The 288358-nt window shown below is 38.3% G+C and overlaps 1 protein-coding gene, 1 non-coding gene and 1 pseudogene across 3 annotated transcripts; 2 read left to right on the forward strand and 1 right to left on the reverse strand.

Moving 5' to 3' along the window:
• The first annotated feature begins 18979 nt into the window (after window positions 1–18979).
• On the forward strand, window positions 18980–232663 carry Fut8 (fucosyltransferase 8). Of its 2 annotated transcripts, none has more exons than XM_051196043.1 (12): window positions 18980–19063; window positions 68455–68506; window positions 94878–94971; window positions 110445–110860; window positions 137410–137525; window positions 137635–137797; window positions 158445–158559; window positions 177097–177334; window positions 208760–209006; window positions 211020–211196; window positions 223685–223835; window positions 231656–232663. In XM_051196043.1, exons 4-12 carry the CDS (start codon window positions 110658–110660, stop codon window positions 231971–231973), a joined length of 1728 nt encoding a protein of 575 aa, XP_051052000.1. In that variant the 5' UTR covers window positions 18980–19063; window positions 68455–68506; window positions 94878–94971; window positions 110445–110657; the 3' UTR covers window positions 231974–232663. The 2 variants fall into 2 exon arrangements, with proteins under 2 accessions (XP_051052000.1, XP_051051999.1); XM_051196042.1 differs by lacking the exon at window positions 18980–19063 and adding an exon at window positions 19777–20074.
• Window positions 109815–109921, reverse strand: LOC127230807 (U6 spliceosomal RNA). The gene has a single exon (XR_007835209.1). It is a non-coding gene; the product is annotated as a U6 spliceosomal RNA (small nuclear RNA).
• Window positions 182688–182833, forward strand: LOC127230803 (uncharacterized; annotated as a pseudogene).
• Window positions 232664–288358: the final 55695 nt, after the last annotated feature.

Here is a 288358-nt window from a genome sequence, read left to right on the forward strand (position 1 = left end):
CTAAATTCTTTCTGTTATTTTGAGTCAGGATTGTGCTAGGTTACACAGACTGTAACCCAAGCAGTCCTCAAACTTTCGATTCTCTTACCTCAGCTTTGGAAATAGCTGGGAATGCAGAAGCCTGCTTCACCAGGCTAAGCTAACTCTACTTTTATTTTCATTTTTAAAGCTTCATCCCTGATACACAGAACATGCCTGACTTCGTGTGAACAGCTGAGTTGACATCACTTTGCTTTCTGTTTGGTCTAAACCAAACTCCTCATGTTTTAAAGTCTACCCCTCTCCTCAGTGTGTTTATAGAGCCACTATTTTTCTATGCAGTCGTGCGGGATACCTGGAAATCATCCTTTAAAATCCCTTGTACTGGCTACAGTGGTGCATACCTGTAATCTCGGCACTCAGGAAGCTTCGGCTAGGTGACTGTGTGCTCAAAGCCAGCCTGGGATACCCGACAAGACACTGCCTGGGGAAGGGGAACTTTATTGTTGACCCCTTTCAGATCCATTATTCCCATCATAATTAACACCTCATCTTAGGGCCTATTAAAATAACTTCTTTTCAGGTCATCCTGCCTCACTCTGTTTCCCATTTTCCCTTTGCTCCCCCCCTCCACCCAGAGATCTTTCTGGGACACAGATTTATTGTACCCACTCAGAATCTACCAATGGATACTCTTATCAAAGAATAGTGTCCAAATTCCCTTATAGGAGTCCACAATTTGCCTCTAGGTTTCTATAACCATTCTTCTGCACCCCAGACTCCTGCCTTTGTTACATCCCCCCTCCCCACACAAATGCATTTCTCTGCTCATGTGGTTCCTCAATGTTATGTTCCTTTCTATTTCTGCATGTACTATTCTTTGCCTAAAACTCACAAAGACTGAAACCACAAGTGTGGTAGATATACCCAGAGATCCCAGAGATCCTCCACCCATAGTACCAAGGGGGATGGAGTACTGTCTCCATAGCTCACAAGAGCTGCAGCCACAGGAAAGGGACCATGAGTAGGAGTCATGCAGGGAAGGTTGCAGAAGCATTTCATCAGAAAGGTATCAGTGAAGAGCCTCCAACTTCACTCTCTTGATGCCCTCTGCTCTCCAGCCAGTATCTTTATTTGGTCCAACTCAAGAAGAAGCTAGCCAACCAGCAAAGATGGTCCATGAGGCAATCTATTGGCTACCAAGCAAGGCAGGGAAAGAATGACAATGAGAAGGAGGAGGAACTTAAATTGCTATTAACCACATTACCGTCTTTTATGTATAGTAACATCCCTTTTATCTTTTAGGGCACAGTTCAGATGCCTCCTTTTCTGTGAAGCTTCCTGTTTTCCTACCTTGGGATCTAGTTATTATTGTACTGCTCTCTCAGCAGAGGTGACGTCTTCATGGTGGCAGCTGTTGGGCTGACTTATGATAGTTATTTATGTATTGGCATCCATCTCCTACATTGTACTTCCTGCTTCAAAGGAAAGCAACAGCTCTTGATCTGTGCAGCATCTTGCAGGTAGCAGGCACTCAGTACCCACTGGCTGGATTTAATTGCATTCTCATGTTATCATTTCTCTGCCCCAGGCAAGGAGATTCATGTGTTCGTATAAACCATAGTCCTTGCATTAAAAAGGAAACTAGTTTTTGGTTGTTTGTTTGTTTCCATTTCTCTTTTGTTCTGTTTCTGATTCTTGCTCTATCATCCCCTACTTCTTAGGCTAGACTCCTAAGTGTGTCTCACCAACAAATTGTTGGGAGTATTGCTATAGACAATCCTGATAAAGACCTAAAACTTGCTATCTTTATTCCATAATCTGAGTGGTGCATATGAAAAGTGTTTCTCTAGTTTATATAAGCACAAAGCTTAAAAATGAAGTCAAAGAACTCGATGTTGCATTTTCCATTGGACTTAAACTCGTCTTCAAATGGAAGTTATGCTCGGCTTAATATGCTTTGCATATAGAAAAGCCAGTATGCTGCTCCTATCTTTTATAAATGACAATAGCAATTGTAGCTCGCATTTTTTTTTCAGCACAAACACTGTTCTATATTGCTGGTTTGGATACATGAATTTTATATGGCTTTGAGATTTTTATATTGAAAGGACTATTTTTAAACCCAATGAAAAATGTCATTTTGTATACTCACGGTGTTCATAATGATAGAAAAAAATGAGAAAATTATAATTCCCATAGCAGTTTTGAGTTTTCTTATTAAACATTGTATTTTATCATCTGAAGTTCAACCTGGGTCTTTTAAAAACATATATATATATATATATATTTATTTATATATATATATATTCTTTACATACTACACTCATGTTTTTCTTACTTTCTTACACGTATTGAACATATATATTATAACTGTGTTAATTAATTAATATCTAGTAATTTCATTATATGAGGCTTTATCTACATCTGTTTGTTTTGATGTGTTTCCTCCCTGATTATGTACTATATTTTCCTGCTTTTTCATATACTAGGTAATTTTTTAATTAAATTTTAATTCAGTACATTTCATATTTTTTTAAATCTGAGTTTTTGTTTGCTTTTTAAAAATTCCTGTAATTATTATTGTTTTATTTATTTATTGTGTGACTAGGTGTGTGCTTGTCACAGCATGGATGTATGGAAACCAGAGGACAGCCCACAGGAGTCTATGCTCTTTTTTCACTATGTGGATCCCAGGGATGGTGGTGGGGGTGGGCATCGAACTCAGGCTGTCAGATTTGAAGGCAGGCACCTTTATCCATTGTGTCATCTCCCCAACCCTCCTTTAAATGTTTCTAGGATACAAGTAAGTTATTGGGAAAGATCTGGATTGTTTCAAGGCTCACACTTGAACTTTGATAGATAGAAGCAGAACAATTTGGTCTCACATGGCAACAGCTTTCTGAGTATGCAACCCAGAGTTTTACTGTATCATGAGGTTTTTCCATGCAGGCTATTGGGAATAAAAACTGTTTGCATCGTTGTATTGCCACCTGGGCTCACTCCTCTCAGATGACTCTCTTCTGGGTCTTAGGGAGTTTCCTGACTAGTATGCAGCTGAAGGCCCTGCTAATATGTAGAACTCTCTTTTTCTCTGTATCTTTCTCCAAATTCAAAGTGCCTCTTGCATCCTCAACTCGACTTCTTCAGTTGAGGAAAGCTGGGGCTTTGTTGGGTCGCCCTCCTATGAAGTTGGGACACTCTCCAGGGTTAGTGGGGGTTGGTTCTGCAGCTTCACCCCCTTTGTTTCTCTTTCAGAATCCGCTGTCCGTTGAAGCACGTCTCCAACACCCCAAACTGTTGTTGTTCATGCTATGTCTCCAAGGTAAATCCGGTTGCCATTATCCTAGCATGGACACAGGTGAAAGATTTACTTTCTACTTTTCTCATTAATAAAATGGATGGTGTCGGCACACTCTAATCCCAGCAGGAAGATCTCTGTGAGTTCAAGGCCAGCCTGGTCTACAGAATGAGTTCCAGATCAGCCAGGGCTACACAGAGAAACCCTGTCTCAAAAACCCAAAACAAACAAACAAACACATAAATAACATAAAAATAAATAAAATGAAGAGTTGGTCTATTTTTTTAAGAAGTTCTCCTCTGTGTCACCTCTCTCCTGGCCCAAGACAGGATTGAATGAGTCCCAGGCTGGTTTTGAACTTCTGACCCTCCTATTTCTACCTCTTAAGTTCTAGAATTATAGAAGTGTAGTGGGCTTTCTTTGACTGACAACCAGCTGTCAAATGAAGACACAGACTTATTATCAGTTATGAATGCTTGACCTTATTTTATGCTTGTCCCACTCGCTGTTATAACTTAATTTAACCTGTCCCTCTTCATCTATGTCATGTCTCAGAGCTTTTTACCTTTCTTTCATTCTGTATGTCCCATTCCATGTCTGTTTATCTTGCAGCCACCTGCCTGGCAGACTGGCCCCAGGCCTCTCCCTCTCTTTCTCCCTTGTTCTCTCCTTCCTTCTCTCTTCTCTTGAGCCTAGATTCCTCCTTCTACCTATTCTTTCTGCCTGCCAGCCCCCCCCCCCATCCTTCTACTGCCTAGCTATTGGCTGTTCAGCTTTTTATCAGACCAATCAGATGCCTTAGGCAGGCAAAGCAAATCTTTACATTGTTAAACATGTAAAACTGTTAAAGTAATATTTGAAAACATAGGCGTGCTTATCATGCTACCTGATAGCTTTTCTTCTTCCCGGACTGGAGATGAAGCTCAGTGACAGAGATCTTGTTTAACACAGACAAGGCCCTTAGATCTATTTATAAAGTGCTCTTACACACACATACAATTTCAGGCACAGACACACAGACAGGCAGGCAGACAGGCAGGCAGGCAGGCAAGCAGGCAGACACACCACTATCTTTGTGATTTTCAGAGGAGCAGCTAAGAAAGCATAGAGTATGGGAGCTAGACAGAAGGCTAGTTAGTTACAGTGATAGCTAGTTTTCTTTTCTTCCTTCCTTCCTTCCTTTCTTTTTCTTTTCTTTCTTTTTTTTTTTTTTTTTTTTTTTTTTTTTTTTTTGTTCTTCTTTTGAAATGTCAGTTACAGTAGGCTAGTAAGTTGAAAGATGTGAATCTGTGGTCAGTTTACTACTTTCAAATGTTACAAGTGGCAGGTAAATGTGTATGGAAGAGAGTAGAGAAACACCAAGTAGGAATGCTACCTCTTTTGTTTTCGTAGAGAGTTATTCCTTCAGCAGCCATCTTAAGAGAATGACTTTTAGACATAGCTTGTGTTCCTACGAATGTCTGACGTACCTCGGTGATGCAGAGCCAAGTATTCCCTGGAAGACAAGAGAGAGAAATTTGGAAACATATGTGTGAGGCCAAAATTATAAAGCCATGGTTCATTATGCAAGTCAGAAAAAGTGCTAGGATTTGCTATTATGCATGCCCAAGGCATTCTTTTCTGAAGCTTTTATCTGCTTTAAAATTTCTGGTGCTGTTGCTGATTTTGAATCCCTGAAATGTCAGTGTAGCAAATGGGTAGTCAGTACTTGAAAGATGCCTCTGAGATGCAGTCAGCCAATGAAAGAATATGAAGAATACGATTTCTGACTTCAAGAGGCTAATTTTGTCATATGAGAGGTTTATTGTGTAGAACACTATGGCACATGAAAACAGGAAGGGAAACATCACTGTGGAGCAGGGAGTGTGTGGGGCAGACTATGTGTGAGTTGTCCCCTCCCCCCAGTGTGAGTGCAGATGAATGGCAGGAAGGAGGCCATTACTAGAGTGTTCCAACTTAGCAAACAAAAATGCAGGACCCCTAGTTATAGTTGATTTTCAAAAAAAGCAAGATATAACATTTTAGCTTAGGTATAGCCCGTGAAATATTTGGGACACACTAAACCGACAAACAAAACCCAACCAACCAAATAAAACAAAAACAGTTCTGTTTCTTTGACAGTCAGACGTAATTGGCATATTTTACCTGGCGATCCTAACTACCACATGGAGTTGGACTACACACATAATATGTGGTTGTCTTGATTTCTACAAGCAGGATCCAGTGAGGTATGAGAATACCACTGCTTTCTGTGCCATAGAGCCAGAACGGAGTTGTCTGTTAAAGTGAACAAAACATATGGTTCCCCCTTATAAACAGGTAGGAACAAGATCATATAGGTTGGAAGTTTAGCTTTTTAGTTGGGATATAAAGGGAAGACTTGATCACAGAAAAGCTGGAGGGTTTGAGGAGAGTCTGGGATGTGGAAATTACAGGATAAGCAAAAGTTCAGTTCCCACAGACTAGGTCTATGTGTGATGGGAGACCACAGGTGTGAGGAGGGGACAAAGACAATGATTGCACTGCAGAAGTAGATTTGCTAAGTGAGTTTTAGAGGGTCAGGAGGCTTTTGTGCATACTTAAAGCTATGAAGGTATTTCTTGACCAGAACTGTGTGTAGTGGCATCTTGTTTTGCCAGTGGACTGGCTATATCCTGGGGGTGAGACTTCAGGTGTGCCTGAAGCCTTATAAGGCTCTCTTGGGCTGTAGTTCCAGATCCAGAAGGGCAGAGACTGCATCTTCAGAAGCAGGAAGACTGAGGCATTTACTTACCATAACTGTGTGCTTCCCTAATAAATACCTGTTAATCATTTGTCTTGGCCTTCAGCTATACACCATCAGTGCTAACCTGGAGACCCTTTAGAGATTATAAAGGAGAACAGTAATGGAGACAGGATGAGCAAACGAGAGGGCTGCAGCTGGGTCTGCTGCTAGTTCATGAGGATGTGTCTAAATGAGAAAGTGAACTCAGAGAGTGCAGCTCCGGGCGCATGGTTTATTTGATTACTCCAAGGGTTGGAATCTTGCTCCCTATTAGTTCTTTGTCCCATCTAGTAGGTATTTAATTAACACTAGTGACTTCCTGCAATAAACATTTCTTTCTTGCCACTGTCACAGTCAGTGCATGTAGAGTGACTCTCCTTTTAGTGGATACTTAGGGATCCAGGTCACCTCTTTGCTGTAGCTGGACCATCTAGAATATGTCACCTTCAAGGTTATCAAGTCAGGGAAAGACAGAGTGGGATGTTTTCACAATTGACCTCTGACCAGGCTAAGAAGTAACCCACATCACTTCTGCTTGTATCTTTGTGGGCAGATCTTAGTTTCAACTTGACTACCAAGAAGGCGAGAAATTAAGAAACATAGTAACTTGTACTGCTCTGTGGCAAAAGAGTAGTTGTACTAAATGATTCTAGCAGTTGGAGAAGAATGCATAAAATTTAGAAGAAACAGTATACTAAGTTCACTTTGAAAGCATAATATGGTATGGTATAGTATAATATAGTATAGGATAGGATAGGATAGGATAGACCATTCTCTTGTATGGGGCTCTGGAGAGATTTAATCAATACCTATTTCTAACAGTTTGGAAAATTATGCAAAATACTTGGAGCCTCCTATACTTATTAAATTGTCTGTGTTGCTCTGTCAAAGCTCAAGGGACCCAGGCTAGAACTATTTAAAAGTACGCAGATGTCCAAGGTAACATCTACCTATACAAATTGTCCATCTGTATCATCATGTGACCTGTGATGAGTGTCAAGTGTAGGATTTATTTGTTAAGTGTCTTGTAGTGACATCTTGTTTCACCAGTGTCCTTTGGTGAGGAAAGTAGCAGTAAATGGTGATGGGGAGACAGTGAAGTAAGAACAAAATCAACTCTATAACATAAACTAATGCTCACTTGGGCACAGCCCTTTTGTGCCAGTTTGTAATTAGCCAGCTCTGTATTAGTTACTTTCCTGACTGCTATGACAAAATAGCTACCAACAGCAACTACAAGACAGTTTTATTTTGGGCTCACAGTCGGAGGGTATAGCCCTTTGTGTTGGGGAAGTCAGAGCATTGGAGAATATTGAATGTACAGTCAGGAAGAAGAGAGAGATGACTGCTAGTGTTCAGCTTGCTTTCCTCTTTTGTTCAGTCCAGCATCCCGGCTCATGGATGGTGCTACCCACATAAAGGATAGGCTTTTCTACCTTAGCTAACACAATCTAACTTTCTTACAGACATGCCCAGAAGTTTGCCTCTTCTATGATTCTAGATCCTGTCAATTTGACAATATTAATTGTTAAAAGCTCACCTGGAACAAAGGCATTCCTTGAATATTCAAAATAGACCACTGGCTTATGAGAATTTTGCCATATTAGTGAATGTAGCCTGAAATATAGACAAGGGTACTTTAGTATAATAGTATAAGGTCATAAGGAATCATAACTGTACAGACTTTAAACATTTTAAATCATCTTTAAGTGTTCATATATTCTAGGCTTTTCAGGAAATTGAGATTGTATTTATTATATTTAGGTTTTAGATCATCCCCTTTGATGAAGATAAGTTAATACAACATTATCTACTTGACAAAGCTGGCAAATACATTCATTACAAGTGATGGAGGAAATCTAATCAAGCACTTTCTTCCCCCTTAGCAGCACATAAAATATTAAAAATGAAAGGATTTCACAGATTATTTTATTAGGTACTTATTCTTAAAATGAAGAATATTCTATAAAAGGAAGGACACAGTTAATTGGATTTTTTCTTTTATTTAGGAATGTGAACATAAGCATATATAAAGTTTTCTATGATGTTTTAAAAATAACCATTAGCAGCTATTAAAACTTTCTTGGAAACCACTTCCAGGATCTGACATGTAAAAAATTCTTTTCCTTATTTAAATCTTTTCTGTTACAATAAAATCCACTTTGTTCATTCATTCATGTATTTGTTCTATTGAATAAGTATCTCCCCTAGGCTAACACTATTCTAAACCCTGGGGAGTCAATGGTGAATCCACCTAACCATGAGTGTTTGTTATGATACTTTCAGTTTTGGTAAATGAAATGTTTTGGAGGGTTCACTATGCTTGTGATCATAGCTGCTTCTGAAAAGGTAGCTACCAATACCTTGAAGTAGTTTGGACAGAGGCTGGGAGACTTATAAATATGGCTTAGTAGAACGAAATGTGCAAACCTAAGATCTCCTGCTGTGGAGAATTTGAACCAAGGAACTACCTCAATTTTCAAGTTAATATGTGTCTGTTGTTAGGAGGGAAATTACAAAGAATCTGAAACTATGAGCAAAAAGGGTCTAAAAGGCAAAATAAAGAATGCAAATGAGGGGCCTGAGTAAATGGTTCTATGAGTAGAGAGCAGGCTGTGTGAACCTGAATATATGAGTTCCGATCCCAGGACCTGTGTAAGAGATTGAGCATGGTACTTCATGCCTGTAGTTCCAGTTCTGAGAGGAAGAGAGACAAGGGGATCCTGTGGTTATTCTGGGCTACATAGTGAAATCCAATTCTGTCTCAATAAAATAAAATACAACAAAATTAAATAAAGCAGCATAGTAAACAGAAAGAATGGAAATGCATTGGCACGGAGAGGCAAGAAAAACAGAAATAACCCAGGAGCGCCAGAGAAAGCGACACATTCAAGGCACACCTCAGACTGTGTCAGTATTGCTTGTGTTTCGGCCCCAAGGAGACGGTGTTTTCATTATTGTATTTTTAAGACTCTCACACCCCACCCTTTTGAGGTAAAATGGGTATTACTTGGCTCCTTGTACTTTAAAGAGATTAAATAAACTGTGTCCTCTTCTTAGCCACTTAACACGAGTGTAAGAGACAAAATACAAAATGCATTTGTTTTTTTTTTTTTTTTTTAATGGATTATTTTTGGTTCTAGGAGTTGAACCTAGAGCTAGGGCCTTGTGTATGCTAAGCACATATTCTGTCACTGAGCCTCGCCCCCACCCTCAGAGTGGACTTTAAACTAAATGATCAGCTTTGAAATAAATAAAAGTCAGTCCCACTTGACCTCTATCTGTATGGTTTTACAAGTTTGCCTGTAAATCACGCCAGCAGTTTGCAGGGTGCTGTTTTGGGAACCTTTACTCCTTGTTTTAAATATCAACAATTGTGTTTTAACATTACTCCAGAACTGAAAAGACATTCAGCCTTTGGTCCAGGAAAGCTTGTCAATCACTTATTTCTTTTGCTCCTTTAGATTCTGTTTTCATGTTATCTTGACTTTGGAATTTAGATCAGATAGCAACAATGTCCACAAAGGCTTGCTATAAATGGCCAGAATTTATTTTGTGTGCTTCTTCCATTCCTAAGAGCCTTCAATTAGTAACCTTAATAGTCACAAAAACTCTATGAGGTAGAGAGTATAATTATTCCCATTTTACAGGTATGGACACATGAAACACAGAGGTTAAAAAACAGTTCCAAAGTATTACAGTTATTAAATGATGAAGCCAAGATCCAAATATAATTAGAATCTACATTCTGAATTATGACTTTATATGGGCTTGTTTCCGTGGAAACCATACAAGATCCTGACTAACCAGAGGTTATATTCTTGCTTCTGCTGGAAGCTATTCTGCAATGCAAATGAACTCATCCAATAAATATGCTATGTAGTATTGATCAAGATAAGCAGACAGCATCTTTGTCTTTAAGGGTCCTTCTAGTTTTCCAGTCTTCTACCGTTTGGTTAAAGTTAGTCTTTTTCCTTACACTCTAATATTCCCTTAGATGAACTTAAAAGATTTCTGTTTTCAAATAGAAATTTACTTAGTTTCTTTGTTTTATTTTTCAAAAATTAAAAAAAAATACACATAAAGTGATAGGTTTCAGTATGGCCTTTTCATATGTATATGTCATTTGCTTGTTGTGATTTCACTTTTTCTTCTACTATTCTTCTCCAACTGACTTGAATGCCTCTTGATGGAGAATTCATAGAATGTAAAGCTGAACAAACACTGAAACTGGATGACAACAGAGAGGTTCATTCTTATTGGAGCAAGTGTTATGGCCCATTATTAATTTTGGCTGGAGTTTTCACTTTGCCCTTGAATTTATTCTGTACTTCTCAGTCTGTGTCTTTGTTTTTGTTTTTTAATTTTTAAATGTAATAGGATGTGCTGGTCTCAGCTGCATTTCTTTCAAGATCTTTTCTGAATTGTTTTCATTTTTGTAGCATATTAATGGTCTACCTTAATGTAATTTATCAAATCACAAGGACACTGCATCTGTTCTATCAGGATTAGGTTCAGTGTATAACAGAAAAACCTGGATGATAGGGGCTTAGGGAAAGTCACATTTATCTCTTTTCCACATTAAATAATATCGTGGTAGCACAGAAACTCCTTTTAACTCACTGTTATTCTATCTGTAGGCAACAACTTTCCCCTTATAGGATATCAAGTGCCTGAAAAGTTTCCATATGCCATGTCTTGATCTAGCTAATAGGATGGAGAAAAGAGATGGAGTGGTGTTTCTCTCTCTCTCTCTCTTTTTTTTTTAGGGAATTTTAAAAGTATAAGTCCCATGCATCATACCTGGCTAGATTTCAATAGCCAGGGTTTTATTAGATGGCCACTTTTACTGCAAAGGAGATTTGGAAAAGTTAAATTCTGGTGGAGTTTTTCACAGGGCCAGGTAGAAATGCAGGTTTGTAAAATGAGATAATAAATTCAGAGAGATAATTTGAAGTCTTTGCTACAGGTACCTTACATGTGTCTCACTTTTGATAAAAATTCACTGGTGGTATTCTTGGATAGTATCAGCTAGGTCATAAATGAACATAATTAACCTAAGGATTTTTTTATGGTTTATTTTGTTTCACCATATGGTAACAGAATTACATTAGTTGCATGTAAAATAAGCCCATATTAGCCAAAATGGAGAACTTACTGGAAAGGTAAAAAGAAACTCTAGTAAGAGACAAACATACACAGAGGGCAGCAATTTAGTCTCTGGTAAAGAAAACCTGCAATTGGGGATTTGAGTATACAAGATAGCCATCTTCTCTATTCTACTTCCCTCTTCCTACTGACTTTATTTTCTTGATGTGGAACCGTTTTCTTCACTTGGTAGAAAATTACATCCACTGAGGCCAGGAACCTGTCTTCCAAATCCAGAACTCCTGTATCTCTTTGGATAGGTGTTCACCTGTTGCCCAGGGACCTATGGCCAAGAACAATCAACAGTAACTTGGGTGTTATTCCTGTTGCCATCATGATGGAAATTTGGAAACAAAAGAGACAGCTTCCCCATAGGGAAGGTGGGTGTTGACCACATACCACACACAACTGAAACATTTCCATATAAAAATATAGGTCAGTGGTCGAAGTTAAATGATTAGTAAGGATATATACATAATTAGTTACAGATAAACATTGTTTAACAAGGCTGTAATTGTATATAATGTTTATTGTGTGTTAGGCATTATGTTCCATGCTTTTTAATATATTGAGTCATTGACTCCTTTATAGCTCTATAAACTATTATTATCCCTTTTACAGATAGAAAGATCTGAATTTAGGATTAGCTAGTCTATCCAAGGTCATATATATAATTAAATAAACTATACTTGGGTTTTATGTGTTATGGTGGCATGATACATGCTTATTAATGTGCCCATGCACATTCATGCAGAATCCAGAGAAAGATGTTGGGTGTCTTCTTCCATTTCTTTCTGTCTTATCCCATGAGACAGGGCCTCTCACTGAATCTGCAGTTTGATGTTTCAGCTATGCTGGCTGTCCACCCAACCTGTCTTAGTTTCCTCTATAGGGTTTATAGACATGTGCCGCCATGCCTAACTTTTTTTAAAAATATAGACACTTGGGATAGAACTAAGCTCCTCCTTCTTGCACTACAAGGTCTCTTGTCCACTAAGCCATCTCTCCACTCCAGCTCAAACTAGACTTGTTTTAAGGACAGGTTTTTTTGGTCTTTTTTGTTTGTTTATTTTAGTGTGTGTGTGTGTGTGTGTGTGTGTGTGTGTGTGTGTACGCCAGGTATCAGCATTGGTGTCTTCCTTGGTTGCCTTCCACTTTATTTTCTGGAGTAAGGCCTCTCAATGAATCTTGACCTCATTATTTTCACCTACCAAGCACTAGGAGTCTTCTAGTTTCAGTTCCCTTAGTGGTGGGATTTCAAGTGCATGTCACCATGAGTGCTGGGGATCTGAACTCAGGTCCTCATGCTTGCATGGCCAACAGCTCACCAAATAAGTCATCTCCTCAGCTCAAGTTTTGAAGTATTGGGATAATAAACTGCCTCAATCCAGAATCCAGTTCTCTGTCTTGAGTTATAACCTATGGTAATTAATTTTTCTTAAGTGTGTGAGTGTGTGTGTGTGTGTGTGTGTGTGTGTGTGTGTGTGTGTACATACACATGTCACACACAGGTTCTTTTATACAGGCCAAACACACAATGGAGTTGAGGGTGGCCTTGAACATGTGATCTTCTTGACTATATGCCTCCTTAGTGCTGCTGGAGATTGAACCCAGTACTATGAACATGCTAGGAAGGACTCAGCAATTTTCATTTAAAATTTCTTTTTGAGATTATAACATAATTACATTTCTCCCTTCCCTTTTCTTCCTTCAAACCCTCCCAAGTATCCCTCCCCACTGTCCTTCAAATTCATGGCCTCTTTTTTTTCACTAATTGTTATTGCTTATGTATGTATGTACATACATACATACCTAAATATAACCCATTGAGTTTGTATAATGCTATTTGCATGCATGTTTTTGGGGCTGACTATTTGGCACAAGACAACCTACTGTTCATCTCTGGGCAAGACCGCCTGTCTTGTTCCCAGCTTTCCTCTGCTTCCTATAATTCTTTGTGTAAGGTTGAGGCCTCATGGGCTTTTCCCTTGTCCACTTTGGCATGCCCATTTGGTGTCATCCTTGTTCAGATCACATTTGTTGTAGTTTCTGATGTTATAAGAAGACACAATCTCATAGCAAACTCCCTGATCTTCTGGCTCTTAAAGTCTTTCCACCCCCTCTTCTGTAATGTTCCCTGAGCCTTGGGTGCAGGAGTGATTTATAGATGTTTGCATTGGGACTGGGTTCCATAATGCTGCATATTGATTGGTTGTGGTGTTCTATAGTGGTTTCCATCTGTTGCAGAGAGAAGTTTCCTTTGTGAGAAATGATGACTACAATTAACGGTGGATACAAGGACAGATGTTTATTAAGTTGTTGCTAGGGATTGTGCTAGCTTAGTAAATTAGTGATTATAGATTCTCCTCCAATAACCATGACTTCATTAGCTCTGAGTAGTTGACTAGGTTTCCATTACCAGGCATATTTTCCCTCTTGTTGACTGGGTAAATCCACTTAGATATTGGTTACCACCAAGCACTGCACCCTTATTGTGCCATACTGATCATTAATGTGGTTCACAGGCATCATAGTTGAGTAGGACTGTGCTGTCTTCCTCATTTGGAAACTTGCATGCCTTCTGGTACCATGGAAGCTAGTCCTCAGGGAGGGAACATTCAGACCATCGCCGGCTCAGGGGCCTCTAGGCTCTGTGTCTGAAGTACATGGTGTTTCAGCAACAGGAATTTACCTTTCACCTCTTCCCCAAAGCAACCAAGGACAATAGCAATACGCTGTATGTTTTGGGAGTGTCTTGGACAGCCCTGACCAACTCAAAAGAGGCCTTCTTATGTCTGGTATTGGGATTTTTGTTAGGTGGAAGCACTATTAGCCTAAACAGTCCAATTTCTGTTCCTTTCTTTTCTTAACCTTTCTTTCCTTTCCTTCCTTTCCCTCCCTCCCCTTTTCTTTCTTTTGATCTTGTTTTTCTAGACAGGGTTTCTCTGTGTAGCTCTGGCTGTCTTGGAACTCACTCTGTTAACCGGGCTGGACTAGAACTCACAGAGATTTGCCTGCCTATGCCTCTCAAGTGCTGGGATTAAAGGCATGTGCCACACCAAGTTGACAGTCCACAGTTGGGTTTTTTTTTTTTTTTTTCCAACCCTCATGTCTGCCATCATAGAGCTAGATAAATTAGATAAAACTTGTAATCTTAAATCTTAATCTTTTCATCTAAAAAAGAATGGATTAAATTAAATTGTTTTCCTCCATGTATCAGCAGAGATATTTCAGAAGGCAGTAATGAAAGATAATGTTTTAAAATTTTTAATGAATCCGATATTTTCGAATGCTTTTTGAACCTGTAATCCTTTGTTGAAAACTGTGATGAAATTAAACTTATACAAAACAGGGTTTCTTCTTACAGCGTTTTAGAGGGACAGTTATTTTACAGAATTAAAAGTTCAGAAACGGGAGCCTTCCCCATTGGTATGATCATCAGCTCAACTGTATCTTCTAGAGTTTTCCTGTCTCATTGTCATCTTTACCAGTTCATCCCATGACACTGCTGTGTGCCACACTCCAGATTTTAGGCTGATTTATTCATGTTGTGGGGGGAGGGAGAGTGAGTCCTCTCCCAATCGTGGACTCAACATTTTCCTTTTGGTCTGGTGGGGGCTGGCTTATTCCAGGAATGTAATGATATTAAGGGGATTAGTTAGAATACTTTGGGACCACTTTGATTCTAACACAAATCAACCCAACATAACTTAAATTCTAGGTCACACACACTACAGTAAGAAAAATACAGGCAAATCTTGGTGACTTTAACATCAAAGAGAGCTCTCTTGCTCAAATTATGTGAAAAGGGTGGGTGGCTTGCTGCATGGGGTCCTTGTTTGGGAACCTGGACACAAATGCTTCACCATCTTTTGCAATCGTAGTCTCATGGCATGTGTTGGTGTAAGCCTCCTCACGACTTGGCAAAGCTAACAAGGGCAACTTAGTAAGGTTTGCTGGAGGCACCTGCAAGAAAAACAAACACTGGCTCATCAGGTAAAGGCACTTGTCACTCAGCCTGATGATCTGAGTTTGATCCCAGGGACCCACCCGGTAAAAGGAAAGAGGAAAGAACTGATCTTCCATCCACAGGAGTACTGCTGTGACATGTACACACACATACACACATGTACACGCACACACACACACACACACACACACACACACACACACTTAAATGTAACAACAATAATTTAAAAAAAGCAATGCAGATCTGAGTCTAAGTAGTAGTAAATACTATAAGGACTTATTCTGACAAATGCTGAGGGCAGGTTTAACTTTTTTTTTTTTTTTTTTCAAGACAGGGGTTCTCTGTATTGCTTTGGAGCCTGTTGTCCTGGAACTTGATCTGCAGGCCAGTCTGGCCTCGAACTCACAGAGATCCACCTGCTTCTGCCTCCAGAGTGCTGGGATTAAAGGCATATGCCACAAATTCATAATCTTTTTAATGCCTGAAATAAAAGGTAAACCCCGAAATTCTCTACAATTCTGGGAATAGTAGACCCAAGTAGAGTTCCTTCTGAAGTGATTACCTAAAAAGCTAGCAAATTAAAACAAAACAAGGAACTCTTATTAATAAGGGAGATGCTGGGTGGCTAGCAAATAAACCAATAGTATGAAGTATATGGGGTTTACACTCAATGAAGACAGGGATTTCAGCTATTGAGGAGAGTTAGAGAGAAAGTTGACTTTATTTTCATCAGCCTTTAAATCAGTCATTTACCCTCCTGGTGAGAATGATTAGCTCTAGCTTTTGAACCAGGACTTTGCTCATAAGTGGCTTTCATTATTCAAGGTTTCATCTTCTTATCTGTGGAAGCAACAATATCCTCCTTCCTATGATTGCCTGCAAAATAGAATACTATAGAGGTGAAATGGTGAATGGCAAAGCAACCACTGTACAACAAAGAAAATGAAAAGTTGTTTAAAAAGGTTTTCAGGGGCCAGAGAGATGGCTCAGCAGTCAAGAATACTAGCTGCTCTTCCAGAGGACCCGGATTCAATTCCCAGCACCCAACATGACAGTTCACAACTGTCTGTAACTCCAGTTCCAGGGGATCTGACACCCCTGCACAGACCTACATGCATGCAAAGCACCAACACGCATAGAAATAAATACACCTCTAAAAGAAAAAAAGGGAATGTTTTCAGAAGTGACATCAGTTGGTCTATGTTGTTAGAGATGGAAGTTTCTAAATTACTTGCTAAACAGCTGTTGCTGATTCTCCTGAGAGCCTCATGTACCCCTGAGACCCTACTGATTTCCCCACGATAGTCATAGGATCCACCTCAAAGGTTTGATTTGAGAATTAAATGATGGAGGAAAGAGTTTAGCATGGGGCCTTGTTCTCAGCAATGTTACACCTTCACTGTTATTTTTTATTATGGGCATAATAAAATGGTAGTAAATTTCAAACTAGTTTCTACATGAATGTTCACAACTTAGGTAATGTGATAGCATTCACGTTCATTAACTTTGATCTAGCTAATCCCTCAATAAAATGGCCACTCATGTACTTCACTTTCATTTTGATATTTTCCATTATCTGGCGGTTGACTCCTTGCTTCACATTCAAGTCTCCACAGTTCTAGCTGATGACTAAGAGCTGACCCAGGCTGAACCACAGGAAAATGATGAGCTGACAGGGCCCTGCTAGTTTCTAGCGTAAGACGCTATGGAGAAAGTTCTGAACAACTCTTTTCTTGGGCAGAAGCTGTCTGTGATTTTGAGGATAAGCAAAGATAGGCCATCACTTCATTTGAGGAGGGAGTAGCAGAGGATGAGGTGGCGTGCTATCTCGTGCTAATGCAAATCAGAAACTGGGGATGACAGTCACAAGTGAGCAGCTGGAGTGAGAAAAGAGAGTGAGGAGTTTCAACCACAGAGTGGGAGGCCTTAGACTGTAGAGGGATGCTTTCTATGAGCGATGCGTACCACTGTTTAGGGACACTCTCTCAGAAACTTAACATGGGGAGGCAGATTTGAATTTCAGGAGTTCCTTTGCAGAGAATAGAAGAAAGATACTAATACTTTTTTTTTTTTTTTTTTTAAATAGAGTTGGAGGTTGACTCTAGGCCTTACAGTATGTTAGATAAGCACTCCTTATAACCGAGCCTCCCCCCCATTTTTAATTTTTGCATCATTAATCACTATTATTTGAGACAGGTTTTTACTATATATCCAAGGATAGCACTGGACTCACTAGATAGTCCAGGCCAGACTATAACTCACAATAATCTTCTTGCCTCAGACTTCCCTCATGGGATTAGAGGCACGCACTACCATCATTGGTTTAGGATTTTAAAAAGCTGGGACTGTTGCCTGCATTGAAAGGGGCCAGTAAGTATTTCTGTTTGAAGCGATTTTTTTCAGGAATTCTTTACTGGCCCGGTACTGAACATGTAAAAGATTTGTTCCTATACATTGGTTGCAGTTCTGGGATGGTAGCTACATCCTGGGCACGTTCTAGGGAGAGCTTCGATAACAGGATCCTGTCACACTGAGCCCAGATCAGAATTGCTGAAGGAACTACTTTCTGACTGGAGCCCAGCATCAGTCCCCCCAGCTTGGTGCGTTCATATATTCTGTGCTAGCCTATAAAAATGTGCTATTCCTGACAAGTATCTCCATTGTTATTGTTATTATTATTTGGATAGAAAGTGGGTGAGGAAGATGAATGTTTTGATTCCTAGATATTTAATACTTACAATTAAAGGCCAGATGAAAGGACCAGAGAGTTTGAGGCAAACATAAAGCTTTGAATGCGAAGATCTTCAAATACTGCAAACCATACTTAACTAGAAATTGTTCCTTCTTTCCCTTGAAAACATTCAAGTCACACACACTTAAAATATTTTTTAATTGCTGTGTTTACATCCCAAAGTTAATATTCTACCACTGGCTCCTAAAAAATGTCCTAGACTGTGGGTATGCCCCACAGGAAAACAATCCGTGGCATATACATACTCACACAAAAGGGAAAATAATTCAGATTTTTGACTGATGAAAACTTTAGTGTTTAATTCACCTAAGTATGGTACAAGCCTAAAATTTGTCAATTTGCAACAACTAAAGAATTCGATTCATACAGCATTAACTGGAAGTTTCAAGGAATCCATACATTCACTAACTGATTTGTTGAATGATGACACCCAAGCCCTTTGGCTAGAACATAATTCTGACCCCTGCCTGAGTGGTTTTGCTTGACCTTCGATAAATCAGTGTGTTTTTTCCAAGATACTTCAGAGTCTTTTTTATTTCAAGGGCTGACATACACCTGCTCTTGGGTGCGGAGCTGCTTAAGGCCCGGGAATTTTTTCCTCCCTTTTTTTGAAAGCAGTGTCTTGTTTGTATTTTCAGAAACACAGTTCCTGGTCTAGAATAAAGTTTGGAAATTTATGAGCGCTATTAGGCAGATTGCATTCTTGGCAGGCTTCAGCCCCCTTTAACGTCTTTCTGTGAGCTTTTTGATAGATAGCATCTAAAAGACTAGTCCTGTTTACTAAGAGATAAGTATCCACAGTATTTACTTAAACATATCTGTGCCGAGAGGAATAACTGTCTTGAGGGTAGCTTTTCCACCCAGCCACCGGTCTGCACGCTCATGCTTGGGATCTGGGTCCCCAGGCTACAGGGAAGAGTTCGGCAAGGGAAACTCATCTTCCGGCTCTGTGATTGGCCAGTTCGCACTCCACTCATTGGGCTCCCGGCTCTGATTGGCCACGGCAGCACCCCTCGGCCCGCGATTACTTTGTGAGCCGGGGCGGCGCGGCTGGGTCCTCCCGCTCAACTCGCCCTGTGGGCCGGCCTGAGGTAGCCCTTCGGCCCACGGCTCAGCATCGCGGGCGCCAGGATCCCACAGTGCGAGCGGGTAGGAAGCACCTTAGGGCAGAGCCTCTCCCTACTCCCGCACTCAATAAACTTCCGCCTCCGAAGGGCTGTGGCAGCTGCAGCCCGGGGAGGCCGGGCTTCGAACTCGGGCCCTGCAGGGGGTCTTCGCGCGGAGGTGGAGACAGAGCCCGCAGGGTAGCCGGGCCGCCTAGAGCCGCGATGGCAGCGGTGCCATTGTGTGCTCGTGCTGCGAGAGCACCCCGAAAGTAGCGGGGAGCCCGCCTGAGCCCCAAGGCGAAGGGCCGGGCCGCCAGGGCGTCCCTCTCAGTCTTTGGCCCTCAGGCGGCCTTACGCCGGTGTGGACCGGAGCCCGAGCCCGCGCGCGGCCGCTGCTCGGCTGGAACCCGGGTCCCGCCTTGGCCCGCGGATGCTGCAGCTGTGCTGTCCACCGGCACAGAGGAAGGGGACGGGGAGGAGCCTGTGCACATGCCAGGGTCGCTGGAGGAGGCCGCGGCCGGCGCATGCGCGCCCTCCCTCCCCCAGAAGGCTGGGACGCCGAGGGGCGCGCGCCCCTCTCCGCGCGCGCACGCTCGCTCGCCTGCTCGTGCGCGCGGGCCGGAGGCTTCCCCGCCTGCGCTCCGGGTCGGAGCCACTCCGGCGCGTGCGCGCGCGGTCTCGGGCCGACCCGAGTGGCCGGGTTCCCTGGGCTCCAGGGCCCCCGCCGCCCCCTCCCGGCTCCCAGCCAACCCGTTCCTCCCTTTCCTCGCGGAATGGGGCCGGCGCCGCTCGGGGTCGCGCGCCCTGGACCCGGCTCGCGCTCGGTCTCGCGCTGTCAGCCGCTGCCTGGCTCGCGCCGCCTTGCGCTTTCCCTCAGTCAGTGGCGCCGAAGGCTCCGTTAAGCGGCGGCCGCGGTTCCTGTTTCCGTTTCTTCCTCTCCCTTCAGTCGGGAGTAGCATCCTCCACCCCGCCACCCCTCCCACTCGCCCGGCGCGGCCAGCTGCAGTGGCTGTGGCGACGGGGGACGGCGCCGACCGCCTCGCTCCCGCCTCGGGTAAGGGGGCGTTAGGGAGTCGGGCCCCGCGCGCCGCGGGCTCCAGGACGGGGCGGGCGCGGGCTCCGTGGAGCCTGGGCTCCCGGAGCTCCTTCCTTCTCCCGCCGATCCCAGGCCTGTTGCTGCAACTGCTGCTGCTGCTGCTCATCCAGCGGGCCCCGGGAAAAGTGGGGAGGGAGCCCCTGGGATGCCCCGGCGGTGCTTGGGCACCGGGAAGGGTGAGGGGCGCCGTCACGTCGCGCATCCCGGTTCAGGGCAGGGGCCAGAGCCCGGGACCCGAGGGATGGGGGCGGGGTGGGAGGTGTCCCCTCAGCGCATCTCTGCACCTATATTCCCTCCAACCCCCCCACGCAGCCGGGTCCCCGTGGTCAGACCGTGGGAAGGTGGGTTCCTTTGCTTTGCGGGGTTTCTGTGTGGACTTCGGGTGCTGGGAATCGGGGTGAACCTGCACAAAGATCCGCTTTGGCGAGTGGCTGAGGCAGGGCAGTTAATGGCTTGGGTGCCTTGGTATCCCCGTTTCCTTTGATCTGCAAATGACAAGCTGGCCTCTGTGGAGTGTCTCAACTTCTTCGAGAAGGTTAAACGAGTCATATCAGTTTAGCGAGGGCTGTCCTGCTGGAGTTGAGGGCGTTTTTTCCGTGGCAGCACCTGCTCTCTGGATGTGGGCATTGCAATCTTCAGAGACGTGTTTCTTAAGTTAAATGGCATTGTCATGGTTAGGGTTCAGCACCCTGGTGAGCTTTGAGCATTTTGCCTTAAACACTGAGGCCTTGGAGAAAAGCAAGGAGATTGGTGTTTTTTCTTCTTATGTCTAATTTTACACGTTACTTTTAAGCAATCGCAGGGTGAACCCAGGGAAACTATACCCTTCCGTAGATCACTCCGAACTTAAAGCTTTCAGGGACAAATGCAACGCAAGTTTTTTTTTTTTTTTTTTTTTTATTACTTTAAGAGTTAAATTTATCACAAGTCACTGACTTAACTTTGCCTTTGTTCCATACAAACTCTGAAGTAGGTCTTATTTTAGTTTTCTTGTTCTTGCTGGGTTTAGTGCTTATTTATTTTCTCGGTTAAAGTTCTACATTAAATGCTTACTTCTTTTAAAGGGCGAATTATATGTGAAGTATTTTAGGAGAGAAATTGTATACTGGAGCAAAGGAGTAAGATGTTGCTTTTCTTTTAGGCAGCTTAGAAGTCTGTGCCAATAAAACGGTCCTGTACATTGCTGTCCCTGTGAAATAAGAAGTCTTAATGATACATACTACAGTGTTTTAGCACATATAAACATTTGAGATTGCAGGCCTATTAAAAATATAGGGAACGAGAGATGAATAGGCTATAAGGAGCATACAAGGGTGGGTTGGAGGCATGGGTTTTCTGTTTGCTGTTCTATAAATCGAGAATTCTGTTTGAGCTGAAGAGCTGAACAGCTGGAATGAGACTTGCATAGATTGCAGGAACGTGCAGAAATGTCTTTGATCAGATAGTGAGTTAATATGAAGGGCGTCTTGTAATATAGGAGAGCGATTCAAAATAATTTAAATAAAATACACTACAGATTGTATTTTAAAGATTATTTTAAAAATTTAAAGTCCTTTGAGGTTGTTTTTCCCTAAAAATCCATTTTATTTGAGGTGTGTAAAACTAGACCAAGACTAGCATTCTGATTATATAACATGGTCCTTTAAAAAACAAATTCTAAGCAGTCTTTTTTATTTGTAGTAGTAACAATGTTCTTAAAAGTGATGAATTTTGAAATTTGCTAGTGGGTTACAAAAATTTGTGTTTCTTGTTTTTTTTTTCTTTTCTTTTCTTTTTTTAAATGCAGTTATTTTAAGTTGGTCTGGAGGGGGAGCTAGTGCCAAAGCAAAGCTGTGTAGCTTAATAGCTGTTTGAACTTTTAAAACACCTAAAATCAGATTTTATGACCAGGACAAGTATATATTTTTAATTAAAATACCCAGGGGCATTGAGGTGGACATGTTAACTCTTCATAGTTATTTGTGGGGTGCATATATTGGGTACTAGAAATTAGTTTTAAAAGTCAGTAGTCATGAGTACTACATGAAAGGGAGGTATTTAAGTTTCTTGACTTTCTTATGTAAAATTTCTGCAAGTGTGTGCTATAACTTGAGTATGTTGTGGCATTTTCTTACTCCTCTTGTGCAGTGCATTAAAAATGAAGGTGTGTCCTTGACCCTTTGTGCATGTTGAGTGTTTTTGCCTTATAAAATCCGAACTCCTTATAAAGTGAAATAAAAAGGCTCAAGTTGAGTCTTGAAGGGGCAAATACATCCATTGTATAGTGAGTTTTCTCTGTCAAAAAATAGATAATTTCAGCAAGGAAATGGGCCCTTTGGGTAGTTGGACAGCAAAGTCTCAAGGTCATTTTGTAATCCTATATTATGTTGTTGAATTTGTTTGACTATAGAATAGTTTACCTTGTGTTCTGTGGTATTTTGTTTAATTTCTAAACTATAATGTGTTTAATTTGTTCTTTAGATTCACACAAAGAAATTGATAATATGTATTTAAAATCATTAAAATATTTTTTGAGGGTAGTGATTGAGCGTTTTATTACTCGTTACTTACGCTCTTCACTTAACTAAATGGAACCTTACTAGTGCTAATTAAAAAACAGATTTAGTTCCACGAAGTGGTTGTTATTGATTTACTTTATAAATTGCATAGTAAAAACATTTGGTTTAACTAAATGATATATGCACACATTTTATAGCATACTTATAAATCTGGAAGTATTTCTTTTTACAAATGCAAAATTTTTTAAGAAGTCATTACAATTCTTCCTTAAAAAGAAACAAACGTCAGATTGTAAGCACCTCTGAAAACAGAGAAGTACTCTACATCCATCCATGCTTTTCAGAGGAGTATGACAGGAGTAAGGATGGGTACAGGATTCATTTTGGTTTCTTATGCTCTGGCTTACATTTTCTCTATCACAAAGTAGAATGGATTACTGTTTGAATTGTATTTAACTTGCAGTTCATTATAATGAGGCTGTCAAACGTGGTTAAAAGTTAACACAGATTTACAACTGATTTTTAAAGAGCATTTTAAAAAATACCTAAAACACTATTTGGAATTTATATGATACTGTACATTTTCCTTTTGATAGAATATGGGTCAAACAGGGGCTGTAGAATTAGGCCAGGCAAGTCAGTTTAAGAGTTATTTTTGTACACTACAGAATGCATAGTGATAAAGGGTTAATTTCATTTAAGCTGGTTGTCTGTCTTCTTTTGTGAGGCCCAATCTTACACTGTAGCCCTGGTTGGCCTGGAAGCCACTAGATATAGCTCAGGATGGCCTTGAACCCACCCTGCCAAGTTCTGGGATTATAGACATGGGGCAGCACACTCCCCCCCTCCCAAGACTTTATTTGCCAAACCCTATATAGTACCTCATCCATGCTTTACTACTTAAAATGGCATTTCATATATATATATATATATATATATATATATATATATATATTTTTTTTTTTTTTTTTTTTTTTTTTTTGGGCCAGAAAATGACATTGTAAGGGGGAAATAGGATTTAAACAAGATACAAAATCTTATTCATACTTAGAACTAGAATAAATCTGTCTAGGGTATAGACAGCACAAACTAATGGGCTGGGGGAATGTAGCTTAGTTGATGTTATGCTTGCCTAACATGCATGAAGTATCAGATTTGATCTTGATCCCTGGCACTGTATAAATGGGTTGGAGTTAAAGGCAGGATAGTTAGAAGTTTAAGACTGGCTAGGAATAGAGACATTATCTTAAACCAACAAACAGAAAAACAAGACCAGAAAGACACAAGCAAGAGCAAAAAACAAACCTTCCTCAGAAACCATCAAACTAAATGTATTCCAATGTTTATAAATGACTTAATTTAATAATTACCTTATATATTTCTAATACAATTGATAGTAAACTTAGCTTATTGACAAATATGGAAAATAATTAATAGCTTTTCTACTAAATCTAGTGTCTGGGAATTGGGGGGCAGTCCTGGAAGACAGGGAAGTCAGAGAAACAGGATTTTACTAGTTCAGGCTGGCCTCAGATTTGCTGTGATCCTCACATCAGACTTGTGAGTGCTGGGGTTGCAGTCATAAGCCACCAGGTCTACTTCTATCTTTTTCTTTGTGGTTTATTTTTTTCTCTTAGGTTTATAGACTTTTCAGGTAAAACTTTAGTTGGTGTGTTGCATAGATTTGTTCTAGTGATTTCAATTTTTTTTTTTTTTTTTTTTCTTGAGGAAAAGACAGAAGACCAGGAAGCCAGTTTTTTTTTTTTTTTTTTTTTTTTTTTTTTAAATCTTTTAACATTCTTAAGTAAATTTGACTGTAATTTCATTTGAAAAGGCTTATGGGATGGTGGGTATGTATCTCAGTGATAGAACATGTGCTTAACACCAAAAACAACAGAGAAAGGTAGTATGGGATTAGAAAGGTTGCCAGTAACATTATTGTTCTATTTAAGACATTCTCTCATCTCTTAATGTTATTTCTGTCTTTGTCTATAGAGTTTCTGACTACAAGGATCTGTTTTTTCTTTTTGAAAATGAATTTTTTATCTTTGCATACTTCTTTGCAATAATACATTGTAAAAAGCAAAACAGAACACCAAGAATCACTAAAGAGAACGCAGTCTAAAATGCAGTGTTCCCTGCTCTTGGACGTTCACAAGGAGTATATGTTGGATAACTAGAGTCTTACTCATTTAGGATCAGACTGGTTCAGTTTCTCTATGTTTTTTAGTAGAAAGTGGTTACAGTTTTGATGTTTTGCCTTCTTTAAATAGTTCATTCATAAATCAAATGTCAAAAGATTAAAAATTTGAGAAAACTACTCAGAATCAGCTAAACCATGATAAACATTTTGCTTTCTTTTTAACATAAATTTTAGATTTTTCTTATTCTTTTAGAAAGTTTAACAAAATTCTAGGTCTTAGGAAGGGTGGTTACTGAAATTCTTGAGGCCAAAGAAGTCCCTCCTTGTCTTTGATAGATTGATCCTCATGGCTTAAGGAATAGAGGGTTACTGAGTAACTCTGACTGCTTCCTCTTACAAAATTAAGGCTATCTTGGCCTTCATTATCCAAATATTAGCACAGGTTGACTATGTGTGTGTGTGTGTGTGTGTGTGTGTGTGTGTGTGTGTGTGAGACACTATATATATATATACACACACACACACACACATATATATATATATATATATATATATATATTTGTCAGTGTGGGTATAATCATAGATATATGTTACTTTTGATTTGTAAGTATCTCAAGAATACTACATTCTCAGTGTTGAGTAAGTATGTCTAATAAAATTGGACAAATGATGAGCTAAAGAAACCTGCTGATAAACAGTTAAGAGCAGTTCCTCTTAATAAAAAAGATGCTATTAGTGCTTAACTGTATGTCACAAAGATAAAATAATGAGATCAGCAAAAATGTCCATTTTATAACAGTTTTAGCAGACCAGGTAGCAGGTAAGAATAACTCCTGAAATCTATAACTGTTTGCAGAGGACTAGAGCAGTGTAGTTAATACCCCAAATGAACTAATGATAAGCAATGGTTTCTATCAAGAATTGTATGCAGATTTCCTCAGTGTATGCAGCTTCTGTTGTCTGCTTCCAATGCAAATGAAGGAATAGAAAGTAAGTTACCTATTTTGGGATCTGGAAAAGGAGAAGGACATACATATATATGTATGTATGTAATATATATATCCTTGCTTGTTTATTTAGTGTCTTGCTTTGTAGCCTGACCACCTTTGAACTCGTGATCTTGTCTTTGCCTCTTGCCTCCCCAGTGCTTGTATTATTGGCATGCACCATCCCACCCAGCTATTTATTTAAAAAAATAAAAGAAAAAACTTCCTACTTTTTATTGAGAGGTACTGGCAAATAAAAAACTCACTGCTTCTTAAAATCCCACATACAGGTGAGATCATCCTGCAGTGTTTGTTTTTCTGTACTTTGCTTGTTTCATTTTGTACGATGTTCTTCACATTCATGTTAACATCATTGTAGAGGAGGCAGAAATTCAGTTATCCTTTTAGTGTTTCGCCCCCCTCAATCTGGGTCTGAGAATTAAATTAACATAAAATGGATGAGAGGAAGAAACACATAGAAATTTATTTAATGCAAGCCTTCTACACTGAACCCTCATCAAGAAATGACACAGAGTGGAACACTTGGCAGCTGTGAAAAAGTAGCTAAGTTTATAGGGTGGCTTAATTTATAAGAGCTCTTTTTACATACTTTGTACACTGTTCTCTTGGTTTCAGTTAACCAACTTTGATAAGTATGTTGGCTTGCTTTTTTAAGTACAGGGAAGGCATTCCCCCCACTCCCCAAGGGAATTTCATCTCCTGCTTTTAAGAAAAAGATGGAAGGTCAGAGTGGATTTTTGTACTAGCTGTTTTTTAAGTGCCTTTAGCTAGAAATTGCCAATACACTAAAAAGGCTTATTTATAGATAGGATTTCCTTTTTAGCTTTTTAAATTTATTTATGTTTGTGTTTAAGAGTATCTATAGAAATCAGAAGGCGGCATTGGATTCCTTGGAGCTAGAGTTAGAGGTGGTTGCGAATTGCTCGGTGTGGGTGTTGGGGATCAAACTTTGGTTCTCTGGAAGAGCAAGCAGCAAGTACTTTTAGTTGTTGAGCACTTCTTCAGCCCCATCTTGTATACCCTCTAAAGACGGAGTAAAGCTCCATTTTACACATTTAGCATGCACATGTTTATGGTGTCCGCATGCCTGAGTTCAGCATAGAGAACTGGGTTGTAGCTTAGGTTGATTACTTTTGTCTAGTATCTATGAGGTTTTTGGTTCTATCTTCAATATTACACAAGCAAAACTATAATAACACCCCTTTAATAACAAACAGAATTAAAAATGCTTGAAAAGAATTGAAACATAGACTTTCCCACTAAACAATGTGTAACTGTTTACAAAGCATTCACATTGTATTTTGTATTGTAAATAATCTAATCTATATAATTTAAAATATATAGTATCAGAGTATAAAGTAGGGTTCTGTGCATTCTACTATAAGTTATATGTGAATACTGTGTGCCCTTTTACATAAGGCACTTGGGTATATCAGTGGGAGGAACTGTTTTAGAGCTAATCCTCCACAGATGCTGAGAGACTTCCTTCCTTCCTTCCTTCTTTCCTTTCTTCTTTCCTTCCTTCCTTCCTTCCTTCCTTCCTTCCTTCCTTCCTTCCTTCTTCCTTCCTTCCTTCCTTCCTTCTCTGCCTCCCTGCCTCCCTGCCTCCCTGCCTCCCTGTCTCCCTGCCTCCCTGCCTCCCTTTGAGACAGGGTCTCATCATATAACCTGGCCTGGAGCTCTCTATGTAGGCCAGACTGACCTTGAACTTTCAGAGTTTGGCTTGCATCTGTCTCTTGAGTGCTGGGAATAAAAGTGTGGGCCCCAAGCCACACCCTGTGCAGGTGACTCACTTATCTGTTGATTTCACCTAGGTTGGTTCTGTGTTTTAGCTGCTAGAGATAATGCTTCAGTGAGTATGGACTACAGAGATCTCTTTGACATACCGATTTCACTGCCTTTGTGTGTATGCCCAGAAGTGGGTCACTGGAGCACATGTTGATTCTGTTTAAATTTTAGAGGAACTTCCATACAGGTTTCCATGATGGCTGTACCAGTTCTCATGGCTACCAGCAGTGTAAGAAGGGTTTCCTTTTCTTCATATTCTTATCTAGTCTTGCTATCTTGTCTGTTTGTGCTTATCTTATTTAGAGATAAGAGTTGTTTTTTTTTTTTTAATATGGAACTTTCTTATTTTAAGTTAAAATAATAATTTAGGGAGTCACTCTGTCTGACTATGTAGTTCAGACTGGTCATGAACTCTTGATACTTTTACCTTAGCCTCCTACTTCAGAGGACATGTGCCACCACACCTTGTTTAGTAGTCACTCTTAACAGGTGTGAAATTGTGGTTTTGATTTGCATTTCTTCATTGTGTTGTTTTTGAAAAATGCTTTTTTAGGCCCTTTTGCCTAATTTTAAAATTGGGTTATTTGTATTTTTACTGTTGAGTTGAGTTTCTGTTTTATTGTATGCCTTCTCAGTAATTTTATTATTTATGCATTTTTTTAAAGAAAAAAATCACATGTATTTGGAGCTAATTAAGATTACATGCTCAGGAAGCTGGGCATGATAGTATATACCTGTCAGTCCTAGAGAGACTGAGGCAGGAGGTGTAAGGATTCAGGCGCTGTGCTGGCCTGCTCCTGTCACCTGGCAGAATGCACACAGGCAGTACCCTGGTCAGCCCAGGTGCAAAGGACCCCTAAAAAAGAAAGACCTCCGCCCATTTCCACTGTCTTTCCCCACTCCTTTCTGTCTGTGCTCTCTTTCCCTGCTCTTTCCCGCTGTTCCCCTGGGGCAGACAGGACGTCGCCTGTCCCCGTCTTCTCTTCTGTCCTCTGTGTCTCTGTGTCTCTTTACCTCTTTTAACTTTCTTCTGCTCCCCCTTCTCTTTCTAATAAAACTTCTCACTAACCTCTGTCTGCCTAGCGTGCTTGTCCCTCTGCCTCAGTCACCCTCACCCAACATGGAATCTGCCAAGGTTAACCTTGAACTTTATCATAACAGGAGGGCCAGCTGAGACCCTGCTCCAAAATAAACAAATAGAACAAAAATTACAAACTGGGAAAATGCAGATTTAAAGCAGTTTTGAAAATTTGCTTCTCCTTGCACTGTCTACCCTGCCGTTACTTCTCTTGATTCTTTGTGGATTTTACATAAAGCCTTCCAGCCCCACTTAATTCCCTGTCCCCTTGAATCTACCCTCTTCTCTTGCAACCTCCCTCCCCAGACAAAACCGAATTTAAAACAAAGTCCCAAACCAAACAAAAGACTCTAAACAAAAGAAAGAGCCATAACAAAACAAAAACAAAGAAAAAAAAGTCTGCTATGGTCTTAAAGTTTGTAACCCCCTAAAGTCACATGTTAATATGTTGAAATTCATCCCCTACCTTCATGGTAATAAGAGGTATGGCGATCTCTAGAACGTGGTTAGTGTCAAGGAAACCTATTCATTCTTCCCACTAGAGAGAATTTAATGGGCTGGTGAGATGGCTTAGAGGGTAAAAGTACTTGCTTCACAAGCATTGAGTTTAAATCCCCAGATTCCTTGGTGGAGGGAGTTAAACCAATTCCTGAAAGTTATCTGCTGACTTCTACTTGCACTAACACCTCTCTCTCTCTCTCTCTCTCTCTCTCTCTCTCTCTCTCTTTCTTTTACACACACACACACACACACACACACACACACACAAATAATAGTAAAAGAAGGTGCCACCTGTGTAATAGAACCAGCCCTCACCAGACATGAGATTTTGTATTGCCCAGAATTGGGATCAACACATTTCTGTTCTTCATAAATTACTCAGTATCGAAGAGGATTCGTTAGTGAATAAATTTTGGGTTGCTTGGAATTACCATGATGGGAAATTAAACATTTTTATGGGTATTATTTTAGTTCATGTGTGTAATTCTGAGAACAGTTTATGCTTCTCTTTCCCCCATCTGTTTCCCCCCTTTTTGAGATAGGGTTTCTGGCCCAGTCAGGCCTTATAACTTATTCCTCCTGCCCCGGCCTCCTGTGTGCTAGGCTTGCTTGAGAATGAGGTTGCTTTGGTTGTGAAGATGGGAAAAAGACTATACTGCTTTACTCTTTTTTTTTTTTTTTTTTTCCTTTTCTTTGTGGGTAAAAGGTGGGCTATAACAGTTTTAGCTTAAATTATGCCAACCTGGGGCTCAAAGTAGTTGGGTGGGATTGGGCTGTTTTTCAAAGAAAAAAAAAAAGCATGGCTATTTCAGGGGCGACAGATCTAGAACAGAGCTGATAGGCGACAAGCTAGGACAAAGATGCTTTTATGGGTGATAAAAAATAGGAGTGTGTATATATGCCTATGTATATATGCAAGGGTGTCTGTAATAGGTGTGAACAACAGACTTGAGTAGCCTGGTGTCAGGTATGTGCCAAAGAGCTGTTGTGCATTTTCCATGCAGCATGAAAAAGAGAGGACATTGAATAACTAGTGAAATGTAAAGGTCAGAGTGCTATAATTATTTTCAGATATTAAGTAATTTGACTCAGAAACCTTCAGTACTTCTTGTATTATTGATAATAGTAGGAAGTATGGCTGTAAAATTATTGACATTTATTTTTACCCAACATTGTAGAATACATGAGTGGTAACCCACAGAGCAGACCTCTGTGGAGGAGGGATATAGTTATAAATATATTTTAATGATAGTGTTATTATAGCAGCATAAGAAAAATTGTTTCATATTTTATAGTCACACTTTTTGTCCAAAAGTGTTATTTCCAAATTAGGTAAACCACTTTATGATAACCAGATATATTCCCAAACCAAAACAATATTTAATGTATGAAGATTTGTCACTTCTGACAATATTATAATAACTGTGTTAAGATTCTTAAGCATTTGCAAAAGTTGGATCCCGATGCTTTTAGCAGTGACAGCATCCTAGGAATAAGTGCAGTGCTTCCTAAGGGAATTGTGGGATGCTTTTTTAGTATATGGTATGCCGTACTTGTTTTAAAGTGACCCACTGAATTGAATACACATGTCTAAGTACTCATTATATAATCAGAAAAACTCAATATAAAAGTAGAGACCCCACTTTCTATACATTTCAGGCCTTCAAAAATATCAACCCCCCCAATTTAGTCATAATCTCAGGATTGTAATTGAAGCAGATAGGAGGCTGAATCAGAATGATTGAGTTTAAGGCTAACCTACCCTACATAGTGAGTTTCTGGCCAGCTTTAGCTATATAGTGTGAGTCAAGGACTAGGAATGCCACATAAGTGATAGAGCATTTGTCTGGCATACTCAAGGCCATGACTGAGTTTAATCCCCAGCCCAAAAAAGAAAGGTCTGTCATATTCTCCCAGGGAATATTTGTTTTCAGTAGTAATAAATGCACAACTATTATATAATACAGCCATTTCTAAATTTAGAATTCCTGTTCTTGATATATTTTTCTCAAATACTTGCTAAAATAGATGTTATAAATTAAAAAAATTGTTTTGTTTTTGAGACAGTGTCTCACTATATAACCAACTTTGGTTCTCTTGCCTCAACTTCCCAACTGCTGGGATTATAGGCATGCATTGCCATGCTCAGATCTGTTAAGTTCCTACTTTCTTCATTCCATCTCTCCCTAGCTTTTTGTTTTTGACAAGGTCTCATTACTGTGTAGCCCAGGCTGGCCTGGGATTCTCTATGTAGGTTGTTATGAGATATTTGTATACTGTATGAAGATATATTGCTGTAATTGGTTTATTAAAGAGTCTGACGGCCAATTGCTAGGCAGTAGGTATAGGCAAGACTGTGTGTGTGGGTGGGGAGTGTAGAATGAATCTAGGCACTCAAGCACCAGAAGACATGGAAGAAGCAGAATGGGTAGTATGTGACAGAACATAGATTAATAGAAATGGTTTAATTTAAGTGCTATTTAGGATCAAGCCTAAGGTATAGGCTGAGCTTTCGTAATTAATGAAAAGTCTCTGTGTCATTATTTGGGAGGGAGCGGGCAGGATAGAGAAAGTCTTGTTATAGTAGACTAAGCTGGTTTTGAACTTCCAAAGATCTCTTTGTTTCTGCCTCTCCTGGGCTGGGATTAAAGACGTGTAACATCATGTCAGCATCTTTCTTCTTAGCCCAGGCTGACTTTAAACTCATTATGTAGTAAAGGATAAATTTGAACTTCCAGTCCTCCTTCCTTCACTTCTGAGTGTTGAGATTACTGGTGTATGCTACTAAACCTATTTTTATGACACCAAGCCCAGTTGTGGTGCTGGGAATGGAACCAAGAGCTTTGTATATGTAGGCAAGCACTCTACTAATTGAGCCATAGTCCCCATTATGTGTTTCTTAAGAAATCAAATAGAAATTTTATATATATATGCAAAGCAAAACAAGAATCATATTAAAGCAGTAGTTTTATAACAGTGAAAATTATCTGGGACAACATACAACAGAAAAGAAGCAATAACTATTAGATCAGCTATAGAAAACTGATTTTAAAAGAATAACAGATTAAATACACTGAAGAAGAGATGAACAATTAATTAGAGAATATTCTGTTAACTAAGAGAAGTGGTACACACCTTTAATTTCAGCTGCTGGGGAGGCTGATGCAGGAGGATCGTGAATTTGAGGCCAGCCTGGGCAATATATGATGATCCAGACTCAGTTATTAATAGAGAAAGAAAAAGATTGAGAGCAAAAGAGAGAGATTGTTAAATACTAACACAGGTTAGAAGTTCCTTTCCAAATTTTTTTTTAAAACCCTTTCTAGTATTTTGTCATGGTGGTTCAGGCCTTTAATCCCATGACTTGAGAGGGAGAGCAGGGACAGGTAGATCTCTGAATTTGAGCCAGCCTGGTTTGTGCAGTGAGTTCCAGGCCAACCTGTTAACAAACCCAGCTAACAAACAAGCAAAAAACAAAAATAACCCCTAGAACTTTACAGCATCTAATTCTGGCATAGTGCTCTTAGACATTGGAGATTGATCCAGTTACCTATTTTGTTTTAAGGCCACCCTAGTTGCCTGTCAAGGGGTGTTCTCTTTTTACCTTATGATTACTATTTTTCCTTTTAGAAATATTTAATTATTTATTTATTGATAAGGTTTCACTTTGTAGCCCTGGCTGTTCTGGAATTTGCTTTGTAGACAAGACTGGCCTGGAATTCACAGAGATCCACCTGCCTTTGCCTCCTTAGAGCTAGCATTAAAGATGTGACTGACCCATTGCTGACCCATCCATGACTGACCCATCGCTACTATTTTTATTTCTTCTACTTGTTAAAAATCTGTAAGTTCATTGATTAATTTATCATTTTAAATTCATTTTCCTCAAGCATCTTTAATAGCCTAAGACACAAATCCTTTCCATCGTCTCTAAAGGGAGGGGGATGGCCTGTCTTTAGTCCATTTCATTTCCTTCTTTCTCACTAAAACTATCCCCTCTGTATTACCAGTGACTTTCATTGCCAAATAGAGACTGTAAAAACTTTCTTGCTTCAGATTTTGAGTTCTGTCTTTTTTCCTCCTCTGTTCTTTTAACTTGATGGCCTTCCTGTTTCTTCTATGTAATATAGCAACTCCTCTGCTCATTTACAAGGTTAACTTGTTGAACTTGACCTACAGTTTTGTTTTCTCTAGTTTCCTCAAAAAATGTGTGTTGTGTGTGATGCTGCATGGGTTTATGTGCACCACATGCATGTGTGCGGGAGCTCTCTGTGGCCAGAAGGGGGCATAGGATCCCTGGAACTGGAGTTCACAGGTAGTTGTGAGCCGTCAATTGGCTGCTGGGAACTGAACCTTGGTTCTCTGAAAGAGCAGTTAAGTGCCCTTAACTACTGAGCCATCTCTCCAGCCCTCAGTTTCTCTAGTTATTTTGTCTTGGGATGGTAACTGTTTCTTTAGATTTAGTGACAACATTAATTTTCAGATGCTTCTGATACTGTTAAGCTCCTAACTTCAGTTTCCAGCCTGGAAGTTGCCATGTGATTGCCATTCCACCAAACTCAACGTGACTGTATTTGAATTTTCTTTGTTCTAAAATGTATTATTCCTCTTAGCTTTCCCTTTTCTATTATTGATTTATTCTTTCCATTTCCCAAACTTGAAATCTGAGTCATCTTTGAGTGACTCAGATCTTTTCTGAATGAATAAAAATAATAGAGGAATCAGATTCATTCTGATATGAAACAACTATGTATTCTATTACTTCAATGTTTCTCTACATCATCTGCTCTTTTCTGTTTCATATTTTACAATAATGACTCAGATTCTCATTACTGCTAAAATAAATAATTATAGTTTGATAATTGCTGTGCTAGAGGGAGAGAAGGCGGATAATATTCTTTTTTATGTGTGTATGGTTGTGTGTACTTGGGTTTATGCATGCTTGAAACTGGATGTACAGAAGTTTTGTGTGTGTGTGTGTGTGTGTGTGTGTGTGTGTGTGTGTGTTCTCAAGAATGACATGGGGCGAGGGTTCTTCCTCAGTAGCTCTCCACCTTATATATGGAGTGAGGGTCAATTATTGAACTTGGAGCTCTCTATTTTGTTCAATCTGGCCAGCTTGCTCCAGGGATTTACACTTTCTGGGTGCTAGGATTATAGGGGGCTGCCATGCCTAGCTGGCTTTTTATGAGGTTTCTGGGGATCCAACTCTGGCCCTCATACTTCTGAGGTAGGAACTTGACCAACTGAGACTTCTCACCAGCCCCTTCTCTTTCCTTTTGAGGCAGATTTTCACTGTATCCTGGGATGTTCTGGAACTGATATTTCTCTTACTTCAGACTGTGGTGCCAGCTCAGAGGTACTTTCACTAAATTGTGGCAAGCAGAAATTGTTATGTTACAGGAAGTGACTACTTAGAAGTAGGAATTGTTGTACTAAAGGAAGTGACTACTTAGAGTATATGACATGAGTTAACTCATAACTTTATCCTACTACAGTTATGTTCCCTTTCCTGATGCTGTATGTCAGACTGTCTTCAGATATTGGTTAAAATAAGTGAATGGGCATGCAAATGCAGAGCAACACAAAGTTACATACATCTTATTACCTAGTGAAAGTAGAGTGGCCCAGTGTCAGATGATGAAGAGTTAAGTGTCACCAAAACCCCACTAGAATTTACACTGCAAGCTATTTTGAAGGTTCCTGACTACTTGGAGAGTAAATCTTCAATGTGCAACTAGTCTTAGTCTATTTATATGTGGTTTTCCCTTTTATTTCATCTTATTTCACATGTTCATGATTGCAGGATTGTATACTGTCTTTAGGCTAATAAACATTAATACTCATATAAGCTGAAGGTCACACAAGCAAATAAATAGTTTATTATTTTTGCTTCCCTAGAGAAACAAAACATTTGGCATTTTTAAAATAGGAAACATTAAAAACACTTTAAAACAGCTTATACAAAAAGGTAATTTATTTTTGTACTTATGTTAGAAAGCTTCAGCCATGGAAGAGATGTATAGCTTCAGACAGCTGAGCACTTAAAAGGTTTGTTCCTGGGCTCACTATTGTAGGAAATTGTCACTGGCATTATAATTAGAGCCACATAAATGAGAGGGTACTTTTTTTTTTCCCCTCAAAGGATGGATATATGTGAATTAGCAAAAACAATCTATAGCATTATAGATCCACATGGAGAAAGAAAGGAATAAAAGGGAATGGTAGACACACTGACAGGGAAATGCCTGCATGTAGGAGAGAAAAGGAAGGGTAAGTACCAGTTAAGAATTTACTTTGGGGCTGGAGAGAAGGCTCAGTGCTAAGATTGCTTGCTGCTCTTCCACAGGACCTGACTTCAAACTCCAGGGCATTTGATTCTCTCTTCTGACCTCTTTGGGCAACTGTGTCCATGTGCACATATTCCCACATGGACATGCAGGCTCATTCATGATTAGATGTTAAAATAAATTTTAGAAAAAAATAATTTACTCTGATAAATTATTAACTTGTATTAAGCATTTTTTTTTTTTTAAAAGAGTACAGGATCTAGCTTTTACATATTATTGTGGATGTGTGTGTATATGTGTGGAGTGTCAGAGCAAGGATGATCATGAGTAGGCCAGCATGGATTACTTTGCAAACTCAGGCCAATCTGGGCTTCTTGAAAAATACTGCTTCAAAAACCAAACCAAACCAACCAAACAAACAAAAAGCAAACAAACAAACAAAAAAAAAACAAGAAAACATACCAAAAAATACCAAAACACGAATAAAACAAAACATTACCTGTGTGATTCAATGACTTGACTTTTGCTTGAATATTTATTCTGTTCTGTTTTTTTCCCTAGTTCTCTGTTTTCTTTATTTCTTTCCTTTTTATTTTTCAGTACTCTTGTTTTCTTCTGTTATTCCTGTCTGTTTGTGAATTTTGTAATTGTTTTTCTACTATAAGAAATTCTTTTCGGTTAAAAATGATTAGCTTATTAATTATAATAATTGAACCAATTTTATTGTTTCATGCATGTACATAATATATTTTGATGGTGTTCACTCCCCTTTACCCTATCTTCTATTGCCTTACCATTTCAGCTAATCCCTATTCTCAACTAGTCCCTTTCTGCTTTAATGGCTTTTATACTTTTTTTGACCCAGTGTGTTTCATTAGGGTTGTTTACAGGAACAGAGGTACTTTACTACTGAACAAATAACTCTCCTGCCTACATCTGCCTATCAGTAGTTTACCTCATATAAAGCCTCCTTTATATGAGGGCCCCTCCTTCTTCCACAACACTGTGTTGATAGGTCCAAATCCTGTGAAAGTAATCAACTGCTGTGCATTTGAGTGTAGCCATCATGTCATGCATAGAAGTCACTTACACCATTCCCTCTCCCCTTCCCTGATCATACCTTCTTTCCTCCTTCCTCCATGTTGTTACTTGAGTCTTGGAGGGTTGATTTAGTGACAGCTATGTCACCCTTTGAATAGTAGCCCAGTATTCAGCAGTCATTTATTCTTAATACTTGGACTAATGATGAGTCTCTGTAATTTCTGATGCCAACTGCAAAAGGACACTTCTTTAACTGAAGAGAACTGCAGCCCTGTTTGGCTTGTTGGCTTTCCTATGGACCTTTTTGTGTTCCTTCGCTGCCAGACATCTTCTGACTGGTTTTCGTGTATTGTGTGACTTTTAGTGTATTGTGTGACTTTTTTTTTTTTTTTTCCTTTTTTGGGTTGTGGTTATTATAAGATTTAGTTGGTTTTTGCTTTAATTTTATGTCTGGTTGCTGTATTTACTTTTTGTGGTGTTGGAGTTTTTACACCTTGGTCTAGTCAAACCTTCCATTGAACTATATTCCTATACCTTATTGTTCATTTCCCTTTTTCTGTGTAGTACTGGGGATTGAACCTGACATGTCATGGGTTGCTGTTCTTACTCTGGAGTGCACTTCTAGTCCAGCTAAGAGAAATAACAGCTCACATTATCCATTACCCAGCCCAGTGTGAACTTCATTTTTGATTGAAGAATTGGGGAAATAAAAGCTCCTAGCTGATAACCTAGCCTTAAGTTAGCAAAGCTAGGGATTTGGAATATCTACTACTGTACTTTTAGACTCATAGCAACAGTATAGAGAAATGACACAGATTGTAGACAGTATAGGTTGCTTTCATCTTAATCAGACTGTACATTGCTGACACAACCAGAGGGATAACCACAGAGAGTACTCTATTTCACATTTTACAGAGTATCCGCTTGAACTACCAGAGAGATTTCCACACTTGTGAGATCTACAGTGAGTTCTTCTGACTCCAGGACAAGATTTACTATGTGAAAACCTACTAATTATAGCCAGAGAAGCCACAAGGAAACTGTACTAAATCTGTGTGGAATTAGACTCTTTTTTTTTAAATAAAAATCTTTTTAATTCAAATTAGAAACAATCTTATTTTACATATCAATTGTATTTCCCTCTCCCTCCCATCATCTCATGCTCCCCCCCCCTCATCAATTCCCCATCCCGTCCTCTTTCTGCTCCCCAGGGAGGGTGAGGCCTGTGGAATTAAACTCAACGCACCATTTTAGGACATGTAGTCAAGAGAAGACTGTTCCCTAAATAAGCTCTTACATGAAAGTAGAAAAGATAACAGTTTAGAATAAGAGATTTGAAGAAACAAGGCAACATGACTCCTTAAAAATACTTCTCTCTAGTAACTAATTCCATGTGGGTGAAATGCCACACAAAGAATTCAAAGCAGTGGTGCCCGTTGGTGGCACACGCCCTTGGGAGGCAGAGGCAGGTTGATCTCTGTGAGTTCCAGGCCAGCCTGGTCTACAGAGTTAGTTTCAGGACAGACTCCAAAGCAATACAGAGAAATCCTGCTTCAAAAAACAAAACAAAACAAAACAAAAACAAAAAAGAATTCAAAGCAGTGCTTAAAAAATTCAAAGAAAATGCAAATAAATAGAATAAATTATAAAAGACATGATATGAAAGATATGAAAGAGGAATACCGGGATAGAAATTCTAAAGATAGCCATGCAAGTTTTGGAAATGAAGAGCTCAATAAGCTAGCTAAAAATTTCATTTGAAAGCTTTAGCAGTAGACAAGATCAAGAGGAAGAAATCATTTTAAGATTGGTGAATTACTGTATTCAGATAGTAATAAAAAAAATAAGAAAGAGGCCAGTTGGTGGTGGCACATGCCTTTTATCCCAGCACTAGGGAGGCAGAGGCAGGTGGATCTCTGTGAGTTCCAGGCCAGTCTGGTCTGCAGAGCTAGTTCCAGGACACAAAGGCACATTGTCTCAAAAAAACCAAAAACAAACCAAAAGAATGATATGTATGATTTATGGAATACTATTAAGAGGGATCTATAGGCTAAACTTTTATAATTCAGAGGAAATTTTCAAGTATTTAGGCAAGATATGGGCATCTAAGCACAGGAGACAGGTAGAGCCTTAAACAGATATGACCAGTAAAGAACATGGCATTTATTAAATTGCTGGAAGTAAACAAGAAAATATTAAAGCTGCAAGGGAGAAATGCTGGAACATACCCATCAGAAGATAACAGATTTCTTAGCAAAATCTGAAAGCCAGGAAGGCCATTTTGTTTCTGGTCCTAAAAGAAAATAACAGTCTGTGTAGATTACTGTATATAACATAGATTTTAGAATCAAAGGAGAAATACTTTTCAAGATGGGCATAAAAGGATTTATGACCACTAAAAGGAGCATTACAGAAGATACTTAAAGGGATCCTAAGCCAAGAAAAAGGATAAACACATTCATGAGATTGTGGGAAATAATAAATTTTACCAGAAGAGTACATAAGCAAGTGATAATTAGGAAACAGCAAAACCTCTATGACGAGTAAGGGAGAAAGTAACAGACACAGATTATTTAAAATAACTAGAAAACAATGTTATAGGAATGAACTAGTATTCAATATTCAACAATAACCCTGGTTTTGAAATTCTTCAATTGAAAGATGCTAGGCTGGTTGATTTAAAACAAAACAAAACAAACAAACATAAAAAAACAAAAACAAAAACAAAAAAAGGCCTAATAGCCAAGGTAGGGAGGCAGGCAGATAGATCTCTATGAGTTCTAGGCCAACTTGGTCTACATAGTGAGTTCCAGGACAGCCAGGCCTGTGTATAGACACTCGGTTTCTAAACAATAAAGTGAAAAATAGGGCTTAACAATTCTTTGCCCGCAAGAAATTCATCTTCCTGGCAAATACAATACACAGACAGAAAATAGAAAGATTGAAAATGGTATCCTAAGCCATTGTTGCAAATGACTAAATTACCTCAAGCCAAAACTGTACAGAACATAGTTCACTGCATATTGATAAGGGAAGCAATTTATCAAGACGATATAATTGTGAATATGCACCACTGTTGGAGCACCTCATGTCATATAACAAGCACTACTAGATAACAATAGGAAGATAAACCTCGGTAAAACAATAGTGGATGACTTTGGCATTCTACTGTCATAAACAGATCATCCAGACCAAAAATGTCAAGACAGAAACATTAGGGTTAAATTAGATTATAGATTAAATTCACCAGCATATTAAAAAGATCATTCACACTGATCAAATTAGTTCATTCCAGAAATGCAAAGATTATTGGGCATACAAATCAGTAAATAAATGGAATCAAGAAAAAACACTGGTCATCTCAATAAACCAAGAAAAAGCCTTTAATAAAATTAAATACTCCGTATGATAAAAGCTCTGAAGAAATAGCATCAGAAGGGTCATACCTTAAAATAATAAAAGCAGTGTATATCTTACTCAAACAATATCACCTTGGTGGGAAGCAAAGTATTTCTTCTAAAATCAGGTATGAGTCAAGGGAGTTCACTCCCTACTACTTGAAATTTTAGCCCCAGAGTAGTCAAACAAATAAATAAAGTATGGCTAATAGCATTGTTTGATTTGGTTCCCAGTACCACATGGTGACTCACAACCATCTCTAACTCCAGTTTCAGGGTATCCATTGTCATCTTCTGACCTCTGTGGACACCATGCAAAACTCACATGCATTAAATAAACAGATCTTTAAAAAGAGAACAAAGGAATATAAATAGAACAGGGAAGAAATCAAATGGTCTCTACTTGCAGACAATGTGTTGTATACCTTGAAGACCTTGAACATTTCCAGAAGACTCAGATCTCACAAGCATTTCCAGCAAAGTGGCAGCATATACAGTCAGCATATAAAAATCAGTAACTTTTATACTGATAACAAACTTACTAAAGAAGAAGTCAGAAAAACAATCCCATTCTCAATAGCTGAAAACAAAAACAAAAACTGCTATAACTAAAAAAAAATAATAATCTGAAAGAATAAACCTATCCAAAGAGGTGAAATGACAATATGAAATGTCAAAGAAATTGAAGAAGACAAAAGGAGGTGAAAAAACTTCCATGTTTATGCATTGGGAGAATTATTGTTAAAATGGTCATACTATTGAAAAGTGATATGCACATTCAGTAAATCTCCCACAACTGTAATGACAATTGGAAATTGTAAAATTCTCATGAAAGCACAAAGCAATCCGAAGCCAAAGGAGAAATAATGACATTATAATACCTGATTGCAAAGTATACTATATATTTACAATCACAAAAACAAGTATGGTGTTGGCAGAAAAATCAATGCACACAGGCCACTGGAATATACGATCTAGAAATAAACTCATACAGACAGTTGTAGTCATCTTGTCTTCTACAAAGACCCAAATACATACTTTGGAGAAAAAGATGGCTTCTTTAGCTAATAGGGCTGGGAAAACTGAGTATCCACACGAGAACATTGAAACTGTTCTGTTTTACACTTTGTACAAAGTTCTTAATATAGAACTCCAAAACTCTGAAGCTATTAGGAAAACAAACAGGAAACACTTCAAGGTATGTCACAGGCGATGACTTCCTGACTAGAAAGCAGATAGCACCAGGTGTGGTTGTGCACGCCTTTAATCCTAGTACTTGGCAAGCAATACTGTCCCACCAACCAATTAAAAAAGACAAAAAACATTGAATGCTAGTTAGGATGTAGAGAAAAACAAAACAAAAGAAACAACAACAACAAAAACCCAGCTATTGTATATATACTCTTAGTAGGAATGTAAATTGCTTTTACTTCTGTTTCTTTCAGGATTGATTACTACTTGTGAAACAAAATGTAAACATTTATCAGTTAATAATTTAAACCCTACTTCAGTATAATCAGGAAAGAGATATGATTTTGTTGTTGAGTAACAATTTTAGTTGTTTAATACTATTTTTATTTTGAATTTAATAAGGAGGGATAAGAAGATTATTTTCTGTACTTGGATCTGTAAATTTCTTAAATTGGACATTGCATCCCAACCAAAGTTACTTCTATGTCAGGTCTATATCAAAGAAAGACTGAAACACTTAATCATTGTAGAATTTTGAAAATGAAACTTACTCAAATAAAATAGTATTTGAATGAATCCTAGTTGAAATCCTTAGGTCTACCTAATCTTGATGAGCCTAGAGGACATTGCACTAATTGAAATAAGCAAGGCATGCACAAATACTGCATGATTTCATGCATGTATGGAATTGGACAAAGTGAAACTCATACATGCAGAGCATTAGAAAAGTGGTGTTTAGAGTCTTGAGGTGGTAGAAATGGGGAGATGTTATAGAGTACAAAATTTTTAGGATATGTTCTGGACATGGAAGTGTAGCATTATAATTCTATTTAGTCTATTGGTTATAGTTGATATATATTTGAAAATGGTTTAGAGAGCAGCTCTTAAATAGTCTACTGCCTTATTTTGGTGTCTTTCTCTCTCTCTCTCTGTGTTTGTGTGTGGTATGGTGTGTGTGTGTGGTATGTATGTATGGTGTGTGTGGGTGCGTGTGTGAATGGTGTATATGGTGTGTATGTGTGGTGTGTATAGTTGTGTGTGTATGGTGTGTATGGTTGTGTGTGTATGTGTATGGTTGTGTGTGTATGGTTGTGTGTGTGTATGGTTGTGTGTGTATGGTGTGTGTGTGTGTGTGTGTGTGTGTGTGTGTGTCTGTCTGTCTGTCTGTCTGTCTGTGGTGTATGCATGGTTGCTCTGTAGATGCATGTGGAGGCCAGAGGTTGACATCAGGATGGTTTTCTTTAACTACTTCTCCATCTTATTTTTTGAGACAGCATATTTACTGAACAATGAGCTTAACATTTTAGCCAGTCTGGGTGGCTATTGAGCTGTCAGGATCCCTTTGTCCCCCCACTCCTCACCTCAGTGCTAGGATTTACACAGGGACATTGCTATGCTCTGTTTTTTATGTGGGTGCTGGGACTTGAACCTAAGTCCTTGAAAGAGCAGAAAGTATTAATTGCTGAGTCATCTCTCCAGCACTTAGATGGCTCACAACTACCTGTAACATCAGTTCCAGAGTATCCAACATCCTCTTTTGGCCTCTATGGGCACTAGCACACAAACAGTACACTGGCATGTATGCAATCAAAACACCCATATACATAAGATAAATCAAAAAAGAAATTAAGGTACAGGGATGGGGAGATGGCATAGTGGTAAGTTCTTTGCTGTTAGCACAAAGACTTGAGCTTCGATCCCAGCACCCACATAAATTCTAACAACAGTCTGGAGAGGCAAAGACAAGCAGATCCCACAGGCTAGCTGGCCAGCTAGTTTAGCTGGAATAGTGAGCTCCAGCTCCAGTGAGAAACCAAGTATGGTAGACAGCCATTGAGGAGAACATCCCTGCATCAGTGTGATCTAGCTCACACACAGGCAAGTGAGTAAGATAGAGATAGATTGAGGAAGTACACCTTGTGTTGACTTTTGACCTTCAAATGCATGCACACATGTGCATGGTGTACCCTCGTATGCAAGTGCATATACCCACACAAACACATACACCACACACACATAAACATGTACATGCACACACATACGAATAATAATATAAAGTCCTTCATGTCAAGATCTTGTTAATATTTGTATGCTTAAGGCTTAGTATAGTTCCTAATACAAAATGTACACTCAATAAATACTTTTTACAATTAGGTTATTTTGTGCAAAAAGATTTTGAGAAGATGAGAAGGAAATTGAAAAGTCTTTTAAATTTAAGAAAAATTTGTAAAATCTCAATATAAATTGAATTTGAGTACATTTTCCACCCAGTGAATTGAAAAACTTTGCATAAATGTTCATTGCTTATGATGCCAGTTGAAATTTTCTGTGGTAAATGATTCTGAAAAGATATCAAATATAATTTAATTTATGAAAGAATTTCACCCCATTAACAGGCTAAGTGCTATAATACTAAATATGGTCATCTGGCAGATAAAATTAACTGTAGTATGTATTTTAAAAAACTGAGTCTATAAACATCATTAAGTAATAGAGAATGCAAATTAAAGTAATGAGATACCATTACCTAGCTATTAGAATACCAAAGGTTAAGAAACAGGTAAATTCTGACAGTAGCCAGCTGGCAAAGATATAGAGCAACTAGAATGCTCATATACTGCTGATGGAAATGAAAAATTGCACAGCAATGTTGGGAATTCCTTACTGAGCCATCACGTGAATGAGCAATCCCACCCCAAATGTCTACCAAGGGAAATGGAACACATGTTCATAATGGTCAAAACCCAGAAAAGTGCAAATGTCGGTGTATGAGTAGGTAAGTTGTGGTAGGTCATGCAGTAGAATATTTCACAATGAAAAGCAATGGACAGTTTGTATATTTAACAACTTGGATGATTCCCAGAGACATTATGCTTTGTCAAACAAGCTAGTCTCATTATTCCATAATATGACATTTGCAAAAAGACAGAACTATAGCCATGACCAGAACATTGCTACTATAGTTTGTTTTTGTCCCCTGCAAACATTATTGTTGAAATCATTCCCAGTGTAACAGTGTTGAAAGGTGAGATCTCTTGGGTACTGCCCTTATGACTAAATTAATGTCCTTATGAGTTTCTGGAAGTAGGTTTGCTCCTTTGGCTCTCTATGATGACACAGTATTTGTCTTCTTTTGCCCCTTTGCCATTCACCATGTTAGTGTATAGCAAAAAGGGCCCTCACCAAGCATTGAAACATGTTTTAAAAAGTTTTTATTTTTAAAATTGTGTGCATGTGTGTGTGTATATCTATGCAAGTCAGGTGTCTTCAGAGATCAGAGGATTTGGATCCTCAGGAACTTGACATGGGAGCTGGAAATTGAAACTGGGTCTTCTGCAAGGGTAGCTTGCATTTTTAGTCACTGAGTGGTCTCTCTAGCCCCAAGCACTGAATTTTAGTCTTGGACTTCTAAGGCTCCAGAACTGTGAAGAATATACTTCTGTTCTTTGTAATCTACCCTCTAAGATATCCTGTTATAGTAGCACAAGGAATTTATAGGACAAGGGCTTTTTTTCGGTGTGTTGGTGGTAATATGACTATTTTGTAACTTGAATGTGAGAATACTTACTCAAATTTATAAATGTTTTAGAACTGTATACTTCTACTTCTCTCCCAGAGCCCATTTTACCATATATTAACTTAAAAATTTGAATGTATGCTCATAGCTGAATATATGTCTGCTTTTAAAGGCATTTTGTGTAATTTCTGGCTAAATAAACTTATGTTAATACTATCTGATGTTTTTAGCTTGCAAGGATTTATATGAGCAGTGACTTATACACAGAAAACATTTTATTCAAGATCAGATCTTTTTATGTTGCCCAAGCTGGTCTTGAATCTCTGGACTGAAGTAATTGTAGGTAGTTCCAGCCTCTTGAGTACTAGAACTGTAGGCATGTGTCATCATCCCTGACTTAGGGTACCTTTAAAGGATTACTATATAAATATTCAAAGAATTGGCATAGCCATTTCGTGTAAAATTTTGTTGGCAACTTAGTTTATAGTTTCATGTTTTGCACAGATAATAATCAGCATTTATTGAAATACTGCTGTTCAGTAGACACTTGTTAAACATCCAAACTGTATGATGATCATTCTTAGCATGCATTATTTTTCCTATGTTATAGATGTGAAGACTGAAGTATAGAGGTATTAGGTAACATGTTTCTTTACACAGCAAGAATCTGATAGGGCTGGGATTTTAAGAATGTCAGACTGAGATGTTCTTTTATTTATTTGTGCTTTAATAAAAGCTCTTAAATTATAACATAAAGCACAAATACAGAAGACACACAAAATGAATTGAAAGTGTACACATTTATAACAATTACCCAGAACTTGTTAGTTCCCCCACAAGCTTTCTATGTATCCTATGTCAGTCATAACTGCTTCCTTTCCCAGTAGCAGCCACTGTTTCCATTTTATCATCATCTGTATTTTTATTGCCTGAGCATGTGTCCCTAGACACTGTGACTCAGTCTTACTTAAAAAAAAAAAAAAAAAAATACAAACAAAAAATGGTGCCCTTTGAAGTCTTTTTTTAAAATCTTTTTTTTTTTAAATTTTAAAATAATCTTTTCTCATTTTACATACCAGTCCCAGTTCCCCTTCCTCCCCTTCTCCTGTTCACTCTCCCTACCTTCCCCTACCCCACCCCTATCAACCCCTGAGAGGATAAGGCTTCCCATGGGGAGTCAATAAAGTCCAAAGTGAATGGGCTTAAAAAAGCCAGTTCAAGCACTGGGGATAAATCCTGGTCCCACTGCCAGTGGCCCCACAGACTGCCAGAGCCACACAACTGCTGCCTACATTCAGAAGGCCTAGTTTGGTTCTATGCAGGTTCCCCTACTGTCAGTCCAGAGTCAGTGATCTGCCACTAACTCAGTCAGCTGTTTCTGTGGCTCTCCAAACTGATTTGACACCTTTGCTCCTCTCTCACTTCAGCTGGACTCTGGGAGCTTGGCCTTGAACTCTTAGTATACATGTTCCTCTCCTGTCTCTCCTTTTCTTTCTTTCTTTTTCTTTTTTCTTTTTAATTTAGTTGCTGAGCTCTGGGTTTACAGATTCCCACAGAATGAATTTTGCAGTTACATCTGATAGTATAATTTTACATGCATCTCTGTTTTCTGTATGCTGTGAAGATATCCAGCTGAATCCAGATTTGATTAGAATTGATGTGATCTGTTTGTAAAACCTGTGGAGACAGGTGACTTTCTGAAGTAAGATCTGTTAATTCTGTGGGGTTGAAAAATGGTGATATTCTAAATTATCCCTTCTAAGAAGGATTCTTCTATAGAATGGTCTATTTATGTATTTGACTATTGGCTAGTAAAATTCACAAAGTGAATAAGTATTTACTTCTTGATTTTTATTTACTAAGATTGAATGAAGGTATGAATTTATTCCTTGAGTCTAAACCTTTGAATGTGTTAGGTGTTTTTTTTTTTTTTTTTGTCATTGTTGTTCCATAGTCAGACATATTTAGATTTTAGTCCACTGCAAATACTGTGGCTAATGAGGTTCATATAGTTCATTTTTGAACAGTGAGTGTCTTTAAGATATTCTGAATTCTTTCAACACGACACTTGTATGACAAGTTGTTCCAGAGTTTTAGATTTTTTTTTTTTTGTTGATTCTGTGAAAGCAGTCATTTCTCCAAAAATATTTAGCCTCAGAGGTTATTCTGTAGTGGGGTCCTAGTTCAAGAATAGGCTAGAACTACCAGTAAAAAGAATTTTAGTTTAGCTTAAATAGCACTCAGGTGTAACTGCTTCCTTCCCCAGTAACAGCCTCTGTTTTCATTTTTGTGGTCATCTGTATTTTTGTTGTTCAAGCATGTGTCTCTAGACACTGCAACTTGGTCATGGAAAAAAATTCAATTTAATAAATATTTGATGAGTACATATTAGGCTGTGAATATCTTTTTAAGGCCATGATTTATATTCTCTCCCTACCCCAAACATATGGTTTCTAAATGCTCACTATGTAGTGAAATGAATAAGATCCTGGTTTTATAGCATACCTTATTCTCCCTTACATGGGTTGTGTAACTTTGCATTAAAAGCAGACAAACAAACAAATAAACAACAACAACAAAAAAAAAAAACCCCAATTTACTAAGGGCTGAAGAGATGGCTCAGTGGTTCAGAGCACTTGATCCTCTTACAGAGGACTCTGGGTTGGCTCCCAGCAACTGCCTGTAACTCCAGTTTCAGGACGTTCTTTCTTGGCCTCCTTGGGTACCTGGATGCAAGTAGCGGACATATATACACTTAGGCACACATATAGTCACATACATGAAATAATAAAATTTATATATAAAATAGAATAAATATGTTATTAAACTCTGCATCTTTATGTATAGAATGGACTGATAACTAACTTATAGAATTCCTGAGATTTGAGTGGAATAATTTAAATATGTCAACATTATCTCTGTTCAATTATATACACTTAGTACACCATTACTATAATTATTATTACCTGTTCCCATTAGGCTTGTATATTTTTCGTTTTCTTTTTTCTTTTTTTGGATATAATGCTGTTAGCATGTTACTAGTGTTTCTTATTGGCTAGCTCTGTCTTAAATATTAACCCATTTCTATTAATTTAAGTATTTCCACATGGTCTCCTCTTACCGGAGAGAGGGCCTGATGTTTTACTCTCTCGGTCCTCCATGTTGAATCTCCTCCTACCTCTCCCTGACTCCTCCTTGTCTCCTAGTCCTGCCTATCTTGCTTTCCTATTGGCCCGCAGTGTTTTATTCATTAGCCAATAAGATAAACATATTTACAGAATGACATCTCCCATCATCTCTTCTTTTTTGTCTAAAATAAAAGGATGGGTTTTAACCTTAATATAACAAAATATATAATACAACAGTTATCAAATAAGAACCACAGTTAACAATAATTAGTCCATTAACATTTAACAAGATTTAAAGAAAATATTCCATCATCTGTTCTATTTTTGTGAGTCTAAAGTCCATGTAACTTATCTTTATTATAACTATCTGTCTTCAAGCCCTTCAAAGACCACAGAAGGATAATATATGAACTCTAGAAATGACAGGGATATCTTGCTACCTGGTCAGTCACCTGAAGTTCTTCTGTAATGTTCCATCTTTAGCCTATAGGCCATAGTGTGTCTGGCAGACTCCTCAGCAAAGCAAGAAACTTTAAACTGTCCACCTGTATTGGCAGTTTGTCAGCCACTTTTCTCGGTGTCCTCTAGACTGTCTGGCAGACTCTTCCATGAAGCAGGAACCCTGTAGCGATGTCCATCTTGTATCAACAGTCATTTTCCTGTGGGTCCTGTGTGTTCACTTATATAGCATAAAGTCAAACAGTCCAAACAAGAACAGTATCTTGCCCAAGTGGCTAGTCTTGCCATATTGAAAGCAAACTCCATAATGCATTTCTTCAATGTCCATCTTCCTTTTTGACACAGGTGCTGTTGCCAGGAGCAGTTATGCCTCACTGTTAAGAAAAACCCTAAACAATTTTAAATGCCATATTCTGTAGGTTTTTGAAATGTTTGAAGAATGCCTATTCATCTCAAACACATCTCAATATACCTAGAAAACCTAACTCACCTAACTAAATTATACATTACATTTTTAAATGAGCTCTATAAACACAATACCTAAACAAGAGGAGAAATATACATATCACAAAGTTGACCTTAAATTTGTATCAATAAATGCAAATCCATTCCAAAGCAAAGTATTCATATCTATACCATAATCCCCTTTTTACCTTTAAAGAGATTGGTTGTAGTCATTAACATTTATAACCAATCCCATACAAATGAAAGCAAAATTTATAAACAATATTTGGGAATTTGGGTGTCGTTCTTTCCAAACTGCTTCCTGCTGGTAGGGGGTGCTGTCATGATGTTTCTAAGAAGATGCAGAAATCCTGGCTATAATGGTCTGCAAGGGTGCCTTGTCCCAGTTGTTTTGAATGTTGGACCACCTGGGATGCTTCTTCAGGGGGTCTGGCTTGATCAAACTATGTTAGTATGGAAGGAATCCACAGCTTTTCATTTTCTGTGGAAACAAAAATAGAAATTCTTTTCCCCAGTAACCTGTTCTTAGACTCAAATTTTGAAGTCAAAGCATTTTTAAAATGTATAAATTGGAATAATTTAGCATCATTTCTTTTAACAATTGTTGCTATTTCCTCAGCAGTCAAACACTACAAAGACAGCACAATACCATGTAGTATCCAGAATCTTTTTTTTGTGCTTTTCATTTTTACATGGCTTTTTTTTTTATTATTTTATTTCTTCTACTTCTATTTTTCATTTGTTGAGACAGGGTTTCTCTGTGTAACTTTGGCTATCCTGGAATTCATTCCATACACCAGCTTTGCTTTGAAATTACAGAGATCCACTTGCGTCTGCCTCCCAAGTGCTGGAATTAAAGGCATGTGCCATCACACCCAGCTGCTCTCTCCAGCTGCTCATATACACCATTGAATTGTTAGCAGAGCTTCTTAAAGGCTGTGCTGTTTTTTGCTGCTATGACAAGTCAGGAAATCTCCCTTAAAGGAGCCACACAAATCTCTGTTTGTCTGTAGCAAAACAGAGTCCAACCAAGAAAAATGCTGTTACTAAGAAGCCTTGCTTGTCTCTGTTCGTTTGTTTCTAAAACCCTTTTTAAGCTTTTGTCAAGTTTTAAGTGAAAGTTCTTGGGTCCATGTTGCTGCGCCATTTTGTTACGAGTATGTTTTTCCACCAGCCTGGTCCCAGTGCTATGCCAACTCCAAATAACACACAGACATGCTGTTGACCTGTTACTAGCATTACTTACTGGCTAGTTCTGTCTTAAATATTAACCCATTTCTATTAATATAAGTGTTTCCACATGGTCTTATTTTACCAGAGAGAGGGCCTGGCATTCTTTTCTCTCTGTCCTACATTTTGAATCTCTGTATATTTTTCTTAAGTGATTTTCTAATCATTTTATTTAATATTGTAAAACCAAATGCATGGGGTACATATGTTAATTGTTGGGTGAGAACACCTTACCAACATGGTATTTAACAGTACTTAATTAATTTGACAGTATAGATATTTATGCCCCAAATAAATGTAGCATTTGTAGCTTCATGTGTTAGTTAATAATTTAAGCTATAATTTTGTCAATTGGCTTTTAAGCATTGTATTTTTAGTTTTGGGTTTCCCAACTGTAGGTAGACAAAGTTAAAGATATGTTTTCTTTAACATATTAAATTAACTTGTGGTATAGTCTTTGACTTGTAAGAGTTAAGTACTCTGTAGGATAGAAATTGCCAGTGTGGAAACCTTGTGCTTTATTCACATTACTTAGGAAGTGATACTATGTGGAGGATGCCACCTTCCCTGGTAGGAACCATTGATTTTTTTCTTGTCGTCGTCCCTAAATTCTGATTCTGCTGCTGAATAACTGCCCCTCTGTAAGACTGTCATGCTGTTAGGTGTGTATCCCTATTCTCATGACAAATGAGACAGAAAATTTCTTATGACCGAAGCCTGGAACTCAGAATATATATATATATATATATATATATATATATATATTCATAACTCATATAGTTTCCTATATTTCTAAACTGTAGATAGGAATAGTTAATAAATTATTATTTAGTACTTAATATGGGCTGGCTGAGGGATAGAATTACCATTTATACATATTTTTTTTTTCATTGTAAAGGGATAGTTCATTATTAGTTCCAAATGGGTCTTAAGAATGGCTTGTTCTTTCACAGTGACTTGTCTACATTTACATGTAAGGATGCTCAGCTTGCCAGTTGCCAAGCCTTAATGTTTGGCATACATGCTAGTTTTTAATCCTCAGGGATTAAACATGTAACTGATGTTAAACCTCTAGATTGTTTTTGCATTTAAAAATATTATTGTTTGAGAATTTAATACACATATTTAATGCATTTTGATCGAATCTACCTTCCTCTCTCTCCTTCAATTCCTTACCTATCTTCCACTTTCCCTACTACTTTCATGTGCTCTTAAAAAAAAAAAAAAAAAAAAAAAAAAACCTCACTGAGTCCATTTAGTGCTGCTTGAATGTACATGAGTGTAGGACCATCACCTGGGGCATTGGCAGTCTCCCAAAGTTTGCATCCCAGAAAAAAATCTTACTTTCCTCCCCCTAGCAGCCTTCAGTTGCCAATACCTCTTTAACTAGGGGTGGCATTTCATGAGCTCCTCCCCATCTGTGCTGGGATTCTGGCTGACTTGGTCTTTTGCAGGTCTTGTGTAAGCAATGACAGCTGCTTTGAGTTCATATGTATAACAGAGCTGTCATGTCTGGCAAATACTGTTTCCCTGCAGACATCCACTAGCTCTTGCTCTTACAATCTTTCTGTTCCCCCTCTCAAGATGGTCCCTGAACTTTGTGGGGAGAGGGTGTGATATAGCTGTCCATTGAGAGAGAGTGGGCACTTCACAGTCTCTTATTCTTTTGCTGGTTAAACAGTTGAGGGTCTTTGCATTAATTGCCCTTTGCTGTAGAAAGAAGCTTTTCTGATGAGGGTCAGGAGATGTAATAATCTATGAGTATGAAGATAATAACTTAGGAGGTAGTTTATTACCATATCAATCTAGCAGAATAACAGTATTGGGTTCTCCCATAGGACCTACGGCCTAAGCAGCCCCAGGGGCTATTGCAGGTCTTAGATTTTGAGGGAAGTGGGATAGAATGCAGGTGGTATGAAGGAGAAAGGGGAATAATGGAACAAGAAGAGTTCAGTGGGGTGGGGGATGGCAGGACAGGGTAGAGGAGAGTATATGAGGAGGGATCCCTAACACTTATGACCTTGGACAAAGCCATAAGGAAACCTGCTACTGTAGAAGCTTCTTAAAATGTATGTTTACATACATAAAAGGAGTTTAAATGGTGTTACTTGTAATGGAAGGACAAGGCTTCCCCTAGGTATTATAGGTTATCAACCAAAAAGCCTAGAGACAGGTATGTGTTGCCTCTTTTTGAGTTGTTGGTCAATCGGGTCCTATAGTCCCTATATTCCTGGCTATTGCCATTGCTCTTACCCTCCAGAACTGGTGGTAAGACACTGCTGTGAAAGAAAGCACATACTTGAGTCGTAGGAGATGGAAAAATCAAGCTGGTCCTGATGGAAGCTCCATCATTTACTGGCTATCTTCCATATTGCTGGAAGGTGCTATGCATGCTAATGGAGAGAAAAATAGGCTTACCCAGCTGTGAACCCCATGAGTTGCAACAACTCACAGGCCTGGCAAGGTACATCTCCTTGTGCAGCAGGGCATGGGTATTTTTGGGTTTTTGTTCATTTATACTATATATCCTATGAGGAAACTATAGCCTGATTATAAAGAACAAACATTTCTTACAGTTCTGGGGATGAAATCCATAACCAAGGTGTTGGCATTTAGATCTGGTGAGGGCCTTCCTTCTGCTTCCTCACATAGTAGAAGGGACAAAGGGATGAAGGAAGAATAATGCTGTGAAAAGAGAAAAGTCCTACTTTTTCATTCCCCTTCATAAGAAAGGGTCTGCCCTTTATGATTTACTTTTGAGCCCCACCTCTTAATGTTACATTGATCATTAAAATTGGGCACATGAATTTTGGGGATACATCCATACTATAGAAGACATTATTTCTTGAATGATTAGAGACTGTAAACTTTAATATGTGTAAAGCTGCTAGATTAGAAAAAACTCGTTTTGGAATCAGAGCCAATTACAGATTCTAGCCCCACCATTTCATTTACAAACTGAATTGTCTTCCATAACTGTAAAACAGTGATAAGAACTGTATAGTTAATGAGATTTTAAGTGATTTAGCAGTAGTTCTTGTAAAGTACATATTTAGCTAACACACTTGGTGAACATTAGGTACTCAGTAGCACACACCATCAGAGCTTGAATTCTTGGTGGTGTTCTTTCATAACTTGTTGCCTAAATATTGCATGTATAGAATTATGTTCTAAAAGACATAATAGTGAACAGATGTAATAATGTATGTGGGTATCTCATTGAGCATTTCAAAGAATAGATGACTTGTTTTAAGCTTTCCTTTTAAAAAATTAAGTTCTTCCCATTAATGAAGCTCAGGTAACAAGTGAAAACTATGGGTAAGACAATCTTCTATTTGTGCTTCAAATTGTTACGATAGTAAGATTGGTTTGGCAAGATTGTCTGTATATTCCCTCCCTTCTTCCCTCCCTCCCTCCCTTATTTACTCCCCCCCCTTTCCCCTTCCTTCCCTTCTTTCTCCCCCCACCCCAAGACAAGGCTTCTCTGTGTAGCCCTGGCTGTCCTGGAACTCACTCTGTAGACCAGGTTGACCTCGAACTCACTGAGATCCACCTGCCTCTGCCTCCTGAGTGCTGGGATTAAAGGCACTTGACACCACTGCCTGGGTATTTTTTTTCTTTTTATAAAATAGTAAACATTTGAAATATATGTATGTATGTATGTATGTATATCTATAATGTACTTTTTATGTCTTTTAAAATTTATTTTAAATTAATTACAAAGCATTGTGTTTCATTATGGCATTTTCATACATATATGTCATTAATTTTTTATTTGAGACAGGATTTCTCTATGTAGCCGTGGATGTCCTGGAACTCACTTTGTAGACCAGGTTGGCCTCAAACTCAGAGATCCGCCTGCCTCTGCCTCCCTAGTGCTGGGATTAAAGTTGTTTGCCTGGCTAAATTTTGTTTTATTCACCATTGCTTTCTTTCAATTTCTTCTCCTCCTCTTGCTTCTCTTCCCAATAGTGCCATGCCCTTTCTGCTTTCATGTATTGCAGGTACCATGTATTCTATTACTTGCGCTCCCCCAAGATCTTTCCCCTTCTCACAGTCCCTCTCTGCTTTCATGACCAACATACACTACACTATACTACACTACACACACACACACACACACACACACACACACACACACACACACACACAGAGAGAGAGAGAGAGAGAGAGAGAGAGAGAGAGAGAGAGAGAGAGAGAGAGAGATCAATCCCACCTAGGGGAGAAACATGCAGCATTTGTCTTCTGAGTCTGGTCTAATAATACTTTTGAAATCAGGTATAGTTTATCAGTGATGTATGCTCATCTAGAAACTGTTGCATTGAAATTGAAATAAAAACCTTAGAATATAACTGAACTTGATAGCTGTTTTTATATGACCATGGAGATATAAAAATAGTTTAATGTGTTTACAGACCAGTTTCAAGTTAACCTACAACAACAAAATAATGTTCCTAGCTTTGAACTGTGAAAATCGTTTATGTCCACTAACAAATGCTTCATTTAATAAGCGCTATTTGGCTAGGCAGTAATATATAGGAAGCACCTGGAGAGTATTTGTTGATGGTAGTAACATACTTAAAGCAAGTAGCTACTTGTGTGGAACATGAAGTTAGGATGTTGCTCAGTCTTTACTATTGGCCCTTCGGTCTCTTGTTTCCTGTCTTCTCCTTATCCTGTCTTTTGTTTCTCTCCCTCTTCTGTTCCTATCATTATCTCTCTCTCTTCTCTTCCTTTCTCTCTCCTATTTTCTTCCCTGCCATGTATTCCTCTGTAAGTATACTGAGAACTTTAAATCCATGAAACATTTCAAACATACCAAAAAAATACAGCAAGTCATGAAGCAGGCTTTATTTTTTGTAATATCTCATGTAGTTTCCTTTCTTTTTTAAAGAATAAGCAGAAAAGCAGGGGTATTGGTCTGGCTGCTCATCAAATTATCCCTCAGGTCTTTGAATAATACTTGGCTTATAATAATTTATAAATAATCTATCCAACACATTTTTGTTAAAAAGATCAAAAGAAAAACCAACAGAGCTAATCAAGCCTGAAGGCAGGAATGCTTGAAGGAGAGTGATCCAGTGTTAGAGATGAGTCTTAATAAAAATGGGACACAGTCTGTGAGCTTTGAGGTCCCTGAACACAGTTTTCACCTTTAGCACATGTCGAGGGAGAGTTTCTATAACATTGAAGGGTCCAGGTTCTACAGACAGATAACCTGGATTTAAATCCCATTTTACACTTAAGTGTGTCATTGTACAAATTGTTTTGTTTCTTCTACAAAGAAAGAGTGAACTTAATGATTTTGAGAGTTAAGTATACAGACTCATGTAAGAAAAAAATGTGTCTTGTATATAGTAAATGTCACATAATTTTTGCCTTCTCTTTTAGTATTATTACTACTTAATGTTTCAGGAGTGACTTTATCTTTTGTTTTAATTTTCTCAAAAGACAGTGATGTCTTATACCTGCTAGCAATGTTTTCACATATATCTTCCAAAGTATTTTACTGTGGATGTAGATTATCTCATTGTCTTTCCTATAGACAAAGATCTTTAATTTTTCTTAGTATTTTCAAATTTATCTATTTAAAAATGGTGGTAGCATATTACTTAACTGGTAGGCAATGGCTGTAATACTATCAATGGAAGTTCAGCAGTGTGAAGTTTTCTTTAATTAAAAAAATTTTTAAATGACATTTTTGGTGTGTGTGTGTGTGTGTGTGTGTGTGTGTGTGTGTGTGTAGATGCACGGGTCCCAGGGTGCATATGTAAATATCAGAGGACAGCTTGTGGGAGTTGGTTCTCTTCTTCCAGCATATGTTTGTTTGGGGTATTGAATTCAGATTGTCAGGCTTGGTGGCATGCACCTTTATTTGCTGAGCAGTCTTGATGTCTTTCCCAATAATCCTGATGGTATATTTTATTTACAGTTTATCCTGAAAATATGATAAAATTTATTTGTCATAGCTTTGTGCAAATTGCAAAAGATGTTCTCCTCTCTCTGCTTCCCAAGTGTTGGATTAGAGTGATTAAAAATCAGGTGTGGCATCATTTTATTCTGCTGTTTAATGTCATGCTTAACAAAAAGTATTTAGATTTTTATATATACTTCTGGGTTCAGTATATTCTAGTGTTGTATTGGCTCACCTATGCAAAAAACATATCTTTTCATATATAGGTAAAACTGGGACATGGGGGATTATTTTAATGACTTTTAAAATGATTGACTGTAGATACCTTTTGATCATTAAAATTTATATCTCAAATTATCAATGAATCTTTTTTATTGTGCTAAATTCTGTAGCGATGTTGTATACTTTGAATAGTTTTAATCGTGTGTGTGTGTGTCTGTGTGTGTATAATTGCAGGTGCCTGTGGAGTCCAGAAGAGAATTTTGGGTTCCCTACAGCTGTAGTTACAGGCAGTTGTATGCCATCTTACATGGGTGCTGAAAACTGAACTTCAGTCCTCTGTAAGAGAAGTATGTGTTGTTAACTGCTGAGTCATCTGGACAGACTGTGCTTTAAATAGTTTTGTAAAAGTAAGGTTGGGGGGGCTGGAGAGATGGCTCAGTGGTTAAGAACACTAGCTGGTCTTGCAGAGGTCCTGAGTTCAATTCCCAGCAATGACATGGTGTTTGTAACCATCTGAAATGAGATCTGGTTCTCTCTTCTGGCCTGAAGGGATACATGTAGACAGAACACTGTATACATAATAAATAAACAAATAAATAAATAAATAAATCTTAAAACAAAACAAAGCAAAAACCAAAAAGTAAGGTTGGTTCATTTGGAAAATATTGTTTCACTAAATTGTGTAGATATTCTAAATAAATGTACAGTATTAAAAATTACAATTGTCAACAGCACCAATCTCATTAACATTTCATTAGAAAGGAAGGTTATCTGGTTGGCTCAATGGCTAATGGCTCAATGGCTAAGAGTGCTTGTAGCTAAGCCTGAGGACCTGAGTTTGATCCCATCTACTGGATCTACAAAGTAGAAGGAGAAAACTAACTCCTTCACATGCACACATGGCATGCACACACACACACACACACACACACACACACACACACAATTTGCAGTTCTGCCAACTTTTGCATTTGCATTGATAGAAATGTAAGCTGTAAAGCCAATAAATATCCCAGTATTATTGTAGAATATTTTTGCCTTGTGCCCCCCTGAAATGATTTTGGGAGTCCATAAACCGTAGTGAGTTTGTGAATATATTTTTTTAGTTTTTGAATATCATAGTTTGAGCGGTTCTTTGGATCTAAGTTTAGAAAAAGGAAGGAAAATTACATCTAGGGACTAAGAATTTGGTATTGGAGTTTTGAAGCTGGAGGAAGAGTGGGAGCAATTCTGTATTCTTATGTTTTTCTTCATTGGGGACTGGTTAAGATTTTATTGAAATGAGGATTTAGTTTTTTTTTTTTTCTTTTTCCAGCTCTTGATTTGCTTTCATTCTGGAGATTATCAGTGTTTTTATGTATGTGTGTATTCAATCATTTGCCCACTCTTTTGAGTCTCTTGTGTGTGGCAGGAACTCACTGGATCTGCAAATGAATCAGAGACAGACACGATCAAGCTCCTGCTATTGTGTGCCATGGGGTTTTGGAATTTACAGTGTAGCAGAAATGTTTTACTACTTGTTCCTCAGATTTTCTGTAGTGACCTTTAAATATTTTCTGGTGTGTGTGTGTGTGGGGGGGGTGGTGGTGGTCAGTTTTTGAGATATGGTCTTATTACATAACACAGGCTAGCTTGGAACTCAACTGTGCTATCTTGGGTGACCTTGACCTCAACCTGTGGAATGCTGAGAATACAGGTATAGAGTGTATTTGTAAAAAATTACACCCCCAAAGGCTTTTGTAATTTTAAAATGATTCAAGATTGGAAAAAAAAAAAAAAAAAAAAAACTAGTGCTAACATAATCAAGTAATTCCCTTTCATCCAGTTTCTAAGTATAATGCCACATTTCCTATATAATTTATTTTTATTGTATACATTATTGTCTATTGGAAAATGAGCAGATTCACTAAAGCTTTAGTAACAAGTAAGGTTTTTCCCTTGCTGGCCTGGATCCACCGCAGTGGCAGCCCCAATTAATACGCAGAGACCCCGTATTAGATATAATGCTGTTGGCCAGTTACTTGTTTCTTATTGGCAAGCTCTGTCATAAGTATTAACCCATTTCTATTAATCTAAGTATTTCCACGTGGTCTCATCTTACCGGAGAGGGGCTGGCATTGTGCCCTGGTCCCTACATTCCTTGAATCCTCCTTGTCTCCTAGTCCCGCCTATCTTGCTTTCCTATTGGCCAACAGTGCTTTATTCATTAACCAGTATGAGAAACATATTTACAGAATGATATCTCCCATCATCTCCTCTTTTCTGTCTAAATAAAAGAAGGGTTTTTAACCGTAACATAGCAAAATATATCACAACAATTATCAAATAAGAATCACAGTTACTAATATTTAGTTCATTAACATTTAGTAAGACTTAAAGAAAATATTCTGTCATCTATCCTATCTTTGTGAGTCTAAAATCCTATATGTAATTTATCTTTAATCATAACTAAGGAAAACTATAACCATAACTATTTGTCTTCAACTCCCAGAAAGACCACAGAAGAATAATATATAAACTCTAGAAATGACAGAGGCAACTCACTGCTTGATCAGTCACCCGAAGTTCTTTTGGAATCTTTCATCTTTAGCCCATAGGCCATAGTGTGTCTGGCAGACTCTTCAGCAAAGCAGGAAACTTTAAACTGTCTTTTTGTATTGGCAGTTTGTCAGTCACTTTTCTCTGTGTCCTGCAGACTGTCTGGCAGACTCTTCCAGCAGACTCTTCCATGAAGCAGGAACTCTGTAGCAATGTCCATCTTGAATTAGCAGTTACTTTTCTTTGGGTCCTGCATGTCCAGTTTATACAGCATAAAGTCAAGCAGTCCAGACAAGAACAGTATCTTGTCCAAATGGCTAGTCTTGCCATATTGAAAGCAAATACCACAACGTGCTTCTTCGATGTCCATCTTCCTTACTGACACAGGTGGTATTGCCAGGAGCAGTTGTGCCTCACTGTCAAGAAAAACCCTAAACCATTTTAAATGCCATATTCTGTAGGTCTTTGAAAGGTTTGAAGAATGCCTATCCATCTCAAATACATCTCTATATATCTAAAAAACCGAACTAACACTATAAATTTTGACTATTACAGGTAACTATAATCTGTACTAAATTATACATTACATTTATAAATGAGTTATATAAACACAATACCTAAACAAGAGGAGACATATACATATCACAAAATTGACCTTAAATTTGTATCAATAAATGAAAATCCATTCCAACACAAAGTATTCATTTCTATACCATAATTCCCTTTTTACCTTTAAGAATTGGCTGTGATCATTAACCATTTATAACCAACCCCATTTAAATGAAAATAAACATTCAAACATTTATAGACAATATTTGGGAATTTGGGTGTTGTTCTTTCCAAACTGCTTCCTGCTGATAGGGGGTGTTGTCATGGGGATCCTAAGAAGACAAAGAAATCCTGGCTGTAGTCTGCAAGGCTGCCTTGTTTAAGCTGTTTTGAATGTTGGATCGCCAGGAACACTGTTTTAGGGGGTTTGGCTTGATCAAACCACATTAGTCTGGAAGGAATCCACAGTTTTTTTATTTTCTGTGGAAACAAAAATAGAAATCCTTTTCCCAAGTAACTTGTCCTTAGACTTAAATTTTGAGGTCAAAGTATTTTTAAAATATATAAATTGAATTAATCCAGCAGCATTTCCTTTAACAGTTGTTTCCTCAGCAGTCAAACGATACAAAGACAATATAATGCCATACAGTATCCAGATTTTCTTGGTACTTTTTGTCTTTAAGTGGCTTTTTTATTACTCTGTTTCTTTTACTTTTTATTTTTTTATTTTTTGAGACTGGGTTTCTCAGTGTAACTCTTATCTGTCCTGGAATTCACTCTGCATACCAGGTTTACTTGGAAATCACAGAGATCTGGTTGCCTCAGTCTCCCCGAGTGCTGGGATAGGCGTGTGCCATCACACCCAGCTCCTCACTGTATTTTTAATACCATTTTATTCCTTTTCTCTCCCAAGTTTACATATATTTTAGAACACACTGTAAACCTTTAGTGCTTTTTGTTAATGTGAATCTGTCTTTACTGTAAATCTTAATCATTTTTTGGCCACGAGTCTGGTAAACAATATTGCTAAAATGAAAGTGAAAGCTGTGCTAGCTGTGGTCTTATCCAAGATGGTGGTGGCTATTTTACCAACAGCACTGAGAGCTGTGGTCACTGTCTTGGTTTATGCTGCCATCCAGTAGCATGTTGCCAGCTTGAAGATGTGGTCACTGCCATTGTCAGCTCTGATACACACCAATAAATTGTTAGCAGAGTTTCTTAAAAGCCTTGCAGTTTTTTGCCGCTTATGCTGAGTCAGGAAACCTCCCTTAAAGGAGCCGCGCAAATCTCTATTTGTCTTTAGCAAAACAGAACCCAACCGAGAAAAATGCTGCTACCAAGAAGTCTTGCTTTTATCTATATTTTGGTTTCTAAAACCCTTTTTAAAGCTTCTGTTAAGTTTTAAATGGACATTTTTTATTAGCAACATTGTGGCGCCATATGTAAGGAGTAAGGTTTTTTCCCCACTGCCAGTCCCACAGCTGCACCAGCCCCAAATAACACACTGAGACTCTTTATTTGATATAATGCTGTTGGCCAGGTACTAGTTTCTTATTGGCTAATTCTGTCTTTACCCATTTCTATTAATCTAAGTATTTCCATGTGGTCTCATCTTACCGGAGAGGGGCTGGCATTGTGCTCTCCCTGGTCTCTCCATGTTGACTCCTCTTTACTACTTCCTTGAAGCCTCCTTGTCTCCTAGTCCCGCCTATCTTGCTTTCCTATTGGCCAACAGTGCTTTATTCATTAACCAGTATGAGAAACATATTTACAGAATGACATCTCCCATCAAGCTTTAGTTTTATTTTATGAAGTATGGGGCATTCTTCTGAATAAACCAGTGGACATTGTCTATAGATGTTAGCATGTAATCTCGATTTTGACTAAATTTTGGTCTGCCTATAACTTTAAATTTCACCAATTTACCATATTACATCGCAAAAACAAACAATATTCTTTAGTTGGAGAAGTAACTTTGCCTTTAATGACACCTGATTTTTAAAGTGTAGGCCTAGTTCTTTGTGAATGTTCTTCAGTTTACATTTAGATGTTTTTTCTCACTGAAATTTGATTATGTATTTCGGCTGAGATACCAATAGTAGTTATATATGCCCATTTCAACGTATTAGATCTGGAAGCACATGAATATGTTACAGTGATGGTAATTTTAATTATCTGCCATTTTTTCTTTGTAATTAGCAAATACCTTGTGAGGAAATACTTGACACTATGTAAATGTCTGGTTTCCCTGTGGATTTTGTTATACTGAGATGGGGATTTCTATTGATCTATTCTCTGGTTCACTGTTTTTCTATAGCATCTTCAATTTGCTCTGAAGCCCATGCAATTTATTTTCAAAAATATTTATTTATTTTTACATGTATGACTTTTGCCTGCATATTTATTTTCATTTCATGGTGATAGGAGAATATAGCCTTTTTTTATTTTATTAAACTTATTGAGACTTATGACCTTAAATATGTCAGCTCTTGTGAAATTTCTTATCTTATAATGAGATTACTTTCTCTATTAGAGTATAAAGTTCAGGTTCATAAATTGAATATAATAGTACCTTATACCTTTTGTTATTTTATCAAATATTCAGTTTCTCTTAATTTCTCATTGCATCTGGTATAGATTTTTACTTTTTAAAGCTTGTAACTATGCTATTAGATGAGTAGAAAATAAGGTAATATTACACATTTGTCTTGACTAATTTTTAAAAACATATGGAAACCTAAGTGGTTGTGTGTGTGTGTGTGTGTGTGTGTGTGTGTGTGTGTGTGTGTGTGTGTGTTTGTAAGAAATAGTGATAGGTCAAAAATCTGATGTATTGATTATTCCTTTCTGTCTTCCCTGATAAGGGATAACATAGCTTGAATATTTTAGCAAACAAACCAACCAGGTCAAACTTAAAACCGCAAAAGGTCAATTGTTGTGAATTATACAGACCTGGAAATGGAAGTGGAGCTAGTACAGGAAACTGTAAAAACTCCACGTGGTGTTTGGCGATTGGTGAAGGATGCTGTGGTAGGTAGAGCAGGAGGGAGGGTCATGAACGATTCTAACATGACTCAGCTGTGCTCTAGAACCTGAGAATGGGGGACTTGGGGATGTAGGCTGTGGAGCCACCATTGAACTCTGGTGCATCTTAAGGGCCAATTGTTCTGCTTTATTCCTAGAGTGTGTCGTTATTTGCCAGGTAAGATTTAGTGTAATAATAGATAATATGAGATAAATTCCATTTGATAGCTACAAAGCATTTTTATTTTGCAGAGAATATTCTCACAGATAATTCCACTGTTTTGTCTTTGCTATTGCCTTGTGAGATAGGTAAGAAGGATATTGGTGTGGAGAAATATCAAACAATATGTTTTTAGATACTGTGCTAGAGTTCATTAAGGGGTAAAAAGATGAATAACAGGCTTCTTCGTTATAGTGTGCAGAGTCTTGTGGAGGTGTGGTGGGAAAGTAGCTAATTACGTGATATGGCAAAAAGTCTTAGAAAGTCACACTGTGCTGTATGGGAAAGTTGAAGGAGTGGTGGCATTAGAAATGATGGAAATTTTGGTATTTTGCCTTCTGATTTCAGATTAACTGAGAAGGTAATAACTGTAAAAGGATGTTAACTATGAGATAATTTTCTTTTCTAGTTTTTCAGAATTCTTGTATTTTGGATGATCCTAAGTTTGAACAAGTGTGTGAATGACTTAAGGATGACAGAAGTCACTTAAATTACTTTAGTGATTCTCAGCGTAGTTTGAGGAAGGAGAAAAGGGAGCTGATTTTGAAATGCCATATAGGACTTAAAAATTGAAGGTAGTTTCCTTAGGTAATATGAGTAGATATTAATTATGGACAAAATAGACAAAATTTCACTGGTTAAGTTGACTCAGTAATTTTTTTCTTATTTTTCTGTGCCTCTGGGGGTTGAATATTGGGCCTTATGAATGGAAGGCAAGTGCCCCATGACTGATGCATACCCCCAGCCTTTTAAATATTTACTTTTCATTGTTGAGCCAATCTTCATACGTTTTCAAGGTAGGAACTTGAATCCTGCTCATTCTCAGACTCCTGAGTACCTGGGGTATAGGCTTGTACCCTGAGACCTGGTATAGTACTGTGTTATTGTAACAATGTAGATGACTTCAGGAAAGGAGGGAGAATACCGAATTCATTTCTAACTTCTTTAACTTTAAAATAATGTTGTCAGGATACTTATAGACTAGCATTTACTTACTAAGAAATATGGATTTTGCAATCTTATGATAATTTAGTTTTTTAAAAATAGTGCTGGGATAGACTTCAGATTTTTTTTTTATTCCTAACATGTTAGCCCATTATTTATTTATCTATGTATTTTCTTAAGATGAGATTATCCCAGGCTGTCCTCAAATTTGATGTATAGCTAAGAATGACCTTAAGCAACTCATCCTCTTTTTTTTTTTTTTTTTTAAACCTCCTGAGTGCTGGAATAACAGGTAGATACCACCATGCTCGGTTTATGTGTTGCTGGAAATTGAACTTGGCCTCATTCATGTTAGGCAAGCACTCTGTGTACTCTTTCACCCCCTTTGGTTGTTATTAACACAGAATACTGTCTTTTCCCATAAATATCACCTCCCGTACCTATTTCCCTTTTCATGAATGCCGCTCCATTGATGCACCAGACTCACTGAAAAGTAGGAAAAGGAGCAGTACACCGTCAGACTGTCTCGTTTGGTCTTCTTTAACGAGGTGCAACATAGCTAGGGAGCATTGATGTTCTGCTTTACTGCTTGTTATGCCTGAGCCAGTGCAGTGTACCTTCATGCTCTGTTGTAGGTTGATATTTTTCCAGTAGGGAAATTACATAGAGCAAGCAGCTTCTTATGGGTTGCTACCATCAATGTAGGTATTCTCATCCATATAATCTGTAGATACAGTCTCATCTCATATTATCTGAAGTCAGATTTGTGAGATGCTTTAAATAGCCCAGGGGCCATTAGTTTTATAAGATTCAGTTGTGACTGAGTCATGGTTAGCTTTTCATTTTAGACATGTTTACAGCCTTTTCTTCCTTTGAAAGAACTTTTTTCTCTCAAAAATAGCCAATTTTACTTCAGACAATTTCTTTCTATCATCTGTTAGATATGCAATTTCCCTATAAGTTTAGTTTTTTTTTTCTCCATTTCATATTTGGTTTTTATGTTTCCTTTTTTAGACAAGGACTTACCATTTCTTTAAATGAGCATCAGCAGATCAGTTGCTGTTTTTCTCTTCCCATCTAGAGTTTGTTCATTGTAACTCATAGTCATTTTTCTTTCTAGCAATATGGGAAAATGACTGACAATTCAATACCACAGACTGAATATGAAACCTATGATTCATAACTTTCCTTTCTCTCTCTGTTTCTCTCTCTCATTTCATCAAAAGGAAGTAGTTTATATTTTACCTATCAAGAGATAATTTGTTTATTTAGTTTTAAAGATTTGTTTGTCTCTCTCTTCCTTTAGTATTTTTACCTTTGGCCAGATTATTGGCAAATTTCATAATATTGGGCATGGATTCTGTGCTGGTTAATTTTTTTGTAAACTTGATACAAACTTGAATGATCTTGGAAGAAAGAACCTTAATTGAAGAATTGGTACTATGAGCCTGGCCTTGTCTTTGAGGCATTTTCTTGATTGCTGATTGAAGTAGGAGGGTTCAGCCCATAGTAGCAGTACTATCCTAGGCAGGTTGGCCTGGGCTGAGCAAGTCAAGGAAGCAAGCCAGCAAGTGGAATTCCTTCATGATTCCTTCTTCAGTTCTAGGCTCAGCTTCCCTTTAAACTAGAACAAGTTCCAACACCACTAGTGCTAAGCAAGTATGGTGTTTCCTCTTAAATGAATAATATCTTTCATGTATTTGTTCTGAACAAGTATCAAGTATCAAGTATGAGATCACATGTTGTGACCTTGGTCATAGGTTTTTTTCCCCTTCAGAGAAATATTCAGTTTATAATTTGTCTTATTTGGGTTTATATATATTTATATTTATTGTTTACTGCTGAGTATTCCTTGAACAATGATGATATTTGCCTATTTTATAGTTTTGGTTGTGAGCCTAGCCTTTAGCAGCTGAGCCATCTCTCCCGCCCGTTGCCTATTTTAGAAATCATATTTTTCTATCACTTACATATCTTTTATATGTTTTTTTGTTTCTAATGTGGTCATAATTCCTGGTTTCACATGATTCTTATTTCAGCGATTTCTACATTGTGTTCAGTTGTGTTTTTTTTTTTTTTGTGATGTCTCCATTTGTTATAAAGAAAAACTTCTTTGCTGAGGGGCAGTAACTACACTTATCTGTGAGTATAAGGATAGGATTTAGTGTTGCTAGGACTTATGCTGCTCTATCAAAGTAGTGATAGTAGATTCATTTTATTAGATCAGATCCATGACTTTACTAGCCTTGGGAAGTTGGCTAGGTTTCTAGTACTTGGCTTATTTTCCCTCCTGTTGAGTGGAAGTGACAATTCTTAAGACACTGCCAACAAGGAATAAAAACTGATTCCTGAAAGACAGGTAATATGAACTTATGATTGCTCTAGTTGCTGTACTGTATTATACTTCATATATCCATGAAAAAGCTTTTTGAGGTTGAGGAATAACCACCCCAAAGGAAAATAGGGGATAGTATAAAACCTGGAGCTCTTATACACTAAGAATAGGATCTTATCCCATCCGACAGAATAAAAACTGTAATTACCAAGTATCTGGTAGAACATCTCTGACATTTTGTGTGTATGCCTAGGTGTTCATTTGGATCTTTTCTTCTCCGTATATTTACTGATACCTCTAGGCTTTCTCCTGCCTTCTAGAAGATTTGATTATATATATAATAACTTTGTGTTTTAACTTTGGTTTCCTATTTCTATCAACTATCACTTCTAGGTTTGTTTCGACTGATATTTCTCTCATTAAGGCTCTTGAAATTGTCTTTATAATTAAAAAATTGCTTAGTAATCAGTTGATGATTAGTAAGCATTAAAAAAGGGGATAACAAATTTTATAAATTTTACCTTGTGGAGTGTTAAGTAATTTTATACTGCTATAAATACTCCTGAGGTTTTCTGGGATGTATTTATATTATTTGGAATTTTCTTTCTCAGGTAGTAATTTTCGTCTTTGTTTAGTGGTGTCATAAGAGTTAATGCTTGTTCTACATTGAGCCAAACCCCTTCTGAAAAACCACATGCCCACGAAGTATGAGGATTTTCCTTTTTGGTTGAGGGTTACAGGTGTTAGATGGAAGATTAGGTTATCCTTTAAGGCTTGTTTTTAAAGAACCCTTGAGGTCATTATAGATCAGTCCATTTGTGGACCATTTTATTCAATATATAATGAGAACCTCTGTCATTGCTGATAGAACTCTCATTGACAAATGCCACCCCTGATTTTGTTTTTTCTAACTCCCTTGGTTTATGGACACATGCCTAAGTGTGTGTGTGTATTACTGTTGTTAAGTCTGAGGTGCAAGTGAACCCCAGTATAGATATGTAGCTTTTGTCTGGCTGCAAAGCTCCTTGTTTTCCAGTATCTATTAATAAATGCTTGCCAGTTCATTGTAGTGAACTTGGATCTTTGCTTCTTGAGTTAACACGGCTCCTCTGTTCTGTTTGAATCTGTCTGAAGTGGTATATAGAACATGTTTCTCAGTGTAAAGACAAAAAATTGTAGAGACTATCTTGTTGTTTCAAGTTTTCAGGCACTCACTACAGATCCCACGAATTTTTGTTCAAGATATGGAAAGTTGTGTGTGTGTGTGTGTATGTGTGTTTGCAGTTGCTTGCCATCAGAAGGTAAATCTGGTACCAGTTATTTTACAATGACCATAGACATAACTCCTACATTTTCCAATTATTGTGGAAACTTGTCAAAAGCTTTTAGGTGAAGTTTCAAGAAAGAACTATAGTGAATCTATGTAGAATTTAGATTTAATGTTTATGTATAAATTGTGTACTTATGGTATTTTCAGTGTTACTGTTTGTCCTCTTCAAATTGATCCACCAGATGAGATAATGTAAACAGTATTACACTATACAAAAGAATTTGTGTTTAGGACAATTTGTTGAAGGTTTTCATAGATTATTATCCTCAGAACTTTAAATTTTTTGGAAATTAAAAGTAATTGGGCTCTTGATTGTACAGGAGGTTAAGGGATAGTGCTTCTTCCAATTAGTTCTGAATGCTAAAAATCAGTTCCCATGGGCTTTGGTGTTGCTAGAGGAAAAACCACTTCTTATAGTAAATGTCAATACTGCTTGTCACAATTAATGTCATTTCAAGAATAATCACATATCATAAGAGTAGGTCGACTGAGAGAAAGATACTGCCATAGAGTGTAGTGTTAATTGGGTTTTTGTACTCAGTGATTTATACATATATATGCAGTGAATGTTTATTAAAACCACTTCACTTGTCTATGAATCATACTGATTCCTTACCATGTGTCAAATATAGTAATAGATGATGGAGAGCCAGCAACAAAGAAGTGTGATATAGGTTTTCTAATTAGGTGAATATATATATGTATGTATGTATGTATATGTATACATACATATATATGTATATGTACATATATATATATATATATATATATGACTATGGCAGCACATAGTTTAGAAAAGGTTAATGGAGTTTAGAATTCTTAAAACAGTGTTGAGAAAGCTGACTTATATAGTTTAATTGGCAAAAAGTGGGGAAAAAAAAGAAAACAATAAGTTCAGAAGAGTTGTGGCTCTCAGTGGAGCAAACATTAGCTCATATGACGCCTCAAATGAAAGACTAAAAGCAGTACCTGAGAAAGGAAATTCCAAAAAATGTGAATAAATCCCAGAAACACTCAGTGTTTATAGGAATGTGAAATTACTTAGCACTCAACAGAGTAAAATTTATGCTGTCTTTTTATATGCCAAGAAGGCTCATTGAATGATGACGACTAAGAATAATAAAATTGTTCTGTGGAAAGCAAGTAGATTAATTAGTTTGAAGGAAGTTTGTGTGGAAGGAGGAAGAAACAAAGGTGTAGAACTAACTGAGGTGTTGGGGATGTAGATTTTGAACTGTAGACTGTAAAGAGGGATGTTTGTGACGGGAAGGAACCATTGTGAGGCTGACTCGTTTTAGGTATGGACTATGAAGAGAATTAAGACATGAGTGCAACTGAGTTTGGGTTTAATTTGCAAAACGAAATTCCATTCCTTCTTGGCATTTAGAAAATGATGGCTACAGAATTAGTTAATGCAGAATACAAACATTTACTTATGACTACCACATGAAAGTAAATAAAAAACAAGTATAATGATGCTAAGTGAAATTTGAGGAGGGTGAATTAATTTACTTTCTTTTATTTCAGATTGCTGTTTTGGCTTAGGCCATCTATGACCCTAGTGGTGTTTTCATTCAAGGTAAGTCCTTTTCATCTTTATTAGCTGAGCAAGTTCAGATTAGTATATTTTTATGAATAGCACTTCTCTGTTTCCATTTTAATATTTTGAGACATAGATGGTTTTGTTTTTAGATCTACATGTGTATGTATCAATGGAGTAAGAAGACCAAGTTAGTCCAAACTCTAGTGAATTGTGCATTAGTTGGGAAATATTTTCTGTTTGCCTACAGAGTATAATCTGCCCTTCATAATCTCAAAATCAAGTTACTTTTTAATGGCTTTGACTTTCAAGTTTTGAACTTGATAAAACAAGTTTTGGCCATGCTTTCTATTTTGAACCTTGGGAATTGTTGTGTGACATACTTAGTAATGAAAATAAACTCACCTTAGAAATTTCTGATGTTTTAGTAGCTTTTTAAAAACTTGTTTACTCTAACATCTCTAGTTTTAACATTAATTCTAATAGTGTTGGCATATATATTCATAACTACAATGAAAACAATTCCACAACCTTCCAGCTTCATTCATGTTGTTCCTTTGTAGTTAACCCCATCCTTTCCCCACAATCCGTAGCAATGTGGATCTGTTTCCTGTCTGTGTAGTTTACTTTTTCCAATAACTACTTAACTGCAGTTATTCAGTGTTCAGCTTTTGAAGTCTGTTTCTTTGACCTAATATAAATGCATTTGTATGCTATTCATGTTCATGTGTATATCAGAAGTTGCTTTTTAGTTGTTTAGTAGTATTCTACTGTGTGGATTCACCAAGAATTAGTTTATCTATTACTAGTTAATGAACATTTGGATTATTTCAAGTTTGGGGTGATAGTAAAGCTTCCAGAGTCATGCATTTGAAAAGATAACATGACTTCATATTCTTTACTCAATTAAATAACTTTTTATTGTTAAAATAGACCATATAATTTAAGTGTCACCTTTCTTTTGGGGGGGGGCTGAGTTTGTATTTTTAAAAGAACTCTCCCCCCCCCCTTTCCAGTGCTGGATATTGAAATGAGTAGTTTGTTCATTCTAGGCAAATGCTTGGGCTAGTCTCCTTTTTTATTGTTGTTTTTGAGACAGGGACTTGCTATGTAGACCAGACTGGTCTTTGAACTTGGTTTTACTGCCTCCACCATCTAATTGCTAGGATTAGAAGTACATATCACCTGGCACTAAAAAAGTTACTAAAAAGAAGTTAGAAAAAAGTTTAACAGATGTTTGATAGGGTGATAGACTTGCAACTTAGGTGATGGGGAACAAAGTGTCTGTAAGAACCCTTCTCTATTGACTTCTTTCTCCCAGTAGATCCCTGGAGGCCAGTAGTTAGACCCTAGGAGGCAGTCAGGATGGGGCCTTGATCCTGAAGCTTTCCACTGATGACAGCTGTGTGCTGAGTACAACCAAAGACATCTAGTTTCTAAAAACACCAAAGACAACCAACCAACAGTGTGCTGATGGTCAGCTGATGGCTTGCTTCCCTGAAAGTTCTCCTTCCCTTTGTAAAATTCTTTTTAAAACTCTGCAAGTAAGCAACTTGCAGCTAGCAGCATCTCATTCTTGGGGCTCCTCCTCTCTTGGGCGGGAGCTCTGGTGAGCTTGATGTGAGTCAGGGCACCTTTACACCTGGTACTCAGTAACCTACTTTTGCTTTTGCACTCACCTTATTTGTGAGTTTCATTATTTGGACTCAAGAGACACAACTCCACTGTTGGAAGTTTTGGTGACTATTGATAACCAGGCATCTTTATACCAATACCAAGCCCTCCTGTGATGAAATTCTGTCCCTCTCATGGAGATCATCAGTGGTTTACTACCTCTTCAATTTTGCAGAACCTCCAGAATTAGCACAATCATTCAGGGACTAAGTATTCAATACACAAACTTGTGGGAGATATTTGGTCTCTAAACCCTAATAGTGGCACTGAGGTGGGCCGTTAAGTGCCATTAAGTGATAAAGCCTAGTGGAGGTCCTGAGGTCATTGTGGATTTTAATCAAATCTCTGAGTAAAGTCATCTGAGAGGGTTGTTAGAAACACAGCAAAGCTGCCCACCCTTCTTTCTGGCTACCTGTCTGGTCATGTGATTGCCCCCTTTCACAACCACTCCACCCTAACAATATCTGCTGTCATGGGGTCCTTGCTGGTTCTATGCTGTTTGTACCTTTAGGATCCGAAATTGTAAACTAAACACACCTCCTTTCTTTATAAGTACCCAACCATAGGTATTTCATTATGATTTTAAAGAAACATTAATATGATAATGTTTTCAGGGTAAGTGAAGTTAATGTATACAAAAGCTGTGTGTGTGTGTGTGCGTGTGCGCGCACGTGCGCGTGCATGCGCACACGCACACACTTTAGTTTTTTAGGGTTATTGTAACAAACTGCTGTAAACTGGATGGCTTAAAACAAGAGAAATTAATTTTCTCATATTTCTTTAAGTTGGACATCTGAAATCAGAATGTTGGAGAACCATGATTTCTCTGAAGGCTCTAGAAAGAATCCTTCTTTCCTCTCTCCTTTAGTTACTGCCAGTAGTAATTAGAAATCCTTGAAGTTTCTTAGCTTATTAAGGCATAATTCCAATTCCTGCTTCAGTATTTACATAGCAGTCAATGCATGTGAGTCCACATTTCCTTTTTATAGTGTCAGCAGTCTTTTACTTAGGACATGCCCCAATGTAGTATGATGTTTTAGTGATTTGGTTATGTCTGGAAAGTCTATTTACAAATAAGAGTTTGTGGACAAGTTCTAGTAATTCTGAACTTTTGTGGGACATAGACACGCACAGGCACATTTTAATATAGACATGTAATTTTAGATCTTTTTATTTAAGTTTTGTATGGGGTAGATGGTTTTGGTTCTAAGTATTCATGAAACTGTAAAAAGCTGGTTTTGTTAGCTTCCATGTAGTATAAAATCTCATGCTATTTAAAATTCCTGATAACAGCATGTTGTAATGGGGAGAAAATGCCAATTTGATGTCAAGGGGCCTTGGTTCTAGTTTCCACTCTGAACTAGCTATCTTATTGTGTAATTGCTCCTGGCAAGATATGAACAAATGTCTGCTCACCGCAGATAGGACACTAAACACAGACTAAAGTAACAATTCTACCCAACTCTAATTTAGTGAACTAGTGAGTTTATTGGCATTACTTGTAGGGGGCTGAATTTCTGAAAGGCAGGTTCTCTATCCACTCCAGCATGGAGAAGACTCACCAAAGTTGTATCCATCCCTAGAGCTCCCTGCACAACTCACATACGGCTCAGCTGGTGAGGGGGCTCCTCTTTCTAGCACTTGTTACTGCTTATATAGACATGCCATTAGGGCCCTGTAGATTTTGTGAGTTTAACGAATTCCCTGGAACTTGTGAATTGTTTACTTGAGTATTTTAAGTTTGGTTCATTTCTGAAGTCGTAATGAGCTTCTTTCCAGGGTGAAATGTCTAAATTATGAAATTGCTATATAAAGCCATGTCCAGATAATTAGTTTCCTCATGAATAAAATGGGGGGGGGCTAGGGGAAGAGAAGAATGGAAACAATGCTCTGTAAGAACTTTTCTACTTTTCAGACTCTAAAGTTCTGTAATTGCGGAACAACTATTATCTTTATTTAGAGCTTTGTTGACATCACAACAAACAAACAAACAAAAAACCAAGGAGAGAATTCTCAGATACCCATCAGCTGGGGTGCTGACTTGCAAATGTAAAATCTACAGATTAATTTGTGTGTGCCTTACTGTGGTGAAGATACCAGTGAAGATCACTCTTATTGTTAACCCTGATCTTGCCAACTGAATCATATTTAGTATTTTTCAGTTTGAAGAGCATATTGGAAAGAGAAACACTTTTACAGCCAGTTAATTCATTTAAAGCAGAAAAGTGTGTTACCACTCTGCTTTCTCGCTGAGTTCATAAAACAAAATGAACACAAGGAGCACAGTTTCTCCTCTCTGCTCTCAGTTCTCTGTCACAGCATTCTTGTTATCATAGGATCTTAGAGAAGTTCTTACTAGAAAGTGCTAACTATCCTGGGAAGTGAGGCATGATGTGAAAATGACAGCTGTGACTCGTTGACATTGGACTTTCCTTGTGTTTTGAATAAGTCACTGAAGTGTTTTGTTTGAAATCTTTCAGTCATATGGAGAGTCATGGTAATTACTTCTTAGAGATACTGTGAGCATTGTAAAGGCAATTGTTTGGTAATACTGAAATTCTTATAATTTTTATGTAGCTATGCATAATGTGTTCACTTTAATAATGTGTATCTATTGGCAGTAAGTATCAGTACAGGTAGAATCAATGTGTGGATAAAAGTTATGAGGAAAATCAGGTCGTTTTTTGTTTTACTTCATGCAGTAAAAATTAAAAACTGTAATCTGAGGGTAGAGATATATTTGAACATAGAATTTACTGTAATCTTGAAGTAATACTTGAAAATAAAACATTAATCGGACAGAATATAGAAATTAAATACTGTAATTATGGTAAAGCCATATTTTCTATTTCTATTTTCCAGTGAAAAGAGTAGGAAAATTAGAGTTCAAAACTGCCTTGCTACTCTATTTGAGATAGGTGTAAAATGTTAGGGGGCTAGAGAAATGGCCCAGTAGTTAAAGAACATTGGCTGCTGTTTGAGAGGACCCAGATTCAATTCCCAGGACTAACATGGTGACTTACAAGTATCTGTAACTCCAGTTCCAGGGGGTCTGACAACTTCTCCTGGCTACCCTGGGCACCAGGTGCACATGTGCCACGTTTGCTTATCACTAAAGAATAAAATCCTTTCTTATAAGACAAGTCTGTTTAAATGAAAACAAACATTTATAGACTATATTTAGGAATTTGGGCGTTGTTCTTTTCATTTAAATGGACTTGGTTATATAAAATAAATATAAAAAAAGAAATTTAATGAAATTTGCAAAAATAAACAACTTTAATTATAATAAAAAAAAGACAAGTCTGTAAGCTGTCACTCTCTCAACCATTATTTGAAAAAAAAATCTTAATTACTGCTTTATTTTTGAAGTATAATACTGCAGTTCTGACTGGGTCAAATTCTCTTTTTAATAGTTGAGATATTTCAGTTTGTTCTTTCTTTGATATATGATTTCTGAAGGGGAAAGTTTGATATAACCCTGGCCTGCTTCCCTGTAGTAAGGTGGCCTTCCAGTTTTTATTATTCTCTTGGTTCTCTTTGTCTGATCTTTGGCAGTCTTCATCTCACATGCCTATATGTAAGTGCTTTGGTATTTATCCTGCTTGATGTCCTCTGGACATTGCATTGTTCCATTCCCTGCTTTTCTTGCTATCTGATTCTCACATCAGCATGTGCACGTCACATTTCTGGTGGTATTTCTAAAACTTCCGTCATACTCTGGTCTGTTTGGCAGGTAGGTTAGTACCTCCCCACCCATACTTGCTCCCCTTCTTTCTATTATTTTGTGGGTTTTACCTTAACAGTATACCTTTTACTTATATTGTTCATAGACATGATATATCAGGTAAAAGAAGCTGAGCTAATAGTACATTGCATGAAGTTTTGTTTGTCTGCCAAAAAGGTGTGCTGTGTTTGCTGTAGCTGTTGTATCAGAGGCTAACTTTATATGTAGATTTTTTCCCTTGAGAGAGTATTTAAATAATGTCCAAGGTTTATAGTTCTTTTAGTTGTAATCTTTGGTTGTTGCTTAGGAGTCATGTTGATGTGATAAGAGCAGAGAAGGGAACGAGGAGAGGAAGTTCTTTGGTCCTGTTATTAGATCTGTCATTTGTGGGATTGCCTGGGGCATCTTTCCCCCATGTCAGAAGATAGTAGGGGCTGGAGTGGGTATTCCCCTTCCCCTGCATTGGTTAGATACTGTAAAATCCTAGAAACAGGACAGGTAAAATCCCACTTGCTTCAGTTTTGATAAAATACTTTCATTTTTGGAGGGAAGGCCTTTTAAGAGAACAGAGAATGGGACACATTTCAGAAAAGTTAGTTTTCTTCTAGTTTCTGCTAGAAATATAAGGGTCTTTTCTCAGATATCTACTGTAACAACCTGATAGAGCTCTTGAATAAAATTCAAGAAATTATTTACTTTGATGGGATTGGATCTTCTAACAGTTTTTAAAATGTTATTTATTAAATTATTTCTTTTATTTGTGAGATTATAATACATTTAATCACTTTCCTCTTACTTCCCCCCTCTAAATCCTTCCATATACGTTTCTCATTCTCTTTCAAATTCATAGCTTTTTTTTCATTAATTGTTGTTAAACATATATTCCTGAATACATAACTGCAACCTGCTTGCTCTATATAATGTTGCTTGTATGTATGTTTTCAGGATTGGTCATTTGGTATTGGAAAATCAATTAGTGTGTCCTTCCTGGGGAAGACTATTTCTCCTGTACTTAGTATTTCTTAGTTTCCTTCAGTTCTTTTTGTAGTGTTGAGGACACATACATAAAAATAAAATCTTTAAAAAAAATGTCCGTTTAAATTAAGTGTGTGTGTGTGTGTGTGTTTGTGTGTGTGTGTTTGTGTGTGTGTGTGTGTGTGTGTGTGTGTGTGTGTGTATGTGTTGCTGTAAATACCAGGCTAAATCTCTTTAAAAGGAGTAAATATAAGTTAAGCTAAATGTTGTTTTGTTGTAGGATTATTGGATAACTAGAGACTCCAAAGAGGATTGTGTGTGTGTGTGTGTGTGTGTGTGTGTGTGTGTGTGTGTGTGTGTGTGTGTGTGTGTGTTCTGCATGGGGTATGGCCTGTAGGAGGTACTCAGTAAGTAATAGTTAGGTAATTGAGTATATTAGCTTAGGGGTTACACAGAAGGTGGGAACTTAGAAGAACAGTCAGTAGAGGTTTGCTTTAGCTGTTAATTGTCGTTTAAGGACCAGAAGTCACTATAGACCAATGCTGTTGAAAATGGTAACTGATAGCTGTGTGGGGCTATTTAAATTAAACAAAACTAAAATTTCAATAATTTGTTCTCAGTAATCATAATTCAAGTGCTCTGTAGTTATATCTAGATAGTAGCTACCCTCTTTTTATTTGTTTGAAGAACAGTAGGGAGTTTAACACGACAAAAGTGTGGTGCAGCAGAGGAAGAGACCTATGGGCCCAGACACAGCAAGCCTCAGCTTGTTTGTGTAGATCCAGACACCAGAATTATGTAGAATGGAAAGCCCATTTCAACTCAGGTTCAAGGAAACAGAGACCAGAATGTAACCATCTGGGCTGTGGTGAACCTATTTGTGGAAGATGGTAGTCTCTGGCCACGAGATAAGCAGTGACAGGGAATTCTCTCTGCCTAGTCAGTCTGATAAAGTCTGATGTCCTTTCCTGCTTTTTGAATGAGCTTCAGAAAGTAACACCATTTTTTTTTTTTTTTTTTTTCTGGGACACAGTTGAGATGAAGTCTTAGAAGGAAAGCAGGTTAAAACATCAGGGAGGTGTGTCTTGTCTTTAGAGTGCTTCCAGGCATCTCAAGCTCTTAGGGACCTTTAAAGACATCTTTAATGCATTAGTTTTCTGACTTGTGCAGGTTGCTTGATCTGCAAAAGACATTTCTAGATCAGCCTCAGCCTCCTCCTGACCGGCTCCTACCCCGGTTCCCCTGGGGTAGGAGGGACATCAGACTGTGGTTGGCCCTTGTGTGAAGGATCTAAGTGTGGTGTGGCAGAGAAAGAGAGCTATGGGCCCAGACACAGCAGGCCTTCTAGCTATCCCTGCTACAAGATCAGTTGCTCCCAAAGCTGCCGGATGTGATGGTATGAGTATAAAACCTTTCTGTATTATTGATAGCTGTAATAGATTGAGAAATAGGTATTTTCTATAGATTTCAGTGATCCAGATAAATTGCAATTTTAAACATACAGATTCTCTGTAATTTTCAGTAAGCTAGTTGTACTTTGAAATTTATTTTGATTCTATTATAAAAGCCTTACTCTACCACTATTTCTTACTTGATATCTTATATTTTAAAATAATGAATATTATCTAATTTTTGGGGCCAACTAACATTTTGTAACATTAATGGAGAATTTTGAGTTGGTAACTAAAAATTTATCTTTACAGATTTAATTTTTTTTTTTTTAAACTTAGGAGGTAATTAGAGCAGAACAACTTGCGTTCTTTCAGTTCCTTTATAAGCAAATAACCTATCCTAAACAAGGAGACTAACAACTTTCCCAGTCAGAGACCACCAGCTAACTAACTCAGGGCTTACTGCTTTAAAGCTTGGGCCCAGTGTGTTGGCAGTGGAGCTCTCTGGACTGATGGTGCTTCTGTATATGACCTGATTCTTAAATTGTTCTTTGCTCATAAACCACTAATTTTGTCTTAAAGTACTCCCCCCTCCCTTTTTTTTTCTTTTTCAATAAAGAAAACAGGAATTCTGTCAACTGAGTGTAAGAATTTAGTGGGGAAATTCTCTTTAAGGCCTTTACTATCATTTTGGATATACAAGGTCTTTTAAAACACTAGCTTTTAATATGTTCTAGTTAAATGTGATAATGTATTTGTCCATAGAGTGTCAGGTTCACAAAAGTTACTCAGTAGATTATAGTTTTCTTAATACATGTTTTCATTCTTTGGGATCGTGGTCCACAAATTGGTGATCATACAAAATCCCATGAGGAGGTTTTAAAACCTACAGGTACTAATACCATATGTTTATACATATGTAAATGCACAGAAAGAATTTTTCCTATTTTCCCAATGCATTACCATTCTGAGATATAATTACTATTTTTGAAACTTAGGTTTGTAGAAATAGGTCGCCTTCAGAAAGGAACATGAATCTACACATCGTGTCTCCTCACATTGGGCTTCTAATGGTCTCATTTGATGGAAAATAGTTGTTTGTAGTTCTTTGATAAGGTGTGTGTATCTGTGTTTGTGTGTGTGTGTGTGTGTGTGTGTGTCTGTGTGTGTGTGTGTCTGTGTCTGTGTGTGTCTGTGTGTGTGTGTGTCTGTGTGTGTAATGAAAGTTGGACAGACCACTCAAAGGTGTGTTCAGTTATTTTTGTATCATTTGTTGAAATAGATTTGTTAAAAGTCTTGATGCTGGGTATGGTTGCTGCCTCTGGTAAATCACAGCACTTGGGAGACAGAATTACCAATAAATCATTGCACTTCAGAAATGGCGGCAGGAGTATTACAAGTTCGAGGCTATTCTGGGTGCACATTGAGACCCTACCCACAAGTCTCTGGGTCTGCTGCTGAGTTTTTGTTCCATTGACGTTTTGTGTATCTTGGTGCTTTTACCATACTGGTCACTTTTTTGTGAGTTATGGAATCAGGTCATGTTACCCATCCAACTTGTTCTTTTTCATTATTTTGTTTGTTGTGTTGCATATTGGTATTTTGTTCCAAATGAATCTTTTTTTCTTTTGCCGTTTGAAAACAGATCAGACTCTTTAAATACCATTCTTTTGCCATGGCAAAAGCTTACTTTAGGCTAAAGAGAATGCTGGATAACACTACCGATAATTTTCTCCTCTTGTATCATGTGTACTTACTTGGCTGACTCCATCAACATACTTAATTCCCCCAGTACTAGTCCTCATGGCTTCCCCAATTCCCCCAGTACTAGTCCTCATGGCTTCCCCAGTAGTGTACACCTTTCTGCAGAATGCTTAGAAGTACCAGGCTCCTGCAGTGCTCAGAGGCAGGTGAACCACAGTAATCAGAGACCTGATACCAGCTGTTTGTCCTTGTTTGTAGCATAGAATCTTGTTGGGACGTCAACTCCATAAAGAATGGATTTCTGTTTGAGTCTAGGAAGTCTCAGGAACAGAGCTCTAGAGCAGCTTTTGAGCCATTCAGTGGCTGGCACCATGTTTTCTTCAGCAGGATCTAGATCTCAGTCCTGGGGCGGTTAAGGGTTAGAGGAAGCTCTTAACTGGCTCAGGCCTAAATGGATATTGGCTTCTCCTGCATTACAGCGCTTTTTATTTCTCATTAGTTAATTGACTGTTTCCCCAACCCTGTTATAGTTAATGATCTCTTACATTAAACTTTCCCTTTTCAAATTCTGGGTGGCTTCTCTCTTTTAGTTGACTTTCCATTTCCATATGAATTTTAGAAACATTCTGTAAAATGCCTACTGAGGTGTTAAGTGGAATTACATTGTATTTAGACAGATTTGGAGAAAATTGACACCATAGCAATATTGAGTCTGCTGACCCTTGGATAAGGTCAGAGTAATTTAGATAATTAGTTTCTATCAATAGTGTTTTCTATATGCTGATTTTTCCTTTGTATTATATTTGATAGTATATTTGGTATCTCTTCTCTGTTTTATTTTTATATGTAGTTTGTGTGGCTTTCTCTTGCCCCCACTAATTTTGTCTTTAATGTCTTATTTGTTAATTCTGGATAGTATATTTTTCATCTCAGATTATAGTTTCCACCACTATAGTTTAGATATATTTTTTATGTCTTCCATGTTTTATTTGAGATTTTTGAATATGTAAAATATATTTACTGCACTTAATATTCTTTCTTTATTCTGTATGTTAGATGTTTTGGTTATTATGTGGCAAGGGGACTTTTTTTTTGGGGGGGTCCAGTCTATTTGGTGTATGGTATGCTTCTTGTACTTTCATAGGCATGTTCTTCTTCAGATTGGAAAAGTTTTCTTCAATGATTTTGTTGAATATGTTTTCTGCACCTTTGAGCTGGGTTTCTTTGCCTTTTAAGGTCCTTGTCACTAATTCTAGCATCTATTTTGGTAAATTGTTTTCTTATTATGATTCATGATCTTCAGCTTCTTTGTGTATATGGTAATTCTCCAGACTGATTTTTTTTTTTTTTTTCCACCACAAGCCTTAATCTTGTAGGCCAAGCTGATTTTTCTGCCTCAGTCTCCTGAGTGTTAGGACTACAGGCATGTGGCGCTGTGCCCAGCTCTGGTAATATTTGGTTGGATGATATATACTGTAATTTTACCTTTATATTTTGTATTAGGAATTTTTTTAGTTGCCTTAGTTGTAATTGTTTGGAGACAGTTAGAGTCTTGTTTTACATTTCATTTGGTGGCTTAGAGCAGCGTTTTTCTAGGACTAGTTACTAGACAAGATACTACTGAAACAAGAACCTCCCAAATACTCCACCCAGTGTCCCTTACTAGCTTGGTTAGTGGGAACAGGCTGTGTTCCTTACTCTGTATGATTGTCAGGCACTAATCTGTAACTCTTTCAGTTTGTTCCTTTCTTAGCTTATAGTATTGTCTTAAACAGTCATTACTGTGCTTAATATTTGAGACATGATTATGCAACCTCTGTTTTTTACTTTGTTTTGTTGTAAGTTTCTTTCCGGATAGATGCCTGATCTTCTGTTTCACCACCTGGGCTGAATTCAGCAACTCACCTTGGTTAATTTTGAGACTGTGTAGTCTCTAGAGGGTGGAGAGCTGGGGCAATGTTACAATTTTTTTTGTGCTGTTTTCTGTTTCTCTGTAGGAGAGGTTCTTAACCTGTGGGTAGTGACCCTTTTGAGATTGAATGACCCTTTTACGGGTTTGCCTAAGACCATTGGAAAAAATACTAGTATTTACATTGTAGTTCATAATAGTAGCCAGATTTTGGTTATAAAGTAGCAGTGAAAATAATGTTATGGTTGGGGGTCTTCACAACATGAGGAACTCAAAAGGTTGCAGCATTAGGAAGGTTAAGAACCACAGCTCTAAACCATTGTTTTTTATTACTTGATGTCTAGTTTCTTGAAAACTGTTGTTTCCTATAATTTGTATGGCTTCTTTTGTTTGTTTCAAGTGAGAAGACACATCTGTTTCCTGTTTGTACATCTTGACTTCTGTCCTTTTATTTTAAAATCCCAGTAGTTTTGGTGTTTAAAGTAATTCTGGTTTGATAGTTACCATTTCTTTATGCTTTATCCCTAGGATAATTCAAGTATCTATTGTACACAATTTGTAATGGCAACTTAAAAAAAAAAAAATAAAACAAGTCTCTTCCATGAAGCCATTATCCTCTCATATAGAATCAAGGTTTATGTTTTTTTTTGCCAAAGTAATTTCCAATACCATTTCTAAATAGTTAAAACAAAAAGATATGCTGTATATTAATGGAATGTAATTATTGAACTATGACATAAAGAATAATGAGTTGGGAACTGTCTAGAGAACATATCCTGTTACACCTATTAGTTGACTGTGAAGTTAGATTCATCATGACTACATGAGAGGTATCTATAGTTATTCTCATTTGTGAATATTTGGGTAGAGGTAGAATCAGAAAAAAATATGTGAAGAATATATTTATAGCATAGTCACTGAATTTTATATTTAAATAATTTTTTTGAAGCAGGGTCATGCTCAGTCTTCCAAATGCTGGAATTAAAGCATGAACCATCAGGCTTTCTGAAAAATTAAAAAAAGCAAATAAAGCTTGGTGTTGGTGGTGCATGCCTTTAATCCCAACACTTAGGAGGCAGAGGCAGGCGGATCTCTGTGAGTTCCAGACCAGCCTGGTCTACAGAGCTGGTTCCAGGACAGGCTCCAGAGAAACCCTGTCTCAGAAAACCAAAAACAACAACAAACAAAGAAACAAACAAACAAACAAACAAACAAAAAACAAAGCAGGCTTAGGAAATCTGATACTCTAAAAATTGCAGTTGTTTTTTTTTATAGGCCAGTTATCTGACTTACTGTAATGTAGTTGCAACTTTTATTGCATATCAAGAATTAACCTGGGATAATTGAGTTTTTATGTATTGTATTTGCCAGTTGCTGACTGGATAAATTTCTTAAACTGAGTTTCTGATTTTTCATGTAGAACGAGCATGAGACTATCTCAGAGGAAACAGCAAGGGTGAGAGAAAACTGGTGCAATATAGTTTGAGAAATGTATGTCTTTTCATTTTTTTCTCAGTGACCAATGGAAGCTTTACTTTTCTATTGCATATTTCCCTAGTGCTTATATGTATTCAGAAGCAGTGCTATAGTTACTTTGGACTTTCTGGAAGGAAATCATATAGCATCATATAGCATAGGACTGCATTGGAAAATCACAGCAGAAGTGTCTGAGGGAGAGCGCTTACCTTGGAGAATGATGCTCAGATTTGTTATGGGGTTCCTCAGAAGGTGTCCTGAACTAGCTCCACAGAAGACTTTTTCTTTTCTTTAGTTAGCCCCCACCTCAGTTACAGAGTCCTAACTCTTCAGTAGAAGGCCTTATTATCTTGGTCATGATTTAAAACTCCTTCTAGCTCTTGATTTCAGAAGGTAGTGCCTTTGTAAAACTTTAAGAATAAGGAATTAATTAGTCAAAAATTTTGACATTTAGGTTCTTTGTCTTTGTGTTCTGCCTTCTTTGGTGTGATTCTTTAGTAGAAGGAATAACACTGTGTAGTAATGTAAAGGTGTTGAGTAGACACGTGGCTGGAGGAGTTGTCTATCAGAATGGGGTTTTGTAGCAGCAATTTAAGTTGACTCATCTTAAACATAAAGAGCGACTGACTTAAAAAATTTCCCTATCCTTCTGTGGTAAGTCTAGTAGAAGTGGAATGAGATTAGTGTTGATGAATGGTGTGAAAACTTGGTGTATGCATCCAACCTTTCAAAGCCTGTTTCCAGGTGCTTAGTTGTGGCTGAAAAGACCAGGCATTTCCTTCTGTCTTTTTCTTCTGTCTGTTTCTGTTTCTGTCTCTGTCTCGTTATCATTATGTAGCTTAAACTGGCGTTGAACTCGTTGTCATCTTCCTGTCCCAAGTTTACACTCATGTGCATGGCCTTACATATATATATATATATATATATATATATATATATATATGTATGTATGTATGTATGTGTGTATATATATATATAATGCCTTACTAATTTTCTGTAGCTGCTGCTTAACAGTGTTCATTCCCTTTTTCTTGATCTACAGTTGTGTGAGTCACCATACCTAGCTACAATGTGCATCAGTCAGTCCATCTGCCTATCCCTTCTCAGTAAGACTTTACTATGTAGCCTTGCCTTGCCTTGCTTAGCCTGGAATTAGCTATATAGATCATGCTCAAAGTCATAGTCAGCCATCTGACTCTGCCTTCTGTGTGCTGAAATCAAAGGCCTGTACCACTTCAGTTGTTTATTCACAAATAATTTTATTACATTTACCTGTTTATCTATTTATCTATTTGTGTGTGTGCTCATGAGCACTATGGCACACACATAGAGGTTAGAGGACAGCTTGCACGATGTTGTTCTCTACTTCCATTATGTGGAAGTATCAAACTTAGGTTGTTGGCTTGTCAGCTAGTGTCTTTACCCACTGAGCCATCTCCCTGGCTTGTTTCCTCATTTGGAATGCCAGAGGACTAAATACATCACCAGAGAGAATCTTTTTATAAAATACTACTTTGTCCCTTAAACTTTATTCTCTGTATTTGTAATTTTTGTAATCGTATAAGCAATTGTTCACTATATAAGTTTATTGTTTTTTGGGGGGAGGGGTACTCTATTTTACTTTTTTATCTTGTCTTGAAGAAATCAAAAGGCTTTCATCCATCTGTATTTCTTTTGTGGTGTTTTGAAACAAGGTCTCACCATGTAGCCTTGGATGGCCTGGAACCTGCTACCCAGAACAGGCTAGATTCAAATTTATAGAGATCCACCTGCTGCTACCTCCTGGGATTAATGGTGTGTGCCACTACACCTTGCCTCTTTCTATTTCTTTCTAAGAAAATGTCTGTTTTTGTTACTTCTGATTGAACAGAAATGGAATTATACAATTGAAAAGTCTTATGCCATTACAGATGCTTTTAAGAGTAAAGCAGAGAGTGGTGGTGGCTGCATACATGTGATCTGAGACTTTGTTTAAAATTCCATAGATGTATGATGTTTTTCTAAAAATAATCTATCTTTTGAACAAAGAGCTAGGAGTTAATTGAAGTATTAATTACATTTGAAATATAGTACAAATGTGTTTTTAAATGTATGTAATTTCTCTTGTTTTATGAAGTTGCTTTTGTAAGCAATTAGAGTATATTAGAGAGTATGTTTGGTATGTTTTAAAAGGATTTTGTGTGTTTATTGGTATCATACATACATGTTATTTGGATTATAGATTTGGAGTTATATAAAATGCATAGCATAATGAAGAAAAGTTAAAAACATTGATACTCAAGGAAGCTAATCAAGATTCTTGCAGCTACATAACAATTTATACTTAGTTAGGTGACATAAACCCCCTATTTTATTCTTTAGTTCTTTAAGGCTGTCGTTAGTCTTATCAGTGTAAAAAGTACTTAAGCGGTTCCAAAAAAAAAAAAAAAAAAAAAAAAAGCTTCAGAACAGCTGTAATAACAGCTGCAGATTTAGTCAAAATAGGTGTCTTAAGGTTCTTTACTGTCCTTTCGCATCTCTTTTCCTTGCCCCAAATAGCCCAAATATATTTGTAAAAGTTTTGATAATCTCAGGATTCCTGAAACCCAGTTTACCATATGTTTAACTGCATGCAGATGTGGCAATTGACTGTGACTAATTGTCAAGGTTCTTTACTGCTCTGTGTTCTGATAGGTTTTTGTTTGCTGTAACTCGATTGGCTTCATAAATACACATGTATTTCACATAGGCCAGTGGTTTTGATCAGGACTCAATCATCTGCTAAAACTATTCACAGAAGTAATAATTTCAGTTTAAATTTAAGATAATGTTGATATTACTATGTTTTGACTAGAAAGAAGTAAAGGCAGAAATTCATGTTTTAAAAAGTATTTCTTCAAATTTGTACTTTAATAAGAGATTGCTTTTAATCACATTTAAAAACAAATTTGGCAAATCTAAGTTTTTGAGCAAAATCTACTATAATAAATTGAAAGCCAAGTATATACCTTTGCTAGTGACCTTCTTCTCCTTGCAGTTTTAGATCTAGTGACCAAATGACATTCTAGGCAATTTTAAGACCATTAGTCAGGAATTGTCTATTAAGGGTTACAAAGGAGCATGGCTAAAACAGTGTTTGGCACTAATTCCTATTTCCCGGTTACCATCTCTGTTTACAGATGCAGCTCATACTGATCATTGATCATGAAATCTAATATAACCTGGGTCCTTACTACAGCTGTTCAGAATTGTCTGGTCAGCGTCTAGTTCAAAATTGTAGTAACTTAATAGTGAATCATACAAGGAGGAACTTGAAGTTTTTGTTAAAGTTAACAGTTGTACACTTTCTGTTAGATCACGTGTAACATGCCTGTATGTATGAAATACTGTGGTCAAAGTGATAAGGGCACAAAGCTGTATAGGACATGGTCCTTACATTTAAGTACAAGTGAATAAACAAAGTCCACACACATGAATTAAAACAATGAACCACCTATGAAAAGGCAAACATGTTTTACATTGTTAGACTCAGGAACTTTAGATCTTAACATATTTATTATTTTATTTTGTTATTTTATATTTATATGATATTTTAATATTTATTATACATGAAATGAATTGCCCTAAGTCTTGTATTTAAACGGGATTTATAGAACTTTCTCAGTACAAACTCTGAAATGACAGTGGGCAGCAAATTAACTTTCATTTTATCATCTTAGATATCAGTTGCTGTTGATTACTTAGTACAAATACTTTTATAATATAAAACTTCTGGATCTTTTCTCACATAAGCCTAGTGAGAATAATGTACTTTGTTATTTTTAGAATAGGTAAAATTTAACAGAAGCCATTTCACAGCAATAAAATACATTTATGAAGAGAGAATAAGGGAGTTGTATTTATAATATTGTAACTTTTAGAACATATAATTAACTTATAGGTCTGAGGAAGGTAGCAGGTAAAATCTGTGGTAGAACATATATTGATGAAGGGATGAGTAATTAGGTAGATAAGAAATAACTGAAAAACAGTTTGAGGAAGAAAAGTTAAACTTTATGACTTTAAAAAACATAAGGAAAATGATATGATCTTAGATTTAGCTCATTATCAAACATTATTTTTGACCATCTTTTCTCTTCCCTTCCTGTTCATCCAGAGACTATTTTTTGATGTGCAATGGTGAGGTACTGGGAATTTCTTTTTTGTCTATGGATCAGGAAAGTCTTGGACTAGTATATTTTTTATTAATATATACAAAAGTGAAAAAATGGGAATTACATAGTTGGACTGCTGAGCCTCATCTATTTAGTAAAATATAAAATTATGTCTGTCTAATTATGATTATTGGGACTGAGTCATTTTAAGAACTGATGTAACAGAGGTAAATAATGTTTTTCTTGTTATAACACTAGATTTAGAGTTCAGCATAACAAACTTTTGAGAATATGTTGGATTAGTATAGATCTTAGAATTTAGGATGATACTGTCCTTGTTTTTAAGAGAAAGAAATAAGACATAATGCATATGTCTGCATCATATGGCACAATATGAAAAGTGATGATAAGTTTAGATTTCCTATATTTTAGTCTTAGTAACAAACTACCATTTGAAACTTTTGATTTGTCACAAGTGACAAAACATTTGTACTTTTTTGATAAAGATGCTTTTTATTCTTGGGGTTACTGAGTAATGTGTTCAGATTTTTACTTGTGATTTCATGTGGTCCAAGTGTGAACTTATGTTTGTCAATATTTAATACATGGAAGCTTGTTAAAATTTTAGGTGTACAGGCAGCAATTAATAGCTAGGCTAGATGTCATAAAGAGTGTATAATTCCTAGACTTGATAAATATTGCTATTGGCACAGTTTTCAGAATTTAACATCTGAGATGGATACTCTTGGACAGGGCACAGAAGGTTAGAAATGATTTCAGAAACACCTACTTCCTCTGAAGACAGTTTTGTACAGGTTTCCAGATTTGGATTGACTACTTCTCTAGTGAATTACGTGTTGTGAACCATTTTTTGTATGCTCTCTTCTGGTTGGAGTTGTTTGTTGTAGCAATCCCAAATGACCTCATTTTTTCTACCTGTTATTCTGTATTCTTCATACGGTGTTGGATATACTACTGAACTGACTGCTGATTGACAGCCAGGAATAAAAGGGGAATGGTAGATTCAGGAAGTGAGACAGAAATGGGGGTAATGATGATATGGCAGTCTCAGATACTGTTCTAATGCTTATATAACTGAACAACAACACAGAACTTATATTTTAATAGTGATCATTATTTAAATGAAACACTAGTTTACTATTCAATGATCTTTACAAATCAGGAAACTACTTCAACAATTTTCACAATGAGAGTCAAGATTCATGTTTGGCTATTTGATTGCATAGACAGAACACCATTGCCACAGTATTGCCTTTCAAGATATTTTTCTCTCTCCCTTTTTCTAAATATGACAGTTGTTAGAGAAAAAAGATTAATATGTCAAGATCAATAATTTGGGAGGGGTGGAGGACAAAATATTAAAGAGCTTATTTAGGATTTGAAGGCTAGGTGAAGATAATAGAAAGGAAGGAGCCTGGAAACAGGTAAGCAATTGTTCTTTACTTTGCATTTCAGGAGAAATGGAGTTTGAGTCTGACTGTTGTAATCACTAGATTTCATGATGCTATATGACCATGAAATCTTGATATGGGAATAGTGGCCATTAATATGTAGGTTGGCTGGTTCAGTAGATATAGTATAAACCATATGTTTTAATTTTATTATGACCATATTAAAAAGAATGAAAAGAAAACTAGTAACTAATCAATATACTAACAGTGATATATTTTATACCTTTAAATCCATACTAAATCTTTGAAATCTATATGCATTTTATATTTACAACATAATTCAGTTAAGACTAGCCACAAATCCTGTGCTTAATGGACACATTTGGCCACTTCACCAGACAGTGCATTCACATACTATGAAAAGGGAAAAGTTTGATTGTGTTATATTCATAACAATTTAATTCCAGATAGATGGCTTATTTTCTCTCTGTACATTGGAGGGGCGTTTATGCTAATTATACAATTCAGTTGTATCTGTGTCAGGAAAGGGACATACATACTTTATACTCAGTAAGAAGGAAATAGGGCAAGATTTACCAAGTATTGAGGCTTGCTGCCATTTGGGGGTCTATGGGTGTTAATTTACATAAAAGGCTCTCTAAGGACTCCAGAAATTAGTTGCTATTTGAGAAATTTTTGGCATCTCGTCACTCCTCCTAATGCTAGGGATTGAACCCATCATTATTCTTATAAGTATATCTGTGACTTTGGAAAAGTTATTGCTTTTCAGTTGGGAAAACTGAAATAGAAAATATTAAGTCCTTAGGGCTGTATATATTGGAGATAATGTCATTTGCTTTTATTCTTATATGCATGACATAATTGGGCAACCCTCTCCTTCTCGTGCTTCCCTTTCTCCCTTCCCCTTTCTTTCTCTGTCTTTAGGACAGGGTCTCCTGTAGCCCAGGCTGGCTGAATTCCTGATATAGTTGTGGAGGCTCTTGAACTCTTGATTCCCTTGTTTCTGTCTCTCAAGTTCAGGGATTGCAGCTATGTACCACCATGCCCAGTGATATGCAATAATGTATATAAAAGTTCATGACATTATATGAAATGTATGTATAATAACTTATTGCTCTTAGTTTTTCTACTTTAGCTTCAAGCATGTAGCTAATCAGAGTTTGAGACTAATGAGAGATCAAAGAGCGCACTCAGGTCAGGCCTATAGGACTAATTTGGAAGTAGACAGTTTTTTTAAAGGTACAGTTTTGTTCTTTTTCTTTTTTGGTTTGTTTTACTTTTTGTTGTAAGTATATTCAAGAGTAATTTGCATGATACTCACCCTGGAATCTTGTTAAGCTGTAGTTTGGGGTTTGACCTTAGGGACTCAGATCAGTTTCTCTGGCAGTAGAGCCTAGTCCCAGCATGTCTTACTCAGTGGTCAGTTGCTGTGAAAAGACACTATGACCATGGCAACTCTTTCTTATAGAAGAAAACGTTTAGTTAGGGCTGGCTTACAGTTTCAGATGTTTAGTCCATTATCATCATGGCGGGAAGCATGGCAAGGTAGGCAGGTTTGGTGCTGGAGAAGGAGCTGAGAGTTTACATCTGGATCTGCAGGCAACAGAGTCTGTCTGGCTTGGGCATTTGGAAACCTCAAAGCCCATCTCCAGTGACACACTTCCTCCAACAAGGCCATACTTCTTAATGCTTTCAAATAGTGCCACCTGCTGATGACCAAGCTTTCAAATCTATGAGCCTTTGTATGTAATCCATGGCCTACAAGCCATGTGCAGGAAAAAAAAAAGGCCCTGATTGTAACCAATGCTATTCTGAAATATGAACTTTATAGATGAAAACACTATGTTATAATGACAAAAGGGTGGATGTGCCTGCTAGGCTCTATAGTATTGAAAGTTGAGTCATTACATTCCCTGTTGAATGTGAGAGTTTTCTTTATAGTCTTGTGGTTAACAATGATTCTAGGCTGTGAATGTAGCTCAATTTGCTACATGCAACTCGCTTACCACATGCAACACCCTGGGTTTTGTCCCCAGCATTGTAACAAGTAAGCAAATGAAAAATATTCTAGTGATGTTTAAGTAGTTATTTTTCTTTAGTGTGTTAAGTTTTACGTTTTGTTTATGATGGAGGTGGGACTTTTTTTTCCATTTAAATGTTTATGCTTCATGGGGTTAAAAGTGATGGCTCTGTGTTTAAGAGAATGCATTGTTCTTGGAGAGAATCCAAGTTCATTCAGTTCCTAGCACCTGTAGCAGATGGTTCACAATGATCTGACAAGCCTGCTGACCCTGTCTACTATGTGCACCTACATTCATGTACACATACACAAAGTAAAACTAATAAAAGCAAATGTTAGACTTTTCATATCACATTATAAATATGATTTTCCTGTGTTAAGGATAGGATTATGATGTTTATTCATCAGTTAGTAGTTAACACATATCACTTAGTAAATATCATTATTTACTAAATGACTAGCAACTGTTACTTAGAGTATATTGTTGAGTTTTTATAAATATGTTTAATTCAAGTAATATAGTTTCCAGTTGGGCAGATTGAAAAGGTACTAATAATGAAACTGAGGTCAGAAAGTATTCTCTGATGCTAACTAGTGGGACAAAGTGAATGCTAATTTATATAACTAATTTGAATAAGAACAGATGGAAATTTTTGAGTGTTGTAGCCTGGGTCATTTTGTTAGTCATGTTTATAAATAAGAGTCAGGTCAGGAATGCTCTACTTGTGTGATTTTTTTTACTGTTTTGCCTGCTAGAAGCACACTTCATTTGGGTTTTATCTTTGTTGGTTTCCAGAGCAGTTTTACTGTGTTTTTAGGAAGACAAGTTGCATTCATCTGGTGCTTTACTTAGACCTTACGTATTTTAGGTTTTTCAAGTATGTTCTTACTCAAATTGCCTCAAATAAGGCATAGTTTTATATTTCCATGTTTGGAAGAATGCATTTCATTCTGAGCATTGATATCTTTAGCCCCCAAAATCTTCTTGGCTCCAGCATATTTAATTATCCCAATGGGTTAAGCAATTCTTATTTTTAATACCTATAGTACTGTTCATTCTCAAACTAGGTCACCAGAGCTTTGTCATTGTTAATGAAAAAGTCATTGTTCACCTCTTTTCTTTTTAGGAGCATGCTCAGACTGAATAAAATCAAAATATGTAACACTCTGCCTTACATACAAGATACAATTTTGCTGCTTTTAAATTCAACTTATTTGCTAGTACAATGATGTTATTTATATTTCATAACTTCAACTATTTTGCTATGCTATTTAGAACTCACATACATTATTAAGACTTCAGTAGACTTTTTACTTTTACTTTTTCCATTTTACTTTTTCTTTTATCATCATCCTTAGTATTTTTTGAAAGACCATTGGGTCTTATCAGAATTGGAGTTTCGCAAATTACAAAAGAAAAGAAAAGGGACATATTTAGAAGTTTGGAGCAGTGCAAGTACAGAGAAAAAAATTCACACTCATTCATGTTACCCCTCTTTCATTGAGAAAAATCTTAGCTTAATGTACTTTACTTTTCTCAGGGGTTGGTGGCAATGGTGATAATGGTTTGTGGTTACAGAAGTAATGGTAGAAATTGATTTAAGAGATAACTCAGTTTTTTAAAAAATTAATTACGGAGGTAATCTTAAAGATAGACATTTCAAAGTGGAATGTACAGCTTATAATATGTCAAGAATTCATCAATAAAGCTGCTAGGGATAAAAAGGAGTGACACTGGAGAGAATGTGTCAGTTGCTTCCCAATAATAGTTAGTAATATGGTTATTACCAGAAGTTTTCTTTGTAAGATAGTCTAATGTTTGATGTTGGTTTGTGTATATATTAGATATTTTTAAAAATGCTGGACTCATAATTATGTTCTGGCTTACTGTCCTCACTGTCTCATTCCTGTGCTGAGATTGTGCCACAGACTTCTAACTGTGCTGTTGTAATTCTTAATTATTTTAAACTGGAGGAAAGCACATTATTTTTCCCTTTATACTTAACAGCAGTTTTAATACCAACAGTTTTACAGCTTTCTTGGATGACTACTTCATCCAGGAAGTCATGTTTTGGAATGTTTTGAAATGATGTTGGAAAACAGTGATACTTTGGGGTGGGCTCTTAAGAGATTACCTCAAATTTCAGTTGTCAACTTAGGTGTGTGACTTGGGGCAAGGTAATTTATTTAAGAGTACTCTTCATCTTATTTTATGACTAAAACAAGAATCATAAAATAGTTACTTCATTAACTTGAGAGTTGAATTAATTTTTAAAGATGGAACAGTCCCTATACATGATATGTATTGAGCAATTATTAATTTTTTGTTATAATATTCTTAGTAAATTCTAACATGCCTATTTTTACATTTTTAGAAAAATTTTGAAAGTAACATTCAGGTTAGAGCTTTACTCACTCCCTTCTCAAGCTGCTTTCAGACTGAAGTGTTGTCTCAATTTTCATGTGCTCAAGGCTTACTTGGGGATCAGGTTTTCATGTATTTAGTAGTTTCCTAATAGTTCTGAGATGTTGCCCCCGACGAGCCTTCTTGCTGGTCCTTAGACCATGCCTTGAGTAGCAAAGTTACTTGTTCATGACCTACTTCTCAGTCTCTCTGAGAGCTGGGAAGCTCACTTTCATGTCTTTATCTGCTTTTGCATTTTTTATTTTAAGTCCATTTCCTTTGTCAACTTGAAGGACAACTGGTCAGAACTCTTGGGCTAAAAGCCAGATAGTATGTTAGTTAGCCTGAAGTTTTCTTTTCACTACATCAAAAAAAAAAAAAAAGAAAGAAAGAAAAAAAAGAAGACTCTGTGAACGCTTCTTCAGGGATCCCATTTTTGTCTCCTGTTATTTATGTAATCTTCTTTGGACTTTTCTAATCTCTTAGCAGCTTCCTTAAAGTATAGTAGCCCAAACTTGATTTAGTGTAAATTGTCTTAATACAAATGTATAATTTTTGAGGCCAAAGAATGTAGTACTTTCCATTCCTAAAATTCCATGATTTTTATTATTTTAAGAAGAAAACATTTGTTTAGGATTTTTTTATTTGCTCTTATGTTCCCGAGTTTTGATGTGTTTATCACCATAATTGTTTTCTTTGTGTTTTTTTTCAAACATACTACTTAAATACATTTTCATCTTTCATGTATTTTAGAGGAGATCTAGTCAATATTTTCTTATCCATTCTCTCTCTTTTGAAATCTGTTTTCTAAAGTAATCAGGAACCTGTTGACTTTTATTCCATCTAGGCATGGTCAGCCAAACAATCCACACGGATTCTACTTCAGCCAAGAAAACTTAACATAGGGAGTAGGGAACACAAATGTTAGGAGGCATAGAAAGCAAAATGTGGATACTGCAGTAATTGCAGGAAGCCCCCTTCCCATAGGTGTCAGGGGATAAAAAAGCTTAGAATAGGGTACATTAGAGCCTGCAGAGAGCTTGGAGAGCAATTGTCTGGTGAATACTGCTGTTCCCAAGACCTGAATCTTCCACTAAGTGCTGCTGTTGGCTAGAAGGCCTGTGAATAAAACAAATATTCTCTCTTTAATGCTTTTATTGGCAGATTAGAAAGTTACCTAGTAAGAGAGAAACGTATTCTAAGAATTTTCTTTTCAGCAGAAAGGATGGGATTAGAGCTGAACAATAGCTGAGTAACAGGTACATTCCATCTCTCTTTTCTTTGGGTTACATGCTGGCATAGGCCCTCTGTCTCTTTCCTAGACAACAGGATCCTAAATGTTCACAGTGCTTGTGGGTCTAGAAGAAAAATAATTGCCAGGTTTTAGCCATAGCCATTTATTGCTTAGGGATAAGAGTTGTTTGATGACTGCATGAATGGATTATATAGTCACTGTTTGAAAACATGGATAGTGTCAAGGTGACCATGACTTTGTTAGGCAGTATAATCTTATGGGACCACCACTGAACAAATGTAACATTAGTCTTGTAAATGTAACTTTGACTGATTTGTCTACATTATGTGATTTGGGGCATGCGATAGGACCCATTATTTTAGAACAACTCTGGTATGCCTTTCTTTTTTAAGCCATTAGATTCACATTCGTTGGGTTTTCTGTTGTTCAAGAGCCTGTGTAAATTGTAGTAGGATAAAAAATTGGCTGCCTATTGGCAAACAGTTCCTGATGTAGTGACCAGTCTTGAAGATTATGCTCTCTAATATCCTCCTCCCAAGAGCTCCTCATCTTCTAACCACTCGATGGATCTTGCTGAGATGCTTGATTCAAAATCAGTATGTCATTAAGGATCTTGGATTCTGCGTTATCAGGTTCTCAGAGGAGGCTGAAGCTACTGGTCCCCAAGCCAATTTTTTTCTCTACCCTTCCTGGTTTGAAAATCACTGGTCTGCCTGGACTTCAGTTGCATGTGGGGTTTATGTAGTTGGATAGGGAAGGAATGAATGGTCATACTTTAACAACTTGTTACAGGTTTGTCTTGCTAGGACTATTTTGAGCAATCTGTCACAGGGGTATAGTTGAGTTTTCTTTAATAGTTTAATGCTGTCCTGGAGCATTGCCATGCCTATTATGTACAGTTTTCATGGAAGGTCTTCAAGCTTTTCAGTAATTTTATTTGTTTAAGAGAAGCTGACTAGCCAGATATAGGATCATAGAGCACATTAATGCATTAGATAACTTGTGCTTTTTAAGACCACGAATACTCTTAACTGCTGATTGCTCTTGCTGATAGGGCTGTTTATAGATTTCAAAAAAGTATATTTGGCTCGAATTTAATCCTGTCGGCATTTTTCCTGTTGTTAACAGTTGTCCATATTTAAACTTAGAGAGCATCAAGTCTTGAGCCAGATAAATGCCTTTTTTTCTTAACAGAACTTTCGGGAGATGGCACAGTTGATAAACTGTTTGCTTAGTGTGGTGTATCTGGAGACAATAGAATCTCAGGAGCATAAGGGTCTGTCAGTCTAGCTCAATTGGTGAGTTCTAGGTTCAGTGAGAGACTACATCTCAGAAAGTAAGGTAGGAAGTAATTGAAGAAGACCACTCTCTGATCTCCCCATTAATAGTGCACCCATAAACACACACACACACACACACACACACACAAATAAAATCCAAATTTATGAAATTATTGTTTATTAAACTCTTTCATTATCAAAGTAGCCAAAGCATACCAGACAAATCACCTGAATGAGACTTTCTCCTTATTTCATTGCTAGCCTTCACAGCCCTTAACGAATCTCCTACAGCTTGTGCCTGCAAACCTAGATTTGCAAAGGTTCTGGGTATTTTCCTTTTGGCTTTTGATGTGTGTATGTGAATATTATTGTTAAATTTTTAATTGAAGCTATGGAGAGAGAATTTTTCTAATTGAGGAGAGAGTTAACAAGAGTTAATATAGGGAGCTAAGGATTCAAGGGGATTCCTATAGAAGGGTAAAAAAGAGAGCCCAATTTTAGGATCCTAAACAAAACATTTTGATTGGCATGTGGAGGCCCTTATGTTCACACAAACATCCATATTTGAATATTTATAGAAGATAATCTGTCAAATTACTGTTATTTTAATTTGCTTAGCTTGGCTGATTGCTGCAGTTTGATATTAGTTGAATTCTAGATGAAGAGCTGTAAATATATCCTGGAGTGCAATATGCTTTGTCCTTGAAACCACATGGGTCCCCTCCCACCTCTAAACTGTGGTGCCTTTTTCCCTTTGCCGCACCTTTGTTCCCCCTTTAAGGGGGGGAAAAGTGAAGGTTGAAAACTGTAAATATTTTATTTTTAAATTAAATCAATTCACATTTAGTGATTTTGAATTGTATAAGTATTTTTTTTAACTATTTCTGTAGACTTTGCTTTCAAAGAACTGTCATTTACACCTTATACTTCCAGATAAATTCCTCAGTTGATTATGAGATATGCTTCATGTTAACAGCAGAAAGTGTGTTTCTAGATAATTAGTATTTCTTTTTTATCTCATTTGAACAGCTAGTAATTTTAGAGACCAAGATTCAAGCAATAACACCTTTCTCTGCAATACTGTGTGGCTTTCTTCAATGTCTTACATCCTAGGGAAAAAAAGGTAAGTGCCATTTTTAATTAATATTGAAATAACTTTGTAGCTTAATAATCTTCTTCATTTTAAGTCAGAATTCTGACTTTTAGATAATTTTCTCTCACCTAGAAAGCACTATTATTTGTTGATGGAGTCCCACTGTTCCTCAGGGCTGTCTACTGAGTTATGTTATTTCAGCTATATAGAGGATACAGAAACTTCTCATATACCTTTTGGAGCAGTGACTGTGTTCTGTGTTCTGTTTGCTAGACTCTCTTGTTTGTCCCTAACCTTGCCACTGTTACCTAAATGGTTTACTTTTATGCACATAATCAGTAAGATACAAGTTGGTAGTTTACTTACCTCCTTCTGCTTTATTTCGCAATCTTATGTAAGTGGACATAATTGAATACACTTGTGTTATTTAGTTAGATATATAGTAAGTTTTTAGTGTCAGTGTTACTTAGATATACTGACTTTGTTTGGGCTTTGGGGAATGTAGGGCCTCGGAAATAATGTTTTATGTTTTGCAAAGGTACATTTTGATAGTCTTTGGTCATTGACACGAATCCATTACTATTCTCGTTTGTTCAATTTTTTCGGTGAATTTTAATATAGATGATTTATATATGTTAGTTTTGCTACTTTTATCCATTCCTTTTCTTACATATCTTATTCAGATTTCTCATTATCTTCTTAGGAAAACTGATTTGTCTAATTGTGTAATCTGCTGGCTGAATTTAAAGGATTAATGATTCTTTAAGTTGTTACCATAATTGTTCATTTTAAAGTATTTTATTATTTGTGATGAGTTCAAATATATTTGTTATACACAATGTATTATGGATGTAGAAATAGAATAACATCATAAATACCTAACATGTGCACTTTGGGGTTAGTCTTTCTGACATTCTTGCTAAGTCTGGAAGCATAAAGTTTTGAATTCGGAACTGTGTTCGCCATAAGTTAACCAATATGCTTTTTGTTAAGTAGATTATAACTCAAATGAAATTTAAGCTGGTAATGTAAAAAGTAATAAGCCATTTCCCCCCATGTGAGCTGGCAAAAAATTAGCTGTATTTTTTACTAATAAGTGGTGGCACAAAGCTTTACTCCCAGCACTTGGGAGGCAGAGGCAGGCATATTTCAGTGAGTTCAAGGCCAGCCTGGTTTGCAAAGTGAGTTCCAGGATAGCCAGGACTACACAGAGAAACCCTGTTTCAAAAAACAAAAAGAAAACAAAACAAATAACCCATACAAAACAAAAGACCAACAAACAGGGATGGCTGGTTTAGTTTTTTCTAGGTAAATTAATTTAGGTAAGGATTACTTCTGTGATTATAGTTAAAACTCACCAATTTGTCTTACCCCCCCCCCCACAAAAAAAAAAAAAGTTCTAAACATTTAAAAATAAACTGTTCTTTTAAGTTAGAGAAACAGGAGCCAGAACTGGTGCAACAAAACTAAATTATAGGAATTACTGGAAGGCTATCATGGACAAGTCAGAGAGGTAAAAACACCAGAGTGAACAACCCCCCATCCCATAATTCTGGGCTTCCTTCTAGTTCTTTACAGTGAATGTCAGCAAGGAAGGAAAAAAAATCGCATTCTTATAGCTGGAGAGGAGAAGAGTATCATTTTCAAAATATCCTGGAAATTCTGTCCTTAACAAGGTCTGTCATCAAGAAAAAAGTCTTGTACCAGAACCTCGTTGACTTAGGGGAAGGGGAGCTCCCAAGTTCTCTTCAGCCACTGTTTTCCTGAGGAGGTAGAGTTTATTGTTGGGCACAGGTCAGTTGGAGGCTGAAATCGGATCATAGGATCTGGTCTTTCCTTCCACACCTTGACAAGGTACTAAAGGCCTTTTTGTTACAGTTTCTTCTAATCAGTATATCCTGAAGTACTTTGGTTAAAAATGACAAGATGCTAAAATCTATGTCCCTCTCCCCTACACATAGTTTAATAAGGAAAGAATAAGCATTGGAATCACACTCTCAAGGCAGGGATATCAGGACCAAGCTGTGAATTTAAAACAACTATGATGAATATGCCAAGGGCTGCAATGGGAAAAGTAAACATTTAAGAACAGGTGGGATAATGCTTAGGAGAGAGATGGGCAATCTTAGAAAGGACAATAGAGAAACAAGATTAAAGAGAAACAGACGTTAAAAAACATAGTAAGAAGCAGAGCATGAGGATATATTCTGTAATTCTAGCTGGTGAGAGGCTGAGGCTGGAGTATGGAGAGTCCAGAGCCATCTTGGTTTTGTAGCTGTGCCTCCATTCAGCCAGGTGAGGCTTCCTTTGCTTTACCTGGGTAGGAATTTTGGTTAGCAAAAAGACTCTTTAAAGGCTTGTCTCAGCAGCTCTTAAATACCTTCAGATTTCAGCAGCAGAGAGCCATGACAGTAGACAGGCAGAAGCAGCAACAAGTGGATCTTTGTAGTGTTATGTTCCTAGGTTAATAGGACACTTAGTCCCACTTAGCCCTCAGTCCCCTTGTTGATCTGGTTTTGGGACCCTTGTACCTTGTCAGAGGTCATTTTGTAGCTCGCAGCCTCTTGTCCCTGAAGACTTGAGCTCACTGCAACTCTTTCTTCTCTGATCTTTATAACCTTTCATTAGCCTTCCACTGTCTATACTCTTGTTTTTGTTCTTCTCCTTTCTGCTCTAAACTCCCAAGAACTGTTTACTTTTTAAAATATTATTTTGAAATAGTGAATATTGCTTAAATAAAATAGAAGTTTAATTTTCTCCAAAAACAAGTTTTATTTTTTTAGACTATATATTTCTTTGAATTCTGATATGCAAAATTTGAGGTCTCCCTCTTTCTCGTTCTTATTTTTAAAAACTCTAGCTATTTAGAGAAAAGTACCTTAATTTTGTAAGAACTCAAACATGTTAGCATAGTAATCAAGGACAATAGACTGCAAATATTGGAGGGTAGCTCTAGATCCTTCTTTCTCTCTTACATCACCGCCACACCACAACCATCATATGGGTGTCTCTGTCACTGAACATGGTGGCTTTAAACCTGGGTGGAATAGTAACTTTATTTTGTCATCAATTTTAAGAATTTGATTATTTCTATAGTGGAGAATAAATAATTTTGTTAGATGTTGATTCTCTTTTAAGATGAATTGTCTTACAGTACCATTATTTTAAAATAAAAATTTAAAGTATTTTATAAGAAAATACTAAAAACTGAAATGAAGTGCCCAAATGAAACAATAATCATGAATGACGTATTTGTAACTGATACTTAAAATTAGTTGCTACATGAATATAGATAAAAGCATGGTAGACATTATGTTAAATGAAAAATTCTCTTTTTGCACCCATTATTTTTGTTATTATTCAAGATTATATATTAGGTGGTAGCTGTATTCTAGGCTGAATAAGTAATCAGTAAATAAGGAAAATTTATTTGTCTGATGAAGTTTATATTCTATTGTGCAGACAGATACTTATTATGTCAGATGGTGATAAGTGTTCTAGAGAAAAGCAGGCACACCAGGAAAGGTATTACAATGTTGGAGGAGGAAGCACACAGCTTTAACATACAACAACAAAGAAAGGTTGTTTCATTGAGAAAGTGGTAATTGAGTGGTTGCTTGCATTTGATGAGGGACAAAGCCATGAAAGAGTTAGGCAAGTGTGTTTCAGATAAGTCTACAAGTCCTGTATGGAGTGAATTTTTTTTTCCGGAACAGTACCAGGTCTCACTATATAGCCCCTGGTGGCCTTGAACTTCCCATCTTTATGCCTCTGCTCTTTAGTGCTGGAGATTGTAGATACATGTACACTATGTCAGCCCTGACCATTGTCTTGTTCATCCCATTCTCTTTCATTTTTGTTCTCTCTCTGCCCCCCCATTCATCCATGTGTGTTCCTATTATTAGTACAACCGTTAAAATAACAGCAACAACAAAAAACCCTTCTACCTTTAATCTTTGGGATGATAGTGATGGTAGCCCTGCAGCATCTTGCTCTCCTAGTTGTCACCATCTTCAGAGGGTGATACTCTGGGCTGTGTGTGTCAAGATGTAGACTTTTGAGGACTGATGGGCCATGTGGGGAGAGTTTTGCAATTGAGCTCTTTAGAGTTACGCAGCGACAGTAAGTCTACTCCCAACCAACCCTCCCCCCAACATCCTTCTTTTTTTGCATGTTGTAATGTTTTCAAAATATGGTACAGGAGGTCTGTCTTGACCATTAGTTAGTTCATTTGGTAAGATGCACCCTGAATATTTCAATGGATTCATGGATGGGACTCTTTATTGTAAGAACTAAAAGGATTCCTGGTCCCTTGTGAACATAGAAATTATTAACCATTAATTCTAGATTACCTTTTCCCCATAAATTATTTTATTTTAACGATCTTTAATTCTGTGCATACGTGGAAATGGTTTCAGGTCATTTAAAGAGCTTCTTTGAAAACACAGATCTTCATGTAGCTCTCACTGTAAAGTGAGACATTTTCCAGAATTTCTTGTTGCCTTGGTTTTCCTGAATTCTGGCCTGTCTTTCACACTCAGCAGTGTGACTGGCTTTAATTTGGGCTGCAAACTCTGAAAGCAATCCCAGGCTGTCATGGGGCTCACTTGTTTCGTCTTCCTTGTTTAGAGATTAGTTTTCAGCTCTCCAGTGTCAGATGCATAATTTGCCCTTTTTTCTAGTTGTTTACATTTGGAAAGTATTTCTTTTGTTCATTTGTTTCTTTTGAGATATATGTAACTGGAGTTTATTTCTCACCAGGACCCACCACCCTTTATCTCCAAATAAACACACAAAGACTTACATTAATTATTAAACTGTTGGCCGATGGCTAGGGCTTCTTATTGGCTAGCTCTGTCTTAAATATTAACCCATTTCTGTAAATCTATGTATTTCCACGTGGTCTTGGTTTACCACTTGGTCTTATTACTCCTTTTATAGCTACATGGCGTCTTTTCTCAGTCTCTCTCTGCCTCTCTCCCCAGGATCCTCCTAGTCTCCTAGCCTAACTTCCTGCCTCTATTGACCAAATGGTGTTTTGTTCATTAACCAGTAAGAGAAACATATTTACATAAGGACATCCCCCATCAGATATGGTCTCATTATGTAGTCCTGTCTGGAGTTTAATATGTAGACCAGGCTGGTTTCAAAATCATAGAAATCCACCAGCCTCTGCCTCCTGAATGATAGAATTAAAGGTTTGTGCTACCATCCTTGACTGGAAAGAAATTCTTGACTATTCTTATTTCCTTGCGGATAATAGCAAAGATCTCATAACATTTTTTTTTTTTTTTTAAATGGAGAATGATATTCTTAGCAAGCAATAGATCTGGCCTGCAACAAATTGAATACAACGTACTCCACATGAAAAATACTGAATGTAAAATATTGCCTAATTTAATTTACTTTTAGTAAATTCTGCTATTCTTCTACATGTAGCTGTAAATAAAGACTCTTTGAGCTGCTTTTGATGTAATCTATCAGTCAACTGATGCAGTAAATTAAGGTTGGTGTAACTCTAATGATTTACAATGGCTGATCTTGTTTTGGTTTTTCTGTGCCTCACTGAAGATCACTGCCTATGCATTGGTTTGGTTCAATTTTTCCTTTCTTCCCTTTCTTTCTCTTTTCTTCCTTGAATTATATATATTTACATATGTGTGTGTGTGTATTTATCTTACTGTGAGAATTCTAATGAAAACTGCTGAATTTCCTCTATCATAAAATAATTATTTTAACTATATTTGAAATAATTTAAAACACCTGATTAGATTAGACACAATTGTGGGAGCATGTTGCATGAATATTTTATTCTATCTCTTGAGATGCTGTGAAATTGTATACATTTGTTATTACCCATCATTTCTTTATCTCTCTCTTCCATTAGTCGCAAAGTACTGGCAACATAAATTGAAGTGAAGTAATTGAGAATGTATTACTAAGTATGAAACTAGGTAAAGGGGGATGTGTTTGGGCTAAGCTGAGCAGTGGCCCTCAGTCCTGGCAAGACGTACGTGTGTGTGTGTGTGTGTGTGTGTGTGTGTGTGTGTGTGTGTGTGTAAATAAATCAGATTAGTGTTTGTCAGTAAAAGAGAAAATGGACCAAAAAGAGAATGTAATAGGTATACAGATGTTCAGATTAGGAAAAAAGCATTTAACTGGGCACTTCATTAGGACGTTTTCTAACAGTTGAAAGTTGAAAACAATTTAAGAGAAATTTTAAACTGCCCCCACTTTTAAACTATAAATATAATTAAAAATGCCATTAATAAAAATTGACAAATTTATTGAATGCTGGACTTAAGTAATTTTATTACATTTTTATCTATTAGAGAATTAGATTTCGTTATTGTATTTTTCAAACAAAATTGTTTTTGTTGTTTTTCAATTGCATTTTATGCTCAAATGACAGATTTTTTTTCCCATGAAATTATCTCATATTTCTCTTTCCCTCTTTTTTTTCTCTCCCTTTCTCCATTCTTTCCCCCATTGCATTGGTTTCTTTATTTTGCATAGCCTTGCATCACTGGCTGGCTTTATATTCACACTAGTTAAGCATGACCTTTAGCTCTAGCTCCTCTTTGGCAGCATCTCCCCATGCTGGAAGTCCAGGATCTGGTCCTGTAACAAAGGGTTGCCTAGGGTTTGTGACCCTCCTGTTCCAGCCTCCCTAGTGTTGGGATTGCAAGCATGTGCCATGCCTACCATTCTTTTAATGAAAATAACTTTAACAGTAATTAGTCTGCAAACAATTTATATTCAGTCGCTAATGTAAAATTCTATTTTCATGTATTTCAGAGACAATAGAATCAACTCAAATAGCTAGTGCTTTAATTAGCTAATGACAGAACTTTCCTAATATCCTAATCTTTTTTCAGAGCAGATGGAATGATCGTAAACATTCACTTCATAATGAAAACAAACTAGAAAATCATTACTTCAGAATGCTTCCCTAGTTAATTCCATGTGATGAAATGGACTGAAATTTTCAAGTGAGAGAAAACAAACAAACAAACAAAAAAGAAATAAATCATTAGTTCATAGTTTAATGAAGGTTAAGTTGGCAAGGTTAACAGATGTTTAGTTTGACTTTTACATTTTAATGGTATGTGCTTTCTTGTTTAATAACCACTAGGAAGCATAAGTGCTCCAGTTTGGAAAAAGAAATTATAAACAAAAATTAAAGAAAAGCTGAGTATGAGTTACAAAGTACTATTATTTAAAGAACCCTATATAAATTAAGTTGATTCCATTCTAAATTAACATATTCTCAAATTATCTTTTAAGCACATTCTGTGTTGATCTCAATTCTCTTTAAAATTAAGTAGTGCTATAGAATTTATTAGAATCTTTCTAACTGGCTCCCCTAAGTGAAAGGAGTAGTTAATATATGCGTACACACACACACACACACACACACACGTTTATTTGTTGTCTATTTTTCCTGAAATTTCCCTTTTTGGGAGTGTAGCAACAGTGGAGAAATGCATATAGATTTCATTTTGCTTGTTTTAAAGAGATCTGAGGATGCAGCTTAAAGACAGATATGGGCTTACAAAAATATTTTAGAAAAACTTTTCAGATATAAAGCTAAGGTTAGGTAAGATAGCAATGCTGGAGAGAAACAAAAGAAAAAAGATAAATAAGTCTTCTAATGATTTCATCCTTCTGCTTAGGAGACCTTTACAAAACAGTGACACAGACCAAGATAACCTAAGCATATCCATCTTCCTCAATATTCTCTATGAAAGGCAAGTGTTGTTCCCATTTTAGAGATAAAGAAATTGGCACCTAGTGAGGTTACCTAGTCATAATATAGCATGATACAAACTCAACTGGTCTTAACTCTGTATTATAACATCTATAATTTAAATCTCTATACCTTGTCAACAGTAAGATAAAATTATGTTTTATTGAGTACCTCTTCTTTGCCAAGCAATACAGGTAATGCCTTACATATAATTAACCTTCCTTAGGACTTGTAATAGCTTTTCTTAAACTCCTGGTCTTGCTGATACTGCACTTCAGTTCCCAGATTAAGGAAAATACTTTAGTAAGAAATTACTTGTGGTATTTTTGTTGATGGAGAAACAAAACTAAAAATTTCCTGGTTTTCTACGTAGCAGAAGAAATAAATCATTTAAAAACCTCTACCATTTAAAAGTCAGAATTATTAATCCAATACATAGGCAGAAAGAAGCCTGCCATATTTTGATTTATTTAATATTCTGCAGAAGTGTAGTATGAAATTCTAAATAGGAATAAGATCACAAATGTTTGAAAAGAAAACAAGCCACTTTGAGGAAATTTTAGTATATTGTAAGATGATACACTGACAACAATAAATCCTTAAGTTTATAAATGATTTTATTTTTATCTATTTTGCTTATAGTCATGCTCTCTGATTTCAAATTTGCTGTCTAAAAATTTGACATAGCTGTAGTTGTAGCTGATTGCTCAGTTTCTTTCTATGTCATGGATGTTACAATCCTACATGCATTCACTTGTTCACAAGTTTTCATTAGTGATTACTAAATGACAAATACTGCACTAAGTGCTTGGGAGACAGCAGCAAACACAATGATCAAAATTATGGCGTTTATATTTTGACAGTCATGGTTCAGATATGACAAGAAAACAACTAGGCTTTCACTGTAGTTAGCAGATGGGGGGGAAAGTTCAATACATACTCTTTTAAATCATGATGGAAAACTACATAGAAAATACTAATATTTCAAGTTGGTTTGCTTTTGTTGATACCATTTAAAAATACTGTTAAGAACTCTATAAATTCTGAGAAACAATCTCTCAAAAATGGAGTTAAGGGTATGTTAATAATTAAGATCATGATCATGTTTTACTTTTATTACAATTTAAATCTTTATAGTTTATATAATCTCAGTCTTGCTGGAATATTTTTGAATACTGATTTATCAAATTCCAATGTTATTTCTATAGCAAAGTATATGTTTCTGTAAACTTTGCTTGTTATCATGGTTTTGAATATTATGATAATTTACATTGTAATTGCAAGTAAAATGTTTCCACCTATTTTGTTATCCACTTTTGCTTAAATTTTCCTATTTTGAAAGTTTTGTTGTCCATTATAGTAATCTAGTGAAAAATAAAGTTACAATTTTTTTGTTTATGTATTTGCATGTATATCTATTTAATCTCATAATGTCTTGGAAATAGGGTATATAATAGCTTCAGCATGTGGTATGATAGAAGTTTTCAGTGCTATTTAAAATTTTATAGCAAAATATTATTAGCTCACATGTCCATATTTCAATTTTAATGAATTATTAGATTGAATCCTTTGCTTAAGCTGCCAGAACTAGAATTTTAATTTAATCAGGAAGTACCATATCTGTGCAGTCTTTCTATATATGTGGAAAAGTAGAACTTACTAACTGATCTTCACCTGTTTTAAAATATGGTCCAAGAATGATTTTGTGTATGGGGAATTCAAGTGTTTGTGATGAAACTCCAAGAAAACAAGATGAGTCTTAGGACGACCTCAGTTTCTTTAAAAACAGAAAATTCTTGGAATGTGTTTTCATGTTCCTCCCAGGTGGATAAGAGTGAATTTATTTCAGGTTATTCATTACAGCTGGCTATTGTTACTTGTTTCTATGTCTTTTTTTTTTCCTTTTTTTTATAATTTTTAATTTAATTTTATATAACAAAGTCCAATTAAATGAAAACAAACATTTATACACAATATTTGGGAATTTGGGCGTCGTTCTTTCCAAACTACTTCCTGCTGGTAAGGGGCGCTGTCTTGGGGGATTTGAAGAAGATTCAGATATCCTAGCTGTAGTCTGTAGGGCTGTTTTGTCCAGCTGTTTTGAATGTAGGATCAGCTTGTACTCTGTTTCAGGCGGTCTGGCGTGATCAAACCACATAGTCTGGAAGGAATCCACATCTTTTCATTTTCTGTGGAAACAAAAATAGAAAGCCTTTTCCCCAGTAACTTGTTCTTCAAGTTAAATTTTGGAGTCAAAGCATTTTTTTTTTTAATTTATTATTTTACATGTCCATCCCAGTTCCCTCTCCCTCCCTCCCTCCCCTCTATCCCTCCCTCCCTCCTTCTTTCCCTTTTACCCTCTCTGCCCTCTCATATGCACTCTAACCACCCTCCCCTCCCATCCCCCACCCCAATTCCATATGTAGGGGAATGCCATCCAGTTGGGGTCCTGTAGATCTGACAGGTCCTGTGAAGTAGGGACTAGGGCTTCTCTCCTGTCTCTAGATTAAGGCAGTTATCCCTCCATGGGGGATATGTTTGCAAAGTCCTTTTGTGCACCAGGGATACATCCTGGCTCCAGTGTCTGAGGTCTCTTAGCCTGCTCAGACCTTCTGGCTGAGACCCATATTCAGGGGGGCCTGAGTCAGTCCCCTGCTGGCTTCCCAGCTATCAGTCTAGTGGCCCTTAGCTCCTCCTTGTTCAGGTAAGCTGTCTGTAAGTGTTTCTGCTGCATGGTCTTGTCCTCTCCATCTGCATCTGGGTTCTACTTCAACTCAGTGTTTATGTATGGGTGTTTGCTCCTGTTTCCAACAGGCATTAGTTGAGGGCTCCACGGATAATTTAGTTGTTGATCTCACTCTCCGGGAAGGGCATTTATGATAGCCTTTCCATGGAAGCTCAAATTGTTAGTTGGGAGCAGTCTTTCTTTGTGTTCAATTTTATCTTCAAACCAATATTGACTCCCTCTTTTATGTTCTCTCTCTCTGTCTCTGTCTCTCTCTTTCCTATCTTCTATTCCTAACCAGGCTCAATCTTCCTGGTCGCACATGTTTTCCTTTCCTCCCCCCTCATTTTCTCCTACTTCTCTCTCCATTCGCTGCCCCCTCCACTTCACCTGAGCTCTGGGGGACTTGTCCCTTCCCAGTTCTGTGAGGGACTTTATATGAATCTCTTAGAATAGACCTTGTATCCTAGTTCCTCTGGTGATGTGAATTATAGGCTTCTGATCCTTTGCTCTAGGTCTAAAGTCCATATATGAGTGAGTACATACTGTGTTCCTCTTTTTGTGACTGGGTTACCTCATTCAGGATGGTTTCTTCAAGTGCCATCCACTTGCCTGCGAATTTCAAGATATCATTATTTTTTTCTGCAGAGTAGTATTCCATTGTGTAGATGTGCCACATCTTCATTATCCATTCTTCAATTGAGGGGCATCTAGGTTGCTTCCAGGTTCTTGCTATTACAAATAGTGCCGCTATGAATACAGTTGAGCTGATGTCCTTGTTGCATGGATGTGAATCCTTTTGGTATATGCCTAAGAGGGGGATTGCCGGGTCCTGTGGTAAACCCATTCCCATTTTCCTGAGGAACCGCCATACTGATCTCCAAATGGCTTTATGAGTTTGCACTCCCTCCAGCAGTGGAGGAGTGTTCCACTTTCTCCACATCCTCTCCAACATAAGTCATCACTGGTGTTTCTAATTTTAGCCATTCTGGCAGGGGTAAGATGATATCTCAAAGTTGTTTTGATTTGTATTTCCCTGATAGCTAAGGATGTGGAGCATTTTCTTAAGTGTCTTTCAGCCTTTTTGATTTCCTCTATTGATAATTCTTTCTTCCTTTCTGTATCTCATTTTTAATAGGGTTATTTGGTGTTTTGTTGACTAGTTTCTTGAGTTCTTTGTATATTTTTTGAGATCAGCCCTTTGTCTGTCGGATATAGGATTGGTGAAAATCTTTTCCATCTGTGGGCTGCCGTTTGGTCTTGTCCACTGTGTCCTTTGCCTTACAGAAGCTTCTAAGTTTGAAGAGGTCCCATTTATTAATTGTTTCTCTCAGTGTCTGTGCCCGCGGAGTTATGTTCAGGAAGCAGTCTCCTATACCAATTTGTTCAAGGGTACCTCCTACTTTCTCTTCTAAGAGGTTCCATGTGGCTGGATTGATGATGAGGTCTTTGATCCATTTGGACTTGAGTTTTGTGCATGGCGACAGACATGGGTCTATCTGCAGTCTTCTACACACCCTCATCCAATTGTGCCAGCACCATTTGTTGAAGATGCTGTCCTCGCCCCATTATATAATTTTAGCTGTTTTGTCGAAAACCAGGTGTTCATAGGTGCGTGGGTTAATATCAGGGTTTTCAATTTGATTCCATTGGTCTACCTGTCTATTTTTATGCCAATACCAGGCTGTTTTCAGAACTATAGCTCTGTAGTAGAGCTTAAAGTCAGGAATGGTGATGCCTCGTGACGTTCTTTTATTGTATAGGGTTGTTTTGGCTATCCTGGGTCTTTTGTTTTTCCATATAAAGTTGATTATTATCCTTTCAAGGTCGGTGAAGAATTGTGGTGGGATTTTAATGGGGATTGCATTGAATCTGTAGATTGCTTTTGGTAAGATTGCCATTTTTGCTATATTTATCCTACCTATCCAAGAGCATGGGAGATCTTTCCATTTTCTGGTATCTTCTTTAATTTCTTTCTTTGGAGTCACAAAGTTTTTATTATATAGGTCTTTTACTTGTTTGGTAAGCATTACACTAAGATACTTTATGTTGTTTGTGGCTATTGTAAAGGGTGATGTTTCTCTGATTTCTTTCTCTGTCTCTTTGTCGTCTGAAAAAAGTGGGGATACTGATTTTTTTTCAGTTTATCTTGTATCCTGCTAGTTTGCTGAAGGTGTTTATCAGCTGTAGGAGTTCCCTGGTAGAGTTTATTGGGTCGCTTATGTAAATTATCATATCATCTGAAAATAGAGGCAGTTTGACTTCTTCCTTTCCAATTTGGATCCCCTTGATCTCCTTTTGTTGTCTTATAGCATTAGCTAGAACTTCTAGTACGATATTGAAGAGATATGGAGAAAGAGGGCAACCTTGTCTTGTTCCTGATTTTAGAGGAATTGGCTTAAGTTTCTCTCCATTCAGTTTGATGTTGGCAGTTGTTTTGCTGTATATTGCTCTTATTTTGTTTAGGTATGTTCCTGTTTTCCCTGACCTCTCCAATACCTTTATTATGAAAGGGTGTTGAATTTTGTCGAAAGCTTTTTCCGTATCTAGGGAGATAATCATATGGTTTTTCTTTTTCTGTTTGTTTATATGGTGGATCACATTGATGGATTTTCATATGTTAAACCATCCCTGCATTCCAGGTATGAAGTCTACTTGGTCATCGTGGATGATTTCTCTGATGTATTCTTGGATTCGGTTTGCCAGTATTTTATTGAGTATTTTTGCATCGATGTTCATCAGGGATATTGGTCTCTAGTTTTCTTTCTTAGTTGTGTCTTTGTGAGGTTTGGGTACCACAGTTATTGTGGCCTCATAAAAAGATTTTGGCAATGAACCTTCTGTTTCTATCTTGTGGAACAGTTTGAGGAGTAGTGGTATTAGTTCTTCCTTGAATGTCTCGTAGAATTCTGCGCTGAATCTATCTGGCCCTGGAGTTTTTTTGGTTGGAAGGCTTTCGATGACTGCTTCTATTTCATTGAGGGTTATAGGTCTATTTAAGTTGTTTGTCTGTTCTTGATTTAATTTTGGTAAGTGATAGTTATCCAGAAACTTGTCCATTTCTGTTGAATTTTCAATTTTGTTGGAATACAGATTTTCAAAGTATGACATGAAAATTGTCTGGATTTCCTCTGTGTCTGTTGTTATGTTCCCTGTTTCGTTTCTGATTTTGTTAATTTGCATGTTCTGTCTCTGCTTTTTTCGTTAATTTGGATAAAGGTTTGTCTATCTTGTTGATTTTCTCAAAAAACGAACTCTTTGTTGCATTGATTTTTTTTTTTTTTTTTGTGTGTGTGTGTTGTTTTCCTGGTTTCTATTTTGTTGATTTCAGTCCTCAAGTTGCTTATTTCCTGGCGTCTACTCCTGCGGGGTGAATTCGCTTCTCTCTGTTCTAAGGCTTTCAGTTTGTCTGTTAATTCTCTTATGTGACTATCCTCTGTTTTCTTCATATGGGCACTTAGTGCAATGAACTTCCCTTGTAGCACTGCTTTCAAGGTGTCCCATAAGTTTGGGTATGTTGTATCCTCATTCTTGTTGAATATTAGAAAGTCTTTAATTTCTTTCTTTATTTCTTCTTTGACCCAGTAATGGTGCAATTGCACATTGTTCAGTTTCCATGAGTTTGCAGGTTTTCTGCTATTTGTGTTGTTGTTGAATTCCAATTTTAAAGCATGGTGGTCTGATAAGATACAGGGGACTATTCCTATTCTCTTGTATCTGTTGAGGTTGTTATGTCACCTAGTATGTGGTCGATTTTAGAGAAGGTTCCATGTGGAGCAGAGAAGAAGGTATATTCTTTTTTCTTTGGATGGAATGTTCTATAGATGTCTGTTAACCCCAGTTGAGACATAACTTCTGTTAATTCTTTTGTTTCTTTGTTGAGTTTCTGATTTGTGGTCCTGTCTAGTGTTGAGAGTGGTGTATTGAAGTCTCCCACTATAAGTGTGTGAGGTTTTATATGAGCTTTGAGTTTTAGTAGTGTTTCTGTTACGAATGTGGATGACTTTGTATTAGGGGCATAGATGTTCAGAACTGAGACTTTGTGTTAATGGATTTCTCCTGCGATGAATATGAAATGACCGTCTTCATCTGTTTTGACTAATTTTGGTTTGAAGTCTAACTTGTTAGATATTAGGATAGCTATGCCTGCTTGCTTCTTATTTCCATTTGATTGGAAAATCTTTTCCCAACCCTTTACCCTGAGGCAATGTCTATCTTTGAAGCTTAGATGTGTTTCTTGTATGCAGCAGAAGGATGGATTCTGTCTTCGTATCCATTCTGCTAGCCTGTGTCTTTTTATAGGTGAGTTAAGACCATTAATGTTGAGGGTGAGTAAGGACCATTGATTGTTGATGCTTGTTTGATCTAGGTTTGTTGTTGGCAGTGGTATTGTGAATAAAAAATATGGAACGCTTCACGAATTTGCGTGTCATCCTTTCGCAGGGGCCATGCTAATCTTCTCTGTATCGTTCCAATTTTAGTATATGTGCTGCTGAAGCGAGCACCCCTTTGAACCTTTTGATGTTTGGTGTGGTTGCCAACTGTTTAATGGTTATGATAACCTGTGCTTCTCAAAGGTTCACGTCAGTTTGAGAGTATATCCTAAAAATAACATATTGCAAGTGAAATGACAGTGAAATGGAGGGTTGAGAATTTGTAGAAATGAATTCACTCATACTGAGAACTTGTTTTGCTTTTAGATAATGAACAAATTAGCCTGAAGTACATAGCTAAATTGGTTAATTATTTAAAGATATAATCCTTTAATCCTTATGTAAGAGCTATTACATAACAAATCAGGAAAGAATAGTGGTGATGGAATTGAATTCCAGACTTGGCCTGGACTGTTCATCATCAGGTAGAACCCTAATGTGTGTGGTTGACTTAAAGTGCTTACGTTTTACCGATACTGGGTAACTAACTGTCTTTCAGCCTCCTGGCCAAAACAATGCCATGAATGTCAACTTATGTTGTTTTCTATATATCAAACAACTCAGGGCTTTTTTTTTTTTTTTACTCTTTCCACAGCATGTAGAGCCCACGAAGCACAGGACACGGCAGTGCCCTTCTTGCACCACCAGGAGAGTCATCACAGGATACCAGAGAGTCTGATTTTGTCTGAAGCATCATGTGTTGAAACAACAGAAATCTATTTTCCTGTGTGGCTAACTAGAACCAGAGTACAATGTTTCCAATTCTTTGAGCTTCAGGAAGATAGAGAACGGAGTTGAAACTCTGAAAATGCGGCCATGGACTGGTTCCTGGCGTTGGATTATGCTCATTCTTTTTGCTTGGGGGACCTTATTGTTTTATATAGGTGGTCATTTAGTTCGAGATAATGATCACCCTGATCATTCTAGCAGAGAACTCTCCAAGATTCTTGCAAAGTTGGAACGCTTAAAACAACAAAATGAAGACTTGAGGAGAATGGCTGAGTCTCTCAGGTAGGTTTGCAATACTGAATAATTTGATGAAATACTGTGCTTGGCTTTTAGGTATAGGGTATCAGTCTGCTGCTGATAAATAGAACTTCTACAAAGTGTCTTTTATTAGTCTTTTTAAAAGTCAGTGATACACCTATATAGTCAATATAGATATGGTCTACATAGTTGCAATCTTATTTTGCATATGAATCAGTTTATAAAAGCTGTGGAATTTATATGCTTATATTTCATTTGCAATTATGTTTAGACTATTGAACACAAATTTTATGTGATTTGAATTAGTAGTGCATGTTAAATTTTTTTATTATATAGACTACAACAGAGACATAATTTTTGAAAGGATTAGTTACTCTTAGTTAAATTCTTAAGATGAAAAGCAAAAATTTATTTTTAAATAGACCAGTATATCTGGAATGTGAGTAATTATTACCATATTTCTAGTCCACTATAAATTGTGACATAGTTGTTCAAAGATATCAGTTGTTTGGAAAGTCAAAGCCTAATTTAAATGGAAAACATAAACAGTCATATCTATTTGTAGATATCTTTAACTCACAGTTACTGAGTTTATAAGTTGTCTGATAACTCCAGATTCTCTTCAAATCTAGGAAGGATCACACTTTAAAAAGCTGTAGGGCTAGAAATGAAGATATGGAAACTTTTACATTAGTGGTGGTAATTGGCACTACGAGCACATGGTATTGAGAGATAGCTGAATACATTTCTTCTCGAGGAACATAATTCATGAATGGAGTATGGAGCATTAGAGAGGATGCCTCCTGGCTCTGCTATGCAGCCATCTGCATCCATTGCATTTCACAATGCTTATAGAACTCCGATGTTTCACATGGTATATTCTGTAACTCACCATTGCTTTTATCTTTATTTATTTTTTTTAAAAATCTATGGACGATAATATTGGATATTAACATTTTTACAAAAACAAATGAAGCCCCATCCCGGTTGTGAGTTGTGATGGTGGAAATTGTCACAATAGGATTATTCAGAAAGGAACTAAGTGGTCAGGGATGATACTTTCTTGAATTAAATAATTTTAATGGAAGTTCATCTGGGAAGGTTATGGAAGTTGTGATCTTTGAACTGAAGTTAAATGTGATTCATTATTCTTGATTTAGGCATTGCTAATAATAACTATCATTTATTGGGAATTTGTCATATGTACCAATTTGTCATGTGCCAGGCAGAATATTTTACTGAATTTCAAGATATCTTTCTGAGATTCTAGTACTGTTTTCAGTCATTTTATAGATGAAGAATCATAAGGGATGTTAAGTAATTTAATTTGCCCAAGATTTTACTTTAACAAATGATAGAACCTCTTTTGAATTCTGGCAGTATAGCTACACAGCCCAAACTCTTATCTTCCTAAGCTGAAAACAGAAAAAGCAATGACCCAGAAAAACAATCTTAATTAGAAGTCTCAGGAGAGACTTCCCATCCTGAGAAGATCTTTTTTCCTTTTATAATTTAGGCTCCTGAATAATCATTGAATTTTTTCCATGTTCTATCTATAGTACTGATATTTCTGTTTTCCTTTTTTCTTATCATCAAATATCTTTTTTTTTGGCTGTATGAGAGAAAACATGTTATTCATGAGCTCTTCAGGAAAATTAATGTGTATATGTGTCTTTCTATGTATTGATTTGTGCTCTGTGTGTTGAATAGCATGGATTGCAGAAGAGGGAATCAGATCCCCTTGGGCTAGAAATGGCAGCAGTTGTGGGCCATCTGATGTCTTTGCTGGGAACTAACTCAAAGGCAAGATCAGAACCTGTTCTTAAGTATAAGCCATCTCTCCAGTCCCTCATAGGGTCTTTTTTTTTTTTTTTTTGCAATTTTATTTATTTATTTTTTTATTTAATTTTATATAACAAAGTCCAATTAAATGAAAACAAACATTTATACACAATATTTGGGAATTTGGGCGTCGTTCTTTCCAAACTACTTCCTGCTGGTAAGGGGCGCTGTCTTGGGGGATTCGAAGACGATTCAGATATCCTAGCTGTAGTCTGTAGGGCTGTTTTGTCCAGCTGTTTGGAATGTAGGATCAGCGTATTCTGTTTCAGGCGGTCTGGCCTCATAGGGTCTTTTAAGACACTTTGTTTATATTTTTGTACATAGAAATTAAATTCCTAAAAACTGCATTCAAATGAAGAAGTAGCTTTTAAGAGCTGACACACTAAATGAATGTAAATACAGTCTAGAAACAGACTAAACAAATGAGTACATTTTTAAAAAATAAACATATGAACGCAGTAAAAATAAATACATGGTTATTTTCCTTCATTAGGAAAGTTACATCTCCCCAGGCTGTTCTCTAGATTCTACTGGTAATGCTGTTTGTACACCATCCACAGGGGTTTTATTTTAAAGCCAAGACATGAACGATGGACTTGCTTGATAACATAGACATTTTTTTCCTTATTATAATTAAGCTAGTATTTTGTGTTCAGTTTTTGATATCTATTAATTCAGATAAATGTAATAGTAGATAATTTCTTTATGATGAAGGAATATAAATTAAAGTTGGAAAACAAAAGCCTGAAATGACAGTTTTTAGGATTCAGAACAATAGTTTTAAAAGCAGTTATTGAACTTTCCAAAAACAATTTACAGTTTTTTGATACTGTAATAAATTTAGACAAAGAAATATCACGGCTTAACACAACTATTTACTCTTGATTGTTTTCAAATTTAGATTGGTATGAGGCTAGTTTGCTAGTTGTGTATAAGGTTATGGCTGAAAACATCTTTGACTCTTGGCTGCCGAGTCCAAGTTTATTACATATTTGGCTAAAATCTTGTTCCATTCTCTGCTTCTTCTCTATCTAGGCAGCACTATTTAAAGATATGGTAGTGTTGGAAGGCTCTCAGGAGTATATTTGTATGTTCTACATTTTTTTTCTCTGTGATATATTTGCTTTCTGCTTTATTGATTTTTACTCTTAGTTTGATAATTTCTTTCTTACACTTTCTTTGGGCTTTATTTTTCTATTCTAAGCTTTCTTAGCAAGTTCATATCACTGGTGTTAAAAGTGGCTTCTTTTGTAATATAGATTGAATGCCCCTTGTTTGAAATGCTTGAGATTAGAAACTGTTTCAGATTTGAACTCTTAAAAAAAATATTTCCATCAACTTTAGCAGCTGGATATCCTGATTCAAGAATATAAAATCTGAAATGCTTTGAATCTGAAAACCTTTAGAGTAATAAATCTTTTAAAAATTTTTGTTATGTTTGGATTTCACATTTTGGATTAGGAATGCTCAGCCTGTGTATACCTGAAACACTTCATCTTAAATTATTTTGTGTTCTGTATTTTTTTTTTTTTTTGGCAGTGTTAGCTTCTCATTGTTATCCAATAAAAATATTTTCAATTTTTTTGTGATCTGTTACTATCATACCATATTTATATAGTATTTTATTTAATTTGCATGTTGTGCTCTTATTTATCTTTATTAATTTTTTGCCTATTTTGTAACCAAATGAAACTATATTCTTTGAATTTTACTTTGTGGCTTAGTAAGTGACTTTTGTTGGTGAATGCTTAAGAAAAACATATGGTTTACTACTATTGGTTCTAATCTTCTATAGCATGTTGTTTTTTAGGTTAGTTGATTATGCTGGTCAGATCATGCAGATGTAAAATATTTAGCTGCTTGTTTTGTTGTCTAAGGTATGCTTGCTTCCTATCTCCTTCCAGTTCTGGTTTTCCATTCATTTCTTCAAGTTGTTTTGTGTGTTGAGTACTAACTCAGAACTATCTCGTTTTTTGCGAATTAACCCCTTTCACAAGGTTTCTTATTTTTAGCAAAACCTTTTTGGCAATAATGTTAATTTATTTAATATTAATATGCTTATATCAGGTTTATTTTGGCTAGTATTTGTATGTGTTTGGTTAGTGTTTTAAACCTTAATTGGTATGCACCACTATATTTAGATACAAATTTAAATATTTGAAATGTTTATTTTAAATAGGATAGCATTGCATAGATTTTCCATCAGACTGACAACCTGTACTTTACTGAATTGTTTTAGCCATTTATATTTAATGCTATTACCAGGTTTACATTTTCTTTTATCTTGCTAAATTTCTTCCCTTTTTGTCTTATCTCTTGTTTTTGTGGTTTGGATTATATAGGCTTTTATTTTTCTGTTTTTTTTTTTTTTTTTTTTATAAAATTTCTTTATGGAATGGGTATTTTGACTACATGTATGTCTGTGCATCATGTGTGAACATGATCTTGGCCAGAGGAAGGTGTCATATCCTCTGAAACTGGTATTATGGATGTTACGATCTGCCAGAGGGTGCTAGGAATCAAACTCCAGCCCCACTGGAAAAGCAGCCACGGTTCTGAACCAATGAGCCATTTCTTCAAGTAGGTTATACCGACTTTTAATGGTTATCAGTTCTTGTATCTCTAGCACCCATGAAAATTTATGCATTGCTACATAGGCTTGTTGCATTAGTATTGTGTGTCAGAAACAGGAGGATCCCAAGTGCTCCCTGAGTCTCTGGCCTAGCCAAAACATAGTACTGGTTTAGTAAGAGGCCCTGTCTCAAGGGAATAAGGTTGGGGAGTCACAGATAGCTGATATCTATCATCTGCATGTATCTGCATGTTCATATGCATGTGTCACACACATATACAATACACATATAAATATAATAAACTACAATGTTTTTCATTATCATTTATCCTTAGTATTTTTGCATTGTTCTGTAAATCCTAAAAAAATCTTGTCATTTTCAAAATTTTAATACCTCATCCATTTGGGTGCCTTTGTTGTAGTATGTTATAGACTGTTATTGCATTATTACCTTTAAAATACCATATCAAAACATATTATATGCATTATGAAATTATCAAACAATTAAAAAAAAAACTGAACAATTGACCACATGTTTCTTTCCCTTCTAAGTTCACTGGTTTTTCGTATAGTTTAATTTTTGAATAATTTCCCTCAGCTTGAAGTGTATCTTCTAGTATTTTTTATGATGCATGTTTTAAGGAGAATAAATTATTTCAGATTTTCTCATTTTTTTTTTAAGGTTGTATTTTTGAAAGCTACTTTTTAAGAAAAAGTACAGAATTTGATTGGCAATAATTTTTAATATCTGTCTGCATATGTATACTTAAAATAGTTTTATTATTCCTTATACTTCTAAAATGTCTTATATTTCCTAAGCAAAATACATTCTCTACCTGAGAACATTTCTGTATGTTTATTCCAGACAAGATTTCTAATCATGGTCACACTTTGTTGAGAATTCTGCAGTTACCACAGTGAGCTTTTTTTCTTCAGCTGCATTTGCATCTTTGTTTGTCTTTGATGCTAACCAGTTGACTGTGATGTGCCTACTTACTACTTAATTTGCTTTTATCCAGCTTGAAGTTTGCTAAACTTCTTAAATATTGGAGTTGGTGTCTTTAAAATTTAATTTTAAAAGCTTAAGTATGGCTCCAGAGCTATGTTTTCATATTTCTCCTTTTAGAACTGAAATTTCATGTATTATAAAACTTCTTTGTACAGTGTTATATGCATTTTATGCATCTTTAGTAATTTAATTCCTCTTTACTCTCTCTTTATGTTGTGTATTTTCTGTTGAGCTGTCTTCCAAGTATCTTTCATTCTGATGTTAAATAAACTCATATATTCCATTGATATTTTGATTCTACAATATCAAGTTGATATTGAGGTTAAATAAGGATCAGGATAAACAAATCGGCCGAATAGATGTTTATTCAGGGAGAAATAACTTACAACCTAGACAGAGGAACACCAGCAAGTTCCACCAGATGCTCTCCTGTCCGAGTCCTGCCAGCAAGAGAGCATTCCCTGGCTCTTCCTCAGACCTCCTTCCACAGGTCACTTCCTCCCATGGCTCCACCCCCAATGGGCGTGGTCAGTGTCACAGAAGGAGACAAAGTGAATATCTCATTACAAGTTGATTTTTTTCAAAAATGTCAAATTTCTTTGGAGGTTCTAATTTTTCAAAAAAGTCTGTCTTTGGGGTTGGAGAGGTGGATTCATAGGTAGGAGAACTAGCTATTCTCCCAGATGGTCCAGGTTCAATTCCCAGCAACTACATGGCAGCTCACAACCTTCCGTAACTATGGTTCCAGGGGATCCCATGCCCTCTCCTGGTCTGTCTGGGTACCAGGTACACATGCAGGCATACATGCAGGTAAAACACTCATACACAAAATAATAATTAATTAAAAGTATCCATCACATTCTCAATTTCTTTAAATAATTATCCTACTGTAACCATGACTTTCTGCTTATTTCAGTTCCTAGCTTACCTTTTGATTTAGTTCTGTTATCTGTTCTTTTGATTACTCAGTAACTTTGCATGTCTGTTTTTAGTCTTATGCCAGACACTTCTTGTAAAAGTACTTTGAAGGTTATAGTTTTTTTTTTTTCTTTGTTGGAAGTGTTATTTCTGGGCTTTTCTTCTTTGCCTTTTAAAAATTATTTTTTTATGTTTTGTGCATATATACATATGTGTGTGTGGGCATAGATAGGCCAGTCCTTTCCTGTGGAGCTCAGAGAACAATTTGTGAGAATTGCTTCTCTCTTTTACTATGTGGGTCGTCCTGGGGGTCGAACTTAGGTAGTCATTGGACTTGGTGACAAAGGTTTTTATTCTATAACCAGGTCTGTAGTTTTTGAGTGTTAATTATTAGTCCCTTGTCACAACTAAATTTGACACTAGGCCTGACATAGAAATGAGCAAAATCGTTTTTGAAAAGGAACAAGCTTATATTAATTTGTATGTAAAATGTAATAATTCATTTTTACCAAAGCCATATAAGTATTTTGTAACAATAAGTCTACCAGCACATAGACACAGAACATTGTTTATAATCCTTTTTCATAGTAAAGCCACAGCTGATGATAATTTTTTAGAGCTTTGCTCAAAGTCTTTGTGCTATATTTCATCCACTTGTGCTGAGTTCCAATAGGAAATGATGCAAGAACCAATGTTAGATTCTCTTTTTTATCCCAGCATCTTGATTGTTTTAACTTTTGTTATAGTAGGAATGGCAAAGATCAATCATTATCTTTTAATGTATTACTGTATATCAGATGACATCCTACATGCTGGGTAAACTCATTTAATTCCTATAACAGACCTATGAATAAGTACATTATTTTATAGAAGTAGAGAGGCAAATTCAGTAAAGTAGTTGGCTAGGTTGTTGTCTGAAGTTTATATAGATGTAAGTACTAGATGTGGAGTTCAAACTCAGGCTTTTTTGTTTCATTCTTAATAGTTTTGCTTTGATAGCTCTAGTAGTAACTGGTATATCACAGAAAAATGTTCAACACTCTTCCAGCCCTCATGGATCTTTGTGGCAATATATCAGGGCAGATCCTATTCTATATGAGCTTTCTTTTTGCATCAGACTCAACTCCCCATTTATCAATAAACATATTTAACAGAGATGAAAGAGCATTGTAAAATGATAAAGGAGTAATTATATTAAGACACACTGACAAGGTGTAAAAATATTTGTGAGGAAAAGAGAAATAACTAGACCTGCTATGATAGCTAAAAACTTCATCACCCCTCTTATAGTAATAGATCAAGCAGACATGGGCAACACTACCAGTCAACTTGACCTAGTTGATACTTAAGAGTATTGTATCTCACAATAGCAAATGTATATTTGTCATGAGCACATTCTTACTCTGATGTGTACCCCCTGTTATTTGGATAAGAGATATTTGAAAGGCTCCCTTAGATGGCTCTTGCTATATAATAAGTAGGGAAGTCTGTATTTGGAGTTGTACACTGTAAAGTGTCAGGTCCAGAAATTTCTACTTATTTGTAGGATCAGCTGGAAGTTTTTTCTGCAGACAAAAATTCTTTTTCTTCTTCATTTTCACATTCTGTTCACCCCAACAAAGATGGTTCAATAGAAATCAGCTAGGTAGATGACTATGTTCAAGGCTACAAACCGATTAGAAGGGGAGAAAATTGATTACTTAAAAACCATTTACCCTTGCTGTGTTGTCTGATGCATGCTCCCATTCCTTCATTTGTCTACCTGGATGTTAAAGTTTAAGAGCAGTTTGGTAAGATGCACTCAGGGAGTACTTCAAACTTGCCTTTAGTTTTATTTAGTTAGTATTTTGTTGCTTTTTTCCATATAATTTTATCTATCATTTAACCTATCATTAGTTTTATATATTGATTTTTAATTTAATAGAAATAAGTGCAGAAAGACCAGGTTATGAGCAGCCTGACACTCTTTGTTTATAAAGTGATAAATGGATTATCAGTTCACTGGGAGCATGTATTCTGATGAATGCTTCATTTTTTAGTTCAAAATCTAGATAAAATGGAATTAATTCCCAAACACAAGTAGATCTTTCATATGAGTCATTAATTTCGGTTCCTGTCTTCCTAGGAATCCTTGTAGTAACTGCATGCTAAAGATAGTAGTGTTTCTTTTTTTTTTTTTTTTTTAACTTGCTTTGTTTTAATAGGAGTTGGCAAACTGTCTAGTGAGACAAATCTGGGCCCTCTATCTCTTTGTGTTCTTGATGTCTTCCAGGCCAAAAATGATTTTTCATTTTTTAGTTGTTGGCGAATGGGGAACAAATTCAGAGAATAATATTAGGTTATGTAGCAACGAAACCTAAACTATTTATTATCTGGACATTTATAGAAAAAGTTTTCTAGCTGAAGGTTGATGTGAATTAGATGTTCTCATTATTAGCTCATGTCTCTTTCAGTCTTTGAATCATTATTCATATTGCATGTGGATAAAGACAGGCTGTGAAATGAAAACCCAGTTGCTGATTTTGTTCTGATCAGGTCCTTGCTGACTGTGCTCTAAGTCTTTATGAACTTACTCCATACCCAGATTTCTTTTGCTTTTTAATTTGTTCAAACATTCTTGGAGGTCTCCCTTCATGTGTGTCTGTTAGATAGCCATTGTGTTGAGAGCTGAAATAGTGATTAGGGAAGGAAATCTGCTGTGTTGCAAAGAAATCAGAGACACTAGATCCAGGTAGATACTTGCATTCAATAACTATCTTTATAGAGACAGAATAATTAAGTAGAAGTACACAGGCTTTCTTCCTCGTAATTTGAATCAAATTCTATGACTTTAACCTTTTATCACTTATGCTTTTACATATGGGAATTGTAGTTGCCCACCCTTAGTTTTATTTAGAATACTGCAATTTCAGTTATTGGCACTACCTAGTAAAAAGGCACCATTTTTTTGGAGAAAGGTGTCGCATAAGTAAAAATATTAAAACCTTACAGCTAAATTGAGAATACATAAATAAATTCAGTGTTAGAATTTCTCTTCTGTATACAAATGCTACTTAGACAAGAGCATTTGAGTTAAAGTTCTTAAGTGTATAAAGAATTAGCTTAGGGCTTCAATAAAATTTTTTTAAAAATATACAAATAATATTTTATTTATATATATGTGTACATAATAAACATATTTAAGGCAATATATGCTTATATAAATACATAAAATATAATATGCATTATACATGTATACACTGTATCTTGATCATATCAACCCCAGACTCCCAACATCCTCTTCCTCGCTTTGTCTTGTTTTCAAACTCAAAGAGTCCAATTAGTGCTACATGCATATGGATATAAGGCCATGCATGGACAGCCTACCAGCAGTCATACCCTCTGAAGAAAAGTGATTCTCCATTTTCCTGAAGCTAGGAACTTCCAGTAGTTTCTCAACTTGGGGTAGGGCCTTGCAAGCATACCACCCCCCAGTACATACATGTTGCAATGTTGTTCACTTGCTCTTGTGTTGGTAACCATAGCTGTACTGAGTTCCTGAATGCAATAGCTATATCATGTCACAGAGGACATTTCACAACTCTGGCCCTCATCTTCTATGATGATATGTATTGAAGGTTGTTACAGTTGCAAACCTTGTTTTTGAAAGCCTTCAATATGGACTTGATGCGCATGAAGTTTGAGAATCATTTTCTAAAGCATAGTGTTTTGATGTTTATATTATTGTGACCAAAAATTCGTAACAAAAAAAGAAAACTATTACTAACAGTGTGTCATCTTTGGGATTTACCAGAGTTTGTTGCAGGCATCTGTAGTGCACCAGTGATGTAAATATTTATGTATCATCTCCTGCTTAAATATAGGGCATCGTGTATTGTGGATAACTAAGGTTCATTGTGGGTCCACGAATGAAATGCAGTGATTAAAGTACATGCTTAGCATGGATAAGACCTTGAATCAGAAGAAGACAAGACATAAATCCAAAGTATTTATTTGGCACTTTTTATTTTATTCATTTTAGGAGATTGCTGGTTTTATGACATTTACCTTAACTATGAAGCCATAGCTTTTCACAGCATGGTCTGTGAAAGAAAAGTATAGAATGCTGCTGTTGATGTTGATGTCAAAGAATACAAGCCAACTTTTGTAATTTTAAAAAGTAATTTTAGTTTTCTCATCCTAGCCTTGATTTGTAATTAATAATTTCATCAAAACTTTATTTATAGATGTTTAGAATGCAATAGATGACATTTGATTATTATTAGAGGTCAATTGCTTTTTACTTTTATATTCTACCTGTGGATTTAGGTGATGCCACTATTAGGAAAACAAGATATTTATGACTTTTCTAGCAGCACTTTTGCATATAAATTGTAGTTAATTAAACATATATACTGACAGCTTAATAGACTTTGATTTTCTTAGTTTGGGTAGGAAAAAACTTACTTTGTCTACTATAGTTGACTGAAAGTATTAGGATCTTGTTGCCATAACTTAAGTCATAGTTTTGAATTTTCCATTGAGAAGATATTAAATAGCACAGTGTGCTTAACTATATTGTCACATAAAGATTCAGCTGGGAAGGAGCATAAATTTTATCATGGTAAGTTAAGCCAGCATTTTTTCTCCCACCCACCTAAAACCATATATAAGTTCTTGAATTCCCAGTTGTAGTTTTATTTACATTTTTTATGGTGAAAATACATGACTTTTTTCACTTAAAGTTTATGTGGGTCTGGAAATAGAGTTGTCTTGGTACAATACTTACCTGGTATGCAGAAAGCCCTTGATCCAACTCCCAACACTGCATAAACTGGGTGTAGTGGTATATACCTGTAATATCAGCAAATAGGAAGTGGAAGCAGAAAATCAGGTGTTCAAGGCCAACCTCAGCAATGTGAGACCCCCCCTCCCCCAATCTGATTTTTCACCTAGAAATTGTATGCTATTCTGAAACATTTTGATAAAATTATCTTTATTTCATAATTTTTTTTTGCTAGGTCTGTAACATATCATTGTTTACTTTACTAACATCTACTCTCAGTATTTACTAATTTACATCCTAAACTTAAGCCTTTAGACCATATGCTCTATGTCGCCATAGCTTTGCATATTTTCCCTGTTATACTGACTTAGCCCTATACTCATCTTTCCTCAGGCATTTTTGCAGTATGCCTGTTTGTGAGTGTATGCTTACTTGTGTATATGGATGCATATGAAAACCCAAGGTTGATGTTGAGAATCTTCTTGAAATCTCCCCACCTTATTCGTGGAGGCAGGATCTTCAGTTGACCCAGAGCTCACAGGTACAACTAGTCTAGCCAGCCCGGTTGCTCTAGGAGTCTCCTGTCTCTGTACCTTTGAACTCTGCCACTATAGCTGGGCCATCATGCTTAACCTATCATTTAGGTGGGAAAAACAAACAAACAAACAAACAAAAAAAAAAAACCCAAAACACAGCAAGTGCTCTATCTACTGAGCTATCTCCCTAGCCCCCTCCTGAAGTATTTTGTCATAAATGTTACTGATTCTTTAACACCCAGACTTCTGAGAATTATTTCTTGATCCATTTCATCCAGATAAGGTATGTATTCCATGTGTTTTCTGAGTACCTACCATTTATTCTTGCCACAATGTCTTAACTTTATTTATGCATTCATCTCTTGAAATGAATCTTGTCAATGTGCTGAAGGAGCTAGACAGAACATGGTACCTTTAATAAAGACCGTGAAGTGAATGAAACTTGAATGAGCCCAGTCTATTTGGGGATTTTTTGTTTCTGCTTATAAATTATTCACATTACTAACTGATGACTATCATTTTAGACATGGTTCTCTGTGCCTTTTATGTCTTTTCTTACACATTACTTAGCTCAGTACTTTGACTGTTGCATGAATAAATTGGAATTTATGATTATATTTTGCATTGGTCTTAGTAAGCATCTGTACTTCTAGATTAGTCACTGTAGTATTAATATTTAACATCCTTGGATGTCATCTTTTTGCTTGTTTTTAATTTAAGGATTTGTTGGTCTGTCTTTTCCAATCCTTCGGCCAAAGTACACTAAAGGTTTTAAGAGATTATTTTTAGGATGTAAATGAAAAGAGTCCATTTACTCTGAAATATCAAGAAATAAACAGCAAATGATTCGTTTTTAGTAAGAAGGCAAATTTAAAAGAGGTTTTGTTTGCATTTATGAAAATGATACAACATTGTTAAGAAGCATGAGATGTTTTTCAAATTATGCTGTAGCATATCTAAAAGTGGTAAGACTATAGAAAAGAGGGAAAACTATTTCCTTAGCTTCTATATTGTTGCTGATTACCTGTGCAGTGACTCTAAGGGAAATTTGTAGAAAGAAATGTGGGTATCATTCTTGGAAGAAATGAAGTCTAATTTCAAGATAGGCTTCTCATGGAAGAAATATTATTTTACAAAAGATTTAAAGAGAGCTATAGGTCAGTGTAAACAAAAGCATCAAAGTTTTAAGTGTGATCAGTAAGAACATTTTAAATCTTTGAGAATATGTGACATTTCAAAATAAAAAATATTATTAAAAGGAAAAATACATAAACTTGATTAGATTTAAAACAGATGCATGAAATTCACAAATCACAGAAATGGAATGAATTCTTCAACTAAGTATAGAGTCTCAAACTAGAAAGTTAGATCAAAAAGAATAAAGAGACCCATGTGTGCATAATATATGATTCTAAGAAAATGTTTTGCATATACCAATGAAAATCTGTGCATATGGCAGAACTCAAATGAAAACTTTGAATGCAGGCAGTGTTCATTATAATGAATAATATTTATTTCTAAAATAATACATGTTTTGGTGAACTTTAATTACTCACTATCTTTATTTGTTATAATTCTCATTACACAATAGACCCAAATTAAAGATGAATACAGCTTAGATCAAATATGCTTACATCTTAAATAAACATTTTGCCATTTTCTTGGTCTTAAAATTTTTGGAACATTTGAATTAAAGTATAACTTTTTACTTTCCCCTTCCCTCCCTTGCTTCAACCCCTCCCAAGTCCCCTCTCTCCATCTCCTTCCATGCTTTCCACTTTCAAATTTATGGCTTCTTATTTCTCAATTATTGATATATTTATGTATTTATATGAATAAACATCTAAATACAACCTATTCTGTTAAAAAAAGAAAAGAAAGTTATAAATCAGTGGGGGAAAAAAACCCACTGGTTCATTATCCTATGTTTTCATTTACTGTTTGAGGAAATTGTTACTTAATACATTATTAGGCAGTTTTGGGAGGGTTTTTTGTTTGTTTGAGTTTCTTTGGATATCCTATATCTTTAAAATAATCTTAGACTGATATAGAAATTACCATCTAGAAGTTTACTAAGGAAGTTAATATCAAAATGGTTGTCAAAATTGAATATTTTAAAGCAAATATTTATATTTAGGCAAATTATTATAAAATGAATTTTTTATTTTTTAAGGAACATGTCATGACTCTTACATTAAAAAAGAAAAAACTGAGACCAGATATATGACCTAGGACAAATGTTTATTTTGTAACCGGGTCAATAACCATAGTTTTGTAAATCTTTATTTACAGATCTTTTACTTGTATATACAAGTAATAATTAGTAAAAATATGTTCCTAGAGCAAAAGTATCTGTGAGCTTTCCAATTGCTATTTCTTTGCTTTGTTCCTCTTTCATTTGAGATTTTTTTTTTTTTTTAATCACTTCCTTAATCACCTGACAAACTCTTCACCACCCTTTGACTCATTCATGGCTGCCCCTCCTGAGAACCTGTGTGTCAATGGCATTATGTATATCTTTGCAGTAAATCTAATAAGACCTTATACCAAAAACATAATTGTTACTGATTCACAGTAAGTATCTCAGTTGTTGTAAACTCTTTGAAGATAGTGATTGTTCCTGTTTAATTTTTATTTCATTAAGTACATGACCTGTAACACAACTTGAAGGTATTTTTTAAATAAATGAATTGTAATTCTTGTCATATATAAATATCAATTGTATTCACTTTCCCTTCTTTGTGTTGTTAGCTCTGTTTCATCATTCATTCGTGAACTGTATCAGTTCTTCCCTCTTTTTCTTCAATGTTACAATTAATGCAGGCATTGTCTCAAGTGTTTAGGAAAATACTGTTATAAAATCCACTAGAGAGTAATACTTCTTTGTATAGATGGATTGATTTCTGCTGAAACAGCATTTAGAAAAATCATCCTTATTCCATTAGAAACTTCTTCATTATAAATATACTGATAGCATATTTACTTAAATGTATGTGAGAGAAATACAGGTTTATAAATTTGAACAGAACACTGCCTGTTCTGCAAAGAATAACACAACACTTCCTAAACCTTTGGTTTGATGATCCCTTCTTTGCCAGCCAGGTGTCTTGCCTAAATTGAATAAAGTAGTTCACTTCATTCACTCATGATGAGGCTTCATCTTGATTCTTTCCCTTCTTTTTATAATTATTAGTTTATAGCATAATAAGCTATAGCTTATTAAAATAATAGCACTATTTTAAAAAGATGATGTACAGACAAGGTCAAATATAGTACAAAATAAATCTTTAACAAAAATGTATATATGCTGGACAGCAAGTGAGGAAAATAACCAGTGTCTACCTCTAGCCTTCACAAATAAAGCCATGCATACATACCTCAAGTATGAAATATGTAATATATAAGTCTTTGGATTGGAAATGTCTTTGCAAAGAGTTTGTTTTTAGCTCCAACATATCCAGTTCATTTGTAACACATGATAAAAACAAAGCCACAGGGAATGGCAAGAGTTTAGGCTTTTCACTGAAGTTGAAACATCTTGACAACCTACAAGTTTGTTTTTGTATGTTCATCTAAAGATGAGGGCCAGTGGAGAAACCCCTGTACAAGTAGGTTTTTCCGCCTGCCGCTGGTCTTGTCCCGCCGCCATACTAGCCCCAAATAATGCACAGAGATGCTCAATTTGATATAATGCTGTTGGCCAATTACTTGTTTCTTATCAGCTAGCTCTGTCTTAAGTATTAAACCATTTCTATTAATCTAAGTATTTCCATGTGGTCTCATCTTACCAGCGAGGGGCTGGCATTGTGCTCTCTCCAATCTCTCCATGTTGACTCCTCCCTACTACTTCCTCTTTTCTCCTTGTCTCCTAATCCCTCCTATCTTCCTTTCCTATTGGCCAACATTGCTTTATTCATTAACCAGTATGAGAAACATATTTACAGAATGACATCTCCCATCAAACCCCTTCTTTCTCTTCTTTTCCAAAGTTTACCCAACTATGGGGAATGTTAATAAAAGACACGTTTCCTTTCCTAGATGGCAGCAGATTAGACCTACAGTGTGTCATTTGTGTGCTTCCTAAATGTGGAATAGTGTTGGGAATATACCAGGGACTGTGGAGAACTCCTGTTCTTTTGTAAAATGCAAATACATTAAAAGCCTGATGCTGTGTGAACTTTTTTAAATCTCTAGATGAAATTAAAAGACTCTAAAACTCTCCACATAACTTGAGAGCTTAGTTCAAAATCCTACTGGGGCCATTGTTGTCAACTCCTGGTGTTAGAAGTAAATTTCAGTCTTTGGGTTGGTATTATCTGCTTGAGGGCAAAGATAGTGATTTTCTTTTACCTTCTGTGACTCTATTCGCCTGGATAAAAATTTCCATGGGAAGAAGAGGTCCCATTATTGCTATATTTGGAGAAGTTTTTTTTTAAAATTATTTTGTTATCTCATAATAGGGGAAAACAAAATTCATTTCTGTATAACTGTCCATCCGTTTAGGTTCTATCAATATTTTGTTTGAAGCACACATAAACTGTATTAAAAGTAATGGAACACACTTTGAGAATGAAGCCTAGAAATATTTGTACACAATGTCAGCTATTTTCCCATTAGAATGGTATCAATAGTTAAATGAGTATAAAGCTGTTTAATTGTTTTTTATTTTAATTTGAAAAGTTGAAAATATACTGAACAGTTTGTACAGTTTCCTTTGACCCATTACCACTCATTTTCAATTAAAGGGAAAAGTTAATATTTAGATTTGTTGATTGGTTGGTGGGTTGATTGGTTTTTGAAACAAGATCTTATTGTGTCGCTGAGGCTGGTATCAACTTAGGATCTACTTGCCTCAGCTTTTCAAGTGATGGGTCCTTCATGCTTAGATGGGAGTCTATTTCTTGTGAGGACTTTGAATATGTCATGTATTGTCATTTCAGCTCTCTTGTTCTAAAATGTGAGCTACCTCAGCCAAACAGAACACATGAATAAAGCTCAACATTTTTTTCTTTTCCCAGTAAGGACTAACTTTCTAGTTAAAATGCTCACCTCACAGGGGTTTTGTATAACTTAATATTGACAAACTTGATTGACACTAAAAGTAGATTAAGCTATTTCGAGTTAAATAGTGCCTTTAAAATTGTAATGTGGCAAAAGAAGCTGAAGAGAGTCTTGATCTCTGAGGTGGTACAGCTTGGAGCAATACACTTTGTGAAGCAGGCCTCATCTTTAATATCTTTGCAGGGAACTATTGTTTAATTTCTCCTAAAGTTTTCTAGTGCATGAAAACCTAGAGAAATGTGTACATTAAAGAAGGCTTTGTGTATGCCTGAGTCTTTTTTTTTAATTAATCATTTAATTTTAGATAATCAAACCATCATTTCAAAAACTCTTGTTTTAAATGTTTTTTTTTTCTTATTTTACATATGGATCCCAGTTCCCTCTCCCTCCCATCTTTCCATACCCCCATAAAGCTCCCCATCCCCCCATCCACTCCCCAGGGAGGGTGAGGCCTTCTATGAGGGATCATCAAAATCTGTCAGATCATTTGGGGTAGGGCCAAGGCCCTCTTCCTTGTCTCTAGGCCATGGGGCATGGGCTCCTGAAATCTGTTCCTGCACTAGGGATACATTCTGGTTCCATTGTCAGAGGTACCATAGATTTCCCAGGCCTTCTGAGACCCATGTTCAGGGTTGTTCCAGCTATCAGTCTGGGGTTCTTGAGCTCCCCTTGTTTAGGTCAGCTATTTCTGTGGGTTTCTTCAACCTGGTCTTAGCAGTCTCAGCTTTTATTGGTAGGATAAGCTGTTAGGCAACTTACAGATTATCTTTAACAATTCTTTGCATGGGTTGGTGGTAACTACGAAGATATAAATTGTATCTATGAAATGATAATGGCTTTTGAAACTAGGAATAAGCAAAATGTTATTACTTCTAGATCTCACAGTCTACCTCTTTGGGAAGGCTCTATTTGCTTGCTTAATTAATTACTGAACTAAAGGATTAATTACAAAGGCTCTCCAGTAGTTTTCTTTTTGCATTTGTACCTATGTGGTGTGGGTGTGTGTGTGTGTATGCATGCACTCATGCGTGTGTGTGTGCGTGTTTGCCTGCATGTGTGCGCGCACACACACATGCACGACTTCATGTGTATATATTTGCTAGCTATGTTTTTAAACAAGTGCAAATCCCTTTAGATATCTATCATTATGTCTGTCTGTCTACTTGTGAGGGCTTTCACTTTGGTTGTGAGTTGCTCCTTTGCTGGAAAGTAGTTCAGGAAAACATTATTGTATGGCTGTGAAATAAATAAGTTCTGGATTAAAAATGACCCACAGTCCACTTTTCCACTATTTAAGTAAGAAATGGCACTTTTGAGGGAATTTTCTTTTCTTGGAGAATAAATATGTAACTTAAGGGCTTTTTGAAAATTCAACTTTAGGTGGAAGGCAAAAATAAAATAAAATAAAATAAAATAAAAGTGACCCTAGCAAAGGATCTAATAGTGGGCTTATGTTTGAGGACTGCCATTCTTTCCTATAAATAGTCTTGTTGTGCCTTATACTTATACAGAAACTCCTTTCATTTTGGACTAAGATAGTTTGTACTGTAGACTATAACCTCAAGTTTTGAGGAATATTCATCCACCTGTTTTTACTTAAAATAAGTCCTATATGGAAACATATAGGAGATTTCTGGGTTAGATGAGTAAAAGCCCTGTTGGTGTGCCTTGGTGAAAGAAGACAGGATAATACATATTAATCTTTATTCCTATGTAAGGCACTATTATGGGGAAGCAGTCAAGAGCAGCCCATAAGCTAGTGCCTGGCTATATCATTTGGCTGCATAGAGTAGAGGAAACTGCTGAGAAAGTGGTGCCATTACCAGTGCTGTAGGAACTGATTAGCTAGATGGCCAAGACACATCCTTGGTGGTGGTAAGACTCAGGGAATGAAGACCCTGAAGTCAAGAGTCAGTCCAAGTGTGCAGAGTTCTGGCTGAGGTCAGTGAGAAATACCAGATAGTATCTTTAATATTTTTATGACTCTCTTAATTTTTTGAATTGTCATAGAGTTGGAAGCTTCTAGAATCCTTGTTTTATTTTGCATCCAGAACTAATACAGAAATTATGGGGTAGGTTCGCCTAATATATAAGGAAGTTTCTGAATCCTGTTATTTTTGATAGTTGTTGCCTAACATTGCCAAGCTAGTATAATAGAAGCCAAATCCACAAAAACAAAAATATCAAATATGCAATCTTTAATGACTTAAGAGATTCATGTTTATTAAAAAGTAATTTAAAGTTCCAGTCTGTTGAGTTTTCCAAGCAAAGTCCTATGGTTGGACTTTGTTATATGCTGATTTTCCTTGTTTTAAAATCAGTAATCCTGACTATCACATGAAGGGAAGCTGTCATTATATTCCTTACAAGCTCCAAAAGGTTTTGTGATTGGCCATAAAGATGCTCCACAGGATTCTATGCCATTTTACAAAAGAACACAATAAAAATATTAGTAATACTGGTTGAGCTCCTTTAGGAGCACATCTAGTTTGTAGAATCTTTTGTTGTTGTACAGTTGTTATTTTCATACTATTATAGAAATGGGGCTAATAACTTACACAGTGTTAACAGCTAATAAATGTTAAAGCTCTTATCAAGGTTTCTCTCTTCCTCCACAACCTAGACTTTCAGTCTCTTGTACTGCTGCTCTAAATTCTGTGGTTAGTCAGCAGTTGACACAGTACAGTGATTTTTATCTCCCTTATCCATACATTTTAGGATCACAATACCTCAGAGCGGCATAGTTTGCATACAGCCCTTAACAATATTAGAGAATTTTAGTTTGAAGGCATGGTCTTCTCAGTACCCCTCTGTCAAAACATCAAGAATAATTGGCTTTAGCAGAACTGACCAATATGGATAACTGAATCAGGCAAACATTTTGAGTCAGGTGTTTATAACTCACTCTGTCTCACTTGAATTTGTTCTTTATGTGTTTTAAATCTACTAACAAGACAGACAGTTAAGACGTTATTTCTAGCTGTAGCTGTGCCACTTACTAGCTTTGGAACTGTAAACTGTAAACAAATTTGCTTAACCTGAACCTCAGTTTTCTTAACTTATAATGTATTTTATTTTTCAATATTATTGTTGTTGTAGATGAAAAGTATGTGTATACATACATAAATACATATGTGGAATGCTAATGTTTTTAATATAATAGTGCCATATATAATAATAGCTATCATTATTGTATTATTTTCATCACTGGCATTAGAGTAAAACAAAAGAGTAAATTAAGAAAATGTTTCAAGTATTTGATTTGCAAGCTTAAGCAGTTTGTTGTGGTAAGTTTTCAGCTGGGTTAATGTACTCTGCTCTTACATTAAAAGCACTATAACCATAGAAATCTGAATAAATGAACATGTTGCCACTTTTAGATATGTCTGTGTATGTACATTTGTATATACCCTTGATTTGTGAGGAAAATGAATATTGGCTAGTTTTGTTGTGGTGGTGGTGTATGTGATGGTTTGGTTGAAATCAGGGCCTTATAGATGCTAGACAAGCTACTCACTAGTACTGTTCCTCCAGCTTCCCTCCCTCCATACTTCAATCATTCTCACCCTCTTTTCTTTCCTACCATCTTCCTGGCTTCTTTTATTTCTCTAATTCAACTTTTTCACAGTTGATTGTAGATAATGCAATGTTTTGTTTACATAGTCAAATACTGAGGTGTAGCTCAATAGACATTTTGTCTAACATATGCAAGGTGGTGGGTTTGATCTCTAACACCACAAAAATTAACAAAACTACCCTGCCCATGTACTATGTTTTCAGTTAAATTCTGAAGAAGAATGTGTAAAAATTGGCAGTTTGTTAACATAAGCAAATAAATGAGCAATTTCATTTCTGTGGAAAAAACTGGGAGATGAAACCTGAATTTAATTACTCATTATGTAGATTTGTAAGTTTTCTCAGACATTTCTTCATTCAACTCCATCGAATTGACAGTCGATAGCTGTTTACATTATTTGGTTTGGGGCTGCTAGATGATAAGAGAATGCTGTGGTTCATTCTTGGAAAAATAAATGTAGACAGCAATTTCCCTGGAAATTGAAATGAGATCCACCTAATGTTGATATCATAGTATCTTATAGCTAAATCTAGATCCAGGTCATCCCATGGGGTACAATGTCATGATATTTACCTACTCTTGGTCTGAATCTGAAAACAAATTTCCAACTTTTGCATATTGGTGAAATGTATAAATATAGTTCTAAGAAACAACTTATTTGAATAACATGATGATTTTTCTCAATAGAGTACAGGGAGAGAGAGAGAGAGAGTTCGAGAGAGAGAGAGTTCGAGAGAGAGAGAGAGAGAGAGAGAGAGAGAGAACTAGAACAGGTACAAGTATCTGCATATGGAGGACAAAGGACAGCTTTCTAGACTAATTCCTTTTTCCTTTCACCTCTCTTTGAGCAGCATCTTTCTTGCTTCTGGTTTCACCATATCATGCTTGGTGCTAGCTGGCCCATCAGCTTCCAGGCCATTTTCTGTCTTTGAGCCTCCAAGAAGGTTCTTCTTCTGTTCCTTTCTGTAGGAGCACTGGGATCACAGAGGCATGCTACTGTGCTGTTTCCTTTGGTGTGGTCTAAGGATCTAACTCAGTTTGTCAGGTTTGAGTGACAATTGCTTTTATTTTCAGCTGAACCATCTAGGTAGCCCTCTACCTTATTTATTTATTTATTTTTTGACATAGCTTACTGAACTCTAGAGCTTGCTGCTAGACTGACTGGCCATCTATCCTGTTTCCCTCCCCTGGTGCTGATGATAGAGGCCTGCTGCTGCCACACCCTGCCCTTACCTTAGGTGGGTGCTGAGGATCCAAACTCAGGAATCTCATGCTTGTGCAGCAAACACTTAACCCACTGAGTCATCTCCAGTGCCGCGTTTAGATTTTTTTCTGAAAAACTGGCTGTCTTAGATTCATTAATCCCCCACCCCGCATTTCTTTTTTATAGTTTTCATGGTATTGATTTCCTCTCTGATTTTATATAATTCTCTTCTTCTACTAATTAGGATTTCATTTGCCTATTTTTCTTAGTTTTTTAAGCTATGAGGACTAGCATATGATCTTCAATAAATCCCATTCTGGTGCAGCCATATCGGATGGGAATGGCAAAAGTCATAAAGCCAGCACAGCTGCTTGACAAACATCCAGCCAAGTTGAGCCACACGATGGCTGCCATGCCACTTTTGGCTTTGATATGCACATGTTGCATGCCTGGGTGGCTTTTAATATTTGTACAATTTGAGGATATTGGATTAATGTGAAATTTCTTATGCCTTCTCCCAGGACTACTGCTTCTATGCTTCCCCAGGAAAGTCCTGAGCATATTGCCCCTCTCGCTTTTAGAGAGATATCTTTATCATCTTGAAGGTTTTCCTTATGTTTTGGAGGTTGTGACACAAAGAAAGAAGCCAGGGGTCTCTTTATGAGGCTGTGAGATATTCTTGAAATATCTGTCCCTATTTTCACTCAGGAACTTGATAATAAGAACAAAGTAATCTTAAAAAGGCCAGCAAGATTCAGTGAGAATTTGGCAACAGGTCCGATTACAAGTCTCTTCCTACTATATGCCCATGTGAGTATGTGGCATATACAGCACATAGCTGGAGTTACACGGAGACTTATATTGATGGACATAAAATGATGTGAAAAATGAGATAAGAATGAGGTGTCACAACCTCTTTTTCTTAGAAAAGTTAGCTCGTGCAGAGCCACTGTGGTGTCATATGACCAAGGAGCAAAATAATTCCAGGGTGTAAACAAATTCTATAAAGATATAAAATGTGAACATTGTATTATGTCAGAAATTGAATAATGACAGCATCAGCTCAGGACATGACAATCTGCCCAGGCTGGCTTGGAGATTTTCTTTCTGTCTAGCGTCCTTGAGGCCACAAGAGCTACCAGCTGAGAGCAGGCTATCATGTCTCTAGGTTCTTAGAAATTGGGTTACGGGTTAATGAGAAAAGATGATTATGAAAGATAACTCTATTTATCAATGATGACTAAACTTGAGAGAAAATGATTGTAAAAGATAACTGTTCTGTCATGGTTTATCAATGATGATTAGACTTATGGCTCTAGATGTACGTGAGAAAAAGTTAAGCACATGTGTGGAAACAAAAATGATAATGATCTATGCTTTGGACTAGCATGATTCTGTCCCTGCTTACTGAATTCTGTATAAGTAAAGAACATTCTCACTGCAAGATAGTTGTGCTGCAAGATTCCTCCAGCCACTGTGGTGTGGCACAGTCCTCCCTCACCTACTCCTTGCCTCCTCTCTGGAACCTGTCAATTGGTGGGCCTGGCCCCCACCACCATTCATTGTTTGTTATTTCTAGCATTTTTATCTCTTGTAAATTCAATTATGCTCTTTATTATATTTTTAACATATTTCTTACATTGTCTCTTTAAAAATTTAATTTACATGCGAGTACTTTGTCTGCATGTATATCTGTGCACCACATGTGTGTGCCTGGTGCCCTAGGAAGTTAGAAGAGGGTGTTAGATCCTGTGGTCCTTATAATGTCCCTTTTGTATCTCTTTTATTCACTCTCTCTATAGATAGATAGATACATAGATAGTGTATTTTAGTTATAGGGCTCAAATCTAAGCCTCACAAATGCCACTAATATGTATTTTTAGCCTCGTCTTTATCTTTCAAACTATAAAATCGTTATAGTAACTGCTTTTTGTATGTCACATGTGTTTTATTAATTGGGTTTTCTCATTTTCTCATTCTAGATATATACAAGTATATTTTTCAATTTCCCCTCCCCCTTTTTGTAGTACTGGGGACTGAACTGAAGACCTTACATGTGCTAGCCTATGATTTACCATTTAAATAGACTCAGCCTTCCTTTTCCTTTAAAAAAAAAATTGAGACAATTACTTGGAGTAAACCAAGCTATACTTTAATTTGATGTCCTCTTGTCTCAACCTCGCTCATAGTTGGGATGACATGCTCAGGCCACCAGGATCAAGTCAAGTATTCTTAAGTTTTCTCCTGAAATTTGGTTACTTGAAAATAATTGTATCCTTCTGGTCTTGCTTATAAAAAGTAACTATGTTTAGTCTTGACTATTATCCCCACTGAGGATCCCAAATCCTTCTGAGCTTCATCCCTAGTGCCCCATGCAACCCTGTATGAATGTCATGTACTTGCACTAATCTTTTTGGAGAGTTCCTCCCCCAATCTTGAGTAATTTCCTTATTAAGCACATTCTTTATGTGTTTATGGTATTGTGCTGATTCTCAAGTATTATTTCTGCAGATCTCCGGAGTTCAGTGTTCAGCTCTCCTTTAATTCTCACCATCATTTGAACTCTGTGTACCTTAGTTTTGTACTCTAGTTCCATTTCATCTTAGGGGATATCGTAGGGTCCATCATCTTGTCCCTTTCTTTGCATTACAGTGTGGAAATTCTGTTGAGGTGTAAGTTGGGGCATTTACAGGGCTCTCGTCATGTTTTTCTTCTCTGGAAACCTGTACCCTTTGTTGCCCATTATAGTGTCTGTGTATAGTCTGAATTTTGATTAATTTCAGACATGATAATGAATCTGGTTTCTTTTAATGTTACCATGGTAGGAAGTAGAAATCCTATGTATCTTTTTAATAGTGAAATTGATAGGAAAACATTTCATTCTCAACCTTAAAGAAAAGAGCCTGTTCATGCAGGCAGGCGTTTATAGACAGTGTTTTGGAGAAATAGTCTTTGTGTTTTCTTTTTTATTTATCTACAGTGTATTCACAGTTGGATTATATAATTATATATAATACTGTGATGTAAATCACGACTTCCATTTCATTTTATTAGAATCAGATTGGAATATGTACTTGATGAAAATCTGCTGAAAAGGGTGCATGTTATTTTTTTTTAGTTTCTATTTTGTTCCTGGTATTATTCCAACAGTATAGAAAGAAACAAGATAAGAAGAGCCCAGAGATAATCTTTCTATTGTTTGAATTTTTCTATCTTTAAATTGTGTTCTGATCACGAACCTCCCTGTCCATGGCATAGTGCCTCCAAAATAAACCCCAAGGGTAGAATGATTTTCATTTTGTTTTTGTTTTTGTTTTTTTAACATGATTTCTATGAAATGAACCATGTAATTTTCAAAGAGATTAAGGGTCAGATTTTAGAAAGTATATATCAGTGCTTATTTTGTTTATGTATATGCATATTTAAGTGCTTACTTATTTTCATTTTACTATTGTTCACTTTGTGCATTTACAAATGAAAGCTTTCTCATTGATATTCTATATCTTAAGACACATGTATGGAAGATGGTTATTTTAATTCTCCTGCTCAATGTTGCATATTGTTTCATGTGCAATTCTAATTACTTTACTGTAGATAAAACAATAACTTCAACACTAAATATATATTCTGAATTAGTGTAGGTAATTAATAGTTAATTTGGTCTTATCAGTTCTGTAAAATGTTTAAACACTGTAAAATACCTGTTTCATCACATTTGTACCAAAGGACTGTATTCCTGTCCCAGTTTAGGTTTCACCATATATAACTTAGAAATTAAGTTCCTACAAAAGACATTGATGATAAGAATAGATAAATTTTCTTCTTTATAATTAGACTTTGGAATAATAAGCAACCTATTAGTTAATAGTCACAATTTTGCAAAAGAATATTTTTGTATTTTTCCTTCGGGTGTTATGATAATACCAGAAAACTGCTATCTTTAAGCAACAGGCATTTTTTTTTTTTTTCTGTTGTTGGTTTGGAAGTCAGAAGTCAGAAGTCAGAAATAATTTCCACTGAGCTGGAACCAAGGTGTTTAAAGGCAGGATTTTATAGGGAAGCTCCAAGGGGTGGTGGGGTGGGGGAGTTTCCTTTTCCAGTTTCCCAAAGGATGCATTTCTCATTTCTAGGTCCTTCCTGCAAACAGCCATGTACACTTTTCTATCTGTGGCAAAGCCTCCCTATTTCTCTCTCTTCTGTGGATACTTGTGATTTACATTCATTCTCACCTAGATCACATGGTATAGTCTCCCAGCCTCAGGATCCTTAATCACATATGTCAAGTTGTCTTTTAGATATAAAGTAATATTCATAAATTCTAGAAGTTAAAATGCAAGTACCTTTGGAAGATCACTGTTTAGCCTACCACCAAGTTTTATTTTCATATTTAGGCAAAAATGGAGTGGAAGTCACATAAAAACAAGCATGTTAGAAATTATCCAAGTTTGCAAAGAAGTAGAACAGATAAGTTGGTAATATAAGTAAAACATCCTGGAGTTCCTGTGTTATTTTTCAACAGTTTATATTATTAAATCACTTTGTTTTGGACAGAAATAAAAGAGACAATCTCCATGTTTTCTTCTGTATTTCTCATCTATCTTATCTTCCCCTTCCTTATAAAACCATTGCTAGATATGAATTACAAGTTGAAACAGTCATATAACCTGATAATGAGATTAATGCCAAATTGCTTTCTTTGATATTTAATACATCTATAGAGACCCTTTCAGATTCATGTTACTCTCTTTAAGTCATTTCACCTTCTCTTCTATCTTTGTTAATTTTATCACCACTATGAAACTGACCATTTTGCCACCAAAGGTGATACTCCAAATAAGGAGAATATTTTCAAGAAACCGCTCTCAAGAGATTTTATATCTCAACTATCTTATATCTCATTTCTGGTTTTGTTCATTCTCATGCTAGTCCTTACGATTAATCCTATACAGTTGAACAGATTCACTTTGTAACTCTTTGGTATGCTTGATAACTTATAGAGATGCTAATAAGTATGGTATAGAAAAGTGTACATACGTTTTGTTGTGTAATATAAAGGGCAAATGTTCACATTTCCATCTCTGAACTACAGAATTCCAGAAGGCCCCATTGATCAGGGGACAGCTACAGGAAGAGTCCGTGTTTTAGAGGAACAGCTTGTTAAGGCCAAAGAACAGATTGAAACTTACAAGAAACAAGCCAGGACTGGTAAGTGATTATGCTATTCTTCTCCATTTTAATATAGTGACTTTAGTGCAAACATTGAAAATTCCTCTTACCAAATGTTAGAAACACTCGTACTTTCTATTCTTTGCAGGTCTGGGAAAGGATCATGAAATCTTAAGAAGGAAGATTGAAAATGGAGCTAAAGAGCTCTGGTTTTTTCTACAAAGTGAATTGAAGAAATTAAAGAAATTAGAAGGAAATGAACTCCAAAGACATGCAGATGAAATTCTTTTGGATTTAGGACATCATGAAAGGTACTATGTCCCTACATGCTTCATTTGGGCTCCCATAAAGATTATAATTTATGAATGAGACATTGAGACTTTTTCTAACATGTGCTGATTGGTTAAATGGTACTGTGTTTAAGAGTGGTAGATTGTTTTATATTTAATGGTATCAGTGTCTCCTGTCAAAGTCCATTGTAACAGTCAGTGTTTGAAGCAGAGCATGCGTGCTTACAGTGCACTGGAATTAACACCCAGGCTGCACTTAATGTTTCTAATTTCCAAACAATTTAAACTTAAGACTAGCACCTTTAAAGGGTTTCTAATGAAAGGTTAGCAGGTTTGGGGTAAAGGACACTGTTCTGCTAATTGTTCTGTTTATTTTGTAGAGAGGTGTACTTACATCTGCCCATCAAAATTTGTTTATTCTATTTGCACATTTCTAGTGATAAGCAGTTTATGATCTATAAGAAAGAAAATGTTTTGATGTTTGTGTTCCTGCAGAAGCAATGTACATGAAAATCATTCTAAATAAAATGAAACATCCATTTGCTTATTATAGTTAAAAACCTGTGTTTCAGTCAGAATCTCATGGGAATTACTGTCATATTAGTGAACAATGAAACAAGAATGATTGTGTTAGTATAAGCTACCACTGTGAAGAGGAAATGAATTACCCATACAAACAAGAGTCACGTGTATTAACGTCATCAACAATATTACAGTGATTTTGAATGATTGATATCCTGCTTTAAGTGAAATTACATACAAAATCTGAGTGTACTAGAATGATTTTAGCGGTTTATAGAAATCTGATAATATGCATTTAAAGGGTTGTTGAATTTTTTAGGCCCCAAACTAGGTAATCCTTTTGAAATTTTTACCCTAGCTAGCAGTAAGGCCATATAATTTAGACCATTAGAGCAAATGTTGACTAATTCAGTCCTTAATAGGCTTCTACGCTAAAGCTGATTCCCTATTCCAAGCTTCTGTTAAACAGGCCTTTGTGTTTCTGTGGTTTGCTTATTGCAGTTTTATAGAAAAATGCAGATTAAACGAAGATTTGATATAAATAGATTATGTGATATAAAACCAAAATTTGAATATTGACTTCTGATGAAATGATTACTCAAATTGTTTAGTTAAATTACTTGATGAGAATTTAATTTTCAGTTCTTTTCTAAATGAAAATAATTTTAAATTACTTTGTAAATATATTTTATGTATATGCTTTTTAATTATGTGTGTAAATTAAAAATTAATACAATAAACAAGCCCATGATAAATGTCTGTAAATTAACATTATGTTTTTTGGTTAGTTGAACTTTTAAAAAAATTATATTAAGTCCTGGCCGTGCCATTTGGTGTATATTAAATAATGATGTTTCACTGAAAACAAGATGCATAGCACAGGGTAGTAATTTAACTTGAGGAAGACAGATTAGAATGTGGTAACACAAACAATGAGCAAACACACAAACACAGCAGAGAAATAATCTTTAAAATAGTGATATTCAAGCAGGAGTGGTTTCTATCACATAGGAAATATCCTCATATTAGCCATTTTTAAATCCTTAAAGTATAAGAACTGTGTATCTCTCTGCTGGCTTTTACTGTATGACTTTATTTTTCTTAGGCTTTCTTTCCTTCCTTTTCTACTTTCTTCTTTCCATTCTCCCTCCCTCCCTTCCTATCTCTTTCTTTTTCTGTTAAGTTTGAAGAATGTTAGAGAAAATAAGCTAATATTGGAGAAATAAAACTACTAGTTGTTATATACACTAAAGCCAGTGTCTTTTATTTACATCTTAATCTGTGGTATACTTGTTATCTGTTTTATTTTTGTAGTAGTCCAAATTATGGTATGTATGTTATCTCTGAACTAAAAGTTTTGATTTTTCTTAAAAAATCAATTGTAGTGTTAATGTATTGATTTCTTATTTAGGTTTTTCTATGAACCTCTCTGTTTTGTTCAGTCAACAACTAAGGGAAAAACTCTCAGGGACTTTACTGAGGCATATAATTTACTGATAATGATGGATCGTGACTATAGCTCAGGCATAAATGCTTTCTTTGATGTGTTTGGCCTTGTATCCAACTGCCAAAACCCAAAGTGTGAATATATCAGTTGTATACTTTTAATGCTTTGTTTGATATGCATACATATTATGTTAAATGAGTGAACATATCCTTTAGCATGCTATTAACATGTGTGTGTGTGTTGATAACATGTAATGTCTTAAAAGTTTCAAACAAACCAGTCAAGCATTACTAACACATGCCAGTACATTAGATACCCAGAACTTATTTCATCTCATAATTGTTTGTACCAGTTGATAATACCTTCAAGTTTCTCCTACTTTTTAGTCCTAGGCACACTATGCTTATATAAGGTTGAAGTTTTATATAAGTAAACACATTATAGTATTTGTTTTTCTCTTTCTGGCTCATTTCACATAGTATAATATCCTACAGATTTATTCATGATGCTGGAAATGGCATGATTTCTTTCCCTTTTGAAAAGTTCATTGACAATCATATACAATCTGTGGAATGCTATATGATTGTCTGTATCCACCATTTCTCACCTCCTCTTCCAGATTCCTTAACAGATCCTCTTCCCAATTTCATATCTTCTTTGCCTTTTGTTTTTATGGATTTCTATGTTGTGGTGTGTGTGTGTGTGTGTGTGTGTGTGTGTGTGTGTGTGTGTATCTAATTATCAGTTAAGGAACATTTAGATTGTTGCTGTAGATGAGCTATTGTGAATATTGCTTCTGTGATTCAATATATTGATTTTATTTCTTTTGGATATTACTCACAGGTGGGATTGGACACGTATTCCATAGTTGTATTTTAAAGTGTTTTCACCAATTTATATTCAAGAACATTACAGGGTTCCCTTTTCTCTGTAATCTCTCTAGTATTTATTTTCTCTTCTCTAACTCTGCCCTCCCATTCTGACCCCTCTTCTTTCCTTCCCCTTCCCCTCTGTTTTTGTTTGTTTGTTTGCAACAGGGCTCTTCTGTGTACCTCAGGTTGACCTCAAACTCATTATCTTGCATGAGTGTCCCTGATCCTGGAATGTAAACATATACCTCCCTACCTTGCTCTCATATATTTATTACTATTCTCTCATATAGTACATCCTAACTGGTTCCCCTCTTCCTTTCCTCCTCCCACCTCCACCTGTCACCTCTCCTCCTCCTTTTCCCTTCAGAAAAGGGTAGCCCTTCCAGGTGTATCAACCAAACATGGCATATAAAGTTGCAATAAGACTAGGTACATCCCCTCATATTAAGGTAGGACAAGGCAATCCAGTAGGAGGAAAAGGATGCCAAAAGCAGGCAAAGGAGTGAGAGGCAGCCCCCACTTCCATTGTTAGAAGTTCAATAAGAATACCATTCTATAACATAGCATATATGTAGAAGCTGTCGGTCAGACCCATGCAGGCTCACTGATTCTTGGTTCAGTCTCTGTGAGCTCCTATGGGTCCTGGCTAGTTGATTCTATAGGACTTTTTGTTTTTGTTGTTGTTTGTTTGTTTGTTTGTTTGTTTTACTGTTCTGGCTCCTATAATTCTTCCTGCCCCTCTTCCACAGTGTTCTTCAAGTTCCACCTAATGTTTGTCTGTGGACCTCTGCATCTGTTTCCATCAGTTGCTGGATAAAGCCTCTCTGATGACAGTTATGCTAGGTTCCAGTCTATGAGTATCATTAGGAATCATTTCATTGACTTACTTTATTTTTTTCTGGTCATATTTTGTTTTATCCTAGGTCTTGGAGCTATCCAACTTCTGGTTCCTAGCCCTCCAGGTAGTGTCAGGCATGGGCTCCCTTCATGACATGGGTCTCAAGCTGGACCAGTCATTGGTTAGTCACTCATACAATTTCTGCATCACCTTGACCCCAGCACATCTTGCAGGCAGGACAAATTGTAGATTGAAGGTTTTGTGGTGTCCCAGTCCCTCTACTGGAAGCCTTGCCTAGTTATAGAAGGTGGCTAATTCAGCCTTCATATTGTCTAGTACTAGGACTCTTCGCTAGGGTCACCCTTGTAGATTTCTGGGAGTTTCCATTGCACTAGGTTTCTACCTCAATACCCAAATCCCCCCAAATTCCAGTCATCTTTCCCTGCCACCTGTCCCTCATGTTTCTATCCCCACATACCCCCTGTCCACCCACAAAACTGCAAAACTGTTCTCTTTTACTTTCCCTGAGAGATTCATGCATTCTTCCTGAGCCCTACTTGTTACTTGGCCTTTCTGGGGCTGTGGATTATAGCCTGGTTATCCTTTACTTTAGAATTAATATCCACTTATAAATGAGTACATACCATGATTGTCTATCTTTGTCTGGGTTACCTCACTCAAAATGCTTATTTGCTTGCAAATTTTATGATGTTATTATTTTTAACAGCAGAGTAATACTCTGTTGCATAAATGTACCACATTTTCTTTATCCATTCTTCAGTTGAGGGTGATCTAGGTTGTTTCCAAGTTCTGTCTGTTATTCATAAAGTTGCCATGAACATGGTTGAGCAAGTGTCCTTGTGGTATGTTTGAGCATTCTTTGGGTATATACCCAATAGTGGTATAGCTGCGTCTTGAGGCAGACTGGTTACCAGTTTTCTTATGAACCACTATATTGATTTCCAAAATAGCTATAAAAGTTTGTACTCCCACTAGAAAATGGTAAGTTTTCCCTTTGCTCCACATCCTCTCCAGCATGAACTATCACTTGTATTTTTATCTTAGACATTCTGACAGGTATAAGATGGAATCTCAGAGTCATTGATTTATATTTCCCTAATGGATAAGGATGTTGAGCTTTGTTTCTTAGCCATTTGAGATTCCTCTGTTGAGAGGATCTTTACTCCATTTTTAAATTGAATGTTGATGTTCAGTGTCTTGAGTTCTTTGTATATTTTGTTTTAGCCCTCTGTCAGATGCAGAGTTGGTAAAAATCTTTTTCCATTCTTTTGCCTGCCATTTTGTTCTATTGATGTTATCCTTTGCCTTATAGAAGCGTTCCATTTTTTTGAGGTGCCATTTATTAATTGTCAATGTTATTGCCTGTGCTGTTGGTGTTCTGTTCAGGAATTGTTTCCTGTAATAGTGTGTTTAAGGCTCACCTTTGCTTCTGACAGTTTCAGTGTATCTGGTTTTATGTTGAGGTCTTTGATCCACTTGGACTTGAGTTTTATACAGGGTGATAGATATGGATCTATTTGCAATCTTCTACATAATGACATCCAGTTAGACAAGTACCATTTGTTGAAGATACTTTTTTGTTTGTTTGTTTTATAATTTTGACTTCTTAATCAAAAAGGAGGTGCCCATAGGTGTGTGTACTTATTTTTGGGTCTTTGATTTGATTCCACTGATTGACTTGTATATTTTTATGCCAGTGCTATGTGATTTTTATTACTATGGCTCTGTAGTACAACTGAAATCAGGAATGGTGATTCCTACAGAAGCTCTATTATTATACATGGTTTTTGTTTTGTTTGTTTGTTTGTTTTTTTTTTGTTATCCTGGTTTTTTTATTTTTCCATATAAAGTTGAGTATTGTTCTTTCAAGGTCTATAAAGAATTGTGTTGGCAATTTTTGTGAGGGGTTGGTTGCCATTTAGGACCTTTTTTATTATTTCCAGTCAGGTTGTTTATTTTTGCTCTGAGTACCTTATGTATTTTAATTATTATCCATTATTGGCTATATAAGTAGAAAATTATTAAAATTAGACATAATTATACTTATAAGCAAGTGTTATACTGCTATATTCATTATATATCTATAATTTTGAGTCAGAAAATGTGATATCTTTAGGTTTGTTCTTTCCAAAGATATTTTCACAAGTTATGAGTTTTTTCAGTTCCAAAACTTATTTTAAGAGTTTTTGATCTGGCTCTGTAAAAAATGACATAGGCATTTTTATAGGGACTTCATTGAATCTTTGGATCACTTTTTGTGATATGAACTTTATGGCAATATGGATCGTTCCAGCCCATGAGCATAGGATATTCCATTTTGCATCATATATATTTTTTCATCAATATTTTATAGTTTTATTGAACAGTCCACAAGTCTTTAACCCTTTGACTGGTTATTCCTATTTTTATAAGCTATTGTAAATGGGATTGTCCAATTTTTTTAAGGGATTGTTTACTAGTATATACAAATGTAAGTTTTGTATGTTGGTTTTGTTCCATTTAGCTTTCTCAACTATCTTTATTAGTATCACCAAATTTTGATGGTGTCTTTAGGGTTTTCTGTATGTATGATCATATCAGATCCAAACAGAACCATTTTAACTTCTGATTTAGATTCCTTCCTCCCTCCTTTTCCTCCTTCCCTCCCTCCCTCCCTCCCTCCCTCTTTCCCTCCCTCCCTCCCTCCCTTCCTCCCTCCCTCCCTCCCTTCCTCTCTCCCTTCCTTTCTTTTTCTTGTTTTCTTGCTTGCTTGGTTAATTTGTCTGTGTGTGGCTACCAAAATCGTGTTCAATAGAAGTATATAGAGAGAGTGAGCATCTTTTATCTTGTTCCTAATTTGCCTCTATTGACCCATGTTTGTTGAAGACTATTGTATCTAAATGCATCAAGGATGTTCTCTTATAATCTTTCCTTATACTGCCCTTACTTGGTATGGCAGTAATACTGATATTTTCAAAGGAGTTTGGAAAATTCTCATTTCTTTAATTTTATAAAGGTTGGCATTGATTTTTTTCTTTAAATTCATATAGAATTTATCTACAAATGTACTTGGTTCAGGATTTTTGTTTATTATGATTACTAATCTAATTCCTTTGCTTATTATTGGTTTCCTGAGAATTTCTGTTTCTTTATAATTCATTGCTGGGTTCCTCCCTGCTCTCAGTGGTTAGCTAGGCTGCCTTGAAGAAATGAGCATCAGCAGGCACACAACAGTACTCAAGTTCTGTACTGCTCCAACTGTACACAAAGCAGCACATGGTCTAGATTGGCCTTCTTCATGTTTCAATGGCATCCACCTGTCAGAAGTGGGTAGAGAATTTTAAGAGATTTTGAAAATTAATCATCTGATCAATGAAATAAGCACTGACAATTGTATACCAGATATTCTGAGTCCTTTTGACCTGTAGAACTGGGCCTTATAGGCAATTCTTAAAAATAATGAAGTATTGACAGTATTTGATCTTATTAGTCATTGGGATAAGCCATGTGGTAGATACAGACAATAAATGAGGGCTTAGCAGTGGCAAGATGACTTAGCTAGTAAAATATTTTCTGCCAAGCCTGACAGCCTGAGTTTGATACCTGTGATCCACATAGAGGAAGGGGATAACCAGCTCCTACAGATTGTTTTCTGGCTTCCACATGTGCACTGTCATATGCCACCCCAAATAAATAAGTGTAATTTAAAAAATGAATAAAAGGATCAAGTGAATATGAAGGCAGAGCAGTGAAACAGAAAACCATTGACAAGATTTCTGAACAAAACCAAAATGTAAACAGCAGTACTCAGAGCTACATTGTAAGAGAAGAGCATGTCCGTGAGGGTAAATACTTCCTACTTGGAAGAATAGATCAGACTTAATAACTTTATCTGAAAATTTGATTCTTATGGCAAAAGATACCATATGTCTAGAAGGGCATGAGCCTCACAATCCCAGGAGATCTCTCTGATCATCTTCAAGCACTAATGGAGTAGATACATTCTGAAGTGGTCCTGGGAAGGTTCCTTGAGAGCACATTTGCCTCATTGTTCTATTCTAGAACAGAGAAACCTTGTAGAGTACTTCAGGAGTCTCATTCAGAAGCAACCCTAAGGGAGGCGAAATGACCTCTTGCTCTCTGTTATCAAGAGTAGTGTAGCAGGGCAGTGCGGTAGTGGCACAGCCTTTAATCCCAGCACTCGGGAAGCAGAGGCAGGCAGATATCTGTGAGTTCGTGGCCAGCCTGCTATGTAAAAGCTAGTTCCAGGATTCTAGGACAGCTTCCAAAAGCCACAGAGAAACCCTGTCTTGAAAAACAAAAAACAAAAAACAAAAAAAAAAAAAAAAAAAAAAAAAAAAAAAAAAGAGGAGGAAGAGAAGAAGAAGAGGAAAGACTTACAAGTGCTGCTGAGGTTGGCCAGGGCATCGCATAATCTGAAAAAGGAATTTGAGGGCTTCCTGTTTTATGAAGCCAATGTAAGAACTCTAGCTGTGAAATTTTGCACTATGATAACTGAGAAGTGGGAACTAAATACGGAGTGTTGTTATGACCAGGCTTAAAATATGCCACTGAATTTTCTCCCTAAATGAAATGTGTGGCTTCTAGATTTTTAGAGAAATATCCCAAAGCTGCCAACAGTTTGCTCTCCTTGTACCCTAAGCCTATTGGGGATGGGGGAAGGGGCAGTTATCTGTTACACTAAGAACAGTTGGTAGAGTTGTTCATTCCTTAATTGATCATTTAAATTGCTTTCAGAACTTCTCAATAAACTTCTGTTCTTTTCCAGAACAATGAAGAAAGGGGTAAAGAACTGCAGAATATTTTTCATTCTCAGTGGACAGGCAGGCATTCCTTTTGAAATATTAGTGAATTTCCTGCAGGCTCTTGTTTTGTGTTTAGATGATACAAGCAGGGACACAACTATTAGAAGAGCTGTTCTCTGGTAAAGCATTTTTACACTATAGGGCAGTGAAAGTTTTCAATTTCATTGTTACTATTGCTGTTTCCTAAGTAATGTATTGACTTGTACCAAGTCCTTTAGGGAAAACTCTCCAGGGGCAAAACTCTGTTCCCTTTGTAGCTGATCCCTTGACTGGATTACTACATTTGCTCTGTGAAATGGTAGAAAATATTGAGTCTTATCATGAGTGCTTGGTTTGAGGAAGCCAAAAATTTGATAAACAAACTTGACTTTCAAGTTAGACTACTTGAGAGATTCGCTGGTGTTCAGAAAGATTAAACCTAGAGTTCCAGCTTACCTGTGAGTGTTACCATAATGATTAAACCCTGAGTGTAAACAGTGGAACACTACTCAGGGACCTACAGATATGTTCTCAAAAAAGTACCTCAAAGCTCTTAAAATGTTTGTGTCTGGTTCCTTCAGTAATGCAAACGCTCAAATTTACTTCATCAGCGGTATGCTGGCCAGCACAAATGAACAGAAATGTCTGTCTTTCTACTGAGCTCCTTTGTTGGAGAATTAAATGGAAACACTGAGGAGATGATACAAAACTTCCATTCGCCATTTGTAAGGCCTTGCATCTGTCTGACATGAAGGGTTTTCTTTATATTGTGTATGTTACGCTGGAGGGTCCTATGCAAGATAGAGTGAGAACGAGTGCTGTGAAGCACTGTGTTAAAGTGTTTCAGCTCATACTCAAGGAATACCATGGCAGATTAAACCAAAACCTTATGCTTCTTTAAAAAAAAAAAAACAAAAAACAAAAAAAAAAAACCAAACAAACAAACAAAAAAGATTTGATCTCACTTTGTAATCCCAGCTGGCCTCAACCACACAGAGATGTACCTAATGTAATAAATTGTAAGATGTGAATGAAATGTAACATATCAATAAGCTCTGTGTGACTAAAAGATGCACTGTCCCACCGATAATTCAGAAACTATTGGGAATATATAAAATACAGGGTTTTTTTTTAATTTTATTTCAAGACTCTTTTAAAACAGATTTTCTAAGGCTGATGAGATGGCTTATCTGGTAAAGATGTCAAGTCTGGTAACCTGAGTTCCATCCCTGGAACCCATGTGGTAGAAAGAGAACCAATCCAATTTCTCCAAGCTGTCTTCTGTCTATCACACATGTACCAGGAGACACATGCACGCATACACAGGCATGCCATTTGGACAAAAAGTCACTAAGTATAGTAAATGATTTAATCACTGATTATCTTCCCTTGTAGCTTCTCGTTGAATACATTAGCTGTTGTAATCTACCTATTTTTGCTTTATGTGGTATTTGTACTTTTCCTGGTTCCTTGAATTTTGAGTTGAGATGTTTGAGATATTTTCTTTTTAATGTAGGTGTTTACAACTTTGGATACACTCTTAGCATTCCTTCTGCATCCAAGTATGATTGTATTATGTTTACATTTTGTTTATCTTTATATATATTTTGATTTCCCTCTTATTTCTTCCTTTACCTATGGATTATTCATGAAAATTGGGTCAGGGGAGATAGCCTGGTGGTAAAGCATTTGTCTAGCATATTCAAGGCTCTGAGTTAGAAACAAGTATATGATTTCAATCTTATTATACTTTATTAAGCTTTATTTGAAGCATATCATGTCTTGGAGAATGTTTCATGTATGCTGCAAAAGAACATTTTTTTTTTTTTTTTGCTATTATTAGAATGCTCTTTTGGTCTGAGAGTTAATGTCTACTGTTCCCCCATTGATTTCCTGTCTGGATGATCTGTGCATTGCTGAAAGTGGGGTATCAAGTCCCCTACTATTATTAGCTCTGTTGCTGTCAGTGTTTCTTTTTAGTTCTGTTAGTGTTTGCTTTGTCTATGTGTTACTATGTTGGGGAAGTATGTAATTATTATAGCCTCATAATAAAATAACCCTTTTGTTCTAATAAAGGAGCTTTGTCTCATGTGATGTGACAAATTTTGGCTAAAAGTCCCTTTTGTCTGACATAAGTATTGCCACCCTTCTCTTTGATTACCACAGCTTCACTTCCCTCTTCCTTTTCCATTCCTCACAGCCTGTCTGTATCTTTTAAACTAAGTGGACTCTCCTATATGCAACTTCTTGTTGGATCTTACTTTTTATCAGCCAATTTGTATCCTTTATAATCTCAAATAATTGTAGATATAATGGACTCTTCAATGAGGAGGGCTTATCAGACTGCAGCTGAAGGAACCTAGTCCTGCATTGCAGTTGTAGGATCTGAAGGTCTGTCTCTGAGAGCACAGACCCAGTTTATGCAGGTGTCATTTAAGACCAGATCTGAGAAGAACTGGGGCCTGCTGACAAGGATCTTTTGGTTTTAGAGATCAGGACTCCTGGGTCTCACCGAGGTTGTGGTAATGAGAAAGGTAAGGAAGAATTTTCTTCCCTACGTGATGCTGTTCTGTATGATGAAGGCAATTTGTTCTCTCTTCTGGATGATGACTACTATAGTTTATTATTCTAAATACCAGGCACTAAACAAAGCCTGGAAGCCAAATGCTGTGCTTACATCTGAGACTTGGCTTACCTCATAATTTTAGCAAAATTATGTATTTGATTAATTTATTGTGTATGATCTAGTAACTGGCAGGACCCTATGCACTACCAAAGTGTGTAATCAGCCTTGACTTTTAGAGGGTTTTTAAGGAACTTAGAGGGCTACAGAATTGACTCAGTTGTTAAGGTCATTGGTTTATCTCACAGAGGGCCTGGGTTTGATTCCTAGCTTCCACATGGCAGCTCATCTTTAACTCTAGACCCAGGGACCAAGTGCCCTCTTCTGACCTCTTTGGATAGCAGGCACATATGTGGTGCACCTCTATCCATCAAATAATAAAACTAATAAATCTTAAATATAAATGAAGAACTTAGAAGAGTATGCTGCATAGTAGACTATTTCATGCTACATGGATCTCAAGCCATAGCACCACTAGGTCTCCAGTTAAGTTCATTCTAGTCATTGCTTGCCATGTTTCATAGTCATGCATCCAAATAGTTTTGCTTGTTTTGTTTTTGCTTTGCTAAGTTTTTTTTATCACTAATCATAAATGCCCTCAGCCCCCTTCTTTGAAGTAGTGAAATGGAAGTAAATATTTTGGAATGACCTTTTTTTCTCCATTGTGGTTTTATTATCTACATGGTACTCTAAATTTAGTGCTTAGATTTATACCTTAACCCCTGAGTATTATGATTTGTGTATTATTACCCTTTAGATTGCTGCAGAGACATATTTGACTAAATCACTACTACTTTGATTCTTTTGCCCTCTTCGTCCTGTCATATACCAGTTTATGAAGTAGTTGCTGGAGTTTCTTCTTTCTGCTTTTAAATGACAATTATTGAACTTCAAACTGAAGGACAGGAAAGCTCATAGAGCCAAATAGCCAATGATTTATTTCTCAGTTAAGTTGACTTAAGCTCTTGAAAAAACAATCTGGAAACCAGCACTAACATCTCCATTTCTAAGTCTGTGTCATCTCATTATCAATAATATGTAATGACAGCATTGTTGATAGCAGGTTGAGTGTCCTGATTAGAAACTGACTGATATACAAAAGGCCATAATGGAACTAGGAAAGGACTTTGAAGATAAGGAATATAGTTATGTAATGATAGGGAAAGACTGATAGCTTGTTAATGACTTGTACATTATAAGATTAAGTTCTTGATCATAGTTGGAACTTTGTTTTGTTTTCCCACTCTCTTTGAAAGTCTCAAGAATTGATGTTTCCACCCTTGAAAAGTCATTTTACAATTCTTCAGATCAGATATTTGTGTTTTATGTCACACACACACACACGCACACACACACACGCACAAGGGGATGAAAAAAATCTTAATTTATTTGAGATTCTTATTAACCTACAATGTGTATAATCTATTTTTAAAATTTATTTGAACAAAATGTTTTTCTGTGGACATATAGGAGTATTTTTAAGTGATAGTAGAACATTCTTTCTATTCATATGAGCACAGGGAGATACTTGCATGGAAAGTTGTTCACTTTCTGTTTATCCCTTAATTTGTATCTACCAAATACTAATTTTCCATCTTTTTAAATGAATACCCCTGCTCCTTAAAATGAAGTTTACATTAAGGTAGAAGAATATACCATTGTTTTGCCTGTTTTTATTTTTATTTGGGGGGGGGTGTTCCAAACCGAAGAATGATTTGTATATTAAAAGTAATGATTTACCAAGGATTGTCTAATACCAATCACTAATGATACAGTGTCTTCATTCATTATCAATATAACCATATTATCAATCCAGTAACCCTCTGAAGTACACAGAATTATAGTAGTCCCCTCTTATCTGTTGCTCACTCTTATCTGTTGTTTTGCTTTTTAGTCTGTTGGCCATTGTTAACCACTGTCCAAAAATACTAAACGGAAAATTTCAGAAATAAACAATTTACAAGTTTTAAATTCACATCATTCCAAGTAGCACAGTGGTCTCATGCCATCTTGCCAGGATGTGAGTCATCTCTTTGTATTTCCAATCCTTACTGCATATGCTAACTGCCAGGAAGTCACTAATAGCTATCCCTGACACCAGGTAGACTATCACAGCAGTGTTGTTGTGCTTGTTTTCATGTAGTCCTTGCTGTACTTAATAATACCCACAAAGTGCAGAAGTAGAAACCTTAATTTTTACTATGTAAAAATTATAAATGCAACATTACCATAGGTTTATATGTATCAGAAGAAATGGTACTGAATATGGTTTCAAGCATCCACTGGGTGGTGGTCTCCAAATGAATCTCTGATGGATAAGGGAGAGTTACTGTAAACCTGTTTGTAGCTATTCTTAGACCTAGAGAAGTGATGTACCTGTATCAGTGACTTTCCTTGTTACTGTGATCAAATACCTGACAAGAGACAACATGGAAGACAGGTTTATTTTGATTCTCATTGTAAGAGTATGGTCTCCTGTGGCCGGAAACTCAAGGTGGCAGGCAGGGGCATTAGGCAGCCAGTCACATTGTTTGCGGTAAGGAAGCACAGAGAAGAATGCAGGTGCTCCATGCTTTTTTATTCAGTCTGGGCCCCAGCACAGAGAATGGTGCTGCCCACATTCAGAGTGAATCTTAGGTCAAGTTTTTTTGAAACTACCCTCATTGACTTTCACAAGAGGTGCTATTCCATGATGATTCTACATCTAATGAAATTGATAATGAAAAGTAAACATCACAGCAACTTTATTCAAATTTCAGATAATTTTTCTTGTTTATGATCCAGATTTCCCCAGGGACTAGACTTTGCAGCAAGTCTAGTTTATTTTAGTATATGTTGAATCTTCTCCTTCAGATTATTCTTGTGTGAATTATAACTGTACTAGCCCTAGAGGGAATTCTTTATGTTTTAGCATTTTGAATCAGAGATAAACAAAAACCTTCCTTATTATAGTTTCCTTGATGGCAAAATTGTGACAGACTAGACACCCTTCCTTTTCACATAAAAGTTTTATGGCTAGGACAATAGAAAAATTACTTGGGAAAATACAATACACAAATGTAGACAGCTTTTGAAATGAAGTTTGACAGCTCTCATAGCTGCTGACTCTAAAGTCATACATTCTATTCTAATATACCTTTTGTCATCAGGCATCTGTATTCTTCCCCCATTTTGCTTGTATCTAACCTTGCCCATGCTTATATATCCTAAGTCTTGATGTGGTGGCCTCATATGAAGCCATCATCCTTATTGCCCAACTATGAGATTTCTTGATATTCAGTGATAAAAGCAAAGACGGCAACATTCCTAGCTTGGAGGCTTTTTATAGAGAGTATGGCCCAGGCTGTGGAATCCCTAAAAAAATCAAGAGTTTCTGCAGAATGCTTTTTCAATCATTACAATTCCCAGTAAAACAAGCCATAGCTTTCTGATTTGATTATATTCAAATCTTTAACACAGGAAACTACATTTTGTAGGAATGCAAATTCCAGACATCATTGAGTTGGTGGAGAAATAATACAAATTTAACTTTGTTTCCTGCATAACTGACTTATTTATGTGGTCTCTGATAGGGAGAAGAGGAAGGAGGTTTTAAAATCAAACTTAATCTTAGACTGAGAATAGATTGATATGTTGCTATTCTGATTGTACCTTATTTATTTTTATACTAACGTGTCGATTGTGGGTTTTAATGGAATTCTTGTGATTTTTCAATATATGTGTATATTGTGCAATGACTAAATCTAGCCTCCATTTATATATGGCCTATCTCCACTTTCTCAACCTCTGGATATCATTATTTTATCTTAAAGTTAACTTTTCAAGAACTTTCACATATGAAAGAGAAATGTGGTACTTGATTTCTGTATCTGTCATATTTAACTTAGCATAGTGTACATCAATCAGTTCCATCCATCTTGGTGAGATTGACAGGATTTCTGTCTTCTTTATGACTGAACAATATTCAGCTAAAACTTTATCTCAAAAACTGGTTATGCTTGTATTCTTTGTATTTTCTCTTGAGTTGTTTTTCCATTTTTATATTCCTAAAACATTTCTTGTGAAAGTGTGTGGTGTCTAATCTGTCTCAGTTATACCACTAAGGGAAAAATAACAAGGAAGGTTTTTTGTTTGTTTGTTTTTGTTTATTTATTTTTCTTATTGTGCTGGCTAGTTGTATGTCAGCTTCGCACTAGCTAGAGTCATCTGACAGGAGGGAATATCAACTGAGATAATGCCTCTATAAGGCATTTTCTTAATTAGTGATGGATGGGAAAGGACCCAGCCCATTGTGGTTAGTTCCATCCCTGGACTGGTGGGCCTTGGTGCTACAAGAAGAAAGCAGGCTGTGCAAGCCATGAGGAGCAGTTCTTTATGGCCTCTGCATCAGCTTCTACCTCCAGCTTCCTGCCTAAAGTTTCCTGCCCAAGTTGAGTTTCTGCCTTGGCTTCCCTTAATAGACTATGACTTGGGATATGTAAATCAATAAACCCTTTCTTCTCCCAAGTTGCTTTGGTCATGGTATTTTTATCACGGCAGTAGACACTCTTAACAAAGATTCTGGTTTAATCTCCTATTTAAGGATGGGCATCTAGATTTCTTCTTCCTCCTCCTCCTTTTTTTTTTTTTTTTTTCTTTTTCTTTCTTAAGCATATAACGTTCTGCCTATGTGCCATTAGAAAGCACAAGATCTCATTGCAGATGACTATGAGCCAACATTTGGTTGCTAGGAATTGAATTCAGGACCTCTGCAAGAGCGACCAGTGCTCTTAACCTCTGAGCCATTTCTCCAGCCCCAGATTCTACTTCTTAGTTACTGTGACTATTGAAGCAATAAACATATTTCATTTACATGCTGATTATATTTCCTTCAGAAACCAGATATGTATTTAGATCATATGATTGAACTAATCTACATCCCTACTGACAGTGTCTGAGAGTTCCTCTTTCTTTAAGTGTGTGTGTGTGTGTGTGTGTGTGTGTGTGTGTGTGTGATAATAATTGGTTGAAATGATTGCCATGTTGTAGTGATATTTTCATTTTCCTATGTCAAATGATATTGAGCACTTTTCTTTCTTATGTTTAGTAATATAGTTGTTTGATTATTCTGACTTCTACACAGATTGGGATGGAATGAATTGCCAAGACTTAGTACTAATATAACTTGGTTTAAAATAAACTGCTTTTTAAATTTACTAATTCATTGAGAGATACAGATCTCTGCTTCCATTTTTGATGTTACAGAATTTCTTGATTTCTAACAGCTGAATCTAAAAACTATAGCTAGGTGTAGGGGCTATAAGCCCAACATTCTAGAGACTGATACCAGAAAATCACAGGTTTGATGCCAGACTGGACTATATTGCAGGAGCCTGTGTTGGGGGGTGAAGAGGAGAGAATCCATGACACAACAATTTTTATATCTTAAAGATTTTCTTCCAAATAAGGCTTACTATGTTTCCCTATACTTAAGCTATGAATGTTAATAAAACTTACTGCTTTTTGTCCCCATGTATGTCCACATGTATGTGTATTCACGTGTTTAATTTTAAAGCTAAACATAGCATATTAGGTTTCCTTCTTTCCTCCAGTTGGCATTTGCTAATAGATTGGGTTTTTAAATTCCATTGTGCCTTATCTCCAACAATAATACTGCTGTATAACACAGAGATTTGCAATGCATAACTACTTAGTAAGTAGGAGGAAATGAGTGAATGTGCGATGCCGATGAAATATAAAGAACTGAGTGTATTGTGATAGCAATTTATAAAACTGAGAAAATATAAATTTTCAACTGAGCATTACAGCACAATTATAAAGACTTCTGTGCTTCTTGGGTAAAATCATAATTCCGTGTGGTCATTGTGTTAAGCAGGTTTGCGTTACCATAATAAAGTATCTGAAAGAGTTGGTCTCGTGGAGTAATGAGGCTTGTTTACAGGTTTGGTGCTGTTCTGGCTCAATTCCAGCAGAAGCCATCCCAGCATCATGAGAGATGTGTGTAGAAGAGCTTACATAGCCAAACAGATAGTCACAGAGAGGGAGGGAAGGAGGAAGAAGGATGGGGGAGAGGGAGAAAGAGGAAACATGGGGGAAGGAGGAAGAGAGGAAGGGTGGAACGGGGAGGGGGAGGGAGGGAAGGAGGGGGTCATCACTCAGGAGTCTTAGGACCTCCTTCAAGATTACTATCCTTTCCCATTCTACCTCTCAATGCTGCTACCTTGGAGAATAAGACTTAATCAGGTGGGCCCTTGGGGACAGGATACTCTCGAGATCACTCAAGCTATGGAAAGTGGTAACATTTAACTTAGTAAGTAGAAAAGAATATTGTAGGCTATACAGTATTCCAAATGGAACTCAGTTTGATGATATGAAAAAAATTTAAATTTGAAACTGTTCTCAGTGTGTAACCTAGCTGCTCAATTTGCTAACGAGGTAGTTAAAATTTTTTTCTGCGTACAAAGAAATTATCTTCAAGTTAAATAATAGTAACAAATATAAAAATTAATAAAATACCATATTTTAGACTCTTAACCATGTTCAAAAATGGTAAAAATGAAATCACTAAGCTAAGTTTCAGAGTGTCCTATGAATAGGTAATATCGATACTAATAAATGCCTGCAATCCTTTGAAAGTGACCCATTGTGTCACTGCCTTCTCTTGTGTCCATTCCTCTATGAGCTAAGGCTGAATATTCTGAACTGTCTTAAGATTTTAATTGTCATTTTGCATCAGTATTTTTTCTTTTTCAAATGTGCTATTACTTATTCACTGTGTAATCAATCATTCATAGTCCAAATGGTTTTATGTGAGCTGCCAGTTTTAGTTACTAAATGATGTAACATTTAACGAAGAACGATAAATAAAAGAGATACTGACACTTGGTAACTGAGCCCTTCTGATTGATCAGTCTGTCAGATCTTACAGGGGACTGAATATTGGATAGTTTTTATGCCCAGTCGTCCTTACCACATATTACTGTTATCCCCAACCAGTAACTCCTTCTTCCGTTCTCAAGGTAAACGCTATAAAACAACTTTCTGGAATTGGGACCCATGAATGGAAAGAGAGAAAGGAGAGAGAGCAAGTGAGAGAGGGAGGGAACCAAAGTGGGGGGGGGTACAATGTTGGCTGTTTAAAATAGGCAAATCTAGGAAAGTTGTGGAGAAGATGATATTCGAACAAATATTTGAAGGACATTTTATTGATGTGACTGGATATCTGGGTATTCTAGGGTAGAGTAACAACATGCTTACATTCCTAAATGTTTGCAGTGAGGTTGGTGTGACTGAGGTAAAGCAAGCAATGAAGTCTTCAGAAAGAGATCAGATGAAATGATGGGCTGTTTTGTGTGGTGTCATTTAAATCAAGGTAGTCATTTTGGCTTTGATTTTTTAGTTATTTGAAGGGTCAACTCAACGTTAAGTGCAAAGCAGAAGTGTTATTGATTATTAAGAAGATCTGGCCACTATGAATAAACACTACACATGGTAAAGGCTGGGAGAATTGTCAGAAAGCTGTTGTAATAATTCTTGTGTAAGAAGATGGTAGCTTAGTTGGTAGCAGTACTGGTAGAGCTTCATAGTCAGAAACTGTTTATGTATTTATTTTCTGATAGATTATATGGGGCTTAGAGAAAGAAAGGATGCTTTTTTACTTTCTTTGATAGCAAGTGCAAGCTATTGTTTTTATTCAATACAGTATAAGTAAACCATTTGTACCAATCTCTATTGTATCTCTGTAGTTTTCAGGATATTTTAGTTTGTTGCCAGGAAATCAAATATGTTATAATTGAAATTCCTAATGGCTACAGAGTGAGAAAGTATCTTAATCATTACATTAGTTTTCATGAGAGAACAGCAAATATAGCAAATTATAATCCAGGGTCAAAATTTTGCTCTTTTCATATATTTGTTAATAAAGTTTTATTGGAACAGAGCCACAGCTAGATATTCACTTATAGCAACTTTCCTGCTACAAAGGTAACAGAGGATGTTCCCTTTGGCAGTAGGCATATGAAAACTGGAATGATACAGCAAGTATGGCATATGACCTCAATACACACAACCTAAAATCTTAGTGTGGTGATATTTATGATTTATTAAGCTTGCCTGAGGATTCAGAAAGCAAAGTCAGCCACAAGCCTTAGAGATCAGGCAGTGGTGATGCACACCTTTAGTCCCAGCAGCCAGAAGCTAGGAGGTGGTGGTATACGCCTTTAATCCTAGGACTCAGGATTAAGAGGTAGATGGATCTTAGTGAGTCTAAGGCCACCCAGATCTACACAAGATTGATCCAGTCCTAAAGAGAAAGAGCTCACACAAAGATGATCTCAGCACCTGGGGTCACACACATGTCTTTAATCCCAGCACTAGAGGGGTATAAGCAATAGGAGCAGGGTCTTCAGTAGGTGGTGTTAGGTATTCATTCTCCAGGCATATTGATGATAGGAAGACATTGAAGTCTCAGGATTCTCCCTCCATGCTGAGGAGAGGTTATAGTCTGAGGTTTGGTGGAGCCCGGATTGCCCTTCAGTCTAAGGTAGAGTGAGAGCTAGTGCCTGGCTGCTTTGCTTTTCTGATCTTCAGCTTGAAGCTTGAACCTCAATATCAGTTTCTGAGTTTTTAATTTGTTGTGGAACATTTTAGTACCTATCCCTTTAAAGGAAAGAATTTTCTAATCCTTGATTGTTTAAGATTTGTATCAAGTTTTTCCTCTAATCTTTTCCCAGTCACTCAGAGTGGAATTTTAAGAGGGGTTGTGAAATGGTAAAAGTAAGATCACATTGGTACTTGCAAATACCAATACCATGCGTACTGCATTGTTGGGGAATATTATTTTAAGGTGTGTTGCTTTTGTTTATGCTGCATTTGTTTAACTCTGTGAAGCTGTGATTCTCTGCCTGTCTAAAACAACTGGTGCTCTGATAAAGAGGTGAACTGTCAATAGTGAGGCAGGAGCAAGGATAGGTGTGGGTTGGCAGACAGAGAGTATAAATAGAAGGAGAAATCTGGAAAAAAGGAAGGAGCACGAGAACAAGGAAAGGGGGACATCAGGGCCATTCACCCTGCCAGCCACAGAGGTAGAAGGAAAGAAAGTGAAATAGAAGAAGAAAGATAAAAGCCCAGAGGGGAAAGGTAGACAGGTTAATTAAGAAAAGCTGGCTAGAGACAAGCTAAGGCCCAGCACTCATAACTAAGAATTAACCTCTACACATTTATTGGGATGCTGGGTGGTGGGTCTCTCTAAAAGCTGAAAGACTACAACATTAAACTACACAAATGCATTCTTTGTTCTTTTTCTTTTTTTTTTGGGAAAACAGTGTATCTGGTTGGCCTGTAGGGAAAAGTTGTGTACCCTTTCATCAGAAAAGATTTTCTACAGTAAATTAATCATTGCTGTCAGGGACTTAATTCTCATAGTCTTAATGGAAAATAAAAGATAAATACTATCAAATACCTAAGCATCAATATTTCTGAAGAATTTATGTCCCTTATAGTTTGTGTAATCCATTGAAACAGTACAAATAAGTAGACCTCCAATGTTGTTTGCTTTTATAGGTCTATCATGACAGATCTATACTACCTCAGTCAAACAGATGGAGCAGGCGATTGGCGGGAAAAAGAAGCCAAAGATCTGACAGAGCTGGTCCAGCGGAGAATAACATATCTTCAGGTAAGAAGGTTAGGTTAAGAAACCTTGAATAGAAATATGTATGTATGTATGTATGTGTATATATGATGTATATATATATATATATATATATATGTGTGTGTGTGTGTGTGTGTAAAAATTAAGTTTTGTTTTATAAAAGTCTTTCTTGTGCTCTTAAAAAAATCAACTACTCACTTATTTTACATATTTAATCAGGGAGACAGTATTTTATGCCTCAGGAATATAACAGCAACTAAAACAAGGTCCCTGCCTAGCCTAAGAAGAGTTACTTGTTTGCATACACACAAAATATACAATTAGGAACATGCTGTATTTTGTTGGAAATGCTTATTGGCATTTTGAACATGACACAGGGATGTTTATGGAGAATATGTTATTATCTGAACCTAACCATGAAGGTGGTCAAGTCTGATTTCTACATTCAGAAATGGAGGCAAAGGATTTGCTGAGAGCGTGTTGTGAACAGTGGTCCATAACAGGAAAGAGTAATATAGGATTCCAAATGTGAGGTGAACTCTTCAGTTGATCTGGAGTTTTAGGTTGTATGAAAAAGAGGGATGAAAAGTAAGCTGCAAAGAGATTGGAGAGCTAGCTAGATTATAGAGGGTAAACATTAAATGAACATTAAATGATTACCAAAGGATATTTATTTTATAAATGTCATTTTGGCAAGAAGTAAATACTGATCAACCTGTTAAAGGCCTTTTACAAAGCCTTCTTTGTTGTGTGTTCTTTTTAAGTTCTTACTTTTAAATTCTTACTTTAAGTTCTTGCTTTTCCTTACAAATAGCCTTAGATATTTGTAAGGAAAAACTTTTGAATTATATTTTATTGCTAATATTCTCTGGACACATTCTGATTTGGGTTTTACAACATCCTGGTTTCATTTGTGTCTCCCCCAAGTGCTAGGGATTAAACCCAGGGCCCTGGACATAGTACACTAGTGACAACCTAGTTTTAAAGGAGTTTTATACATAAAAGGTACAATGAATGATGGAATCTAAAAGTAGTATTTTGGTTGAACTCTATTATTATTTGAAGAGACTAGAATCAGCAAGAGCATTTAGGACAAAGAGATCAGGTGCAGGCAGGAAGAATTGTGAGGTGTTGGGAGTTTGCCTTGTCTCCAACTTGGAGAGTGGGAAAAATAGAATCAGTGGACCTTTTTAAGTAACTGAAAGAGTCAAAATGTTGGGGATGGAAGCAGCTTTAACTGGCAATAAACTGTGAGGAATTTGTTTTGAGGAAAAAAATAGTGAATTAATAGAGATATTTAAAACTGAATAAGAAATGTTTCAAGTTGAAATAACTATAAAATGTCCTCTACTCGATCCTTTTTATAATTCTATCTTAGCATAGTTTCCATGTACAAAGAACCGTTTTCCTTTAAGATTAGAAGCAAAAGGGCAGTCCTTGACATGCTTCTGTGTGTTTTAAAACATTTATTTTCATACAGGCAAGTGGGGGTGATCAAATGTTCAGGGGTCATTAAAACCAACTTAGTGTTGGCATGTTCTCTTGGTCTCATTGTCCCATGACCATTCATTAGAGGAGTCCGCAGAATGTGAACCACTTTACCTCCTACAGGGAAGAGGTAATTATCTCCTATCAACTAGATCCTCATTTAGTGAACTGTGAACAGCTGGGGGTACAGAACCATCATCTCATTTATTAATAAAATGGAAATAACAATGGTTTATAAGCTTCCACATATTCATTAAGCTTTCAGCCACTGTATTTAAACTATGATCTGGTCATAATCAGCTCCTCACCCCATAACAAGTACCTGCCATCTGTTTTATTTTGTTTCTCTTTTAAAATCTACTCCTTGGGTCACATTGTTATGTATCAGTATTTCATTACTTTTAAATTATGAGTCATACTACATTTATGGATACATCACTGTTTATTTATTTGTGTTTTGAGAAACATGTAGTTATTTCCGGTTTGAGGCTATTAGTTCTTTTGAACATCCATATACAAATACTTATATGGCCTTATGCTTTCATTCTTTTTGAATTTACCTAAGAGTAAAATATATGTTTAATATCTTGGGTGTTTTTGTTTTTTGGTGGTGGTATTTTGTTTGTTTATTGTTTTTGTTTTGTTTTTTTTTTTCAGATTGAGGAAACTGTCAGGTTTTCACTCATTCTTTCTTTGCCATACATCCCAAACTAACAGTTAGAGAACTGGACGCACTCATATTGCTACTCCATTTGCTTTCCATAATAATTCAGATGGCTATGAATTTGATATTTTCCCAACTAATAAGATAAAGAAAATATCAAATAGTCATAATTTTAGCTTCATAATCCTTATTGAAAATCTAATTTATTATCTGCCCTCTAGTTTTCAGTGGAAATGATGTGATATAGGAAACACTGAGATATCTACCCGGCACAGTTCTCAGCACTCTAACCTTCACTACTGATGTATCTGAATATTCTAGAACAACTATCCAGTACAGAAAATGTCGAATCAATGTGTTTTTCAAATTAAAAATTATATATATCCCTGATTATAGTTTCTTCCCCCTTTGCTCCTTCCAGTTCCTCCCTAACTCTCCCCATCTGGTTTCATCCCCTTTCTGTCTCTCATTGGAGAACAGGCATCTAAGGGATAATAATAAAGTAAGAGAAAAACAAAAACAAACACATCAGAATGGGGTAGAACAAACAAACAGGAAAAGGGCCCAGCAAAAGGCACAAGAAACATATGCAGAGACAGAGACTCGCTCATTAACTTAGGCATCCCATAAAAACACAAAGCCTGAAGCCATAATATATATGCAAAAGAGAAAAAAATATAAGGAAAAGGGAATGTCCTGACATGACATGAAACAAGGAACCTGCATAGATATGCCTTTGAGTTTGTTTTCTGTTGGTCATCTATGCTAGTCATGGACTCTACCCTTGAGGGTAATTTGTTTCCCCAAATGAGACTCCCTTGAAGAAAACTAAATTTTCATTTGCAAGTGGTTATTGGAGATTGCTTCTGGCTTAGGGATGGGGATATGTGTCCACTTCTTTCAGCTCTAGGACCCCACCCACCTGGTACTGATTTCAAAAGTGGGAATACCATTTACATTCTCTTTCTTGTGTGTGTGTGTGTGTGTGTGTGTGTGTGTGTCTGTCTGTCTTGTCTGTCTGTCTGCCTTGTCTGTTTGTGACTGTGTGCATGCATGCATGTCCACACACATGAATATGAGGACACAGGACAACTTGATAGAATTGTTCTTTCCTTCCACCCTGTGGGTTGCAATGATTGAACTCAGATTATCAGGTTTAGTGCAAGCATCTTTAACCACTGATCTGTCTTGCACGTCTCTGTTTACACTTTTAACCAGTTCTCTCACATCCTCGGTAACACTTGGTATAATCAGTCTTATTTCATCCATTTAGTATGTTTTTAATAGTATGTTGTGGGTTTAGTTTATATTTTCCTCTGACCATAGTTAAATAGTATCTCTTTATTTGCCTATTTACCATCTTTGTATCCTATCCTCTCTCTGTGTGTGTGTGTGTGTGTGTGTGTGTGTGTGTGTGTGCGCGCACATTTGTGTCAGTGCATGTGTATAGCAGTGCACATGCACTTGGGGAAGGCAGGGAACAATATCAGATATCACTTCTCCAGGTGCTTACCACCACCATTATGTTTTGTTTTACTTGAGATGGGCCACTGTAACGAGTACGGTTTTTCCGCCTGCTGCCCGGTCTTGTCCTGCTACCACGCCACCAGCCCCAAATAACACACAGAGACTCTGTACTTGATACAATACTGTTGGCCCGGTTACTTGTTACTTATCGGCTAGCTCTGCCTTTAATTATTAACCCATTTCTATGTATCTTCACATGGCCTTCTCTTACCGGGGAGGCGGCTGGCGTCCAGCTCTCTCCAGACTCCCCATCTTGACTCCTCCTTACTACTTCCTATTTCCTCCTTGTCTCCTAGTCCCTCCTATCTTCCTTTCCTATTGGCCAACAGTGCTTTATTATTAACCAGTATGAGAAACATATACAGAATGACATCTCCCATCATCTCCTCTTTTCTGTCTAAAATAACATGAAGGGTTTTAACCTTAACATAGCAAAATATATCACATAACAGTTATCAAATAATCACAGTTAACACTATTTAGTCCATTAAAATTTAGCAAGATTTGAAGAAAATATTCCATCATCTATCCTATCTTTGTGTGTCTAAAGTAACTTATCTTTAACTATAACTTTAACTATAACTATAACTATCTGTCTTCAACTCCTTCAAAGACCACAGAAGGATAATATATAAGCTCTAGAAATGACAGAGACATCTTGCCTTTTCAGTCACCCGAAGTTCTTCTGTAATCTTCCAACTTCAGCCCATAGGCCATAGTATGTCTGACAGACTCTCCAGTAAAGCAGAAAACTTTAAACTGTCTTCTTTATTGGCAGTTTGTCAGTCACTTTTCTCTGTGTCCTACATACTGTCTCGAAGACTCTTCCATGAAGCAGGATCTCTGTAGCAATGTCCATCTTGAATCAGCAGTCAATTTTCTGTGGGTCCTGCATGTCCAGTTTATACAGCACAAAGTCAAACAGTCCAGACAAGAGCAGTATCTTGTCCACATGGCTAGTCTTGCCATATTGAAACTCCAAAACGAGTTTCTTCAATGTCCATCTTCTTTTCTGGTGCAGGTGGTATTGCCAAGAGCAATTATGTCTCACTGTCACGAAAACCCTAAACCATTTTAAATGCCATATTCTGTAGGTCTTTGAAAGGTTTGAAGAATGCCTATCTATCTCAAATACATCTCTGTGTATCTTGAAAACCTAACTAACTTAACTCTAAGCTTTGACTATCATAGGTAATTATCTATAATCTGTACTACATTATACAATATGTTTCTGAATGAACTATATAAACACAATGCCTAAACAAAAGGAGAAATATACACATCACAAAATTGACCTTAAATTGTATCAATAAATGAAAATCCATTCCAAAACAAAGTAATCATATCAATACCATAATTCCCTTTTTACCTTTAAAAATAATTGGCTGCGATCATTACCCATTTATAACCAAGTCCATTTAAATGAAACCAAACATTTATAAACAATATTTGGGAATTTGGGCGTCGTTCTTTCCAACTACTTCCTGCTGATAGGGGGCACTGTCATGGGGATCCTAAGAAGATGCAGAAATCCTGGCTGTAGTCTGCAAGTCTGCCTTGTTCAAGCTGTTTTGAATGTTGGATCATCAGGAACTCTGTTTCAGGCGGTCTGGCTTGCTCAAACCACATTAGTCTGGAAGGAATCCACAGCTTTTTATTTTCTGTGGAAACAAAAATAGAAATCTTTTTCCCCAGTAACTTGTCCTTGAACTTAAATTTTGGAGTCAAAGCATTTTCAAAATATATACATTGAATTAATTCAGCAGCATTTGTTTTAACAGTTGTTTCCTCAGCAGTCAAACAATACAAAGACAATATAATACCATACAGTATACAAATTTTCTCCATCTGTGGCTTTTTATTATTCTGTTTCTTTTCTATTTTTTGAGACAGGGTTTCTCCTTGTAACTCTTATCTGTCCTGGAATTTACTCTGCATACCAGGTTTACTTTGCAAATCACAGAGATCTGCTTGCCTCTGTCTCCTGAGTGCTGGGATTAAAGGCGTGTGCTACAACACCCAGTTCCTCTTTGTCTCTTTAAAACCATTTTTTTTTCATGTCTACGTATATTTTAAAACACACTGTAAATCTTTAGAGGTTTTTCTTAATATGAAACTGTCTTTACTGTAAATCTTTATCTTTGTCTGGCCACAAGTCCTTTATCTGGTAAACAACAACATTGCTAAAATGAAAGTCATAGCTGTGTCAGCCTCGGTTTACCAAAGATGGTGGCGGGTACTTTTACCCGCCAGCACAGAAAGCTGTGTTCACCGCCTTGGTCTGCGCTGCCACCCAGAAAGCATGCTGCCAGCTTCGAGATGTGGTCACTGCCATTACCATCTCTCATACACACCAATAAATTGTTAGCAGAGTTATTTGAAAGCTGTGCGGTTAAAGTAAGTAATCTTCCCTTACAGGAGCCGCGCGAATATCTGCTTGTCTCTAGCAAAGCAGAGTTCAACTGAGAAAAATGCTGCTACCAAGAAACCTTGTTTGTCTCTGTTCTTTTGTTTGTAAAACCTGTTTTTAAGCTTTTGTTAAATTTTAAGTGGAAGTTCTTATTAACCACGTGGGCGCCATTTGTAAGGAGTACGGTTTTTCTGCCCGCCGCCTGGTCTTGTGCTGCTGCCACGCCACCAGCCCCAAATAACACACAGAGACTCTGTACTTGATACAATACTGTTGGCCCGGTTACTTGTTACTTATCGGCTAGCTCTGCCTTTAATTATTAACCCATTTCTATGTATCTTCACATGGCCTTCTCTTACCGGGGAGGCGGCTGGCGTCCAGCTCTCTCCAGACTCCCCATCTTGACTCCTCCTTACTACTTCCTATTTCCTCCTTGTCTCCTAGTCCCTCCTATCTTCCTTTCCTATTGGCCAACAGTGCTTTATTATTAACCAGTATGAGAAACATATACAGAATGACATCTCCCATCAGGCCACCATGCCCAGCTTTTTTTTTTTTTTTTTTTTTTTTTTCCTCATGAGTGTTGGAGATCAGACTCAGGTTCATATGCTAGTGAGGCAAGCCAGCAATATATCTTCCCCAACCTCCTTATTCCTTCTTTAATGAAGGACCTGTTTAAATATTTTGGTCAACTTTTAGTTTGGATATTTGTTTTCTTATGGTTGTATTATTGAGGCTCTTTTTAAAGATTTGGGTTTATTGGGAATCCTGGAAATCTTTTCTTCCAGTTTGTAGCATACCTATTTCTCTCTCTCTCTCTCTCTCTCCCTCTCTCCCCTGTCCCTCCTTTCCCTTCTCCCTCCTTCTCTCTCTCCCTCCCTTCCTCTCTCTCTCTCTCTCTCTCTCTCTCTCTCTCTCTCTCTCTCTCTCTCTAGTTTTAAAAACTTGTTTATGTGTATAGGTGCTTGCCTGTATTGTATGTATATGCACCATGTGCAGTGTGTGGTGACTGCAGTCCAGAAGAGGGTGTCAGATCACCAAACAATGCAGTTATAGGCAGTTGACAGTTGCCATGTGAGTGTTAGAAACTGTATCTAGGTGCTCTTAACCTCTGAGCCATCTCTCCGGCATGTATTTATTTTCTTATCACTGTCTTTTAAAAAAGCAAAGGTTTTTAGGTTAATGAAATCTATTTTATTTATAGTTTGCACTTTTATGCTTAGGAAGCTTTTGTACAGTTAAGGTAGCTAGATTTTTCCCCCTGTTTTCTTCTAGATTTATTTATTTGCCTATCTTTTAAAATTTATTTTTCTGGCACTAGGGATTGATTTCAGGGCTTTTTACATGCCAAACAAGCACTCTAAAATGGAAACATTGCCTCTCCAGCCCTAGTTTTATAACTGAGCTCTTATATTTAGGTCTGTGATCCATTTGGAGTTAGAATATGAACCAATACTTCAGGTTCATTTTCTTGTTTATTTGAGCTATTATTCAAAGACTTGCCTGAAAATGGGAAACCATTACTTTATTGCTTTTGTTGAAAACCAGGTAGTAGAGTCATGTCTGTCCTGTCATTACCACACCATCTTGGTTACTAGAGCTTTGCTAAAATTGAATAGTATGATTTCTTCAACCTTGTTCTTCTTTTCAAGATACTGTTATAAATCTTTTGCATTTTTGTTTATAGTCTATAATACAATAAACATATCTTAGTATTGTAAGTATGTAAAAGTACAGTTGAATTTTATATGTTGATCTTCTATCTTACAATTTTGCCAAAACCACTCATTAAAGCAATTTTTTTTTTTTTTGCAGATTTTATTAGACTTTTCACATAGGTTACTGTGTCATTTGCTTTGTGATGGGAGATGTCATTCTGTAAATAGGTTTCTCCTATTGGTTAATGAATAAGGCACTGTTGGCCAATAGGAAAGCAAGATAGGCAGGACTAGGAGACAAGGAGGAGAGAGGAGTAGTAGGGGGAGATCCAAGATGGTGGACTGAGAGAGAAGAATGCCTGGATCCCTCTCTGGTAAGATGAGACCACGTGGAAGTACTTAGATTAATAGAAATGGGTTAATATTTAAGACAGAGCTAGCCGGTAAGAAATTAGTAACTGGCCAACAGCATTTTATCTAGTACAGCGTCTCTCTGTGTTATTTGGGGCTGGTATGGCAGTGGAACCAGACCAGCCGCAGGAAAAACCTACTCATAACATAACGTGGAAGTACTTAGATTAATAGGAATGTATTCATATTTAAGACAGAGTTAGCCGATAAGAAACTAGTAACTGGCCAGAAGCTTTATATCTAATACAGTGTCTCTATGTGTTATTTGGGGCTGGCGCCGCTATGGGACCAAGGCTGGCAGAAAAACCTACTCAAAACAGCTTTGTTTCTTCATTTTTAATCTTGGTGACATTTGTCAATAATCACTTTATAATTCTTAATTTTAAGCAGTTATATTTATACTTTAGGCATGGTTTACAAGTAAACTGTAAATTTAGTTCCTTCAGCTAAGGCATTTTTGCCAAGAATATAAATATTTTCTTGAACTACTTAATGGGATGGAAGGAACTTTTCTGAATTTGTGACACCGTGCTATCTATAATTCACTATATGTTGCCATTTTAAGTTCAGTTTTCATATGATCACACCATCTTTATTGTGTAATTTATTACTAGGTTGCAGAATTTCATATGAGGCTCTTAACATCTATGATCCTAGAAATGGAATAGCTGGTAGTACGGCAGTGGTTATTCCCCACCCATTCCATCTTGGAGGGTTGTATTACACCTGGTAAATACTTTATTCTTTTAACTTATTCCAATGTAAGTTGAACAACAATTAGAATTCTTAAAGTTTTTGCTGTATTTGTTCAAAGTTTTTTAATAAAAGTTTCCCAGAAAGTAGAAGTGATGTTACAATTCTAAAATAAAATCAGTCATGAATATGGTTTCATGATAAGTGATAAAATTGTACTACCACATGTTCTTATGATCAGTTAAAGCAGAATGATTGCACTGCAATGCTGAAAAGATTTTGACAGTTAATTTAACATTTGTACCAAGGCCCTTAAAGAGATAGCAAAAATGTTCATTATGAATCCAAACAATGTGCCTGCCTGCTAAAATAGGAAATACAGATAGAAAGTAGAGTTACTTCATACTAAGAATCAGGAAAAATCTCAATTTAAATGATGATTGATAATCAGTAGACATCATACAGGGACAGCACAGGTGTTGGAATTGTCTGACAAAGGTTTTCCAAGAAGTGTAATATTACAAATTCTCCAGTAGCAATGAGAGGCTTGAAACAAGTGCAAAAATAGAAAGCCTCAGCAAAAAAAAAAAAAAAAATCGATGGTAGAAGGAAGAACTAAATGGAAATTTTAAGAGTGAAAAGCACAATGACTTCCAGGGGGCTAAATGTTATAGACGTGGCAGAGAAAAGAACTGGTGCATTGTAGGCTAAAGCAGTGGAATTCAGTCACCTGGGCAGCAGAGAACGAAGACTGCTGAAAGAAGACTGAAGAAAAGTTAGCAGACTCATAAAGACATTTGGAATGGGAGCAAAATGTCTTTATATTTTCATCCTTGAAATCCCAGAAGAGGAACTGGAGTGGAAGATTCTAGAAAATATTTGAATACTAATTTCTCACCACTCCTATTCAATGTCAATATTAAAATATTTTGATCTACAAATTACTACTCTGTTAAAGAGAATGAAAAGTCATTAGGAAGAATAAATTCTTTACAAGTCAGTATCAGACAGACTTCGACCACACAGAGAGGACCAAGAAGTGAGTGACCAGTCCCAAAGCTGGCGAGCCTAGTCTCTAGACCCTAGGCCCCAGGGCAAAACCCCAGGGCCCCTCTCCATACACCTCAGTAACACTAACCAATCAGTGGGCAAGTCTCCTGCAGTCAAGCTGCTCCAACCCTCTCCCAAATTTGACCCTGTAATCTACAAATCCCACTCCACCCCCAACTTTCCCCTCCCCGATGACCTCAGTGATTCCTGAGAAATAGACAGCAACTACACATAGTGGAACAAGAGGGGCTCCCTGACACACAGACACCAAGAGGCAAAGATACTGCCTGCTAAGAGAAGGTAGGCACCAATGCAAGAATACATTCAACAACCTAAAGAGCAATATGGCAACCCCAGAACCTAGTGTCCTACAACAGGAAGACTTGAACATCCTAACTCAGAAGAAACAGGAGAAAATTACCTTAAATATTACTTTATGAAGATGATAGAGACCCGTAAAAGAAGAAATGAAAATTTTCATTAAAGAAATGGAGGAAAAGATCAACAAAATATTGCAAGAAATTAATAAATCTCTTAAAGAAAAATGATCAAACAGATGAAGCAAAGAGTTCAAGACTTAAAAATTGAAATAGAGGCAATAAAGAAAACACAGACCAAGTGAATTCTGAAAATGGAAAATCCAGGTAAATGAATAGGAACTATAAAATGCAAGCATAACCATCAGAGTACAAGAGATGGAAGAGGGAAATCTCAGGAGTTGAAGATATGATAGAGGAAATAGATTCATCAGTCAAAGAAAATGTTCAATCCAGCAAATTCTTAACACAAAACATGCAGGAAATCTGGGGCACCATGAAAAGACCAAACCGAAGAAAATTAGGGATAGAAGAAGGAGACGATCACCAGCTCAAAGGAACAGAGAACATATTCAACAAACTAACAGAATAAAACTTTCCCAGCCTAAAGAAGGATATGCTTATGAAGGTACAAGAAGCTTACAAGTCAAAATCAAACATAGATCCTGTATACAGTATTGCAGTCTCTCATTCCAGTAGTAAGAAACAGTCATATTGGAAAATAGACACAACTTTTCAACAGACAACTTCATGTGAGATATATAGATGAGAAGTAAGCTCAGGAAAAAATGTTCAGTAGCTATTAAGGAAATGTAACTTCAAGACATGAAGAGATAACACCTGTCAGGATGGATAAAGGAATAAACAAAGCAACAAAATACTAGATATGTGAAGTAATCAGCTCTCATATATTGCTTATGGGAATGTAAAATTGTGCAACAATCCTAGGAGATAGTTTGGCAGTTTCCTATACTAGTTATAATACCCCTACCATATGTTCCAGCATCACATTCTTGGTCTTGTTTTGCTTTTCATAGAAAAAATTAATACCCATGTTTACACAGAAACCTATACACTCATGCTCATAATAATTTTAATAGGCTCAAACAAAACAACCAAAATGTCACTCTCCCAGTGGGAAAAATAAGCTATGGAACAGTGGGAGCAACACAATAGACTACTACTCAGTGCAAAATGAAATGAATCAATTCAACTCGAATGGATCTCAAAAGCATCTCACTGAACAATGAAAAGGCATTTTCAAAGACTAGGTACTATTACTTTTTCAGAATGGTGAAAATTTAGAGACTAGGTCCATACTTTTCAGGGAATAAAGTTTAGGGAATGTGACTCTGACTGATTAACAGGGTCTGGAGAGACAGCTGATCAGTTCATAGTGCTCACTGTTCTGACAAAGGACCTGGATTCAGTTCCCAGCACCCTCAAGGCAGCTCACAACCTCTGTAACCTCAGTTCCAGGGGATCTGACAATCTCCTCTGGCCTCTGCAGGAACCAGGCATGTTCATAGTACACATGCAGTTAAACACTCATAAAATAAAAATAAATCTTCAAAGAGGTAGCACTTGATGGAATAGTTAGTATCCTAATTGGGATAATAGTAACAGAAGTCAGTACATATTAGAATGGGAAGACTGTTATAATAGGGTACTAATAAGATGTCTCAGATAGTAAAAGAAGCTGACATTAAGCAACCTCTGAGATATCTGAGTTCAGTAACTGGGGCCCACCCACATAGTGGAAGGGAAGAGCTGACTGCCATAGGTTGCTTCTCACCTCCACATGTGTATTGTGACACATGCTCACCCCTTAAATAATAAACAAATAAATAAAGCTTTAAAGAATGTTAAAATATATACAAAGCCTGGGACTTAGTTAATAGTATTATATCTGTTTTCTGGTTTGGAAAATGTACTGTTGTTGAGTGATAGGTTATCCTTTGGGGGGGAAATTTGTAGAAGGTACACAATAAATTTTTGCAATTTATTGTGGGTTAAAGTGTTTAAACACACAATGTTGAAGATTTTGAAGACTTAAGAAAGTAAAATGAGGACCTGGAGAGATGGCTCAATGGGTAAGGGCACTGGCTGCTGTTCTTCCAGAGGATCCAGGTTCAAATCCCAGCACCCACATTTCAGTTCACAGTGGTCCGTAACTCCACTTCTGATGCCTCTTTTTGGCCTCCACAGATACTTCAAACACATGGTACAGAGATAAATAAAAAATAAATAAACAAATATCCCTATATTTTAAAAAAGAAAGTAAAATGAATTAGAGTACTGTTAATTAGGTGAAGGTAGTTTGAGAAGTGTTCTTACGTGCTTTTCCCCTTTAAAAAAACACAAAATAACCTTGGGAGTTCTAGAGAAATTTATTCTGAAGTAGCAATGGATTCTCAGTCTGTGTTGAGCTGCATGAAGAGATGAGGGAAAGGCAGTCAGATTTGACATCTAGTTTATTTTATCGTTGATGGTTGGATTTTTAAAATAGTGAGCAGGTAAGTGGTATAATGCCAGTGCTACCCAGAAGAATGATATATTGTCTAGCAGAAACATCAGCATAACAGTAACTTATTCTCATTTATTTAAAGCAAAACACAGGGACCTAGGGAGATAACACAGCCACATAAGGACATGAGTTGATCTCTAGAACTCACCTAAAAAAGCCTAGGCATGGTGGTGCATAGAGAAATAGACCACAAGGCTTACTGGCCAGTCTAGCCTCCCTTGATGAGCTCCAGGCCAATGAGAGACTGTGTTTCCTTTTGGCCTGTATATATACCAACACAGAGAAACATGCATACATCTAAACACACGAGGGAGGGGGGAGAGAGAATGCAATTGCAGCAGTCTTTGCACAGGAACAAAATGTCAGTCAGTTTCCTTGTGCTTGTCGTCACTCCTCTGCCCCCTCCACTCTTTCTCTTCTTCTCTCCCCACACCTCCCCAGCACCTCAGTTCCTGCCACATCATTCTTGTGGCACCGTAAGTTAAAAGATGGAGGACATTCCTGTAGTTCTATCTTAATTTCTATGAATGCTAATTTATCTTTAACACTTCAGCTCAGAATCAGGTTACAAACTTAAAGAGAGACGTTAAGGTGCTTAAAGAGTCAGCCTGTGCATTTCTATAAAACATCAGTAGAAGATGATAGAACATTCTTCTGTTTTTGGAAGGAGCTTTGTTTGTATCATATGCTGGAATGGGATACCAGGCTGGATTTGTCTCACTAACGCCATGCCTTTTCTTGTGCCCCTTATGGTAGTAGAAAATAAGGCCGTCCTGGCATACAGGCCTCAGAGTCAGAGGCAGTGCTTTTGTCGTGGCCACCTAGAATACCTGGAGATGGTAGAACTCTCTCTTGGGTCCACAGTAGAAGAAATCTTTCTTTCTTTCTTTTTTCTTTTTTCCTTTCCATTAGATTTGTAGAATTTAACTTTTTTTTTTTTTTTAGGAAATTGATTTAAAATATTTGATAGAGATATTTAGAGCCAAAATCTTTAAAAATATTTTTCAAATAAGCCAACTGGTGCTTTACTTAATAAAGTAAGCTCTTCTCTTTTTTACTGAACAGCAACTGCCTACCTATGCTGCAGTGTGGCAGTCTACTCATCTGTGAACTATGTATCTTGATATCTTTTCTCCATTAAGTTTCCACACTTAAATTTTACAGAATACCCACAGAGAAATTGATTTCTTGAAGCACTTGGTAGCCTGCTTGGGCCTGAGCTATTGCAGTGCACTTACTGCTTGCAACAAATTGCTCTTTGCTGAAAGGGTGGAAAGGACACCTCTGGAAAATCTTAACTCTGCTAGGGAAATACTCTTGTTTAATATGTCTGCAGCCAGTAGTTCCCAGCCGTGGCTTTTAAAAATGAGAATGCTTTTTAACTTTCACTTTCATGGTTATTAACTGTGCCCAGAGTCTTCATCGTAATTACCAACAGTTCTCTTAGTTGCTTCATTACCTTTTCTGCATTGGTTTTGAAAATAATTTTAGAGAAATGAAATCAGATTGTTTCCAATACAATGAAGTGCTTTTACCACTCTATCAATGAATCTTTTCTTCATTACCAACACAAAGCTAGATACTGCAAATCTTTTTAATCAAGCAAATTAAAAAAAAAAAACTTTTTTCTTGTGATTAGAGAATACAAAGAGCACAATAAAATTTAACTTACCTGGTTTCTTTTTTACCAAGGTTTCTTCATCAGAAAGAGGAGCTATCTGTGACTTAACGACTTCCCATGAAAGGAATGTTCTTAAGAGGGAGGTGAAATGTTCCCCTGGGATTCTGATTCTTAATTAGTAGCCTATAAGAGTAGCAAGCTAGGTGCTCTGAGCCTTTGTTTCTTGCCACCTCCTGTATTAAAGACATCTTGAGGAAGGTAGATTGAAAAACCAAAATTCATAATTTATAGTCTTTGCCACCTATGAATTTAGTTTTGTGAATGTTAACATCCCCTTTATCTTTTAAACAAATTTAGTTGAGGTAATGGTTACTGAGTGTTTCCTCTTTAAGACATGTGTTATATCCCATTTATATTGACAGCAGTTTTTTTTTATTCGTTGCTCATTTGGCCGTTTTTCATAGTATTTTAGAGCAGTTGTTTAAAGAGTGAGAAATTTTATTATGAGTGGTATTTGTACTTCAATGAGCAGGTATGTATTTATGTATGTTATATATGTAAGGAATCTTAAGGCACAGACATCAGTGATTTAGTTGAAATGTAGCTAAGTGATAAAGAACATGCCTGACATACACAGGGGCCTGGCCTCAGCCCCAGCATCTCCAAATTGCATTTATACAGAGTCAAATAGTGTCCCTCAGATTATATGAATAAGTAAGAACATATTTGAATTAATTTTGAGTGTATACTACCTCATTTGTCCTCTTTTATTATCTCTGTAAAAAAAGCTGGATTGACAAGGAGAGGTTCAGATTGGAGATTATTTTGTCTCATTTTAAATTACCAAATTGAAGCAAAATCATGCATTTGAATTCATAGCAAAGCCTTCACTGGAACAAAACATATCTCTAAAGCTCCTTCTTCCAAAACTCTTTCATTAGGGTAATTGTCTGGAACTTATATTTGCCTTAATCTTGTCATTCTAAAATTTGGACAATTATCTTCAGTGTAAAGAACTGAAGCTTACATGTCTATTGATGAATCTTACTTTAAGAAAACCACATACAGTCAGTCTTGTTGATAAAGGCCTGGAATCCCAGAATCCCAGCTATTTGGGAAGCCGAAGCATCAGGTCTGCCAGAAAGACCAGCCTAAGCAATTTAGTGAGGTTTTGTCTCGAAATAAATGTAAATAGGAGGCGATGTCAGGAGGATGCCACAGGTTTGAAGATTTCCTGCTCTACATAGTAAATTCCAAGCCAACCAGGGCTACATAGTGAGATTCTGTCTTCAAAACAAATAAAACAACAAAAACCCCAAGCAATGGCAAAACCCCAAGAAAAACAAAACTACAAACTACTAACAAAACAGATGAAAAGTAAAATGAAGACTGAGAATGTAAGTAATAAAGTGCTTTCCTACCTTTCAAGAGATCCTAGGTTCACTCCCCCAATACGTTGCACACTCACACGCATGCACGCATACAAGCAATTGAGCAAAATGCAATGATGTTTGTGTGTATTCATATACACACATGCATGTGAGTGTATGAAAATGCCATGATTTATAACTCATATTTTAACTTTGTTTTTATAGTAATCCTATACCATTGAATAATAAAATAAGGATAAATTCCTGTCAATCTGATTTGTAACTTGTTTTTAAAAGAAAAACTTCCTTTCCATTTACTTTTGCATCTCATAAGTATAATAAGCCATATCTTTAAAGGCTTAACATATTAATAACTGCAATTTTATTCAGAATCCTTTCAGTCCAGCTGAAAATGAGTTTTTATCTTTCTATTTCTTTATTCTTGATTTACCACAATATCAAGATATTCAAATTGTCTATTACTAAGTCTGTGTATGTTTTCTTATCTGCTAGATACCCCGTCCAAGGTTCATTGCATATATTAAAAGCTTACTATCTGAATGTCTAAGCTTTGATTGGGTAGTTTGTGACACTGAAGACAGAAGGATGTTGAAGTGAAGGAGACTTTTTTCCTTTGGGACTTACTGAGACATTTTCATCATGTATTCCCTCATCTTATATTCTCACATAAAATATTTTCTAGTGAGCTTACTCCTGCTGGAATACACCACAGTCTTCTGTATGAGTTGTAGCAGGTAAAGGAACTTCTATAAAAGGAAAGGAGTGCTTGATAAGAATCACAGTGCAAAGCAACCTGTGCTCTTATATAACTGGTAGAGATTTATGAAGAAGAGATGCTATAAGTACACCAAATGCAATTGCAGAACAGATTTTATCATCAGATGGAACCACCGTGATAAAGTGTTAGCATGATTGGAGCAAAGCTTCTTCAGTAACAAGGCCTGTCTCTGTCTTTTAGTAATACATACTTAACAAGCCAGATAGTAGAAAGCCAGGATCAGTGGTGATTGATATTTGAAGGTTACAGAACTATGAATTTTTCCCCTTTTGTAGCTGTCTATAAATCTATAAATAACAACACTTGTTATTCTGACAACAGTGGATGATAAAGGCAGTTTAGATTAGAGTGTGCCTGTAAAATTCTTTTCCATCCCAGTAAATCTTTGTCAGTCTCAGATTTGTCACTTGTTTTCAGAAGAATTAATCCCTCTTTGTTATCTGAGAAATACCCACTTGATTTTTCTAGATCTTTATTCTGGTGAACCTAATCTTGTGCTATAAACACAAATACCTTTTCTTCTTTTTTCCCCCTTCCATCTGTATTTTGTGGATATTTTATAAACAACATCCTTGAATTTTCCATACTTTTAAATATTAGCATTTTGGCAAAACCAAAAGTTGTGCTGTGGCTTTCATTTATTTTCCTCACAGCTGTCATTCCAGTCACCCAGTTTCTCTTGTTATTCTCTGCCTTTTAGTCCTCCATTGAGATCTTTAACATGTAGATCCATCTCTTCAGAATCAAGCATAATAAATGTTTTTCTTTCTGTACATGAAGAAAATTAATGCATTTCTTCCAGTAAACCTAGCACACAGATTTTGTTTGATGTAGATGGCAATTAATTTTTAATTATAAGTCCTAGAGGTTACATTAAAGGCTTTATGATTGCTTAATCTTGTTCTCTTGCATTTGCTCTTTAAGATCAAAAAAAAAAAAAAAAAACTTTTCTAAAATGTAGTGATAGAAGAAACAGAGTGTGGTGCGGTATCCAGGAACATTGTGTACTATCTTTGTAATAGTCACTACATTTGAAATGCCTCACAGAGTTATCAAAACATATATGGGCAACATTTACTTTTTATTCATATGATCTTTAGAGTTATTCAGGTTCTATATTTTTAATGAGTCATAAAAAAAGTTTGGCCAATAATGTTTATCTACTCTCTTAAGAAATTGCTGAGTCAGTAATAATGCTCCAAACCACTTTGAAAGTGTCTTTCCCAGGATCCTTGTATGCTAGGGCACATGCTGAGCAGTCCACTTCACATTGCAGTGTCTCAGCAAACCCACTTTATTCCCCTGTGTGTGCGTGCATGTGTGTGTGCATGTGTGCACGCAGGCGTATGTGTATGTGTGCACGCAGGCATATGTGCATGCGTGCGCATGCATGCGTGTGCTCGCATAGGCGTTTGTGTATGTGCACAGGTGTTTGTGCATGCGATGGATTCACTTCTCTTCTGCCATGTGAGTCTTGTCATCAGGCTTAGTGAAAAGTGCCCTCCCTTAGTAGTCACACCAGCTCCTCTGTACCCCTTGTTTCTTGATGGAAGTGTAGTTTTGTTTGTAGCATTCAGAACTCTGGGAATGACAATAAACTAGAGCTTTTCCTTTAAGCAGCTTTGAATTTTGTCAAAGAATATACCAGTTAAAAGTGCTGAGGTGCTACTAGTGACAGAAACCACTCCTTCATCATGATCTCAGCATTTGAAACTTTGAATTCAGGGTTGTTCTTATTTGCATGGTCTGAGATATAGAAAAGTTAGAAACTTTTTTAATTTAACTGCTTAATTTCACATTTATTTAGTAATTTTTCAAAGTAATTCTTTTTCTCTGCCATCTCCCTAAATATGCACATCAAATTTTTATTGAAGTTTTTTATTGGATACTATCCATAAGGCTTCATTCTTTATTTAAATAAGAAATATGTTGAACCAGCTCTGACTTATTCTGTGATTTTTCAATATCTGTGACCAAAATGAGAAGTTAACTCCTTCTATCTTTATCTTCTTTGTTTTTCTCGCAGAATCCCAAGGACTGCAGCAAAGCCAGAAAGCTGGTGTGTAACATCAACAAAGGCTGTGGCTATGGATGTCAACTCCATCATGTGGTTTACTGCTTCATGATTGCTTATGGCACCCAGCGAACACTCATCTTGGAATCTCAGAATTGGCGCTATGCTACTGGAGGATGGGAGACTGTGTTTAGACCTGTAAGTGAGACGTGCACAGACAGGTCTGGCCTCTCCACTGGACACTGGTCAGGTAAGGAGCATTTGCACCATGACAGATCTCTGGTGAGGTCATATTAGCAGATTTTCTAGGGACAGTTTCATAGTCTGTAATCACTTTTTCTCTTGATTCATAAATGCTATACATTATGCAAATAAAATATAGAACAGTATTTTATTTTTAAAGTATTGTATACCCATGTGTAGTAGCACATACCTATAATTCCAGTGCTTGGGAATCTGATTTGGGAGGATTGTGAGTTCAAGGAGAGTCTGGCCTACGTGGCACAAATCTATATATAAAACAAATAAATAAAAATTATTTAATAATTTATTTCACTTTGATATTTATTTTTATCTTGATTTTGTGAATTCATTTATTTTTTTTTTTCTCTTTTGGTTTTTCAAGACAGGGTTTCCTCTGTAGTTTTGGGGGCTGTCCTGGAACTAGCTCTTGTAGACCAGGCTCGTCTCGAATTCACAGAGATCTGCCTGGCTCTGGCTCCCTAGTGCTGGGATTAAAGGCGTGCAACAACACTGCCCAGCTCACTTTTTTTTTTTTTTCAAGGAGTACAATTGAATAATTATTTTAATAAGGATGATGTAACTTACTTTTAAGATGACGCTATTGAATTTATTTTATTTTTCATAATTATTGCATGAAATCAACCCAAGAATTTCAAGCATTAGCATGCCTGGAAGCCTTGTTAAAATGGTGGATTCTTATGCATGCTTTCAAGAGTAGGGCCCAAGAATTTTCATTTCTGAGAAAAATCTCTGTATCTTGAGACCAAGGTTTGAGAATCATTTGGTGATGGGTAGGTTGAATTATGGTCTATTCCAGCTTTTCCAAGTAATTAAAAAATAATTAAAGAGAACAGAAATTTCCCCTTCTCATCAATTAAGTGGTGTTAAAAAAGACTAGATTGCAGACAGAAGGTCTTAGTGATAGTTCAGTGCTCCTTTTCTACAATCAAGACTTTAAGTTATTAAAAATCCTTGCTTAGCCATCTTGTAATCTTGGTTAAGTTATGGAACCCAAGACATAGTTTTCTTTACCAGTAAAGTTAGAGAATAACTTACCTCATTGAATTGTTTGTAACACTAAATAAAGTCATGTATTGAGATGCATTTACTTTGGAACCTCATGTAAAAGCTGAAGTAATTGCAAACTACTATTATTTGCTTTTTAAAAAAAAAAATCAATATAAGGGTGCCTGTATTGTGGCAGGTATTTATCATCAAAGCTAAGTATTGCCAGACATAGTGGTCATGCCTTTAGTTCCAGGACTTATGAGGTGGAGATATGGATTTCTGAGTTTTTGAGGCCAGCTTAGTCTACATACCAAACTCCAGGCCAGTCAGGATTGCATAGTAAGACCTTACCTTTAAAAAAAAAAAAAGGACAATGTGCACTGAACTCACATCTTTTTGAGACATCAAACTTATTTAAAGTTGAGATGTTTCAATTAGCATCATTTATCTTGGGACTGAGTAACACTTTCTCACAAGTTACAGCACTGGATGTAATATAATGGTATAAAGGTAATTATACTATTGGCTGAATGAATAATTTCCCATTATCTTTTGGGTTTGACACAACTCTTCACATACAAGTGTCATGAAATTTAGTTGGATCATTTCTTTAAAATACTTTGAGTTCTGCGTAAAAGAGTTCATGTAGAGAAATAGTGACACAGTGTTTATAAAAATTATTAATGATATATAAGCTATGTATGTGTTTTAGAGGAATTAAAACATTTCAGGGAAGTAGAGGAAACAGCATAAATTCTAATAAGCTGCTTGTTATTAATCCTTTAGTTATAAAAATATCTGTTGTTGTGATTTATACAAAATATCTTGGATTTTTTGACTCCACATCTATGAAATTATTATTCAGAGACATATTACATGATGTACCTGTGGCTAGAATTTAATGATTCCTATTTGTATACATCACTAGTGCAGGAATTAGTGTGCATATCTGATCAATTCAAGCTTCATCTTACCTTGTATGTTAACTTCTGTTTCTCTGGCATTAATTTATAATCAAAAGACCCTGTCCTGGGCTGGGAAGATGGTTTATCATGTAAGAGCATTTGCTGTGTAAGCATGAGAACCTCAGTTCAAATTCTAGAACCCACATTTAAAAAAAAAAAAAAAAACTGATCATGGCTGTACACATCTGTAACCCTAGTGCTATAGTGCAGGAGGTCAGATGGCACCAACAGGAGGATCCCTGGGACCTGATGCCACTAGCCTTGCCCCATGATCAATGAAAGATGGTACCTTAAAGCAATAAAGGTGAAAATGTTAGAGCAGGACACCCAACATTTTCCTCTGGCCGTCTTGCACATGAGTACTCACACCCATTCACACATGTATTCGTATACCACAAAAGTACATCACACACACACACACAAGCTTTCATAATAAGTAATGTTGGTATGTGAAGGGAGATTAGATAGTCTAGGATATGCATCTAATTAGAAATCATCAAACCCTCCTCTATCACCTGCGCACATCATGTATGTTCTAAAGCGGTGGGGGATAAAGACAATTTATTTTCCTTACTATGAGATAGCTCCTAAAGTAATATATAGTAGACTTTCAGATTCTTCCACATGGATCTCAGGAATCTTGCCTTGTAATTTAATGTTTTGAAATATCTTTCAATAGTTACTTATTTGTTCTTGAGCTATAGTATCTGTTTTAGGCTATGTATGGTAACTATTTTCCAAATTTTTTGAAGTTACCATAAATACCCTTAAATAAATGATGTACTGATTAGCATTCCAATAATTTAAACATTCTCTGGGATTTCTTTTTTCCTTTAAAAATTTTCTTATATTTTTTAACAAAAAATACTGGGATTATCATTTAAACTAGTTTGGATCATTATCTTTTTCCTATTGCCAAAATAAATTGAAATGAGATATTAATTTAATAAATTAATAGTTTTGTTTAATTAATAATAGTTTAATAAATTAGAATCATAGCTTGTAATTATACTAGCAGTTTAAGTACACGTGTACATAAATGGTCATTTTCTGTATTTGTTCATATAAACCGTATGGTTATGTTTTTTCTATGCCTCATTTCAAAAGGGTTTTGAACAAAGATATTTTTATCCTTGTGGTTTATATGGAGACACTCTCAAAATAAAAGTACTGCTTTATAGCTGGCATCCATGCTAGAGTAGTGTTTGTGTGAAGAAGACAGACACAGTCTCTCCTGTGTCGTGGGCAAAGGCAGGTGACTGAATGAAGTAGTGAAATATGCTATACTACTCTATAACACAAAGCTACAAATGGGTCCTTTAGGAAGAACTGGTTTTATGCTTAGACCTAAAATATGAGTGAGTAGGAGGTGGCCAGGTAGGAAACACCTGAGATTTTTAACTGTTTATTTTCTCTTGAAGGCCCAAAATGTGGCGTCAGGATGTGTATCTTCCTGAGTTGTTTGTCAAGGTGTTTGACCAGAGCACTTTAGATTTATTTATTTTTATTTTTATTTTCGTATGAGATTTTGTATATGTGTACCATGTGCATGCCTGATGTTTACAGAAGTCAGAAGAGGACATTAGATCACCCTGGAACTGGAGCTGGGATGGTTGTGAGCCATTATGTCAGTGCTGAAAGCTAAATATGGGTACTCTATAAGAACAGTAAGTGCTGTTAACCCCTGAGCCATCTCTCCAAACCCACCAGAACATTTCTAATGAAATAAAATAACCCCTCCCACACACACACCTCCTTCCAAACTCCAAAATAGTCTTCTTCAAGTTGTGTGGACCTCTTGCAAAATTGTAGTGCTTTTTTTTCTTTAATGAAAAGTCTATTGTTAAGAATGAATCTTCTTAGCAGTATTTTTGCCCTGAAAGTTTCAGCAGAATGAGTCCGGGGATAAAGAGAGGAGTGACTTAAGGACTACATAATTAGCATCAAAGTCACTGTAGCCTGAAAGCAGTTTCATTAGTGAAGGGTTTCTGAAAAATCTCTTCGAGTTTATTTAGAACCTACCCAAGGCTGCTTTAGCTAATCGAATCCAGGTGTACTATCTTCCTGTGAACTGCCTGGATAATTTTCTCAAAAATATATGTGTTTTATAAAGACTTAACATCTTTTGTATGTGTTCCTTAAATATGTGCTGTTAATTAAGTTATTACAAACCAAGTCATGTTTTAAACATTCAAGTGTAGCTGTGTAAATACATTGGATATTGGAAAGAATTAGAGATGAGTCTTCCACTTCCTCCTAAAGAGATGTTTCTTGTAATTTAATTAAAATTTAACCTCAGAATATTTAAATACAATAAAGTTTGTAGTTTCTGTAGAAATTGCAGATAGCAACACTAGGAGTTGAATTGATTTTTCTCAAAACAATAAAAGTATTATCATTTACTGTTCAAAATTTTGGTATGCTTCGTTTTAAAATACAATTGCCAAAAATGCTATATAGGTGTCAATAATGACATATTTATGTTTGTAGTGTTAGAAACATTTATTAATGTCATAAACAAGGAAGTCTAGTGGTTACCCGTTAATGTTTGTAGGTGCTATAGGATATGTAAAAAGAACAAAACCTAGTCCCTGTTCTTCAGGAATTTGCCATTGACTTTTTAAGACAGGTATCTGTAAATACTTTAACAGATATGACATATTCAATGTCCAAAGAGAAATACAAAATTCTAAGAGTCATCAGAGTAACTTTCTGGCTTAAGAAATAAGGGACTACACTGGAAGCATAGACCAAAGTCTTTGCAGAATGAGGAAAGTTATATCTACAAGGACAAATCTATGCCATTGATTTTTAAGTCAAAAATTAGTTATGTGACTTTGGGTAGTGTGTATTTTGAATGAAAATGATCTTCGTGTTTGGTAGAACTGTTTGGAAAGGATTAGAAGCTAGGGCTTGTTGAAGGTGTATCACTGGGGGTGTGCTTTGAGGGTTCAAAAGTCCACTGCTGGCCCAGTCTGTGCCTGCCTGCCATATGCTTCCTGCCATCATGATTGTGTGCTAATGCTCTAAAACTGTAAGCAAGTCCCCAATTAATTGTTTTTATTTATTGGTTTCCTTGATCCTGTTGTCTCTTCACAGCAATTGTAGCTTAAGATTGGTAGTACCTTACCTTCCTTCTTCTGTATTTCACTAAGTTGTTATAGCGATTTACCATGGAAACATATTTGGCAATTCTTCATACATTCTCAATTACTCTTGTGCTGTGATTACCACTTTAGTTTTTTAGGAACAAAATAACAATTATTGCATAATCAAATGTTAGGATTTCAGCAAGGCTTCTTTTGAAAAGGATTAGTAAACATCATTAACAAAATTCAGAACTATATGATGGATTTTTTAAAAATGGAAATAAAAAGAGGAAATTATATACTTATCTGGCAAAGGAGACACCATGATTACAAAAGGGGTTTTCCCAGGGCAAGGCTCATCCATTCCACTCTGGATGTGCTGAGCCCTGTGATTTTCCCATATGTGGGGAACTTGACTGCATAATTTGTGGTAGTGGGGAGACGAGGAAAATTATAAGAGAAGAACAGTGAAAATGAAGATAAGCATTCTCCTTACTTATCTCCAAAGAAAAAAAGCTTTGGCCCTTTAGATTCCCTCGATTCACATGAGGGTCATTCTCTACTACTCTAGAGTATGTTCCATCTAAATCTCTTGGAAATGTCCAGCAATTAAGAAGTAGATTGAATTAACAACCTGATATGTACATTTTTAAAGTAACATGCTATTTTTATCTCAGAAATTTTACTGTTTTATAGCCTACCGTGAATCTTAGAGTCAACTGTTACTAATGAATTAAAAAGTGGAGTTTAGTTCCTCCTACTATTGTATTTTGTTGTATAAATGTTAGCTTGTGTATTGCCTCTGTGATGGACATTTACACCTCAAGCCTTTGCTATTATAAACAGTGATTAGTAGTTATCTTCAGGAATAACTCCTTGTGCATATGTAATTAATATGTTGGTTTTCCTAAGCTAGTGCTTCTTAAACTTGTTCACATCATATAAAATATATTTTATTACCCATATTTTCACTTTAGTGGGGCTACCATATGATAAAGTCACAGATCTTTATTATGACACTATGTTACATATAAAATTTTTTGCTCTAAAAATTAGGTTGACAAACCAAGCAAAGCCCCCTGCTTGTCTTTTAAAATAAGATTTTTTTTTTTTTTTTTTTTTTTTTTTGCAGCACATTGTCCATTATTTGTTAAGACTGCCTATGGCTATTTTCACACTGCTATGGCAGAATAGAATAGGTAAAAGACCTTGTGAGCCTCTGTATGAGTCAGGGTCCAGTGTAAAGTACATATGTCTAGTACATATGTCTGTATGAGTCAGGGTTCAGTGTAAAGTACATCTGTCTAGTAGTACTACTGCTAGGTCATAGTAAGTGTTGCACATTTCATTAATTTGTCAACATATACCTAATCCTATAGAACAATTACTTCAGTGTCTCTTACTTTTAGAATCCATTCCATTTTCCATACTTCCATTAAAATAATTGCCAAAAACAAATAGGGATATATTGTTTAAGTCGTCCATGTCAGGTCAATATCCAGAAACATTAAGAGTATAATAAATTAGCCCCTCTACCTACACTTATTTCTCAAAACACTATTGTACTCCTTATCTCACTAGTCTACCTACAAGTGTATTCCTTAGAAACAAGCTTGTTTTACCTTTCTGCTCCCTCTCTATCCTTCCCTGCCTTTTCCCTCCCCCCTCTCACTCTAGGAACTACACACATTAGGAAAGCACTCTACCACAAAGCTACAACCCTAACCCTTTAAATTGCTTCTAAATCTGGTAAGGATCAAATAAAGTAATATGCATGAGAATCTCTGAAAATATTTCAAAATATTCCCTTATTTACAATAACATTCCACTAGAACTAATTGCATGGTATTTTATGATGAACTTTAATTCATTATGGGATTTTGTATTCACATATCTATTGCTTTAAATAGTCCTAATATTAAAATCCTATTTTAAGATTCTTATTTCTAATATTTCCAGCAAAGCTACAAATAAGCTAAAAATATTAATCTGGAAGTTTTTTATTAATTAAATAAGGTATTTTTCTTATAAAATTCAGTTATGTGAGTCTCTTTGAAAGTCTTCAATTTATTTAATATTTGTTTCTAAATAACTTTAATGCACCCAGCAACAAAGTTCATGAGCATTTATATGACCACAAATTATTCAGTGCTAACAGATGTGATTCACAGTATCTGGCTTAACGAACATTATCAAAGCTTGCTCAAAAAAAAAAAAAAAAAAAAAAAAAAAAAAGCAAAAATAGATAACCTTCACTAAAGAAATTTAATTTGGGCCCAGATCTGTAGCTCAGTGCCTCATATACATTGCCCTTGGGCCCATCCCAGCATAAAAAAAGAAAAACAATTTTATAACAGAAACTCAGAGTGGCGCTGGGGTGAGCTGGGCAGAAGGACCTAGAATCACATGTTCTTAGCTTGCCGGGGCAACATAGATGGACCTTGGGGGAAGGAAAGGAGGAAATGAAATAATTTAATTTATAGTTTAAAACTTTCCATCAAATTTCAGTTCTAGATGTCTTCACTGGTAAACTCAACGTTTAGGGAGGATTCAATACCAGTCCAAACAGTAGAACATTTACTTTATCAATCATGATGTAAAGTCAGGGTCACCCTTACAACCAGACTGGGCTTCCTACAGGAGAGAGATCACCTGGAGAACAGATTGATGGCTGGCTCCTTTTGGGTGCATATGCAATGTGGGGCACAGATTAGACATCCTTCAGGGAGGCTCAGAGGTAGTTGGTTTTATGAGACACCAGACAGACATTGCATCTAAGGTCATTTGATTTTCCCTTATCTTCACCTAACCTGTTAAGCACCCTGGCTTTTCCTTCCAGCTGAGTATTTGAGAGGCTGAAGGAGAAGAATTTAAGGCCTGCTTGGGCAGTCTAGCAAACACCATCCCCAAATAATGTGGGCATCTCCAATTCTGTAATACTTGATGAATGCTTAGATGCTGCTCACCTGATGGACTGTGGAGGTTTCTACAGCAGTAACTAAATCTCATGAGCCTCACTAGCAAGACTGCCAAGAAATCTGCATACTCTCTCCCACTGATAACCACCATAACCTGTACTGCTCACATTTCATGTAAATTAGTGACTTGCCAGAGGTGCTGCTGCTACTAAGATACAGAAGCCAGTTCACCTTTAAATGTGATCTTTAATGAACCAAAAGTCAGCATGTGATCATTTTCAGAAGTCTCAGCCTGCTATAACAGCAGCAACACAGACATACATAGCCTATAGGCATCAAATGTTTCTGCATGTCCCAAACAGTTAATGATTGAACTTCCTATACTGAGAAAACTCCCAGTCTAAACAGCAAGTGAACTCAAACATTTAAAAAGTCTACCTCATAAACCAAATGTGGTCTGTGGTGTTGTAAAATCATATGCAAGACTCTAAGGGTTGGGGGAAGATATACCCATTCTAGCTAGGAAAGTCAGAAATGGTATGTTTAAATGGCTTTTACAGGGTTGTTAAAAACGGAGAAATGTTAGAGATGGAATCCTACTCACTTGGAGTACTTGACAGACAATGATAAAATGGCCAGGTGCCTGTCACATCTTGCTTAGAGAGGGTTCCAAAATATCAGAACTTGGAATTATTTTTTCTTCAGCCTCTAATTTGCTGAATTACACAGAAGAGAGATTTAAACCATCTGCTTCTCAGTTTAGCCTTTAGTCAGATGTGACTGAAAACCCAGTTTTGATAGCTAATTATATTGCATTTTTCAAATAAAACCAAAAAATATGATAGAAAATACTTGAATTTAAGTAATTTTTATTTAAAATTGTTTTCATACAATATATTTTGATCATATTATTTCCCCTCTTCCTACCTATCAACCAACTACATGTGTTCTATCTTACACTAAAAAAAAAAAATCAGTAAGATTTAAAAAAATATTTAATAACAAAACAAAAGCATACACACATAAAATGGAATCCATTTTGTGTCGGCCAACTGCTCCTGGGCATAGAGCCTACCCTGGAATGTGTTTGATATACCCAGTGGCACTCCATTGAATAAAAATGATTTTCCCTTTCCCAGAAGGTATGAATTTCAAATAGCTTCTGGGATTGGGTGGGACTTTGGTTTGAACCTGTGTGGGATTTAGCTGTGCTGTCATGGTCTCTGAGTTCTTGTGTTTCAGTCCTATTTTGTTTAGAAGGTGTTGTTTCCTGAGAGTTACCCACTACCTCTGGCTCATCATAATATTACCACTTCTTCTTCTTCTAAATAGATGCCTGAGCCTTGAGAGGGGTTTGACAAAGACATCCCATGTAGGGACTAAGCACCAAAGACTGTCACTCTCTGACATTGTTCAGTTGTGAGTCTCTGTTAATTTCAAGAAGAAGCCTCTCTGATAAGAGTTGAGCAAATGCACTGATCTGTGGGTATAGCAATATGTCATTAGCATATATCAATATGTCATTTTATTGCTATGTTATATTTCTTTAGTAGAATAATAATAGTAGGTACTCCCCTAGGTTCATGACTTATCTAGTCCAAGATTTTAGGCCACTAGAGTAATGTCACATTTGGTTTCTTTCCATCTCATGGAATGGGCCTTAAATTCAATTTTTAAAAAGTGATTGGCTACTCCTTTAATGTTTGTGCCACTATTGCGCCAGTCTGAATGCAAGTACTTTTAGGTGTACATGTGTGAAAATTATGGTGCTCTAATTAAATAATCCTTGAATTTTGTATTCATTCTTAATTGCCATTTATATTGTAATTTTGTGTAATTCATGGGCAGTAATTGTGCCAAACATTACAACCTTGCTTCTGAAAGATATTGCCAAAAGTAGTCAAGTTAATATGGTTTTTTTGTATTTGCTTCTGTTTTTAACTAAATTGAGGAAATAATACAGGATTGACATTTTTATACTACAGCCCTAGCTATAAGCATTGCCTGAGGTATAATGAATGTAAACTCAAAAATGTGTGCTTTCTAAAATTAGCACATAGGTTGAGTATTATATTACATTAGAAATAGATGGAGGCATAGGTTTGTGGTAGAGTGGATGCCTGTATGCAAGGTCCCTAGTACACACATAAACCAGTTACATTACTAGATATCATCCTCTTATGAGTTTAGAATGTAACAGTTAACAGTTAATTAAATGTTTGTATTTTGAAGTATTATTTTATACTCAAGGCAATAAAAGGACAAATTATCCTGTGTTGACTGGAAAATAGTCCAAATATCAAAAATAAAAGTAGACAGGGCATAAAGATTATCTAATCTTGTAGTTTATGCAGACTGGCATCTATTCTATGAGAGTCTATGCTTATAACATTTTTAAAAACCTGGTAATAGCTATAAGCTATTTCATTTTCTGAATATCATTAATATTAATATATAATCATTGAACTAATTAATGTGTATGTGAGCAGATCACTCTTCCCTGTTCTCCTGGGGATATATATTTTAAATTAAATGTTTCTTAAGTGAAATCTATTCTTTGAACACTCTTTCTTAGCTTGGAAAGAATATGAATTAGTGATAAATTGTAATTTTTGTTTCTGTGTTTTATATTGGGGCAGATATTTTGTTTAGCATTGATTGTATATTCAAATGTATATTTGATAGCATTTTCAGTTGTGTTTCACAAAAGACAAATATGTTTTACTATAGTGATTATAATTTGCCCATAACTATTTATCAGCACTTATCCCTGAACCGTTTTAGTAGCCAAATTATATGTGTTGTGGTATAAAAACATTAGTAGACACAGATCCATATAAAAACATCCGTAAAGTAATACATTTGCCTTGGCATTTTTTTAAAGAATGTGTTGCTGTTCTGTGTTGTTGAAATGAAGTTCCCCTGGTCTTAAGGGCATGCTGAGATGCTTAAAGAAATGAATGAAAAGAATTATTCTAGGAATATTTGAATGTAGCCTATTTGAGTTGTTACTAAAATCCAGCTGCAACCTTTATCTAGTCATGTCATTTCTCAAACATACTAGACAAAGAAATGGTTTCACAGAGCTGTGTTTCGATAGACTTATCTGCCACTGAGAGCAAATTATCATTTTAAAGATGGTAGGTTTTATATTTACTACTATATAGTATGTTGTTATCAAGTTATGCTTTCTTAGTTCGACTTAAGTTAATAAATTATTATCTTATATTAAGGTTCACAAGTAAAAGACACAGAAAGACTGTTAAGTCTTTCTACAGACCATTGCTTTTGCATCTGTCATTCATCCTTTCTGTAGTTCAGTTTCTGCAGATAGAATAAGTAGAAGGGAACAGCTCAGTTTTTCTTGTCATTTTTTTCAGTCTCTTGTCAGTAAAATTATGAGACAACCTATTTTCACTGTCTGCCACAGAGCATCCCAATTAAATTAAGAGATTTGGACAGTTTTTTCTGTCAGTACCAAGTGGAAGAGTTTGCTTTTTAAACTCTGTAGTCATTACATAGAACACTAAGAACAATATAGTCAGATCTCTTGAGAATTAATTAAAAGTGATACAATTGCATATAATCTAAACTGAATAAATATTCAAAAAGTTATTCTTCCTTGTATTGTCTGGTTCATTTCTATGCTGTCATTGCTTAACACCAGCATACCAGACTGATGAGCAGAGGCCACAGACCACTCTGTGGACAAGAGCACCTAGAAAAAAGAGCCTTTGAGTTTTTGTTAAAGGATGTTAGTCAACTGTTAAACTAGTAAGCTTGCCCCATTTGGGCAAATGGCTTTATTCATCATCACAAGCTATTAAATGCTCTTTGCCCTTGATGGATAAAAATGAGAACATTACCACTCCTGTGTATGGTCGAGGAAAAGGGCTTTATTGTAGATAAAGAGGGAGAGTGTGGCCAGAGGCATCTGGATGTTTCCAGACTCAACTGGGCCATGAGAGGAGGAGTAGGGCTAGAGAGGTAGTGAATCGAGAAGGGATCAAGTAAACAAGAGAGGAGCTGAGGACCATCAGGGCGCATGGCTAAAATGGCAGGTTTGTATAGGAAAGAGAAGCTATGGGAAAGGAAGTAAAGCCCAGCCTCTAAGCTAGAGTGGGTTAGGATGGGGATGAAAAATGCTAGGAGGAGCCACAGATACTGAGTGAGCCTTGTCCCAGGTTTCTTTGGGACCTGACACTTGGTGTTTGGTTTTCTTCAAATGCATTCTTATTTAACACAAAGCACACTTGTGAAATGCAAGCTCCAGCCTAATACCTGTTCTTCATATTTTAAAAATAATATGCTCAATATGAGTATAATACTGGAATAACAACACACACGGTATTATAATAGAGCTGGGTTGGGCATATTAATATTTGAGATATTTTTGCATCAAATCCATTATTAGTAAAGTTAATTTTAATAGTTAATTTTATTTTTGTTTTGTTGAGTACAATCTGAATAATGTTTAATTTTTGCCGACTGAAAATATAACCAAATATAAGTAGAGGTGGTTGATTATCAGTTTTATTTATTTTGAATCTTAGTTCATCAGTTAGTTAAAAATAAGTAATGTTACAAAAGTGTACTTTTATGTATGTATTTGCCATGAAAGAGAGGACTTTAACCAAGTGTATTTCCACTTATATCACATTATATAGCCTTTATTTCAATACTGACTAGAAATTCTTGTTTACAAAATGAAAAACATCTACTTCAAAGGAGAAAGTAATTCATTCAGACAGAATAAATGTCTTCCTAGGTTAAAAAGTCTTTGGTAACCTATGACACCTACTTATTTACTATAAGCTGTTTCTATTTGTGGCCTTTACAGTTGGACTAAATAGCCTCTGATTTAACAAAACACTTTGTGTTTCTAATTTGAGATATGTGTGGCTTTTATTAGTTCACTGGAAGTTTCATGGAATTCTTTCTCTTCCTAGCCCCATTTTAGTCAAAGAAAGACAAGTCGTATCTTTGATCATACTTAACAGTTACTAGGAAGTCTTTAAAGAACTCTTCCAAAAATACACCCAAGGGGAAGTGATATTGTTTTTAATTCTTAGAAGACAAGAAAGGAAGGTTAGAGAGTATGTTGACTGGACAACAATGTTGTTTGATTAGAGGCTGCCTTTGTAGAGGGGATCAGCAACACCTCATGTCCTGTCTTGAAACTTTACTAGTCTAAGTTCAGAGACAATTCCTATAAAAGTAAGGAATTTTTTTTTGTGCCTGGAGTCATTGTTGATCTCAGTTTCTCTTGCCTGCAAGCTGCTAGTGAAAACTATACATTTTACCTGAAATCTGACTCAGCACTTCTCTTTACCAAACCTGGAATGAATTATTTGAAACAAGTGTAAGAGACCACAATTTCCTGGATTTAATTTCTTTTAGATCATGCTGTGGCCATGACCATACCAAATTTACTCATTCTATTTGACCATACTAGCTTTTAAATACAAGTATAAAATAAAAAGCAATGAATGTTTATTGCTAAAATCCAAGAAAGTACAGAAAATACAATAGAAAATATTCTAAATACTTAATATATAGATATGTATTCCTTTTAGTCATTTTAATGTATTTTAAACTAGTAGACATTATTTCTTAGAGTAGCCATCTATAAAAACTGAGCAGAAAGTGAAACACACACACACACACACACACACACACACACACACGCACACCGTATCCTGGGTATCTTACACAGCCAACTTTTTTCTACTGTAAGTATTTGTTAAGATCAGAGAACTGGCTGGGCATCTTGGCAAGTGCCTTTAATCCCAGCACTCTGGAGACAGAAGCATGTGGATCTCTGATTTTGAACCCACCATGGTGACAGCCAAGTCTACATGGAGAACCCCTGTCTAAAAACAAAGAAAAAGGGGGAAAAAATCAGAGAACTGAAAGATATTTATTTTAGGATTCGTGGTTTCTGTTGTATAGTCTGACTTTTGTTCACTGTATATAATCACATGCTTCCACTATGCATAATTTTGGAAAGACCATTCACTGCCCCAAAAGTGCCTAGTTGACTTCTAGTTTAATTGTATTAGGATCTAAAGTCATACTTGGTACAATGCTTATTCTCTTAAATTCATTAAGATGTGTTCTGCAATCAGAATGTGGTCCTTCTTGGTGAGATGGTCTTCAGTGAATTTGAGAAAAGTGTGTATTCTGTGGTCTGGGTAAAGTAGCCAGGAAATGTAAACTTGGTTCCAGTTTATATTTACTCATTTTTTTTCTGCCTGCTAGTTCTTTTGGTGATAAGTAACTATTGAGATCTATAAGTATAATAATGTAATTATGTGTTTTTCCTTTCAGTTCTATCAATTTGTAAATCAAATTGTATCTGCATTTAGAGACATAGGTTTTAAAGAAAATGTATCTTCTTGGGAGTCAACCCTCTCACTTTACAATTTTTCTTCCCATTTTATTGCTTATTATTTTCCTTGCTTTGAAATCTATTTTGCCTGAAATTCATAGAGCTACTTTACTTTTCTTTCATTTGGGGTTAGCATGATTTTGGGGGTAGTCCCCTCCCTTTATTTTTAACCAATATGTCTTCATGTTTGAAATAAGTTTCTTCTAGAAAACATGTACTTGAGTTTTTCTCCCCACCCCTCCAAAAAAAGAAAACATACCTTGGATAGTCTTTTAAATTGATATATTTTTAAACACACCACACACACACACACACACACACACACACACACACATTATTATTCATCATTTTTAAAATTTACTTTACATACCAACCACAGTCTCCCCTCCCTCTTCTCCTCGCATTCCCTCCCTCTACCTCCTTTCTACCCCTGCCTCTTTGTTCAGAAACTACTTATACTTAAAGTGATTATTGGTATACTTAGTTTTCCAGGACAACTTAGTCTTATTATTATGAGAACCAGCCCAAGATACCATGAGCCTGATGATAGATTCAGGATTGCAGAGTAACTGACTGGGAATTAATTGACAGAAGCATGGTCCTGAATGGTAGCAGGATTAGGTGGATCTCAATGATTTTCATCAGAAATATAGGGCTATATGAGGACAAACATGACTTCACCCAAGACAGACTATATCTCAAAGTATCAGACACATTCCTGGTTCTAGGGTGTAATCATCAGAATCCATGTATTACTCTGATGGTTTTGTTTATAGCTATGTACTGTGGAAACTATGCATGGAAAACAGACCAGAATTCCTTAGGAGCAAACATAACAGTTACAAGTCAAGATGGCTATAGTCATAGCAAGCTGAATCCATAAAAATTGCAAAATAGTGTCTGTACTATGTTTCTATTTGTAGCCCAAGTTCTTTGTTGTTTTTTAAATGTCTGTTTTTCTGCCTTGTTTTTTTATACAAAGATTAAATGTTTTACTCTTGCCTTAGCATATCAGTTGTACTTTTTTTTTTTAAAGCAATCCTCCAGAGTTTGCAATGTATGTTTACAACTAATCTAGGTCCACCTTCAAATAATTTTATCTTTTCATGGCTATCACTACCACTTTTAATCAAAGTATTCCAATTATTTTCTCCCAACCCTCGTGACATTGTTATCATCCATTGCACTTTCTGAACAAATTTATTGGAAAGATAAGGACAGGAGTATATAGGTCAGCAAGTAAAGTACTTACCTAGCAATCATGAAGCCCTAGATTTGACATTGTGTAAACCTGCCGTGATGGAGCATACTTGTAATCCCAGAAAGGAAGGAACATAGAAACAAGAGGATCAGAAGTTCAAGGTCTTCTTCAGTTACATAGTTTGGGACCAGCCTAGAACACTCTAGTGTATTTATTTGAGTTTATCTTTTTTTTTCCCCTCCTTGAAACTGGCAATAAAATCACCTTAATTTTTTATAAAATTATTTTTAATTAATTTGTTATTAGAATTTTCATGATTTCATTCTTCTTTCTCCAACTCCTCCAATGTCACACTCCCCACTGAAACTCACGACCTCCTCTTTGCTTATTATTGTTACACACATATTTGTGCACATATGTATATATAAATACAACTTTTTGAGTCCATTTAGGGTGGTTTATATGTACATGTGCTTTGGGCTTATCAGGGGCTGGTCCCCAGAAAAGACTTATTCTCTCTCTTTCTGCAGCCATTCATTACCTGTAGCTCTTCGTCCGGCTTGTTGCTTGTAAGATTTTCCTCATCCATGTTTGCCTGTCTGCTAATGTTATCATTCTGATCTTGTTTAGGCCACCATACTGTTGAGCTTTCATGGGTATAGCTCTGTACATCTTAACTTCTGAAGAAAACTTTCACTGATATCTCTATCTCCCTCCCTTGTTTCCCTCTCTGTCCCGCTCTACCCTTCTCCCCTTCGTCTCTACCTCTCCCCTTTTCTCCATCCTCTCAACTCTTAACAGGTTTGCACTCCTTCCGTTCAGTCTTTAATTTGTGCTATACCACCATGAAATGAGTGGTTTTCCTTTTTCAACCATTAGTCTTTTCTTGATGGAATAGTTTCTGAAATAAAAGCCAATGTAGTTTTTCCTTGTAAGGTTTTCTTCTGTTTTGGTATGATATTCTGGGGTATGTTGTTTAGTGTTACTATTTCTGGATAGATCAGGTTTAGTTAGTTTGAAGTTTTGTTGTTACTTACAGATCAGGCTGGCTTGCTGTGTAACCCAAACTGTCTCTGAATTTGAGTTCCTTCAAAATGCTAGGATTGCCTGGGTATAGCGGTGCATAACTTTAGTATTAGCACTGAAGAGACAGGAGCATGAGGATCTCTGTGAGTTCAGAGCCAGCCTGATCTACACAGCAGTTATGAGGCTACATAGTGAGACTCAGTATACCAAAAAAAAAAAAAAAAAAAAAAAAAAAAAAGAAGAAGAAGAATTAAAGAACAATCAACCCAAATGCCAGAATTATTGCATTTATCACCAGACCTAGCTTGATTATTTTTTTTAAATGTTTAGTTTGTTTGGTGGTTTATAATTTGGTATCAGCCATTGATTTTAGAAAATCTTCAGAATTATAATTTCAAATATCCTCTTCCTTTCTCTCATTTTGTATTTCTAGTCCATGTAATACACTTTTTTGTAGTTGTTCCACAGTTTTTGGACAGGTCATACTGGCCTACCATTCATAGTCTTCCTGTCAAGCTTCCAAATGCTGGGTCATAGGCATGTGCTGCCATGCCTCGCTTATTTCTTGAAATCCCATTGCATCCTTTCACTCTTTCATTCAGTTCTGTAAGTATGTTGGCATATCTTTAAGCTTACTGCATTTTTACCAGGTCTCATCTAGTCCTATCTGATCTGATGAGGTCATTCAGAGTTTCTGTCATTTCAGTTACAATGCTTTTGTTTGCTAGCATTTCATTTTCATTTTTTTTCAGAGTTTTTATCTCCATCTATGCTACTCATCTGTTCCTGCTTGTTGTCCACTTTTTCCATTAAAGTTCTTAAGATATTAATCATAGTTATTTGTAAATTTCTAAACTTATTTCTCTAAAAGTCTCTGCCATGTCTGAGTTAGGTTCTGATGGTTTCTTTGTCTCTCGGATTACATTATTTTTATGACTTTTAGCATGGGCTTTTGATCAAAGCCAGGTATCACATAGCTGGATAAAAAAGAAATGGAAGGAAATGGGTTTTTAGCATAAGGTTTTGTGTTTATTTGACTGGAGGTCAAGCTGTGTTTACTGTTCACTGTGGACTCAGCTGCAGAAGTTTTCTTTTAGTGATCTGTTATCCTAAACTTTCTTAAATATTTCTTTAAGGGGCAGTTCTTTTAGCTCTTATTCTTTGTCATTCTTCCTCAGTCTTGTTAATGTGTTAGTATGAGGAGGAGGGGCATTCTTTAGCAATTTCTGAGACTTTAGGAAGCCTTAGTTGTATCTTTCATTTCCCTCACGTAGGTGAGTCTTGATAAAACCCTACTAGGCAGAGGTTGTTAAAGAGTACAGAGGACTCTTAAGTACAAATTGAGTTATGATAATTCATGAAAATTTTCTGGAACTGAACAAAGTGCCATGTTTTATTATAATGATATAATGATCACAAATAGTAATAAAAGGAATATGAAAATAAGTTTTAAATGAAATGCTTCATTTATTTTTATGTTCTCTATTATGATATATAGAAATTTTCAAAGTAAGATTTCATTATATACTTCAAGTTAAAACCCAGTGTGAAACTCACAAAATTCTGAATGCAGATAATGTTTTAGTACTACTAACACATGAGCCAAGTAATGTCTTCTGGCTCTGTGTTTCATGTAAAAATTAATCATAGCATCTAATGCTATTTAGTAATTAAACTCTATTTTCTACAGTGTTTATCACTCATCACTCTCAAAGGTGACCCCCCAGGTAATTGTGTCCAGCTCCCTCAAATATACAGTTACATAACAAAATTGACAAAAAAACAGAATAGTATTTCTTTGCCTGTCATGTGCTATGTAGATAGCATGTTTTAATGAAATGCCGCTAAGGCAAGATCCCTATTTTCTGAAGTAGTATATGAGTGAAGACTAGCAATATATAGGTAGCTTTGTAAATACTAATATACACTTCTTTAAGTATTCAAGGTATTGAGCTGTTATCTACAAACTGGTAAAGGTATAAAGGTAGAACCTGAGTAGTATTGACTGTTTTACATCTTAAAAATTGGCAAAACTGGTAACATTCATAAACCTCAAAATGTACATGTAAACTCTGAGATTGTGATGCTGATGATAGACTCACTTACAACCAAATGATTATCTCCTACATCGGACTTTGGGGTCCCTGTTAAGTGCACTACTTATATATGATTAAAATAATTCATTCCTGCGATTAAGCATCTCTGCTGTGCTTATTGTGTCCCTGGGGCAGTGGTGGTTGCTGAAACAACAAGGAAGAAATGATGTCATTGAGGAGGAACAAAGCATTTGGAGAGAACTAGCTTTGAACTCTCATCCCTACTGTATTGATGTTTAATAAGAATCAGGAGAAGCAAATAGGTCAAATAGATGTTTATTCAGGGAGAAATAACTTACAACATAGACAGATGAACACCAGTGGTTTCCTGGTCCCAAGGATGCTTCCCATGTGCTCCTGTCCCTGTGCTGCAAGCAAGAGAGCTCTCTGAGCCCTCTCCTCAGCTTTAGTTCCCCCAGGTCACCTCTAGCCCTGTCTCCAATCCCTATGGGCATGGTCTATGCCACAGGTGCGGACAAAATGAATATCTCACTACGCTACTGTTATTTTATACTTGAGTTGAAGGTAGTATTGTTACATGGCTTTGAAATAAGCCAGTTAAGACTTTGAGGCCTGTTAATAGTTAAGTATCTCCAGCTTGAACATCATGCCATGGAGGGGAAGGTGCTTGTCCAGGTTCTAAAGTAAGTTATGCTGACAGGGTCCCATATTTTCAGCCTAAGTAGAAATTCATGGGAAATATAATTATCAAGTTATGTAATTACAATTATCCTATAAATATTAAAGCAATGACAAACCAAAACCTGCTTCCCACAGTAGCAGACATGCCCTGCTTGTCCTATTTTCTACATGTATCTTCTTCCTTCTTCCACTTTCTAATCTATTCGTTAATGTTTTGTGCATTTTGGTTGGTAGCTCTTTTTATTCTTAGGTGGATGTCCCTAGCCTTCCCCTTGGTAAACAGAAAAGGTGCTCATCTTTGAGCAACATCTCTACATAAATTGTCCCAACTATGATAGTTTACTACACCAATTGTAACATGTCAGTCTCTGTCTAAAGATGTTGCTTAATTCAGGGAAAGTGGATGATTTATACCATGTCAGCAACAGGGATAGTAGCAGTTGTTGGCACATGAGGCCATGTCCAACGTCTCAACCTGTTGTCTCAGTGAAAGCTGAGGCAGCTGGGAAAGCAGATGTTTTCTACAGTTTAACATGACACAGGAGTCTAAGATAAAAGTGATGACTGGAGTTTTTGGTATTCTGCATATTGGAGTAATACACACTTTAAGGGGATTTTCTACTCTGGTCTTTGTTTTAGTAGGCTAAGATGCATGACTATTTCATCAGTACTTTGTACATCATTAGAGCTCAGTGCTGTACTAAGTTATCCTCTGGTCTATGCCACATAATAATTATCTGATTTTGTTATTATTTACTTTCTCAGCATATAGTTTTATTTTCTTCTCTATAGTGTGCTTAGAATTTCTAATTAAAATTCTGTGTGTACAAGTGGAAGTTAGAACACACCCAATCTCAGCTATTCCTCCAGTGCCATCCTCTTTTGGGTGTGGTGGCGGAGTAGGGTCTGTGACTAGACTGGTACTCACCTAGTAGATTAGGCTGCAGGTCAGCAAACCCCAGTAATCTGCCTGTCCTCCTCCCTAGCACTATAGTACAAGATTAAACTTAGACGTTTATGCTTTCAAGACAAACATTTACCAGCGGAGCTATACTCAGCCACTCTAGTTATGAGTCTTGAATTTTAGGGTATTAGGATTAGCCTTTACCCTATCATTAGGACTGAAATTCAAAAATATGATTCAACATAAGTAGGAGATAATTCAGCATAAAAACTACAAATGACTTAAATTCATTGTGACACATCTCATTGCCAGTTCTCCAAGTGTATTAATCATGGAAGCAGCTTTAAAATTCCCACAAAGAACCTCAGCTTTCCAACCAACAATGTCACACTAAATTCTGATGGCATGCCTGCTTACTCTAGTTACCTTTTCCAATGATTTAAAAGAAGTCAGTTGCCTTTGGGTCCTTTCTTGTGGCTACACACTGCACAGAGATATAACAGATAGTAAAGGAATAATGTATGACTAACTTTCTATGAGGAAAGGAAGGTTGTCCTCCTAGGTAACTGTTCCCTATTTTCTTGCCCTGCCAATGAGAGAAGCTGCTTTAGTGTCTTTGGGATCCTTGAGGCTGAATAGAATGATCAAAATAAGAGAAAGTACTAACTTACTAAGAAAATATAAAATAGAGCAACCAACCAAAACCTTGCAAACCATGAAAGATTCTTGGCAGCATGCTTTTAAACTTTTTGTTGCATCTGTTTATTTATTTCATTATTTGCTTGTCTAGTGTATACACAAACACACCATCATCACTATACCATAGCTCACTTGTGCCATTACATGAGTGTAGCGATCCAGAGGACAATTTATAGAAGTCAGTCTCTTATTCTACCATATGAATCCTGGAAATAAAACTCAAAAGTCATCAGGCTTGGTGGCATATGCCTTTACTCACTGAGCCATCTCATCAGCTTGACAATATCCATTTTTTAAGTAGCCCATAGACTAGCAACCTCTGAGCAATGATATGTAGATATGTGGTCTATATCTTTCTAGGTATCTGTAGAATTAGCAAATTTATTTCAGAAATTCAGAATGACCACAGGGGCCTTCTGTTTAGTGTCATGGTCAGACAAACCTCTTTAACCTTTTTCTTTCGACACTGTCCTGTCTACCTATAAATTCTAAACCCCCAAGATAGAACATGTTTTCTGACAGCTGCTGTTTTAGTCTCCAGTCCAGAATGACACTGAGGCCTGGAGTCCACTTGTCTTTACAAGGTGTTTCTGTTGTTAGTAAATGCAGCTCAGTCATTCCCAGGGTGTGATATGCTGTCTTTATAATATTGCCAACACTGTGCTGTGTTTCATGTGATTGAATTTAGAGCTTTTCCCTCAATTGGTTGAAGCCTTCATACTGATAATGACAATAGTCTTTTGAGTTGCTGCCTAAGTACAGCAGAGATAGAATTCATATGGCAGGTGACAGTGTCTTATTTTAGTTCAAAAAGCAATCTCTATCCACTGACGTGGTTGGAAAACAAAACAAAAGTAGCCCAGGTGTTTACTTGTTAATAGATCATCTTCTGTATTTTAAATGAGAAGGGATCTCTGTCATTAAACCAGATATAAATATTTATGTCTCATTGTTATAATACCAAAGAATAGACCTCATACTTTTTGTTTTTTATTTATTTTTGTAAACAGCCTTATTTTTATTCAAATAAAAAAATACTTAAGAGCTCTCCATACAGTTAGAGGTCTCACTATGCTAGTGTTCAGACTTGTTCTCTGCCAAGTCTCAGTTTAGTAAGAATTTAAATTACTCTGTTAGGTTTGGACATATACTCTTGAAGAAAATCTCAGAAATCTGTATACTCCTTGTAAACTTAAGTTAAACATAAAAAAAAAAAAAAAACTTTGCTGAAATATGAAGAAAATTTCTCAGTGGCTTAGACAACTAGCTGTTTCTGAGCAGAGCAGAGTTTTGCTCAAGTTGGGTAGTAACATCAAATTTCCTAATATTTAAATCGCCGATGTCCCTACTGTTTAGTTTGATCATTTGTTGAAATATTTCGAAAGGATAAAAGCTGCATACTGTTTTATTGTCTGTGGTAAACAGCATGAATAAGACATGCTTTGGGTATAAAGCAGTCACTGGAATGAGAACACTGCCATGTATCTTTCAGAGGGGATATTTTGGCAGGTCGTCTTTTCTGGACCAAAGTGTAGTTGCTTCTTGAGAATTTTTCAGCAGAATTGACTCCAAGATAAATAATGTCTTAAGAATGACTCTGCATTTGGTATTGTGTTCAGCTTTCTTGTATGTGTGTGAGGGGGATACATGTGCATGTATGTATACCTGCAGTTACTGACCAGAGGTCAATATTTTTTTTTTTTTTTTTTGAGGCTGAGTCTTTTTTTTTTAACATGTCAATTCCAGTTCTCCCTCCCTCCCTCTTACCCTCTCTCCCCCCTCACATGCACCCTGACCACCCTCCCATCCCACCCACCCCCACTCCACATGTAGGGCTATGCCATCCAGGTGGGGTCATGTAAATCTGGCTGAGTCTTTTGTTGAACCTACAGCTAGTTCGTCTAGATTACTCAGCAACAAACCTTAGATCTTTAAGATTCTGCCCCAGTACTGCAGGTGTGTGCTATGTACAGCTCTTTACCTGGATGTGGGGCTCTGAACTGAGGTCCTCATATTTTCCCAGCAAACACTTTACTTGCTAAGCCACCTCTCCAGCCCCTACTATTTGTCTATGTGTGTATCTCATTTCATTCTTAAAACAACTTGATAATATATCATTGATAATGATAATTATTTCTGTCCCAATTTACAGATGAGTAGATAATGTTACTAATATCATTTTCCAGATGAAGAAACTAGAATGAAGTTAAATATATATCATTTGAGGTCACACAGCTGTGAAATGATAAAGGACTGAACATCAATGTTTGTGATTACAAAGTTTCTACTCTTGACCACTGTGTGTTAGAGTCTAGGTACCATATAAATTGACATTTCTCTCCTTCTTCCAGACACTAAAATGCAGGAAGTCTGTGATGACATCTAGCAGCTATACCATTCAAAGTAACTCCTACAAATGAGGCAGAATAGAAACTAAGGGAACATTAGTGTAACATGAGGAAGAAAAGACATACCTGACCCCCAGGATCTGTTCTGTGTTTCTCACTGGCTAAGAATCAAGGATTTCTATACAACTGTGTGACCTGTGGGGAGAATCGCCAAGAAGAGCGTCCATATAAAGACTCTAGAGGCATCTCAAGAATGTTAAAATGGCTTACTTACTTATGGCCAAGCTACATGAGATTTTTGAGTTTAGCATTATCAGCATACCTCTTCACATCTTTAAACCGAACAACATACCTCCTTACAGTTTCAGTACAGAGGGGCTTCTTTTTTTTTTTTTTTTTTTTTTTTTTTTTTTTTACAAAGCTAGCAAATAATTTAATACAGAAACCCAATACATTGTTGTTTTGTTCTTTTTTTCTTTTAAAACAATCTTTCTCGTTTTATCTACCAACCCAAGTTCCCACTCCCTCCCCTCCTCCTGCTCTCCCCCATACCACCCTCATTCACTCCTCAGAGAGGGTAAGGCTTCCCATGGGGAGTCAGCAAAGTCTGGCACATTGTTTTGAGTCAGGACCAAGCCCCCCCCCCCAATCTAGGCTGAGCAAGGTATTTCTCCAAAGACAATGGGCTCCAGAAAGCCAGTTCAAGCACTGGGGATAAATCCTGACACCACCTCCAGTGGCCCCACAGACCGCCCAAGCCACATAACTGTCACCTACATGCAGAGGGCCTAGTTTGGTCCTGTGTAGGTTCTCCTGCTGTCAGTCCAGAGTCAGGAGCTCTTACTTGCTCAGTTCAGCTGTTTCTGTGGGTTTCCCCATCATGGTCTTGGCACCTTTGCTCATATTATTGCTCCTCCCTCTTCAACTGGACTCTGGGACCTCTGCCCAGCGCTTAGCTATAGATCTCTGCATCTGCTTCCATCAGTTGCAAGATGAAGGTTCTATGATAATAGCTCAGGTAATCATCAATGTGATTACAGGAGGGTGGCCAGTTAAGGCATCCTCTCCACTGTTGCTTAGGGTCTTAGCTGGGGTCATCCTCATGGGTTCCTGGGAATTTCCTTAGTGCTAGACTTCTCAGTAGCTCCATAATGACTCACTCAATCAAGATATCTCTTTTCATGGTCTCCCTCCCTGTCCTTCCCTCATCTCAGCCATCTCTTTTCCTTCATGTTCTCCTCCCACCTCCCCTTCTCTCTTCCTTCACTTCCGCCTTTCCTCCTCCCAAACCCTCCTCCCAAACCCTCCTCCCAATTTTCTCAAGAGATCTTGTCTATTTTCCCTTTCCAGGGGGAATTCATGTATGTCTCTCTTAGGTTCTCATTGTTAACTGGCTTCTCTGGGGTTATGTACTACATAGGCTGGTTATCCTTTGCTTTACATCTAAAAACACAGTATGTCCTCATAAGGATACAGAAGGAATTCTTTAAAATCAGAAAATGAAGTAAGCAAACTTATATGTTTTTACTTAATTTTTAAACTTTGCTTAATTTCTGAGCCTAGCTGTAAATTAATATAACTTCAAACAAAGGCCATATGTATTTCTCTTAGGATCTCCCCTCCCCCTCTCTGCCTGCCTCTCCCCTTCTTCCCTCTCTGTCCCTGTCTCTCCTTTCCTTCCCCTTCCCTTCACTTAAATCTTCACACTATCTGTCTTGAAATGCTTTTCTGCTATATAAGTTAAGATCTGGGCAAGACCTGGGTGGAGATGCTTGAGGTAGAACTCAGGCATTATTGCCAGCAGCTGATAATAGGAAGGGAATATGAAGACCTCACTTTGTCTGTTTGCATATAGAGGTAGTGAAAGAAACGTTTTTGAGGCTTGAATCTAGGAAGCAGACAGCTATTCTAACCACTAAACAAACGCTGATAATCTCTTTCCCTGAAGCAAAATGTATGTTTCATGTTTTTCTCAAGCCTTCTGAAGACTTGTCTTGGTCATTCTCAGTATTATGAGTTATGACTAATAAAGACTCCCCTTGTGAGGGGTTGATGATGTCTGTGATTAACAATAAGGGTATTTGAACATGCCGTGTGGAAACCTATACCCCACCCCAAAATACATATACAGAAAAAAATTGTAAGAGCCAGAGGTCTGGGAGGACCAGAGGGAGGGGGAATGTCTTTTGGATATGACAGGACCATGTACTCATGAACTTACAACAGCTGTGGTTGCCTATGCAAGATCAAGACAGCATTCTAGGTGGAGGAGGAGGGGTTCACGTACCTCCACTCCTAATTGAGGGGTTATTAATAGCTTCTGAGGGAGAGAAGAGTCCGTTTTCTTTTCTTTCTTCCTTTCTTCCTTTCTTTTTCTTTTCTTTTTGAGGAGATAGTAATTCAAATATTGAGAAGGGTGAATAAAACAGTACTTTTGAAAATACATTTTTTAATTAAAATATAATTACGTTAGCCCTTCTCTTTCCTTCCTCTGGGCCCTCCCTCAACTCAAATAATAATTCCTTTTTTCTTTGACATTGACACACACACGCACACACACACACACACACACACACACACACACACACACACACACACATATGGATAAACATCCAAATACAACCTGATGAGCCCATTTCTGTTGTATATTTGTCTATGGTTTAAGGGCTAACCAGTTTGTATTAGATAACCAATTAGGAGGCTCATAATTGAGAGAGCTAATTCTCCCTCTCTCAGCATTAATTAGTTTCCTGTGGTCCTTTGTCTAAGGATGGGACCACATGAGATTTAACTCCTTTCATGTTGACATATCTATTGATATTGTCATTGTTCAGGTCTTGTTTATGCAGAGACACTGTTTTACAGCAGACATCCTGGTATTCTCTCACAGTCAGTTTTCTTTAAGGATGTGACACCTGGTAGGTTCACCACACTCCACGTGTGTGAAAGGACAGCACAAATTGGACTTGGTGGTAATTTAAAAATATAAAAAAGAAGACACAAAATTGAAAGGGGGTGTGGAGGTGAGGAGTGGATCTAGGGGGAGTGGGGATGAATATGGTCAAAATACATTGTATTAAATTCTCAAAGAATTAATAAACACATTTTAATTTGGGGGGGAGAGGGACAGTTCCAGACTGGTATAGCCCAGGCTGACCTTGAACCCAGAGATCTGCCCTGCCTCCTGAGTGCTTGGGGTTAAAGGTGTGCACCACTACTGCCTGACCTACATAATGTACTTTTAAAAATAAAAAGTTCCCTCCTAAATCTTGCTGATCTCTGAAGTAGCTTTTATACCTGGCATCCCAAATCCTTTATCCTTAACATCAGAATCCATTCACTCATGGTATGTGTTAAGCTTCTGAAACCTTTTCTATGGAGTCTATCTATGAAGATCATCCCTTTCTAAGAGGCGTGCTTCCAGAAGAAGGATGGGAGTGTACTAAGAAGCCTGTAAGCAGTTTGTGTCCTTAACAGAAAGCATGGCCTTATAAAACAGGGTCCTTAATAAGAGGTACATCGTAGACTGTTGCTGTAACAAAATACAGCAGACTCGTTGGGATGTAAGCAACAGAGTCTTAACTTCTCAGACACTACTTTGTCAGATGAAGTTCTTCTTGAACAAGAATGGGCTCCATTGACTCCTGTTTGAACACTTGGTCCCCAGTTGATAGACCTGCTTGGGAGGAGATGTAACCTTATTGGAGGAGGTATGTCACTGGGAATGGGCTTTGGGGTTTCAAAATCCAGGTGCTATTGCCATTGCACTCTGCCACCTGCTTGATTTCCAGATGAGCTCTCAGCTGTTTCTGTCACCATCCTTCACTTTAGCATCATGGACTCAAATTCTCCAGAACTGTAAACCCAAGTGAACAATTTCTTTTAAGTCGCCTTAATCATGGTGTTTCCTCATAGCAATAGAAAACCAACTAAAACAGTATCTTGTTCATCCTCACATGATGGTAGGGATAAATAAGCTTCATAAAGTATATGTCTTTTATAAGGGTACTGGGGGTTAGGATATCAATGTTAGAATCATTGCCCAGACCAGTGTCATGCAGCTGTTCCCCTGTTTAGAACTTAACATTTAGACCATAGTATAGATAGAGGCAGTCTTCAAAATGGGTCTGTCACCTATAATGATCACTGTCAGTTTGGTTTGAACCAAACAGTCCATTGTATAAAGCACAGACTAGTTGATGCTGATTGCTCACAAATGAGTAGTATTTTTAACTTCTGTGTGGATAATCCACACAGAGCATCCTCTGGCTGAAATTCAACTCTGTACTTTCTTCAGAGTGGTCATGTCTCAACAATTTGATCAGAAGCTCTGTTCTCAAATCATTTCCATTTTAAATGTTGCTTCAAAATGGTCACTGGGTTACATCCCACTAGTACACAAATGTTCCTTTTTACCATAACTTTGGCAGTGTATATTAATTATCCTCTGTGTTTTTGTTGACAACCATTCTAACGTGGTTTTGATTTGGAGTTTATTGTTGATTAGAGATGATGAGTGTTTTCCTTATACTTGTCTATTTATATTTCTATTTAGAAATTTCTACTTAGATCCATGGCCTATTTGTTTAAAATCAGGTTATTTGTTTTCATACTTTTCAGTGTTTGGATTCTGTGTATTTTAGAGATTAGCCCCTTATCAGTTGTATGGTTTGTAATCATTTTTCTTGATTTTTGGGTTGTATCTTCACTGAGTTGTTTGTTTTGTTCTGCAGTAGCATTTTAGTTTGCTACAATTCCATTTGTGTGTTTTTGGTTTTGTTGCCTGTGGTTTGGAAGTCTCATCCATTAATCATTGTGTGTACCAATGTTGTGGGGCTTTTCCAATTTGGTCTTTTTGTGGCTTTATTGTTTCTGATTTTATGTTTGTCTTTATTCTGAGTTCGTTTGTGTCTATGGTATGTGAATCCATTTTCATTTTTCTATACAAAAGAGATACCTGTGTATGCTCTTGGGACCTTGACTGAGCTCAACTGTCTGTAAACTCTTAAGTATCATTGGTCATTGTGACTGTTTCTATGCCAGCACCATCCTGCTTTGATAACAAAGGCATTGTGATGCACTATGAAATCCAAGTGTAATGCCTCCAGCTCCTGCCCCTCCCTTTTGAGGATCACTTTGGCTATTTAGGGTATTTGTACAGTTGCATACAAATTGCATTTTTCTATTTCTTTGAAAATTACTTTATAATTGAGAGATGGAATACATTGCTATAGCTCACTTTGGGTACTATGAATATTTTAACATTAATTTTTCTAGCCTATGTGCATGAGCTGTCTTTCCATTTATTTGTGTCTTTGGTTTCTTTCATTATTGTTTTATCATTTTCAGTATTTTGATATTTCATCAGATTGTTTAAAGGGTTTGTGCTATTGCAAATAGGATTGCTTTCTTAATTTCTTAGTTTGGTGGTGATATTTTAAAATGGTACTAATTTCTACAACTTTATTGAATTTATTCTTATACTGAAATAATTCAGAAGTAGAAAGACACCATATAAACTCATGTATACATAGAATCTGAAAAGAAAGGAAGGAAGGAAGAAAGAAAACTGTTCTCATAGATGTAACAGAAGTTTGTGTCTAGGAGCTGAGGGAAGAAGGAAGGACAGCTGTTGTTAATTTACATTTAAAGAAAAATTTTAGGGATGTATGGCTAGGTAACAATGATTGGTAATAATGTACAGCCCCCTGGGTATTCATGGGTTGCAGGAAATACCAAAATCCTCACATCCATGGATGCTTGAGCCTCAGTGTTCAATTATATAACATTTGCATGCAACCTACGCTTAGCTAGATTGTATATAATGCAAAAAGATGCAAGGGGAAAGCACTTCTCACCCTCTAAAACCTAATTCATAAATAAATAAATAAATAAATAAATAAATAAATAGATAGATAGATAAATAAATAAATAAATAAATACTTTCTCGTAATCTCCCTGTAACAGAAACCTGGCTGGGCCCAGGACTGCCAGTAAACAACAGTACCCACATAAAATTTAGAAGCATGGCTTGAATTTCAGTAGATTTCATCTTCATGACTAATATCTATAAAATTCATTCACTTACTATTTTAAAGTGTCTGTGTGTGTGTGTGTGTGTGTGTATTGTGTGTGTATGTGTAATTACTGAGGAGACTAAAGTTTTAATGCTTACAGTTTGCAAGTAGAAATACCTTTTTTGATATTTTGCTAGACAGCCTTCTTGAAAGCACACTTGCTAATGGTGATGTTTTATTTATTTTTCTTAAACTGTTAGCAGTCCAATTTACATGAGGTTTTGAACTGGAAATCTTGTAGTTTTTGCTTGGTGAAGCATGTCATCATTTTATATTCTAACTACTACAGTGTTTGGTTTATAATGTTCCTCAAATATTTGAATATAGTTCCACAAATATTTGAACAAGATAATGAATTAATGAGGGTAAGAGCAAAGAATCAACAAGACTATACTTCTCTAACTGGAAGGTGTAGATACCGTTTTCATTCCATTTTGAAAGTTGCCAGTAGGCCTAGCGATAAAGAAACTGAAGACTTAGTGTCATCAGAGGATACTGCTTTCTTATTAGTGAAATTTGAGCTACTTAGGCTGAATGTTTTGAAAAATCTTGTTAGGAAGAAGTAACAAAGGACACCCCTACTAATTCTGCTTTTGTATATGTGTACATGTTTATGGGTATATATGAGACTGGGTACTGCTGCTATCTTTGTTTTCTTTTTTCTTCCTGTCTTCCATTAAGCCCAATGGTGATGCTGTTTAAAGACATCTTACTGTATATAGCCCGTGCTGGCTTTGAACTCAGGATCCCCTGCCCCTGCCTCCTAAGAACTGAGATTATAAACATGCACTGTACCCAGCACTGGGATACTTCCTTTCTCTGTTTTGTTTTGTTTTTAACTAAAAATAACCACCTTTTCCCTTCCCTTTTCATTCTGTATTTTCTCTTTTATTTGTGTCTTACCTTTGCTCATTTCCACACCTGGGAAAGCACCAATGACTTCCTTGTCTGAGGGGAGACTGGTACAGAATAATTTAAAATGCATCTCAGTCTTTGCCCTCACACTCTTTCCCTGCCTCCCTCTTCTGAAAAGGGTGCCAATGCAGTTAGCTTTATTGGCTGTGTTCCAGATAATTTATTTTAAAATTGTATATTATAAATAATATATTAAATATATAATATACATATATACAGAAGGAGATTGTGTTTCATATTGGTGAATACATTTTCAACATATTATAGGCGTATTCTTTTTGAGTATATTGTTTTCTTAATTATCCTAGGATTATGGCCACATCTTAACTGGAATTATTTTGTATATTTATGCTAATATTTTCTATTATTAAAATTATAACAGTATAAGTTATTTTTCTTTTAGTTATTACTGGGTAATCTTTAATGTGTAAAGTCTGAAGGTACCATACTGGCCTATCAATTGTGGGTTTTTTTTATCATTATATTATAAATTTTGTAGGACAGAAATAACAATGATGAATTCCAGAAGCAATCATCATCTGTAAAAATGATTATCTAATCTCTGAACTTTACTGTCGAGATAAATAAGGAACAAGTTACTGTTACTATCATAATAAAATATATAGTATAATTAATTTAGCCAAAGGAAAATATTTTTAGTTGTTTATTGTCTTTTACAAAAGATACAGATGGCTTGATTTATAATTGTAATCCATTGTTATTTCTAGTGTCTGTTACAAAAGAAATGCAAGGACCATTTGCTATAATAACAAGCTAGAAGTTAGAGGTACTTACTGTGTAATTACAAAGCAGAATAACAAAACAAAAAAACATGAACTTAGTAGCTGCTTGTATCTGTCAACTGTTACATACTTTGGATGCTGGTTACCATCCTAACTTGAAGTATAAAGTAATAATACGACAACACAATAGGAATTTTTGGAAAGGCCATGGACTTGAGAGGCATGTTCATCTCTCTCAGTCTTTGCCCTGGTACCTTAGGCAGGCTGATTTCTGCACTTTCTGTAGAAAGTGAAAACCATAATTGTTTTTTAGAGTTGCAATGAAGGTACAAGTACTCCGAGTGAGTTCTGTTGTGTGGTAAGTGTATGAGGAGTGTAGTGTAGTGATGATGTGTTTTGTGTTCTGTTAGGTGAAGTGAAGGACAAAAATGTTCAAGTGGTCGAGCTCCCCATTGTAGACAGCCTCCATCCTCGTCCTCCTTACTTACCCCTGGCTGTACCAGAAGACCTTGCAGATAGACTCCTGAGAGTCCATGGTGATCCTGCAGTGTGGTGGGTGTCCCAGTTTGTCAAATACTTGATCCGTCCACAACCTTGGCTGGAAAAGGAAATAGAAGAAACCACCAAGAAGCTTGGCTTCAAACATCCAGTTATTGGGTAAGAACATTTCTCCCCCTCAAACAGTAATATATAGCAATAGTTGTATGTGTTTACTTCTTACTGTAAATTTTATAATATTTAATAGTCATAGTCCCACCAATGAACAAAGATTCTAAAACTTAAGAGACTATTCTCCTGTTGTTAGGGCAGCAGAGCAAGTGGCGCAGTGTGCCCTTCTGCTGTCTCAAATGCTTTCATACTTTGCTCTCTTCCTTTCGTTTTTATGAAGCACCTTTGTTTTATTTTCATATTTCCTATTTCACATATTTCTTTGTCTCTTAATCGTTGTATGTAGAGCAGTTACTGACCCCTAGTCTAAATATTAGAGGTAAAGAAAGTCCATAGTGAAACCAGAATATTAAATAGTGTTCATCTCCTGAAGCTTCATTGAAATTCAGTGTGGCAAATTCTCCCTGCCTTACTTCATTTGTATAGAACACACGAAACAAGTCCAATTTCCTGAGAGAAACAGTGATTAAGAAGAATGTAGGGAAGAAAAGATTACTGAATAGATATTCCTGTGGTCAAATCCACATCTGGACTATAGTCTGGGATGCAAAGTAAGCAGTAGCTTAAAGACAGCACAGTTACCCCAGTGTGCTGCAGCCCTGACTCCAGATTCAATACACAACCCTGTCTTTGGCAACACTAAGATGCAGGAGAATGCTGGGAAGTCAGTGACTTGGCCATTGTAGGACAGAGTATGTTTGTGTTCCTCAGTTTATAACATTGTGACTTTTCTTCAAAATGAAAGATGAGATCTGTTTCTGTTTACATTTGATAGAGAAAAAAATATGACAAAAAGTCTGTAGTGACTTCATGAACATAAAATAACCAACACCTTTAAAAGGCGCCTGTCTTAAACTATAAGAAAAGTTCGTATGGATCTTTGTTTTCTTAGATGACGTTAAATTCTATGAACTGAATTGGTAGCAACTCTATAGAGTAAAATGAAAGAAAATGTAGTAAGCTTTGGCATCAGAATGTTACAAATGTTATCTTGAAGCTGTGAATCCTGTTATGATTTTGGGCTCAAAAACCTTAAAACTTAAGTCTGTTGATTCCAGGTTCCCATATATTCTTGGATTTTCTGTAAGCAAGTATTGCTTAAAACCTTTACTTAGCTTTTGCATTGCCCTGTACTTATTCAACATTCAACTATATGAAAGTATGTGTGAAGTGTTTTGAAGTGATTCTATATTTTCTAAGGTGGGAGTAAATGGAGAAGTGTTTTAATATGCCCCAGTGCCCCCGTGACTGGGATGCTAGTGTTTTAATATGCCCCAGTGCCCCCGTGACTGGGGTGCTAGTGTTTTAATATGCCCCAGTGCCCCCATGACTGGGGTGCTAGTGTTTTAATATGCCCCAGTGCCCCCGTGACTGGGGTGCTAGTGTTTTAATATGCCCCAGTGCCCCCATGACTGGGGTGCTAGTGTTTTAATATGCCCCAGTGCCCCCGTGACTGGGATGCTAGTGTTTTAATATGCCCCAGTGCCCCCGTGACTGGGGTGCTAGTGTTTTAATATGCCCCAGTGCCCCCGTGACTGGGGTGCTAGTGTTTTAATATGCCCCAGTGCCCCCGTGACTGGGGTGCTAGTGTTTTAATATGCCCCAGTGCCCCCGTGACTGGGGTGCTAGTGTTTTAATATGCCCCAGTGCCCCCATGACTGGGATGCTAGTGTTTTAATATGCCCCAGTGCCCCCGTGACTGGGATGCTAGTGTTTTAATATGCCCCAGTGCCCCCGTGACTGGGATGCTAGTGTTTTAATATGCCCCAGTGCCCCCGTGACTGGGGTGCTAGTGTTTTAATATGCCCCAGTGCCCCCGTGACTGGGGTGCTAGTGTTTTAATATGCCCCAGTGCCCCCGTGACTGGGGTGCTAGTGTTTTAATATGCCCCAGTGCCCCCGTGACTGGGGTGCTAGTGTTTTAATATGCCCCAGTGCCCCCGTGACTGGGGTGCTAATTCAGTACCGGTACACTGTCAGCATGCTCTCTACTTTTCCTCAGAGTTCATGTCAGACGCACTGACAAAGTGGGAACAGAAGCCGCCTTCCACCCCATTGAGGAATACATGGTACATGTTGAAGAGCATTTTCAGCTTCTCGAACGCAGAATGCAAGTGGATAAAAAAAGAGTGTATCTGGCTACTGATGACCCGTCTTTGTTAAAGGAGGCAAAGACAAAGTAAGTTAGACCAACACATGGTTCTGTGGTGGGAATATCTCTCTTAGTTGATATTCTGGGAACTTGTGGCTCTTGTTGCTGCTAACTAATAGGTTCCAAAATTTAGAAACTACATGTGCAAAATTAATCTAATCAAGTCATACCTTATTAGCTGTATCTGATGTTGTGTAGATTAAGTCTAAAATGAACTAGACTACTGATTTATGTAGCATCACCAGCAGTCATCATTAAATAGTACCACACTTCTCAGTACAAAAGTTTGTTTTAACATACTAGAGTTGCCATAAACAAAAGTTTGTAAACTGGGGCTTAAGTGACAGAAGTTTATGCCTCACAGTTCTGAAGACTGGGATAGTCCAGATCAAGGTCCTAGTGAGGCCGATTTTACTCTAAAGTCTCTTAACTTACAGGTAGTCACCATCTGGTCATGATACACTATGTTGTTAAGGAATTTCCATTCTGGGAATGGAACAGACAATTAGTATATGGTGCTCGTAGTATACTGTGGGATTAGGGGAGTATTAAGAAGCACATAGACATACTGTTATGATCCCCCCCCCATGGGAGGCCTTACCCTCCCTGAGGGGTGGATGGAGGTGAGATGGGGGGATTTGGTGGGGGGAATGGGGGAGGAACTGGAATTGGTATATAAAATAAGATTGTTTTTAACTAAAAAAAAAAAAAAAGAAGAAGAAGAAGAAGCACATAGACAAAGCCATGAACCAAATTGGAAATTTCTTCAGAAGATCTGAGTTAATAAAATAAATAAAAGATAAAGTATATATGAAAATAGAGGAAGGGAGAAAAAATTTAGCCTTAGCTTTGCTCAGATACTATCTCCTCCAGAATCATCTCTAAGCTTTGAGTAGGTATGTCCCTCCTCTATATTTGTTGGTTTATCATTGAATACTTGTGCACTTCTGTCTCCTTCGGTATGTTTTATATACTTTTTGTGCAATTCCTAGCTGTGGTATTGGCCCAGTAAATACTGAATTAGTTATACTTAAATAATTTGAAAACATTTTGTTAGCAGTTAATCATTTAAACTGTTTTCCTATTTAATATACTGCTTGGCCTCTTTTATTCCTTTGTTGGGGGTGGGAAAAAGAAACAATTAAGTCCTAAAATATAGCTGTTTCTGCAAGTCATTGAATCCACGTAGCCAAGAAACTTAGCCAAATGTAAGACTAAGTTAATATAAGAGCTACATGTTAAGTGACCATTGAGCACAAGACATTAAAGTGTTCATTGTTCAATTTAATATTCAGATACACCAAAGAAACAAGCAGGAGTGGTCCACTCATTTGTTTTAGATATATGCTCATTCATTTTAAAGCACTAGACTCAATTTGTAACTTGGTTAAAGAAAGGATATTAATCTTGTCTATTCTTTGACTTATTCTTGAATGCATCACACACTTCTTTTTCTCTTGATTGGCAAAATAATTCATGTCTACTAAAAAATATAGTAGTTCATAAATAAGAAAACAAAGGAAAAGTACAAGTCACAGTCTCATTACCAGTTATAGCCATCATTTAAATAATAATACTGGCATTTTCCTCCTAGAAATTTGTATAGTCACATTTTTTGTTTTATTTTTTGAAATGGAATCTCGTGTGGCCCAGACTGACCTCATATTTACTATGTAAGGATGACCTTGAATTTCTGATTCTTCTGCTTTTTTAATTTAATTTATTTTTTTTTTCATTTTACATTCCAACCCCAGTTCCTCCTCCCTCCCCTTCTTCTGCCTCCCACCTCCCCCCACCCCCATCCACTCCTCATAGGAAGTAAGACCTTCCTTGGAGAATCAACAAAGTCTGGGATACCAAGTTGAGGCAGAACCAAGCCCTCCCTCCTGGATGGGCAGGGGGGGAGTGGAAGGGAGGTATCCCACCATAGATAAGTAAAGGACTCCAAAAAGCCAGTTCCTGCATCTGGAATAAGACCTGGTCCCACTGCTAGGGGCTCCCCCAAATAGGTTCAGCCACATAACTCTCACTCACATTCAGAGGGCCTAGTTTGGTCCCATGCGGCTTCCCCAGGTGTCAGTCCAGAGTCCATGAGATACCCCTGGCTCAGGTCGGCAGTCTCTGGTTTTCCCCATCATGATCTTGACTCTCCTTGTTCATATGAGCCTCTCTTTCTTCACTTCCATCAGTTACTGGTGTAGATTCTATGATGTGAGGAAGGGTGGTCACTAATCTGATTGCAGGAGGCGGCCAGTTCAGGCATCTTCTCCACTATTGCTAGGAACCTTAGCTGGGGTCATCCTTGTGGATTCCTGGGAGTTTCTATAGCACCAGGTTTTTCCTTAACTGCCACAGTATCACTTTCATTGCTCCCCTCTCTGCCCCTTCCCCAACTTGGCCACCTCCATCCCTCATGTTCCCATTCCTCATCTGCCTCTATTGACATCACCTCTAGTTTCTGTGTTGCTGGGGATCAAATCTAGGGCTTTATGCATGCCAGGCAAGCCCTCTACCAACTGATTACATCCCAGCCTTAGTCACTTTTTTTTTTTTAAACAGGTATTTTTGAGACAAGGTTTCTCTGTGTAGTACTGGCTGTCCTAGAACTTACTATGTAGACCAGGCTGGCCTCAAACTCAGAGATCTGCCTGCCTCTGCCTCCGAAGTCTAGGATTAAAGAAGTAAGCTACCACCATTTGTTTGGGTGTTTTAGGTTGTTTGTTTTTATTTTTGTTTTTTGATGGTCAGATGTCTGTACAATTTAAACTTTTTTTTATAACATTCTATCCACCTTCTTAGGTCACTTAAAAAGTCTATTTATTTATACTTAAGAATGCTTGCAGGGTATAGTATGATGCTTTAAACTATATGTACATTGTGGAAAGAGTCGAACTAATTAGCACCCATTACCTCACCAGCATGTGGGGGGGGGGGGTAAAACCTTTAAAAACCTGTTCTGGAAGTTTTGAAGTATCATTGTTATTAACTGGGTTACCCTGAGGTACACAGATCATTAAAACGTAGTCTGCAGCCTGAAACTTTTGTCAACAGCTCCCCTGCTCCCCCTTCCCCATCATGTTCCTTTCTCTCCAAGCCCCTCTGACTTTCAGTAGATACTTTTTGTTTCTGTGAAACTGACATTCCGGATTCAACTTAAAATTGGAAGTATATAATATTTGTATCAGTGTAATGCCTTTCAATTTTTTCTATGTTGTCAAAAATATCAGTTTCTTTTTTAAAGAGATATATATGTGTATATATATATATATATGTATGTGTGTGTGTGTGTGTGTGTGTGTGTGTGTGTGTGTGTGTGTATACACACACATATGGGAAGAGAGAGAGAGATTTTTTTTATTTGTTCACTGATGGACGTCCTAGGTACTCCCATATCTTGGCTACTAATATGAGAATACCTTGGTCTTAAAATCAACATGAGAATAGAGAGATTTATTTACTGATTTCAGTTATTTTGTATATATGCCCTATGATGGGATTTCTGGATTATATGGTAATTCTCATTTTTAGTTTTGAGAGAGCCTTATCTGTTAATGTCAGCACTCGGGTACTTGTTTATGCCTTCCCCATGGTGTACACGGAATCCTTTGTACCACAGCTTGAGTGACACTTGCTCCTTCTTTTTGTTAACAGACATTCTGAAGTATGTAAGGTGATAATCTCATTATGGCTTTGATTTGTATTTTCCTGGTTCTCAGAGATGCTGAGCACTTTCATATGCCTTTTGACATATAGTTAAAAATTAACCCCTGATCATGTACATGGTGTGTGCATATTTTCCCAGTACTCCAGCCTCCTCTGTGGTGTATTGTTTGCTTTGCAGGAGCATTTTCGTTTGAAGACTCTGACTCGCTGTTTTTGTTACCTGTGGTTTTAGAGCCTTGTCTTAAGACATTGTTGACCAAACCAATTTCCCAGAGCTTTTTCCCAGTGTCATCAAAGTAGTATATACTCTCCAGTCTACACTGAGTCCTCTTATAGATATTCTGAGTTAGGTTTCTTTTGTTTTTACAAGGGTCTATTTTCATTTTTCTGTCTGTAGATATCTAGTTTTCCTAATACTATATTTATTAGACAACCTGCTCTTTCTCTATTGGATATTCTTGGAAAATTAGGCCATAGGTACTTTGGTTTATTTTGGTGTTCTCCATTTCACTAGCCATTATGTCTGTTTTTATGCCAAAATCACGTTGTTCTTATTACAAATGTGTAATATACTTTAAATTGGAGGTGTGAGACCTCCAGGTTAGGGGATTTTGCTCAAGATTGCTTTGAAATTTAGATCTTTTCTGGTTCTATATAAATTGTAGGTTGTCCTTCAACTTCTGTGGAAAATGACATTGGAATTTTGATAGGAATTGCATGGAATCTGTTGGTCACTTTGAGTAAAGAAATTTTTAACAATGTTATTGAGATTTGCACTTTTGGGGTTTTTAGGTTTTTTCTTCAGTATTTTATACTTTCTAGCATATAGATTTTCTACCTACTAGGTTGATTTCATTCTCAAGATAGGATTGGCTTCTTAATTTTAGAGTAGTTTGATAGCATAAAAATGCTACTGGTTTGTTTGTTGTATGTTTATTTTATAATCAACAACATATAACTTTACTGGACTTATCAGTTTTAAAACTTCAGTGGATGCTTAGGGTTTTCTAATTATGAGACCACGCCATGAGCAAGCAGGTATCTCACACATTATTTCCCTATATGAATACCTTTTTTTTTGGGGGGGGCGGGGTGAGTGCCTGCCAGTAGTAACTCAGGCTGGCCTGAAATTTGTAACCCTCCTGTCTTAGCCTATGGTCTTATTTTTTTAAATTTTTTATTTTATATAACCAAGTCCATTTAAATGAAAACAAACATTGACAATATTTGGGAATTTGGGCATCGTTCTTTCCAAACTACTTCCTGCTGGTAAGGGGCACTGTCATGGGGGATTCTAGGAAGATTCAGAAATCCTGGCTGTAGTCTGCAAGGCTGCTTTGTCCAGCTGTTTTGAATGTAGGATCACCTGGTACTGTTTCAGGCTGTCTGGCGTGATCAAACCACATTAGTCTGGAAGGAATCCACATCTTTTCATTTTCTGTGGAAACAAAAATTGTAATCCTTTTCCCTAGTAACTTGTCCTTGAACTTAAAATTTAGAGTCAAAGCATTTTTTTAATTTAATTTATTATTTTACATGTCGATCCCAGTTCCCTCTCCCTCCCTCCCTCTCTCCCTCCTTCCCTCCCTCCTTCCCTCCCTTTTACCCTCTCTGCCCTCTCACATGCACTCTAACCACCCTCCAATCCCCCCACCCCAATTCCATATGTAGGGGAATGCCATCCAGTTGTGGTCATGTAGATCTGACAGGTCATGTGAAGTAGGGACTAGGGCTTCTCTCCTGTCTCTAGATTAAGGCAGTTATCCCTCCATGGGGGATGTGTTCCCAAAGTCCTTTTGTGCACCAGGAATACATCCTGGCTCCACTGTCTGAGGTCCCTTAGACTGCTCAGTCCTTCTGGCTGAGACCCATATTCAGGGGGGCCTGAGTCAGTCCCATGCTGGATAGGTCTAGAGAACTACAAGACTGCTGCTAACTAACAATTTGAGCTTCCGTGGAAAGGCTACCATAAATGCCCTTCCCAGAGAGTGAGATCAACAACTAACTTATCTATGGAGTCCTCAACTAATGCCTGTTGGAAACAAGGACAAACACCCATACATAAACACTGAGTCGAAGTAGAACCCAGATGCAGATGGAGAGTACAAGACCAAGCGGCAGAAACACATAGAGACAGCTTACCTGAACAAGGAGGAGCTAATGGGCCACCAAACTGATAGCTGGGAAGCCAGCATGTTCTTATTTTTTTATCTTAGAGGAAAATTTGTCACCTTTCCAATATGCAATGTGATGTCATTTGTGGGCTTGTCATATATGGCCTGTATTATATTGATATACATTCCATCTTATACTTACCATTTCAAAGCTTTTCCATGAACATGAGCAGATGTTGACTCTTGCCAAATGCTTTGTCTATATCAATGAGATAGTCATGTGGGTTTTTTTAAATTGCTGTTGTTCTTCCTTCTCTTATTGCAATAGATCATGTTTGCTGACTGTTGAGTGGTGGGTCACTGTCACAACCTTAGGACAAATCTCATTTGATCATGGTTTTTAAATGTTGTATTGAATTTAATTTGCTAGTACTTAATAGAAGTTTTTGTATCTGTTCATCAGGAATATTGCTGTGTAATTTTCTTGTAATGATGAGTGACTTAACTCTGAGGGTATTGCTAATCTCATAAAATGTTTAGAAGAACTGCCAGCCATGGTAGCATAAACGTGTATGGCACTCAAAAGCTAGTGTATCCCGGTCTATCTGGTCTTTGTAACAATTCCCTGTCTCAAGACAAAGAAATCAAAGATCTGGGAAATCAGGGTTCTCTCTTTTAATTATTTGGTACAACTTAGCAGTGGAACTTTGATGGCAGGCTTTTTATTACTGACTACATGTCCATACTTAGAATTGTTCTGTTTGGATTCTGTTTTTCCTTATTTAGTCTTGGTGAGTTGGTGTTTTTAAAAATTCATCCATTTCCTCTAAGTTACCCAATTTCCCAATTTGTTCATAATAGTCTCGTGATCGGTTGTTTAGTTTTGTTTGTTGCTTTTTGGGGGTTTGGGGTTTTTTTGTTTGTTTGATTGTTTTTTGTATTCCCATAATATTGCTATTAATGGTGTCATATTATTGTTAATTATTATTGTGTATATGATGTGTGTGTTGGAATACTCCTGTGCCGCAGCTTCCATGTGGAGATCAGAGCACAACTTCCATTTTTACATGGCTTCCTGAGATCAGGGTGTCAGGCTTTTGTGCCAAACTCCTTACTCACTGAGGAGTCTCACTGCCCAGTTTTATGTTTCATCTTCCTTCCTGAATGTTTTTTTGAATTACCTTGTCTCTTCATAAGTCTAAAGCGATTGTTGATTTTATCTTTTCAAAACCTCAATCTTTAACAACTATGATCTTTTCAATCATTTTTCTAAAAACCTCTATTTTGTTTGTGTCTTAGTCTTAGTTGTTTCCTTCTTGGTTTGTCTTGGTTTGTTCTTTTTCTCATTTCTTGAGTTATAACATGAGCTTGTCTGTTTGAGGGCTTTTCCTCTCTGTTGGTGTGGTTTATTGCTATGAACTGCCCTCTCAGGACTGCTTTGGCTGCATCTGGTCATTTTGCTCTACTGTGTTCCCATGTTTGTTTCAAGTTATTTTGACTTCTTTGAACCATCATTTCAACAGTATTTTGTTTAATTTGTACATATTTGTGAGTTTTACAAGACTGCCTCTGTGACTCATTTCTAATTAAATAACAATATAGGCAGGAAAACATTTTTTACTTGTTTTATACCTAACATATGCTTTCTTCAGAAGAATGTTTAGTGTACATTTGAGAAGAACACATATTCTGTTGCTTTTGAACAGAAGACACTGTAAAAATGACATTAGGTCAATTCAATCTGAAACGTTGTCCAAGTCTATGTTTTGCTGTTGTTTATTTTGTTCTATGTTGTTTAAGATTTTTCATGTGGGGATGTGTGTGTGTGTGTGTATGTGTGTGTGTGCATGCATGTGTGAGTACAACATGTGTACAACATGTGTAGGTTTCCACAGAGCCTAGAATAATGTGTTTAATTGGGAATCAGTAACTGGAGTTACAGTCAATTGTGATTCTCCCAGTATGGATGTGGGAACTAAATTCAGGTCCTCAGGAAGAGCTACAAATGCTTTTAACAGCTGACTAGTCTCTCCAGTCCTCCAGTTTGTGTGTGTGTGTGTGTGTGTGTGTGTGTGTGTGTTTCTTTTCTTTCTTTTTTTTAAATTGATTTTTCTGTCTAGAACTTTCTAGGGTTAAATGAGGGGTATGAAGTTTACTGGTTCTATTGTATTGCAGCTATCTCTCCCACTGATCTTTGATGCTACTTTATATATTTCATTGATCTAATATTTATAATTATAAATGTATTATTTAAATAAATTTTATATAAATTTAAATTTTTAATAAATTCACAATTTATAATAATTATTTTGTTTGGTTTTGTTGAGACAATAATTTGCCAGAAGACTAACACCCAAACTAGCTTTGAATTCACAGTGTCTGTGCCTCAGCCTCTCTAGTGCTGGGATTATAGGTACATGCCTTAATTTCCATCTTCTAGTGTCCAATGGTGATGAATAAACACTGTGTTTAATGATTATACCCACTATGTGAATCTGCCATTGACTTAAGCAATAATTTTCCTAATACTGGATAGTTAGGTTGTTTCTAGTGTTTTACTCTTACAAGTAATGACACAAAGTGTGTCTAAAATAACTACATTATTTCTTCAAGCTGGGTTTCCAGACTTTTAACTATGTAGATAAAAGGGTATAAACATTTTACAGCATTGATCCAATCCCACACATGACATTTTTATGCTGAACAACAAGATACAATTGGCAGTATCTCCTTTATTGTGGGAATATTAAAACCTGAATTCCTTCTTTGTACCCAGCACCTTTAACCTCCTGCCTGTAGTGGTCTAGGCAGCAGTTTTCTCTGTGTTCTACTATAAAATTATGGGTAACACTTTATGCATATTTTTTCTCTTTGGAAATCCTTTCATTTCAATTTCCCAAGCCGTTTCTCATACATTAATCAGAAAAATTTAAGTGTCATTTCTCTTCATTCTTTTACTTGAACATTTCCACATTGAATTAACTTTCTTTAGACCTCTTGTGATGGGTTTTGATACCTAAGCAAATCAACCTCTGCTATTCTTCTTATAAGAGATTTTTAAAAAAAAAAATTCATTTATCCTGCAACAGATATATTGTGCCCAAGGTAATAATTTAAGAACTTTCTAAAAAGGTTAGATGAAAATTTAAATATCAATGATTCATGGATTTCACACCATAAGAAAAGAAACCATTTTATAGGTAGTTTATCTGAAAAGGGCATCAAGATAAACATTGTTCATCTATCTCTCCATGAATCTGTTGTCACCTCGGGTTTTTCTAGGCTAAAAGGGACTTCACCCTTGAGGTCTTAGCACCAGCTACCCAGAAACTCTTGCAGCCATTGCTGAGGTACCAGTTATGATCTCTCTCAAGTAATTTACAGTAAAGAATTTAAAATCACAGAATCACTGGCAGTCAAAGAGCAAGAAGTACCAAATTTGTTCACCAAAGATTGTGAAGGTCGTGAAGGTTCGGGTGAGGATGAAAGTTTAAGATAAAGTTGTTATAAAAGCTCCCAAATAGGATATTAGAGCAGTTGGGAGGCTGAGGCAGGGGGATCATAAGTTTGAGTCCATAGCTACATAGTGAGTTCAAAGCAAACCTGGACAAAAAAAAATGGTGAGACCATTTTTGAAAAAAAAAAATCTCACAAATAACTTATTTGTATGTTTAGTTTGTTTTTTATCAAACATTCTAAATGAACTTTTCCTAATATTAGGCACTTTGAAAGTAATAGAGGGAAGAAAAATGTTTGAACATTTTATATGGTATATAAATGTAGCTTTTCTTTGGAAAGAAGAGTCAGCAATAGGTGATTTTTTTTTTTTTTTTAACTCCTATAAGATACACAGTATAACACAGGCACATAGAATACAAAGGCAAATAAAAGATAATACATGGCTCCTTATCTCAGGGAATAGCCAACTGGTAGACAGTATATACATATGACAAATAATTACAACATAAAGAAGTGTCCTGAAGGAGCTGTGTACCAGACACAGAGAAATCATAAAGACAGTTTCCACCTGCAAACCAACTTGAGGAAGTTCAGATTCATTTACAACTGCAGTCTGCTTAGTCTTTTGTGGGTGATATGAAGGTAAGTTTTTATAAGATAGTAAAAGAAAAGCATTATCATTATCAATCCTTGAAACTTCCAGGAAAAAGAAGCCCTCTGCTTACAGAGCTGAAGGAAAATCCCGAGTCTGTGTGTATGGAAGCTTCCACCCCAGTCTCATTATTTGCTTTATTTTTGCTTTTCCTACTCAAAGTCTCCTTCATGAAACTCTTCTTTCACATATAAAGACATGAAAATCATCAGCCCCTGTTGGTCTGGTTCTGTAGCAGGGCTTTTAGTTAGTTAGGAGAGCCCTGAATGTCAGTGTCACTTCTCAGTAAGGTGGGGTGGGTACTTCTTTCTCAGGTTCACTGAGTTCCACACTATGCTAATGAGATTGGCTTTTTTCAAGGGTAAAACCCAAAATAGTTTTACTGTTCTTAGTCCCTGCCACTCCAACCCATTTGCAGATGTATTTGTTACTATGTTTTCCTCATTCCTGGGTATGTTGCTTTGTGGAGATCATACCAAAAATATTTCGTGTCTTCTTTTTAGAACAAATGTGGCATTTTCTTCACCTCTCTGATGATAGACTGAGAAGGGCAAAATGTTAGAATCAATGAATAAATAATAAGGCCCACTAGGTATGAATACTACCTACCACTGTAAAAGTGCTCAGAGACTGCCTTTATTGCAGTTTTATCAGAGGCAATGAAGGGGAGCTCCTTAGTGTTTATGAAAAGATAAAAAAATCTGAAGCACCAGTTCAGGGTTTAGGACAAAGTCTTGGACAAAGGTAGCACTCACGTGTTCATACATTTTGTCCCAGCATTGTGTGGACTGCTAGGTCCTGTCATGTGAGGAAAAATAACCTTAGGGTGTACTGTCTAGAGCCAGAATATAAACTGACTGCTAATGTTTTCCCAGTTTGTAGGTAAAGAAGCATTATTATCACAGGTAATATCCATTCATCTCTTGCCATGTCCCTTGTAGGTTTGTGAGTGCAAAAGTGAACACAACAGATGAATGCTTATGTTTAATAGTGTTTAGATTCCAGTTAGGGATAATGAGGCAGGATAGGGATACAAGCAGTAAACAGAGAGTAAATACATGCATCACATAACAAGATGAACCACGTTTAAAGCAAATCAGGTAGAAAGGTTAGGAATTTCAAATTTAAATTTCAAATCCCCACTGATAGGATGATTCTGAATGGGGATAGGGGTTAGGACTAAGGATTAAAATTAGACAGATGCTTATCACAGCTAATATTTGTTAAACATTTGCTACATACATGTGAGGTACTCTTGTAAGCACTATATGTCTTTGTGTTAATTCTTATGAAATTATGTAAAGGAAGCATAACTGTTATTCCCCATCTTGGCTAGGGTTTCTATTGCTGTAATGAAACACCATGACCAAAGCAACTTGGAGAGAAAATGGTTTATTTGGCTTACACTTCCATATCTGTTCACTACCAAAGGAAGTCAGGACAGGAACTCGAGCAGGCCAGGAACCTGGAGGCTGGAGCTGATGCAGAGGCCATAGAGGAGTGCTGCTTACTGGTTTGTTGCCCATAGCTTCCTTCCTCAGCCAGCTTTTTTGTAGAACCCAGGACCACCAGCCCAGGAGTGGCAACACCCACAATGGTCTGGACCCTTCCCAATTAATCACTAATTAAGAAAATGTTCTACAGGCTGGCCCACAGCCTGATCTTATGAAGGTATTTTCTCTCAGATGACTATAGTTTGTGACAAGTTGATATAAAAGTAGCATAACCTTTCCTTTTTCAGCTAAGTGCCCAAGATTTCAATATCAGTCTAAAGAACTATTCACACATCAAGACTGGTTTCTAATTCAGAGAAGAATTACTTGAACAGGTGGTAGACTTTTGCAAGAAAACCAATTTTGATATGTTAAACACACATCTTAAGTAGGCCTACCAACATATTCCTTGGCAGACATACACAAGGAGCTTGCTTTCATAAATCCAATAGAATGGCTTTTCTATTACTGCTATGGCTAAGAGTAGACAGCTGGATCTTCAAAAACTGTGAGAATTGAAGACCATTGGTTGTCACAAATGTTTTCAATATTTATTTTTAAATTTATTTACATTATTAATTTGTAAAATCAATCAAGAAGACATTTAAAAGTTTACTCAAATCTCATCTGTCACAATTATAAACCAAACTTTAAATGAAAGTGTGTCTTCAATAGCTTCATTCAAATATGAAGAAAGCGTGAATAAACTCTTAGAAGAGTGCTCATTACAAAGATACTAAGAAGCCTTCAGTTTTACACTGTCATGAATTACTAACGGTCGTAATGATGTATGGGTGTATGTGTTTAAGATAATATACCCATAATATATTTTTGTGAAACATGGTTTTGCTGTGTAGCCAAGGCTAGCCTTGAACTCAAAGTCCTCTGGTCTCAGCCAGCTGAATATTTGAGTTATAGAAATGGATATCCCACCACACCTGGCTTCAAGATATTCTGAAGTAGTTTTCTTTCCATTGCTGACTTGAGAGATGCTTCAACTACTCTATTATATGCTATCAAGTTCTCACTGCCAAGTTTGGGGGGGGGGGGACGGAACTTTTGATTAAAGAAGTGGTCTCCCTCCTGTAGAATACTTAAGTTTAGTCATGTGCAAATCTCTTTTTTTTTTTTCAGGTACTCCAATTATGAATTTATTAGTGATAACTCTATTTCTTGGTCAGCTGGACTACACAACCGATACACAGAAAATTCACTTCGGGGTGTGATCCTGGATATACACTTTCTCTCCCAGGCTGACTTCCTAGTGTGTACTTTTTCATCCCAGGTAAGTGGTAGCAGATTTTAATGGCTCAGTGTTGTACTGAGCAGGAAAATTATTTGTGAGTCTGTGTTTTTAGTGTTAGCATGACTCCAGTATAATTTCCTTTAAACTTAGTAGTGCTATCTTTTTGAAAGAATGAGGAGATCCCATAGAAAAGCTGCTTGAGCATGTTGAACATTTAGTTGTTTACAGCAATGGTTGAATACATCTCTACTGAAACCCATTAGTCAAATCCTTTAAAGTACTTGGTTGTTCATAGCATCTAACAAAAACAGCAAGTGACTAAGTTTACTTTATACTTCCCTGATTCTACAAACAGCTACTGTGTAACCCAAACCCATCCTTTCCACACATCAGTACATTGATATGATGAGGCTGAAGTCCCCAGCTTCTTACCTAACTTGCTTGCTTTATAGTAAAGACAGTAAATGCAAGTCTTTTACAAGTCCTGTTGCATTTCTGTGAAGCAAGAAGGTATACATTAAATTTAAATAATTCAGTTTTAAAAATTTAAACACTGCAATACCACAATAACTCCTTGAGTTTGATTTTTACATCCCTGAGTTATCTATAATCAGTCTTCTGTACCCTATGCAATACTGGTACTGCAATATTTAATGTGAGTTTTATACTTTCCTCATTTATCCAGTTATCACTGGTTAGCTTATTTAACCAGCCATTGAGTGCTATGCTCAAAGTTACACAGTGTGCTGAGAGGTTTTAAAAGGAGTTTGAAGATACAGGTTTTGCTCTCATTCAGAATCAAAATACAACTAGAGGACAATTTCCAAAAATGTAAAAAGGTGTAAAATAAGTGTGCTTAATACTGAGAGTTTCATGGTAAAGAAAATAAGAGAAAAGTGCAGTTTCCATGGGAAAGAATTTCAGAAAGAATAAAGAAATGAACCATGTTTTGTACAGTATGACAGTCAGTACCTTATCACAGTAGGATGTTGATAAGATTTTCAGAAGGCACTTATCAATGCAAAAGCTATAGTTCTTCATAGTGAAAAAAGAATATAACTCACTATATAAAAACAGCTACACAAAACAGGAGTCACACAGCAGGAATCTTAATCTCTACAGAAAATCTCCTTAGACTTCAAATTCCCATGGAGGCATCTGATGGCAGTGTTTAACTGGGATGAGGATTCTGTCTGCAAAAAGCACCTTTTCCTTTCTCATAGCAGGTCAGGAGTGTATCTACTTGACCCCCACTCCTATTTCTGAGAACCTAGCTAAGGAAGGGAGACATGATGTAATTATATTATTATAATCTCAAAAATAAAAGGAAAAATTTTAAAGAGCCATTTCAGTGAATAAGATAGATGAGTACTTGCTGCCAAGCCTGATGCATTCATTCATAAATGAAATACAAAATTCAGCTTTTTTAGAAAAAAGGAGCCATTTCTACTGGTCACCGCCTGCCCTGTAGCCCTAAATTTTAGGTCTCTCTGAAGCCTGTTCTTTCAATCCAATGTTTCAAAACCTAGGCACTGCTGACATTTGAAACAGATAATATTTTGTTATGAAGAACTATACTGTACATTTAATGTGTCTAGAAGCATTCTTGGCCTATGGTACCCTCAACACAGGTTGTCAACAACAAAAATGTCTCTGGACATTGCTGAATTCCCCTAGGAAAGCTGCCTTGGATGAGAACCACTGTTATAATTATAAGTTCTAAAATCAAATAAAAGCATACATGTCTCACTTACAGGGATGTGCTATTTTGTTTTTTCTAGCCCTTCTTAAGAATCCTTTTATGCCCATTCTGGGATTGAAAGTAATCACATTTTTTGTCTTTAGAATTTTTGAACAGCCAAGATTTTGTAATGATGGCCTAGTCCAGATCACATATAGTCCTAAATTCAAGGCTCTGGGTGGCGTAGTGGGAACAGCTAGCCATCTATTGAATAATCTACTGTGTTGAGATAGAGGGCAGCCAGCTATAGCATAGATTATAATTGCCTGCCAGATTGATGTCCATTCTCTTCCTTCCTCAGCTTGTATTGGTAGTGCTAATTTATTTGTGCAAGTGTCCTGAAAATACTTAGCTTTTTTTTTAAGATTTCTTTTTTTTATTTTATATAACCAAGTCCATTTAAATGAAAACAAACATTTATAGACAATATTTGGGAATTTCGGCATCATTCTTTCCAAACTACTTCCTGCTGGTAAGGGGCGCTGTCATGGGGGATTCAAAGAAGATGCAGAAATCTTGGCTGTAGTCTGCAAGGCTGCTTTGTCCAGCTGTTTTGAATGTAGGATCACCTGGTACTCTGTTTCAGGCAGTCTGGCTTGATCAAACCATATTAGTCTGGAAGGAATCCACATCTTTTCATTTTCTGTGGAAACAAAAATAGAAATACTTTTCCCCAGTAACATGTCCTTCAACTTAAATTTTGGAGTCAAAGCATTTTTTTTATTTAATTTATTATTTTACATGTCGATCCCAGTTCCCTCTCCCTCCCTCCCTTTTACCCTCTCTGCCCTCTAACCTGTACCCTAACCACTCTCCCCTCCCATCCCCCACCCCAATTCCATATGTAGGGCAATGCCATCCAGTTGGGGTCATGTAGATCTGACAGGTCATGTGAAGTAGGGACTAGGGCTTCTCTCCTGTCTCTAGGTTAAGGCAGTTATCCCTCCATGGGGGATGTGTTAGCAAGGTCCTTTTGTGCACCAGGGATACATCCTGGCTCTTAGCTTTTAAAATAAACAAAAAATAAAGCTGTAGAGATGGCTCAGCAGTTAAGAGCATTTGCTGCTCTTGCAGATGACCAAAGTTTGTTCTCAGTACTCCTTTAATCCCACCCAACACTCAGGAGACAGAGACAAGGGGATCTATATGAGTTGAAGGCCAGCTTGGTCTACAAAGTGAGTTCCAAGACAGCTGGTGCTGTTACACAGAGAAACCCTGTCTCAAAAAAACAAAAACAAATAAACAAACACCATGGCCAAGAACAACTTGTGGAAGAATGGATGTATGTCCTCTTACACTTTCAGGTCACATGGCATCTCTGAGAGAATTCATGGAAGAAACTTAAGGCAGGAAAGTGGGAGCAGAAACTGAAGCAGAGGACATGGAGTCGTGCTGCTTATCTATGGGCTCCGTCTGGCTTTCCTGTGCCATTCAGGACTACCTGCCTAGGGGTAGCAAAGTCCTCCCACATCAATCATTAATCAATAAAATGCCCTACAGACTTGCCTACAGGACAGTCTTATGGGGTGGTTCATCTCTTAAGATTCCTTGTTCCCAGATATGTCTGTGTTTATGTCAAGTTGACAGAAACCAACCAGGACAGTGACATTTCAGACATAAGTCAGTCATCCTATAATGTGTTGATGGAAAACACCATGCACAAACCTTCTGCTTGATCATGTATATTCTTACTAAAACCATCTTACTGAAGCCAACAAATTATAACTGAAGAAGTGAAAGTAGTTGGCAGCTCATTGGTGGACAAATGAAATATCGAAAAGGTTTTCTGAAAATTCTGTTAATTAAGTTGTAGAATCAGTTTCTACTACTCTAAAATCTGATTTACCAAAGCAATTGTAGATGCTTAAAGAGCTTAACATTGGAACTGGAGAAATGGCTCAGCAGTTAAGAGCACTTACTGTTCTTCCAGAGGATTCAGGTTCCATTTCCAGCACCCACACAGTGGCTCACAAACATCTGTAACTGCAGTTCAAGGGATCCAGTGCCCTCTTCTGGCACCAAGCACACATGTGTGCACAGGCATACATTCAGGCAAATACATAAAGTTTAATGCTCCTTTGTAAGAAATCTTTTATGATTTTGAAAATAAACTTAGTGAATCTTAAAAATAAAAAAGACCTTAATGCTGAAGTTTACTTTGTTTAATGAGCAGCATTGCTTAGTAATTTGATTAGTTTTTCCCTGTGACACCTCCCTTTATAACAGTTGTTAAAACAGTCTCAAGCATTATTCAATTCCAAATCCACACAACAGGAGTGGCTAGATTATGCGCTTTGAATCAGATTTTGGAAAGCCCAAAAGACAAAATTAAGAGTGTCATTTACTTCTTGGTTAGGAATTCCCACTGAGGTACAGTTGGAGAAGCAGTGGTGAATACCTTCTGAGAGTAGCAAAGAGAACACACAGGATGAAAGATGTGACCTCTGTGTCTGCTTCCCAGCACGGAGGACAAGCAGTCTGTCTTGAGTCACCCTGGGTATACCCCTCACCTTTAGTGCTGGATGCTATACTAGGCCACTTGTGTTGCATTCATTTGGATATTCATACAGTGCAGCAAAAACTGATTGTATCCTCACATGGTATAGCAAAACTAAGCAATCTCAAGGAAAGGTGTGCAGATCCCAGCGCCACCCACTAATCTGAGAATGACTTTCAGATTCTCAGACTAGGAAAATCTCACCTGACTGTATAATTTGACAAAAAGCAAGGTACTGTCTGCTGTGAGAAAGCTTGGAAGCCCATATACTCTGCTGGATATTTATTTCTAAGGGTTATATTCAGACTAATAGATACTTAGTATTTTAATATTTTTAAAACCATTACACCTGTGTTATAGCTTTTAGCAGGAATGTCTGCGGCCAATCATCACTGTATGCTTAATAATATGCTAGAAAGTGATAAAGTGGTGCTGGCACATCATGAAATAGGATACACTGTCTACAGCCATGTCTCCTTTATAAACCAAGCTCTGCCCATCTCAGTCATGCACACTCAGAGTGCCAATCTTGAACATTGCCATCAGCTGCAAGCCTTCATTACCTATCCCAGGATGTGAGGGAATTAAGTGTGGTTGAATGCAACCAGCAACAATGTAATGATGCTCCTATCCTTTAGCAGTGAATTGCCCCTGGATTGAGTTAAACAACAATTATTTATTCAGAATGTTGTTTATGGACCTTAAGTTTTAAATATCACCCATGGGCTTGAGCATCCATTACTGGAGCACCCGTTATTCAACAGGCAATTAGTGAACACATACTATGTGGTATCTACAGTTCTGGTTGCTTATCCAAAAGCAGTTTCATATGTGCTTGAGAGTACATACTCTAGAACCAGAAAGAATTTTAATTGTGGATGTAGTATTTACTATCTGCTTTTATGTTTTGTTTTTTTTTAATAAAGTTACAAAATCTCTCTAAAATATAAACTAATGTTAAAATTTTCACAAAAAGAAGGCAAGGCCTAGGTTGTGGGACATGGGGCAATGCATTAAAAAATGAAGAGGGAGAATTGTATGTGAGTAACTGTTAAAGTAGAGATTGTGGTCATCCGGAGAGTAACACAGCCTTGCACTTCTGCTAATAACGGCAGAAGAGTGGAAGGAAGAACACTGAAGAGAAGACACGGGTTTCCCCAGGGCTGTCTTAGCTCTTAGGTTGTCTTTCTGATACAACCCAATGAGTGTGGAGTATAATATTTGTAGTAGAAAATAATAGGACAGTTACAAATATATGCAGGTTGCCTGGGTTTGAACTTGAATCTACCAATTACTAATAGTGTAACAGAGGCAGATGCTTTTATTTTTAGTTCCCTTTGGCATCTGTAAGATGAATGAGATAATCTTATGGGGCTACTAGGAGGATTATGCCAAATAATGTCTCACATCAGTATTTGACAGCAAAAGCTCAGCAAACATTAGCTTCTTCCATGTTATTTAATTTATTATTAGTGGAGCATCATTATTTTAATTACAGTTATGTGTCTCAGCAATGAGGATACTCTGAAAAATGTGTCATTAGGCATTGTTGTCATTGTCAGAATGTGACATACTGTGAACTAAGATAGCTACAGAGTTTTGAGGATGTAATCTCATGAGACCACCATTGTGTATTTAGTCGGTCATTGATGATATTTATTTCTTTCCAGAGTTCAATTTAATTTTGATTTCTCTGTGAAGGCCTTTGAATTTGAAGTTTAAAAGTTCTAAATTGCTTTTATTCTCATTTTATTATAGTTTTTGTTTCTACCATTGTTCCAATCTATATCATGGCAGTCCAAAAATAAACTAGTTTGTTGACAAAGATAAATTGAAAACAAGTTGGGCCTGGTGGCACATGCTTGCACCCCAGCATTAGAAATATAGAGGTAGGAAGACTAAGAGTCCAAGGTCATCCTTAGCTACATAAAGAATTTGAGACCATCTTGAGCTACTTGAGCTCAAAACAAACACATATCATCATCTTGATTCTTTCTGTTAGTAGTTGAAACTATAGCACTAAGATTTAGGTCGATTTCACTTAACTTTAGTTTGGGTTACCAATTACATCTGGTCTTTGAGAACTACTCAAGGTGATTAAATTCAGATTCTCCAGTAAGTTGAGATGAGGGTTGACCTAATCATTTTACTTGGTTCTAAATGTTAGAAGATGAGTGTCTCCAAATAAGGTATTGCTCAGGTTAGAGTGCTTGTCTGTGTAAAAGACCCTGAGTTCACTGGCCAGCATAACTGAAAAAGAGAAAAAAGAACATCTTTATTCAGTTCTTGGGCTCCATGAGTGCCTCGGTTTAGAGACATCTGCTGAGCCATTCAAAAGTGCCATTAGCAGGTTAATAGCTATTAATAGTGGTTTCATTTATAGGTAGATACAAAATGTTGGCATAAGGACAATGAAAACTCATTAACTGAGATAGCCAAACTAGAGATGCAGAGAAATTTGACCTGCATTTAGATCTCAGTCAGAATGTCAAAAAGAAAAATGTTCTAAGCAAAATGATAGTTCTCTCCTGTCATGACCTAACTTAGGAAGGGATCGGGAACCCATTTTGCTTTCTAGTGAATCTGTTAATTGACTGACTGCTACCCTTCTGTGAAGGTGGCTTCTTAGCCTTATCACCCAACGTATTAAATCCAGGAAGTGAAGTTCAGGGCATGTGATTTTACCTGCTAGCATGAACATCCTTTAACAGCAGAATCTTTTAAGTCATCTTAAAACAACACTAGTTGGACAGATCTATCTTCCTTAAAGATTTTTAGCCCAGCTGATATCAGTCCAAACCTGCTGTTAAGAACACAGCACACTTCAGAGCCCTTTAGGAATAGCTGATATGTTTAAATCCATTTGCTCACTGGTCATCAGTAAATACATAAAACTCTGTTGAGGAGAGTTCTGAGAAAACACTATGTTAAAAGTGGATAGAGGGAGCTGGAAAGATGGCTCAGGCATTTAGAGTGCTTCCTGCTCTGCTAGAGGACCAGAGTTCAGGCCACCTACTCGAGACTGGCTGCTCACAATTCCTGTAACTACAGCTCCAGGGGATCTGACAGCCTTCTGGTTTCTACAAGCACTTGCACACGCATGCAAATGCAAATGCACCATGCACATAGAGAAAAATAATGCACATATACATCAATCAATAAAAAATTAATTCTTAGCAGTTTAACTTTTTAAAAAAGAGTGGACAGAAGGATGAGAGCAACAATATTTGTGTTATTAGAGGTGCTAATCCCAAACCTTAGATTCTCTAGATAAAAACTTGGTCTTACTCATTTTTGTGTGACTAGTTCCCAGCTTGGAAGACCATGTAGCTCTTTATAATGTTTACTAAAAGCCAGTTAGGTCATATTCTTAAATTACTTTGTACAATATATGTATATCCCCTGATGTTTTTAACTCTAAAACTCATGTATGTGCACAAGTGTGCCTGTATGTGTGCATGGTATGTTCATGAATGAAGAATAACTATCCATCACCTGGCAGCAATGAATTGTTCTCAGCCCTCTCCACCCTAGAGCCCATCTTTGGTTTTGGTTAGCGATCACTGTGTGGTAGGGGATTTACACTGTGTACTAACAGACTCTTTTCCCCTCTTTCCTAAGGTCTGTCGGGTTGCTTATGAAATCATGCAAACACTTCATCCTGATGCCTCTGCAAACTTCCATTCTTTAGATGACATCTACTATTTTGGAGGCCAAAATGCCCACAACCAGATTGCAGTTTATCCTCACCAACCTCGAACTGAAGAGGAAATCCCCATGGAACCTGGAGATATCATTGGTGTCGCTGGAAACCATTGGAATGGTTACTCTAAAGGTGTCAACAGGAAACTAGGAAAAACAGGCCTGTACCCTTCCTACAAAGTCCGAGAGAAGATAGAAACAGTCAAATACCCTACATATCCTGAAGCTGAAAAATAGAGATGGAGTGGAGTGTAAGAGATTAACAACAGAATTTAGTTCAGACCATCTCAGCCAAGCAGAAGACCCAGACTAACATATGGATCATTGACAGACATGCTCCGCACCAAGAGCAAGTGGGAACCCTCAGATGCTGCACTGGTGGAACGCCTCTTTATGAAGGGCTGCTGTGTCCTCAAGCCCATGCACAGTACAATAATGTACTCACACATAACATACAAATGGATTATTTTCTACTTTGCCCCTTTAAATATTATGTCCCCATGAAACAAACACTGCCACATTATGTAATTTAAGTGACACAGACATTTTGTGTGAGACTTCAAACATGGTGCCTATATCTGAGAGACCTCTGTGACTTACTGAGAAGATGGGAACAGCTCCCTTCTGTGGGGAAGTTGGTTCTTAGCCGGTGGTGGGGTGGCCACTGAGTTCACTGCAATCAACAGATTCAGAATGAAAATGGATGTTTTCCTTTATATGGTTGTCTGGATTTTTTTTTAAGTAATTTCATCAGTTCAGCTCATCCACCTCATCATTAATAAATGAAGGAATAAACCAATAAAATAAAATGAAATAGTCACTGTCCATTAGGAAGTTTTATAAAACAATGCCATAAACAAAAATTCTTTAGTACTCAATGTTTCTGGACATTCTCTTTGATAACAAAAAATAAATTTTAAGAAGGAATTTTGTAAAGTTTCTGGGATTCTGTATCACTGGATGATGTAATTATAAGCTTTGTAATAGAAATATGGGAAATGAGTTTATAGCTTTTAAGATTTTTTTTTTTTTACTTTTTCTATTTCTGATAGAATAATCACATTTTAACAAGAGAAACATTGGCTCCCCTCTAATAGAAGTAACTGGCTTTAGTTGTACATATTATATGAAGTTGCTAAGAACATCCTTTGGGGGAGGTGTTCACTCTCTTAGTTTGATATTATTTACTTGTTATAACTGAATGAAATGGTCATTCTCTTGCTTCCAGTGTAAGTAATAATCCATAGCAGGTCTGTGTGCTGATCTCTCTTACTGTGGCAATTGTCACTTTTTGTGAATTGGATCCCATTGTTTTACCCAGGTACATGTTCTTCCTGTCTGAGGGGCTGGAAGCTGATTGTGTTTCTGGAGTATATGTCTCCTGATCTTGTGAACAAAGGGGAGGAAGGGCAGAACGAGATCCAGAATAAGCCAAGAATCACCCGTCCTAAGTTTCCTTCTAGGAACCCATGTTGGAATTACTGCAGAAGAGTGAGACACCTTTCACAGGAGAACCCCCATGTGTGGAGCCTCTTCTACAGGAGCATTTCGTATCATGTGTTCTACAAGGACAGGGACTCTATAAGTAGCCCTGGCTGGCCTGGAGTTTGCTCCGTAGACCATGCTGGTCTCAAACTCATAGGGATCCACTTGCCTCTGTCTCTGGAACACTGGAGCTAACGACATGCTTATCACACCCAGCTTGCCTCCCAAATGAAAGATTTGGTCCATGTAGGAGCCAGTAGTAGGCCTGGTAGTAAGTATCAGGGTTGCAGAAAGAAGAGCTTGGTGAATTCTGACCCTTACAGCCACAGGAAATTAAATCTTCCCACTAAATATCCTCAATTCTCTCAAAGTCCACCCTTCTGAAATAGCAGAACTTTGAACAGTAGTGTTCAGCAATTTTTCATTTAGTTTAGGCACACATAGAAATCAGGTGAAATGGGCCCACCAACTGAGCAGAGACAGGCTGTGAATGAGTCACCCTCCAGCTCCCATCCGACTTGTCATCAGAACATTGGGAACTGCGGGTGTGATCTGTACCACCATGGAAGCAAGGTAAATCAGTTTCTTTTCAACCAAAACTGACCCAGTTCCAGAGGTAAAAGGAAAAGAATGAAGGATGAAGGAAGACAGAGTGCTTCTGAAATGGAGGCAAATTCTGTGTATGTTATCCTTGAATTCTAGTTCAGTTTCTTTTTAGTTCATCTTCTGTTGGGAGCTCCTCTTTGTTCACCAAAATCATATTTTTCTTTACTAAAGGTAGTTATAATAATTACATTGAGAATCCTTTTGGGGGTGGGCAGGGGATAGAACACTTCATGTACTGAGTAAGGAGTATTAGATTGGGTGTAGATGGGCCTCAAACTCCCACCCCTATCTTAGCCTGCCATGTAGTAGGATTGCAGATATGTACCAGTTTGTCTGGCTTTGTGACTGTTTCATGCTGTGGGTTCTGTTACATTCCTCCTAAGAGTGCTGCTCTTTGTAGGAACATAGTTTTAGACTTCATTGAGCTCTGCATGTAAACTGTCATGGGTAGCAACTCAACTCTTATTTTAGTTCTTTTGTCTTTACTGGAGTTTGCCCTGCATATATTTCAGAGTACAAACAAACAAACTAGGCAGAAATTATGTGCAGAATTTAAGTCACTACCTCTTTTGTTTTAGCTCCTTTCTTTTCAGATTTCCCTTTTACTTCCCAGCAGCTATAGTTGATGACTTTGTAGTTGTTGTCTGTTTCTCTGTCCAGAAAGGCAGCAGTTTTCCTTCTTTTGAGGGGGGTCTTAAGACAGTTTCTCTGTGTATCATCTCTGGCTGTCCTGGAACTTGCTTTGTAGACCAGGCTGGCCTGGAACTCACAGAGTCCTCCTGCCTTTGTGGACATTAAAGGCATGTACCACCATTCCCATCAAGACTGCAGGTTTCTATCAGCTCAAAAGCCATCAAAATGGGACATTTTCCTGATGCTCTTATCTTCCTCCATAGTTCAGCCTGCCTCTGGAAGTTTCTGCCTCATCCTGTGCATTTGGGTATTCATACACTCTTGTGTATCCTGTTGAAATTATACAGCTGATCCATTGGAAAATGCATTCATAAGGTGTTCTCTCCACTGCACAGGAACAGAGCTCTGAGAGACTTAAGTGAGAAAGCATGACAGTAAGGGGCTAGGTAGCATTGCTGACTGTACCCTGAGAAGCTTTTCAGGGGTGCTGTACTGTAAGCCATCATGTGTGTGATAGTGATCCCTTTTATACACACAGATGACATTTCTTCACCATCTGACACTTTGTCCATGAGGACCTGGTACTTAGAAACCCTCTCTTAGACTTAGAGTAGGAGGATTTGGATCTTTTTTCTTGTTGGATGGCTCATTTTTCAAAAGACTTACTAGGAACCACATTATTACCCCTCTATTGAATACAGATAACAAAATTCTACACTGTTAAGTGGCAAAGCACTTAACAGTTTTATCAAGGCTTTCCTGATTCTTCACTCAAGCCTGGTATGTTGACTTAGGTTCTGAAAAAGTTCAGGCCTATTGTGAAAGGGCTCCAAACCAGGGTTTTGTTGGGATCCAAATAAATCCAGTTGCTTCCCTCTGTGAACTTTAGTTTTCCCTCTTCTTTTTAGTCAATCCTGTTTCCTAGATCCCCACTAAATAAAGATAAAGAACAGCTCCAGTGTGGGAATTGAAGGCTAAGGGACCCCTTTAGCTTCAGTTCACTGTCTGATACATCCTTTGTGCTACCAGGAGACTACAGTAGCTTCAGTAGATTTTTGCAGAATAGATACTAGATTTAGAGATTGGTGAATTTGCAAACTTGGCTATGACAACTTAATTTATGCTGGATACAGGCTCTAGGGAATTTTTTAAAGGAAATTTTATACTTACTGGTTCCTGGCAGGGTTTTCCTTTATAGAAACATGGAAGAGCTGTTCCAAGGCAGAAAAGAAGTAGAGTTTAAAAGTCCTCTTGTCTTCCACTGTCACCAGGGCTATACATGCTTGACAACCTGTTCTTTGACTGCGTTCTCTTGTTTGTACAAATCAACATCTCTGGCTGTTGGCCTCCTGAGCTATTCAGAGAACCACTCCTAGTGCAGTTGTCACTTGCTCTTTCTTCCTTTTGTCCTCAAGACTACCTTGGTTTTGTGTTGTGCCACCTTTATGGAGGATGATCTCATGGGAAAGGTTCCCTTGCACGTGTCTATTCCCTTGTGTCATTCATATGCCTATTTACTTACAGAGACCACAGTTTTGTTCTTGGCATCTATAATATATAAATGCAATTAACTCCTTGGAGAGTTGTACTTAAGGTGGACCTGAGACATAGTGGAGCTGGGCCCTCATGTCCATTTAAACTCAACATTCCCAAGAGTTTTACAAATCAATGTCACTACACTTGATGGGAACATTTTATGTAAAACTATGACAATCTAGACAGACTCTGCACCTTTTAAAAAGCAATCTATTGAAGACTGGCCATGGGCCAGATCTCCTGTTGCCCTCCTGCCATGAGGAAATTTGTCATCAGTAACTGTTCTCAGTAACCTCTCCTCCCACATCACTGTCCTTTAGAAGCTATTGTTTCTTAGCTGCCTGTGTGGGTAGAGAAAAGGCCATTGACAAAAGCATGTAGATGCATAACCCAGCTGGATATGAGAGCATCTGTGGAGGCGGGAATCTGCATCACTCTGTAACCAGAGCACAAATACTTTAGTCTGTGGGTGTGGTCAGCAGCCTGAAGAACGATGCACTTCGTGTTCCTAACTAGTACTCTGTAGAGGATGACAGCCACTAAGAATTTTTGGTCAAGTAAAGGAAATGGAAGGACGCAGGACAAAGGCAAAGGACCAGTGGTGGTGTTTCCCATTCAGAGTACCTACAAGTGCAGGCCATATTCTTGAACCTCAGATCTCTAAGAGAAAATCTATAGTGCTCACCATTGTTACTGAGTAAGGGAGGCTTCTGGTTCTAAATGTGAGTGGGCAGAACTTCTTCAGAACTTCATATTCTTCATTTATGAAATAAACTAGTTAGTCCTATTCAGGGTTTGCAAATTGGATTCCACATTTCTAAATGAAGTAGTAATGGTGTCAGCTGATTGTTGTCCCAAGGGCATAATGTATCCACATCTTTGTCTTCCTAGGCAAACATGATCTATTTATTGTGTACAATCTTCTGATTTTTAAAACTGTAGCAGATAATTAAACAAAACAAAAACATGAAGCCAGGCAGTGATAGTGCATTCCATTAATCCCAGCATTCCAGAGGGAGCGGCAGGAGGATCTCTGTAAATTCAAAGACAGCCTGGTCTACAACGCAAGTTCTAGGACAGACAAAACTGTTACATGAAGAAACCCTGTCTCAAAACCAAACATGAAATACATAAAATAGATAAAAGGCTGAATAAAATGTGACTAGACTGTTAATAACCTCTGAGTTAGATTGAGAAAGTTATTTCTGAGGCCCTTCAGGTCTTTTCACAAACACTGGAAATTGTTCACAAGTGTACCTTATCCCTCGTGTTGGTAGGCCACAAGGCCAAGGATGAGAGTGTGAGTCTGTTGTTTACGGTAAAGAAAGAAAGGTTCAAATTAGGTTGCTCTAGCTTCAGGTTTGTCTTCATATTCATTGCCTCAGCAGGTTCAGTCTGAGGCTGTTCTCTTTCAGAAACTCTTAGGTCAAATAATCAGAATTCTGTAAATCAGTAATCGGCATGCTATGCCCACCTCTTGTTTATTGAAACACAGAATGACCATTCACTTATGCAATGTCTGCACCTCCTTTCCAACTGTAACAATACAGCTTAAATAGTTGTGACAAAGATTTGACTGTATGGGCCATGAAACCCAAAGTATTTACTATCAAGCTTTTTACACAAAAAGCTCGCTGACCCCTGCTGTAACTTACCGTATCATTTAGATTAGAATCCATACTGAGTTATGAAAGACAAAAATTAAAGTGTAATAGTAGTATATTATGTCCTTTAGTAATCAATATGATGACTTTGGTTAAAAGTGCCTCTCCATATAAATATTATAATAGACAAAAGCCTTACTACTGTCTACTAGGAAATTGCTTAATAAACATAAATCTACACATCTGTTACATTCCTTCCACATGCAAGAACTCCATTATAGTTTGTCTGGTGAAAAGAGGCTAGACTTTGAATTTGTGCTACTGACACCTTGGCAAGCCTCACACTCTGGCTAGTTCTTATTTTTCTAGCTTTTATGATGAGAACTCAATGTTTTGTGGGGGGTTTACTGTAGTTTTGTTTTGAGATGATCTTGGGTGTCCTCCTTTGTTCTTGAACTTGCCATGTAGCCAAAATTGATCTCCTTCTGACCCCACCTCCTTCCATCTTCCTCGTGCTGGAATTACAGGTGGGCACCACCACAGCTACTTTTATTAGAGGCTGTGGACTGAGCCCAGGGCTTCATGCCCTCTAGCCAAGCTCTCTAGCAACCGAGCTACAACCCAGACTGCAAGTTGTTTTGAGAAAGTAGACATACGATGGCTTTGTAAAGGCTAATAGCTTCAAGTCAATCACCACTCAGGTTTTGGACAGTTTCTGTAGTTGTAGAACTGTAGTAGTCCCGAGGAAAGACATGATTTAAGCAGCTTTCAGAAGGAGTCCAACTGCAAAGATGTCCACATACTAGCTGCCCTGCAAAGGTAACTGCACGAGCTATGGACAGTTGTGCTCGCTGGAGCACTGATGGTTCTCCCTGACCACCTACTATGTGCCAGACATGCTTAGCATGCGTTATCTCACTTGCCTCATCTTCAGTCAGTGGGAGTTACTATTCCCATCATGTATGGAAGAACAAAGGAATCCGTCTTAGTATTTAGTAACAATATTCTGATCATTTACATATTTACCTCAGAGTACTCTGTAAGTTCTTCTATTCTAATTTTTCAGATGACATTTACTCACAGAAATTATTTTTCATATGACAAAATATTCTAATATCTGACATTATGGGACAAATGAGGGGGTTTGGGGCATGTACATGGGATGGTAAAATTTTCAGTATCTCTCTATTATTAAATTTTATTACGGTGATCAGAAAGGGTAAATGTAGCAGACTCCTCCCACAATGGATACTAGACATAAAAAGATATAATGAAACAAATAGCCAATACTATATTCAAGAAGTCTCTGTGGGAGTTGTGTACTGTTCATATGCATTCCATCTTATGGAATATTGAGTTATATAGTAATTGTTTTAACTGTCATAAAAATGTACAACCAACAGCATTTTATGGCACACCCTCGATCTATTCATGACCAGGAAGCTCTGAGAATGCTTACTAAGTGGCGAAGCAGAATCAAGGCCTGCATGAAGACTGCCGGACTCTGAAGTCTGTTCTTAGAGCTTTCAGACAGTTGTGGGTGGGGCGGACCTGTTGTGACCAGATGCCATTTCTTTGAGGTAATTGATCAATTGAAGTTTCATCACCCAAGCTCACTGTATGGGTTATCATCTTTTTAACTACGTTTCCAAGTTATCTCACATCCTACACCATTCTTTAAACACTTTGGAACAGCATTTTGTACTTCCTTTTCTGATTACTTTAACCATCATAACAAACCAACTAGGCAGAAAGAAAAACTGCAGATTCTGAGTTGATAGGTTCCCAAGACATGTGTCTGGGCTCAATCCTGCTGGGTCTCTGCTTGCCTACATTGCCTACCTGTGTCTTCCAGTGTTCACTCCCAGCTCAGCCTGTGCACTATATAGAGATGCTAAATTATTAGGCACTCAAGCTGTTTCTTACCCAGTTACTAAATGTGGGAAGAACTCTAGGTGTGATTCTATTCTCCTTAACAAGATAGATCTCAGAGCAGAAACTATTTCCCTATATGTGCTTCAGAGAGTATAACTGTTCTCTATATGAAGTTGGTACAGGAATGTTATGTGTACGTGGGCACGTTGTTCCCAGATGAGGTTTTAGTTTTACCTAGTGATCACTTGTCTCATGCCCAAGCCTACACTCCAGACTTTAAGGGGAAGAGACTGAAGGGGTGGGAAATGCCGACAGTGATTTATCCTAGCTCTGTCTGCCTAGTGTGATGGTGGTGATTTATAACATGGCATCTTGGGCAAGTTTAGTGACCCTTAAGTTGTGCCTAGCTCCATTTAGAGAAAACTTGGAGGCAGCAGAGCTGTCAACATTCAGTTTCATTTGTATTAAGATTCTGCCTCTTAACCCTTAGAGACCAATTTATCATTCCCACCTCCAAGGAAAGACAGAGTTAAGCCTGAAGTCATTGTCTTATGGACACCCCTGGCTGTCTGGGCCAGGAAGGGCCTCTTGGCCTCTCTCAGCAACCACTCCATTATCACATTTTTCTGTGGGCAGGGCAGCCCATGCACCATGATGCATAGAGCTCTAGAGCCAGCACGACTCGAAAAGCAGCCGTGCAAAGAGTCAAGATGCTCAGGTGCCTGGTGAGATAGGGAGGTCATCATGAAAAGCGAGAACATCAGTTATTGTCACCAGTGGCTTTAAGGGCAGTTTTTTTCATCACATTTTGTTTATGTGGGGAGGGTGAGCATTGCCACTCCCACAAGAGGAGCTGAGAGACAACGTGCATGGACACCATGCAGACAGCAGAGACTAAACTCAGTGCCTTCACCCCACTGACTGATGTCTCTGCCCCAATGATGACTTGTTTTTTTTAATCCACACTGAATATCAAGATATCATCCAACCAAATAAGAAAAGAATGCTACATTTTCTCCTTACCATGATTTAGCTAACCTCAATAAACCTTACTTTATAAAGTCACTCACTTAGCTGCAGCTTAAAGGCAAATATATACATATACATATACATATACATACACATATACATATACACATACACATACACATACACATACACATACACATACACATACACATACACATACACATACACATATACATATATATATATTCTTGTGCAGTGATTGGGATGTGGCAAATTCTAGAAATACATTGTGCTGAAGTAATGAAAAATTTCATCATCCTGTGTCTTGGATTTGCTTTAAAGCAATATGGGAGGAAGACAGAATTAAAAATTTATTTAACTTTATTTTATGTGCATTGGTGTGAAGGTGTCAGATCCCCTGGATCTGCCATGTGAGTGCTAGGAATTGAACCCTGGTTTGATAGGGGGATGTTCTTCTGTGTGTATGTTTTCCCTATTGTTTGATGAATAAACCATTGTTTGGCTAGCGGCCAGGCAAGAAGGACAGGCAGAGCTACCAGACAAGGAGAATTCTGGGAAGTGTAGGCAGAGAGGAGTCATCATGTGAGCCCAGGAACAGAGAACTCACTCCAGTCAGGCATTCTGTGGTAAGATAAGACAATGTAGAAATACATAGATTAGTAGTTATGGGTTAATAATTAAGACAGAGTTGGCCAATAAGAAGCCCAAGTCACTGGCCAACAGTGCTTTATTCATCAACCAATAAGAGAAACATATACACAGAAGAACAACCCCCCATCATTGGTCCTCTGGAAGAACAGCTGGTGTTCTTAACCACTGAGGCATCTCTCCACTTTTATTGTTATCTGACTTAAGCAAAATACTAAGAGTGGCAAAGCCCAGCATAAAACCAGTTAAAGAGCATCCTTTTCCTAAGCACATAGGAAATGTGGCCAGACCATGTGATGTAAGTTCTAGCTATGGAGAGTCATAGAACCAGCTTCTTGCATGCCTGACCCTTGGAAGATCCACTCAGCTTTTGCTCCTTGCTGCCTCTAGACTGGGTGGGGAAAATGTAGTGAAGACTCCAAGTTCCTCCATAGTGCTGGAACCCAAATGAAAGAGCTAGGACTTTGGAATTCCTTCAAGGGCAGAAACGCCCCTCCTCTCTTCTGATGGACAGTTGTAGACAGTGACATGACTGAGAGATTAGTTTTAAGGAATGCTATTATTAAGTACAATGTTAAATTGTACATAATCTTCAAACCAGATATTTTAAGCATATGTACTTTGGAACCAAGAGGAGACCCTCAGTAGATGTTGGACTTTTTAGGGACACCAAAGCTCTAATTAACCACCTCGAGGATGGGAATGCTATGATAAGAGAAGCAGCATCTCTCCAGTGATCATTATATATGAGGTATTGCTTTAAGTGCTTTGTCTCTATTAGTTAATTCCATCCTCACAAACCCATGGAAAGTAAGAAAATGAGTAACTTGCCTAAGTTCAACAGTCACAAGCAACAGAATTCAAGTAGAAATCCAAGCCTCCTATATCCTGAGCCTTCTCTTTTTCAGCCTTCAATACTGACTCAGTGTAGGTGCTTCACCATGAAGGCTGAGCACTGCCAGGCACAGGATGTGTGATCAGCAGAAGTGCTGGACCCCCACTCTGGTGCACAGAAGTGCACCAGACAGAAAAATCTCCAAAATCTGTGCATCCCCTCCCCATGGAAACCTCTATCTAGAGAGCAGAGTTAACATTGGTGTCCTCCATCATGAGGATCCATTGGCTGGATGACTTTTTTCATATTTCTCCTCTCAACACTCAACCTTGGTCTGTCCTGTACCTTGTCACAGTAGAAAACACTTGTCAGGCGCCCATCACTACACCTCTAGTCATCCTGACCCCTCTCCCTGACTCCACCTCCAAGCCAGAGTGTATTAGGGCAGGGAGGGAGCCATGTAAATGTGTACTTGTTCTTCATGTGTCTTCTGGCTTTCTGAGCCTACTTGCCTGCTGTAGGTACTATCTGCTCTCAACAACCAGCGGCACTAAGGGGAGAGTTCTGTCAGTTCTGTCTCTAGGTCAGGGCTTTCAAACTGCATTCCTGGGATGATTTAAGAGCTATATGACAAGATTGAGGGGATAAAGAGAATACTCATTCTGTGGTCCCCTAAACTCCTAATCACTCTTCTATGAGACCAATCCCACTTTATTTTTTCTGAATGAAAAGCCAAGCAGGGAACTCTTCCAATCCTGAGAAAAGGGAGAGAGCCTTTGGAGCTACTTTATATCATGGACCTCCCAGCACCCACCATGCTTGTCTACAGGGACAAGAGGTGATAAAGAAGGCCAGCTGGTTCTCCCAGCTTCCCCATCCCACTTTCTAGGCTTCAAAGTCAAAGACAGTCCTAGCAAAACAGCTCATAAGTGGAGTGAGGGGCTGTGCTTGCTGTTCCATCCACAGGCCCTGTGGTTCTACTCTTACGACACAAAAGGGAAGTGGCATGGCTGGATGGATGACATAATGTCTGTTAGTCTCTCAGTGGGAGGAGGAGGCTGTCCTCAACATCCATTCTTCAAGATTCAGAGAGGCAGGAGTCTAGACTCAAACTCTAGCCCTGCCATCCCAAACCACATGACCTCATTCTTAAATCTATGAATATCCTGCACGGTAAACAATATTATTTCTTCACAGGGTTTCTGTGAGGATTTCGATGAGTTAAATATTTGCAGAATACTCAGAACCTGACATTGAGTGCTCAGTAAATGTGACTTTGCATTAGATCTTGCCCTTGTTGTGACTCTGGTGAGGTATCTCCCTGTGGCTGGCACCTCTAAGCTGAATTCTTCATTCTTCTCTGTACTTGGCGATGATGTCCTTCCAATACCATGCCCCAGTCTGATCAGTTACTGGAGAATAGCTAAGCAGTCTTTGAAATCCTTCTTTAGGCTGCTTCGCCACTATGACAATGGTAGTTGCCACTGCCTCTCCCTCTCATCTTCTGGCTACTTCAGGTCCCACATCTCATTCATCTTTGTTCTCCGTGGACCTGGCCCATCACAGGTGTCCCCTGCAACATTGGCATCATCCTCTCTTATCATAAGGATGAGGCAGAGTCTAGGCTAGACGAAGAGGCTCTCTGATGGTCACAACTGTGAGGCTATGGGAATCGAGGGCATGAAAAAGAAAATGACATCTGCAGAACACCTGCTATGTTCCTGGAGTGGCGCTGACTGTCTAAAACACCTCTTTCCCACAGCAATTCGATGGTGGTATATTCTTGTTTGTTATTCCCATTTTACCACATGGAAACCAGGTGTGAACAACTTTCATGTGTCTGAGGCAGAATCTGAACCTGGGAGTGCCTCCGAAGTGTGGTGCTCTTCCCACTGTTCAGCGTAGTGAAGGAAGCTAAGACTCGAACCTGCCCTGTCCCCCCCCACACACACACACTGCCTCTCTTGTCTATCTTGCAGTTTGCTCTTTCATCAGCTTCTCTAGTACCATGTTTCTCCTGAGCTGACTTATTTATCACCTGACCATTTCTCTTTATTAATGGAGCGGCATGACTTAGTGCCATTTCCCACTGCTGTGATAAAATACTTATCAGAGAAAGGATTTCTTTTAGCTCACAGTTCCAGGGTACAGCACATCACTGTAATAAAAGCACAGGGGCAGGAGCTTCTTCATATCACATCTATACTCGGGAACAGAGCAATGAATAAATGCGGATATACTAGTGCTCAGTCTTAACTCTTAACAGTTCAGGATCCCCTGCCTAGGGAATGGTGTTACCTACAGTGGGCAGATCTTTCAACCTCAGTTAATACAACCAAGATAATTACCCAAAGTCAGTGCCCACAGGCCAACCTGGCACTCATTAAGAGTCTGTCTGAGCTGGCTAGTTTTATGTCAACTTGGCACAAGCTAGAGTCATCAATGAGGAACAAGGAGTCTCAATTGAGAAAGTGCCTCCATGAGAACCAGCTGTAAGACATTTTCTTAATTAATGATTGATGGGAGAGAGCCCAGTCATTTTGGGTGGTACCATCCCTAGGCTGGTGGTACTAGGCTCTATAAGAAAGTATCTGCTCCTGCCTCCAGGTTCCTGATGTGCTTGAGTTCCAGTCCTGACCTCCTTCCTGATGAACTGTAAGCTCAATTAACCGTCTCCTCCCCAGGTTGTTTTGATCAATCTCAGTCTACACAATAAACCCACAATCTAAACAAAAACATACTCTGTTTTATAGATGAGGAAGCACAACCTCCAAGAATGTAAGTAACAGTTGAAGCTCACATAAGTAGCAAGGAGAAGGAGTGGGAAAATCTGAATGTAAAAAAAGGAGTTGGGGAAAGAGACATTTGCCATCGGGGTTGGCCTCTCAGAGCTGCCGCTCCTCAGACACTGCCCCAGTCAGCTGGCAGAACATGGGAGCAAGCAGATGCCCCTCTCAACTCCCTTTGTGGCCCACCTGGGAAAGAAGGCTCTCCAGGTCCTGAATGTTGATGTTTGAATTTCTTCCTACTTTTCTGTGGAACTCGCTATGTACTTCGGTTGGCCTTGAACTCATGATCCTCCGGCCTGCCTCCATCTCCAGAGTGCTAGGATTCTAGGAGCTCTTTACTATGCCTTCTCTGAATCTTCTTTTACAGGGAATCTTCCCTAACTCTTATTTCTTTAGTCACTTACTACAATCTGTGGCTTTCTGGGCCTGGACCTTTTAAATGCACTTGCAGCCCTTCTAACAGGTATCCCAAGACAGTTCTCTCTGAATTGTGACCCAAAACCTCGTCTTAAAATAGAACAGCTATCTCCTATGGTCAGCCCCTCCCTCTAGAGGCCTTCTGGAACCCATCCTGAAGATTTGAACCATTCTGTGGAGTTCAGAGAAGTCTATTCCAAGCACTCCACAGTAGCAAACACCTATAAAAAGACAAAGCCTTTGACAGAACAATTGGGCTTTTAAAATAATTTCAAAAGCACAATCCATTAGTGTGGTTAATAATGCAGAGGTAAGTATTAATAAGGCAGGTTGCAGTAGCTCCAGTTGGGACGGGGCTATGTCCTGCAGCCCAGAGCTCCCCACTCCTCACCACAGCTTTCTTCACCTCTCCCGTCTTTGTTCCCTTTTCTTCACGAGCTAGTAGTATGCGATTCTCACTGCCTATCGTTTGCCCAGATGCAAAGTAGCTCTCACTCTTCTTTTTGAGATGTTACTAGGAATAGTGAAGGCCATGGAAAGCCAATGGATATTCTTTTAGGCAGGTGCTATATATACCAGACACAACTGGAAGTCTTAAAGACAGTGCAGAAGAAAGGGGAAATTCCTGTACTCCTGAAACTTATGATCAAGGAGAAGGGCAGATAGTAAATAAATACATGGAAATATAGTATATGAAATGATAAGAATTACACAGCAGAGAGGGCCACAAAGAGCACTATGCTGTGGTAGAGGGCTAACATCTTAAACAAGCTAGTTCGTGATGGCCTCCCTTACAAAATGATGTGTGAGCGAAAGCTGCAAGAGTCTGCACAATGAAGAGGTTGAGGAGACAAGAGCATCCCAGGAAGAACAGTAGCAGATGCAAAGGATAGGGCAGGCTTGGTCAGTTGAAGAACAAGCAGGCTAATCTGGCTGGGAAGAAGAGCAGTGAGTGGGGAGAAGGAAGACGTTGTGGAGGTTTGGAGGGTGTATAACCTTGCACACTAGCGTGTGGGCTTGACCCATAGGAATTGGGATAGTTCGAGGGGTTAAATGCATGATCTGACTCACATGCAAAAGTACTTATATAGGGACAGCTGCTGGGGAGTTGACTCTGCGGGCAAAGTGTTTCCTGGCAGACATGAACCCCTAACACCAATGTAAATGCTGAGCATCTATAACCGCACTACTACTGAGCGGTCAGCCAGCAACAGGTGGATCCTGGGGGCTGGCCAGCCAGCCATCCTAGCCAGAACAGGATGATCCAGGCTCAGTGAGAGATTCCATGTAGGAAAAAAATAAAGATGGGGTAACACACACACACACACACAGAGGGAGGAGCACATGTGCACACACTACTTACACTACGGACAGAGGTAGAAACAGAAAATCCTTGAAGAATACTGCCCTCATCTGGGAATGCACATAGAGTTCAAGGGTTAAGGGCAGAGTTTAAGCCAAAAATTAGGAAAGACCTCCTCCCTATGCCCCTTACTAGTTGCATGGACAGTAAACAGAATGACATGATTTCTTTGCGTCTCAGTTTCCTCATCTCTTCAGTGAAAACAATTGCACGCATCTCACTAAGTTTTATCATGACCTACTAAATGATTAACAGAACACAGTGCTGGTGTGAACCACAAATAATAGATGCCATGGCTGTGTTGGAGGTTATTGAAGTTGCTGTGCATATAATTTGTTGTCTGAGCAAGCGATCACGGGTTTCCAGCTCAGAGTGTTAACAGTGGAACACAAAGGGTCCTATTTGGTGAGTGTTTTGAAGGCAAAACCTGATTTGCTGACAGTGTATGTGTGGGATGAAAAGGGAGAGGTGTTTAACCTCATATCGCAATAGGAAACAAAGACATGATGCTACCAAGGTTTCAAGCAATTTTTTAAAAAATAACTTTGGCTAAACAGTTTATCAAAAGTGAAAAGAATAAGATTGCTTATGGCCAAACATAAAAACAAAATCCCTATGTAATTAACTTTTCCTTTTATTTGATCTCTATAACTCTCATCTTTATGCATACATACGCACATATATATACATATATACATACACATATACTATATATACATACATTCACACACATATATATATATACATATATACACATACTTAATCTGCTTACATTTTGCAGTTTTATTAGGAATATAAATAACAAATAAAATTTGAGTATGTAGCCTTAAACAAGGACATTGTTACTCTTTTGACTTTTTGAGGGGCCTGCCACCTAGCTCCCAAATAAATTACACATGGAGGCTTATTCTTAGTTATGAATACCTTGCCTTAGCTTGGCTTGTTTCTTGCCAGATTTTCTTAACTTTAAGTTTCCTATCTACCTTTTCCTTCTGGGTTTAGTTTTTCTTACTTCTGTATATCTTACTTTCACTCTTAGTCTATTGGCTGGCTGGCTGGCTGGATGGATGGATGGATGGATGGATGGGTGGATGGGTGGGTGGATGGATGGGTGGGTGGATGGATGGATGGGTGCATGGATGGTTGGATGGACGGATGGTTGGATGGATGGATGGATGGATGGACGGACGGACAGACAGACAGACGGACAGACGGTTGGATGGATGGATGGATGGTTGGATGGATGGATGGATGGACGGATGGCCCCTGATGTCCTCCTCTGCTTGTTCTCACATTGCTCCTCTTCTTCCTCCTTCCCTTCCTTCTTTCTCCTTCTATTTATACTCGCTGCCTGACAGCCCTATCTATTCTTATTCCTGCCTTGCTATTGGCCATTCAGCTCTTTATTTAGAACTATCAGGTATTTTAGACAGGCACAGTAACACAGCTTTATAGAGTTAAAAAAATGCGGCATAAACAAAGTCACACACCTTAAGATACTATTCTACCACAGAACATAGCTCTCCATGCCTCCCTTCCCTCCTCTATGCAGAGGGGAAGGTAACCATACTCAGATGCTTAGGTTTTATTAATGACTAAATGCAAGGCATGGGTAAGGTATGAGTTTATGTAAAGTGGACACCATGGCGCCTGTAAAATAATTACTGCAATCAAATAACACCAGTTATTTCAGTTATCTTCTCACTACTTGCAACACTTTGTTTTTATGTGTCAAGAACATTGATTTACTCTCTTATCACATTGTAGCTATTAGCAGCAGTTTCTGGGCTACACCTTAGGTATCCTAAATTTCTTCATTTTATCTTTTCTTCCTTCACTAAAATCCTACTTATTTAGCCCTTCATCACCTTCAGAAAATGCTGTTCTCCATTCCTCTATTACACTTTTTGAAGTTTCTTCCATAAGTGAGATCATTCAGTGCCTGTCTCACATTGGCTTATTTCACTTAGCATAGTGGCATGGGTTCATCCATGCTGCCAAAATGGCAGGGTTCCATGTCTTGGCTGTGAGATGGATCCTGCAGCAAGTTTTTGTACAACGGAAGAAACAGTCAGCAAATTGGAAAGGCTGTCTACACAAGGAAAGACAGTATCTGCAAACTCTGTATCTGATAGGAGTGTGAAATCTAAAACAGAATTCACTTAGAGAATTCATATAACTCAACAGCAAAACAAAAATATAAAGGAGCAAATGGCATTTTCCAAAGAAGACAGAGGAGGGGCTAACAGATCTATAAACATTTCTCCAGCACTGCTAAGTGATGGGAGATATCATTCTGTATATGTCTCTCATACTGGTTTAATGAATAAAGCACTGTTGGCCAATAGGAAAGCAAGATAGGCGGGACTAGGAGACAAGGAAGATTGGAGGAAGGAAGAAGGAAGGAGCCAAGATGGAGAGTCTGGAGAAAGCAGAATGCGGGCCGGCTCCCCGGTAAGAGAAATACATAGATCAGCAGAAATGGGTTAATACTTAAGATAGAGCTAGCAGATAAGAAACTAGTACCTGGCCAACAGAATTATACCAAATACAGAGTCTCTGCATTATTTGGGGCTGGCGCGGCGGCGGGACCAGACCAGGCGGCGGGCGGAAAAACCATACTCCTTACAGCTAAGTATCAAAGAAATAAAAACAAAGGTCACCTCATACCTTTTAAGATGACTACTATCAAAAATTCAAAAGATTAGTGTCAAGGGGAATATGGAGAAAAGGGAACCCCTTTGCTCTGTAGGTGGGTTTACAATCTGGTACATCAACTATAGAAAACTTTAAAGGATAACCCACACACACAAAAAAAATTAAAAGAATTACTGTATGACCCAGCATTTCTAATTCTGGGCATATATCCAAAAGACATGAAATCAGTATCTCAAAGAAATATATGCACTCCCGTGATTATTGTAGCATTATTCACAATAGCAGGTGTGATCCTTAAATAATTATAATTGCATTCACATAATTTTACATTCTATAAAAGAGAAGTATGTGGTGCTTCTTGACCCTAGCCAGGGCTCATTGGCTAAATGTTAAGGAAATTAATGTGCTCGATACAATTTACCCTCCAGGATATAAACAGAACTCAGAATTCCCATTTTAAATTGAGAAAAAAACAAAACAAAACAAAACAAAACAGTACAATCCTGAAATCAGCCACTAAAAACAGAGCCTTGGGGAGCATAAAGCCATCCATTTCATTTACTCACTAGCCAACTTCTATTAAGTGATCCCATCTATAAGCACCTCCATGAAGATTGGTAAGTAGGTCCCACATTACTTTAAGGAGATCACAGTATGGTGGGGCAGCTCAAGTCACTGTAATTGGTTTTTATATCTGAGGGCTGTAGTGTAATAAGCATCCATGTTACCATGGAAGCAGAAATAACTCTTAGAGGGAGGGAGATGTCCACAGAAGGGTGATGATCTTTCCCACGTTTTAGATGAGGCACAAAAGAAACTTAGCTGGAGTGGGTCTGGGTGAGCTGGTGACTTGTTGCTTGTACTGGCTGTCATTCTGAAGAGGACAGAAGGCTGTATAAGGCCAGTGTATGTTTAGACAACATGGTGGGGATACAGATATCCAGTGTGGTCCAAGGTAGCTAAGGCTGAACATTGGTGGGACTTTGAGTTATAAACAAAACAAAACAAGCAAACAAAAAAAAGTAAAACACACCTGTCTGACTTTGGGTCTTCAGCAAACCCCAAAGTAAACAGTGATGTAACCAATTATATGACTATTCCTGGCAAAATGGCACTTTTGTGTGATTCTGTATAAATATGGCCTGGGGTCAGAGGTGAAAACTTCATCATCCCATGTGTGTGAATCTACCTATAGGCTTGTGCGCCTACTTCCATGTGGCCTGTGTGCTGGTCTGTGTGTGTCTGTCCCCACCTGTGTGTGGCCTGTGCATGCTATCATATCCCTGGATGCCTGCTGGCATCTATCTGCATAGTAGCCTGTGTGTCAGTGAATGAAGAAGTCTTACATGCCTATGACTCCTCACGTTCTCTCCAATCCCCCAGCCTCCTGCAACTCTCCTCCACTCCTGGCTTTGGGGCTTTGATCTCACACTTTCTGACGACACTGTATTACCTGTGATTCTTGGAACCATCCAGGTTCCTATTTCAAGGCCTATTGAATGATGGTAATGTAAATAGAAAATAACTCAAACAGAGCCAGGTGGAAACATTGAACTGTCATGTAAATCTTTTGTTGGGGAAGGGGAGATAATAGATATTTTTTCCTGTTACTTTCCAAGTTCCTCATCTAAAAGAGATGGTCAGGAGATGGAAGATGCCCCTGGTATTGCAAAGAGAAAGATTTCAAAATAGAGAATTAGAAACTTGGGCAAGCTTTAGCTAAGCTGATGGAAAGAAGGTCTAACAAGTCATTGCTATAGATTGCTAAACGCAAACATGCTGGGATCCCAAACTGCCTTGGCTTCATACGGGAGCAAGGCTTTGTCCTGGCTCAAGGTTTAAGGGCACAGTCCATTGTGGCGGGGAAGTCAAGGCGGCAGAAGCTAGAAGCAACTGTCCACACTGCATCTACAGTCAGGAAATAGCCGTAAGTGCAGGCCTGCCTCACTTCTCTCATTTTATACAGTCCAGGGCCCCCTGCCCAGGGGGGGTCCTACCCTCAAGTGAGATGAGTCTCCCCACTTCAGTTAGCGTGATCAAGGTGACCCCCGTATGGGCACTCAGAGACCTAGCTCTCAGGTGATTCTAGATTCTATCAAGTTGACCTTTAATAACAGCCACCACACACACTGAGAAGCTTCTTCCAGGCTTAGCTGTTTGCACAGCCAAAGCAGCTGATTTGTAGAAGCCATCAAAAACCTCAGTAGCTGTCTGCCTGTACATTTGTTCCATTTATCACCAGGGGGGAGATGGATTTCTGCTCCCAATCTTGAATAAGTGCTTTTCATTGACATGACACACACTGAACCACAGAGGAGAAAGATCCTCAGAAATGTGAGTCCAGCTTCTTTGCTCCCAAAGAGAGGTTACTTTAGGGCAGATGGGGGGCTAGTGCTGTAGAACTGACCACAATGTCTTCAGGTCAGTTCTGAGATGGGAGGCTTGCACACTCTAGTGACACTACGCTTTTCTATTAACACCTCTAGGACACTGCTGTGTTTGGTCTAACGTCTTCATGCTTGAGCAGTTCAAACCACTGATACCATCCTATTCAAGCACATCAGAGAGCCTGATTTGTAGTGAGCTGACCCAGCTGGGATGTGTTGGGGGAGAATGGACTCCAATTTTAGAGGCAGACCAACTGAAAGCTAACAGCCATTCTGAATATTATCTATGTAAATGTGAGTAATAATCCTCCTAGGAGAAAAAAGAAATTATAAAGTAATCATATATATACGTATATGCATACACACATATATACTGCTATGAACATTATATACACATATATGTATATGTGTATATTTAGCAACTTCACTTAAAAGTTGTAGTAAATCCATATGAAACAGTGCCATGCAATCACTTAAATTTATTTCTTAGATGAACAGTGTGGCATGAGAAAATGTTCACAGTGTGATGAGAAGTGTGAAAAATAAGTTAGGGAGCCGCGGGAACAATGCAGAACTATTCTTTATTAAAACAGCTATTTAAATGAAAGACTTTGCACCAAAGTTTTAACTGTCACTTTCTCTGAAAGTAGTTGAGGTTATAGGTGACATTTTTTGTGCATTTGCATTTCTCAGACTTCTTATATCATGATTTTTAAGTTTAAAAATTATGTAAAAGTAAAACTAATATGCCCAGTGACTGATACATTTTCAATAAATGATAGCTCCCTCCCACATTCATTTAAAGTGATTTGATTTCATTTCACGTTTTGAATAGCGAAGTCACATTCAACATCTTACAGATATTAGAGTGAAAATTCTCCCTCCAACCTCAGACCTCCTGCCATCGTACTCTTAATTCTTATAGGCAGCCAGTGTTAACCATTTCTTACTTATCCCTAGGGAAGGTGCTAGTACGAGCACACACATAAAGCTGCACTCATTTCTCTGCTTGATAGACAGCACCTTCCATGTCCCTTTGAGTTTGTTTTCACACTCCCTGTCACTCTTGCTCCTAATTGGACCCTGAGCATCCTCCAAAGGTCCATGTAGTAAAGGCTGGCTCCTCAGTCCATGGCACTGTGGAAGTGTGGAAACTTCAGGTGGTAAAGCTATAAGAGGTCTTTAAGTCCTTAGGAGTGTGTCTGGAGGCAACCCTGAGGCTGTGGCCCTTCCCTCATTCTCTCCTACTTTCCGGTGTTACAGCTATGGGGTGCTGCCTCACCGCAGACCTAATGACCCACTAGCCATGAGCCGCAACTGTCAGCCAAAATAATAAACTTTTTTTCTTTACAAGTTGTCTCAAAGTATCTGTTACAGCAACATGAAAGCGACTAACACTAGTATATAGAGATATTAGAAAAATGTTTAGTTACCAGCATTGACTTAACCAGTCTCCTATTGGTGGAGAGTTAGAAAGAAGCCAACTACAGATACAAGGAACATCTGCCCATTCCAGGTGTCCTCTGAGCTTAAAGCCACCCTCTTCACAGGCTCCAGGGATACTGATGCCTCAGCATCTGGAGCTGAGAACTAGAATCACACCTGCATCTACTATTATCTTTTGTTTTACCCAGTGCCAGGGTCAGGTTTATTCTGGAGATACTCTTGTCTAGACCTTGAGACGCATAAGCCATGTTCTTAGCAATCTGTTCCTCTGGGCTCTCTGTCTGTTTTAGTTCTTATCTCTGTCTCCCACCCCAAGTCTTCTCTGGAGAAATTCATACCTTGTATATTCCATAGTTCACCCCCTGTCGTAATCCTCCTGCACCCATTTTCCCAGCTTTGAGAACCTGAAAATGTGAGGACTCTGGCGTTGCCAGCCTCACACCTGAGTGACAAATAAGGTTCAGTCAATGACAACCAGGGATCAGGTCACTGGTCTGTGTGTTAGGTTTTGTCACCCTGACACCAAATGTAGCCACCTGGGAAGAGGGAACCTCGGTTGAGGAATTGTCCCCATCACATTGGCCTATGGGGATGTCTATGGGGCATTTTCTCAGTTGCTATTTGAGGTAGGAGGACCCAGCCCTGGGGTCAATGCTTTCCCTGGGCATGTGGTCCTGGGTTGTAGAAGAAAGCAAGATATGCAAGGCATAAAATACAAATCAGCAAGCTTCATTCCATCATAGTCTCTGCTTCAGTTCCTGCCTCCAGGTTCCTGCCCTGAGTTCCTGTCTTGGCTTCCTTCAGGATGGACATTGCTTGTTAGTGACTAACCCCTTTCTTCCCCAAGGTTGATTTTGGTCTTGATGTTTGTCACATCAACAGAGTTCTACCAGGGACATCCTGGGAACCCTGGCAGATTCTTAGGAATATGGATATGAATGGCTGGATGAAGAGAGTCTAGCTGACAGCTGGTCTGTAGGTAGTTGATCTTTGCTGGTAGCTAGTGGGAGGTAGTCCAGACCTTAACTAATAAGAGTGGCTTGATCTTGTCCCCATGTGGAACCTGAGAGGGAGATTGCTTGGGTAGTGGGACATCTTAGTGAAGCTGATGCAGAGTGAATACTTACTAACATGAAGCATTCAACTGGGTTCTGTCCTTGCTTCCATTTCATTAGGGCCACACCTCTGTTGCTAGGCTCACTAGGTCGTGCAGAACTTCTCATCTCTACCATCACCAACTTATGTAGTTTTTCCAATCCTATGAGCTTTTTGTGCTGTCCCCACACACAGTACTCAGCCTGCAAACCAAAGGGCAAGTCCTTGAAAGTCAACAGTTTAAAGTGGGGTAGTCATAGACGGGCATCTAGTTAGAGTGACACACAAGAAATGTTTAATCAATGTTGTCTAAACGAACTGGTCAGGGTCAATGAAAACCCTCTGCAGAACCACAAGGGGTGCCAAGTGCCCTCACTCACTGCAGATAATGGCTTTGGGAACAATTATCAGCCTAATTTCTTTTTACATCAATGCAGATTTGATGCCTGGTAATATATGTGTTGTACCTTTAATGGCCTTTTAATGATGAAGAGGATCAAAAGCATTTTAGATCTGAACCTGCACCATTAGTCTCCATTCCAGAAATTCACTGTAATTACTGCAGCTGCTTCTCTGAGCCCTGTAAGAGTTTCTGTGAATGTATCTGCTCAGTTAATCACAGTCAGCCCGGAGCCCAGCCAGGCTGATGCAAGTTCCGGGAGATGGCTGCTGAAGGTGGGGGAGGACAGAGTAGGATGATGGAAGGACTGACAATAGGAAATGGAGAAGGCTGAGTCACTCAGGGATGAGTGTTAGGATCTTCAGCCTTGGTCCTCTCCTCTCTTTTCATAGAGCATTCTAGACTTTGAGTGAAACATGAGTTGCGACAGAACCTTTGGATTCTATATTGGAGATAGAAAAAATTCATATGGAGAATGACTAAAAATTTGTGATAAATTTGCATCCTACCCCCATTACATTATGAGTGTTCATCAGGGGCAGGTAAGGATATGGGACATGTGACTGACACTGCATGCTTCCTGGGACCAATACATGGATGCAAATAGGCATCAGTGTGTGGCTCACACAAGGCAACTGTCAAGGGAGAATGGCATTTCCTGAGAGTGGGGGTATTCAGATGGTTGATGTGTGAAGTGATTATCTCTAGACTCTCATCCCCAGGATCTCCTGCCTGCCCCTCCTGTCCCTGGGAGGCTGATCACAGTATCTCTCACCCAGGCTCTTGTGCCCTGACTTCCTGTTGGCTTTAGTCATAGAGAGGATAGGCATCAGATTCAAGGCATAATGAGGGAGGAGAGGGTATTTCTTCCCCAACCCTTTTGCCCCTCTGGCATGGAGGCTCTGGCAATGGGTGGGTCCCCTGTCACAACAGGTCCTATCAGGAGGCACTGTCCTGGCTCCAGCTCTGCCTGGATTCTGGAAACACGTTTTCTTCTCTTTGTTCCAGGACTAGGGGTGGTGTGAGAGTCCTATTGCTGATCCTTGGGTTGTTCAACATTCTTAACAATGTCTAATGTAATCCCTGTCAAATTCAAACCCCCATGTAGATGTGCCTCCGTTGGGAACCCTGGTTAATACAATGGGAGACTGCTGAATGCAATCCATCCTGTTTCTTTTTCCTGTAAACAAGGGAAAACTACTCATCATTTGAATAGGAAACATCTCCCCATTACTTCAACCTCTCACCCCTCACCACGGAGCTCATGTGTTGAAGACTCTGGTTCTAGTTCCTAGGGCTGTTCCTGGAGGGGATGGGAATTTACAGATATAAGAACTAGAGGAAGTAGTCCAGTAGGGACTTGCCTTTGAAGCACCCATGCTGTCCATGTCCTGTTCCTAAGATAAACAGAAGCTCTGTGATAGGCTGCTTGACCCAGACCAAAGCAATGGATCTGACCATCTATGGGATGGGTTGAAGCCCCTAAAGCAATGAGTGAACATAAATTCATCCTCTCCTTAAACTGTTTTTTTTTTTGGTAGGGGGCATTTATCAAAAGGAAAGGCCTGGCTAACCCAACTATGTGTTCCATTGTCCTTTACAGCCAGGTTAAGGCTCTGCTACTCAGTTCTGACCGGTGGGTAATGTGTGATTCTCCTATACCTCACTCCAAAACTCTTAGTGCATCCTCCAGCTATGTTTAAAGTTGAAACAGCTGGACTCGTCTTGGATCCCCAAGTCACCGATTGGACAAGAATTGTTCAATAGCACTTAATGGTCATACTAGTTAGTGAGAAGCACACCTTTGTCACATCACTGAGATTCTGAGGGCAGTTTGTTACAGCAACTATGGTTAATTACCCTGACTCTGCAATAAATGTGCTGAATGAAAAACCACCTTGAGTGACAAAGTCCTCAAGGCAATACAAGGAAGCATGTGACCTCCAACAGGGAGAGTGGACCAACAATGCACCATTACTGCAGTGTGAACAGAGCAAGGGTCTAAATGTCAGAGCCTAAGTCCCTCCCTTCTTGCTATGTGGTCTTGGACAAATTATTTTTCTGAGTCCTCACTGGTGAAACAGGGAAAAGCATCTTCAGTGGGTAGATGATTTGATAGGAGAAAGTTCCCTCTTTTTCCTTCCGGCTCTGAGTTCTAATCTCAGCTCCTCCAGCAGCTGCTCGATAATTTCAGTGCAGGCAGGCTTCAACTTTCTAGTGGCCTCACCTAAACCCAACCCCCCACGGCAGAAGACAGTTCACATCACTGACAGCATCCGAGCAGGTAGATTGAGAACTGGCAGGGAGGCGATTGCTTTCGGCCTTGGGCTTGGACATCACTCTTCCCACTTCTCTGCCAGCACAGATTGCACAGCATGTTTACACAGGGCACCAGGGAACCAGAGCATCTGGGCTTAAATGGCAGCTCTGCCTTCTTTTAACTGGGACATAACGGTACTCGGGGTGCTGTGGCATCCGATGAAGGTTAACTATTATTATTTCGTCTCTTTGGCTGCCACTGATATATTCATTTTCTTCTAGAAAAGAAGGGTGGGTGTATTTTCCTTCATTAGTGGGGAGAGATAACTCATAAAATCCAGGAAAGGTCAGTAGACCTTGAGGGTGGGGACTTCGCTCCATCTCCACGGTAACCGGGAGACGGGAGAGAAACCCATAGACCCATAGATTCTGAGGCTACAGTCCTTGAACGTGAGCCTAACACCAAGACTACACTAACCACAGGCAGCCAAACCGAGACATGGCTACCAAAAAAAAAAAAAAAAAAAAAAAACCAAGGGAAAGAGGCAAGCCACACCTTCCTGGGGCTGCTGGGACCTCTGTGGGAAACACTGCCTCACCTCCATCTTCCTTGAAAACAACAAGGAGGTTGAGCTTGGCATTGCCTTCCTCTCTTCCTCACTCCAACTGGACAGGTCACTCTGGAAGCCCTTCCTCTCTAGACAAGAGGAGATGAAGATGCTTGTAACACATGGCAATGTGTATCACATGACCCAGAGAGACCGTGGGGCTCAGGAACCTGCTCTGCCACTGTGGAGGCACGGGTTAGGTACCTAGCCTCACCTAGCTGGCACTAGTGTGCTCTTCTGTTTATGACCCCACACCACACCGCTCACTGCACTAGGTTATCTCTGAATCTTCCCCAGCTCAGTGATGCCAGCACGGGTGGGGACACTAGTTCCATTAGACGTCCCAAGCAGGGTTAGGTCAATGAGGACAGTCAGAAGGGAAGAGGTGAGTCTGGGAGGATTTGGTAGGCAGAGGGAGGGAGCGTTCTCTTCTTGTTTCCATGGCCCTTAAACCCCCTGACAGCTGGTAACCATTCATCAAGCCAGAAGAATTTCTCTCCAGGGAACCTTTCTCATATAACATGCCACACAGCCACCCCAGCAGAGCCCAAAGGCTCTGACTGAAACACCGCCTGCCTGGAGGTCCAGTCCACCCCCTGCACCCAGGCTGCCTTCTATCTGTCTTTATCAGCTAAGCAATTATGCAGGTCAGTGGGACCAGATGTCTCCCACATTAGAATTGTCTTTAAACAAGACTAAAGCTCTCTGAAGAATAAGACTAGTTCTTGAGGAGGGCTGTGGTAGAGGCTGGAGGGGCCAGAAGGACTTACCTTTCTATTTACTTTCATCATCACGGAGGCCCAGCAAAGACACTGTCCATATAGTCATCACCTTAGGAACAAAACCACACTAGCCCTTTGTGTCCCATACCCCCAAATGGCTCTTCTCTGAACACCTCTGGCCAGCCTCTCCCCACCCCAATCCAGCTTAGTGTCTTTCTGAGTAGGTAAGCTGTCTGGGAAAGGTTAGAAGGAACACAGAGAAATCAGATCCTGAGAAATGGATCTTGCAAGAGTGTCCCATCTTAGCTAGCCTGTGGGAATTAAACTCTACACCACGTGCCTTTGCGTTGACCCCAATTTTTCAGTCCCAGCCCTGCCCAGGGCCTTTCTCCACCTCCTGGGGAGGCTGCGCAGTGAGGTCATCTTTCATTGTAGGGGCCATCTTCCCATCATCCGTGTTAGGAAGGTGACATATTTCCCTTTCCTCCTAAAGGTCAAACCAATTTACTCCGTGTGAGGGAGTCCAGTGTGCTTGTCACGAATGGCAGTTGGGCTCTGATGGATGTCAGGAACTGCAGTCACTTGCAGGCAGCGGCCCAGCTCTTTTAGATAGGAGCCAGGGCTTCGGGCGGAAAGGGTGAGTCTGAGTGGAGATTCAGGGGTCTGTGGTAATAACTGGTCTCCACAAACCCTCCTGATGATGGTATGTGGCAAGCCCATCCTTCATGCCTCAGTCTTCCTGTAAAGTCCAGTCACTCTGGAGCAACCCTGCTCTGCTAGCATGCTGTTCTGGCCTACCTGACGACGGCTCTGCCCTCAACGTTTTCTACCTGCTGATAAGGAGGACCATCATTTCCAGTGTCATGTGTAGAGGCCTCCTTGGCATCTTTCCTTCCATTGCCACCAGAGTAGACTGCAACAGGAAACATGGGTTTCCTTCTGTGGTGGTTTTGGCTTATTTACATTATTTTATTATTACACACTACAAGATTATTTTCTAAAAACAACACTGATGTTGAAGTAACAGTACCCCCTTCTGTGATGAGGAGGGCTATTCCTCATTTCTTCATTTCTGCTTAAGGAAAAGGCCCACAACCATAGAATGATGAACCCAGAAGGGACCTCAGGGATCATTTGTTGGTTGAACACTAGAAAAAAAAATGACCTTGCATGAGTCTGGTCCTTCCCTGTGGCCAAGAGAGTTTGATGATCTTTACCTTCCTGTTTGGGGATCTGATTCCCTCATCAAAAACAACAGATGATCTCGGTATGGTGATGGGTGCTTGCAATGTCGGCACTCAGGATGCTGAGGCAGGAGGATTGTGAGCTTGAGGCCACTCTGAGACTTACATACACACACACACACACACACACACACCACCACCACCACCACCACCACCACCACTGCCACCACCAATAACAACAACAACAACACTATTACCAACAAAAACGATAAAACAGTTCAGATGATGTTTTATGTCTATGGGACTTCATACTTCCTCTCTGCTCTTAGGTGCCACAACTCTCTCCCTCAGCCCTCAGCCCCTCAACTTTTTGGCCATCCATTCCACTATGCCCTTGATCTCATTGTCTGTGTGATGCACAGCTGCTATACTCCTACAGAAACCCCACCCCCCAGTTGTTAGGAGCCACAAGGAGACATCTGACCCTCAGATGCCCAGGCATGGGCTGGTCACTACCAAATGGCTTGACTCCAAACACAGAACCAAAGGCTACAGAAGTTGTGCCAGCCCTGAAAGGCCACACAAATCTAGGGACTATGGTGACTGTATTGGGCCTTAGGGAAGAGGAGCAAGCAAAATAGGGTGAGTCTTGAAGAAGCAGGACAGTGGACTCGGCAGAGTGACCTGGGCACATACGCTCATGGGGAAAGAGGGACTTCGGTCCTTTGCAAGTCCTGCTACCCAAGGCTTTGCCTGGCCACCATCCACAAATGGGCAGGCAAACCCTTTCAGTGTCTGCTGTTTGTCTTGTTAGCACGGGCTCATCCCACAGACTCACCACTTCCTGTTCAGAAATTTATCTAGAACAGTCCATCTGTCTGAGCCTTGTTTCCAAACCAGGAACAAACTCTCAATGGTCAGAGGTTCGTGTTGGAATCCTTTGAGAAGTCTTTCCAGGCAACTTGTCAGAACACAGCTGTTAAACGGTTGTGCTCAAAGGCTGAGTGTGACCCCTTTCCAAGCCTTCCAACCTGAAGCTATTCAGTGTTAGCGGTCACTGGGATCTTCAGGGAAATTGATTCCCAGACCTCTTCAGCTGGCAGGTGGAGATGGGATTTCAGGGATTGTGATAACTCCAGTGTCACGCCTTGGTCAACCTGATGAGCCTCCTTCCCACCCAGGCGCTTGGCTCTGTCTTTGAGTTTGCCTTCTTTGGTGTTGGCTTGAGTTTTCCCCAGAACGGTGGTGTTCCTGCTGTCCTGCTCGAATCCAGGATGGCCATGAATGCTGCTGTTCCTTCCACGGCTTCCTGGTATCTTTAGGGGCGTGGTGAACTAGAAGAGGGATGAGCTTCCAGCGATCAGTAGGAGCCAATGAAAGCAGGTTGCCAGCTATGGGAAGTGATAGCTTTTGATCAGTGACTGCCATGGTACAGGCAGGAGTCTAAAGCTGGAGGACGGGCCAACTACCTGGCTACCTACCCCCACTTTTCCCTCGCACAGCACAGGGGCCACAGCCAAAGCAGTCAGCACAGATGTGAGATGAGACAACGCACTGAGGAGCAGCTCTGCACGAAGGCTCTGGAGGTTTCACTGGCAACAAAAGCAAGGGTGAGAGCTAGGAGTAGAAAACTTGCTGGGGCAGTGTGTGTGTGTGTGTGTGTGTGTGTGTGTGTGTGTGGTGTGTGGTGTGTGTCTGTGTTGGGGGAGGATTCCTCCCCCTCCTCTACCACAGACCCTGCTAAGCAAAGCCTTTGTAGTTGCCCATTGTCAAGCCTGAAAAGTCACACATGGGTTTTTAAGGGAACCAAAACATGTCATCCCAAATAGATGTGTTTAACACGGGAATTATTCTGTGCTGGAGGCAATTAAGAAAGAGCAAGCAGCAACGGCTCTCACCTGCCCCCAATTTGCCCAAAATACAGGACATTAGTTACACACATGTCCCAGGTTCCCTCTCTGTGGGGAAGGACAAAAGTTATCACTGGAGACAGAACTTTATTAACCCAGAGGTGGGACCATGGACTCTGCATAGCTAGCTTTACCCGCCAGCCTGCCTTTTCATTGGTGTCCTGAGCATGTATCTCACACAGCTTATCACCCTTGGAAACTAAAACCACTTTCCTTTACCTCTTCATTTCTCTACAGATTTAGTGTTCTTTGATAAAGATGCACCCTTCTCTAAGCGCATCTTTGAGTCACTCCTCTCCGGAGATTCCGTACTCCCATGTGATACATGCACAATATATGTGTCTATAAATGTGTTTGTTTTTCTCATCTTAATCCATTTTTTATCCAGCCAAGAGCTTATGGTGGGTGAAAGAGAAAGCATCTCTCTTATCTCTTCTATTTTTTGCTTCACACCCCCTCCCTTTAAGCCTACCCACCCTCCATCCTTGGCTATGTCTGTTACTTTTACTTAAGTTGCCTAGCAATCAACAGTCAAACTTAGTGTAATAAACATTTATCTCCTGACACTCTCTGGAGGTCAGGAATGAAGGAGAAGAATCACCGGGTGCTGTTGAATAAGGTTGGGCATACGTTTGGAAGGTGTCGGGCAGGGCTGCAACCTCCTGTCCATCAGCAGTGGTGATTCGGAGCTTACTATGGCTGGTAGTCATCTGTGTTCAGCTTCCTTCTGGTGATGACTAGGGGCCTCCCTGCCATGTGAGCCACTCCACAGGACACCTAATAACAGGGCAACTAGCTTCTTCAGAGTGGTAAATGAAAAGGAGGTAAATGCAAGAGAGAGAACGCCATGAAGGAAGAAAGCATCATCCCATAACCCATAAAGGAAGTGATGTCCTGTGACTTCCCTATGATTCTGTTTATTAGAAGGAAGTCAGGAAGTCCAGGCTGCAAGAAAAACAGCGAGGATGCCACAGGGTGGATTCGCTGTGAGGACACCTGCTAGATAAGCTGAGCCAACATTTGACCTTCCTTACTGCAAGTTTCACATGCTATAGAACCTGTCTCCCTGATGGCCGCGTTTCTCATCCTCCCTGTCCAGTTGTCTTGGTCCATTGCTTTTTGAGGTGCCTCTCCGGATAGTATCCAGCCTCCTACACACAAGCACTGTCGGGCTTATTTTTTACTTCTGTCTCCATGACACCATCCCAAACTTGAGTCACAGTAAGCATTTGTTGATTGTAATCAACTTCAACTTGTTTAAACCATTTCCCTTTTCAGCCCAGTTTCTGGGGCTCTTGGGAATCCTTGTGGTGAGAAACAGTCATTGTCTGGGTTGATAGTCCTAGCTAGGGGCTAGGGCTGGAGGAGGTCACTATTACTGCATAACTGCCATCTTCTGCCTTAAGCATTGGTGTTGAGCATTGAGAGAACCAGGAGATTTGAAGCCCTTCTGTAGGAGGGGGAAGGAAGATGGTCTATACACTGTGCACCTCATGTAATTCCCTCAACAGAGTTACTGGTAATTCACAGATACAAAGCTAGGGCACCTAAACTTAGCAAGCAACAGCGCCAGAGCCTGAACCCAAACCGCAGTGTCTCTCTGGGCCTGCTGTATGCATCTAGGTGTGGCTGCCTTGACTTCCTGTGAATCAGGTCCTTGCTGGCGAGGTTCAGGACATCTGTGATCCCTGTGGCTCGCTAAGGTGTCCTGAGAGGGGGTAAATATCCAGTGAATGAATGTGTGCTCCATCCTATGGAGGCCAAGAACCTTCTATAGAGCCAGGAAGCCTCTTAACAATACTCAGGCCATGTATTTGGCCACTGCCAGCATGTAAGGAAAGATGGGGAGTGAGAGAGGCTGGGGGAGGTGCAACGCAGCAAGAAGATCTTGAAGGAGGTTCTACCACCCCAAGATGAGAACATGGTTTGCAGTGAATGTGTTAGTGACTTCACCATACAGAGGTTTGCCCTTTCCTGGCCCGTGTGTGTAAGTGTGTATGTGTGTGGGGGGTATGTTTTACTGTCAGTTTGACTGGATTTTGAATTGTTTAGGAGACACACTTATCTATGTTTGATTGTAGTTCTATGGAGGTTTAGCTGAGGATACAAGGCTCACCCTCATTGTAGGTGGGAAAGGAGAGTACCTAGGAAAAGTAGCAAGCCAGCAGAATGCTAGCGTGTATCTCGGCTTCTTGATCTGCCCAGATGTGTGCAAGCTCTCAGTTCAAGTCACAGCCAAGGTTCTCCCTCTGTCAAGCCTCCCCCACTGTGATGGAAAGTAGTCTCAAAAATTGTGAACTAAAACAAATCTTTTCTTATTTGTGCTTTAACAAATAAAGCTTGCCTGAAGATCACAGGAGCTAGCCTCTAGTTAACCACAGACGTCTGGAGGTCTGGACAGACAGGCAGGAGGTGATATGGCTGGAAGGAGAGAGGAATATAAGGCGGGAGGAGACAGGAGCTCGGCCTCTCGTCAGTCTGAGGCTTTCTCAGCGGTAAGGGCTCTAGCGGCTGCTGCTCTGATCGTTCAGCTTTCACCCTCTAATACCCGACTCCGGATTTTATTAGTAAGACCAATTGGAACTTGTGCTGTTTCCTCCCATACGTTAGAGTAACTAATACCCCGCAGAAGTTGGTGGTGGGAAGTCTCAGGGCGCACTGAACAGACCCAGATAAGCAGGAAGAACCTAGAGGGTAAGGGTAGTGTCCCTGGAAAGCCCTGTTATAAGATTGGCTGCTGGTTGGCTTCCGGGGACTTGGGTTTCATCGGTAAGTGACTCGGAGTACAGCTGCTATGAGCAATGCTGAGCAACTGTTTGCCTTCTGGGATCTGCTAGACAGAGGGTGCTTGTGTGAGCAGCCCCAGGGAGAAACCTAGGCACTGAGTGTCTAACGTTTCCCTGGTAGCAGTGTATCACACACAGGCTCAGGACCATGTTGCTGAGGAACCGAGTAGTCCTGTGTGACGCCATGGGAGAGGACTCGTAAACACGGCCGCCTGGTTTCCCTCTGCAGATCCTGTGAACCCTGTCACGATAATGGACTTCAGCCAGGGAAGAACCTGGGGTGGTTGTGGAGGCCTCAGGATGTTTCAGGGAAGGAGAAGATGAGTTGGAATACGACTTTGTTCACCTAGCTCTCTGAAAGGCCTCCCTTCTTGACAGCTGTCCACACTTCCTTCTCCTCCTTTTCATGAACACAGCTTCCCGCCCCACGCCTTCTCTGATCACCTTCTCACTTCTCCCCACTGGTCTCATTGTTTGAAGCAGCGCAGCATGCCCCTCTGTGATCAAGGTAGTAAGAACTCGGATATGGGAGAATGAGTTGACGGCATACTAATATGGAAAAAAACCACGTGGTCATCAACGACCAAGTAAAACGCTATGAAGCCACTCCACCAGCCACTCCAGCTTTCTCTACACTATCTGAAGTGCTGTCCTTTTTCTCTGAGACCGTCATCAGGTGTTCACGAGTTCCAGACTGACCCTGTGGGGTGTCACACGGTGGGAGAAATGTCACTTGGCAGACGGTAGTCATGTGATTAATGTCAAGGATTTGAGTCTCAAGCCCCAGCAGCTCACTGCCCTGTCTCCAGGTGTTGGGAATGTGGAAGGTGTGAGGCTTTTTGCTAAAATCTGGAAGCAGACAAATGGGGGTGCAGGGCCCGGATCCTGTAGCAGTCGAAGCCTTCTCAAACTTTGAATTTTGACTTAGATGAAGCGCTGGGAGTCTTTGGAGAGCATTTAACCTAGGACTGAGATCTCGAATATGTTAGGAGTTCAAAACTGTATCTAGTACCCAGATATTTCCAACCATTCCTGGAGAATTTGGGGCCCTGTAGTGAATAGGTCTATGATTCCTACTTGGGTATATGAAAGAACTCTCCTCCTTGACACCAGGGGTGTTGGTTTTCTGTCTTTAGATAGAAACTTGGATGGATTCCATCACCTTTACTGGTCCTCAGGCCTTCACATGTGACTGGATGTCACATGTGCTACAGAAGGGTTCTCCCAGGACCACCTGCCTATGCTGACCACACATCTGGGACTTCTCAGTTTCCAGAATGGCATAAATTACTTTTCTCTGGGGGAAATTCTCTCTCTGTCTCTGTCTCACTCTGTCTCTCCTCTCTCTGTCTCTGTCTCTCTCTCCTTCTCTTCCCCTGTTCCCCATCCTCTGAATGTGTAACCTGAGATGGACATTGTTGGTACACATACAGTACCATCCAATCATTGTCTTATATTCTCATCTTCTCTGTGTCTTGCCCCCAGATCTGGCTCAGAGCTCTTCCTTTCCCCTATCCTAAACTAAAATATAATCAGGAAGTGAGAGAGGAAACATGTGAAGGTGTAGAAAATTATAAGCTGAAACAAAACCTGAGCCTTTCCTTGGTTAAATACAAGTAAGACTGAGCATCTAAGCACATGACTCTCCTGGGAGTGTAGCCTGTGAGCACACCTCCTGAGTTGGAGGTGTGTTCTCTGTCTTGAGAGCACTGATCAAAAGGTGTATTGTCCAATCTGTCATTGATTCAGAAAGATCATCTCTTGCAGACTGTGACCTCAGACTTCTGTCCCCTTTGGTGACTCCCAGAACTGTATTCTAGTTTCTGGCAGTTAGTGTCATGTCAGCGTAGCTGGTGCAATGGTTCTCCCCACATGGGGGCATCATCCTGTCTCTCTGGGGGCTCTTTGTGAGGTGGGTGCCCTGATGCAGACCTGGAGTGTGAGGCAGGGCTGTTAAGTGTGGGCTGAAATTCCTGAGCAGACTGCATGGAGTTAAACAGAGGGACTCTAAATGGTTGTTGTAAATCTGAATATTCAGCATGTAAATGCCATGATACTAAATATGCAAATAAAGTGTGTAAGCTAAAATATCAGAAAAGTTGAGAGCCAAAGCCACCCTCCCCACCCTCCCCATACCCCTCACTCTTCCCACCCTCCCCAGCCTCCCCGCCCTCCCCAGCCTTCTGGTTCATGAGCATAACTTTCTAGTCCATCACCTTCATTAGCTAATTTAACTGTTCCAGAGGACTCATGCTCAGGAAGATAAAAACCACAGTAAAACTCTGCTGAGCAAGGGATGGCTACTTTTCCGTGTCAGTGTGACTAGGTTACAGTAGCCACCTGTTTGATCAAGCACCAGTCTGAGTGTCCCTAATGAAGATAAACACTCTGGATATACGGAGCAATCACGGACTCCACCGTGAGCACAGATTAAGTGCAGATGGCTTGGCAAGCTCGATGTCCATCCTGAGCCTCCTCATGTCTGAGGTGGACTTATTCTTGTGTCATCTTCAGTTTCCTTCCCTGGGGGGGGGGATGTCTCAAAACAAGGGCAGACTGAGTTGTTACGATGGAAGCTTGTCGTTTGAAAGGGGAAAAGGAAACTAGGGTGCCATTTCTCCCATTATTATTGCGCTTCCATTTGAGCCATTTAGAAATTTTGCTTATTAAAGAGGCCTTTCATCTCTGTCTTCAGAAAATTACAGGGCTAAGTAGTTAGACCATCTGATGATGCTGATTTCTCTGTTCTCTTCCCTTTCACAAAGGTTTAGTAAGGAGGAACTGGGAATCTTGTTTCCCCTCATCACAGCTTCCAGAATTTCTGAAGCTGTAAGAAAACTATGACTGAGTCAGACAAGGTGGCACACACTTGTAATCCCTGGACTCAGGGGGCCGAGGCAAGCCAAGTATAAATTCCACCTAGCCTGGGTAACATAATGAGTTTCAGGTCATCCTGTGATACTAAGAGAGAGCAGGCCTTAAACAACAGCAACAGCAGTAGTAACCCCAAACTGCCAAAAAGTAAAAACAACCACAAAAAAGAAAGCCTTGATCTGGTCAACTGTGGTAGCCAACAGCAATGATGTGTGAAAGACTACTGAGCCCTGAAAAAATGATCTGGATTAGGTTATTGAGTAAAATGTAATTTTCAAAGTAGCCGTCCTTATCAGTTTGGGTGTCTGCTACTTTTCACATGTTACATCTCGGGAGTCAGAATACGCAAGAGGACTTAAACCGTCGAAGAATGCTTCGTTAGTTGAAGTCTCGGACGCGTATGTGCTGTATAAGCTTGGTCACCAGCCTGTGACACTATTAGAACTTCCAGAGGTCCTGGGGTTTAGTGGGAGGATATTGGGGTGTTTCAGGGGCAACATCATTAAGTGAAATGTTGAGCGCCTCTCGTCCCCATCTCTCTCTTCTCTTCTCCCAGCTCCCTCCTTCCTGATGTCCTGTCACATATAAGTCCAAAGCAACAGAGCGGGGAGCCAAATAAACCTTTCTTGGAGTTGTTTATCTTGAGTATTTGTTACAGTGATGGAAGGCTGACTAATACAACTGTAGCAAGCTTCCACTAAGAGAATTTTGGAATCACAGTGATTTAAGTAAATGAGACTGTTTTTCCTAACCAAGAGGCCTCAAGGCAGATCATTCTAATGCCACTTCAGAGTTTTGATGAGGCCAGGGAAGATGCTCAAGCAACCTCTAGGCTTTTTTCTTATGGCTGTTGTGTGGCTGCTGTAGCACACATCATGTCTCCTTTTAATTTAGAGACAGATCTCACTCACTGTGTAGGTCAAGCTAGTCATGAACACGTTATCATTTAGAGACAGATCTCACTGTGTAGCCCAGGCTAGCCATGAGCTCACTGTCTTCCTGCTCAGCCTTTTAAGGACTAGAATTTCAGGCATGAAGCATCAAGCCTTGCTTACTGCAAGCATCATGCCGGTGAAGGGTGCAAACAGAAAGAACATATTGTTTTGTCTTTAAATTAGGGGACTGGAAATTTCCAGGAGGACCTGGAGACACCTTTGTAGTGAAACCTGTTAGGAGAAGGGAGCTGGGGAGGTGTATTATTAGTCCTGCCAATCTTCAGTTCGGTACTAGGCTTCACAGCCCGGACTTTGCCGGGTGGTAAACTTTCTCTTCTACTTGCCTTGCGTCTTAGTTGAGGTAGCGCAGACTGGTTCGTTTTTACATCCTGTGAATTTCCTCTAATGGACCTCACAAACCTCTTACAAAACGAGAAAAAATATGTAATTGTGTTGGGGACAGAGGTGTACGAGGGAGGCGGGGCCAAAGAACCGGCTTTAGACAGGACGACACAGAGTGCAATTAGACTTTGAACTGCATCCGTCTAAAATGCCTGATTGTCACTCCCCAAATAGCTGGAAGCCAGTCCTGGAGTGAAGCAGGCTCAGAAGCTTCTGGCTTTGGGGGCACAGTAGGAAAAACAGTCCCCCAGGAATCCATCAGAGGAGAAATTGGGCTCCACTCAGAATCAGCGGAGCTCACAGCTCTCAGAGTGAATTGCTCACTCCTTCAGAGCGCCCTTGTGCGACCCATTAGAGTATAATGGAAAAGAACCCCCCCCCAGGGCATGCTGGGGGTTGCGGAGGAGGGCCAGAGTGTTTGGAGTGGCTGACTTCCCATCAGAAGGCTGTGGGGGAGTGTGGAGTGCGGGTTGAACATATAGGCCAGTCATTTTCTCAGACCGGGAGGCCCTCTGGGGCTCTCCCTGCACCCATCTGTCCTTAACTTTGTAACTCAGTGACTGCAACACAGTGGCTCCTTGCACCCTGATGGTCAGAATTGTCCGTCACCATAGCAACCTCAAGAATGGCTTCAAATGAGATATTTTTGATCATGGAGGATGCAGGTGTGATGTTTCTTTTCTCTCTTTCTACTTTCACCCCAGAAGCAGGGGGCAGAGCAGGGGTGAAGGGGAATAATAAAAGATAGGGCTGAAATTAGCTGTTGAAGCCGCCACGCCACCAAAAGTGGCGCATGCCCAGAGGCAGAAGGTAGGCAGATGGCATGCAACTTGCACGTCAGCCTCTTGAATCATCTGCCCTTGGACCCTCAGGTCTTCCGGCAAGGAAAGGGGCATTCGAGTCATGGAAACGGGAAATGAGAGAAATGGGATTGCTCTCCGAGGTAGCATTTCAGCACAGAAATCCAGAAAGCAGGAGGATTTCCTTAGTTACCGCCCTCTCTCATGCTCTCTGTTTTGAGGGTTTATGGGAAAAAAATCTAGCAATTCAATAAATTCGGCAAAATTTTATGAAGTGTCTTGTCTTTATTTTTATTTTATTGTTTATATCCCACCTCTTTGAACAGGAGTTCCAGGCAGCTTACAAGTGGAGACATAAAAGAGAAGAGCAATAACACAGAGAGTGGAGACCAGGGAAAGAAAAAGAGAAATTATCCTGGCATGGGAACCAACACTGCAGGAAACAGGATGAAAATTTAACTTTGTGAATCCTGGACACAGGGGCCAAAACTCAGACACATTTTTATCACCTTCCTTTGGAGAAAATGATTTTCCTTCTGTTAACTTCTTTAAATATGTATGTGCATATAAATATGTGTGTATATATTCTTTAAACATATATGTATATATGTATGCATGTTTGTATGTATGCATTACATCTGTTTACTTACTGTATGTGAGGTACATGCAGTACCTCACAGTGTGGAGGTCAGAGGACAGTCCCCAAGAGTGGGTTCTCTCCCCACTCAGGGACATCTTGTAGCGAGTGCCTTTATTCCCTGAACCAATTTGTTAGCTCCTTTCTTATTCAATTCTTTATAAAAATGACTCTTTTGAGGAATTTGGATATAATTCCATTGAGACACATCTTTTCCTTTCTCCTCTTTATCATACTCTATGACAACAAGTGCTATTTGTACATAAACAATTTCTATTTTGTATAAATAGATATCTCACTTAGTCATGGAGTCACATGGAACATGGCTGTTAGTAGCCCTGGTGGACAGTTAGGAAAATGGCGGAGCCTGCCAGGCCTTGGGCATGGTAGACTCGGCTCCTTTGCTACTATTGATTGCGGCCTCCATGAAGCCATGTTCAGCTGCTGTGCTGAACACTAGAGGTGTCTGACAGACCAGGAGCAACTTGAAACTGGGCTCTTTTAGGCCCACACCCTAGAAAGCCACATGCTTCCAAAGCAGGTGACTCTGCCTCAGTGACAAGACCTTGATCCTGGCTTGACTGACACATAGACCACTACTACCTGGTTCCTGATTTCCCAGGGAGAGATTATTGGACTTCACCCACCAATCTGAGCCTTGTAGACAGTGAATACTCTCCCACTCTCTCCTCTCTTCTCCTTTGCCCTCTTTGCCTTTCCTCCCTTCAAACCCTCCCATATAGCTCTACTTGTTCTCTTTCAAACTCATGACTTCTTTTTTCATTGTTATCACATGCACATCTGTGTATATATGTATATGAACACATATATTCCTGACTATAACCTGATCAGTCTGTATAATGTTGCTTCTGTGTAGGCTTTCAGGGCTGACCATTTGGTTTTGGATGACCAGTTGGTGTGCTCTTCCCTGAGGAAGACTGTTTCTTCTGCTCCCAGCATTCCTCAGTGGTTCCTACTTCTTTGTGTGGGGTCAAGGCCTTGAGGGCTTTCCCTTTCCACTTTGACATGCCCATTGGTATCCTCCTTGTATAGCTCACATTTGGGCAGTCCCGGTGGTGAGGTTTTATGGCTGTAGCTTCTTGTAATAGGAGACACAATTTCACCACAGCAAACTCCCTGATCCTTTGGTTCTTACACTCTCTCTATTCCATCTTCAGTGTTCCTGACCTTAGGTGCAAAGGTGTTTTGTAGATGTTTGCGCTGGGACTGAGCTCCGTAACTCTGCATTTTAATTGGTTGTGGTTCTCTGTTGCAAAGACAAATTTCCTTGATGAGGGGTGAAGACTACATTTATCTGTGAGCGTAAGGACAGATGTTTAGATTGTTGTTAGAGATTATGCTGGTTTAGTGAAGTAGTGGTTGTAGGTTCTCTTCTAATAACTATGACTTCAACCATGAGCCATTTGCTAGGTTTCCAGTACCAGGCATAGTTTCCCTGTTACTGAGCAAAAGTTGAAGTTTTGAAGCCAATGAGATCATGGGCTAAGATATATCTAATCAAGATACTCCTATGACTCCATAGCTCTTGGGAGCTCCTGTTTAAGAAAGGCTGTGTAAGCAAAGCTCCTTAATAAAAAAGTATCATCACTCCTCAGCCTGGAAGACCACTTGGAGGAAGAAAGGATGAATGGATGGAAGGAAGGAAGGAAGGAAGGAAGGAAGATGCTATCATCTGATTCTTAAATGTCTCCTGAAGTCCCATATTCTAATATTGTTTGCATGGCAGCCTGTGCTGCTGCAGGGAATGGTGTTGACAGGAACCCTTAGTATGTGTGGGCTAGTAGAAGGAAATAAGTTCAATGAGGGTGTGTTCTTGAGGGGATATTAGGCCTCAACCCCTTCCTCTTCTTTGCCTCCCAGCCAGCAGGAGGTAGATGGTTTCTTCCACCCTGTGTCTTCTCTGTGATGCTCAGCTTCAGGACAGGCCCAGAGAAATGAGCCAGACACATGGCCCGAAACTCTTGGAACTTGAGCCAAAATAAACTTGTTGTCCATCTCCAGTGTTTCCATAATGCTGGGAACCAGACTAGACAGTGCAAGAATTATTGCTGACAGGGTTTCTCTATGTGGGCCTGGCTGGCCTTGAACTCTCTCTGTAACTCAGGTTGGCCTGCAATTCATGGAGATCCACCTGCCTCTGTCTTCCAAGTGCTGTGGTTAAAGGTGTATACTATCACACTGGGCCAATTACTGTTTTTCTCAAAACGTTTGGAGTGCATGGCATGGGTTACTAAAGAATTGGATCTTAGCTCCTTTCAGTAGGATAATCTGAAGATTTTTAAAAATCATGGATTTATCATGAAAATCCATTTTCTTTCCACTTTTGTGGATTTGTTTCTGACTTGAATGTATTAGTTAGTTTTCTTTCCCTCATTCTAACTCATTCTTCAAAGGTATTTCTATTTTCTCTCAAGGCCTTGACATCTCTGCCTGTAGTCATGCAGGCAGCTTTACTCCTCACCCTGTCTCAAAATCTATGTTTATATTGCTAGAAAGCTGGGACAGTGTGTGTGTGTGTGTGTGTGTGTGTGTGTGTGTGTGTGTGTGTGTGTTTAGACAATGGTGGAGGGTGAGGGAAGGAAAGAGAGAAAATTTGGAGCTGCAACTTCTTTCTTTGGACTATAAAAATAAGGAAAATTAGGTTTTCACTGAGAGTTAATTTTAAATTAGTACATAATGGAATATTATGAGAGATACAAAAGCATTCATTAGTTCTCAGGTCCACAATGACAATATGCTTGAAAATATTAACTTAGCCAGATAAAGAGGGCTGTTGAGAGCACAGAGAGGCTTCTGGAGGCACAAGAGGACAAAGTCAGCATAGGCATCATCCTTGGGGAAACGAGTCAACTGCTGGGCTTCCTATGTTCTGCTCCCACTGTTACAATGGTTCCTGTTGTGGAAAAGGTGCAGGAGGTTGATTCTGACCACAGTCGCTTGTTTCATATTGTAGCTGTGGTGTACAGGGTTCCACCTCACAGAGACTCAGCACCCATGGCCTGCTTACACCAGTGAGGTAGGCTTCTTTAAGCACGTCAGTTTCTCTGTAGCATTTTGTCTTCATTCACTTGTGGACTGGGAGTGATAAGTGATGCCACAGAAGGTCTTCTGCGTGAAGACTTAGCAGTCACCCAGCTCTAACTAAACCTGACTGGACCACCTGATGCACGTAGCAGGGCCTCATTGCCCCAAATGGAGTCTGCCCATAAATATTGTGGCTTTAGCCATAATACTAGCCCAGATGGCCACTGTGGCTTATTCAAAACACCAAACATGGTTTTCATGAATGTCCTGTAGCCTCCAGTGAGCAGGGAAAGTTCCAGAATATAAAAACTCAGGCACAGTTATTGGCTGCAGTGATCTGAGCAGATGTCCACTTTTACTTTCCTTCTCTTACTTTTGCATAATGACAACCCTCTCCATAGGTCTAGTGGTGTTGTCCAAGAGTTTGTCCATCTGTCTTTCTCATCCTACTGAATGGCTTTTTCTACGGAATCAATAGTAAACACTCACCATTCTCTTACATCGCCCAGACTCCCAGGTAAAATGTGCCTACTCCTACAGCCGTGGCAGAAGATTTGTACTGACCTTTCACTTTTGGCCGTCTACCCCAGTGCCCACTCGACACCCCGTGGGCATATTTGAAATTTGTGACATTCCTCTTCATAAAATAACAGTGTTGTTTCTCAAGTGCTTATTATGTATCGCCCATGGAGCTAAGAGGTTTATATAAGTGAACTCATGTAAACCCCCTCCTTATAGAGAAGAGGGGAGATTATCACTGCATTAATTATAAAAAAAAAGGGTTCGGAAAAGCCATTTTTCTGCCTAGGGTCCCCCATTACTAATAAGTGGAGGCTTGGGATTTGATCTCAGGAGGCTGATTCCAGAGACAGGTTTCACATTATTTCACCAAGACACCTTTATCTCCCATCATGCATTACGTGACTGCAATGGCAAACTTGAACATATGGAGTACAGAAACGATTTCCCACATACCACTCTCCACTGCTTACACATACCAAAAGAGAAACTTAAAAAGAAAAGAACACCATACTCCATTTTAATTACACATATTAGGATGTATTTATATATTCTGTCTTTTAGCTGTTTGTGAGTGGATAGCTACTCCAAAAATTAATTTTTTAGGATTTGACATTAAAAAAAACCCTTGTTAAATATTTTATTAAAAATCATTTTGTGTTGCTGCCAAAGTAACAGAAAATAATTAAATTCCTTTCCATTTTATGACATAATTTACATAAACAGCCATATTCTTCTGTAAATGTCAAGTGTCCTACAGTGGGCTCCCTGGAGTAGTATATGTCATTGTGACTATGAGTGTGGTCCTGTGAACCGAGGCTGAGTGACTCAGCCCCTTACAGGGCTCGGCAACAAAGTCTAGGAATTGGCAGTGTAGATCTGGACCTGAGAAAGGCCCTGTCAGCCCTAAGTGCCTCCAATCAAGCACAAAGCCTAGAAGATTCTGAGGCTGGCTCTCACTGGCTGCCCACCCCTGCACACCCTACAGTGCCCAACCATTACAGCCCAAGAGCAAAATCCTGGGAAGGTCAAGGTCCATTTCTCATACTCCTGATCTTAGCTTCTGTGTGTAATTTGGCTTTTTTCTGGTTATCACCCATTCACTTATCCCACAGTAGGGCAAAGCAGTTTTCTTGTCCACTGTACCCAGTCTATCTTTCTCTTTGGTGTTAAACGCAGAATGCTGGCAACAGTACTTTCCATTCTCTGTGATCTGGTGGGGGTGTGTGGGGTGGTGGGATGGAGCCACCTTCATATGGTACAAGGACAGGGAAATAGAACTCTCCTGCTCTTCTAGTGATTTTAATGAAGTAGAGGGTCTGTCTTTGGGTTAAGAGGACCCTGGGTCAGCCATGCAGATCTGTAAACGGCTATGGCCTTCATCAACTGTGTCAAAGTTAGTCATATCAATCAGTACCTCCTAGACATGTAGCGGTTGCTGGATTAAAAAAAAAAATGTCCCAGGAATTTTGCCCACCAGCTGGTGGTGGCTTGGATACTGTGGTCACAAGTCACCACCAACACAGCAGATTGTTGTGGTCTAACTAGTGCTCTCTGCTGGGGGACCAGAGCAGTATTTGAGACATCCTTACATCACACGAAAGGAAATGTTATGGTTTTGAGAAAAAAACAACACAACCACTGTAAACCCACTGCTTTCTATAAGGAAGGGGCTAAGCCAGGGAGCCCTGGGGAAGCCCCAGTACCAATGACAGTGAACGGAGGGTTCAGCAGGAGAGGGAGCATCTTCAGCATCCCCAGCCCCAGGAGGGACAAAGAAAGAGAAGACTAAAGGAAACCTTAAAAGTCGGAGGAAAATTGGAAAAAGAAAGCTCCCTGGGCGATTCATTAAAGCAGAGAATTAATTTCAGGTCAGCCCTAAGCAGCTGCAGTCTCCTCCGAAGAAATGAGGTGGGTGTGCAGGGGCACCTATCCATTTCTGCCTGCTATTCGGGGATGCGACTCCATTCTGATGAGGTCACAGAGATGCTAAGCTGCCTGGGCTCAGAGCCTCATTGTCATGCCCTCAGCTACAGAGAGGGCCAGAGGCTGCAGAGACACTCACAGAAACAGGACAGCCCCTGACTGTTCTGTTCTCCTACTAAGGGAGCCCTAGGAGGGTCCCACCACTGACCTCAGCTAGGGAGCCAGAGTCCCTGTTGGGCACCCTGTGAGCTGGTCTCTGCCCAATTCTGGTTTTGTGACTGAGCACTCAGAACTCATGGGCTCCAGAGAGATTGTAACAGCACTGGCCTTTCCAGCAAAGCATAGCTTTCCATTCTCTGTGTTCTGGGGAATGTGTGTGTGGGGCTGACAGTAGGAGGATATAGAACATACTTTCTGTAATTGCTTACATTGCTTGCTTTTTTTTTTTCCATCCCACGACAATCAGACACTAATTAGTGTCTGTATCACAAGATTTTGTAAAATTCTATTTGAGGTTTTGTGGGAACCTGGACATTTCAGGCCACCATGCTCCTGGGAAGCTATTTGCTAGTGGAGGGCTATCAACTTTTTCTTTCCTTTCTCTGGAGGGGTTCTGGGATGAGCTCACCGTGCAGAGATAATCAGGACCAGAGCACTTCAAAGCCTGGGTGGTGTGGGGGAAAATACCCTTGCTTTTAGTTTTTCTTCCCAGGAGAGCAATCTGTGGCATTTTCTTAGTCAAAGACAAGTTGGATGAATTTAAATGGCTTACAATACATTAAAGCATGCATGAAGATGCTTAAAAACACATCAGTATATTTCAGTATGTCCTAAGGCCATATGGCATAAAGCACAACCAAAATGTCTAATAAGATACAATTAAGGCAATTGAAAAAGAATGGCCATTACGGAAAGGATAGGAAAATATTTGAATGATTGGAACTTATGTAAACAAATGACTCATCTTGCATCCTTGGGTCATAATAAACTAGATAGCATGCTGCAGAATTGGAGAACTTCCATGGTAGCTCAGGACACAGAGAGGGTTGGCTTTGATCTTCAGTAAGTATTGGTGAGTATTAAGACTATAACTGAGGAATGTCACTGCAGACAGTTGGGTGAAGCAAAGTACGGTCAATGACAGCAGCTATGAAGACATCAAAACAAAACAAGGGATTGGATGGAGCAGGACTGGGGTGGGGAGGGGCGGCTGGTAAGGAAAGCAGGGAAATGCACCATTTGGGCTGAGATCCAAGGTTCACTTGCAAATCTTGCAAACCTCCAGGACACTTGAGGAGGAGGAATGGCACATGCTGAAGTACTGAGCAGACTTAAGAAACAGAAAGGCCAGTGTGACTCCCAAGGCTGAGGCATCTGGGACCGTGTGTGAAGGTGGTAGGGGTTAGATCTGGGAGGGCCCTTGTACACAGGACTGACAGAAGTGGAACCCATTAGGTTGAGGTACAGCCAGTGCCGGTTGGGAGGGTTGTGATCTCACTGAAGCCGAGGTGCTAGGCAGAACCCTGGCGCTGGGGTGGGGTGGGGGTGGGGTAGAAGGCCCCATATATGGAAAAGGACTATGGAAACAGGATGAAGTATGTACGTGGGTCATGAGCAGCCCTCCTTTACCAAGCCTCCTTTGTAGCATTCCAAGTTGGAAGGTTAGACCTGGGCTGGCCAAAGGGTTGGTTCCAGCAACTTCAATCGGCCGAGAAGAGATCCATCCACAGACTGCTCTTGCAGAAAGGCTTTGGACACACTATGGAGTGTTGCAGCTGCATTCCCATCTGATGGGCAGGCAGCAGGTGCCAAATGGAGAATGCATCTAACTGCTGACATTCCATGCACCAGTGTTCCCCTGCCCTAAACGTGTCACGGATGCAAACTCATCTACCTTCTCACAGACATCTCATCCCCATTTACAGGAAAAACACGGAGGCACAGAGTAGAGAAGTGACTCCAATTCACAAAGGAACTGCAGGGAGGGAGAGGGGAGCAGGTACACAGAGACAAGGCTTAGCATGCCTGGCTGGGTCCCCCTGTCATTGATACTATGCATTTCCAGCTGCCTTGGAATTCCTCCTTCTGTCTCAAGAGACACCATCCTCCCTTGGTTTGGATGTCTTAGTGTGCTCAGGCTGCTGTGGCAGAACACTGTAGATTCAGTGGATTAGAAGCAGGATTTCATTGCTCATGGTCCTAGAGGCTGACAAGCCCAACCAAGGTATAGACTGATTGGTCCTGCTGAGGGCTTGTGTCCTGGATCTCTGGGGGCTGGCTTCTCACAGTTGCCCTCACATGGGGAGATAGAAGCAAGCTTTCTCTGGGATCCCTTAATGGTTTGTTTGTTTGTTTGTTTGTTTGTTATTGAGACAGGATCTTGCCAAATAGTTCAGGCTAGTCTTGAAATTAGGATCCTCCTGCCTCAGCCTTCTGAGTACAATCAGAGTTGCTTGCCACCACACTCAGACTTCTGGGATGATGATAGATGTCATAAATGTTAATGGGCTAACTATTGTTAACTGTGATTCTTATTTGATAACTATTTTGTTATATATTTTACTGTGTTAAAGTTAAAACCCTTCTTTTTATTTTAGACAGAAAAGAAGAGATGATGGGAATATGTTTCTCTTATGGGTTAATGAATAAAGCACTGTTGGCCAATAAGACAGCAAGATAGACAGGATTAGGAGACCAGGAGGAGAGAGGAAGTAGGAGGGAGGAGATCCAAAATGGAGGACGGAGAGAGAAGAACACCAGCCCCTCTCTCCGGGAAGATGAGACCACGTGGAAGTACTTAGATTAATAGAAATGGGTTAATAATTAAGACAGAGCTAGTCAATAAGAAACTAGTAACTGACCTACAGCATAATATCAAATACAGAGTCTCTGTGTATTATTTTGGGCAGGCATGGCAGTATGACCAGACTGGCGGAAAACCTACTCCTAACACTGGGATTCCCCTTTGATAAGGCCACTAATCCCATTCATGAAGGCTCTACTCTCAGGACTTAATTGTCCCCTGAGGCTCACCTCCAAATACCATTACCTTGGCTGTTAAAGGTCAACATATGCATTTTCAGGGATCATCAACATTTGATCTTGGCTATGACTGTCTTTTGTTTGATTGTTTGTTTTTTGCCAGTGTTGGCCCAAGTATATTTCTCTTCTATATAACCAGAGATTCTACCTACTGATATTTAAACATAAACATCTAGCCACATTGTTTCTATATAGAGTAAATTCAGTAGCCTCTGGGAAAGAAAGGGCCAATGCCTCCCTTACATAGACAGTGTGATTGATAGTCCACAAGATGGAACCCAGGACAGCAGGGAAGAAGCTAGGACAGATTCTTCCTCAGAGTCCCCGGAACACGTTGGTTTCATGCCTCATCCTGACTATAAGCTAAGCTTCCACTATGTGTGCTTCTTTGTACGGGTAACAGATATGGTAGGCAGCTTGGGCATGGTAGCATAGCGGTTATTGGTAGAGAGAATGTCCCTGAAGGGCTGCCTTCAGCCTCCTCACTGCGGTCCCTGCTTCCCTCTACTTCCTCAGTTCACAGTGCACGCGGAGCAATCGGACCCACAGACAGCGCTGCTGGAGCCCTTCTACACACTGCGGAAGGAGCGCCTGCCACAGCCTCACAGACAGATGGCCACCCAGCGCCTGCCTCTGTCCCTGCCAGGAACAGTGCTATTCCCGGTGAGGGCCAAGGCTTGAGAACTGGACTTGAAACCCTGACTTTGCTTGCCATAGCTGAATGACCTTGGCCGGGAAGCTCGATTTCCCCATGCCTCAGTGTTCTTGTGAATAAACTGAGTGTAAGCCCCACTTTCTAATGCCATTATGGCAAATGACACCACACCTAGGATGAAGTGGGACCCTAAAGACAGGAGAGGACTGGCTGTCAACCTACACTCTGTCAGTCCCCATAACAAGGCCCACAGGCGAAAGCCATATGCTCTTCCTCCTTCCTGTCCTCACCGTGGCTCTGTCTAAGCCTGACCAACTGTGTCACCTCCAGCTTGGCTCTTAGTATGCACAGCCCTTCCCTAAGCGTCCAAGTGGGAAAATCAACATGAAAAATTAATCTTGCGTTTCCCCCCCCCTTTTCTTTTTTCAAGTGGAGAAATTATTTAGGGCTTTGGGGAAGAGGGCCAGCTATTTGCTATGCAGCAGCTCGTCCCCTTCCTGCCACCCCTGCTATGTTCAGCAAATGATTCTTCTATTCTCTTCCTGGCAGGTGGTCTTACAGCTACATGTGTTCCTGCAACCAATGGGGTGCTGGGGAGGGGGGTAGGATGCAGTGTGACGATGGCTGCTGTTTCTAATTACTGCCGTATCAGGAGGCAAAGGGACAAGCTGCCAGCAGCCTGTGGGCCACTGTGGAAAGGCTGGGGATCCTGGTTGTCAGGTTCCTGTGGCTGGTGGGACTTGGCTGCCTGACTGGTCACCTGGGAGTGAGCAGTCACCTTTCCCCAAACACACTCTATAGCTGGCAGACTGACAGGGACACAAGCCATCAGTTTGTGCAATAAGCACCCAGGCTGCTCCCGATCCTCTGTTAAGCACAAGAGCTGAGGATGGGAGCCACAAGTAGCAACAGCACGCAGCGACACCCTTCTGGAAGAGAAAAGGGAGGTCTACTCATCCGTGCAACGAAGGTTATTGAGACCCACCCCAGTGAAGTGCGTGGTCTAGTGGGAAAGAGAGATATTAATCAGAAGCTGTCACAGATGTGAAGTTACAAAGCATGGCCGATGCTATACAAGAAAATACAGGAGTTATTGGAACAAACATGGGGACCTGGCTTGCTCTGGGGTCGGGATTCCCTTGATGAATGCGATGAGCATGAGTCTGTAAATGAAAAAGGAAGGTTCACTCCAGAAGGTGTTTGGAACGATCTAACAAGCTGTGTGCACAGATGGAGGATGATGGAGATGGATGCCACTTCCGACTACTAAGTTTCTAAGCAGAGTAACTGGAAATTGAGGGTGCTGCCGACAATCAGAACAGTTGGGATAAGGAGTCAGTTGAGCAGGACAATCAGCTTGGGGCTGGCCAAGTTCATTGGACAGATGAAATGCCACACGAAAATTACAAGTTGCCCCTGGTCAGAGCACTAGATATGAGAGAACTACATTAGAGGATGTCTACAGTGTGCTGGCTTTATGTGAGGACCGCACACTACTGTTGTGTGAGGGATCGCACACTACTGTTGTGTGCTGCAACTCAGAAATCTCCTTTGTGAAGAGGAGTGTGTGTGTGTGCATGTGTGTTTTGTATATGTATTGTGTATATATAAGATGTGTGTGCCTTGTGTTGTGTATGATGTATGTGTGAGGTATGTCATGTGTACTATGCATGATGTATATAGCTGGTGTATATGCATGTGTGGTGTGTAGTGTGTATCTGTGGTTTGTATGTATGTGTGTATACGAGGTGTATACATGCATGTGTGGTATGTAGTGTGGTGTGTCTGACTCTGTTTGTGTGATGTGTAACTATATGCCACGGCAGGGAGCAGATGCCTACTTGGGACTTGACTGTGGCCGTCAGGACTGGTGGCCCCCTCTTTACTCTCAGACCCATGGCCTCTCATGTCTGCCTCTCTGTGTCTACTGTGATCTCCTGCCTTCTGTGCTGAGTGCTACTGCTTTCCTTGATTGCTCATGGCCTCATCAGTGGCTCTTAAACTCAAGACTTCAACATTGCCCACCCAAACAGTCATTCAACATAAATATGTTGGACGCCTACTGTATGCTGGCAGGTATTTTTAAGCATTGGAGGCAATGGAGGTATCAGAGCAGAATCTCCACTTTTGTGGGCTGACGCCCTTATAAGCAAGACAACTGGACAGCACGCAGACCTCTAACATTTCAGGTGATGAACCCAGAGCAGATCAGAGGTGGTGGGACAGGCCGTTGCTGTCTTAGTGACAGTTGACCACGAGACCTTTCTCTGGCCAGGTGCTTCGGAATAGAACTGAAAACACGTGAACAATAACCCATGAAGGTCCTCAGAATTGGGAGACTTTTATGGGGGATCCCTCAGCCAGCAGGAGGCTGGTGTGGTGTGGGGAGGGAGCCATGGAGGAGATGTGTTCTAAGAGGGTGGTGACTAGCCCGTGGAATAGGAGACTGGAGCAGAGCTAATGCTCCTGCTGTGTAGCAGGTATGTTCTGACAGCATGTGGAGGCCAGGCTTGGAGGGTCGTGGAGTCCAGAGGAGCAGTTAAGGAAGCTGTCACAGTGTTCCCCACGAGAGGTGATGGGTATACAGTTTCCAGAACCCAAGGAGGTGTGTAGGGAGCCGTCCCTGCATTCTCCATTACAAGATGGCGCCTGCATCCGGCAGGCACCGAATGGTAAACAAGCTAGTGCGCAGGTGCTGGGTAACTTTCCATCCCTTGGGCTCTGCCTCTCCCGTGGCGTCATATGGGCCGATGGGCTGCAGCCAATCAGGAGGTGACACATCCGAGGCGAAGGTTGTAAACCTATATAAGGGTTGGGTTTTGGATGTTTGGCGTCTCCACTCTGTAAGCTTATGCTCTCCCTCTCAAGATGCATTAAAGCTTTACTGCAGAAGGATCCTGAGTGTGCCACATTGTTCTTGCTGGCGAGACGGTAGCGCCGGACAGAGGTGAGGAGTAAAAGTCAGAATTTGGGGAGATTTGAAGGTTGAGCTAAAACAATCAGTAGCTGATTGATTGACAGGTGCATCTGAAGCATGAGGAAGTGGCCAATGGTACCCAGACTAAGGACAAGCCACAAAGGTGGGACCTGGAAGGCCATTTTGTCCTTAGCCAAGGTGAAGTGCCACAGCCAGAAAGATACAAAGGCAACAAGGGAGGCAGGCAGCTTCAATAGAGCCTGCAGCCTGCCCCGTTGGAAGACACTGCCATCTGCTGGCAACATAGTCTTGGGCAATTGTCTTCTCAGAACCTCCAAATAGGTTTTCATAATGTATAGACTGGTCTCAAACCAGGAGAATGACCTTGAGCTTTTTGTCTTCTTCCTCTGCCTCCCAAGTGCTGGGATTGCAAGCACAAGCTACATTGCCCAGTTTGTGCAGTGCCAGGAATAGAAGCCAGGGCTCTGTCCATACCAGAAGCTGCTCATGTGAGAATAATTAAAAAGTGAAGGAAGATGAGCACACAACCCTTGAGAACCAGCTTAGTGTCTGAAGGCATCACAGGGTTGGTGATTGGTCCTCATTTGAAGGGGGAAGCAAATGTTCTTAAAATGTGACTGCTTGCTTCTGCCCTGCAGTGAAATGAAAACAGTGACAATACGATGGCAATGTCCTTTCTCATGAACTCAAGTCCCGGAGATGGCTGGGTCAATAGACTGTCATTTTGAAAACAACTAAAGGACAGGAATGTCAAGAACATCAGTAGCATGTATAGATTTACTAGAGACAAACCATACAAAACAGAAGCATTTTATTTCCATCAGAAGGTGCTTAAGGCCACAAAAAGTGTATTTGGAAGGATTTTGTGGGTCAATGGGACATGATTCTTACTTTTGCTTTTTCCCCTGAATTCTAACTTGGGAAATTGGTAAGATGCATTAGTTCTCCTTAAGCCAGAAAGGAAGGGGAAGGTGCAACTTGACTGGAGTTTGTTCATCTGGAGAATATGCTCGAGTTGCCTCCAATGGTGAAATTCTTCCATTTGAGGCAAGCTTGTCCTGGGGCTCCCAACAGTGGAAGTATGTTTATTGATCGAGTTCATGCATTTTACAAGGGGTGAAATGGATTGCTCTAAACCTGTTTTATGGTGTGACTGTTTCCTACAGCAGAGAACACTGTTTTGAAACGCCAGCTTCAGGCAGCCCAAAGTCACTTTCAGGAGCACCAAGCGTTTTGTTTTTGAAACTCGGCATCACAACGTTTTAGGGAAGATGTGTAACCCTCGTCCTCTCTAGGTTCTCAAATTCAATCTATCCTTGGTCCAGGCAAGAACCAGAGGACCATTCCAGTTCTGGAGGGGAAGCTATCCTGCCTGGGTTCTTAGCTTGACCTTAGGGGTGACTTCCAGTGTCTGCCAGGATGGTTGATTAATCTTGCATTATTTGTCTGTATACAACCAGAAAGATCTATCAGATGGGGTTCATCTGACCTTCCAATTACTACCATTAAGCCTCCGGGTGCCTTGGAGTTGACAAAGCCACCCCAAGTCTGCTCAACTGTGTGTGCATTTGGTATGTACATGACTATTTATAGTTTGTGCATGAGTCCTGTACCTCACTTGTCAATACCACATTTACTGGACACTAACCATATGCCAAACAATGTGCTAGGAACCACTGATAGGAAAATAGTTGAAAGACATCCCAGTCTTAAAGCCCAGTATGAAAAGGAAGACAGACCCATAAATACACAGTTGTGGTTCAGTGTGAAAAATGCACATGGGGGCCAGGGGTAGAGCAGAAGCTAAGGAAATGCTGCTCGGGGCCTCAAAGGGCATGCTAGAAAGGGTCTCCAGGGCCCTAAGGTGCTCTTCAGGCAGTCTACATTGTTAAGCCCTTAGTGCTAAGACCTGACTATGAAGACTCGGCAGTGACTTTTTTGGGGGAGATTTATATTTGTCCCAGCTAGAGAGACCAACAATGTACCAGAGAAACTGCACTATTCAAGCCCATCCCAGTGAACCAATGGGTTAATTGGGACTACTTATAGTTACATGGGACAAAGGGTTATTTATAGGAACAGGGGTGACTGTGATTATTTACAAAAGCTATATCCTTGGAATTCTCTGTACAACTTGCAAGCAGCTACACCACTGAACATTCTCTTCTCCAGTCGTTTACGGCTCATACAACCTAAAAGAGGTAGGTGCCCCTGTGATCCTGTGTTTTATGCAAGTTTCTTGAGCCCACTGATCTTTCCCAGCCCCCCCCCATAAAGGAACAACTTAGTCCCGGTGGCTAGGGAGGGGCAGCACAAGAAAGGGTGATGTACTGTCCCCAGGAGAAAGGAGGCAGGAACCAGCCAGGTAGGAACAAATGATAACAGGTCCTCTGTATCTTGAGTTGCTAGGTAGGTCTGAATTTCTTGGGCTGGAAACCTGGATCACAGAGTTCTCTTGATTCCCATGGAAAGTGATCTCCTACAGTAAACACTGTCCATTCAAATGCAACTGTCAATGGACAGCCTGCAAAGTGGCCAAGGAGTTGGCTGGCAAATCTGGCCTACTTTGTCCCCTCTAGCTCCTCTTTTATGCTCAAGGACATCAAGTGATTTCCATCAGTGGAGCTACTTTACTGCCCTCCTGTGGGGGTGTCTCTCCCTGGAGGCCTTACTGGGTCTACAGCCTGATGAGTTCCAGATCCCTACTGCTGTTCCAGGCAAATTGGGCTGTGCAATGAATCACATCACTTAGAGCTAAAACATCTTCCAACAAATGGGACTTGCTGCTGTAGGGAGCTTCAGACAACGCACTTTTCATTAATTAAAATGACAGGGAGCTATTCAGCCTTCAGCTCAAAACTGTCTCTAACAGATGATTAGGTATTCAGGGTTGTCACACAATATGCCTCAAGGCAGCCTGGGAAGCAGAGGAGGCTGGGAGTGGAGCAGAGCCAACAAGCACTAGGAAAAGAGACAGAGCTCCAAAGCAGAAAAGCTTTCAAGAAGCAGTGCCATAAGCCAGCATGAGTCAAGGTCAGATGCAATGTCATGGGTGGTCCAGCTTATTTGTTTCCTCTTAGGATGCTCATCCCTTGTTCCTTGGCCAAAGGGGAGAGTGTAAAGCACACCAGACCAGGAGTTGGGAAGCTGGAAGTCTAGATTCAGCTCTGCTCTGTGATAGAGGAATCACCTGCCTGGGTCAAGCCAATTCAGTGCCTTAGTTACCTCACCTGTGAAATGGGTTGGTTCATGCCTGCAAGCTAAGAAGGCCACTCAGGATGGCAATATGCTCTCAGGGTCATCTTCTATTGCCTCATTTGTAAATGAGAATGTGCCCATTCTCTAGGCCATTTCCAGCCCTGAGGTCAAGAAGCTACTTTGAAAAATGAGAAATTGTGAGCCCAATACTTGATATTAGTATAGTGCTTCTTAATATTTTTTATGGTAAAGATTTTGGTAAGGGGCTTAATAAGTACTGTTCTCTATTGGTTGGTCTTACCAAAAGGGAGCAAGACAACCCCAAACTTGTGACTGGAAAGGATGCCTTCTCTTAGGAACAGAGTCATGACCACATGCTTGAAAAGGAAGACTCTATGGCAAAGTAAATCCCTGACTGGCTGGTTTTATGTGTCAATGTGACACAAGCTGGAGTCATCAGAGAAAAAGAGCCTCAGTTGAGGAAATGTTTCCTTGAGATCCAGCTGTAAGGCATTTTCTTAATTAGTGATCAATGGGGGTGGGTCCAGCCCTTGGTGGGCGGGGCCATCCCTGGTCTGTTGGTCCTAAATTCTATAAGAAAGCAGGCTGTGCAAGCCATGAGGAACAAGCCAGTAAGCAGCACCCCTCCATGGCTTCTGCATCAGCTTCTGCCTCCAGGATCCTGCTCTGTTTGAGTTCCTGTCTTGACTTCCTTCAATAATGAACAGCAAAATATGAAAGTGTAAGCCAAATAAATCCCTTTCTCCCCAACTTGCTCTTTGGTCATGGTTGTTTTGTTGCCGCAATAGGAACCCTAAGTAAGACAATCCCAAAGTCCATTGTCATCATTTTCCCTCTATCAAGTGACTGAAGCTCATTCAACTGCATGATGGATATTTTCCTTTATGAATACATCTTGCAATAAAAAAAATGATGAAGCTTTTAGTTGGATCACATTTAAAAGACCTTCTGTTTGTGGTACAAAGAGGAGTGATGGGAGGTGTCATTCTGTAAATATGTTTATCTTACTGGTTAATGAATAAAGCACTGTTAAGAGGAAAGCAAGACAGGTGGGACTAGGAGACAAGGAGGAGAGAGGAAGTAGTAAGGAGGGGTTAGCATGTAGAGACTGGAGAGAGCAGATGCCGGCCCCACTCTCTGGTAAGATGATACCACGTGGAAATACTTAGATTAATAGAAATGGGTTAATAATTAAGACAGAGCCAGCCGATAAGAAACAAGTAACTGGCCAGCAGCATTTATATCTAATACAGAGTCTTTGTGTGTTAATTGGGGCTGGCCCAGCGGGGGGTCCAGACCAACCAGCGGGGAAAACTATTCCTAACAGAGGAGTAAAACAGTTCCTTTATATTCACACTAAACAGGCATGACACATGGGCAGGAAGTACTGATCAGGGATACATTAAATAAGTATAATGCAAACACACAAGATCCTACAGGTGTTTTGTGGTCAGGAGTCAGAAGAGAGGAGAAGAGATGTGGGGACCAAATTTATGATTTGACTCTCTGTGAAAACTTGTATTGAAGTTAAACTCCCTGAGAGAGGTAAGGAGAGGAGGCTTAACACAGCTAGAATATTTGGAAACAGAACCTTTGGGAGGTAACTTAAGATTAAATGAGGCTGGCAGGGTGAGATCCAATCCCAAAGGTCAGTGCTTTATAAGTAAAGGAAAGACCTTAGCTGGGATGCTGCATCTCCATGGCTCTCATCACCTTGGGAGTCTGCAGATGAGTCCCTATCAGCAAGGATGACATGTGGCTGCCCAATCTTGAACTTTCCAGACTTCCTTAAATGTCTAAAATTGCATTTTACATCTTCATTTTATGTATTGTTATGTGTGTGCATATACTCATCCATGTATATGTGTGTCACTGTGTGTGTGTGTGTGTGTGTGTGTGTGTGTGTGTGTGTGTGTGTGTATGTATGTATGTGTGTGTAGATAAGAGGACAATTTTCTGGAGTTTGATTCTCTAATTTCACCATGTGGGGCCAAGGGACTAAACTCCGGTCATCAGGCTTAGAGGCAGGTGTTGAGCCATCTCACTAGCCCATCTTTGTTCTATATAAATAACTCAGTCTGTGATATGCAAACAGAAAACCATGAAGAGACAGAGCCTGAAGTTTTATAACACACAGTGAGCAGCCAAGATAGCATCCTGCTGGAGCCTATGTCAGTTGAGATACAGGAAGGCAGTTGGAGGAGGTAGGCACATGGATTGTACTTCTGACACCTCCAGATTGGAAGAATGGGCCTTCATTAAACAGTGATCATGCTCCCCACATTGACACCACCTGGAATTTCTACTCCACAAAGTTTACTCTGAAACATGGCCTATTCAGGAGACCTCTGGTTTAGGAAATTCTCTGTCAAGGACAAGAATTTGCCTGTCCGTCCTCTCAGGCATGCTCCTGGGGGGGATCGGCTAAAAGTTTACTGAACTCAGTGGCCTGGTGGCCCAAACTGTGGATTTTGAGCAAGTCAAGTAAACTTTGAGGGGCTGTTAATACAGGCTGGATTATCTATCAGTCGGTATGTCTATGCATCAATAGGGAATGTTAAAAGTGGAATAGTTTTGTGAACTCTCAGGTTGTCACTGAAAACTGAAAATGTGGTTCTGTGTGTCTAGATTCTTAGTGTCTTGTTCAAAGAATTGGGAAAACACACACACACACACACACACACACACACACACACACACAGCAGAGTAGCATAGGCTCCTTTCAGCAGTGAAGCTGAAGGGCAGGGTGTTACACTGCAGGGAGCAGCAGGCATTTAGCAAGCATGATACTCAGGAAGGTGGCTGCTTGGGATTTTCTTTTAGGGGTCTGAGAGGAAGAAGTGTTGGTTGCTAAGGACAGAGTGTGGGTGGGTTTCTGTTTGATTGACAGACTTGGGTTATGTAAGCCTTTCTTCCCTGTGGGTGTTCTCTCTCTAAAGCATCTGGTTTTGATCATATGCACCCCTAATCATGCATAGCACAAGAAGGAAGCTGGGCAGGGGTTCCCTATTCACTTGGAATATGTAGCTTGCTATCCTGTGCATGCACCTGAAGCCAGTCTGGTCTGAACTGGAACTGGCCCCAGCTGCCACAAGTTTCAGCTGTTTGGCCTTTATAGGAGGGTTCTAAGGGTTGTCAGGGAACTATAGGTTGAAATGACCAATAGGCTGGATTTTTTTCAAAGGAAAGGTGTTCATGGGGCTCAATGTAGGAGGGTTTCCAGGTTGCTAAAGGCCTTGCTGGGTAAGTTGTGGGTGTAGCTTAAGCCAAGTTACTATCTTAACCCCACTCCTCTCTGCTCCATGTGACTTTTCCACTTTCACATTTCCTTGTGACTTACGTGGATGTGGTTAATATCAACATCCATCCCCAAGGTCACTTTGAACATGAAATG

The sequence above is a fragment of the Phodopus roborovskii genome, unplaced genomic scaffold, assembly GCF_943737965.1.
Source record: "Phodopus roborovskii unplaced genomic scaffold, PHOROB, whole genome shotgun sequence".
Classification (NCBI taxonomy): domain Eukaryota; kingdom Metazoa; phylum Chordata; class Mammalia; order Rodentia; family Cricetidae; genus Phodopus; species Phodopus roborovskii.

Coding starts and splice junctions, on each gene's coding strand:
- Fut8 (XM_051196043.1), top strand. CDS start 110,658: ATGCGGCCATGGACTGGTTCCTGGCGTTGGATTATGCTCATTCTTTTT. Junction 137,526..137,634: donor CAAGAAACAAGCCAGGACTG/GTAAGTGATTAT, acceptor TATTCTTTGCAG/GTCTGGGAAAGGATCATGAA. Junction 158,560..177,096: donor GGAGAATAACATATCTTCAG/GTAAGAAGGTTA, acceptor TTTTTCTCGCAG/AATCCCAAGGACTGCAGCAA.